The sequence below is a fragment of the Pristiophorus japonicus genome, chromosome 1, assembly GCF_044704955.1.
Source record: "Pristiophorus japonicus isolate sPriJap1 chromosome 1, sPriJap1.hap1, whole genome shotgun sequence".
Lineage (NCBI taxonomy): Eukaryota > Metazoa > Chordata > Chondrichthyes > Pristiophoridae > Pristiophorus > Pristiophorus japonicus.
Genome location: NC_091977.1, coordinates 418,381,095 through 418,669,452, shown reverse-complemented (window position 1 = coordinate 418,669,452; position 288,358 = coordinate 418,381,095). Strand labels below are relative to the sequence as shown.

Genomic DNA, 288,358 nt, shown 5'->3' with positions numbered 1-288,358 from the left:
AACAAGGCACGCAACCTTCTATGTTCCAACAGTGTTTTGGCTCTTTTTGATCCAGGTAAAAAGCTAGTTCTTACATGTGATGCGTCAGCGTACGGGGTTGCATGCGTTTTACAGCATGTCAATGGTGCAGGTAAATTACAACCCATAGCTTATGCCTCCAGGTCACTTTCGCGGGCGGAGCGCGGGTACGGTATGGTGGAGAAGGAGGCGCTCGCGTGCGTGTACGGTGTCAAAAAGATTCACCAATACCTTTTCAGGGCCAAGTTCGCTTTAAAAACTGACCACAAGCCCCTCACGTTCCTGCTATACGAGAGCAAGGCAATAAACGCCTTGGCGCGCATTCAACGGTGGGCACTCATGCTGGCGTCTTACGACTACACCATAAGGCACAGACCAGGCACAGAGAACTGTGCCGACACGCTTAGCAGGCTACCCCTGGCGACCATGGAAGGATCTGATGAACAGGACTGTGAGATAGTCATGGCAATCAATGCCTTTGAGTCCACAGGTTCGCCCATGACGGCTCGCCAAATCAGAGCCTGGACGGCCAGTGACCCCACGTTATCCTTAAAAAGATCTTAACTGGTCAGAGGATCGCAATGCCTGCCCCGAGGAGATCAAACCTTTCCATAGGCGCATGCATGAGCTATCACTACAAGCAGACTGCCTGATATGGTGCAGCCGAGTAGTTATGCCTCTGCGAGGTTGAGAGGCATTTGTCTGGGAGCTCCACCGCGAGCACCCGGGGATCGTTCTCATGAAGGCCATAGCCAGATTCCACGTCTGGTGGCCTGGCATTGACGCAGACTTGGAGCTCTGCGTCCGAAGGTGCACCATTTGTGCCCAATTCAATAATGCCCCCAGGGAGGCCCCCCTGAGCCCTTGGCCCTGGCCCACCAAACTGTGGTTGCGGGTGCACGTAGACTATGCGGCCCATTCATGGGCAAAATGTTCCTTGTAGTTGTAGATGCATTTTCAAAGTGGATCGAATGCACCATTTTAAACTCGAGCACCATCTCCACCACTGTGGAGAGCCTTGGAACTATGTTTGCAATGCACAGAATTCCTGACATATTGGTCAGTGATAATGGTCCGTGCTTCACCAGCGAGAATTCCAAGATTTTATAGTTGACCACGGCATAAATCACCAAGACGGCACCATTCAAGCCGGCCTCCAAGGCCAGGTGGAATGAGCAGTGCAAATCATTAAACAAGGCATGCTTAAAATCCAAGGTCCCACGCTGCAGGGCCGCCTGTCGCGACTGCTGCTGGCATACAGATCTCGTCCGCATTCACCGACTGGGGTTCCCCCCGCGCAACTATTGATGAAATGGACCTTAAAGTCAAGGCTCTCATTAATCCTCCCAGACATGCATGAAATCATTGAGGCAAAGTGCCATAAGCTAACTGAGTACCATGACCGAAATTCGAGGGGGAGGTGGAATGAGATAGGAGACAAAGTGTTTGTGCTAAACTATGGCAGGGGCCCCAAATGGCTTGCAGGGACAGTAACAGGCAAGGAAGGAAACAGGCTACTGGTGGTACAAATGGATAATGGCCAAACCTGCCGTAGGCATGTAGACCAAGTCAAAAGTAGATTCCCCAACAACACTGCTGAACCAGAGGCAGACTACAATGTGGAACTCACACCACACCTGGTGGACAGACAGAGGGAACAACCTGAGGAAATGGCAATCTCAACAGACAGCCCGGGTGAGACACCAACAATCATACTGAACGAAACAGACAGCCCAGGCGAGGTACCAGCAATCACACCGAAAGAAAAACAGGCACCAAGGCAAACAACTGAACCACAACTAAGACGCTCCATGCGAGAGCGTAGACCACCTGAGAGACTGAATCTATAAAGACAATAAGACCTTGGGGGAGGGTGATGTCATGTATCTCATACTACTATACATAACTGTATCTTACCATGCTATACATGACTGTAACTAATTATGACCTGTAACCACAAGCATACCTTACCATCAACTGCGTGCAGTTTTGGTTTCCATATGTACGAAAGGATATACTTGCTTTGGAGACAGTTCAGAGAAGGTTCCGAGGTTGATTCCGGGGATGAGGGGGTTGACTTACGAGGAAATGTTGAGTAGTTTGGGCCTCTACTCATTGGAATTCAGAAGAATGAGAAGTGATCTTATCGAAACGTATAAGATTATGAGGGGGCTTGACAAGGTGGATGCAGGGAGGATGTTTCCACTGATGGGGGAGACTAGAACTAGAGGGCACGATCTTAGAATAAGGGGCCGCCCATTTAAAACTGAGAAAAGGAAAAATTTCTTCTCACAGAGGGTTGTAAATCTGTGGAATTCACTGCCTCAGAGAGCTGTGGAAGCTGGGACATTGAATAACTTTAAGACAGAAATAAACAGTTTCTTAAATGATAAGGGGATAAGGGGTTATGGGGAGCGGGCAGGAAAGTGGAGCTGAGTCCATAATCAGATCAGCCATGATCTTATTGAATGGCGAAGCAGGCTCGAGGGGCCGTATGGCCTTCTGCTGTCCTATTTCTTATGTTTTCATGTTCTTAAGTGCAGGTATCAGCAAAAGAGCAGGAATAAGATGGCTAGAGGATCAGCTTGAGGTCACCCTGGGGTTTTGCCTGAAGTTGATACAGAAAGTCTCACTCCTCTCTCTGTCTGATCCACTGTGCACATTTATTAGAAAGCTGCAGTCTCCAAATCTATCACTACAGTTAGCCCAGCACTGCACCAACACGCTGAGCAGTGACTGCTGCTAACATCTGAGTGGTGTGAAACAAATCCCAAACCAGTCAAACCAGTTAAGACATATTATCGTCAGGGAAAATGAGTTAAAACAAACTTCAAGCTTCAGTCAGTGGATTGCAGGCCGGTTATGCACAGATCATTCCAGTAGAGTGGAGAGTTTGAAAAGCAGTCCATGCTGCCATACTGTGTCATACGCCGATGATAGGTCCACGAGTGCTGTGGCAATCTTGAGCTGGCATTGAAAGTGTAAAGTCCTGTCCCTGCAGTACAGACTCACATGAGTCACATGCTGAAATTAAGGTCACTCAGGACCTGCACCTTTATTACACAACTCTCGAATGCCAGACTTGCCTGAGACCTGTCCTTATATACCTGTGTGGAACAGGTATGCGGTGTCTCCTGCAAGTGGCAATGCCTTATATAGCTGTAGTAAGATTTCCCTGCTTTTATACTCCATCCCCTTTGCAATAAAGGCCAAGATACCTTTGGCTTTCCTGATCACTTGCTGTACCTGCATATTATCCTTTCGTGTTTCATGTACAAGTACCCCCAGGTCTCGCTGTACTGCGGCACTTTGCAATCTTTCTCCATTTAAATAATAACTTACTCTTTGATTTTTTTCTGCCAAAGTGCATGACCTCACACTTTCCAACATTATACTCCATCTGCCAAATTTTTGCCTACTCGCTTAGCCTGTCTATGTCCTTTTGCAGATTTTTTGTGTCCTCCTCACACATTGCTTTTCCTCCCATCTTTGTATCATCAGCAAAATTGGCTACATTACACTCAGTCCCTTCTTCCAAGTCGTTAATATAGATTGTAAATAGTTGGGGTCCCAGCACTGATCCCTGAGGCACCCCACTAGTTACTGGTTGCCAACCGGCAAATGACCCATTTGTCCCGACTCTCTGTTCTCTATCCATGCTAATATATTACCCCCAACCCAGTGAACTTTTATCTTGTGCAGTAACCTTTTATATGGTACCTCGTCAAATGCCTTCTGGAAGTCCAAATACACCATAAACACTGGTTCCCCTTTATCCACCCTGTTTGTTACATCCTCAAAGAACTCCAGCAAATTTGTCAAACATGACTTCCCCTTCATAAATCCATGCTGACTCTGCTTGATTGAATTATGCTTTTCCAAATGTTCTTTAATAATAGACTCCAACATTTTCCCAACCACAGATGTTAGGCTAACTGGTCTATAGTTTCCTGCTTTTTGTCTGCCTCCTTTTTTAAATAGGGTCAATACATTTGTGGTTTTCCAATCTGTGTGTTTACTTCACTGCTTCCTGCTCTTAATTTTAGTCTACACCTTCCCCCAGAGTGAATATTCCTGGCTTGTTGCTTGCTGCAGATACAGTGATTGATGCTGTATCATGTAAGATGAATGAGCCTACACCCTTAAGCCCTGCTTGCTGGTGCTGCCTCGCTGTTCCTGCAGAAACACAATGGGAAAAATCATCTATTGCAATCTGTAAAACATTGCTTGTAACACATTTCGATGGACAACACTTACTGTGCTATGATGCTGTGGTACCTGGTTAAGTTGCCAATGGATAGAATACCTAAGTTATGCCAAAGACATGGAGAGAATCAAAAGCTGCAAGAATGAATACTAACCTCCAGATACAGGATGGATATGTGTCCCTTTTCAATGGACCACACAAAGTTGTGGCTCGCTGTATCTAGAATAAGCTCCTGCGGGTAGCTTTAAGGTGGAGGTTGGGTATGCTGTTCCAATTGACAACTCTTCCTTCAGTGGGCCTCTTTTTCCTGCAATCATGTGTTTGCTGAAGTGCTGCTGTTTAACATGCCCTGCCATAGCTGTACTTCTCCAAGCATGAATGCAAGACATCCAGCCTGCAAGTGAGTGTTGGGGGAGCCCCCAGTCCCAATGTCATCAGGCCAACAGGAGACGGCTTTTTAAAAAATTAATTCATAGGATATTGGGGTCTCTGGCAAGTCCAGCCTTTATTGCCCATCCCAAATTGTCCTTGAAAAGGTGATGGTGAGCTGTCTTCTTGAGCCTCTGCAATCCATGAGGTTTAGGTACTCCTACAGTGCTGTTAGGGAGGGAGTTCCAGGAATTTGACCCAGCAATGATGAAGTAATGGCGATATATTTCCAAGTCAGGATGGTGGGTGAATTGGAGGGTAACTTGGAGGTGATGGTCTTTCGATGCGCCTGCTGCCCTTGTCCTTCTAATTGGTAGAGGTGACAAGTTTGGGAGTTGCTGCCGAAGAAGCCTTGGCGAGTTGCTGCAGTGCATCGTGTAGATGGTACAAACTGAAGCCATGATGTGCCAGTGTTGGAGAGAGTGAATGTTTAAGGTGGATGGGGTGCCAATCAAGTGGACTGCTTGTCCTGGATGGTGTGAGCCTCTTAAGTGTTGTTGGAGCTGCACTCATCCAGGCAAGTGGAGAGTATTCCATCTCACTCCTGACTTGTGCCTTGTAGACTTTGGGGAGTCAGGAGGTGAGTCACTCACCGCATAATTTATTAATATGGTTGGTCCAGTTAAGTTTCTGGTCAATGATGACCCACAGGATGTTGAAGGTGATGGATTCAGCAATGGTAACACCAATGTCAAGGGGAGATAGCTAGACTTTCTCTTGTTTGCCAAAGCAAAATATTGCAGATGCTGGAATTTGAAATAAAACAGAAAATACTGGAAATACTCAGCAGGTCAGGCAGCATCTGCGAAGAGCGAAACAGATTTAACGTTTCAGGTCACTGACCCTTCGTCAAAACTGGAAAAAGTTAGAGCTGTAACAGATTTTAAGCAAGTGTGGAGGCAGGGAAAGGGGGTACAGGAGGAAAGAACAAAAGGGAAGATCTATGATAGGATGGAAAGAAGAATAGATTAAGAGACAAAAGGGGTATGGTGCAAGGCAAAAGGAGATGGTAAGGGAACGTTAAGAAACAAAAAACAAGTCTAGATACGGTGTAAATGTAGATGGCAGAATCACCAACAGCTGCCATGGGAAAGAGAAAAAAAGAAAATTTAAAAACAAATTGGAGCAGAGGTTACAGTTTGAAATTGTTGAACTAGGTGTTGAATCCTGAAGGCTGTAAAGTGCCGAAACGAAAGATGAGGTGCTGTTCCTCAAGCTTATGTTAAGCTTCGTTGGAACAGTGTAAGAGGCCGAAGAGATCAGAGTGGGAGTGGAGCGGAGAATTAAAATGATAAGTGACCGGAAACTCAGGGTCACGCATACGGACTGAATGGAGGTGTTCTACAAAGCGGTCACGCAATCTGCATTTGGTCTCCCCAATGTAGAGGAGACCACATCATGAGCAGCGATTACAGCATACTAAATTGAAAGAAGTACAAGTAATCGCCGTTTCACTTGGAAGGAGTGTTTGGGGCCCTGGACATTGGGAAGGGAGGAGGTAAAAAAGCAGGTGTTGCATCTCCTGCTCTTGCACGGAAAGGTGCCGTGGGAAGGGGAATGGGTGCTGGGGGTGATTGAGGAGTGGACCTGGGTATCATGGAAGGAGCAGTACCTTCGGAATGCTGAAAGGGGAGGGGAGGGGAAGATGTGATTGGTGGTGGGATCACGCTGGAGGTGGCAAAAATGGCGGAGGTTGATCCATTGAACATGAAGGCTGGTGGGGTGAAAGGTGAGGGCAAGGGAAACCCTGTCATCGTTCTGAGAGGGAGGGGAAGGGGTGGGAGCAGAGTTGTGTGAAATAGAATGGACATGGATGTTAACCACGGCAGAGGTGAATCCTCGGTTGATTAAAAAGGAAGATATATCGAAAGCACTGGTATGGAAGGTGGCATCGTCAGAACAGAAGCGACAGAGACGGAGAAACTGGGAGAATGGAATGGAGTCCTTAGAGGAAGTGAGGTGAGAGGAAGTGTAGTCCAGGTAGTTGTGGGAGTCAGTGGGCTTATAGTGAATGTTTGTCAATAGCCTATCCCCAGAAATGGAGAGAGAAGTCGAGGAAGGGAAGAAAAGAGTCATAGAAACATAGAAAATAGGTGCAGGAGTAGGCCATTCGGCCATTCGGCACCATCATTCAATATGATCGTGGCTGATCATGCAACTTCAGTATCCCATTCCTGCTTTCTCTCCCTACCCCTTGATCCCTTTAGCCGTAAGGGCCACATCTAACTCCCTTTTGAATATATCTAATGAACTGGACTCAACAACTTTCTGTAGTAGAAAATTCCACAGGTTCACAATTCTCTGAGTGAAGAAGTTTCTCATCATCTCGGTCCTAAATGGCTTACCCCTTATCGTTAGACTGTGACCCCTGGTTCTGGACTTCCCCAACATCGGGAACATTCTTCCTGCATCTAACCTGTCCAATCCCGTCAGAATTTTATATGTTTCTATGAGATCCCCTCTCATTCTTCTAAATTCCAATTAATATAAGCCTAGTCGATCCAGTCTTTCTTCATATGTCAGTCCTGCCATCCCAGGAATCAGTCTGGTGAACCTTTGCTGCACTCCCTCAATAGCAAGAATGCCCTTCCTCAGATTAGGAGACCAAAACTGTACACAATATTTAAGGTGTGGCCTCACCAAGGCCCTGTACAACTGCAGTAAGACCCCCCTGCTCCTATACTCAAATCCTATCGCTATGCCATTTGCCTTCTTCACCGCCTGCTGTACCTGAATGTCAACTTTCAATGACTGATGTACCATGACACCCAGATCTCAATGCACCTCCCCTTTTACTAATCTGTCACAATTCAGATAATATTCTGCCTTCCTGTTTTTGCCACCAAAGTGGATAACCTCACATTTATCTACATTATACTGCATCTGCCATGCATTTGCCCACTCACCTAACCTGTCCAAGTCATCCTGCAGCCTCTTAGCATCCTCCTCACAACTCACATTGCCACCCAGCTTAGTGCCATCTGCAAACTTGAAGATATTACATTCAATTCCTTCGTCCAAGTCATTAATGTATAATGGGCAATGTGAAGGAAGGGTGGAAATGGAAGCATAAGAACATAAGAACATATAAGAATTAGAAACAGGAGTAGGCCATCTAGCCCCTCGAGCCTGCTCCGCCATTCAACAAGATCATGGCTGATCTGGCCGTGGACTCAGCTCCACTTACCCGCCCGCTCCCCGTAACCCTTAATTCCCTTATTGGTTAAAAAAAAGGAGAATTAATCCAAGGTATAGTAATAATAAGGAGTGAAGATGAAATCAGACGGCCAGGCCTAATGTTATTAGTAAAGCAGCAACATCTCCTAACAGTGGAGAGTTTGTGTCAAAGGGCGCAACCCTCTCCAAGCTCTGCTCAGCTCAGCTGCTGTACAGATGCTGTACCCTGGGAGACGTCGATGAAAAGGATAATCATTGAGGAGCACCAGAAAATGTCCAATATACTGAAACGCCTTCCAAGCATAGATATTGCGAGGGAGGATTTGTTTTAATAGTATTAAATCAGTTAACTTGGGACATAGATATTACAAAGTTTGAATTTGTTTTTAATTGTATGTAACTTGTTAACTTAGGGGCATATATATTCCAAATTCTGAATTTAAAAATCGGTAAGCTAGAGAATTTGTAGTTTTCTTCTGATACTTTTGAACCTGTACTCTGTAGTGTTGAACTGGGAACATAGTTTTTTAAATCTTTTTAATAAAGTCCATTGTATTGGAAAATGTCAGTGTTTTTATAAGTCTTGGGGCTAGATTTTACACTTTTTTTGCATGCATAACACCCACTTAACATCCATTTTACCGCTGAAATGAGGTATAACGCCCAGATATCGCCCAATTAGCCACAAAATGGAAACTGACGCCCATTTTTCAGACACTTATCGCCGAGCGTTACATTCCCCATGTATGTAACGCCGGGAAAAAATAACACCACCCGTCCACTTTATTTGGGCGGAATCATTAGAATGGGCGAAACTAACACCCATAATATCGTCCAGCGTTACTTTCCGCACGTAATTAGCGTCAAGATTCAATAATACCGACCACCCACTTTATTTTGTCGTAAAGATCAAATTTGCCGAAACTAACGCCCAGGAGATCGCCCAGCGTCACTTGCACCACCTCGCACTCATCTCGCCCACAATATCGCTCGCCCAAAACACCGCTCTGAAAAAGTGAAACTGTTCTGAATGAATCACAGCGATATGCGTGCCATTTTTCAAATCGCAGGTTGCTTCATTCAAAAGGCTGCTTCAACTTCAGGGGAGTTTGGATTGACTCTGGAGTTCTTCTCAGGTGAAGTGACCATCTCAACAAACATTTTTCAGACTCTGGACGATTGGGGGTTTACGCTAGGTGTATTTTAGTGTGGAAATGATTGCTTCTGATCAATCGCTATTATACTTTCATTGCAATGGGGCCAGCCATTTCTCAGCCTGCGTCGATTAATACAGATGCTGCAGAGTGCGAATGGCACAACATCTAATGCACATCAGTATGTCCCCAATTTAAGACATGCCAGAATGAGGAGGAGGTCCAGACCATACGCACCCCGCACTTACAGGGAGAAGAAGTCTTACCTCGAAGTGTCTGAACACACCTGCCTTCGGAGACTGTGCTTTCACAAGGTGGTGATCACTGAAATATGCGAGCTCATCAGGCCACATATGCAGCCTGCCATCAGGACATCAGTGTCGGTCAGGGTCAAGGTCACCGCGGCACTCTCTTTCTACGCGTCCGGTTCCTCTCGGGCCTCTGCAGTCAAGATTTCCCCTCTGTCTCACCATGCCACACATCGCTGCATTAGACAGGTCACAGAGGCCCTGTACGCGTGTAGGATGGACTTTATCAGTTTCACCATGATCATGGAAGCTCAGACTGACAGGGCTGGAGCATTCTACCGCATTGCTAAATTTCCCAGGGTGCAGGGAGAAATATAGTGCACTCACATCGCCATGCGGGCACCTTCTCAGGACCCAGAGTTTTTTTGTAACAGAAAAGGATTTCACTCCTGAAGGTCCAACTAGTTGTCGACCACAACCAGATCATAATGGCAGTGAATGCCAAATGTCCGAGCAGCTTCGATGAGGCTCACATCCTGCCTGAGAGCGCTGTCTCTGACATGTTTAAGAGTCAGCCACAAGGACAATGCTGGATGCTTGGTGACAAACAATATGGCCTAGCCACCTGGCTGATGACCCCCATGCGTGACACCCACACCGAGGCAGAGAAGCAATACAACCAGAGCCACAGAGACACATGCAATGTGGTCCAGAAAACAATAACTGTGCTTAAGCAGCGCTTTAGATGCCTGGAGCACTCAGGAGGGGAGCTTCATTACAATGCTGAGCAAGTAACTAAATTCATGGTCGTGTGCTCCATGCTGCACAACCTGGCTATCAGGAGGGGACAAGAATTGTCAGAAGGGACTGATGGTCCACCTCAGGAGAGAGAGAAAGAGTCGGACAAGGGATTGGATGCTAAGCTCGGGCCAGACAATCAGGCTGACTATGCAACCATGCCCACGCCCCCCTCCAGACCGCAGGAAAGGGCCCGTGGTGGCAACCGAGCTGCAAGATTCTTACGTCAGCAGCTCATAACTGAACAATTTGCCTGAAAGAACGTTGTTGTGAGCAGCTCAGACATCAAAGGTTGGCATCATCTTGGTGCCAGTTAAAGTTTAAGTTGATTCAAGTTAACTTTTATTTAACCCTTTAATGTTAAGGAATCACCAGTGTGTAGTGGTCCAGCTATCTGCGACATTGCGCAACAAGGTTATGTTGAATAAGAAACATTTTATACGACCATTGGTCTGAAATCAAAAGTATTACGGGCAAAAACACCCCACCCCTGCCCCCACCCCACTTTTGTGACCATTGACATCAATCAAATGGTCAACATGTCCAGCAACACAGAATACAAATGCAAAGCAGGAGGGTAGCCCCCTCCCCCTATACATTACAACAAATTGCATACACCCAGATGGAGATATAACACAGCCAGCATCTGCGGACATGCACCTCACTTTCTTTCCCCTCTCCCTTTCTTCTTCTCCCCACCTCTACCCCTTCCCCTCCTCGCTCCATGCCACCTGGCCGAAGAACTCCTCAGACGGTGTCTCATTGGGGGGGGATGGGGATGAAGGCAGAGGTGGTGGTTGGTTGGGTATGGGAGCGGGGGGTGCCAAGGTGGGAACATTCTCAGATCCAGAAGCAGGATCTTGGTCCTGCCGCTCATCTGTCTTTGGCAGTGGTGGTGCGGAACCTAGGATTGGAGTGCCGCGCTCCATAATCACTGGTAGGCCTGTGCCAGCAGTGTTCCTGGCTATCACCTCCAGGGCTTCCGCTATCCGCGGAACATACTCAGTCATGGTGGTCAGCTATCGGGATATGCCCCCCAATGCATCGAGGATCTGGTCACCAATGTCTACAGTCCTCCTGGACAACTGCACCATCTCTCTGCTCTCATGTGGCGCTCGTGGAACAGACCTGCCGCGTCCACGAATCATGCGCGGGGTTGGCGCCATCCTGGGGACAAATGGGGTGGCCTATGGTGAGGTGCTTGGGCCCGGTACCTCCAGAGTGGAGGTGGGAATGACCGGAGGAGCACTAGATGGCTTTGGGCTGGGATGGCTTCTGGAGCGTGGCGATGCAGGTTCATCGAAGTCCGCACTCTCATCCGTAAAGAACAGACCCAGCGGACTGATGGGCGAGAATCGGAGCTCCTCAGCAGATATAGGATGGTCCGGCGAGTCCAACCCCACGCCCCCACCTTCTGGCCTCTGTGTTCTTGCCTGGGGCCATGCTGCTGGCTGAGCTGCAAAACACAAATGAGCTTATTAGAGGAGAAGTGGGTGCGAGTGTCACAAGGTGAGTCCAGCGCTACACACAGCATATGCACGACAAAAGCACCACCGCTATCAAAATCATCACAGACATCACATTTCATGACTATCAACACATTCTGCATTGCAATGACTTTCGTTAGGCCAGCATTAATTATAGGACCATTTTAGACATCATCTGTCATATATGATTGTTTGGCTATGAGTGAGTGTGGCATCTGTTGAATTTACATCACGCAATGGTGTGAACTTTACTCACGTCGCATCACTTCAGGGTCTGCAGATGCATCCATGGCTGTCCGGGGGTGCTTCCCCATGAGTGCGAGCACCCGCTCCTCCGTGTCAGTGATGTCGCTGGTGATGGTGGCCCGCCACCCATTCGCCTCTGCATGGACCTCATTGTCGATAGCTTCTTCTGTAAAAGGTAACAGGATGACATGGCATGAGATCATTGCGTGATATTATTGCTAGGTACTGTCACAGAGACTGATACAACACATAATAATTATGATTACCTCTGTCGATTATGATAATTGTCATTCTTTACCTAAAGACGTACACCGTGACCGCAGGCTTTGAGTACAACATTTCCGGTAAAAGTAAAAGGCCTCACATCTGATGATAGTCACTCATGACTCTTACAAATCAAATTATATAAATATATAAGTACATGTAAATAAAAGTAATACTTACTCTTGCGGATCTGACAAGGTCATTCCATCGTTTGTGGCATTGGTTGCCCTCGGGCACCTCGTTGGTCGCTGGCAAGACCACCTCAGCTATCTCGACCCATATCTTCTGGTAGGCCATTGGGATGGGCTTCCCACGCCCTCACTGAGTCAAATCACCCCAGCGTAACTCGACCTTCTGCAAGAGGGAGGCATTTGCCTCGTCCGAGAAGCTCCTCGCTCTTTTGCGCCCTCCAATGTGCTCCTCTCCCAGCGCACTGCTCTCGCCAGCATCAGTCTTCACAGCATGCTGTGTCGTCTCCTCCTCTCCCTCCATTATAGGCACCAAATTCAGGCAAATATCTGGCTGGTAACAGCTAATTGTTTTTTTCCAATTTGCATAAAGCTCTAAACTCTCCCTCCTTCCTCCCAAAGCAGCCACACCACACCCACACACGCCTTCACTCCATCTTTGCTCCCTCTCTATCTGTCTCCTCTTCTGCGGATGTCATGATGACCCTTGACCTCCTGAATTGCAGGAATCGAGCGTTACCATGCCATTGCTAAGAATGGCGACATTTATGGCAGAAGGTCAGAGAGATTTAACACTACCACCCATTTCATATCGCTCGCGATAACACCCAATTGAAAAAATAGAGACTAAGGGCTTTGAGAATGGGCGACAAGCCAGCGATCTGAAAACTCATTTTTACCGCCCACACCGGAAATACCACCCATTTGTGGGCAATCTGCTCAAAAGTGTAAAATCTAGCCCGTGGTGTTGGAATCCTGTCAGTAAAGTCCTACAGGATACAGTGACCAACTCTGTGGAACATCAATCACTGCAATCAAATGAGTCCATGCACACTGTGACCATGGCCATGTACAGTCCAGATGCCAAGATATTTGGCATTTAACTAGACACCTCGGCCTTGACTTTACAGTATCTCACTGATCTGTACCAAGCTGCTCTCCTGCAGAGTGGTAGCAGTGAAGTGCAGCTGGCCCATGAATGGGATGATAGTGAAAGGTGACATGGAAGTGGAAACACCACTCAAAGCATTTCCACTTCTCACCCATTGTCCACTCCATCCCCAGCCAGTACCCAACATGCTGCCTCCTGTCTCGATGTCTGACTCCTCTGCTGCACTGGTGCAGGTGAAATGGTCTTTGGCCGAGCCCTCAGGATGGTTACAGCAGCATAACAGTGAAGATAGTAAATCTGGCAAAGCAGAAAAAGGTTCTAGTGGCTTTGGAGTATGGTGGAAGAAAAAGGCAGGTGACACCATAGAAACATAGAAACATAGAAAATAGGTGCAGGAGTAGGCCATTCGGCCCTTCTAGCCTGCACCGCCATTCAATGAGTTCATGGCTGAACTTGCAACTTCAGTACCCCATTCCTGCTTTCTCACCATACCCCTTGATTCCCCTAGTAGTAAGGACTTCATCTAACTCCTTTTTGAATATATTTAGTGAATTGGCCTCAACAACTTTCTGTGATAGAGAATTCCACAGGTTCACCACTCTCTGGGTGAAGAAATTCCTCCTCATCTCGGTCCTAAATGGCTTCCCCCTTATCCTTAGCCTGTGTCCCCTGGTTCTGGACTTCCCCAACATTGGGAACATTCTTCCTGCATCTAACCTGTCTAACCCCGTCAGAATTGTAAACGTTTCTATGAAGTCCCCTCTCATTCTTCTTAACTCCAGTGAATACAAGCCCAGTTGATCCAGTCTTTCTTGATAGGTCAGTCCCGCCATCCCGGGAATCAGTCTGGTGAACCTTCGCTGCACTCCCTCAATAGCAAGAATGTCCTTCCTCAGGTTGGGAGACCAAAACTGTACACAATACTCCAGGTGTGGCCTCACCAAGGCCCTGTACAATTGTAGCAACACTTCCCTGCCCTTGTACTTAAATCCCCTCGCTATGAAGGCCAACATGCCATTTGCTTTCTTAACCGCCTGCTGTACCTGCATGCCAACCTTCAATGACTGATGTACCATGACACCCAGGTCTCTTTGCACCTCCCCTTTTCCTAATCTGTCACCATTCAGATAATAGTCTGTCTCTCTGTTTTTACCACCAAAGTGGATAACCTCACATTTATCCACATTATACTTCATCTGCCATGCATTTGCCCACTCACCTAACCTATCCAAATCGCTCTGCAGCCTCATAGAATCCTCCTTGCAGCTCACACTGCCACCCAACTTAGTGTCATCCGCAAATTTGGAGATATTACATTTAATCCCCTCGTCTAAATCATTAATGTACAGTGTAAACAGCTGGGGCCCCAGCACAGAACCTTGCGGTACCCCACTAGTCACTGCCTGCCATTCTGAAAAGTACCCATTTACTCCTACTCTTTGCTTCCTGTCTGACAACCAGTTCTCAATCCACGTCAGCACACTACCCCCAATCCCATGTGCTTTAACTTTGCACATTAATCTCTTGTGTGGGACCTTGTCGAAAGCATTCTGAAAGTCCAAATATACCACATCAACTGGTTCTCCCTTGTCCACTCTACTGGAAACATCCTCAAAAAATTCCAGAAGATTTGTCAAGCATGATTTCCCTTTCACAAATCCATGCTGACTTGGACCTATCATGTCACCTCTTTCCAAATGCACTGCTATGACATCCTTAATAATTGATTCCATCATTTTACCCACTACCGATGTCAGGCTGACCGGTCTGTAATTCCCTGTTTTCTCTCTCCCTCCTTTTTTAAAAAGTGGGGTTACATTGGCTACCCTCCACTCCATAGGAACTGATCCAGAGTCAATGGAATGTTGGAAAATGACTGTCAATGCATCCACTATTTCCAAGGCCACCTCCTTAAGTACTCTGGGATGCAGTCCATCAGACCCTGGGGATTTATCGGCCTTCAATCCCATCAATTTCCCCAACACAATTTCCCGACTAATAAGGATTTCCCTCAGTTCCTCCTCCTTACTAGACCCTCCGACCCCTTTTATATCCGGAAGGTTGTTTGTGTCCTCCTCAGTGAATACCGAACCAAAGTACTTGTTCAATTGGTCCGCCATTTCTTTGTTCCCCGTTATGACTTCCCCTGATTCTGACTGCAGGGGACCTACGTTTGTCTTTACTAACCTTTTTCTCTTTACATATCTATAGAAACTTTTGCAATCCGTCTTAATGTTCCCTGCAAGCTTCTTCTCGTACTCCATTTTCCCTGCCCTAATCAAACCCTTTGTCCTCCTCTGCTGAGTTCTAAATTTCTCCCAGTCCCCGGGTTCGCTGCTATTTCTGGCCAATTTGTATGCCACTTCCTTGGCTTTAATGCTATCCCTGATTTCCCTTGATAGCCACGGTTGAGCCACCTTCCCTTTTTTATTTTTACGACAGACAGGAATGTACAATTGTTGTAGTTCATCCATGCGGTCTCTAAATGTCTGCCATTGCCCATCCACAGTCAACCCCTTCAGTATCATTCGCCAATCTATCCTAGCCAATTCACGCCTCATACCTTCAAAGTTACCCTTCTTTAAGTTCTGGACCATGGTCTCTGAATTAACTATTTCATTCTCCATCCTAATGCAGAATTCCACCATATTATGGTCACTCTTCCCCAAGGGGCCTCGCACAACGAGATTGCTAATTAATCCTCTCTCATTACACAACACCCAGTCTAAGATGGCCTCCCCCCTAGTTGGTTCCTCGACATATTGGTCTAAAAAACCATCCCTTATGCACTCCAGGAAATCCTCCTCTACCGTATTGCTTCCAGTTTGGTTAACCCAATCTATGTGCATATTAAAGTCACCCATTATAACTGCTGCACCTTTATTGCACGCACCCCTAATTTCATGTTTGATGCCCTCCCCAACATCACTACTACTGTTTGGAGGTCTGTACACAACTCCCACTAACGTTTTTTGTCCTTTGGTATTCTGCAGCTCTACCCATATAGATTCCACATCATCCAAGCTAATGTCCTTCCGAACTATTGCCTTAATTTGCTCCTTAACCAGCAATGCTACCCCACCTCCTTTTCCTTTTATTCTATCTTTCCTGAATGTTGAATACCCCTGGGTGTTGAGTTCCCAGCCCTGATCATCCTGGAGCCACGTCTCCGTAATCCCAATCACATCATATTTGTTAACATCTATTTGCACAGTTAATTCATCCACTTTATTGCGGATACTCCTTGCATTAAGACACAAAGCCTTCAGGCTTGTTCTTTTAACACCCTTTGTTCTTTTAGAATTTTGCTGTACAGTGGCCCTTTTTGTTCTTTGCCTTGGGTTTCTCTGCCCTCCACTTTTCCTCATCTCCTTTCTGTCTTTTGCTTTTGCCTCCTTTTTGTTTCCCTCTGTCTCCCTGGATTGGTTCCCATCCCCCTGCCATATCAGTTTAAATCCTCCCCAACAGCACTAGCAAACACTCCCCCTAGGACATGGGTGCAGACCACCCCGCCAGCAGTGGGATTCCCATCCCAAGCACCAGCCCACAACCTCCCCCATTCCCAGAAGCTCTGGACCTGCTGTCCGAGAGAAAATGGGAGCTGTGGTTAAGGTTTTATAATAGAGCTCCACCTAGTGGACTACTGATGTAATCATATCATCATCATAGGCAGTCCCTCGGAATCGAGGAAGACTTGCTTCCACTCCTGAAGTGAGTTGTTTGGTGGCTGAACAGTCCAATACAAGAGCCACAGATTTTGTCACAGGTGGGGCAGGTAGTCGTTGAGGGAAGGGGTGGGCGGGACTGGTTTGCAGCACGCTCTTTCTGCTGCCTGCGCTTGATTTCTGCATGCTCTCGGCGCTGAGACTCGAGGTGCTCAGTGCCCTCTTGGATGCGCTTCCTCCACTTAGGGCGGTCTTGGGCCAAGGACTCCCAGGTGTCAGTGGGGATGTCGCACTTTATCAGGGAGGCTTTGAGGGTGTTCTTGTAACATTTCCACTGCCCACCTTTGGCTCGTTTGCCATGAAGGAGCTCCGAGTAGAGCACTTGCTTTGGGAGTCTCGTGTCTGGCATGTGAACTATGTCGCCTGCCCAGCGGAGCTGATCGAGTGTGTCCAGTGCTTCAGTTTCAATGCTGGGGATGTTGGCCTGGACGAGAACGCTGATGTTGGTGCGCCTGTCCTCCCAGGGGATTTGTAGGATCTTGCGGAGACATCGTTAGTGATATTTCTCCAGCGACTTGCGGTGTCTGCTGTACATGGTCCATGTCTCTGAGCCATACAGGAGGATAGGTATTACTACAGCTCTATAGACCATGAGTAACAATAAAAGGTCATGTGGCATGGTCATGTGATCATAGTTCTTGTTAGGAGCCATCTTGTAGTGTGTGTGCTTGTGTAGTGGTGTCTAAAGATATCACTGATTGGTGATGTGGAAGCGATTTTTGAATTCCCTAGCTGAAATTTTTGTTGGTGAATAATCCTGACAACTGAAGGAGAGGCTTTGAGAGTTTCTTTGTTTTGCAGAACAGCTAAAAATCCGAGGTAATTTTCAAGCACACTTCATTGAACTGTTGACGTTGCCAGAGTCCAGATAGCCATGCCTTTGTAAATAAAAAGATGTTTGGGTGAGTTCCATCATGACCCAGAGACTTTCGTAGCATATGTGAGGTGGCTAGAAATGTGTTTCACCGCATATAGTATCATCGAAGTTCCCAATGATATAAACCGTAACCGGGTGGTTTTAGCAAGGAAACAGGCTATTTTCTTGACTGAAGCAGGCCCCAAGGTGTATAAAACCCTGGAAAATGTGCTTGTTCTCATCAAGTCAAAAGCCACACAGCTGATGGAGATTCTAAACAACTTAGAACAGCACTACATTCATGTGCCCCTGGAAATTGCTGAAAGTTATCGTTTTGGAACACAAAATCAGTGAGTACATTGTAGCTTTAAAAAGCTATCCATTCACTGTCATTTCGAGCATAGCGTATGTCATGTATTCAACCAGCAATGTAACCCATGTATAATCTGACCTAAGTTGTACACTGTGAGAACTATGACCACTAGGTGGTGAACTTGTGGGAGACACTCCTAACCTGGACCTTCAGGTATAAAAGGGGAAGCTCCACCCACTTCCTGCACTTGAGTGCTAAGGAATAAAGGACAGGTCACAGACTGACCTTCTCTCAAGCATGGGCCTCGTGTGCATTTATACTGTATAGTAAGGATGTATCAATGGCAACAAGAAACTGGGATTTAAACCACTCAAGCATGGTCACTAGCAGAACAGATGAGAGGTACTGTGTTAAGGAATGGTTGGGACAGAGATTCAACATTGTTAAAGCAGCACACAGTTCTCCAGGCAGACAAGGGCAATCGGGCATGCCCCAACATGTAGTCGAACCCAGAGGGGGAGTTCGACAGTGACAATGGCAAGCTGAACGGCGATTCACGCCATTGCAAGGGACAATGCAGCCAGTAATGGGGCCATCAAGGACAATAACAGGGGCAGTCAGGGACGATCGACTGGCAAGGGACCTTTTGTTTCCAACAGCAGCTCATGTTGGAGGCGTGGAGGCACACACTCAGCCGGAGTTTGCAGAGATGAGCAAAATACCTTCAGAAATTGCAGAAATGAACGCTGGGGGAAATCGCTGGAAGCTGAAGTTCAGCAAGTTCATGTGGAGCACGTATACAGTTCATACGCCAGGACGCCACGGATAATGATGAAATTGCTCCTCAATGGCATCCCAGTATCAATGGAGCTAGACACGGGGGCCAGCCAGTCCCTAACGGGTATCAAACAGTTCGAAAAGTTGTGGGCGTCCAAGGCCAGGAGGCCAAAATTATCGCCGATTGACGCACAGCTACAGACATACACAAAGGAGATTATTCCGGTGCTAGGCAGCGCAACGGTAGTCGTGACCCACAAAGATTCGGAGAACAGGTTGCCACTCTGGGTTGTCCCGGGGGACGGTCCCGTACTACTGGGGAGGAGTTGGCTTGCTGTCATAAACTGGAAATGGGGCGATGTCAATGCAATTTCCTTTGTGGAGCGAGTATCATGCTCACAGATCCTGGACAAATTTGACTCATTATTTCAACCCAGCATTGGCACTTTCATGGGGGCCAAGGTAGTGATTCACATAAACCCAGAAGCCAGGCCAGTACACCACAAGGCCAGGACGGTGCCGTACGTGATGCAGGAAAAGATAGAAGGCGAATTGGACCGCCTGCTGAGGGAAGGCATCATCTCGACAGTCGAATTCAGTGACTGGGTGAGCCCGATTGTGCCGGTGCTCAAGGTGGATGGGTTGGTCAGGATATGTGGTGATTACAAGGCCACCATCAATCGGGTGTCACTCCAAGACCAGTACCCGCTACCGAGAGTGGAGGACCTCTGCGACGCTATCCAGTGGCAAACGTTTTTCAAAATTGGATCTGACCTCAGCTTACATGACCCAGAAATTGGCGAGTGAGTCGAAGAAGCTGACCACCATCACGACACACAAGGGGTTGTTTGAGTACAGCAGATGTCCGTTCGGGATTCGCTCGGCCGCCGCGATCTTCCAATGAAATATGGAAAGCCTCCTCAAGTCGATTCCAGGGATGGTGGTTTTTCAGGACGACATCCTCATCACGGGTTACGATACTAAGAACACCTCCACAACCTGGAGGAGGTGCTATGCAGACTGGAACAGGTAGGGTTGCGACTGAAAAAGGCGAAGTGCGTCTTCCTAGCTCCAGAGGTAGAATTCCTGGGGATGAGGGTAGCAGCAGACAGGATCAGCCCTACTGCGTCCAAGACGGAAGCAATCCAGAGAGCACCCAGACCCCTTAACATGACGGAGCTGCGTTCGTTCCTGGGGCTCCTGAACTATTTTGATAACTTTCTTCCCAAATTGAGCAGGCTGCTAGAGCCGCTACACGTGCTCCTACGCAAAGGTCGCGAATGGGTCTGGGGGGACAGCCAGGAAAGGGTTTTTAATAGAGCATGCAATTTGTTATGTCCAACAATCTGTTAACGCTATATGACCCATGTAAGAAACTTGTGTTAACGTGCGATGCGTCGTCCTATGGTGTCGGGTGTGTGTTGCAGCATGTCAATGCCAAGGGTCAGTTACAGCCGGTAGCTTATGCCTCCAGAAGTCTGTCCCAGGCAGAAACGGGCTACGGGATGGTAGAAAAGGAGGCACTCGCATGTGTATATGCGGTAAAGAAAATGCACCAGTACCTGTTTGGCAGGAAATTTGAGCTGGAGTCAGATCACAAACCCCTAATGTCCCTTTTGGCCGACAACAAGACCATAAATGCAAACGCATCGGCCCGCATACAGAGGTGGGCACTCATGTTAGCCACCTATGAGTACACAATTCGGCACAGACCGGGCACCAAAAACTGCGCCAATGCACCCAGCAGGCTCCCACTGGCCACCACTGAGGGGGCTACCAAGCATGCTGCTGAGATGGTCATGGTTGTTGAAGCTTTCGGAAGCGAAGGCTCACCTGTGACAGCCCATCAGATTAAAGTCTGGACAAATAGAGACCCGCTTTGTTTCTAGTCAAGAAATGTGTCCTGAATGGGGACTGGGCAGCCACGTACAGGGCATGCCCTGAGGAATTTAAACCATTTCACAGGCGCAGGGATGAACTCTCGATTCAGGCCAATTGCCTACTGTGGGGAAACCGCGTAGTCATGCCCCAGATGGGCAGAGAGGTGTTCATCGAGTACTCCACAATGAGTACCCGGACATTGTCATAATGAAGGCAATTGCCAGGTCACACGTTTGGTGGCCAGGGATAGACGCAGATCTGGAACTTTGTGTTCGCAGGTGCAACACGTGTGCCCAGCTGGGCAATGCGCCCAGGGAAGCCCCCCTTAACCCCTGGCCATGGCCCACCAAGCCTTGGTCACGCATTCATGTGGACTACGCAGGTCCTTCCATGGGGAAAATGATTTTGGTTGTAGTAGACGTCTACTCCAAATGGATCGAGTGTGACATTTTAAATTCAAGCACATCCTCTGCCACGGTAGAAAGTCTACGGGCAATGTTCGCTGCCCACGGTCTACCAGACATCTTGGCCAGCGACAATGGCCCGTGCTTCACAAGCACTGAATTCCAGGACTTCATGGCAGGCAATGGAATTAACCATGTCAGAACGGTACCGTTCAAGCCGGCCTCAAACGGCCAGGCAGAACGAGCAGTGCAGATAATCAAACAGGGGATGCTCAGAATCCAAGGGGATTCCCTACAATGCCGCTTATCACACTTTCTGTTGGCCTACAGGACCCGACCACACTCGCTCACAGGACGCTCAAAACCCGATTATCCCTTATACACCCCACCATGAAAGAAATTGTCGAGAGCAGGCGCCAGTCACAATATGACTACCAGGACAGGAATGCAAGGGTGTGATGAATTGATGTAAATGACCCTGTTTTTGTCCTCAACTACGCTGCAGGGACCAAATGGCTCGCAGGCACTGTGATTGCCAAAGAGGGAAATAGGATTCTGGTAGTTAAACTTACCAATAGACAAATCTGCCGCAAACATGTGGATCAAACAAAAAGGAGGTTCAGCAACCCCATAGAAGAAGCAGAGGAAGTACACAATATAGAGTTCACTCCTCCACAGGTGACCAAACACAGGGACCAAAGGGAGGAGAGCCCAGTCACTGTGGGCAGTCCGGACAGGCCTGAGGCACCACAAACAGCAGACACTCAGGCCAACGCCCAACAACCAGAGCCCCAACTCAGGCGCTCTACAAGAGAGCGCAAACCACCAGAGAGACTCAACCTGTCATCCCAATAAGACTTTGGCTGGGGAGGTGATGTCATGTATTCAACCAGCAATGTAACCCATGTATAATCTGACCTAAGTTGTACACTGTGAGAACAATGACCACTAGGTGGTGAACTTGTGGGAGACACTCCTAACCTGGACCTTCAGATATAAAAGGGGAAGCTCCATCCACTTCTTGCACTTGAGTGCTAAGGAATAAAGGACAGGTCACAGACTGATCTTCTCTCAAGCATGGGCCTCGTGTGCATTTATACTGTATAGTAAGGATGTATCAGCGTAACCGCTTTGTTTGTGCGTTGAAAATTGAAGGAATCAGAAGGAAATTATGGACAAATCCTAACTTGAAACATAGAAACATAGAAAATAGGTGCAGGAGTAGGCCATTCGGCCCTTCGAGCCTGCACCACCATTCAATAAGATCATGGCCAATCATTCACTTCAGTAGCCTTTTCCTGCTTTCTCTCCAAACTACTTGATCCCCTTAGCTGTAAGGGCCATATCTAACTCCCTCTTGAATATATCCAATGAACTGGCATCAACAATTCTCTGCGGCAGGGAATTCCACAGGTTAACAACTCTCTGAGTGAAGAAGTTTCTCCTCATCTCAGTCCTAAATGGCTTACCCCTTATCCTTCGACGATGTCCCCCGGTTCTGAACTTCCCCAACATCGGGAACATTCTTCCTGCGTCTAATCTGTCCAGTCCCGTCAGAATTTTATCTGTTTCTATGAGATCCCATCTCATCCTTCTAAACTCCAGTGAAGACAGGCCTAGTCGATCCAGTCTCTCCTCATATGTCAGACCTGCCATCCCAGGAATCAGCCTGGTGAACCTTTGCTGCACTCCCTCAATATTCCAGGTGAGGCCTCACCAAGGCCCTGTATAACTGTAGTAAGACCTCCCTGCTCCTATACTCAGATCCCTTAGCTATGAAGGCCAACATACCATTTGCATTCTTTACCACCTGCTGTACCTGCATGCCAACTTTCAATGACTGATGTACTATGACACCCAGGTCTCATTGCATCTCCCCTTTTCCTAATCTGCCGCCATTCAGATAATATTCTGCCTTCGTGTTTTTGCCACCAAAGTGGAAAACCTCACATTTATCCACATTATACTGCATCTGCCATGCGTTTGCCCACTCACCTAACTTGTCCAAGTCCACCTGCAGCTTCTTAGCATCCTCCTCACAGCTCACACCACCACCCAGCTTAGTGTCATCTGCAAACTTGGAGATATTACACTCAATTCCTTCATCTAAATCATTAATGTATTTTGTAAATAGCTGGGGTCCCAGCATTGAGTCTGCGGCACCCCACTAGTCACTGCCTGCCATTCTGAAAAGGATCCATTTATCTTGACTCTCTGCTTCCTGTCTGCCAACCAGTTCTCTATCCACGTCAGTACATTACCCCCAATATCATGTGCTTTAATTTTGCACACCAATCTCTTGTTTGGGACCTTGTCAAAAGCCTTTTGAAAATCCAAATACACCACATCCACTGGTTCTCCCTTGTCCACTCTACCAGTTACATCCTCAAAAAATTCCAGAAGATTTATCAAGCAGGATTTCCCTTTCGTAAATCCATGCTGACTTGGACCGATCCCGTCACTGCTTTCCAAAAGCGCTGCTATTTCATCTTTAATAATTGATTCCAAAATTTTCCCCACTAATGATGTCAGGCTAACCAGTCTATAATTACCCATTTTCTCTCTCCCTCCTTTCTTAAAAAGTGGTGTTACATTAGCTACCCTCCAGTCCATAGGAATTGATCCAGAGTCGATAGACTGTTGGAAAATTATCACCAATGCATCCACTATTTCTAGGGCTACTTCCTCAAGTACTCTGGGATGCAGACTATCAGGCCCAGGTGATTTATCGGCCTTCCTGCCTAATAAGGATTTCCTTCAGTTCATCTTTCTCACTAGACCCTCGGTCCCCTGGTATTTCCGGAAGGTTATTTGTGCCTTCCTTCGTGAAGACAGAACCAAATTATTTGTTTTACTGGTCCACCATTTCTTTGTTCCCCATTATAAATTCAGCTGAATCTGACTGCAAGGGACCTACGATTGTTTTCACTAATCTTTTTCTCTTCACATATCTGTAGAAGCTTTTGCAGTCGGTTTTTATGTTCCCAGCAAGCTTCCTCTCATACTCTATTTTCACCCTCCTAATTCAACCCTTTGTCCTCCTCTGCTGTATTGTAAAATTCTCCTAGTCCTCAGAATTTATGTGCCTCTTTTTTGGATTTAACATTATCCTTAATTTCCCGTGTTAGCCTCGGTTGAGCCACCTTCCCTGTTTTATTTTTACTCCAGACAGCGATGTATAATTGTTGAAGTTCATCCATGTGATCTTTAAATGTTTGCCATTGCCTATCCACTGTCAACCCTTTAAGTATCACTCGCCAGTCTATTCTAGCCAATTAACGTCTCATACCATTGAAGTTACCTTTCCCTATGTTCAGGACCGGACCCGAGTCTCTGAATTAACTGTGTCACTCTCCATCTTAATAAAGAATTCTACCATATTATGATCACTCTTCCCCAAGGGGCCTCGCACAACAAGATTGCTAATTAGTCCTTTCTCATTACACATCAACCAATCTAGGATGGCCAGCCCTTTTGTTGGTTCCTCAACATATTGGTCTAGAAAACCATCCCTAATACACTCCAGGAAATCCTCCTCCACCGCATTGCTACCAGTTTGGTTAGCCCAATCAATATGTAGATTAAAGTCGCCCATGATAACTGCTGTACCTTTATTGCATGCATCCCTAATTTCTTGTTGATGCTGTCCCCAACCTCACTACTACTGTTTGGTGGTCTATACATAACTCCCACTGGCGTTTTCTGCCCTTTGGTATTCCGTAGTTCCACCCATACCAATTCCACCTCATTCAAGCTAATGTCCTTCCTTACTATTGCATTAATTTCCTCTTTAACCAGCAACACCACCCCACCTCCTTTTTCTTTCCGTCTATCCTTCCTGAATGTTGAATACCCCTGGATGTTGAGTTCCCAGCCTTGGTCACCCTGGAGCATTGTCTCCGTGATGCCAATTACATCATATCCGTTAACTGCTATCTGCGCAGTTAATTCGTCCACCTTATTATGAATATTCCTCGCATTGATGCACAGAGCCTACAGGCTTGTATTTTTAACACACTTTGCCACTTTAGAATTTTGCTGTAATGTGGCCATTTTTGGGTTTTGCCTTGGGTTTCTCTGCCCTCCATTTTTCCTTTTCTTCTTTCTATCTTTTGTTTCTGCCGACATTCTACTTCCCTCTCTCTCCCTGCATAGATTCCCATCCCCCTACCATATTAGTTTAACCCCTCCCCAACAGCACTCACAATCACTCCTTCTAGGCCACTGGTTCTGGTCCTGCCCATGTGCAGACCATCCGGTTTGTACTGGTACCACCTCCCCCAGAACTGGTTCCAATGTCCCAGGAATTTGAATTCCTTCCTGCTACACCACTCCTCAAGCCACGTATTTATCTGAGCTATCCTGCGATTTCTACTCTGACTAGCACGTGGCACTGGTAGCAATCCTGAGATTACTATTTTTGAGGTCCTACTTTTTAATTTAGATCCTAGCTCCCTAAATTCGTCTTGTAGGACCTCATCCCGTTTTTTACCTATATCATTGGCTTTTGACTTTTGATTTAGCCTGTCAGACAGCTATGTCAATGGATATGGCCGACCAATACTCCCGAGAATTTTTTGTGCCATTTCCAGTCGTCAGACAACTGAGGTAAATCGGCTGCAGGCTAAAAGTAAAAGGCAATTGGGCCCGAAGGGCTCAGCAACTGGCCAAGGTAACAGCGCATTGAAGATGTGCTGTCAGCGCTTGATACAACGCATTGTTCAAAGCTATTCGAATGTGAAGGCAGAGTGTTTCTGCTGCAAGAAAATTGGGCACCTTGTGAAGGCGTGCCAGCTGAAGAGTAAACCGACTTTCAATGCTCGAAGTAGAAATCGCCAGACACTACATAGCATTGAATAGAAGCTACAGGACGAGGAGATTCTGGTGATACATGTCATCAGGAGCACGAAGGTATCTAACAGCGATTCACGAAGTATCATCATCCAAATAGATGTTGCAGGAACCAGGATACCCATGGAAATTGACACTGGTACATCCATAAGCATAGTACCAGAATCGCTATATCTTGACAAGTTGCGTGATTTTCGACTGGAGAAATCGAAGATAGAGCTGCGAGGCTACTCAGGAGAGCAAATTGCTGTTGTAGAAAGTATCACCACCTTGCGGAGGCAGCGTTGGTGGTAATTCTCCAGTGCTTTGAGGTGCCTGCTGTACATAGTCCATATTTCTGAAGCATATAGAAGGGCAGGTATTACTACTGCTTGGTACTGGATTTGAGGTCCTGGTCTTCAAACACCCTCTTCCTCAGGCGACCGAAGGCTGCATTGGCACACTGAAGATGTTGTTGTACTTTGTCCCCGACGTCTGCCCTTGTTGACAGTAGGGTCCCGAGGTATGGAAAATGGTCCATGTTGTCCGAGGCCTCGTCATAGATCTTGATCATCGGGGGGCAGTACTGTGTGGTGAGAACAGGTTGGTAGAGAACCTATGTCTTACGGATGTTTAGTGTAAGGCCCATACTCTCGTATGCTTCAGTGAAGGTTTGGAGTTCGACCTCCAAGTGTGTGCAAATGCAAGCGCCCATCTGCATACTGTACTTCAATGACATAGGATGGGACGACTTTGGATCTGGACTGGAGGCGACGGAGGTTGAACAGTTTCCTGTTTGTTCTGTAGATTAGCTCCATTCCAGTCGGGAGCTTATTGAGGGTGAGATGGAGCATTGCAGCAAGGAAGATGGAGAAGAGTGTTGGTGCGATGACACAACCTTGCTTGATCCCGGTCTGTGGTGGATCCGTTGGTCAGGATCACGGCTTGCATGTCATTGTGAAGCAGGAGGAGGATCATGATGAACTTTTGAGGGCAGTCGAATTTGAGGAGGACATTCCCAGTTGACAGTGTCGAAGGCCTTTGTGAGGTTAAAGGCCATGTGCAGAGGCTGGTACTGCTCCCTGCATTTTTCTTGAATTTGACGCACGGTGAAGATCATGTCCATTGTACCCCTTAGTGGGCAGAATCTGCATTGCGACTATGGGAAGAGCTCTTCAGCCACTGGGAGAAAGCGATTGAGGAGGATTCTTGCGATGACTTTCCCTGTGGCAGACAGCAGGGAAACTCCTCTGTAATTACCGCAATCAGACTTATCACCTTTCTTGAAGATGGTCATGATTACAGCATCTCTGAGATCCCCTAGCATGCTCTCCTCATTCCTTTACATCAGGAAGATCAGATGCAGATTGAGTGATCACTTTGCTAAATAAGTCTGCTCTGTCCACAAATGCAATCCTGAGTTTCTGGTCACTTACTACTTAATTCTCCATCCCACACCCATTCTGACCTCTTTGTCCTTGGTATTCTACACTGTTGCAACGAAGATCAATGCTAGCTCAAGGAACAACAACTTTCTACGAGGTATTTTACAGCCCTCTGGTCTTTAATAACTCCAGACCTTAACCACAGCTTCCATTTTCTCTTGGACAGCAGGTCTGGGGAATGTAGGATGGGTGAACCAGCACTTCTGGAAATGGGAGAGGTTGTGGGCTGGTTCTTGGGATGGGAATCCCATTGCTGTGACGGGGTGGTCTGCACCTCTGGTGTCACCTGTCTTTTTCTTCCACCATATTCCCAAGCCATTGGAGCCTTCTCCACTTTGCCAGATTTGCCAGATTTTCTATGCATCCTTCCATCCCTGCCATTCTGCTGCAAAAGTTTACACATCATCAGGGTAACCTTTGCTCTTACACCATTATCACCTCTGCCATTTAATCATCTCCTGTCCTCCACCTAATCATAGACATTTCCATTTTGTTTTTTCCCTTAACACTTTTCCCTGGTTCTGTTTCTCCCTATAAACATTTGGCGGTTCTGATGCACGGTCATTGCCCGGCCACATTAACTGTACCTTCCTTTCTACAAAGGCTGCCAGACATGCTGAATGTTTCCAGCATCTTCTGTTATAATTTCAGATATCCAGCATCGGCAGTATTTTGCTTTTCGGACCATTGTAGCCTTGATGGGCTGAATGGCTTGTTTCTGTACTGTAACATTCTACAATTTTAATTTAAGAATGAAATGCTTACTGAAAAGGTAATGAATCTTCATGAGAAAAATAAAGTTCCATTAGATTGAAGCTTCAGTCATTTCTCACAGGTTTATTATCAGCATAGCTATATTACTCTGCAATAATAAGACATGTAGTGATTTCAGCACAATTGTGAACTCTTCACCATGAGCACCATCACACATTGAAGGTACAAAATGCAGTGATCACCAATACCCACAGATAAAGCCATATATCTCAAACTAAATGCAAGCACTTCCATGAAATTGGGTCCATTTATCATCTGTCACTATATTCAGCCTATGGTTGATGATGCAGTACAGAATCATAGAATCATTAAATGGTTATACCAAGTCCTATTCCCCTGCCCTTTCCCTGTAGCCCTGATTTTTTTTTTCCTTCAGATATTTATCCAGCTCTCTTTTGAAAGATAAAATTGAGTCTGCCTCTAACACCCTTTCAGGCAGTGCATTCCAGAACCCAACTACTCGCTGCGGAAAAACGTTTTTTCTTATGTCATCTTTGCTTCTTTTGCCAATCACCTTAAATCTGTCCCCTCTGGTTCTGCCAATGGGAACAGTTTCTCTCTATCTACTCTATCCAGACCCCTTATGATTTCAAACACCTCTATAAAATCTCCTCTCAATCTTCTCTGCTCCAAGGAGAATAATCCCAGCTTCTCCAGTCTATCCTCATCCCTGGAACCATTCTCGTATATCTTTTCTGCACCCTCTTACATCCTTCCTAAAATGCGGTGCCCAGAATTGGACACCGTACTCCTGTTGGGGCAGAACAGGTATTTTATACAGGTTCATCATAAATTCCACACTTTTGTACTCTATACCTCTATTTATGAAGCCCAGGATCCCGTAAGCCTTTTTAACTGCTTTCTCAACCTGCCCTGCCACCTTCAACGATAAATGCATACATACCCCCAGGTCTCTCTGTTCGTGCAACCCCTTTAGGATTGTACCATTTAGTTTATATGTCCTCTCCTCATTCTTTCTACCAAAATGCATCACCTCAAATTTTTCTGTGCTAAATTTCATATGCCACGTGTTCGCCCATTTCACCAGCCTGTCTATGTCTTCCTGAAGTCTATCACTCTCCTCCTCACTGTTCACTCTACTTCCAAGTTTTGTGTCATCTGCAAATTTTGAAATTGTGCCGTGTACACCCACGTCCAATCATTAATATATATAAAGAAAAGCAGTGGTCCTAGAACCAACCCCTGGGAACACCACTGTATACCTTCCTCCAGCCTGAAAAACAACCATTCACCACTACTCCCTGTTTCCTATCATTCAGCCAATTTTGTATCCAGGCTGCCACTGTCCCTTTTATTCTATGGGCTTCAATTTTGCTGGCCAGCCTATTATATGGCATTTTGTCGAACGCCTTTTGGAAATCCATGTACACTACGTCAACTACATTGCCCTCATCAAATCTCTCCATTACCTCATCAAAAAACTTGATTAAGTTAGGTAATTTGGTATATTAGTGGACAATGTGGTCTTGGTGTTGTGGAAGTGGAACACTGCTCTTTTGGCAGTATGTGCATCTGTAGTGTTGTGTGCTGACCTCATGCTTTAATATGAGATTAGTTCCTTTGTATAGTACTGCAGTGCTCCTTGCACAGAGCACATGAAACAGAGGATTACTGGTCACCTTAAAGCTATGATGCAACTGAGGAGTAGAAATGGCTGCAGCAAGATCAGGTTGCTGTTTTGCAGGTCTTGCTGCAAGAGGTGCTGGCGAGTTAGGTGGTCTTTTTTGGAGTGATGGGCCATCCCCCTGTAAAGACTAGAACAAGAGCAGCTTGGCTGCAGATATCAGAAAGAGTGAATGCTGTTTTATCTGGGACTAGATCCTGGGATTAGGCGAGGATGGAATTTGTTGGTCTCAAAAATCAGTTGTTCATACTTTACAATGCATCTTAACTGCACTTCATTGTACTCTTGGTGAAACATCACTGAAAAATACTCAGCACTCTTGCCAGTGCTCACTAGCATGCATAGATATGCTTATCTTTTAATTTGTGCACAGCCAGCTCAAACAAACTGTTATGTATGTAATAACTCGATAGACTGAATACTGTAAACTAACACAATACAAAGCTGGCTCTGCTTATTAGGGCCCAAAGTGATTACATCCCATGATGACTTGCCTTTTATACCTGGGCTGCACACACGTGCATATAGCCCAATGACCTCCGACAGTAGCGACACCTGGTGGCTAGTAACCCCAAGCATACATATATGACAATATCCCCCTTTAAGATATTAGTAACAGTCTTTTTATAAATTGAGACGGTCCTGTGCTTTCCGCTCCCGAGTTGATCGTCTCAGTTCAACTCCAGCCTTGGGCGAGCGTTCTGAGTCGGTTCTGACTGGGGGCTGGGTAGCCGATCTGATGGGAGCGGCAATGACCATGTCAGGGATTGAAAGTCCAGATTCATTGATGAAAGAGGAGACCCCTGCTGACTGAGGGTAGATTGGTTAGTCACTGATTGTGTCTTCCTCAGACTGTTCCGGTTCATCCATGTGCCGCAGCTTTATCTGATCAACATGTTTCCTGCATGTTTGCCCATTCTTGAGCTTCATGATAAACAATCTGTTACCCTTCTTGGCCATAACAGTACCGGCGATCCACTTGGGACCTTGACCATAATTTAGTACATGCACAGGATCGTTAACAGAAATGTCGCATGATACCACTGCTCACTTTGACGTCTGTATTCAACATGACCATTCAAGTCAGGGTGGACAAGAGAGAGCTTGGTCTTGAGACCTCACTTCATCAATAGTTCAGCGTATGGGATCTTGTCCCGTAACTAAGCAATATGCATGACAAGCGAGTCTGCAGTGAATCTTGAGTTACACGTTTCATACTCCGCTTGATGGTTTGGACAGCACGCCTTGCTTGACCCTTAGATGCGGGTTTGAATGGTGCTGACCTCACATGTTTGATACCATTGGGTTTCATGAACTCTTGAAACTCCAGACTAGTGAAGTAAGGTCCGTTGTCGCTTACAACGATATCGGGCAGACCATGAGTGGCAAACATGACACGAAGGCTCTCAATGGTAGCTGTGGATGCACTGGATGACATGATTATACACTCTATCTGTTATGTATGTGAACTTGTATATATCTTGTACAGCCACCAGCGGGCTCATCCCCTGGAGTCCCAAGGGATCCCATAATCCCTTGGGAGCACAGGTGCTTAAGCAAGCCTCACAGGCTGGAGAGGCACTCCGGAGACCTGCAATAAAAGACTAAGGTCACACTTTACTTTGAGCTCATGTTATCCAGTCAGACTCTTTATTCATATACAACAACTGGCGACGAGATACAGATGACGAACCTAATACTACAGAGAACAGTGGGCATCCTGGAGAAATTTTCAGAGGGAGATGATTGGGAAACCTTTGTGGAGCGACTCAACCAATACTTCATGGCCAACAAGCTGGAAGGAGAAGCAAATGCTGCCAAACGAAGGCGATTCTCCTCATCGTCTACGGGGCACCAACGTATGGCCGCATTAAAAATCTGCTTGCTCCAGCGAAACCCACAGAGAAATCGTACGATGATTTGTGCACACTGCTCTGGGAGCATCTGAACCTGAAGGAAAGCGTTCTAATGCGAGATTACGGTTCTACACCTACAAAGGGTCTGAAAGCCAGGAAGTGGCGAGTTATGTCTCCGAGCTAAGACGCCTTGCAGGACATTGCGAATTTGAAGGACATTTGGAGCACATGCTCAGAGACTTTTTCGTACATGGCATTGGCCATGAAATGATACTTCGCAAACTTTTGACTGTAGAGACCCCAACCTTGAGTAAGGCCATAGCGATAGCCCAGGCGTTCATTGCCACCAGTGACAATACTAAACAAATATCTCAGCACACGAGTGCTGCTACAAGTACTGTGAAGAAAACAGATGTTGTTTTCAAATCGCAACGTCCAGGGCAGGTCACACATGCCTGCAGCTGCACGTCCGCAGATGTCTCAGAGTCCACCATCAAGGATGATGAATGCAAGGCCATTAACACCTTGTTGGCACTGCGGGGGTGATCATCATTTCCATTCATGCCGCTTTAAAGGGCACGTTTGCAAGGGCTGTGGAACAATGGGACACCTCCAACGTATGTGCAGGCGAGCTGCAAATCCTGTTAATCCTGCAAACCACCATGTTGCAGAGGAGAACAGATCCACGGCAGATCACGACGAACCAGAGCCTCAGACTGAGGAGGCAGAGGTATATGGGGTGCACACATTTCAGACAAAGTGTCCCCGATAATGCTGAAGGTTTAAATAAATGGACTCCCAGTGTGAATTGAGCAGGACACGGGTGCGAGCCAGTCCATTATGAGCAAAAAGACTTCCGAAAAATTGAGGTGCAGCAAGGCCTCAAGGCCAGTCTTGACTCCCATTCGCACAAAACTGAGAACTTACACAAAGGAACTGATTCCCGGAATCGGCAGTGCTACTGTAAAGGTCTCCTATGAAGGAGCGGTGCACAAGCTATCACTCTGGGTGGTACCAGGTGATGGTCCCACGCTGCTCGGCAGGAGCTGGCTGGGAAAGATATGCTGGAACTGGGACAATGTCCAAGCGCTCTCGTCTGCTGATGACACTTCTTGTGCCCAGGTCTTAAACAAGTTCCCTTCGCTGTTCGAACCAGGCATCAGGAAGTTCCAAGGAGCAAAAGTGCAGATCCACCTATTTCCGGAGACTCGACCCATCCATCAGAAGGCAAGAGCAGTACCGTACATGATGAGAGAAAGGGTAGAGATCGAGCTGGACCAGCTGCGACGAGAGGGCATCATTTCGCCGATCGAATTCAACGATTGTTCCAGTCCTCAAGGAAGATGGCACCGTTGGAATCTGTGGTGATTACAAAGTAACTATCAATCAGTTCTCCTTGCAGGGTCAATACACACTGCTAAAGATTGAAGACCTATTAGCTACATTGGCAGGAGGAAAGACGTTCACGAAGCTGAACTTGACCACGGCCTACATGATGCAAGAGCTGGAGGAATCATCGAAGGGCCTCACCTGCATCAACATGCACAAAGGTCTCTCATTTATAACAGATGCCCGTTTGGAAGTCGATCAGCTGCGGCGATATTCCAGAGAAACATGGAAAGCTTACTGAAGATGATCCCGCACATGGTGGTCTTCCAGGACGACATCTTGGTTACAGGTTGGGACACAGTCGAGCATCTGCAGAACCTGGAGGAGGTTCTTAGTCGACTCAACTGCTTGGGGCTCAGGTTGAAACGCTCGAAGTGCGTTTTCCTGGCACCTGAAGTGGAGTTCCTTGGGAGAAGAATCGTGGCAGACGGCATCAAGCCCACCGATTCGAAGACGGAGGCAATCGAGAACGCACCAAGGCCACATAACGTGATGGAGCTGCGGTTGTTTCTAGGACTTCTAAACTACTTTGGTAACTTCTTACCGGGTCTCAGCACGCTGTTAGAACCACTGCATGCCTTACTGCGTAAAGGAGACGAATGGGTGTGGGGTAAAATAGAAACATAGAAAATAGCTGCAGGAGTAGGCCATACGGCCCTTCGAGCCTGCACCACCATTCAATAAGATCATGGCTGATCATTCACCTCAGTACCCCTTTCCTACTTTCTCTCCATACCCCTTGATCCCCTTAGCCGTAAGGGCCATATCTAACCCCCTCTTGAATATATCCAATGAACTGGCATCAACAACTCTCTGCGGTTGGGAATTCCACAGGTTAACAACTCTCTGAGTGAAGAAGTTTCTCCTCATCTCAGTCCTAAATGGCTTACCCCTTATCCTTAGACTATGTCCCTTAGTTCTGGACTTCCCCAACATCAGGAACATTCTTCCTGCATCTAACCTGTCCAGTCCTGTCAGAATTTTATATGTTTCTATGAGATCCCCTCTCATTCTTCTAAACGCCAGTGAATAGAGGCCCAGTCGATCCAGTCTTTCCTCATATGTCAGTCCTGCCATTCTGGGACTCAGTCTGGTGAACCTTCGCTGTATTCTCTCAATAGCAAGAATGTCCATCCTCAGATTAGGAGACCAAAACTGAACACAATATTCCAGGTGAGGCTTCACTAAGGCCGTGTACAACTGCAGTAAGACCTCCCTGCTCCTATACTCAAACCGCCTAGCTATGAAGGCCAACATACCATTTGCCTTCTTCACCGCCTGCTGTACTTGCATGCCAACTTTCAATGACTGATGTACCATGTACCAGGTCTCGTTGCACCTCCCCTTTTCCTAATCTGCCGCCATTCAGATAATATTCTGCCTTCATGTTTTTGCCACCAAAGTGTATAACCTCACATTTATCCACATTATACTGCAGCTGCCACTCGTTTGCCCACTCACCTAACCTGTCCAAGTCCCCCTGCAGCCTTTTAGCATTCTCCTCACAGCTTACACCACCACTCAGCTTAGTATCATCTGCAAACTTGGAGATATTACACTCAATTCCCTCATCCAAATCATTAATGTATATTGTAAATAGCTGGTGTCCCAGCACTGAGCCCTGCGGCACCCCACTAATCACTGCCTGCCATTCTGAAAGGACCCGTTTATCCCGGCTCTCTGCTTCTTGAGTACTGGTCCAGGTGAGCTACAAAATCTGCAAGTCCTCTCCCTCCACAAATCTCCAGAATTCCAATTGTGCTCATTTTTGCATGCGAAAGTTTTTAAGTTACCTCGTCGCCAAATGTTATGTATGTAATAACTCAATAGACTAAATACTGTAAACTAGCACAGGTACAAACCTGGCTCTTCTTTATTAGGACCCAAAGTGATTACTTTATATGATCGTTTGCCTTTTATACCTGGGCCGCACATACGTACGTACAGCCCAATGACCTCCGACAGTGGCGCCACCTGGTGGCTAGTAATCCCAAGCATACATACAGGAATGTGATAATGACCTGATAGTATTTTAGTGATATAGATTGAGGGATAAATATTGGCTAGGATACCAGGGATAACCCCCTGCTCTTCTTCAAAATAGTGCCATAAGATCTTTTACGTCCACCTGAGAGGACAGACAAGGCTCGGTTTAGCATCTCATTCAAAAGACGGCAGCTCTGACAGTGCAGCACTCCCTCAGTACTGCACTAGAGTTTCAATCTAGATTTTTGTTCTCAAGTCTTTGGAGTGGGACTTAAACCTCCAACCCTTCTGACTCTAAGGCATGGGTAGCTACCAACTGAGCCATGGCTGACACATAAGAACCCATAAGTAATCGCTATGTGGATCAAGATTATTTATCTACTTTAATAAGACAGAAAAATGCTGGAAGCACACAGCAGGTTATGATGAAGGTTCCCAACTTGCCTTTTCTATTTTCAGATCTCTGACAGATGGGCTGCATATTTCCTTTAGCTTGTTAGTTTTATTTCAGATTTCAACATTCATAATTTTCAAGCAGTTGCAATGATATATTTGCAATCCTTCTCTTTGGCATTGTTGAATTTTTGTATTATTGGATTGTATTATTGACTTCAGTGCTTTAGGTTTATTGACTTCAGTGCCGTTTAATATCTTGGGCTTGAAATTCGGCTCTGTAGCGCTTAGTTTTTCAGCACTATGGGTGTCATTTTGTGTCCACAATGGCATTCGCGCTGCATGTGCATACTTCTGGTGTGGGCCATGACAGACGCCGTCTTGGTAAAGGCTAAGCCAAGAGGTGTCATTTATCCATGCCTAAAGCAGGCTTAGGCCACTTGCAAATGCAAATAAGGGGCCGAACCCTGGCCTCTGGTTCCTGCTGCAACCTTAGTTTGTGCCTGAGTCAGCCAGCGCCAGTGTTAATGCCTGTGGAAAACCAACGCTAAACACCACGTAAGTAAAAAAAGGTAAGTATTTATCATAATCACCACCGATCCCGAGATCTCCAACTCAACTCCTGACTCTGACCTCCAGGTCTCCCCACCTTCCAATATCCCCTGGCCCAGACCTCATCGCCCATCCTGAAAGCACTCCCGATCCCCCAACAATAGTCCAGACCCCTGTGATCTTCCCACCCAACCCCTGACAGCCCTTCGATAGGACTCCGAAGCCCATCCATTCCTCCTCTAGATCCCCTCGATCCAACCCACTCATTTACCTGAAAATTGGAGCACTAACCTACCATAGCACCACTGCACCACTTACATGATAATGACATCCGAGGCTGAAAATCTGGAGCTCCTCGGACCTCCCCATTTGAGTTTAGGGGGAGTGTTTGCTTGTGCTGTTGGGGAGGAGTTAAACTAATATGGCAGGGGGATGGGAACCTATGCAGGGTGACAGAGAGAAGTAGAATGGGGGCAGAAGCAAAAGATAGAAAGAAGAAAAGTAAAAGTGGAGGACAGAGAAACCTAAGGCAAAAAGCAAAAAGGGCCACATTACACCAAAATTCTAAAGGAACAAAGTGTGTTAGAAAGACAAGCCTGAAGGCTCTGTGCCTCAATGCGAGGAGTATTCGGAGTAAGGTGGACGAATTAACTGCGCAGATAGCAGTTAACGGGTATGATGTAATTGGCATCACGGAGACATGGTTCCAGGGTGACCAAGGTTGGGAACTCAACATCCAGGGGTATTCAGCATTTAGGAAGGATAGACAGAAATGAAAAGGAGGTGGGGTGGTGTTGCTGGTTAAAGAGGAAATTAATGCGATAGTAAGAAAGGACATTAGCTTGGATGATGTGGAATCGGTATGGGTGGAGCTACGGAATACCAAGGGGCAGAAAACACTAGTGGGAGTTGTGTACAGACCATCAAACAGTAGTAGTAAGGTTGGGAACAGCATCAAACAAGAAATTAGGGATGCATGCAATAAAGGTACAGCAGTTATCATGGGCGACTTTAATCTACATATTGATTGGGCTAACCAAACTGGTGGAGGAGGATTTCCTGGAGTGTATTAGGGATGGTTTTCTACACCAATATGTCGAGGAACCAACTAGGGAGCTGGCCATCCTAGACTGGGTGATGTGTAATGAGAAAGGACTAATTAGCAATCTTGTTGTGCGAGGCCCCTTGGGGAAGAGTGACCATAACATGGTGGAATTCTTTATTAAGATGGAGAGTGACACAGTTAATTCAGAAACTAGGGTCCTGAACTTAAGGAAAGGTAACTTTGATGGTTTGAGGCGTGAATTGGCTAGAATAGACTGGCAAGTGATACTTAAAGGGTTGACGGTGGATAGGCAATGGCAAACATTTAAAGATCACATGGATGAACTTCAGCAATTGTAGATCCCTGTCTGGAGTAAAAATAAAATGGGGAAGGTGGCTCAACCGTGGCTAACAAGGGAAATTAAGGATAGTGTTAAATCCAAGGAAGAGACATATAAATTGGCCAGAAAAAGCAACAAACGTGAGGACTGGGTGAAATGTTGAATTCAGCAGAGGGGGACAAAGGGTTTAATTAAGAGGGGGAAAATAGAGTACAAGAAGAAGCTTGCCGGGAACATAAAAACTGACTGCAAAAGCTTCTCTAGATATGTGAAGAGAAAAAGATTAGTGAAGACAAACGTAGGTCCCTTGCAGTCGGATTCAGGTGAATTTATAATGGGGAACAAAGAAATGGCAGACCAATTAAACAAATACTTTGGTTTTGTCTTCACGAAGGAAGACACATATAACCTTCCGGAAGTACTAGGGGACTGAGGGTCTAGTGAGTAGGAGGAACTGAAGGATATCCTTATTAGGCGGGAAATTGTGTTAGGGAAATTGATGGGATTGAAAGCCGATAAATCCCCAGGGCCTAATAGTCTGCATCCCAGAGTACTTCAGGAAGTGGCCCTAGAAATAGTGGATGCATTGGTGATCACACGTTTGCCTCGCGTCCAAAACTCACGTATAGATTTACTGAGGACCCATGAAGATGGCTTCTCCAAGCCTGTTCATGCCATCGAGTCTCAAAGGTAGCAACGGTCTCTTTCTAACTAAATAAAAACATACCATTTTCTTTATGGTCTCCTTCTTGTTGGATGCAACACTATCTGGTGTTTTATAGCCACCCAGTTGGTCAAACCAATTGCCAAACAGAGATGAGAGGCCCCATGCCTTTTCACACCATACTTCTACTTCCTATCATTGCTTTTGCCCAAGCAATAGCTTTGTTGTAAACAACCTTTGATGCATGCTGTATATTGCAGCAATCTCCTTCCCTTACACTAACCCCTGCTGTGATGGCAAGCCTGTATTTTATAAGCTTATGTACCAATCTTAATATATCTTTAAAATCTATGGGGGAGAAATTTATGTTGACCAGTAAATTTGCTGGTGTCAGCAGCAACTGGAGTTAACAGCCGCTGAAAATGGCCACAACACTAACAGGACAAAATTCTTCTGGGGGGCTGGAGATTGGTGTCCCAGCACTTACTTTCTGTGCAACGCTGTCCTGGTGGTGATTGTGGAGGCAAAGTTCCCGTTTGAGCTTCGCACAGCCTCTGGAAATGAGACTGTGGAGCTTGCAAGGAATTGTGGGTAATGGAACGGCCTGTGAATTAAAGGGGCCATGCACTCTGAAGCTCTACAAAATAAAATCCAATGTAATAATACAGTTTTAACCCCTTTCTGCGTTTAAAAGAAACATTAATATTAAAAAGAATGTGAATATTCAGCTCTTCAATCTCAATTCCCTTACTAACCTCAAAAAATGGGAAAATTGCTTCAGCACTAACACAAATGGCTCAGCAAGCCAGGGAAGGGGCTTCTTCTTCGGCGGTCCCTCGTATCGAGGGTGACCTGCTTCCACAGTAAAAAGTTCACAGGTGTTACAATGAGGGACCTGATTTTCCAGGGTGGAAGATGCCTATGCGTGGATTTTTTAAACATGTGGTGGCCGTTGCACATCAGCCACCACACAGGCTTGACAGAGCTAGGTCTTGGAGGTCTTGGTCCAGTGGCAAGGATGACTGGAGACCAGCTCTGCTGCACGGACCTAGTGTGCACATGTATCACAGTGTGGGCTGGGCCGTGCCCCTGGGCCCTCGCCTCTTCTGGGCTCCGAACTCACGCCTCTCCTGGGCCCCGATCACGTCACTCTACAATCTCTTGCCGCTCCTTCACCTGACCTCGCTGCTCCTCTGCTGCTTGCCGCCTCTTCTGCTGTACCTGCCCGTGCTCCAAACAGCGCCCTGGATTATGGAGACTCAGAGAATTGTGAACCTGTGGAATTCTCTGCCGCAGAGAGTTTTTGATGCCAGTTCGTTAGATATATTCAAGAGGGAGTTAGATATGGCCCTTACGGCTAAAGTGATCAAGGGATATGGAGAGAAAGCAGGAAAGAGGTACTGAAGTGAATGATCAGCCATGATCTTATTAAATGGTGGTGCAGGCTCGAAGGGCCGAATGGCCTACTCCTGCACCTATTTTCTATGTTTCTATGTTTCTATGTCCAATCCAGTCGCCTTCCTCAAAGTCGTCGCCCTCCTGAACTGGCTCGCGCTGTACCTTGCAGTGGCATGCCATCTCCATGCTGCTCCATTTAAGGCCCCGACCTTTAAGGCTTCAAGTATATATCTTTAACCACTGCAGAATATTTCCAGGTGTGATTCACTGAATTTCATATTACTTCATTATTAACTGTATTTAGTTATTAATGAAGGATGATTGGCTGGATACCTAACATCAAAGGACATTCATTTGATACGAACAGATGAACCATCATCAGCATAGGCAGTCCCTCGAATAGAGGAAAACTTGCTTCCACTCTTAAAATGAGTTCATAGATGGCTGAACAGTCCAATACGAGTACCACAGTCTCTGTCACAGGTGGGATAGATAGTTGTTGAGGGAAGGGGTGGGTGGGACAGGTTTGCCGCACACTCTTTCCACTGTCTGCACTGGTTTCTGCATGCTCTTGGCAATGAGACTCGAGGTGCTCAGCGCCCTCCCGGATGCACTTCCTCCACTTAGGGCGGTCTTTGGCTAGGGACTCCCAGGTGTCAATGGGGATGTTGCAGTTTATCAGGGAGGCTTTGAGGGTGTCCTTGTAACGTTTCCGCTGCCCACCTTTGGCTCATTTGCTGTGCGGCGGGGCAGGCACAGCACTGCCCCGCCCAGTCATTAAGATTCACAGCGTGGCCCTCGACAACGTGGACCATTTCCCATATCTCGGGAGCCTCTTATCAACAAAGGCAGACATTGATGCAGAGATTCAACATCGCCTCCAGTGAGTTAGTGCAGCCTTCGGCCGTCTGAGTAAAAGAGTGTTTGAAGACCTGGCCCTCAAATCTACCACCAAGCTCATGGTCTACAGGGCTGTTGTAATACCCGCCCTCCTGTATGGATCTGAGGCATTGACAATGTATAGAAGGCATCTCAAGTCGCTGGAGATATATCACCAATAATGTCTGCGCAAGATCCTGCAAATCCCCTGGGAGGACAGACGCATCAACATCAGTGTCCTCGTCCAGGCTAAAATCCCCAGTATTGAAGCACTGACTTCACTCGATCAGCTTCGCTGGGCAGGCCACATAGTTCGCATGCCAGATACGAGACTCCCTAAGCAAATGATTTATGCGGAGCTCCTTCATGGTAAACAAGCGAAAGGTGGGCAGCGGAAGCGTTACAAGGACACCCTCAAAGCCTCCCTGGTAAAGTGCGACAGCACCACTGACATCTGGGAGACCCTGGCCGAAGACCGCTCGAGGTTGAGAAAGTGCATCCGGGAGGGTGTTGAGCTCTTCGAGTCTCAACGCAAAGAGCATGAAGAGGCCAAGTGCAAGCAGTGGAAGGAGTGCGTGGCAAACCAGCCCCACCAACCCCTTCCCTCGACGAATATCTGTCCCACCTGTGATAGGGTCTGTGGCTCTCGTATTGGACTGTTCAACCACCAGAGAACTCACTTTGGGAGTGGAGGCAAGTCCTCCTCGATTCTGAGGGACTGCCTATGATGATGATGATGTGCCGTGAAGGGAGTCTCGTGTCAGGTATGCGAACAATGTGGCCTGCCCAGCGGAGCTGATCAAGTGTGGTTAGTGCTTCAATGCTGGGGATGTTGGCCTGGTTGAGGATGCTAATGTTAGTGCATCTGTCCTCCCAGGGGATTTGTAGGATCTTGCGGAGACATCGTTGGTGGTATTTCTCCAGCAGCTTGAGGTGTCTACTGTACATAGTCCATGTCTCAGATTGTCAACAAATGCAGGGCTGTGCCTGAAACAATTTCCCTTTTTTTACAGATGCTGCCTGACTTGCTGAGTGTTTCCAATATTTCCTGTTTCAGATTTGCACTATCTGCAGTACTTTGTTTTGATTTTGATAAGAACAGGAACTTGCTATAACTCAGAAGTTGAGCACCAAGAATCTCACACACAGTACTCCAGCTTTGTGCAGGATGTCAACACTGCAAGAGAGGTCCTCTACCCACAGGGGCCAAGAGGCCTTCTAAAAAAAATACACAAAAGATATGGAGTTGTGGTGACAGGAGGGTGGGAAAACATGAGGTGCATGCCAGAAGGAGGATAATGTATGAGGATATTAGATCTTGCATCCTTTGAGCCCCAACTCTGGCCGAGGGCTCAGCCATGCTCTTGCTAAGAATGGCCTGCACTATCTCCTCCAAGGCGGGGAGGTGAGGCTTGGAATGGGTGAAATGCCTCGCGATTGGTGCAGATTGTTAGTAGATTGGGGATTATGCATTGAGCAGTGTGTGAGGCTAGTGGAGCAGTGCCTTCTTCATTTCACACACCCAAGAAATGTAGCCTGTTCAGCCAGTGGGTGACCAAGAAGAGGCAGAGGAGAGTGAAAAAGAAAAAGATTGATTTGTCATTCCCAGCCACCTCAAGGTCAACCAACAAGGCTATTTGCAGGGGGCGCAACTGAAAGTCAGCAGCCTTCTACCAGTCATGCTGCAGCCACTGGGGTAGCACTGCGTGATATCAGTAGGATAGGCAAAGGCACACACAAGACAGTCACTAAGAGAATGTGTCCGGGTGATGAATTGATATCAAGATGTTACATTGGATGGATGGACATATATTGTTGGATTGGAAAGTTTGCTTTGTGATGGCTTTTATTTCAGCATTGTGGCCAAGAGGATGCTGTGATGATCAGTAACAGAAGGAAGGGAAAGTGTGGGACTAATGTTGAAAGGGGAATTGGGGTTGTGGTCACTGGTACCGCAGGCAGATGATTCCATGTTGGATACCCCGGACAGAAAGGGGTTGTCTGGGATGCATCCTTCCATCGGCTTCCTCCCCTTCTGTGTCTTCCTCTTCCCTCTGTCAATGTGAAATGACTGCATAAAATGCTGGAAATACTCATCTGGTCAGCCAGCATCTCGACCTGAGATGTGAACTTTGTTTTTCTCTGACGGATGTCGTGTGACTTGTTGAATATTTGCTGTATGCTCTGTCTCTTCAAATGCTTTAATATACCATCCGAGTCCTTGCAAACATCCAGCAGCACACCCTACACAATTAAAAAACTTTTAAGATCCAGTCGGAGTGGAGTGTAGAATGTTTTAGTATAAGGGGTGTCGCAGTTGTGGTGAGACGGATTGGTTGGGCTGGGTGAGAAGAGCAGAGAAATTGAGAAGGCCGATGTCTTGTCGGCAGTTTGCAATGAAGAGGTCGAGAGAGGGGAAGAGATCAGAGGGAGGGGTCCAGGTAGAGTGAAAATTCTGAAAACGGGAGAACGGGTCGGCTGTGCAGGCGGAAGACTCCTGGCCAAAGAAGTGGGCACGGAGGCAAAAGCGGCGGAAAAAGAGCTCAGCATCGTGCCGAGCTTGAAATTTATTGAGGTGGGGGCATAAGGGGATGAAGCTCAGACCTTTGCTGAGGACTGATCGTTCAGGGTCAGAGAGAGAAAGGTCAGAGGGGATAGTGAAAACATGGCAGGGGGTGAGATTGGAAGAAGGGGGATCAGAGGGAAGTGTTGGTCCGGAGGGGCGTTGGTGTCATAGAAACATAGAAACATAGAAAATAGGTGCAGGAGCAGGCCATTCAGCCCTTCTAGCCTGCACCGCCATTCAATGAGTTCATGGCTGAACATGAAACTTCAGTACCCCCTTCCTGCTTTCACGCCATACCCCTTGATCCCCCGAGTAGTAAGGACTTCATCTAGCTCCCTTTTGAATATATTTAGTGAATTGGCCTCAACTACTTTCTGTGGTAGAGAATTCCACAGGTTCACCACTCTCTGGGTGAAGAAGTTTCTCCTCATCTAGGTCCTAAATGGCTTACCCCTTATCCTTAGATTGTGACCCCTGGTTCTGGACTTCCCCAACATTGGGAACATTCTTCCTGCATCCAACCTGTCCAAACCCGTCAGAATTTTAAACGTTTCTATGAGGTCCCCTCTCACTCTTCTGAACTCCAGTGAATACAAGCCCAGTTGATCCAATCTTTCTTGATAGGTCAGTCCCACCATCTCGGGAATCAGTCTGGTGAATCTTCGCTGCACTCCCTCAATAGCAAGAATGTCCTTCCTCAAGTTAGGAGACCAAACTGTACACAATACTCCAGGTGTGGCCTCACCAAGGCCCTGTACAACTGTAGCAACACCTCCCTGCCCCTGTACACAAATCCCCTCGCTATGAAGGCCAACATGCCATTTGCTTTCTTAACCGCCTGCTGTACCTGCATGCCAACCTTCAATGACTGATGTACCCAGATCTCGATGCACCTTCCCTTTTCCTAATCTGTCACCATTCAGATAATAGTCTGTCTCTCTGTTTTTACCACCAAAGTGGATAACCTCACATTTATCCACATTATACTTCATCTGCCACGCGTTTGCCCACTCACCTAACCTATCCAAGTCACTCTGCAGCCTCATAGCATCCTCCTCGCAGCTCACACTGCCACCCAACTTAGTGTCATCCGCAAATTTGGAGATACTACATTTAATCCTCTCGTCTAAATCATTAATGTACAATGTAAACAGCTGGGGCCCCAGCACAGAACCTTGCGGTACCCCACTAGTCACTGCCTGCAATTCTGAAAAGTACCCATTTACTCCTACTCTTTGCTTCCTGTCTGACAACCAGTTCTCAATCCATGTCAGCACACTACCCCCAATCCCATGTGCTTTAACTTTGCACATTAATCTCCTGTGTGGGACCTTGTCGAAAGCCTTCTGAAAGTCCAAATATACCACATCAACTGGTTCTCCTTTGACCACTTTACTGGAAACATCCTCAAAAAATTCCAGAAGATTTGTCAAGCATGATCTCCCTTTCACAAATCCATGCTGACTTGGACCTATCATGTCACCATTTTCCAAATGCGCTGCTATGACATCCTTAATAATTGATTCCATCATTTTACCCACTACTGAGGTCAGGCTGACCGGTCTATAATTCCCTGCTTTCTCTCTCCCTCCTTTTTTAAAAAGTGGGGTTACATTGGCTACCCTCCACTCCATAGGAACTGATCCAGAGTCAATGGAATGTTGGAAAATGACTGTCAATGCATCCGCTATTTCCAAGGCCACCTTGGATGCAGTACTCTGGGATGCAGTCCATCAGGCCCTGGGGATTTATCGTCCTTCAATCCCATCAATTTCCCCAACATAATTTCCCGACTAATAAGGATTTCCCTCAGTTCCTCCTCCTTACTAGACCCTCTGACCCCTTTTATGTCCTCCTTAGTGAATACTGAACCAAAGTACTTGTTCAATTAGTCTGCCATTTCTTTGTTCCCCGTTATGACTTCCCCTGATTCTGAATGCAGGGGACCTACGTTTGTCTTTACTAACCTTTTTCTCTTTACATACCAATAGAAACTTTTGCAATCCGCCTTAATGTTCCCTGCAAGCTTCTTCTCGTACTCCATTTTCCCTGCCCTAATCAAACCCTTTGTCCTCCTCTGCTGAGTTCTAAATTTCTCCCAGTCCCCAGGTTCGCTGCTATTTCTGGCCAATTTGTATGCCACTTCCTTGGCTTTAATACTATCCCTGATTTCCCTAGATAGCCACGGTTGAGCCACCTTCCCTTTTTTATTTTTACGCCAGACAGGAATGTACAATTGTTGTAAATCATCCATGCAGTCTCTAAATGTCTGCCATTGCCCATCCACAGTCAACCCCTTAAGTATCATTCGCCAATCTATCTTAGCCAATTCACGCCTCATACCTTCAAAGTTACCCTTCTTTAAGTTCTGGACCATGGTCTCTGAATTAACTGTTTCATTCTCCATCCTCATGCAGAATTCCACCATATTATGGTCACTCTTCCCCAAGGGGCCTCGCACAATGAGATTGTTAATTAATCCTCTCTCATTACACAACACCCAGTCTAAGATGGCCTCCCCCCTAGTTGGTTCCTCAACATATTGGTCTAGAAAACCATCCCTTATGCACTCCAGGAAATCCTCCTCCACCGTATTGCTTCCAGTTTGGCTCGCCCAATCTATGTGCATATTAAAGTCACCCATTATAACTGCTGCACTTTATTGCATGCACTCCTAATTTCCTGTTTGATGCCCTCCCCAACATCACTACTACTGTTTGAAGGTCTGTACACAACTCCCACTAACGTTTTTTGCCCTTTAGTGTTCTGCAGCTCTACCCATATAGATTCCACATCATCCAAGCTAATGTCTTTCCTAACTATTGCATTAATCTCCTCTTTAACCAGCAATGCTACCCCACCTCCTTTTCCTTTTATTCTATCCTTCCTGAATGTTGAATACCCCTGGATGTTGAGTTCCCAGCCCTGATCATCCTGGAACCACGTCTCCGTAATCCCAATCACATCATATTTGTTAACATCTATTTGCACAGTTAATTCATCCACCTTATTGCGTATACTCCTTGAATTAAGACACAAAGCCTTCAGGCTTGCTTTTTTAACACCCTTTGTCCTTTTAGAATTTTGCTGTACAGTGGCCCTTTTTGTTCTTTGCCTTGGGTTTCTCTGCCCTCCACTTTTCCTCATCTCTTTTCTGTCTTTTGCTTTTGCCTCATTTTTGTCTCCCTCTGTCTCCCTGCATAGGTTCCCATCCCCCTGCAATATTAGTTTAACTCCTCCCCAACAGCACTAGCAAACACTGCCCCTAGGACATTGGTTCCGGTCCTGCCCAGGTACAGACCGTCCGGTTTGTATTGGTCCCACCTCCCCCAGAATCGGTTCCAATGCCCCAGGAATTTGAATCCCTCCCTGCTGCACCACTGCTCAAGCCACATATTCATCTGCGCTATCCTGCGATTCCTACTCTGACTAGCACGTGGCTGTCCAAGAGTTGTTGAAGTTTACGATCCTTGACACCTGAAAGGAGGGAAAAACGTTTTTGATTAAAGCGCCGGAAGAGGTGAAGGATGAAATGGAACTGCGGACCAGGACAGCGTAGAGATAGAGTGAGTCAGTGCTGCTGAAGAGAGAGATCGAGAGTGTGCATGTCGCGGTGCATAGTGTTGATTGTGGATCCCAGGATGTGGCGAGAGCAGTGGTTTGAGGAACGTTGAATGTCTCGGAGATATCTGTAATCCTGGGTGGATCCAAAACATGAGGGGTTGAATTTCAGTTGGAATCCACGTGGATTAAGTCTAAGGCAGAGACAGTTACTGAGGAAATAGATGTGGCTGTGGAAGCGAGTCTTGGCAGATACTTGATCAAACATGAGAAGGGAAATAGAAAGCAAAGAAGATGAATAAGGTAACAGAGACAAATGGGAATCCCTTCTGAGGGAAGAGCAGAACTTCTTCAAAGTGGGCATTCCTAGAAGGGAAGTGGCAGTGAATTAAACACTCATACAAAAGCAAAATACTGCGGATGATGGAATCTGGAATAAAAACAGAAAATGCTGGAAATCTCAGCGGGTCAGACATTACTGTTTTGTCTTTGTTAGAAATAAAAGTAATGTAAAAGCATATTGAAATTCTTACAGTGCGACTATGTGATAATGTATAAATGCATAAAAGAAAAAAGAAAATGAATGTCGAAACATAAAAATAGTACAGAAAGAATGTGTGTGCACCTGTTTCCAGCAGGAGGCTGCATAAACATGCAAATTAGATCCTTAACAGCTTGTAGGATCCTGATTGGAATTTTCAGATAAATATCGGCATTGAGTGCATGTTTGTACCAGGCATTGAGTTGGCCTAACCATTGATGCTTAAAGGGACCACTGGCATCCCTTCAAATACAGCCTAAGGAATGTTTTAGATTTATTTTTGTGGGGCAAGGAGGAGCAGGATAGCTCCTCCTGGGAACCCCCAAAAAATCTACGGTCCGCTGGCAACCATGAGAGCCCCCGGAGGATGGTTTCACCCCTCCACTGTAAGTCGTATCTATTTCCAAAATCTTCGATGTAAATAGTTGTAGTTTGTTTACTTCAAAATTACTTCCCTAAGCAAGATTTCCAGACAGTAACAGTCTCTAAAACCTTTGAGAAAAACCTTACCAACTGTCATCCTTTATTACGCTAGAGTTACACTTTATGATGAACGCTTACTTCTTAACACAAGCACTTTAAAAAAGCTGAACACTGAATAGAACCTGTTCCTATTCCAATAGGAAATGGTATGTTTAAGGGTTACGTGGATGTAATCTACCACATTCGGACCTTTGGGAAGTGTGCCATTCTATGAAATTGCACAGTCCCCACTTGCTGCTTCCTGATGGGGAAGGAGATTAACTCACTTGTTCGAGAAAATAAGGCATCATTTGTTTCTTTATACATCTACAGTTAGTTGATTGGCTTATGTTGGTAATATCTACAGTAGTAGCCTGAATAAATTCAAGGCATAAAAGTTACACGCATCTTGTGACCTTGACAGCCACTGGCAGTGCCCTCTGTCAAATGGAGGTAATTATGCCTCTGCATGTAGATTCTGGTGTTGAAGTACTTAGATATGTACCTGAAGTGTCGCAACCTACAAGGCTACAGACCAAGAGCTAGAACATGGCATTAGGCTGGACAGCTTTTTTTCGACTGGCACGGGAACGATGGGCCAAATGGCCTCCTTCTGTGCCGTAAATTTCTATGATTCTTCAGATTGGCTGGAATTGGCCACACTGGAGGGGATGGGTTCTAGGCTCTGCATCAAGTCATGGACCAAGGTGGAGGTGGACCTCTCCTTCTCCCTAGCCACGACCTATAAGCTTTCAGGCATGCTGTCCAATGCACCAAGCATTTGGTTTGTCTGATCTATCAGCCATCTTCTGAAGCTTGGCCTTGTGATGTCCTTAGCTAGCTCCTCTTCAACTGAACTAGCATGTGACCTCGCCTCCCCGGCAAGGTGGCACCTGTGGTGTCACTTCCACCCTGCTGCCCATTAGTGCCCAGTGCATCCCACTGTGACGATCCCTCTTCTAAGCTAGGCTCTAAGTTATCCGTGATACCAGTCTCTGAGCTGCTGCCTGCAACAGTGGTAGCCATTGACACTGTGCATTCTTCCTCACTCTCCTCCACCTCATGTCCCTCCAGGAGTGAGGTGGCTCTTCCTCCTCTTCCAGTTCCTCCGGGGACGAGCTGGATCTTGTTCCTGGAAGCCTGCAATGATAAAGCTAGAAGGGTTAGGGTGCAGTGCATGTGGCCGCTATTGGAGGATGTATTTGATGAGAGCTTGGGCTTGTGGATAGATTTAGGGGCTTAGAGATCAGGGATAGTTGAGCATCTGTAAGGAAGCTAGAGTGGACACATACTGCTAGGCGATATGCCCACTGCTCTGCCTCTGGCCACGGGGTCTGCCACTCACCTCCCGATCACAGCCAGCACTGCCTCCTCAAGAGGAATAATGTATTTTCCCTCTCCCAGTCAGATTCTGCTGCTGCCTGTTGCCTTGTCCTGGAAGAGAAAGAGTAGTGATTGAGTGTATTGGCAAGTGTATTTGTGTGTATATGTGATACCACACATGGTTGAAGAGCTGTGAGATATCTGAGGTGTGAGTAGTGCCTGTGAAGGATGCAATAATGTGGGCTATTTGAATGTAAGTGTATAGTTATATGGTGGATGCACTGTGTTGAAGTTGTGATGCTGGTCCAGTTATTGAGAAGTGTGTTTGTGAGATGGGATTTTACCTTGACCACTCGTGTATTGACTATCTCAGAGGATCGTGAATCTGTGGAATTCTCTACCCCAGAGAGCTGTGGAGGCTGGGTCATTGAATGTATTTAAGATGGAGATAGACAGATTTTTGAACGATAAGGGTATCAAGGGTTATAGGAATTGGGCGGGAAGGTGGAGTTGAGGCCAAGATCAGATCAGCCATGATATTGAAGGGAGGAGCAGGCTCGAGGGGCCAAATGGCCTACTCCTGCTCCTTATTTCTTATGTTCTTATGTGTCAAGTCATTTCGTTTCTTGTGATCCTGGAGCCATGACCTGGAGCCAGGATTCCTGGCTGTCACCTCCTGGGTGATCGCCTCCCACATGCTTCCTTTGTGGCCTCTTACCCACTGTGAATAGAGGATATCCCTCCTCTTCTGTACCTCCTCCACCAGGACCTCCAGTGCCGCATCCCAGAACCTGGACACCCTCTCTTTCGGTTGCTGAGCCATTCTTCAACATTCGCTTTTCTCCCAGCCAGCGTACTTCACACCTTCGGTGGAAGTGGCTGCGTGGAAGCTTCAAAATTGCATCTAATCAGCACTTGAGTGCTAAATATGCAGGTCTCCATTTTAGCACCTCCAGGCACATTTAAATCATAGTAATCAGCAACTAGCCCCAAAATTGCAGGCTAACACCAGACTTTCAAACAGGCATTTCTTATTAGCATAGCACCCATTTTGCACCTGTTTTCACCCTTTCATCAAAATAACCCCCAATGTCGTTTAACCTTGGTTAGATCACACTTGGAGTACTCTGAACAGTTCTGGTCTCCATATTAAAAAAAGGATTATAAAAAGGATATAAAAACACTGGAGAAAGTACAAAAGCGATTTAGCAAGATGATACCAGAACTGAGAGGTTATACCTATCAGGAAAGATTGAACAGACTGGGGCTCTTTTCTCTAGAAAAGAGAAAGCTGAGTGGGTGACCTGGTACATGCCTTAAGATTATGAAAGGATTTGATAGGGTAAACGTAGAGAAGATGTTTCCACTTGCAGGGGAGAGCAGAACTAGGTGTCATAAAAATAAGATAGTCAATAATAAATCCAATAGGAAATGCAGCAGAAACTTCTTTGCCCAGTGGTTAGAATGTGGAACTCGCTACCACATGGAATAGTTGAGGTGACGAGCATAGATCCTTTTAAGGGGAACAATAAGCACATGAGGGAGAAAGTGGCAGAAGGATATGTTGACAGGGTTAGATGGAAAAGAGTGAGAAGAGGTTGGTGTGGAACATAAACACCAGTGTGTACTAGTTGAGCCGAATGGCCTGTTTCTGTGCTGTAAATACTATGGGCCCAAGTTTGCCACAACACTCCGTGAGGTGCGCTGACTTTCTGGAACAAAAAGCGCGCCTAAAATTTACCGAGGAATTCTCCCTGCTCCTTGGGACGTCTTCAGCCTAGGCGTAGTGCCCCACATCTAGTGAGGGGCGGAGCCAGGTCCCGGCGCTGAAAACAGTGCCGGGACCTCTGCACATGCGCACTATCGTGTGTGCGCATGTGCAGTAGCTGCTAGTCCCCAAATCTCTGCAGGCTGTGTGGGAGGGGCCCGAAGCACGCTGCCCCTAGCTCTGGCCAAATGGGCACCTGGAGCAGGTGACCGACTATGTGGAGGAGAAGAAGATCCTGAGCTGGGACCTGGAGACAGAAATGTCCGTCATCAGAGACAGGAGATCCCGGGAACAGAAAGCCAAACAAGAAAGGGAGAAGGAGCTGGCAAAAGTGACCAGCAAGAAGGAAGATGTCGAACTCATTATGAACGAGATGGCGATTTCTCGAAGTGCAGCAGAGCTTGGTCTCCGGGAGCATCTGGAAAATGTCGTCGAAGCCTTGATTGCTCTCCCTGACTGAGGCCATCGAGTGTTCCTTGGGGCTGTCTCGGAGATGTTCGAAGGGGTGGGGGTTAGCAGGAAAGCAAAGAGATTGGGGGCAAGACGTGAGTAGGATGGGACCTGGGCAGGCTCGTCTGTTTAACATTGCCACCTGTTTGGGGACAGGATTGGGGCCTGTGAAATGAATGCTTTGCTTGTGCAAGATTTTCTCATTATGCCCCGGCGCTGAATCCTGAAGATGGGCGCAACCTTCCAAATGGAAAAGATTGAAAGAACTCAGAATTTGAAACAATAAAATCCAAGCTCACTGAATCAAAAAAAATGAATTCACATGGTGTTGCTGAGGTGCGCTTTGTTACTGGGAACAAGATCCTCAGGATACTGAAGTCCAAGGAGCTGGCTCCTGACCTTCCAGAGGATTTGTACCATTTGACGCCCCCTTTTGAAAAAAAAACTGAACTAAAAAGAAACTGAACTAACTCACTTAAACTGGAGCAAACTAAATGGGGAGAATTGCGATTTTTAAGATACTCCAAAAAAAACTAGTTGCTCCAAAAAAATAGGAGCAACTCCTGGGGAAACTTGGGCCCTATGTAACTATATGTAAAACTGCGAGCAAAGACATTCAATAACAGAGGAATCAACCTTTATAATGTAAATTGTAATTAATATTTGCAAACTGCGGACCAATGTCACATGATCAGATGTTATGTAATCAAATGTTACATGATCAAACCACCAATTCTATGTCCAACTAGAGTTGGAAACCTTATTGTGTATATGTAGAAGCTGATTTCATGCTTCCACACTATGAGGTAGATTTTCTGCAGAGTTTCCCTGATTTCCCGCCATAACTTTGGCAGTAGATCAGCAAAGCCCTGGAGAAAAGGTCTCGTGTCGGGCATGCAGACGATGTGGCCCGCCCAACGGAGCTAGTCGAATGTGGTCAGTGCTTTGATGCTGGCGAAGTTGGCCTGATCGAGAACACCGACGTTGGTGCGTCTATCCTTCCAGTGGATTTGCAGGATCTTGCGGAGATATCGCTGGTGGTACTTCGCCAGCACTTTGAGGTGTCTACTATACATGGTCCACGTCTCTGAGACATATAGGAGGGAGGGTATCACTACTGCCCTGTACACCATAAGCTTAGTGCCAGATTTGAGGCCCTGGTCTTCAAACACTCTCTTCCTCAGGTGACCGAAGGCTGCACTGGCACACTGGAGGCGGTGTTGGACCTCGTCTTCGAGGTTGGAACTCCAACATGGCAAGCGAGCCCCAGATGGGCAGGGGAAATGTTTCAAGGACACCCTCAAAGCCTCCTTGATAAAATGCAACATCCCCACCAGCACCTGGGAATCCCTTGCCCAAGACCACCCTAAGTGGAGGAAGAGCATCCGGGAGGGCATTGAGGACATCGAGTCTCGTTGCCAAGAGCATGCAGAAACCAAGCGCAGACAGCGGAAGGAGTGTGCAGCAAGCCAGACTCCCCACCCACTTTTTCCTTCAACCACTGTCTGTCCCACCTGTGACAAGACTGTATTTCCCGTGTTGGACTGTACAGTCACCTGAGACCTCACTTTTAGAGTGGAAGCAAGTCTTCCTCAATTTTGAGGGACTGCCTGCGGTGATGATGATGGAGAAAAGGTATAAACAGCTATTTATCTTGTTTTTCCAGGGTTTCTTCCAACGTTACAGTGGGAGATTGGAAGAAACCCATAAAAAGTCTTGGCATATGTTACCACAGTGCACCATATAAATGAATATGAGAAGGTCTAGTATGGAGCCTTGGGTACAACAACAACAACATGTATTTATATTGCGCCTTTAATGCAGTAAAATATCCCAAGGCACTTTACAGGAGTGTTATGAGACAAAAAATTGACACTGAGCCTCATAAGAAATTAGGGCTGGTGGCCAGATGCATGATCGAAGAAGTAGGTTTTAAGGAGCGTCTTAAAGGAGGAAAGAGGTAGCAAGGATGAGAGGTTTAGGGAGGGAATTCCAGAGCTTAGGGCCTTGGCAGCTGAAGGCACGGCCACCGATAGTTGAGCAATTATAATCAGGCATGCTCAAGAGGGCAGAATTTGAGGAGCACAGATATCTTGGGGGTTTGTGGGTCTGAAGGAGAGATAGGGAGGGGCCGAGGCCATGGAGGGATTTGAAAACAATTATGAGAATTTTAAAATCGAGGCATTGCTTAACCGGGAGCCAATGTAGGTCAGCGAGCACAGGGGTGATGGGTGAATGGGACTTGATGCGAGTTAGGACACGGGCTGCCGAGTTTTGTCTGATGTCAAGTTTACATAATTAGAATATGGGAGGCCAGCCAGGAGTGCTTTGGAATAGTCTAGAGGTAACAAAAGCATGGATGGGGGTTTCAGCAGCAGATGAGCTGAGGCAGGGGCGGAGCCGGGCGATGTTATGGATGCGGAAAAAGGCGATCTTAGTTATGCCATGGTTATGTAGTCGGACTCTAATTTCAGGATCAAATATGACACCAAGGTTGTGAACAGTCTTGTTCAGCCTCACACAGATGCTAGGGAGAGGGATGGAGTTGACGGTAAGGAACCGAGTTGGTGATGGGGCCTGAAGACAATGACTTTGGTCTTCCCAATATTTAATTGAAGAAAATTTCTGCTCATCCAGTACTGGATGTCGGACAAGCAGTGTGTCAATTTAGAGACCGTGGAGAGGTCGAGAGAAGTGGTAGTGAGGTAGAGCTGAGTGTCATCAGCATACATGTGGAAAGTGATGCCATGTTTTCGGATGATGTCACTAAGGGGCAGTATATACATGAGAAATAGGAGGGGGCCAAGGATAGATCTTTGGGGGACCCCAGAGTTAATGGTACGGGGGTGGGAAGAGAAGCCATTGCAGGTGATTCTCTGGCTATGATTAGGTAGATAAGAATGGAACCAGACAAGTGAAATCCCACCAAGCTGAACGATGGTGGAGAGGCGTTGGAGAAGAATGGAGTAGTCAACCGTGTTAAAGGCTGCAGACAGGTCAGGAAGGATGAGGAGGGTTAGTTTACCTTTGTCACAGTCACAAAGAATGTAATTTGTGACTTTGATGAGAGCCGTTTCAGTGCTGTGGCAGGGCAGAAACCGGATTGGAAGGATTCAAACATGGAGTTCCAGGAAAGATGGGCACAGAAAAGGAAGTTGGATCATCAGCAGTTTAGTGGGAATAGGGTCGAGGGAGCAGGAAGTGGGTCTCATGGACAAGATAAATGTGGAGAAGTCAAGAGGGGAGATTGGAGAGAAACTGGAGGAAGATGTGAGTTCAGGGCTAGGGCAGGGGGAACCTTAGAGAAAGTTTGGCCAAGTGGGCTAGGGGAAGGAAGGGAAGTGGCAGAGGCAGTTAATCGGATTATCTAAATCTTAGAGACAAAGCAGTCCATGAGCTCCTTGCATTAGTTGTTGGAGGGGAGTGTGGAAGAGACAGGTAAGTGGGATTTATGGAGACAGTTAGCCCTAGAAAATAGTAGCTGGGGGTTGTCTTTACATTCCAGATTGATCCTGAAATAGTGAGCAGTTTTGGCAGACAAGAGTAGGACCCGATAATGCTTTATGTGGTCTAGCCAGATCTGGCAGTGAATGGCTAAACCAGTTGTCCGCCATATCTGATCAAGTCTGCGCCCCTTGGACTTGAGGGAGCGAAGATGTGGGCCACACCGGGAGAATGGCCAGGTTGAAAGAGAGGTTTTAGTTTTAATAGAGACTGTGGCATCAAAGGTGCAGAAATGCCATGGTGAATGGAAGGCCAAAGGTTGGACAGGAACGGTATAAACAGCTAATTACCTTGTTTTTCGACGGTTTCTTCCAACGTTACAGTGGGAGATGAGAATAATCATGGAATCATAGAATGGAGGCCATTTGGCCAGTCAAGCCCGTGCCGGCTCTCTGCAAGAGCACTTCAGCTAGTCCCAGTCCCCCGTCCTTTCCCTGTAGCCTTGCAAAAAATTTTCTTTCGGGTACTTATCCAATTCCCTTTTGAAACCCACGATTGAGTCTGCCTTCATCACCCTTTCAGGCAGTGCATTTGAGATCCTAACCCATCGCTGTTTAAAAATGTTTTTCCTCATGCCACCTTTGGTTCTTTTGCCAATCACCTTGAATCTGTATCCTCTGGTTCTTGACCCTTCTGCCAATGGGAACAGTTTATCTCTATCTGCTCTGTCTAGACCCCTCATGAGTTTGAATATCTCCATAAAATCCCCTCTTAATCTTCTCTGCTCTAAAGAGAACAACCCCCCACTTCTCTAATCTATCCACATAACTGAAGTCCCTCATCCCTGGAATCATTCTCATAAATCTTTCCTATGCCCTCTCTATGGGTATCTTCACATCCTTCCTAAAAAAACACAAACGTTCCTGGCATATGTTGCCATAGGGCACCACATAAATGAAGAGCAGAAGATCCAGTATGGAGTCTCAGATACATCATACATGACTACATGGTCATGGGAGGAGAAGCTGTTAGAGGAGATATAATGCCCATGATTCGACAAGCATGAGTGGAACCCTCTTAAGCTCACCATTTTATTGCCCGGGAAAATAATCCTAGTAGTCCTAGTGCACTTTAAATAGTAAATAACTTGGTACTTAAAATGACTGCTCTGTATGTATTCCCCATTCCCAGCTTTGTCATGGTGTTAGAATGGTACAACTGAATTTTGTGGCCAGGAAATTTGGGCAAGACTTGCTTCTACTGGGTTTCTGCTCCATTTTTTCAATAGCGTCATTTCTGGCCTTGCTTGGAACTGCGCAATTTTGGTTCATGATTAGGGCTTACGTTTTCTCCGCTTGCCCCTTTGTGTGGGAACTCATTTAAATATATTGAATTATATATGGAGTCGAATTTTGTGATTTGTGGCAATTTATGGACTTAGAAGAGGCTGTTGGCTGTTGTTCTGATACACAAGGCTGATAGGACTGAGGTGGCCCTCCTCTCATGATAGATTCGTCCTTGGAAAGAGCTGCTATGGGCTGCGTTTCTATGTATCTGTCTGGGAAGCCTATTACATAGACCACTGAGAGTTGGACCAGATGCCAGCCATGTGTTGCTGTTCTGAGAAATGAATGCCTCATGCAGGTTGACTCTAACTGGCATCATTCTACTTAGCCCCGGGTGTTATGTATGTATGGATTGGTCTAATGGAAAATCTACTGGTTGCAATCAAATCCTCAAAGCCTTGAGGGACAGTGGCCTGAATCTCGGCCCAAGTGCCTAAACCCTGGATTGTAGTGTTCTTTCTAACCAGTCTCCCAGTCCCTCCAAGACTGCAATCTATCCATCACTGAATCAGAAAACATTGACTGGACCTGAAACACTTCTGAGATAGGAGGCTGTTGCAGACTCCAGTGATGCTGCCACAAGCTCCACTGATGTTTGCCACAAAGGGGAAGTTTCCTTAATGTTATCACAAATGAGGGCTGGACACTGCAAATCCATACTTGTCAGTTGCTACACACCCTGGTAGACTGACCTTAGAGCCGGCATGTAAGTTTGATATTCCTCAAATATCTGGCTAGCCATGTGAAGAGAGAGACAGTTGTACTGCGTGCCATTTCTCTGGCCCCACAATTGCAGACCAATGTAGGAAAAAGTTAAATGGCCTGACAAGACCAGACAAGGTAAGGGACCTCCACTATTCTGTTACTCCTTTGGGCACCATGGCAACCAACACACTGAGCACCATCTATTATTACTTATAGCACAAGATGCCCTTCACACTGCACATGGCCCATTCTTCTTGGCCCTTCATTGTGCAATATGTGTTGCCATCTCATCTTATTTGTATGCAGTTGCTTAGAAATCTTTCAGCTGGTTTAACAGAGATTTCACAGCAAATCTATAACACTAGCTTTCTAATTCCAACTGGGAGATATCCTTCACATGCTACCCTTCATCTAATTCACTCAATATTATTTCAGGAGAAACTGACTCATAATGAAAGGCAGATATTCAGAGGCAGCATTCCTGACATCAAAGAACTAACCCCCACAAGAAGCTGTTGAGGAGACACTCATGTCTAACCATGGGGGATGAGTGGGGCTTTGCAGGTTGCAAATTTGTGGGCGCAGACCTTTGCCTTCAGCAGTTGCAGTCCTGTGTAGTATCAAGAATGTTGGCAAAGCCTCACCTTTCACTTTCTCCTCAATCTCTCTGGGTTCTGTTCACCCATTCATTGCTTGTGCCCTCTTTCCCTGCAAATCCATCACAGCAACTGGCAGTAGAGAAAGATGACTTACGGATAATGATGAAGAGGGAAGAAATGTTTTTCTTGTAGGGTTATGATGATGGTAAGGATGTTGATGATGGAGGAGACTCTGGATCAAGATCCTGCCTCGTGTTCCTCTGCCTCAACCCTCTCACTATCACCCTCTAAGTTACTGATTTCTCATACCCATACATCAGCTCAGATAATGTAGATAGTAAAAACGGCTGTTATGTATGTAATAACTTGATAGACTGAATACTGTAAACTAACACAGGTACAAACCTGGCTCTGCTTTATTAGGGCCCAAAGTGATTACATTACATGATGGCTTGCCTTTTATACCTGGGCCCGCACACACGTGCGTACAGCCCAATGACCTCCGACAGTGGTGCCACCTGGTGGCTAGTAACCCCAAGCATTCATACATGACAATATCCCCCTTTAAGATATTAGTAACAGTCTTTTTACAAATTGAGACGGTCCAGGGATTTCCGCTCCCGAGTTGATCATCTCAGTGCAGTTCTAGCCTTGGGCGAGCGTTCTGAGTCTGTTATGACTGGGGAGCTGGGTAGCCGATCTGATGGCTGATGGGAGTGACCATGTCCGGGATTGAAAGTACAGATTCATTGATGATGGCTGAGTCCTCTGATGACTGAGGGTAGGCTGGTTGGTCACTGATTGTATCTTCCTCAGACTGCTCCGGGTGATCCGTGTGTCTCAGCTTTATCTGGTCAACATGTTTCCTGCATGTTGTAAGGGGTGGTCTATCGGAAGGGTCAGCTTTCCCTTCTGACCTTATATGAGCGGTCTCGAATTGCTCCCACACCCTTGGTTCTAGACTCTGGAATTATGAAGGAACTGTGACAGACTTGGATAGACAATCGGTTTCAAGGTAGAAAGCAGGTATGGCTTTATTGTGTTTAAAAGGAAGTAAAAGGCACACCTTTAATAACACACATGGCATAGTGATACCAATACACACTGAGGGGTACAACATGCTGAATAAATTGTCAAAATACAGCCTGTGGGGAAAAGAATACAGCTTAAACTCCAAATGGGGTAAAGTGGAGAATGCAGATACATTTGCACAAGTTATCCCAGCCTCCCCCCTCCCAATTCCCCTAACCAACTAAGTTATAGATCTGGGGGTTCAGGGGCTATGCTCACCAATCTCTTTTGATAGTTGCCGGTGAATCACGGTTTCGGGGTTCGCTGCACTTGGCTTTCTAGGCGAGCCGTACCCCGGACGGAGGAGAGGACTTCGGACTGCATAGTCTTCAGTTGGGGTGGGTCCGTTGATGCGGTAAGTTGCGTTTTGGATGTATGGGGTAAGTACCCACTTTCTTTGGTTAGGAATAGTTTTAGTTAGTCCTTTTTGGTAATTTCTCTGACCCGTTGGTCGTTCAGAAGTAGATTGTAGAGTGGAAATAAATGTCGATTCTTCGGTTTTTGCTGAGTTGGTTTCGGTTGGTCGTTTTGCTGGTTCTGGTGGCCCGGGTTGTCAATTTGGCTGCTGACAACCTTCCGTTTCGTGGGCCTCTTGATGTTGGCGTGCTCGGTCGGTCCTTGATGATTTCTTGCAGTTTTCTCCACTACTCCATTTCTTCACTCTCCACCTCTGGCTGCTTGAGTTCTTTTCCTTGTAAAATTGGGAATAGATATACCCGAAAAAGGCTTCCTTATCCCTCACCAAATCTGGCCAGCTCTTTGCTTCAAGGGAGCTGCTCATTAGTTTTGAGCTCTCGTCTTTGTCAGAATTTGTCAGGCTCGTTCAGCAGTAATTTGATTGTGATGTGTTAATGTGGAAAATCACCGATTGGCATTGTTGGCAGTGTTTAAACTCCTGGGCCATTGGCTGGGCCCATGATTTCTATAGGTCTATTTGCACATGCATACCACTAATGGTCTCCGGTGATTAGCCTGATCGCTCTTGATGCTTTTATTGTCACTAGGGAGCGAATTTTTATGTCTCACAGTTCTTGTTTGTTAACGATCAACTCATTCTCCCAGACAGATTGAATTAGCTCCAATACCCAATTCCTGAGTGAAGTCCCACCCTCTGTTCTGGCAGTCTGTTCCAAAAATGTTCCGTTAGAGATCTGAAACTTGTAAAGCTCTTAGGTATCTTCCTCAGAGTTTTTCCTAGGATACCAAAATGTTCATTGAGTTCCAAATTAAATTCCCTTTCCTATGAATCCATACACTGGTGGGGGCGGGGGGGTTCTCCATGAATGTATCCCCTTTTATCCCCTGCAGGCCTTGTCTGCCCCTTTAAACTCATTTGTGTCCCGAAGTTTTTCCTTCCATTTTAAAAGTCCAGAAAGGGATTCTTCTCCTCTGCAGGGGAAAGGTATAAGGAATCTTTGCGAAATAATGGTAAATTCTACAATGTTTGCCCATTCTTGAGCTTGACGATAAACACTCTGTTACCCTCCTTGGCTGTAACAGTACCAGCGATCCACTTGGGACCTTGACCATAATTTAGTACATACACAAGAGTGTTAACAGAAATGTCACGTGACACAGTAGCGCGATCATGATACCACTGCTGACTTTGACATCTCTATTCAACATGATCATTCAAGTCAGGGTGGACAAGAGAGAGCTTGGTCTTGAGACCTCTCTTCATCAATAGTTCAGCAGGGGAAACCCTGGTAAGCATGTGGGGTCTTGTCCCGTAACTAAGCAATATGCATGACAAGCGAGTCTGCAGTGAACATTGAGTTACACGTTTCATACTTTGCTTGATGGTTTGGACAGCACGTTCTGCTTAACCATTAGATGAGGGTTTGAATGGTGCTGACCTCACATGTTTGATACTATTGAGTTTCATGAACTCTTGAAGCTCCAGACTAGTGAAGCAAGATCCGTTGTCGCTTACAACGATGTCAGGTAGACCACAAGTGGCAAACATAACACAAAGGCTCACAATGGTAGCTGTGGATGTACTGGATGACATGATTACACACTCTGTCCGCTTGGAATATGCATCCACCACAACTAAAAACATTTTTCCCAGGAAGGGATCTGCAAAGTCGATGTGGATCCTGGACCATGGTTTAGATGGCCACGAACACAGACTCAGTGGCGATTCTGCTGGTGCTTTATTTAGCTGCATGCAAGTGTTGCACTGATGCACACATGATTCCAGATCAGAGTCAATTCCAGGCCACCATACATGAGACCTGGCAATGGCTTTCATCATGACAATATCGGGAAGAGTGCTATGTAGATCATGTGCAAATTTCTTTCTGCCTTTCTTAGGCATAACAACACGATTACCCCACAGTAAACAATCTGACTGAATGGACAGTTTGTCTTTGCGATGGTTGTAAGTTTTGGCCTCATCATCCATTTGCTTGGGTATGGCAGATCAATCACCACCAAGGACTCAACATTTCACAACTGATAATATCGGGTCCCGGCTAGTCCAGCTCTTAACTTGTTGAGCCATGACAGGGATTCTTTCACTTTCAAAAGCATCTATAACTAACAGTAGATCTGCAGGTTGTAGCGTCTCCACCTCCGGTTGGGCAACAGCAGACGGCTCAGTGCATCGGCACAATTCTTGGTGCAGGCTAATGGTGAATGACATAATCATAGGCAGATAATGTCAGCACCTACCTCTGCATTGGTATTGATACCTTTGTTTTCCGAAACCAATGAAATGAGTGGCTTGTGATCTGTTTCCAGCTCAAACGGAAGACCAAACAGGTACTGATGCATCTTTTTAACCCCATACATGCAGGCTAACGCTTCTTTTTCTAACATGCTGTAGGCTCTTTCCACCTTTGACAAACTTTTAGAAGCATACGCAACAGGTTGTAATTTACCTGACTCATTTGCTTGTTGGAGCATACAACCAACTCCATATGACGAAGCATCACAGACCACTAGACACTTACATGGATCATAATGTACCAGCAGTTTGTTAGACCAAAGCAGATTAGTAGCTTTCTCAAAAGCTCTATCTTGAGATGCATCCCAAACCCAGTTGTTGCCTTTTCTTAGCAGCATTTGCAGTGGCTCTAATGAAGAGCTCAATCTAGATCGGAAATAACCGAAGTAAATTAGTAGACCAAGGAACAAACGCAGCTCCATCACATTCTGAGGCTTGGGTGCATTTTTGATGGCCTCGGTTTTCGAGTCTTTTGGCCTGATGCCGTCAGCAGCAATTTTCTTCCCCAGGAATTCGACTTCCCAGTGCCATGAAGACACACTTCGAGTGTTTCAGTCTGAGTCCCACTTTGTTCAGACGATGTAGAACCTCTTCCAGATTGTTCAGATGTTCGGTGATGTCACAACCTGTGACCAGGATGTCATCTTGGAACATGATGGCTCCAGGGACGAACTTCAGTAGACTCTCCACGTTCCTCTGAAATATGGCTGCAGCCGAGAAAATTCCGAAAGGACACCTGTTGTAGATAAACAATCCTTTATGAGCGTTGATGCATGTAAGTTTCTTCGACATCTCGACCAGCTCCTGTGTCACGTAGGCCCTAGGCTGACGTCAGATTCAGTTAGTGAACAACTTCCACCCTCCCCCCCCCCCCCCGGCTAGCATTGCAAACAGGTCATCAGCCTTCGGTAACGGGTATTGATCCTGTTCCAAAACTCAGTTGATCGTAACTTTGTAGTCTCCACAAATCCTGACAGTGCCATCACTCTTCAACACAGGAACAATGAAACTGGCCCATTCGTTAAATTCGACTGGTGATATGACCCCTTCATACTGGAGTCTGTCCAGTTCGATTTCGACCTTCTCCCTCATCATGTGCGGAACCGCCCAAGCTTTATGATGGACAGGTCTTGCATCTGAGTCCATGTGGATCTGCACCTTGTCTCCCATGAAATTGCCGATGCCTGGTTCAAACAGCGAGGGGAACTTGCTCAGCACTTGAGCACATGGAGTATCATCCTCCGATGATAACGCTTTGATATTGTTCCAATTCCATTTGACGTTTTCTAGCCAATTCCTGCCAAACAGCATTGGACCATTGCCTCGAACAATCCATAATGGTAAATCATGAACGGCACCATCATATGACACATTGGCTACTGCACTGCCAATCACTATTATGAGTTCTTTAGTATACGTAAGCAACTTGGCATTGACTGGACTCTGCTTAGGCCTCACAGCCTTAGTATCCCACAGCTTGTCGAATGTCCTCTGGCTCATTATTGATTGACTCACACCCATGTCCAATTCCATTGGCACTGGCACACCATTAAGTTTCACATTAATCATTATCGATGGCTCTTTGTTAGGAACTAATGCAGTCCATGCACTTCCTCCTCTGATAGCACGGATTGCATATCCGGATCCGTGCTATACTGGTCATCATTCTTCAAGTGGTGTGTCGCAGCACGCTTGCTCAGTTGCGGAAACATGAGCTGGAGATGCCCCCATCTCAAACAACCTTTACAAATGTGCTGTTTAAACTGACACTGATGAGGCCGATGATTGCCCCCACAACGCCAATATGGTGAAATCGGATTCATTCCCGTTGGCGGACTTTGGGCAGCCACAGGTTTTGCATACAGTCAAGTAGGCCCTGCCATATACAGCTCTGCCAAACGATGATACAATATTGTTTACAGTACTTGCCGAGTTCCGATTTTGCGATGATATCTGCTTTAAGTTTTTGTCCGTCGTCATGCATGCCTGGGCAATCGTGATGACCTTGCTCAAATCCAGCATCTCCATTGCCAGTAGCTTATGCAGGATCACCTTCTGGTTGATGCCAATTACAAATTCCAGCAGCTTGTCTCCCAATGTGTTTTCAAACTTACACAGTCCAGCTAGATGTTTTAGGTTGGCAATGAATTCCGACAGATCCTGACCCTCAGAACGAACGTGCTTGTAGAATCGATATCGTGAGATGATGAGGCCTTCTTCTGGTTTGAGATGGTTACGTACCAGAGCATACAATTCCTCATAGTCCTTGTCTGTTGGACTTGCAGGCGAGAGAAGATTCTTTATGAATCCATAGATTTTCAGACCGCAAACCGTGAGGAAGACCGCCCTGCACCTAACTGCATCAGTGGCTTCCTCCATTTTCTTGGCCACGAAGTACTGGTCCAGGCGAGCTACAAAATCTGCCCAGTCCTCTCCCTCCACGAATCTCTCCAGAATTCCAATTGTGCTCATTTTTGCATACGAAGGTTCTTAAGTTACCTCGTCGCCAAATGTTATGTATGTAATAACTCGATAGACTGAATACTGTAAACTAACACAGGTACAAACTTAGTTCTGCTTCATTAGGACACAAAGTGATTACATTACATAATGGCTTGCCGTTTATATCTGGGCCGCACACACATGCGTACAGCCCATTGATTTCCGACAGTGGCGCCACCTGGTGGCTAGTAACCCCAAGAATACATATATGACAGCGGCACTGGGTGATTCACAGAACACGAAGAAGCCCGGGGTGGGATGAGTGTGTGAGGATGTGGCAGTTCCTCAGTGCAGGCTGTGGAGATAGCTGTCCTGACTACAAAGTCACAGGACTCAGGCCTCATGGATCCCTGTACGAGAAGTAGGACTGCAGTTGTGGGGAGATGAGAGGTGGCACTCAGTTTAACTGTCATCTCCCTCCATGTAGCTCGTGAGACGCTGCTTGGGTTTTTTTCTTTATCAGGAGAGCCCAGTAGATGCAACAACACAATGAATTTATGAGCTCTTTTTTTCTGTCTCCTTGTAAGTGGTCTGTTCCATTCTTTGGTCCCTCTGGTTGCTTAGTTCAAACTATTCTAAAAAAAATGTATAAAAATTCTCTGGTAAAACATTCATCCACAAACTCTGATTTAGCAATCCAGGCTGTTAGAATTCTCAGTACTCAGCCCGCTGCTGCTTTTCTTGTCGCTGCATGCATTTAAAGGCAGCCGCTGGAACCTATCGCCAGCCCAATCAGCACAATGCACCCATTTTTCAATGTCAATGAGGATTCAAATTAGCTGACCCCTCAAACAGACTTGCCATGCATTGGTGGGCAGAAGAGCCATCTCTGGTGCATGATGCCATAAATGGTCTCGTAAGTTTTCAGGCCTCACATCTCTGGAGTGGTCTCCCAAAATGTTTGATATTATAGGGTCCATTTTACAAATTCACACTCCAGGGCCGCAATTTTACCAGCACTGTGAGTGCAGGTTTTGGAGACGGGCCACTTTCAAAAAGGACGTGATTGATAGCGGGGCAGGAATCCGCTCTGAACCTGCCTCTTGTAAGTTTCCAAAGTGCTGGGTCCTGCTGGGGATTGTAGACCCGACACTAAGCGACGGTTCAGGCAATTGTGAAAGTTAAAAAGCTGCTTAACCCTATTTAAGCAGCACTTTACCAGCTCCAAAGGATTTTACCAAGTTCTTAACGAACTTCCCATCATTTAGGCTTCACGTCAGGTAAATGTGTCGATTCTCAGTGACTCTCCATTGCTTTGACAAGTTGTCAGCTGCAAAGTGGTATAAAAGCTACCATTTCACAGTTGTTCACTTTCCAATCTCAGAAGCTGAAGCCTTCAGGATTTGGAAGACACTTTTGAGCTATATGCAGTTTGGAAGTGTTGGCATTGAACTCTCAATCCACTATCACCTCCTTGAAGCAATCTCTCTCACTATTGACAGATCACTTCTGCCATCTCAACTTCAGCTGCCATCTATTCCATCAGCATTGGTGCCCTTGAAAAGATATCACCTTCGTCCTCAGAATCCCACCACGATCAGCTCCAACACCAACCACTAAACACACCAGCATCACCACCAACAACACAAAACTTCTCCGCAATCAACTGATGCTGCACAGTACACAGGGCATCAGCACCCGGGACACCAGGGATGGCCTCACCATGGCCACATTTACTTCACTTGATGCTGTATACCCTGACTGCCATATGATGCACCAGGTTGGCACCACCCCCATACCAACACCATAAAGCATCCTTGCAATGCCCAAGCCATTCCTTTCATGCTCATCACCATTGTGGAGGGGTACCATTATGTCTCACCATTCACTACAACTCACTAAACCACTTCCAAAGTTTCACACATATCTGTCCAAGAACACAATGTCTTCAAAATAAAGATTTCAAAGTTTGACAACATATTAGCAGAAACTCTACATGAACATTGGCAAAAAGACTCAAGTCCCTACCCTTGTGTGCTGGTAGTTGATATGATTGGACAAGGATGATGGTGAGTGTGAGGTGTGGCTAGGGAGATGGGGATGTGATAATATAGATAAAGAGAGAGAGATGGATGGAGGTGCAAGGTAAGTTGGTGTGAGTAAGGATGTGCAGGAATAGGGTAGGGAACAGTGATGGGGATGTGATGAGTGGCACAGCAGGATGAGGTTGAGTGTGGCTTTGCAGTAATGTTTCGTGATCTACTGAGATCATTGAAATTTTTGTGCCACTGCAGCCAGCTCCTCCTGATGACATCCCAGCTTGTGCCTTCCTGTGCAATGTGCAACCAGGCTACGTTGGTGTCCTTGCCCTGGGGAGGTCTCTTCCACCAATTGGAAAGGAAGAGAACCTCGGTGCACGCTGTGACGCCCTCCATAAGCATCTGGAAGGAGTCATGGGAGAGCCTGGGTGCAGCTGTGCACCTTTGTGCAGTGTCTGTCAGTGTTTGCAGCACCTCAATGCTGCAGAACACTGACAGAACAACTGTCAAAATCAATGTGGCCATGGTCCCTTTAAGGAACGTAATCAGACCCGCTTCCTTCAATTGTCCGGGAACCTCGCACAGACGGGCTCCATCAATGGAAGATTTTCCTCACACAGTGCGGACTGGAGCCAGGAGCGGCCTTGCCACCTGCCACCAACCCCGGCCGCCCCGGTCTCACCACGGTTGGTGAGATCACAACACATGTGTGGAACCTTATCTGCCAGGAGTCCATTTGGAAATTGGGTAACCTCCTCCCCCACTGAATGATTTCTCCTTGAATGCAAACTACAATTGTAAAATTGCTGGGGAGTTGGAGAATGTCTGCAAGGGTTCTTCTGCTTGTGTGCTGTAACGTTGGTGAAAAGCTGTAGAAATCCTGTAAACATGACGTCAATGGCATTTACGCCTTTTTTCTGGGGCTTCCACAGTTCCATGGAAATTCACTTACCCCACCCCCCCACCATCCCCGGATGTCTAAATTTACACACAAATGGTATGAATGTTGCCTCTTTTGCTACTGGTGATTCGAGATCACGTGACTTAAATTGTCTTTCACCCATCAGAACTTACATTATTTCGTGAAATAGATAGACACGGATGGACAGCAGAGCAAAATGGAAAATTAAATATTGTTTTCATTTCTGCTTTCCTAACTGGTTTCCAGTAAGTAACCACTGCTTTCCTTATGCATGCTTCCTTTATAGAATGGGAACACCTAGGAACTGAGTGGATTAACTTTTATCTATCGGACTATCGAAATAATGAGAGTTAAAGCCATCTTTCTGATTGCTGTAAAAACTCTCAGTGAAAAGAGATGGGGGCTTTCCCAATGTTCCACATAAAACTACTTCTAATTAGTACTAAAGCGTAGAAACAAAAATGTCATGGTGATGTAGATAGAGAGTCGAAAAGAAAAACTGATTATAATTAATTAGTACAAAAGTAGCTAATAACAATATTCTTCTCATCCAATCATCTGCCAAAACCCTGCTGCGACCATGTGATTTCCTTTCAAAAATGCTTTAATCATTTTTCTGTAATTGGTGTCTTTTCCTGTTTCCCTTTTCTTCCTGCTATTGATTCATTCTCATATTGTTTTTAAATCTTGCCTTTCTTTTCTGTTTTTTACCACCTCTTTATTATATTTAATATTTCATTAATTCTTTTTCCTCCTTTCTTTGGTGCTGTGCAACAAAAATGCAGCCAACAATGGCATACAATCAATGGAGGCACCAACAAAAGACCTGCATTATATTGTGATAAATCTCTTCCATTGCCATGGAAATAGTGGAACAAGTTAACCTCTAGAATAACAGAAATGAAGATACCAGTGCATACACAGACTAGCTTAGTTATGCCTGCTTTTTGGACATAAAACTAGGGGGCCAAAATTGCCCTCAGCCCCGTTTGGGGCGGATAATTAGAATTAACTGAAGATTTAGCGCCCGTAGAGATGGGGCAGAGAATGGAGCGATATTCGGGACTTTGTCCGAAAAACCGGAGCAGGGTGGTGTTGGGGGCAGAAATGGTTTCCGTAGGGCGCTGCAGGGGCGGGAGGAACGACTGAGCACCTCATTTCACCTCACTCTCATTCAGTCATAATGAGGCAACTGGTCCCTTCTTACAGGGTATGTCTTTCAGGTAGGTTATGGACATTCTCATCAGTTCTATTGGAGCATCTGGTGTGTGTTTCGAGCATCAAAGGGAACTCCGAGAGGCAGCACAAGGGCAACCAGATTTTCAGATGCCCAAATTGAAACACTGGTGCAAGCTGTGGAGGGCAGGAGGTGCCTCCTATTTCCAGAGTCTGGGAGGCCCTCTCGGCAGGTCTTCCGCGAAGCTTGGGCAGAGGTGACTATCGCGGTGTCAGGCGCCTCAATAGTGGACCGCACAGCAACTCAGTGTCGAAAGAGGTTCAATGACATCACTTGAGTGGTGAAAGTAATTACATGCTTGCCCGGTTACTGAACTGCAGCCTCTGAGCCTCTGGCTCCTTCCCCAGTCTTTACATACCAGTCTCTGTGTGCACTCAGCAAACCACCATTTCAGTGAGGACTCAACCATATATCATCTGTGCCTACTCACACTTGTTGCATCCTTTTATTTGTTGCTTAGAAGTACAGCTCATTAAGCTGCACATCCATGCCTTCCACATCCCTATCTGGACTGGTACTCACCAACCTTTCTTTGCTGCTCACAACACTTATGTGCCAACGTGGCCTACAAAGCAGAGAACCGGAGGTGCAGTGGCACAACTGCGCCAGCTCAATGATGTGGAGAAAAGAGTAGTGCGGCTTATGGGGCCGCAGGTTGTCTGCCCTGTGGCCGTCGAAACCGTGGGTCCCGTTGGGGGCTGCATTGGTAAGTTACGCCCTTCCTTTCATGCCATCTGCATGCTATTACACAAAGGTCAATTATTTTGCTGCTCAACAATGTGTGCATGGCTGCCCCCCTTCCCTCGCCTTTATGTGACGAGCCTGTGCCTGAGTTCCCAGAGCCCAGTGAGACCAGTGAGGAAATGTTGCAGGAGGAGGAGGGTGAGGAAGACCCAGATCAAAGCACTGCATCACTGTTTCTCTCACTCACATCCACCAGCTCAGAGACTGGGAGTACGTGTTCTATACAGCTTAGCTTAGGAGAGGGATCTGCACTGGGTAATGCATCGGGGCCAAGCGGGCTAAAGCACGGTCAAGGCAAAAGGGAAGCTCGGGAGCCAGCTCCCCAGAGGGCGAGTTCGCACGCGAATTCTGCTGCACAGGACTCAGATGAGAATCTCGATGTGGAGGCATTCACACAAAGGGGGCTAGCCATGCACTTAGAAATGATAGGGGCAATGGAAAGGGTTCCCCAGAGCCTATCGTAAGCGGTAAGGAGCATGGAGGAGTCTGCCTCCCTTATTGTCGACAGATCTGCGCACACCATGAAGCTCATCATTGCCAGTGTGGAGACGATGGTGGAATCCCAGAGAGACTGTGTGGATCGAGATCTCATGATGTGTGTCATGGGCGATGTGGCAGCTTCCATTGCAGTAGGGGCCAAAGCAACCCAATGTCTTAGTGCTGTAATGCAGACAATGGTTGGTGGCATGGACGCTCTCATGCAGTCTCAACTGGATGCCATACGTGTTCTGACGGCTGCCATCACTGCTGGGTCCACCACAGTCCACCGGGGTTCTCACGGTGTTGCAGCAGCCTACTCAACTGAGCTGGAGCAGATTGGTGAGGATGCTGAAGTGCTGCCCCGGGGGTGTGGCACTGGGTCATTGGAGTAGGAACTTGCTGTCCTCTCTCAGGATGACAGCATTCCTGATCCCAGCCCTGCCATTCCAGCATTGTAACCAGCATTGGCTGGCACCAGATGGCTGGCGCCCAGCCTGAGGTGGTGCACTCTGCAGCCGGCCCTTTCAGGGCCAGAGCTGGTCAAGCTCATCCGAGAAGGACATGGGTATCATCTGGATGTGAAAGAGAGCAGCCTTCCACCAGCCATGCTGCAGCCATAGGGGAAATACTGTGGCGTAGTTCTAGATTAGGCATGCGTAAAATGGACTATAAGGAAATGCACAAGGGTGAGTGAAACATGTTATGTTGTTGCTGCACATTTTGTTCCATAAATAATGATTGGAAACTTAAATGTTATGCCTCATTTCAGTGTAGAGAATCACGTGTATTAGGGCTGATTGCTGTGGGCATGGAGATGCACAGAGGAAGGTACAAGTGGCAAGCACTTTATTGGAATCGAGCTGCTATGAGACGGTCGCGGACATCCCTTGCAGGATCCTGATAGTGATGGCGCCTCCTGTGTTTCGGCTGAGCCTCCTCCTGCATCTCCTGCTGAACCTCCTCCTCCTCCTCCTGGTGCTCCTCCTGCTCCTCTTCCTCCGGCGCTATGGCTATGGCTGTGCCCCCATGATTGCCAGGCTGTGAAGCATGCAGCAGATGACGACAAATAGGAATACACGGTCAGGTGAGTACTGCAGGACTGAGTGACCATAATATGGTTGAATTTCAAATTCAGTTGGAAGGTGGGAAAGTTGGTTCTCAAACCAGGGTCCTAAACTTAAATAAAGGAGATGAGAAACATAGAAAAGGGTATGAGGGCAGAGTTGGCTAAAGTGGACTGGGAAAATAGACTAAAGAATGGGATGGTTGATGAGCAGTGGCAGACATTTAAGGAGATATTTCACAACTCGCAACAAAAAGCTACAGGTAGGGAGGAACTTAATACAATCGCAATCACGAATGAATTAGTACTAGGTAAAATAATGGGACTAAAGGCGAACAAGTCCCGTGGACCTGATAGCTTACATCCTAGAGAAGTGGCGGCAGAGATAGTGGATGCATTGGTTGTAATCTACCAAAATTCCCTGGATTCTGGGGCAGTCCCAGCAGATTGGAAAACCGCAAATGTAACACCCCTATTTAAAAAAGGAGACAGACAAAAAGCAGGAAACTATGGACCAGTTAGCCTAACTTCTGTCGTTGGAAAAATGCTGGAGTCCATTATTAAGGAAGCAGTAGTGAGACATTTGGAAAAGCATGATTTAATCAAGCAGAGTCAGCATGGTTTTATGAAAGGGAAATCATGTTTGACAAATTTGCTGGAGTTCTTCGAGGATGTAACGAGCAGGGTGGATAAGGGGGAACCAGTGGATGTGGTATATTTGGATTTCCAGAAGGCATTCGATATGGTGCCACATAAGAAGTTACTGCACAAGATAAAGCTCACGGGGTTGGGGGTAATGTATTAGCATGGATAAAGGATTGGTTAACTAACAGAAAACAGAGAGTCAGGATAAATGGGTCATTTTCCAGTTGGCAAACAGTGTTTAGTGGGGTGCCATAGCAATCGGTGCTGGGGCCTCAACTATTTACAATCTATATTAATGACTTGGATGAAGGGACCAAGTGTAATATTGCCAAATTTGCTGATGATACAAAGATGGGTGGGTAAGCAAATTGTGAGGAGGACACACAAAATCTGCAAAGGGATATAGACAGGCTAAGTGAGTGGTCAAAAATTTTGCAGATGTGGAAAAATGTGAGGTTATCCACTTTGGCATAAATAATAGAAAAGCAAATTATAATTTAAATGGACAAAAATTGCAAAGTGCTGCAGTGCAGAGAGACCTGGGGATCCTTATGCAGAAAACACAAAACATTAGTATGCAGGTACAGCAAGTAATCAAGAGGACAAATGGAATGTTCAAGAGGGATAGAGTATAAAAGCAGAGATGTCCTGCTACAAGTGTACAGGGTATTGGTGAGGCCACACCTGGAGTACTACATACAGTTTTGGTCTCCGTATTTAAGGAAGATATACTTGCATTGTAGACTGTTCAGAGAAGGTTCACTAGGTTGATTCTGGAGATGAGGGGGTTGACTTATGAGGCTATGTAGAGTAGGTTGGGCCTATACATATTGGAGTTCAGAAGAATGAGAGGTGATCTTATTGAAACTTATAAGATAATGAGGACGCTCGATAAGGTGGATGCAGAGAGGATATTTCCACTCATAGGGGAAACTATAACTAGAATAAGGGGCTGCCCATTTAAAACTGAAATGAGGAGAAATTTTCTCTCTCAGAGGGTTGTAAATTTAGGGAATTCTCTGCCTCAGAGAGCTGTGGAGGCTGAGTCATTGAATATATTTAAGGTGGAGATAGACAAATTTTTGACCGATAATGGAGTAAAGGCTTATGGGGAGCGGGCAGGGAAGTGGAGCTGAGTCCATGATCAGATGTAGGGGTTTTTCCTTCTACTGTTGCTTGTGACTGGGTGCAACCTTCAGACTATAGTGATTTGAGTTGCTATCACCAGTGGACCCCTTTTCTGCTTATGCCCAATTGCAGCTTAGTGATATGTTTGATACCACCAATAGGTCTGAGGCTGCTTATACCCAATTACAGCTTAGTGATATGTTTGATACCACCAATAGGTCTGAGACTGCTTATACCCAATCGCAATCTTGACATTTTGAGGCGTCCTGCAATGGAATACAATGTCGGAAAGTGTGAGGTGTGAGGAAAAAAAACAGTAAAAGGGAATATTATTTGAATGGGGAGAAATTACAACATGCTGAGGTGCAGAGGGACCTGGGGGTCCTTGTGCATGAATCCCAAAAAGTTAGTTTGCAGGTGCAGCAGGTAATCAGGAAGGCGAATGGAATGTTGGCCTTCATTGCGTGAGGGATGGAGTACAAAAGCAGGGAGGTCCTGCTGCAACTGTATAGGGTATTGGTAAGGCCGCACCTGGAGTACTGCGTGCAGTTTTGGTCACCTTACTTAAGGAAGGATATACTGGCTTTGGAGTGGGTACAGAGACGATTCACTAGGCTGATTCCGGAGATGAGGGGGTTACCTTATGATGATAGATTGAGTAGACTGGGTCTTTACTCGTTGGAATTCAGAAGGATGAGGGGTGATCTTATAGAAACATTTAAAATAATGAAAGGGATAGACAAGATAGAGGCAGAAAGGTTGTTTCCACTGGTCGGGGAGATTAGAACTAGGGGACACAGCCTCAAAATACGGGGGAGCCAATTTAAAACCGAGTTGAGAAGGAATTTCTTCTCCCAGAGGGTTGTGAATCTGTGGAATTCTCTGCCCAAGGAAGCAGTTGAGGCTAGCTCATTGAATGTATTCAAGTCACAGATAGATAGATTTTTAACCAATATTGAATGGCAGAGCAGGCTCGAGGGGCTAGATGGCCTACTCCTGTTCCTAATTGTTATGTTCTTATGTTCTGCAACCCTATCTGGTTCTGACCTCAGAATTTAGGTGGATAATGAGCTTCCCACAATAAAACACTCAGAAATGCAAAAGACAAGAAATGTTCCTGGAAAAGTCAGGTAAGTCCTACTTTATTAAAACCCAGGTGAGCATTTAAACAAGGTTAAGTTGCTAAAGACAACACAAAACTAATACACACATAATAAAATTGGTGCGAGCTCCCAAAGTGTGGACCAAGTGAAATACAAGGTCGACGCACTGGCTTGTTGAACCACTTTGAACTAAGGGAAAAAAAAGGTTTATGGGAGGAACGGACACAACGAAATTCTACACAAGTTTAAAATCCTTATACTCACTCTATCATCCACCCCCTCCTTTACACCTAACTAGCCTAAGCTGAAGACTCCAGGGTGATACTCACAGTTTCCTTTGACAGGTATAGTGGCTCCCACCTTAAATTGGATTTGCCCCAGTTATCCTCGGAGGTTGTATGGGCTCGCAGTTGTGTTTCTTTTCGGCCGGGTGAGTTGTCGGTGTGGACTGGGGTGAATGTTGCCTCCCCCGGTCACCTCGGTCGTCGGTTGTCCAGTCGGTGGGCCTCGGAGCACGGTCCTGGTGTGCGGCTCGGTTGCTTAGGGCAAGGTTGGGCTCCCCTTTTTGTCTTCCTTGGTTGTCGGTCGCTGGTTCAGCACACGGGTGGAGTCGAGGTGCGCTGGTGGCAGTTGTCTTTGGCCGCTCAGAAGTTCTTTAGCCTGCGTCGTTCTTTTGCGAGGCTGAGTCCCTCTCTTTTCCTTCGAGGTGACGTCAGGTCCCCTTGTCTGTGTTCTTCAAGTGCTGTCAGCTCTCACTTTTATACCCGGTTCGGTTCCGGCCCTTTTCGCGCCCAAACTGAATCAGTGTCTCATTGTTTGAGTCGAGGTGGGGATAAGGTGTTAAGATAAAGCATTGTTTCTTGTGCCCCTCGGTGCTTGATAGTCTGGCTGGCTATTGTGTCAGGGTCGGGATGCACTGAGGTGTTGGCCTTTTCTATTGTCTTTATGTACATGGGTAATGGGCTGGTGATGGGTCATTCTCCTTGATTAGATCCAGGTAAGCTGTCCTTTACAAAATGGGCCGGGTATTCCCTATTGCTCGAGAATTTCCCTGCTTCTGGCCTGGCTCGATTCACTGATTGGCCAGCCCAAGATGCACTTTCCCAGGATTGGCTGGCTTCTCAGCCTGCCTGTGGCCCCCGAATTCACATAGTGTCTGGCCACAGACATATTTCCCAGCCTGCCTTTATTCCTGCGGTTTGCCTTGGCCAAAGTTCGATTAAAAGGGTGTATGGAATGATCCCATGCTCTGTTTCCTTGTTACCGGGTGCCTTTTTTTTGGTGTAGCACTGGATTTTCGTCCCTTACACTCCCCCATCTTGACACATCTGGAAATAAACGGAATGTGTCAAAGGATTGTAAGAAAATCCTAGGATCTGCCAAGTGTCAGCCTTGCCCATTAATTATCCTCGACTATGGGCTCGTTTGCTCCCAGGTGCATAAACAACATTATTACTATGTACATTAACCCCGCTTTCTCGCAGGTAAATTACAAAACAGGTACCTCTTTGTTTTACTTACATAGAGATTTCAAACCCAAAATTGCACTATGTCGTGTGGTTCTTGCGCTTCTTGCACCATGTTTCAAAACACTACAGCACACCAACACACATAGTTACTGCACAGAGAATATCCATGGTATGCGAGTCCATGATGTGCTTCATGCCCGGGATAGTTGACCGGGTTGATCCGCCTCCGGGTACAACTTCTTGGGATGTTACAGCAGCCAGTGTCCTTCTTTGTTTCTGAAAAAGGGAAGAACACCTGGAAACAAAGGGCGTTCTTAATGATCAGACGAGGCTGTCTTACTGCTGTCTCTGGAACATTATGGAATAGCTCTGTGCCCTCTGAGCCTGCTTAGATTTATAAGCGCTGGCTAGAAGGTACAGGATAATAATTAACTGTGCAATAACCAGTGCATGGGAGGCCATACGGAGCCAAACAGGGATGTCCACCCGGGTACCCCAATCCCACCATGCTGATGACTGTATGTTTGCAATCTCGAGGGCTATACTCTTTGTCCTTTGTTCCAGAGTGTAATAATACTTTTGGCTGAGTTCAACTGCCTTCAACAAGGCGGTGAGTTTCTCATGGAGTAATGGTATAGGATAACCCAAACGGACAGCGTACTTCTGCGGGTCACTCGCATTGTATTGTACCATGAGGTGAACTGTGGAGGGTTCTGGGATTGGAATGATCCTTTCCTGGGTCACTTGAACTTCCGCCCTGGGTTTAAAGCAAAAACTGCTGTCCGGAATATCACACCACTCACTCGGGCCGTGTCTATACTGGTGGGCAGCTGTGGCGACACAATACGTCCCATTACCTACATATGCTATCTGTGGAGGTACATGGCCAGGTGCCATCACCTCCATTGTGCAATTTATAGGTTCTGCCCCAGCAGTGCTAATCCCGCACTGTGGCCTCCCGAAGGCGTTCAAGTGCTGGGGACACAGGATGACCTGTGCTTCCCGGCTACGGCAACCAGCTAAGTCTGTCCCTGTCATTGTGCGTTCCCACATAATGACATAGGGTTGGACCGTTGCGAAACGGACATGCACCCTCCCTCGAATGACTCCTATGTTTTCCACACGGTACAGGGGTGCTGGTTTGGCGGATGGCCCCATGACTGGCATCCGCACGACTATGCTCTTGATGGTGTGGTTAGATTTCCCGCAGTCAACCGGGACAGGGTAGGTCTCGGACGCTACCTGGAGTTGACAGGGGCTGAGGGCGCTGCTATAGGGGTGTAGTGCCTCCAGGTGCCTGTTACTCATCCAGGAGGGAACCCGACCTTGCCTAAGGTCCTCCAAGTTACTTTGTCTCTCTCCCAGCAACCAGGCCCCATAGTGTACACACACCTCATTCTGCGCAGCTTGATCGGAGGTCAGCCGGTCCTCCCTGAACAGGGCGTTTATGGTTCGGGCATGATTCTCTATCTGGGTAATGATTTCTTTAAGGTGTACCATCATAGCTACCCCCTCATGCAGTGAGGAACCCAATACGTCGTTCTCCTTCCACCTCGTCCAGGCTGTTCATGACAGAGGCCCCAGTGTTGATCCCCTTAAAAACGTCGTTCATGACACCCCTGCGTTGTCTGCCTCGTTCGGTGATGTCTTCCTGCCTATACAAGCCTGCTACATTGATGTCCCCAAAGTCCAGCTCATAAAAGCTCCAGAACATTTCCTTCAGTAAAGCTTGATACAACAACTCGGTTTCTCTGGGCAGAAAGCAGGTAGGTGAACTTCTGTCAGGTTTAGAATTACTGAAGCAACTACATAATGTACTCCCTGGTAAACTAACTTATCTCTCGGTACTAACACTAACCCATTCCCAGGTCCCCTAATGATGGGCGGACATCTATAACTGTCAATGGGCTTGAGCGTGGGCAGGGGTTTCTTCACCTGAGCCAGCAGCTCAGTGGCGTTGACCGGTACCCGGAAGCGAGGGAGCACACAGTCTTCCCTGGTGTGATCCCATTCCATCCCCTTCCCCGAGTCCTTCCACCATCTGGCAAAGGCAATGGACAGCCCAGCTGGGCATATTCGGGCTGACCCCCATAAGCAGGTATAGATCCCCTGATCATAGGCCCACCATTTCTCCCAACACACAATGACCCGTCCCGGTGACCCCGTGATCGTTCGGTAGGTGTCATTGCTCAGACGTTCCCAGTCTGAGCTGCTGTCCTCGATGTCCGCGCTCAGTTTCCTGAGCCACCACCAGCGTCCCAAAGGTATGTCCCCAACACACGTTAAACACGCTCTCCTTCCCTCTGTCACCCTAACCCGGGACATGACCATCTCGATTTCGGGCAAGGGATGGAGGCCTCCCCATAGGTAAAACTCTCGTGGCTCGAATACCGGGTGGAATTCGAGCTCAACCACCCGGCCATCTCCCCTTGTGGAAGTAGGTGGCCTGGCCTTCTGCTTCCATGATCTCTTCTCCCGTGGTCACGATTGGCACCCTGCCCCCGGAGCACCCGTATATCAAAGACATCTCAATGTCGAGTTTCTGTCCAGTGCAGGTCCCCAGGTAGGTAAATAACATCGTAACGGTCCGGAGCATCTTCTGGAACACAAGATTGAACACAGTCTTGCCTGAGACTTCTTCAGGCTCGACTGGAGTAACATCACAAAATAAAAACACCATCACCTCACTTTTAAAATCTCCCTAAACTATATACAGAACACCGGGCTATATACAATGCCACCCGTCTCCGGGTGGCCAGGTCAGTCTCTGATACTGACTTGGCTTTGTCAGCCCTCTTGCTGACCTTGCCCCAGGAGCCGGACTGCCCCCTTTTGTCGGGCTTGCAGGAGGACTTCTTTTGAATATCCTGCTTCCATTTCTGTGAGCCCTTCGGTGTCTGGGATCTTTCCCGGCTCTTTTGGTGGTGTCCCTTTTACCGCACAAAGTCTGCCACTCTTGTGCTTCTTTTCTTGTCTGACTCTGGGACGGGCGGGAAGGTATATGGGGGACCAAGGCATCCTAGGCTGCCTCACTCTGGAACTACGCCTAACCAGGGGCATGAAGTCCCATGTTACGGGCTGCACCCCTTGGTCCTCCCACTGGTCTATCCCTTCCTCTATCTGCCCTGTCGTTATACTGCACAGGACTCCCTTCTCTTGTGCTAAGTCCCTTTCCTGCCTATCAGGCTGTGCCACTTTACTCTGCTGTGTGGTGGTCTTACTGTGGCAGTGGACTATTCCAGGTTGTGGGGCTTCGGGGCTGAGGTTGACCTCTGTTACAGCCTCCACATCCACAGGAATGTCCTCTGCCTCCCGTGGGGTTTCTTTACCTGTGGGAGCCTTCCTTTTTCCTGCCCTCTCGTCTCTTGTGAAGCCGACCAGCTCGTAGGGTACACCATTGGACAGGGGTGAGGAGGTCGGGTCCTCTCTGTGGACAAGGGTGCTTGAAGCCCCTGTGTCCAACAGGTAATTACCCTGGCTCCCTTCCATCTCCATCTCCATCTTTACCCATGGTCTTCCCCACGAGTCGTAGTCCAGCGGACACAGGTAGGCGGGCTTGGTGGGGCCTAGTAACAGCTTCTGTTGTAGGGGAGCTGTTGGGATCTCCCGGCCAGAACCTGCCAGCAGCTGCCTGAGGGTTTCCACTGCAGTCTCGAATGCTGCAGTGGCCCCGGGTTTTTCGCCGCCTGGGTTCCCCTCCAGGGGTGTTTTCACTACCTTGGTGCGGTACGGGTTGGTCCGGCAGTTGCTGCGGAAATGGCCCGGCTTTCCACACCCGTAACATACCCCCCTCTTATCGGAAGGATATCCCCCTTCCTGATGCCACTCTTTCTTGGGGGTTTGGTTGGGTTGCACCGTGTGCACCCGACCCTTTATGGGTTTTTCAGGCTTCTCCTCCTCCTCCATCCGTCGTGTGGCGGACAGTCTGCCTATCATGAAGTCCTCGGTGAGGTTGGGGTCTGCGGGGATAAACCAGAGGTCTGCCCTTTCCTTTACAATGGGCAGGCTGTTCGTGATTATGGTGCGAAACCAGGCCTCCCTCTGCTCTACCATGAGATTAGCCCTGTCGAGCAGGCCCCCACAGGCTGCGCTATACACCAGCCACAGCCTGTCCACATAGATCTGTGGGGCCTCTCCGGTTAGCTGACGGGTCTTTGCTATCCTTTCAAAAGGGCTTCCCTCGTTCCACCCCACAGCTTCCAGAATGGCCCTTTTCAGAGCCTCCAAGGTACAGCGTCCCCCTCGACAAACAGGGGGAAGAGCCTGATAGATTCTTCCATCTATTGAGAATAGGAACACTTTAACTGCTTCTGCATTATTGCAGGCATTGAGGTCTACTGCCTGCACTACTTCCAGGAAATGGGCGTACGGGTCTCCTTGCCTAGTCAGCATGGGGATGTGCGATACCATAGCCTTTAGAGCTTGCACCCCATGCGGGATAATAAACTCGCTGTCGAGTGGTCCCTGGGATTGCACACCCTGTGGGGGGCCGTACTTTCTCTGCACAGCCGGGCACATCGGTCCCACTGCTGATGTTACTACTGGCTCCCTTTGTTCTTCAGCCATGATCAAACTGACAGACTCGACCCTTTCTACGGGTGTCCCATACCCCTTTGGCTGGGTCGGCTCCACCTGGCCGGCCCCATGCCCTTTTGGCTGGACCGACTCTCCCTGGCCGGTCCCATGCCCTGTGGGCTTCTTGGACTGCACCCTCTGTTCCTCCCTGAAGCCTGCTGGACACACTACCGACGCCTCGGGAGGCGGTCGACTGGCTTCGGCCATCGGATCCTCCTCCACTCCCCATTCATTGGTAGCCCCCCTGGGCCCCAGCAGACACACTGTCCTCTTTACCTGGGACAGAGCCTGGAGGAGGGATTGGATCTGTTTCTGGCAGGGCGCATGATCTGCCTTTTCATGGCTGATTTATAATGTGGATAATGTGGATAAATGTGAGGTTATCCACTTTGGTGGTAAAAACAGAGAGACAGACTATTATCTGAATGGTGACAGATTAGGAAAAGGGGAGGTGCAAAGAGACCTGGGTGTCATGGTACATCAGTCATTGAAGGTTGGCATGCAGGTGCAGCAGGCGGTTAAGAAAGCAAATGGCATGTTGGCCTCCATCGCGAGGGGATTTGAGTACAGGGGCAGGGAGGTGTTGCTACAGTTGTACAGGGCCTTGGTGAGGCCACACCTGGAGTATTGTGTACAGTTTTGGTCTCCTAACCTGAGGAAGGACATTCTTGCTATTGAGGGAGTGCAGCGAAGGTTTACCAGACTGATTCCCAGCATGGCGGGACTGACCTATCAAGAAAGACTGGATCAACTGGGCTTGTATTCACTGGAGTTCAGAAGAATGAGAGGGGACCTCATAGAAACATTTAAAATTCTGACGGGGTTAGACAGGTTAGATGCAGGAAGAATGTTCCCAATGTTGGGGAAGTCCACAACCAGGGGCCACAGTCTAAGGATAAGGGGTAAGCCATTTAGGACCGAGATGAGGAGGAATTTCTTCACCCAGAGAGTGGTGAACCTGTGGAATTCTCTACCACAGAAAGTTGTTGAGGCCAATTCACTAAATATATTCAAAAAGGAGTTAGATGAAGTCCTTACTACTCGGGGGATCAAGGGGTATGGTGAGAAAGCAGGAATGGGGTACTGAAGTTTCATGTTCAGCCATGAACTCATTAAATGGCGGTGCAGGCTAGAAGGGCCGAATGGCCTACTCCTGCACCTATTTTCTATGTTTCTATGTTTCTATGGTTTCAGTGTTGACTTTATAGGCAACACGCAAATCCTCTAGCTGGCCATGCAATACCTGTACTTGCTTCGCATAGGTTATACTTCGTTCCCTATGTTTCTGCTCCGCAGCCCGAGACACTATAACCTGACTCTGCAGGTACTCCTGGTGGTTGCGAAAAGTCTCTCCTGTTCCTTTCTGCTATCAGCTCCTCTGTGACCTGGGTGCCCGCTGCACTGCTGGCTGCTGAGGTTATCACAGCTTCTTTGAGTTCATCCTGTAATCTCCCCACCTGGAGGTCTAGCTCTCTAACCTGCCTTGTCAAGCAGATTAGCCAGATCGCCTTCTCTATATTTTTGCTATAGGTTGGGCCCGCAGTCCACTGTGCCGCCACGTCTGCCGGATGCGGCGCCCTAGTCAGGCTCTGAACCCAAGCCTTAGAAAAATTAACTTTAGAAAACACATAATCTTTAATTCTTTCCTCCATTTTGGAATGTTCCAGGATCACCTTATCTCAGGTGGTCAGCTCATTCTCCCACTGAGCTCCTACCTGGCTCGCCATTAGTTGTAGGGGTTTTTCCTTCTACTGTTGTTTGTGACCGGGCGCAACCTTCAGACTATGGTGATTTGGGTTGCTATCACCAATGGACCCCTTTTCTGCTTATACCCAATTACAGCTTAGTGATATGTTTGATACCACCAATAGGTCTGAGGCTGCTTATACCCAATTACAACTTAGTGATATGTTTGATACCACCTATAGGTCTGAGGCTGCTTATACCCAATTACAACTTAGTGATATGTTTGATACCACCTATAGGTCTTAGGCTGCTTATACCCAATTACAACCTGGACGTTTTGAGGCGTCCTGCACCCCTATCTGGTTCTGACCTCATAATTTAGGTGGATAATGAGCTTCCCACAATAAAACACTCAGAAATGCAAAAGACAAGAAATGTTCCTGGAAAAGTCAGGGGAGTCCTACTTTATTAAAACCCAGGTGAGCGTTTAACCAAGGTTAAGTTGCTAAAGACAACACAAAACTAATACACACATAATAAAATTGGTGCGAGCCCCAAAAGTGTGGACCAAGTGAAATACAAGGTCGACGCACTGGCTTGTTGAACCACTTTGAACTAAGGAAAAAAAAAAGGTTTATGGGAGGAACGGACACAACAAAATTCTACACAAGTTTAAAATCCTTATACCCACTCTATCACCCACCCCCTCCTTTACACCTAACTAGCCTAAGCTGACAGTTGGGATAAGACTCCAGGGTGATACTCACAGTTTCCTTTGATGGGTATAATGGCTCCCACCTTAAATTGGATTTGCTCCAGTTATCCTCGGAGGTTGTATGGGCTCGCAGTTGTGTTTCTTTTCGGCCGGGTGAGTTGTCGGTGTGGACTGGGGTGAATGTTGCCTCCCCCGGTCACCTCGGTCGTCGGTTGTCCAGTCGGTGGGCCTCGGAGCGCGGTCCTGGTGTGCGGCTCGGTTGCTTAGGGCAAGGTTGGGTCCCCCTTTTTGTCTTCCTTGGTTTTCGGTTGCTGGTTCAGCACACGGGTGGAGTCTAGGTCCGCTGGTGGCAGTTGTCTTTGGCCGCTTAGAAGTTCTTTTGTGAGGCTGAGTCCCTCTCTCTTCCTTCGAGGTGTCGTCAGGTCCCCTTGTCTGTGTTCTTCAAGTGCTGCCAGCTCTCACTTTTATACCCGGTTCGGTTCCGGCCCTTTTCGCATCCAAACTGAATCAGTGTCTCATTGTTTGAGTCGAGGTGGGAATGAGATGTTAAGATAAAGCATTGCTTCTTGAGCACCTTGGTGCTTGATAGTCTGGCTGGCTATTGTGTCAGGGTCAGGACGCACTGAGGTGTTGGCTTTTCCTGTTGTCTTTATGTAAATGGGTAATGGGCTGGTGATGGGCCATTCTCCTTGATTATTTCCAGGTAAGCTGTCATTTACAAAATGGGCCGGGTATTCCCCAATGGTCGAAGATTTCCCTGCTTCTGGCCTGGCTCGATTCACTGATTGGCCTGCCCAGGATGCACTTTCCCGGGATTGGCTGGCTTCTCAGCCTGCCTGTGGCCCCCAAATTCACATAGTGTCTGGCCACAGACATATTTCCCAGCCTGCCTTTCTTCCTGCGTCTTGCCTTGGCCAAAGTTCGATTAAAAGGGTGTATGGAATGATCCCATGCTCTGTTTCCTTGTTACCGGGTGCCTTTTTTTTTGTGTAGCACTGGATTTTCGACCTTTACACAGATCAGCCATAATCTTATTGAATGGCGGACCAGGCTCGAGGGGCCAAATGGCCTACTCCTGTTCCTATTTCTTATGTTCTTATGTTCTTCCTGACCGATCAAGGCAGGGGAAACATTATTTCTGGATTCTGATGGTCTGCTCAATGATGCTCCTGGTGGTGGCATGGCTCTCATTGTAAGAGTGTTGGGCAGGAGTTGTGGGGTTGCGGAGCGTAGTCATGAGCCATGTGCATAGCGGATAGACCTTGTCTCATAGGAGCCAGCCGCGACCTTCATTTGGGGGCTCAAACACACCTGGCGCAGAGTGAAGGCATTGTGGCTGCTGCCAGGATAGTGGGCATCATTGGCCATGATTTGACGTCTGTGGTCATACACCAACTGACATTGAGTGAGTGGTATCTATCCCTTTCGGTTTCAGAAGAACTCCAGATTGTTCTGTGGCGCCCTCAGTGCGATGTGGGTGCAGTCTTGGGTGCCCTGCACCATGGAGAAGCTGCTATCCTTAGCAAGCCAGTTGACTGCCCCATCTGCTTCTCTCTGGTCATTGGAAATGAGATAAAATCCCTGTGACCTGACAGATGGAGCAATGGGTGGCAAACTAGGAGATGTTAGAGATGTCTGCTGTGGCTCCCTGGAAATATCCAATGGCGTAGAAATTCAGGGCGTTATTGACCTTGGATGCCATTGAGAGGGCCGTCCTCACCCTTGTTTGAGGCTCCAGGTCTGCCTGCAGGATATGGCAGAGCTCCGTGACCACATCTTTCCTGTATCGCCGTCTCTGGAGACACTACTCATCAGTCAGGTCAATATATGAAAACTGTTGTCGGAAGACCCTTGCAGCATAGGGCCTTCCGCCACCACATCTGTGTCTGTGCCTTGGTCTGGCCACTTCCTTATCACCCTATGCATCCTGGTTGTGACCCTCTGGATGCTCCTGCTGCTGGCCATCTGCCTGATGCTGCTGCTGTTGCCTTCTTCTGTCCATGTCCCTTTCTCTCTGGGTGTGTAGATCTGCATTCCTGCCCCTTCTCCTAGCTACATGCCTTTCCTGATGCCCATCTGCAGGGCCTCCTTCACGCCCCTCTCCGCCACCCCCCTCTATGGCCAGCCACATGGTCATCTCCATCTGCCTTTGGGATAACATATCTCTCCCTCTCCCGATGCCTCTGCATCCATAATTGCCGGCGCCGTTATCTTCGCCGAAGTATCCTATGATACAGAATATGGAGGAGGTGGTCGACCACCAGCACGGACCACATCAGTCGCAAGCAATGGTCTATTCTATTAATCATCACTATTTAAGCAAGGGGAAGGATGGCAGGCAGTGTGAACTGATGGCCAGTAATCAGTGAAGGTGGCTCTAAACTCCTCAGAAACTTTTCGCCGACAAAAATGTTAGTAGCCACATCATCATCATCATCATCATAGGCAGTCCCTCAGAATTGAGGAAGACTTGCTTCCACTCTTAAAATCAGTTAAAATGAGTTAAAAGCGTGCCTTTAAATAGCGCTGGTGGTTCAGCTTACCGATTTGACAGTGACAGGAGAAGCTGTCGTTGGCACCAACAAGCATTGCTTAGATGATTTTTGGGCAAGTCCTCTTCGAGGGCGGTGACCAGACACTGCGCATAGTGATGACGTCTTTATCGTCCTGCACGGACGAGCAGCGCAGATGGTCATGGGGCAGGATTGTAAGCTTTGTCGTCTCCTCAGAAGAGGAGGGCAATGTCGTGATCGTCGCTGCAGCCAACCCGACCGGGCAGTAACTCCTTTCCGCCCTGTTACCGCCTCAAAAACCGGGCAATTTAGGCCCTTAGATCTCTGCCTGGTTCTCGCACACATTTTAAGTTGTGGTATGAAATTCCAATTACACCATTTAGATGTCCATGCTATTTTCCATTGTTTCCATCTATACAGCACTGTTTAATTTTCCCACCCACAACAAATGGACATCCAAGTTTGCTAGACATGGGCACACTTATGGCCTATAAACTCCCTTGCATAATGTCACTAGCTACAGTAACTGAAAAGAATTCCAGTCTTTGAAACTCTTTTGAGTTTACCTGCGAAAACATAAAACATGTATCCGTGCCACCCGACCTGGATGACACACACAAGACATTTACAAGGCCCTTTTTTGTTTTTTTTGTTTTTTTTTTTTTTGTGGTTTTTTTTTTGGGCACTAAAATCAAATTTTTCCTTTTTTCCAGTGCCCCCTATAAAAGGAGAGGGGGACACTAAAAGCACCGGCAATTAAAACAAATTAAACTTAAAAAACGTAAAATCAAATTAAAATTTGGTTGCCGGGCGTGATGATGCACTCCAGTCCCTCCGGTGCCCACCTCTCGCGGAAGGCCGCGAGCGGAATGTTCAGTTTGTTTACACCAGCTGCACAAGATTATTCAAGTCATTGCTTGATTAACAGGGAGTTGCCACAATGCCTTCAATTTAGATTTTCCAGTCAACCACCATAATTTGACTCACCAAGCAAGTACCAGCATGGCTCCTAGGTAATCAAGGTAGTCATGGCTCATAATATCTTTTTGGTATTCCAGAACACGAGCTGAACATGGGTATAATGAGGAGTATGCATCCATCAGGGTAATTATCAAGCACGCCACTGGCATTTTGAAGCAGCAAAGAAAGACTTGCATTTCTAAAGCACCTTTCACGACCACCGGACGTCTCAAAGCGCTTTACAGCCAATGAAGTACTTTTGGAGTGTAGTCACAGTTGTAATGTAGGAAACGTGGCAGCCAACTTGCACACAGCAAATTCCCACAAACAGCAATATGATAATGACCAGATAATCTGTTTTGTTATATTGATTGAGGGCTAAATCCACAGATTTACAACCCTCCGATAGAAGAAATTCCTCCTCAACTCAGTTTTAAATGGACGGCCCTTTATGCTGAGACTATGTCCCCTCGTTTTATGAGTGAAAATATCCTCTCTGCATCCACCTTGTCGAGCCCCCTCATTATCTTATATGTTCCGATAAGATTACCTCTCATTCTTCTGAACTCCAATGAGTATAGGCCCAACCTACTCAACCTATCTTCATAAGTGTAAGTGGTTTCCCTTAGGTGTTTTCAATGCACCCCATGTTACAATAGTTCTAGATCTGGGAGTGATTACTGTACTGAACTGATAAATGAGTCACGAACAAATACCTCGGTCTCAACCGGCAATGCTTTATTCAAGTTAAAACACACCTGCACCCAGTAAGAGCACACCCTGGTATTGTAATACAAACAAACACAGTACAACACACAGTCTGGCCTGTCTAAAGAGGCCCCTATCGCTCAGTACCCAATGTCTAAAACCTCCCCCTTAAAACCCTTACTTGGTTGGTGGAACACACGATACCCCCTCACACCGTGGCTGTGATCTTAAAATTGCGTGGGCAGAGACGATGCTCACCGAATCATTGGCTTACTCGCTGCTTCTCCTGTTGAAAACGTGTCTCTTCTGGTTGGTTCTCTCCGTCCCATGCAGTGTGCTCGGTTCTTGTAGAGGCGAAGAAGCGAGAGCAAGAGAGAGAGAGCTGTGTCCACACGGTCTCCTTTTATATGCCCAGTTCGTTTGCCTTTTCTGGCTGAATAAAGTTTGTTCTTGTTTCAAAGCTTCCCGTTTGTGTGACTTCTGGGTATTCCATTGATGGCTGGTGTGGAGTTTCGCTTCCAACCAGTCTGGGAGTTAATAGCTTTCTATTGTTCTGGTATTCACGCCTCTAGAGGTTATCACATCCAGGTAATGGCTTGCTGACTGATCAGTTCATCTGATCTAACTCTGATGAGTTCACATTGCTTAACAATGGACCCTCCATTTCAAGTCCAACATGGAAAAGTACCTGGGCCCCTCCCACAAACAGGCTTCCAGTTTTTTCTGCAGTGAGAAAATATTAAAACGCAATGTCCAGATAATGTCCAATTCTTGGGGACCCGATAACTACAATCCCCCCTATGATATTTCAAGTGTCCTTCTAGAACATATCAATATCCACTGGTGAGCAAGTATCGTGGTTCCCAACCAATCCTATCCTTTTTTTACTTATAAAACACCCCAAATATACGTCCCCGAAATACAACCGTGCATTGCACTGTTACCATACAGATACAGAAAGTTACATTCAAGGTTTGTTAACTACGGCCTCCCATCGACTCCGGAGCGCCTGACTTTTCTTTTTACAAGAACTACACAACAGGTATATCACAATCAAAAACTGTACAATGACGAGAGCATGTGAGCATATCCGGATCCACGGAGGAACCTCCACACTTATACCAAGGTCCCACCAGGGCGGGGAATTTATCCCTTTAATTCTTTCCCCTGTGTCCCGGTTTGTCTGTTCCAATGTGAAATAATGTTTTTGGGGTAGCCCGACTGCCTTTAATAAAGTCGTTAGGTGTTCCGGCAGGAAAGGAATCTGATATCCAAACTGGGTAATGTACTGTTGCAGGTTCGGGATCGTGTTGTTTACTGTAATGTGTACTGTGGCTGGTTCTGGGATCGGAATAATACGCTCCTGTGCCATTTGAACTTCGGCATGGGGTTTGAAGCAGAAAGTGCTGTCGGTGCACTCGATACCGGTCCACACTCGTGGTTACACAGTATGTCCTGCCGCCCGCATATGTTACCTGAGGTGGAATGTGGCTCTGGGCCCTCACCTCCATGGCACAATTGATGGGCTCTCGACTTTCGGATTCAAACCCGCACTCTGGCCGATTGAACGCGTTCAAATGCTGGGGACACAATTTGACGTGTGCACCCCTGCTCTGGCACCCCTTGAGGTCAGTGCCGGTCATGGCGTGCTCCCATTTTATAACAAATGGTGGTACCGCATGATACCGCACGTGCCCCCCTTCCCATATGACCCCAATGTTCTCCATCTTGTATACCGGCGCTGGTTGTGATGTCCTGCCCATTACCGGCATACACAACACTATTCCCATTATTGTGTAGTTGGACTGACCACAATCCACTGGGACTGGGTAGGCTTCGGAGGCTAGACGGAGCTGACACAGGCTCATCAAATTACTATACGGGCTGAGCGCTGCGAGGTGCCGGTTGCTGATCCATGACGGAACGCGACCTTGCTGGAGGTCCTCTAAATTACTGTGCCTGTCGCTCAGCAACCAGGCACTGTACAATACACACACTTTGTTTTGTGCTGCCTGCGCCGAGGCATTCCTGTCCTCCCGTATTAATGCAGTTACAGTTTTTGCGTGTGTTATGTATGTAATAACTCGATAGACTGAATACTATAAACTAACATAGGTACAAACCTGGCTCTGCTTTATTAGGGCCCAAGGTGATGACATTACATGGTGGCTTGCCTTTTATACCTGGGCTGCACAGACATGCGTACAGCCCATTGACCTCCGACAGTGGCACTACCTGGTGGCGAGTAACCCCAAACATACATACAAGTCAGCGTGTGTCTCCAGCTCTGCAATAACTTCCTTTTAAATGGACAGTCATTGTCTGGTCCTCCTCTAACTCCGACCCTATCACCGCGTTCCCTTCCCCCAGGATTTTCCACAGCTGGTCCTTTAAACCACTGATCTGCATCAGCAGCTGCACGTTGTCCATACTATTGATGAGAGATGTACTCAAGCTAAACGCCGTAGTGACATCATTGAGCACTCCTCGCCTCTGCCTCCCCGGACTAACGTTATCGTACACTCCCATATCGTACAATCTTATCGACTCACATCCCTAAAACGGAGTTCAAAGAACTTGTGGAACATTTCTTTAATGAGCGCCTCATACAGCTGCTCAGTTTCTTTTGGACACCATTCGGGCAGATGTACCCCAGTTAGGTTTAAAATGACTGACGCGACCGCGTAATGCACCCCCGGAATAAAACCTTTCCAGTCGGGACTAAAACGAAACCATTCCCTGGGCCTGGTGTGGTGGCTGGACACCTAACTTCTGTCGTCTGTACCAGTGGGGCTGTGGGCAGATACTTCATCTTGTGTGCTACAAGTTCAGTGGCATTTATTATGTTGGGAGGGTCTGGGATCACGCAGGAGTCCATACTCCGATCCCATCTGATCCCAGCCCCGGTGTCCTGCCATTGCCTCGAAAAGGTAATCGACATACCCGCTGGGCAGATCCTCTCCGACCCCCACATACACACATAGTTTCCCAGTTCCTCCGTCCACCACTTGTCCCAGCACACTTCCACTCCCCCCTTTGACCCCGTGATCTGTCAGCACGTATCGTTCCCTAGTCTCTCCCTGTCCGCTGTCTGGTTCCCCGTGTCCTGACTCAATTTGCTGAGCCACTACCATTGTCCCAGGGGAATGTGTCCCTTGTACTTCAAGCATACGCACTTGACCTCAGTCACCCCAACATGTGTGGCTGTGACCTTCAGTCTGGGACACAGTATGGAAGTATGTGAATCCGGCATGGCTGGAGTATTTCGTCGAATTCGATCCCACCCACCACTGAAAGCCTGCTGCAATACACACCCGACGCCATATGACAATGCATCACATGCTAGTACCAAAATCTTACATGGATCATACAACACAAGCAATTTGTTTGAGCATAACAATTTTCTCGCTTTTACAAAGGCATTTTCTTGGCTTTTGCCACAAACCCATTCACCACCTTTTCGTAGTAAGACATGTAGTCGTTCCAGCAGGGTGCTGAGACCTGGTACGAAGTCAGAATCAGGGGAAGTCATAACGGGGAACAAAGAAATGGCGGACCAATTGAACAAGTACTTTGGTTTGGTATTCACGAAGGAGGACACAAACAACCTTCCGGTTATAAAAGGGGTCGGGGGGTCTAGTAAGGAGGAGGAACTGAGGGAAATCCTTATTAGCGGGGAAATTGTGTTGGGGAAATTGATGGGATTGAAGGCCGATAAATCCCCAGGGGCTGATGAACTGCATTCCAGAGTACTTAAGGAGGTGGCCTTGGAAATAGTGGATGCATTGACAGTCATTTTCCAACATTCCATTGACTCTGGATCAGTTCCTATAGAGTGGAGGGTAGCCAATGTAACCCCACTTTTTAAAAAAGGAGGGAGAGAGAAAACAGGGAATTATAGACCGGTCAGCCTGACATCGGTAGTGGGTAAAATGATGGAATCAATTATTAAGAATGTCATAGCAGTGCATTTGGAAAGAGGTGACATGATAGGTCCAAGTCAGCATGGATTTGTGAAAGGGAAATCATGCTTGACAAATCTTCTGGAATTTTTTGAGGATGTTTCCAGTAGAGTGGACAAAGGAGAACCAGTTGATGTGGTATATTTGGACTTTCAGAAGGCGTTCGACAAGGTCCCACACAGGAGATTGATGTGCAAAGTTAGAGCACATGGGATTGGGGGTAGTGTGCTGACATGGATTGAGAACTGGTTGTCAGACAGGAAGCAAAGAGTAGGAGTAAATGGGTACTTTTCAGAATGGCAGGCAGTGATTAGTGGGGTAACACAAGGTTCTGTGCTGGGGCCCCAGCTGTTTACACTGTACATTAATGATTTAGATGAGGGGATTAAATGTAGTATCTCCAAATTTGCGGATGACACTAAGTTGGGTGGCAGTGTGAGCTGCGAGGAGGATGCTGTGAGGCTGCAGAGCGACTTGGATAGGTTAGGTGAGTGGGCAAATGCATGGCAGATGAAGTATAATGTGGATAAATGTGAGGTTATCCACTTTGGTGGTAAAAACAGAGAGACAGACTATTATCTGAATGGTGACAGATTAGGAAAAGGGGAGGTGCAAAGAGACCTGGGTGTCGTGGTACATCAGTCATTGAAGGTTGGCATGCAGGTGCAGCAGGCGGTTAAGAAAGCAAATGGCATGTTGGCCTTCATAGCAAGGGGATTTGAGTACAGGGGCAGGGAGGTGTTGCTACAGTTGTACAGGGCATTGGTGAGGCCACACCTGGAGTATTGTGTACAGTTTTGGTCTCCTAACCTGAGGAAGGACATTCTTGCTATTGAGGGAGTGCAGCGAAGGTTCACCAGACTGATTCCCGGCATGGCGGGACTGACCTATCAAGAAAGACTGGATCAACTGGGCTTGTATTCACTGGAGTTCAGAAGAATGAGAGGGGACCTCATAGAAACGTTTAAAATTCTGACGGGGTTAGACAGGTTAGATGCAGGAAGAATGTTCCCAATGTTGGGGAAGTCCAGAACCAGAGGTCACAGTCTAAGGATAAGGGGTAAGCCATTTAGGACCGAGATGCGGAGGAACTTCTTCACCCAGAGAGTGGTGAACCTGTGGAATTCTCTACCACAGAAAGTTGTTGAGGCCAATTCACTAAATATATTCAAAAAGGAGTTAGATGAGGTCCTTACTACTAGGGGGATCAAGGGGTATGGCGAGAAAGCAGGAATGGGGTACTGAAGTTTCATGTTCAGCCATGAACTCATTGAATGGCGGTGCAGGCTAGAAGGGCCGAATGGCCTACTCCTGCACCTATTTTCTATGTTTCTATGTTTCTACCAAAGTAGTTGAAGAATCCCAGGAACGACCGCAGCTCCGTCACGTTCTGTGGCCTCGGTGCGTTCTCGATTGCCTCCGTCTTCGCGTTGGTGGGCCTGATGCCATCCGCCGCAATCCTCCTTCCCAAGAACTCTATTTCAGGCACCAGGAAAACGCACTTCGAGCGTTTTAGCCTGAGCCCCACGCAGTTGAGTTGACTAAGAATCTCCTCCAGGTTCTGCAGATGCTCGACTGTGTTCCGACCTGTGACCAAGATGTCGTCCTGGAAGACCACGGTGTGCAGGACTGACTTCAGTAAACTTTCCATGTTTCTCTGGAATATCACCGCCGCTGATCGGATTCCAAATGGGCATCTGTTATAAACAAAAAGACCTTTGTCCGTGTTAATGCAGGTGAGGGCCTACGATGATTCCTCCAGTTCCTGCGTCATGTAGGCTGAGGTCAGATCCAGCTTCGTGAATGTCTTTCCTCCCGCCAGCGTTGCAAAGAGGTCGTCGGCTTTTGAAAGTGGGTATTGGTCCTGCAGGGAGAAATGATTGATAGTTACTTTGTAATCGCCACAGATTCTGATGGTGCTGTCTCCCTTGAGGACTGGGACAATAGGACTGGCCCACTCGCTGAACTCGATCAGTGAAATGATGCCCTCTTTGTAGCCGGTCGAGCGCGATCTCTACCCTTTCTCTTATCATGTACGGTACTGCTCTCCTTGTGATGGATGGGTCGCGCCCCCGAAATTTTAGGTGGATCTGCACTTTTGCTCCTTGGAATTTCCCGATGTCTGGTTCGAACAGCGAAGGAAATTTGTTTAAGACCTGTGCAAATGAAGTGTCGGCAGCGGGCGATAGTGCTTGGATGTCGTCCCAGTTCCACCGTATCTTTCCCAGCCAGCTTCTGCCGCGCAACGTGGGACCATCGCCCGGTACCACCCAGTGTAGTAGCTTGTGCACCGCTCCATTGTACGAGACCTTTATGGTAGCACTGTCGATTACAGGAATCAGTTCTTTCGTGTATGTTTTTAGTTTTGTGCGAATTGGAGATAAGACTGGCCTTGAGGCCTTGTTGCACTACAACCTTTCGAAAGTCTTTTTGCACATGGTGGACTGGCTCGCACCCATGTCCAGCTCCATTGACATCGGGAATCCATTTAGTTCAACATTCAGCATAATCGGGGGACAATTCGTGGTGAATGTGTGCACCCCATGTACCTCTGCCTCCTCTATCAGAGGTTCTGTTTCATTGTGATCCTCCATGGATCTGTCCTCCTCTGCAACGTGGTGGTTTGCTGGTTTAGCAGGCCTAGCAGCTCGCCTGCACACTCGTTGGAGGTGTCCCATTGTTCCACAGCTCTTGCAAATGTATCCTTTCAATCAGCATGAATGGAAACAATGATCACCCCCGCAGCGCCAACAAGGTGTTAATGGCCTTGCATTCATCACCCTTTATGGTGGACTCTGAGATATCTGTGGACGTGTAGCTGCAGGTATGTGTGATTTGCCCTGTCCGTTACAATTTAAAAGCAAAATCACTTTGTTCACTGTACTTATAGCAGCAATTGTGTGCTGAGAGATTTGCTTAGTATTGTCACTGGTGGCAATGAACGCCTGGGCTATCGCTATGGCCTTACTCAAGGTTGGGGTCTCTACAGTCAAAAGTTTGCGAAGTATGGTTTCATGGCCAATGCCAAGTACGAAAAAGTCTCTGAGCATGTGCTCCAAATGTCCTTCAAATTCACAATGTCCTGCAAGGCGTCTTAGCTCAGCGACATAACTCGCCACTTCCTGGCCTTCAGATCTTTTGTCGGTGTAGAACCGGTACCTCGCCATCAGAATGCTTTCCTTCGGGTTCAAATGTTTTCGGACCAGTGCACACAAATCGTCGTATGATTTCTCCGTGGGTTTCGCTGGAGTGAGCAGATTCTTCATGAGGCCATACATTGGAGGCGGTGAGGAGGATTGCTCTATGTTTGGCAGCGCTCTCTTCCCCATCTAGTTCATTAGCCACGAAGTATTGGTCGAGTCGCACAAAAGTTTCCCAATCATCTCCCTCTGAAAATTTCTCCAGGATGCCTCGTGTTCTCTGTATCTTTGGGTTCACTATCTGTATCTCATTGCCAGTTGTGGTGTATGGAGAAAGAGTCAGACTGAACACTGTGAGCTCAAAGTAAAGTGTGACCTTAGTCTTTTATTGCAGGTCTCCAGAGTGCCTCTCCAACCTGTGAAGCCTCCTTAAATACCTGTGCTCCCAAGGGATTATGAGATCCTGTTTTGGCTCCCTCCTTGCCTAACTCATCAGCCTTTTGGTTGCCTTTCCCTCTGGGCTCGGTCTTGGAATGGGCCTTTAATTTATGAATGTAATGACTTCCCTGGGTTCCCGTGGCCTCTAAGATCTTTTGCAAAGTGGTTTGGTTGCTGAAGGCTTCCCGTGGCAATGGGGGATAGGATTTCTTCATGTATCTTTTGGGAAAGTTAACCTAACACAACAGTGGGCACTAGACTTTTTGTGAGCTAAGAGTCCAAAGAACAAAGCTGCTGAGTGGACGGGGAGTAAGGAGCATAGAAAGGCAAAAGAAAAGGCCACCTGGCTCCTGTGTCTGCAGAATCAAGTCCAACTGCTTAGGGAGCAGGTTGGTAGGCTTAAGGCAGAGCTCGAAGAGTCTGAGGAGCAGTCAGCTGAAAGGGCCGTGGTAGGAAAGAGGCTTTTAGACGAATTTCGCAAAGAAAAGCAGGAGAGGCACACTCAGGAGGGAACCTCCCATAACAAAAGGGAGTACCTGCAGTGTCAGGTAACAGAGGCCAAGCTGAAGAGAAAATCAAAAGCTTGACCCACACTCTATCCAAGGCCAAAGGAATGGTCTGCCTAATGGCCCCGGGGAAAGCGCGGGTGGACTGGGAAGAGGAAGGGGAAGACAGTGAGGATTAGGAGCCGGACAGGAATGCACGATCTCTGCCATAGGCGCCGGGACCCATGTATCCCATACGGCAGCAGAAATACGGTGCGCCCGTAGACGGCCAAGGTCAGGGGGTGCTGCAAAGCAATTTTGTGGTCCCATTCACAACCCCACAGCTGCAAAATATGATTTCAGGGATGCCCAAGCTTACCAACGAAGGAGACCCATCGGTCCACTTCACAGAGGTGGAACAGGTGGGAGGGATTAATGGGTGTAGCGAAGCAGAGGTTCACAAGCTGCTATTATTTTCCCTGGAGGGGAAGATGTATCAGGCCCTATCTGCCAAAAGCAAGAGGGGGGCAGGTAACCACTGTTTTTTTTTGGGGGGGGCGTGTGTACAGGGAAGGAGAGGGAAGTAGTGGTTATCCCGGAGAAAAGGAAGGGTAAAGGCACAGTGTGTACGATGAAGCCGAAGGGTAGTTACGACCAAGAGCAAATGGTCAATAATACCCCGGCCGAGTACCAGGCTTACATGTGGGACAATCTCGCATCATTCGCCACACACAAACACAACTGCGGTAGGGTGACGGGGATAGAAATCAGGGTACAAGAAGACCCTATGTCCCAGCCGCAGAAACAGTATCATTTCCCCAGGGAGGCAGAGGCCGACTTAGAGACGGCACTGGGATCCCTGGTAGCCCAGGAGGTGTTGAGGCCCATAGCCACACACGTGAACTCTCCACTTTGGCCGGTTCGGAAACCGGACCAGTCGTGGAGGGCCACCATGGACGATCGGGTGCTCAACAAGAATATACCAGCACTGTCGCGGCTGTAGCCAACCTGATAGGGAGCAATCCAGCATCTGCGACCACTTTCACAGTGCTGGATATATTGAATGGGTTCTGGTCAATTCCCCTCAAAAGGGAAGACCAGTACAAATTCGCATTCACATTTAAAGGGCAACAGTATACCTGGACCCAGGGTTTTTCACAACAGCCCCTCCATCTTTCACCAGTTTATGGCCAACAGTTTAAAGGGTTTCAGCAGACCCCAGCAGTTGGTGCAGTATGTAGATAACCTGCTTTTGTTCTCCAACGAGGGGGAGGTACATGGTCTGCTGCTGGCTGAGCTGCTGGAGCTGTTGAAGGAAACCGGGTTCAAGGTCAATCCCAAGAATGCTCAGATCGGTCAGAAGGAAGTAAAATTCCTCGGGCTGACCGTAAGGGCTGTGGATAGGGCTAGAGACGAGGCCAAACAGAAGACGGTACAGGAGTTACCAGCCCCCACGACCGTGACGGGGGTGAGATCCTTCCTGGGGCTCACGGGGTACTGCAGGGTTTTTATTGAGGATTACGCCGGCACGGCAGTCCCTCTACTTCGGCTCCTCCACAAGGGAGTCGGATGGGAGTGGGATGAGGACTGCATGGCTGCGTTCAATCATCTCAAGGGAGACCTGCAGACGGCAACTGCACTAGGGGCGATTAATGGTGGGGAGGACTTCTTTTTGGAAGTAGCAGCCAGCGGGGACAGTTTGAGCGCGGTGATGCTCCAGGAGCGGCATGGCAAACTGAGGCCCATGGTGTACTCATCAAGAGTCCTCACGGATATAGAACGGGGATAGTCGAATTGCGAGAGGCATCTCCTAGCCAAGCACTCGCAGCTCTTCACGGGGTCATCCCTGATCGTTCCACTAACCCACCATACCCCCACTCAAATGTTATTAGATGATAGGATAAAGGATGGTACGGTGAGCAGTGCTCGCATTGCTCATTAGACTTTATTGGTCTCACAGATGAATCTGAGAGTGCAAGGCCTGAGTGGGCCCAAGCTGGCAGCTAACATGATCTATGCAGGGGCGGCCCATAAGTGTATGGTAGTGGGAGTATGGGACGTAGACATAGGATTTCGGGCCGGGTTACACGCCACGGGCTGCGAAATATATGTCAATGGATCCAGTTCGGTGGTAGCAGGGGAGCGTTTCACTGGATGCGGGATTTATGACCCGACGGCAGGCATTGCAAGGGCCATTAAACTCCCGAACACCCTGAGCACTCAGCACGCCGAACTGTCGGAGGTGGTGTATGTCATTACCCACGCCGACGAGTTCCCGACCCCGTACACCATCTGCTCAGATTCCATGTTCATATGCAATTCGTGCACCGAATACTTGTCCATCTGGGCTCGTCGCGGTTTCACATCCGACCGGTCTGGGACTTAATGGCTTTCTATTGTTCTGGTATTCACGCCTCTCGGGATTATCGCATCCATCAGCATCATCATAGGCAGTCCCTCAGAATCGAGGAGGACATGCTTCCGCTCCCAAAGTGAGTTCTTTGATGGCTGAACAGTCCGATACGAGAGCCACAGACCCTGTTACAGGTGGGACAGACATTCGTTGCGGGAAAGGGTCGGTGCGGCTGGTTTGTCGCGCACTCCATCCGCTGCCTGCGCTTGGCTTCTCCATGCTCTTTGCGCCAAGACTCGAAGAGCTCAACGCCCTCCTGGATGGACTTTCTCCACCTCAGGCGGTCTGCGGCCAGGGTCTCCCAGGTGTCAGTGGTGATGTCGCACTTTACCAGCGAGGCTTTGAGGGTGTCCCTATAATGTTTCCGCTGTCCTCCTTTGGCTCGTTTACCATGAAGGAGCTCCGCATAATGTATTTGCTTAGAGAGTCTCGTATTTGGCATGCGTACTATGTGGCCTGCCCAGCGAAGCTGATCGCGTGTGGTCAGTGCTTCAATACTGGGGATGTTAGCCTGATCGAGGTCACTGATGTTGGTGCGCCTGTCCTCCCAGGGGATTTGCAGGATCTTGCGGAGACATCGTTGGTGATATATATCCAGCGACTTGAGGTGCCTTCTATACATCGTCCATGCCTCAGATCCATACAGGAGGGTGGGTATTACTACAGCCCTGAAGCTCATCCAGGTAATGGCTTGCTGACTGATCAGTTCAACTGATCTAACTCTGACGAATTCACGTTGCTTAATAATGGACCCTCCATTTCAAGTCCGACATGGAAAAGTACCTGGGCCCCTCCCACAAACAGGCTTCCATTTTTTTTTTGCAATGAGAAAATATTAAAAAGCAATGTCCAGATAATGTCCAATTCTTGGGGACCCGATGACTACATAAGTCAACCCCCTCATCTCCAGAATCAACCTAGTGAACGTTCTCTGAACAGCCTCCAATGCAAGTATATCCTTCCTTACATATGGAGACCAAAACTGTACGCAGTAATCTAGGTGTGGCCTCACCAATACCCTGTACAGCTGTAGCAGGACTTCTCTGCTTTTATACTCTATCCCCCTTGCAAAAAAGGCCAACATTCCATTTGCCTTCCTGATTACTTGCTGTACCTACATACTAACTTTTTGTGTTTCATGCACAAGGACCCCTAGGTCCTTTTGTACTGCAGCACCTTGCATTTTTTCTCCATTTAAATTATAATTTGCTTTTCTATTTTTTCTGCCAAAGTGGATAACCTCACATTTTCCAACATTATAATCCATCTGCCAAATTTTTGCCTACTTACTTCGCCTGTCTATATCCCTTTGCAGATTTTGTATGTCCTCCTCACAATTTGCTTTCCCACCCATCTTTTTATCATCAGCAAACTTGGCTGCATTATACTCGGTCCCTTCATCCACGTCATTAATTTAAATTGTAAATAGTTGAGACCCCAGCACCGATCCCAGCAGTACCACACTAGTCACCGTTTGCCAATCGGAAAATGACCCAATTATCCCGACTCTCTGTTTTCTGTTAGTTAGCCAATCCTCTATCCATGATAATATATTACCCCCCCAACCCCATGAACTTTTATCTTGTGCAGTAACCTTTTATGTGGCACCTTATCGAATGCTTTCTGGAAATCAAAATGCACCACATCCACTGGTCCCCGCTTATCCACCCTGCTCATTACATCCTCAAAGAACTCCAGCAAATTTGTCAAACATGATTTCCCTTTCATAAAACCATGCTGACTCTACTTGATTGAATTATGCTTTTTCAAATGTCCCACGACCGCTTCCTTAATAATGGACTCCAGCATTTTCCCAATGACAGATGTTAGGCTGAAAGCTCTATAGTTTCTTGCTTTTTGTCTGCCTCCTTTTTTAAGGAGGGGCATTACATTTGTGGTTTTCCAATCCACTGGGACCGCCACAGAATCCAGGGAATTTTGGTAGATTACAACCAAAGCATCCACTATCTTTACAGCCATCTCTCTCAAGACCCTAGGATGTAAGCCTTCAGGTCCAGGGAACTTGTCTGCCTTTAGTCCCATTATTCTACCGAGTACTACTTCATTGGTGATAGTTCCTCCCTCCCTATAGCCCCTTGATTATCCACTATTGGAATGTTTTTGTGTCATCTACCGTGAAGACCGATACAAAATATTTGTTCAATATAATGCTTGCTGTACAATTTCACCCTGCAAAGAGGTACATAAGAACATAACAACATAAGAAATAGGAGCAGGAGTAGGCCATACGGCCCCTCGAGCCCGCTCCGCCATTTAATACGATCATGGCTGATCCGATCATGGACTCAGGTCCACTTCACTGCCCGCTCCCCATATCCCATTATTCCCTTATCGATTAAGAAACTGTCTATCTCTGTCTTAGATTTATTCAATGACCCAGCTTCCACAACTCTCTGAGGCAGAAAATTCCACAGATTTACACCCTCTGAGAGAAGAAGTTCCTCCTCATCTCAGTTTTAAATGGTGGCCCCTTATTCTAAGATTATGCCCATGAGGATTTCCAGAAAGTATTCGATAAGGTGTCATATAAAAAGATACTGCACAAGATAAAAGCTCATAGGGTTGGGGGTAATATATTAGCATGGATAGAGGTAAGCATCATGGAGGGCCTAGAAGAGAAAGGGGCTGAAATTGCCGTTTGCTGGGCCTCCTGTTATCGCCACCGGGGGAAGGGGGTTGGATACTGTTTTCGCCAGGGGGACAGAGGTGGCTGGCAGGAGGGGCACCTATGGCAGCAATGCCAGGAATCAGGGCCTGACGGAAACACTGTTGTGTATCTGTAAAGCATGCACTCCCATGTTCCGCCACCAGGGAGAGCATCCCCTGAAGTTCCAAGGGATCTCAGCATCCCTTTGGAGCACTGTATATAAGACAGCCCCAAGGCCTGTTCCTCACTCTTGAGTGTCTTAATAAAGACTGAGGTCACTTACTTTAACCTCCCTGTGTGCACTCTCACCTGTGTTAGGAACACATTAAATTGCGACGAGTATACGGATCCAGTGCAAAGATGCAGCAAATTGGGGGCATCCTGGAGAAGTTCTCAGAGGGTGAGGACTGGGAAGCCCATGTCGAACAGCTAGACCAGTACATTGTAGCCAACGAGTTGGATGGAGAAGGAAGCGCTGCAAAAAGGAGAACGGTCCTCCTCACGGTATGTGGGGCACTGACCTACAGCCTCATGAAGAATCTTCTGGCTCCGGTGAAACCCACAGATAAGTCGTATGAGGAGCTGTGTACACTGGTTTGGGAGCATCTTAAACCGAGGGAGAGCATGCTGATGGCGAGGTATCGGCTCTACACGTGCCAGCGATCTGAAGGTCAGGAAGTGGCGAGCTACGTCGCCGAGCTAAGGCGACTTGCAGGACAATGTGAGTTTGATGGCTACCTGGAGCAAATGCTCAGAGACTTTTTTGGTACTGGGCATTGGCCACGATACCGTCCTATGAAAACTTTTGAATGTCGAGACAACGACCCTCAGTAAGGCCATTGCGATAGCACAGGCGTTTATGTCCACCAGTGATAACACCAAACAAATCTCTCAGCACACAAGTGCTAGCAATGTTCATAAATTAACTGGAACTGTGTTTGTAAGCAGAAATGTACAGGGCAGAAACCACGAGTCTGCAACTGCCAGCAGGCCTCAGGTGACCCAGATACTCAGAGTCCGCAACAAAGGATGAATGCAAGGCAATTCACACCTTGTTGGCGTTGTGGAGGCTTCCATTCAGCCGATTCATGCCACTTCAAAGTGTACGTTTCCAAGAGCTGTGGAACAATAGGGCACCTCCAACGAGCTTGCAGACGAGCTGCAAGCTCTGCAAAACCTGCTAACCACCACGTGGCAGAGGAAGATCGGTCCATGGTGGATCAAAGCAATTTCGAGCCTCAGGGAGAGGAGGCAGATGCTGAAGTGCACAGGGTGCACACATTTTCGACAAAATGTCCACCTATAATGCTAAATGTAAAATTGAATGGCTTACCTGTAGCCATAGAACTGGACACTGGAGCTAGCCAATCCATCATGAGTAAAAAGATGTTTGAGAGACTGTGGTGCAACAAGGCACTCAGACCAGCCCTGAGCCCCATCCACACGAAACTGAGAACGTACACCAAAGAGCTTATCACTTTCCTGGGCAGCGCCATGGTCAAGGTCACCTACGAGGGCACGGTGCACGAACTGCCACTCTGGATTGTCCTGAGTGATGGCCCCACACTGCTTGGAAGGAGCTGGCTGGGCAAAATCTGCTGGAACTGGGATGACATCAGAGCACTATCACATGTCGATGAGGCCTCATGTATCGAGGTTCTTCAAAAATTTCCTTCCCTTTTTGAGCCAGGCGTTGGAAACATTTCCGGGGCAAAGGTGCGGATCCACTTGGTCCCAGAGGCACGACCCATTCACTACAAGGCGCGAGCAGTACCTCACATGATGCGGGAGAGAGTGGAAATCGATCTGGACAGGCTGCCACACGAGGGCATCATCTCCCCAGTGGAATTCAGAGAGTGGGATAGCCCGATTGTTCCAATACTCAAAAGTGATGGCATGGTCAGGATTTGCGGCAATTATAAAGTACCGGTAACTATTAATCGTTTCTCGCTATAGGACCAATACCCGCTACCTAAGGCAGACGACCTATTTGCGACGCTGGCAGGAGGCAAGACGTTCACCAAGGTCGACCTGACTTCAGCCTACATGACGCAGGAGCTGGAGGAGTCTTCGAAGGGCCTCACCTGCATTAACACACACAAGGGACTGTTCATCTACAACAGATGCCCGTTTGGAACTCGGTCGGCTGCAGCGATCTTCCAGAGAAACATGGAGAGCCTACTCAAGTCGGTACCACGCACGGTGGTTTTTCAGGACGACATATTGGTCACGGGTTGGGACACCGTCGAGCACCTACAAAACCTGGAGGAGGTCTCCAGCGACTGAATCGCGTAGTGCTGCGGCTGAAGAGGTCGAAATGCATCTTCATGGCAACAGAAGTGGAGTTTTTGGGGAGAAAGATCGTGGCGGACGGCATTCGGCCCACAGACGCCAAGACAGAGGCTATCAGGAACGCGCCCAGGCCACAGAACGTCACGGAGCTGCGGACGTTCCTGGGACTGCTCAACTATTTTGGTAACTTCCTACCGGGGTTAAGCACCCTCTTAGAGCCCATACATGTGTTATTGCGTAAAGGTGAGAACTGGGTATGGGGAAAAAAACAAATAATTGTTTTTGAGAAAGCCAGAAACATTTTATGTCCAACAAGCTGCTTGTATTGTATAACCCGTGTAAAAGTCTTGTGCTAACAGGTGATGCATCGTCGTACAGAGTTGGGTGTGTATTACAACAAGCTAACATTGCGGTGAAGTTGCAACTTGTCGCCTCTGCTTCCAGGAGTTTGTCTAAGGCCGACAGGGCCGACAGCATGATTGAGAAAGAGGCAGTAACATGTGTGTGTTCGGGGTAAAGAAAATGCATCAGTACCTGTTTGTCCTCAAATTTGAGCTGGAAACCGATCACAAGCCCTTCATATCCCTGTTTGCTGAAAACAAGGGGATAAACACTAATGCCTCAGCCTGCATACAAAGGTGGGCACTCGTGCTATCAGCGTATAACTATACCATCCGCCACAGGGCAGTCACCGAAACTGTGTGGATGCTCTCAGTCGGCTACCATTGCCCACCATGGGGGTGGAAATGGCGCAGCCTGCAAACGTGTTGATGGTGGCGCAGCCCGCAGACTTGTTGATGGTCACGGAAGTGTTTGAAAATGATAAATCACCTGTCACAGCCCACCAGATTAGGACTTGGACCAGCCAAGGTCCTCTGCTGTCCCTAGTAAAAAACTGTGTACTGCATGGGAGCTGGGCCAGCATCCTCGTTGAAATGCAAGAGCCAATCAAGCCGTTCCAGCGGTGAAAGGATGAGCTGTCCATTCAGGCAGACTGCCTGTTGTTGGGTAACCGTGTAGTGCTACCCAAAAAGGACAGGGAGACGTTCATCTCGGATCTCCACAGCACACACCCGGGTATAGTAATGATGAAAGCGATAGCCAGATCCCATGTGTGGTGGCCCGGTATCGACTCTGACTTAGAGTCCTGTGTACGGCAATGCAGCATGTGTGCTCAGTTGAGCAACGCGCCCAGAGAGGCACCACTAAGTTTGTGGTCCTGGCCCTCCAGACCATAGTCGAGGATCCATGTCGACTATGCAGGCCCGTTTGTCGGTAAAATGTTCTTGATGGTGGTGGATGCTTTTTCAAAATGGATTGAATGTGAAATAATGTTAGGAAGCACCACCACCACCACCATTGAAAGCCTGAGGGCCATGTTTGCCACCCATGGCCTGGATGACATACTGGTCAGTGACAACGTGCCATGTTTCACCAGTGCCGAATTTAAAGAATTCATGACGCGCAATGGGATCAAACATATCACCTCGGCCCCGTTTAAACCAGCCTCCAATGGGCAGGCAGAGCGGGCAGTACAAACAATCAAACTGAGCCTTAAACGAGTCACAGAAGGCTCAATCCAAACCCGCCTGTCCCAAGTACTGCTCAGCTACCGCACGAGACCCCACTCGCTCACAGGGGTGGCCCCGGCTGAGCTACTCATGAAAAGGACACTTAAAACCAGACTCTTGCTGGTTCAGCCCAACCTGCATGATCAGGTAGAGAGCAGGTGGCAGCAACGAAATGTAAACAATGGTCGCGCCAATGTGTCATGGGAAATTGATCTGAATGACCCTCTATATGTGCTAAACTATGGACATAGTCCCAAGTGGATCGCGGGCACGGTGATAGCTAAAGAAGGGAGTAGGTTGTTTGTAATCAAACTAGACAATGGACAAATTTGCAGAAAGCACCTGGACCAAACGAGGCTGTGGTTCACAGACTGCCCTGAACACCACAGCAGACACCACCTTTTTCGAGCCCACAACACACACCCAAAGGATCAAGACACCACGCCGGACCAGGAAATCGAACCCATCACGCCCAACAGCCCAGAAAGGTCAGGCTCACCTAGCAGCCGTGCAGGGCCAACAACACGCCAGCCCAGCGAGGGCACAGCAAACACACCAGAATAGATATTTGTACCAAGGCCGTCCACCAATTAAACAAAGGCTCCCGACCGCCTCACCTTGTAAATAGTTTTCACTTTGACTTTGGGGGGGAGTGATGTTGTGTATCTGTAAAGCATGTGCTCCCATGTTCCGCTACAAGGGAGCGCATCCCCTGAGGTCCCAACATCCCTTGGGAGCATTGTATATAAGCCGGCCCCTAAGGCCTGTTACTCGCTCTGGAGTGTCTTAATAAAGACTGAGGTCACTTTTACTTTAACCTCCCTGTGTGCAGTCTCATCTGTGTTAGGAACACAATAAACACTACCTGGCTTCAGGGGCTCTAGCATGAAATGCTTGGTTGCAGATAGCACTGGAGTTACCATATGCCTTTTAGTGGACTGCAAAACAATCATGTAAGGTTGTCAATGTGACACTAGTGGACTCCTCCTTGCAAGCTGTTGTCTGCTTATTCAGCTGTAAACAGAACGTAATCTTTTGCACCAGACGCCTGTACTCATTCCAGCGTGAAACTTCAAAACTCTTGTCACTCTTCCTTTCTCCATCTTTGAGCATCTCGCCCTATTCCACTTATCTCACCTCTCATTTAAAATCCTCGTTCTCTACCGCCTGGCCAAGTACCACAAAAATGTTATTACCAATATTTCTTCACTACTTTCCTCCGTCTGCCTCTTCATCAAACGACTTCTCATCCTCGGTGATTTCAACCAACATCTCAATTCACCATGCTCTCTCTCCTCTGAGTTCACTTGCCTCCTGTCCTCCCTTAATCTCTCCCTCCATGTAAACTCACTGACCCATATTCACAGACACCCCCTCAAACTTGCCATCTCTCGTGGCCTCGCTACTCCCGTCGTGTCAATCACAGATAAGGCCATCCCTGACCATCTCTTTGTATCACTCTCCAAGCACATCCCCCTTCCACCGTCCCCCCTCCCCCAACCCTACCTCCTTCTGCGTCCGCCCTTGGAAAAAACTCTCTCCCGCCTCTCTTACAACTGCACTTATCAACTCCCAACTGTCCAGCCTTTGGCCCTCCATTCACCATGACATCTCTGCAGCTCCCAATCTGCTCAACCACATCCTCACATCCACCTTTGATGCCCTAGTCCCTGTTAAAATAATTACTCTCTTTCACACTGGCTGTTCATCCTGGTATAGCCCTGATCTTCACTCCCTGAAGTCCAAAGGGACATAGGGCTAGAATTTCCACTTCTGTACTTATCACCCAAAAATGGGCATTATTTCCAGTGTTGCCGGTAAATATGGGTTTTGAGATCGCTGGATTATCGTCCATTTTCAAAACCCCAAATTTCCATTTTAAAAAATGGGTGTTAACTCGAGCGATCTGAAATGGGTGTTAGCGTTAAATTTTTTGACCTTCTGCCATAAAGTTTTGGTGTCCATAGCAACGGCATGGCAACGATTGTTTCCCGCGTTTCAGGAGGTCAGGGGTCATCAATACATGTGCAGAACAGGAAAGAGAGAAAGGCAGCAGAGAGAAATTGAAAGTATGTGTGGGTGTGTTGTGTGCTTATTTGGCTGTTTTGGGAGGTAGGAGGGAGATTTACCAACAGCAAAAATATTGCTGAGCACAAAGAACGTTGTTGCCACCAAGTTTTTATCGAAAAAAAATACTTAAAATGGAAGGGATGGAGGAGGCGATACAGCATGCTCTGGAGATTGAGGACGCTGGTGAAAGCAATAAGGTGGGAGAGGAACAATTGGGAGGACGCAAATGAGTGAGGAGATTCTCCGACGAGGCAAATGCCTCCCTCCTGCAGGAGGTGGAGTGACGCTGGGTCAATTGACCCAGGGTGGGCATGGGAAGCCCACCCCAAAGGTCTACCAGAGGATATGGGCTGATATAGCCGAGGTGGTCTCGTCAGCGACCAACGACGTGCATGAAGGCAACCAATATAGCAAGTGCTGGAACGACCTTGTCGGATCCGCCAGGGTATATATTACATTTATTTACATGTACTTATATATTTATATAATTTGATTTGTAAGTGTAATGAGTGATTAAAATCAGATGTGATGTTTTGCACTTATACCGTGAATGTTTTACTCAACGCCTACATTTACGGTGTACGTCTTTAGGTAAAGAATGATAATTATCACAATAATCATGATTACATCTGTCGGTTATGTGTTGTATCAGTCTCTGTGACAGTACCTAGCAATGAACTCATGCAATGATCTCATGCCAAGTCGTGCTAGTGTTACCTTTCACAGAAGAAGCTTTTGAAGAATAGGATCGAGCAGAGGCGAATGGGTGACGGGTCACCAATCATCATTGAGCTCACCAACATCGAGGAACGGGTACTGGCACTAGTGGGGAGCAACCCCCAGACAGCCACGCATATAGTTGCAAAACCTGGTGTGATGCCACATAAAGTATATGTTATATATGTAAACCTGTAAATACCTTGTTTAACCACCAGAGGGCTCATCCCCTGGAGTCCCAAGGGATCCCACAATCCCTTGGGAGCACACATACTTAAGGAGGCCTCGCAGGTTGGAGAGGCACTCTGGAGACCTGTAATAAAAGACTACGGTCACACTTTACTTTGAGCTCACAGTATCTGGTCAGACTCTTCATTCATACATAACAACTGGCGACGAGATACAGATGTACAGATGACGAACCCCACTGCAATGATGCAGAGAACAGTGGGCATCCTGGAGAAATTTTCGGAGGGAGTTGATTGGGAAACCTTCGTGGAGCGACTCGACCAATACTTCATGGTCAACGAGCTGAAAGGAGAAGCGAACGCTGCCAAACGAAGGGCAATTCTCCTCACCATCTGTGGGGCACCAACGTATGGCCTCATGGAAAATCTGCTTGCTCCAGTGAAACCCACAGAGAAATCGTATGATGATTTGTGCACACTGGTCTGAGAGCATCTTAACTCGAAGGAAAGCATTCGGATGGTGATGTACCGTTCTACACGTACAAAAGGTCTGAAGGCCAGGAAGTGGCGAGCTATGTTGCCGAGCTAAGACGCCTTGCAGGACATTGCGAATTTGAAGGACATTTGGAGCACATGCTCAGCGACTTCTTTGTACTTGGCATTGGCCATGAAGTGATACTTCGCAAACTTTTGACTGTGGAAACCCCAACCTTGAGTAAAGCCATAGCGATAGCCCAGGCGTTCATTGCCACCAGTGACAATACCAAGCAAATCTCTCAGTACACGAGTGCTGCTACAAGTACTGTGAACAAAGTAATGTTGTTTTTGAATCACAACGTACAGGGCAGGCCTCACATGCCTGCAGCTGCACAACCGCAGATGTCTCAGAGTCCACCATCAAGGGTGATGAGTGCTAGGCCATTAACACCTTGTTGACGCTGCGGGGGTGATCATCGTTTCCATTCATGCCGATTCAAAGGATACTTTTACAAGGGCTGTGGAACAATGGGAGACCTCCAACTTATGTGCAGGCAAGCTGCAAACCCTGTTAATCCTGCAAACCACCATGTTGCAGAGGAGGACAGATCCACGGCAGATCACGGTGAACCAGAGCCTCAGGCTGAGGAGGCAGAGGTATATGGAGTGCACACATTTACCAAAAAGTGTCCCCCGATAATGCAGAAGGTTGAATTAAATGGACTTCCAGTTTCAATGGAGTTGGACACGGGTGTGAGCCAGTCCATTATGAGTAAAAAGACTTGATAAATTGTGGTACAGCTAGGCCTCAAGGCCATTCCTGACTCCCATTCGCACTAAACTGAGAAGGTACACAAAGGAACTGATTCCCGTAATCGGCAGTGCTACTGGAAAGGTCTCTTTGATTGAGCGGTGTGCAAGTTACCACTCTGGGTGGTACCGGGCGATAGCCCCAAGCTGTTCGGCAGGAGCCAGCTGGGGAAAATACGCTGGAACTCGGACGACGTCCGAGTTCTCTCATCCGTCGATGACACTTCATGTGCCCAGGTCTTAAACAAGTTCCCATCGCTGTTCGAACCAGGCATCAGGAAGTTCCAAGGAGCAAAAGTGAAGATCTACCTAATTCCGGGGGTGCGACCTATTGTGTTCCTAACACAGATGAGACTGCACACAGGGAGGTTAAAGTAACAGTGACCTCAGTCTTTATTAAGACACTCCAGAGTGAGTAACAGGCCTCAGGGGCCGGCTTAAATACAGTGCTCCCAAGGGATGCTGGGATCCCTTGGGACTTCAGGGGATGCGCTCCCTGGTGGCGGAACATGGGAGTGCATGCTTTACAGATACACAACATCACTCCCCCCCCCCCCAAAGTCAAAGTGAAAACTATTTACAAGGTGAGGCGGTCGGGAGCCTTTCTTTCCCTGGTGGACCGCCTCGGTACAAATGTCTGTTCTGGTGTGTTGGCTGTGCCCTCGCTGGCCTGGCGTGTTGTTGGTCCTGCAGGGCTGCTGGGTGAGCGTGGCCTTGCTGGGCTGTTGGGTGTGATGGGTTCCATTTCCTGGTCCAGGATTGATCCTTTGGGTGTGTGTTGTGGGCTCGAGAAAGGTGGTGTCTGCTGTGGGTCGTTTAGGGCAGTCTGTGAACCGCAGCCTCGTTTGGTCCAGGTGCTTTCTGCAAATTTGTCCATTGTCTAGTTTGACTTCAAACACCCTATTCCCTTCTTTAGCTATCACCGTGCCCGCGATCCACTTGAGACCATGTCCATAGTTTAGCACATACACAGGATCATTCAGATCAATTTCCCGTGACACAGTGGCGCAACCATTATTTACATTTTGTTACTGCCTCCTGCTCTCTACCTGATCATGCAGGTTGGTCTGAACAAGTGAGAGTCTGGTTTTAAGTGTCCTTTTCATGAGTAGCTCAGCCGGGGGCAGCCCTGTGAGCGAGTGAGGTCTCGTGCGGTAGCTGAGCAGTACTTGGGTCAGGCAGGTTTGGAGTGAGCCTTCTGTGACTCATTTGAGTCTCTGTTTGATTGTTTGTACTGCCCGCTCTGCCTGCCCATTGGAGGCTGGTTTAAACGGGGCTGAGGTGACATGTTTGATCCCATTGCGCGTCATGAATTCTTTAAATTCGGCACTGGTGAAACATGGCCCGTTGTCACTGACAGATATGCCAAGCAGGCCGTGGGTGGCAAACATGGCCCTCAGGCTTTCAATGGTGGCGGTGGCAGTGCTTCCCGACATTATTTCACATTCAATCCATTTTGAAAAAGCATCCACCACCACCAGGAACATTTTCCCGAGAAACGGGCCCGCATAGTCGACATGGATCTTTGACCGTGGTCTGGAAGGCCAGGATCACAAACTTAGTGGTGCCTCTCTGGGCGCGTTGCTCAACTGAGCACACATGCTGCATTGCCGTACACAGGACTCTAAGTCAGAGTCGATACCGGGCCACCACACGTGGGATCTGGCTATCGCTTTCATCATTACTATACCCGGGTGTGTGCTGTGGAGATCCGAGATGAATGACTCCCTGCCTTTTTTGGGTAGCACTACGTGGTTACCCAACAACAGGCAGTCTGCTTGAATGGACAGCTCGTCCTTTTGCCGCTGGAACGGTTTGATTAGCTCTTGCATTTCAATGGGGTTGCTGGCCCAGCTCCCATGCAGTACACAGTATTTTACTAGCGACAGCAGAGGATCTTGGCTGGTCCAAGTCCTAATCTGGCGGGCTGTGACAGGTGATTTATCATTTTCAAACACTTCCATGACCATCAACAAGTCTGCGGGCTGCACCACCATTAACAAGTTTGCAGGCTGCGCCATTTCCACCCCCATGGTGGGCAATGGTAGCCGACTGAGAGCATCCACTCAGTTCTCGGTGCCTGGCCTGTGGCAGATGGTATAGTTATACGCTGATAGCTCGAGTGCCCATTTTTGTTTGCAGGCTGAGGCATTAGTGTTTATCCCCTTCTTTTCAGCGAATAGGGATATGAGGGGCTTGTGATCGGTTTCCAGCTCAAATTTGAGGACAAACAGGTACTGATGCATTTTCTTTATCCCAAACACAAACGCTAATGCCTCTTTCTCAATCATGCTGTAGGTCCTCTTGGCCTTAAACAAGCTCCTGGAAGCATAGGCGGCAGGTTGCAACTTCCCCGCAACATTAGCTTGTTGCAATACACACTCGACTCCGTACGACGAGACATCACATGCTAGCACGAGTCTTTTTCATGGGTTATACAATACAAACAGCTTGTTGAAGCATAAAATGTTTCTGGCTTTCTCAAAAGCAATTACTTGTTTTTTTTCCCCATAGCCAGTTCTCACCTTTACGCAATAACACATGTAGGGGCTCTAAGAGGGTGTTTAACCCCAGTAGGAAGTTACCAAAATAAGGAGGAGTCCCAGGAACGACTGCAGCTCTGTGACGTTCTGTGGCCTGGGCTCGTTCCTGATAGCCTCTGCCTTGGCGTCTGTGGGCCGAATGCCGTCCACCACGATCTTTCTCCCCAAAAAACTCCACTTCTGTTGCCATGAAGACGCATTTCAACCTCTTCAGCCGCAGCCCTATGCGATCCAGTCGCTGGAGGACTTCCTCCAGGTTTTGTAGGTGCTTGGCGGTGTCCCGACGCATAACCATTATGTCGTCATGAAAAACCACCGTGCATGGTACCGAATTGAGTAGGCTCTCCATGTTTCTCTGGAAGATCACTGCAGCCGACTGAATTCCAAATGGGCATCTGTTGTAGATGAATAGTCCCTTGTGCATGTTGATGTAGATGAGGCCTTTCGTAGACTCCTCCAGCTCCTGCGTCATGTCGGCCGAAGTCAGGTCGAGCTTGGTGAATGTCTTGCCTCCTGCCAGCATCGCAAATAGATCGTCTGTCTTAGGTAGTAGGTATTGGTCCTGCAGCGAGAAACGATTAATAGTTACTTTATAATCGCCACAAATCCTGACCGTGCCATCATTTTTGTGTACTGAAACAATCAGGCTGGCCCACTCGCTGAATTCCACTGGGGAGATGATGCCCTCGTGTTGCAGCCAGTCCAGCTCGATTTCCACTCCCTCCCTCATTATGTGAGGTAACGCTCGCACCTTGTGGGTGAATGGGTCATGCCTCTCGCACCAAGTGGATCCGAACCTTCGCCCTGGAAAAGTTTCCAATGCCTGGCTCAAAAAGGGAAGGAAATTTGTTAAGAATCTGGGTACATGAGGCCTCATCGACATGTGATAGCGCTTGGATGTCATCCCAGTTAAGAACATAAGAACATAAGAATTAGGAACAGGGGTAGGCCATCTAGCCCCTCGAGCCTGCTCCGCTATTCAACAAGATCATGGCTGATCTGGCCGTGGACTCAGCTCCACTTACCCGCCCGCTCCCCATAACCCTTAATTCCCTTATTGGTTAAAAATCTATCTATCTGTGATTTGAATACATTCAATGAGCTAGCCTCAACTGCTTCCTTGGGCAGAGAATTCCACAGATTCACAACCCTCTGGGAGAAGAAATTGCTTCTCAACTCGGTTTTAAATTGGCTCCCCCATATTTTGAGGCTGTGCCCCCTAGTTCTAGTCTCCCCGACCAGTGGAAACAACCTCTCTGCCTCTATCTTGTCCATCCCTTTCATTATTTTAAATGTTTCTCTAAGATCACCCCTCATCCTTCTGAACTCCAACGAGTAAAGACCCAGTCTACTCAATCTATCATCATAAGGTAACCCCCTCATCTCCGGGATCAGCCTAGTGAATCGTCTCTGTAACCCCTCCAAAGCCAGTATATCCTTCCTTAAGTAAGGTGACCAAAACTGCACGCAGTACTCCAGGTGCGGCCTCACCAATACCCTGTCCAGTTGCAGCAGGACCTCCCTGCTTTTGTACTCCATCCCTCTCGCAATGAAGGCCAACATTCCATTCGCCTTCCTGATTAGCTGCTGCACCTGGGCCAATTGTGGAGCAGTGGTGGTGTGGCCTAAGCAGTTGGAGCTGTGAGCAGTGAGAGAAGGAGCTGCTGCTTTTGCTCCTGGCTGGGCCTGTAAATCAGCCCAGGAAGAGAAGGAAGGAAGGAAGGGGCTTCACCACCAACTTTCACCCAGAGGGAGAGGAGGAAAAAGCAGAAAACTTGAACAACTTCACCATTTCTACAAAGAGTTGGAGAGAGGGGGAAAGACCAACAACAACATCCAGTGTGGAAGGAGGGAGACTCTACCATTCTACAGGTGGGTGTATTGGTGCAGTCCCTAAAAGACTTTGCTGTATCGGTGGGGGGAGTAAAGAAGACCAGTCGGGGGCCGGAACATCGTGGGGGGTGTGTGTGGGGGCCTTGCTTACAACTAGGCCCCACACACCTTTGAAACACCCCTCCCCCATTGCCTAGCCTGGGATAGCTGGAGCTACCAGGCTGAAGAAACAATTAATCCACCCTAATTAACATCGTTGGGAGTGTGTGCCTGTGTGGCTCCAGCTGCACCAGGTGAAGACATCTTCTCCCCTCACCCGAAGACCACCCCAAAGACTATTTTTGTTTGCCATCTGGCGATTGCACCCACCCACAGCTGCGAGGGGAGACCTGCCCTCGCAGTTACCCCCCCTTCCCACACCCCTCTCTCTTTCTCTGTTACTCTCTGTTTCTCCCCTCTCTCTCTGAGAGCCCTTTCCTCCCAAATTGATTGGAAAAATAAAAAAACAATTAAGACAACTGAGCAGACGGAGCAAGGCCCCTCCCCAATTGTCAACTAGGGGAGAGGTGTGCCTCGTTAAGAGCTCCTCTGCTCAGTCTATTAAACGAGGCCATTTAAAGACCATTAAGGCCTGTGACTTTGGGGTGGGTGCAGCCCTTAAAGGGACCCCGTGATGGCGACCCCATCTACGCCGGTGGCAGGGCCAGCTAGGACTTATGCGCAGGCGGCATCCACATCCACGGCACCTCCTGCGCCACCTGCTGCCCTGCCATCATTCAGACTTATAACTAAGAAACACGGGGTCAAGAGCTACACTCACCCCACAATGAGCATTGAGGAGTGCGTGCGGGCGATGGCTGGGATAGTCGGCCCCTCGGCCATTGTCGCAGCCTCCAAGATGTCTGGGAAGGCCGTGTTCTTCCTGGGGTCGGAGCGGGCGGTGTCCCTGGCCATTGAAAAGGGGCTCACGGTGGGCTGGGCGTTCCTGCCGGTGGACCCTCTCGAGGCCACCGCGCAGAGGGTCATTCTATCAAACGTCCCGCCCTTTGTTCCCGCTGAGCTCCTCCTCCCTCACCTACACCAACTGGGGGAGGTAAGGTCGGGGATCAACCCCATACCACTTGGCCTCAAGGAGAACAGCCTGCGCCATGTGTTCTCCTTCCGCCGCCAGCTCTTTGTCCGGCTGGCGCGGGAAGAGACGACAGAGGGCAATTTTAATGTGGTGCACGAGGGGACTGCCTACCGCGTCTTCTGGACGTCGGACGGCGTGCGGTGCCATGCCTGCAGAGAGGTGGGGCACGTTCGCAAGAACTGCCCCGCCTCCAAAGCCGCCAAACTACCGAGGGTGGCCAAGGCTGGCGCCGCCGCCACCCCTCCCCCTAGTAGCGTCCGCGTGCCGGGAGCTGTGGGTGCGCGGGCATCGTCGGGGGCCTTTGTTTTCACGGCCTCCGGCGGGGGGGAGGGAGAGCGTCCGGCCGGAAAGAAGGCGCGGAAGAAGGCGAAGCACCTAGAGGCGGGTCCCCTTAGTGCACCAGACAAGCTGTTCACCGCGCTCGGCCCAACCCCGTCACCGGCGAGCGTGGGGTGCCCTGAGCCCGTGCCCGAGCCCTTGACTAATACCGCAGAGGGGTTCGGGCGCGGGCAAGATAAGGAAAAGGGGGGAGTGGAGCGGGAGGCCTCGGCAGACACGGGTGTCTCCCTGTCTCCGTGCCCCCCCAGGAAAAAAAGGAGGCGCCGCTCCAATGAGGCGGGGGGGGAACAACATCCTTCCGCGGAGGAGTCGGTGCCCGCCGCGTGTCCCGCGTCCCCCACCAGCGCCCCCAAACTGCGCCGTAGGCGGGAAGAATCTGTCCCCGGGGAGGGTGAGGCAGTCGAGGCTGCCCAGCCGCTGCTTCCCGGGGATGGCGTGAAAGATCTGCCTGTCGTGGGGGGCGTGGGGCCAGCGGAAGAATGCGTAGCCGCCGGGTCGAGCGTCCCGGGGACTGAGGCGGGCGGGGCCGAAAAGGCCGAACCTGAGCCCGCCCAGCCAATATCCAACTTCCCCCGGGACTTGCTCGACTCGGTAGAAACACAAAGTATTAACACTTTTAATGAATCTGTACACGCTGGGCCAGGGGGTGGCGGCGGGGAGGGGGAGGAACACCCACCCTCGCCCCCTACTTTGGAGCTGGAGCGCTTGGAGGGCCTGGGGATTTTCTATGGCGGGGTCTCTCCTTGTTCCCCGGTTCCTGGGGCGGAGGAGGAACCCCTTCCGCTGTCGCTTCCCGACCCAGCACCAATTCTAAAGGAGCCCAGTGGGGACTCCTCTGCCGACGATCCTGGGGGTGGGATCGGGGCAGAGCCAGGGCCGGATGGAGCGGCCGGGCCATTTGCCGTACCTCGTGCGGTCGACGGGCCGGCTGCTAGCGGCGACCTCCCGGAGGAGGACGGGGACTCGGTGGAGGACGCGGGTGAAGATCTCGAGTCCATCGCCAGCGAGGCGGTGGATCTCCTCGTGCCCGCCGCTGAGTCCCCCCTCATTCCCATAGAGGATCTCCGGGACTTTTTGGTCGAGAGCCAGGGTCGCCGCAACCGAGCCCATCTGGCCCGGGAAAGATGGTCCGAGCCGGGGCTGCTCATCGCTTCCGTCCGCGTCGCCGCTAAAACCATGGCTGTGGGCAGGCCTTTATCAAGGGCGCAAAGCCTTGAGCTGCGCCGGCTCAAAAAGTTCCTCGCTGGGCTGCTGAAGGAGTGGAGGTCAACAAAAGACTCCGCTCCCTCCCCCGCAATAGGTTAAGGTAGAGGTTGCACTATGCTTTTGCCATGAAGATAACCATAGCCAGCCTCAACATCAACGGCGGCAGAGGGGCACGTCGTAGATTTGACAATTTTTCGCTCCTGCGGGAGGGGAAATATGCGGTGTGCTTCCTGCAAGAAACCCACACCGTTCCGGGAGACGAAGCCACGTGGCTCCTGGAATGGCAAGGAGAGGTCCGCATGAGCCACCTCACCGCCACTTCTAGTGGGGTGGCCATCTTGCTGGGCCCGCATTTTCAGCCGGAGATCTTGGGCCGCATGCTGCACGTAACGGTTCACCTGGGGGACGTGCCGCTCCATCTCGTGAACGTGTACGCCCCTCAGCCCGGCCCGCAGCAGGCGCGCTTCTTCGAAGAAGTGTCCGCTCTTCTTGGCTCCGTCGACGTCGGCGACTGCATTGTCCTCGGGGGGGATTTTAACTGCACCCTCGAGGCGAGGGACCGCTCCGGTGCCCCGCAGAGCATGACGGCGATGGAGAAGTTGAGGGACCTGGTCGGGTCCTTCGACTTGGTGGACGTCTGGCGAAATCTCCACCCCGACTCCAGCGCCTTTACTTGGGTGAGGCCTGGAGTAGGATGGTCCTGAGTCGACCGCCTTTACGTGTCTCGGGCGTACGTTTCCTGCGTCCCGGCGGCCTCCATGCGGCCGGTGCCGTGTTCGGACCACCACCTGGTGTGGGCGGAGCTCACTTCACTCCGCGCGAGGACGGGGTCCGGGTACTGGCACTTTAACAACCGGCTGCTGGAGGACGTGCAGTTCCAGGACTCGTTCCGTCGATTCTGGTCCGACTGGAGAAGGAAGCAGGGGGACTTCCTCTCCTTGAGGCTATGGTGGGGCATGGGCAAGGCTCACGTCCGCGTCTTCTGTCAAGAGTACGCGAGGGGGTCGACCAAGAGGCGGGCGGCCGGAGTCGGGCGCCTAGAAAAAGAGGTGCTCGACATGGTATCCCATCTCAGTCAAGTCGTCGAGGACCCGACCCTGCGGACGGTGTACGAAGCTAAGAAGGCCGCGCTGAAGAACCTGCAGCTCGTCGGGTCCCGAGGCGCGTTCGTGAGGTCGCGGATCCGGTTCCTGCGGGATCTGGACCGCGGCTCCCCCTTCGTCTACTCGCTGGAAAAAAGGCAGAGTGTCCGTGAGCAGCTCTTGACGCTGCTGGCCGACGACGGCTCTCTCGTCTCGGATCCGGAGGGCGTCAACAACAGGGCCCATGAATATTACGGGGCTCTGTTCTCTCCGGATCCGTCCAGCGAGGAAGCGCGTAGAGTTTTGTGGGAGAACCTGCCGAAAGTCAGCCCGGAGGGCGGTGAAAATTTGGAAGCTCCGCTAAGCTTGGCGGAGCTGACCGGTGCCCTCGACCGGCTCTCGAGGGGAAAATCCCCGGGGCTGGACGGGCTGACCGTGGAGTTCCACAGGGCGTTCTGGGACATCCTGGGGAGCGACTACGCGCGGGTCCTGGGGGAAAGTCTGGCGACCGGGGAGATGCCCCTCTCTTGGCGCAGGGCAGTCATCGTCCTGCTGCCTAAGAAGGGCGATCACCGCCTCCTTAAGAACTGGCGCCCGGTCTCTCTCCTCAGCACGAACTACAAAATCTTCGCCAGGGCGATGTCTGCTCGCCTTGGTGCCGTGCTGGACCACATGATCCATCCCGACCAGTCCTACACGGTCCCGGGTCGGACAATCCACGATAACATCCATCTGGTCCGGGACCTCATCCATCATTCCCAGGAGGCTGGTCTGTCGGTCGCATTCCTATCTCTCGACCAAGAGAAGGCGTTCGACAGGGTGGATCACTACTATCTGCTCGGAACTCTGCGCGCTTTCGGGTTCGGGACGCATTTTGTCGCCCGGATCCGACTTTTGTACGTCGCCGCGGAGTGTCTGATTAAGGTTAACGGGTCCTTGACGGCGCCCCTTCGCTTTAGGAGAGGGGTGCGCCAGGGATGCCCCATGTCCGGCCAGTTATACGCCATCTGCGTGGAGCCTTTCCTGCGCCTCCTGCGGACGAGGTTGACGGGACTGGCTCTGCAAGGGCCGGGCGTGGAGGTCGTCCTCTCGGCTTACGCCGATGACGTGCTCCTCGCGGTAGAGGATCCCGCTGACCTGCGGAGGATGCGTGAGTGCCAGGAGATTTACTCGGCCGCATCCTCCGCCAGAATCAACTGGGAAAAATGTTCCGGACTCCTGGTGGGTCAGTGGCGGGTGGACTCCCTGCCGGAGGAGCTCAGGCCTTTTGCCTGGAGCACGACCCATCTCCTCTATCTGGGAGTCTACCTTAGCCCCGACGAGGAAGCCTGGCCGGCGAACTGGCAGGAGCTGGAGGCCAAGGTCGCCGCTCGCCTAGGGCGCTGGACAGGACTGCTCCGAGTGCTATCCTACAGGGGTCGAGCGCTAGTCATAAACCAGCTGGTGGCCGCAATGTTGTGGTACCGGCTGGTCACTTTGACCCCTCCCCCTGCGTTTGTCGCCAAGATACAGAAGAAGCTGGTGGAATTCTTCTGGAACAACAGGAAGCACTGGGTCTCTGCCGCGGTCTTGAGTCTCCCGCTTGAGGAAGGCGGTCAGTCGTTGGTGTGCGTCAGCGCCCAGCTCGCGACTTTCCGTCTTCAGACCCTGCAGAGATACCTTTACGTCGAGCCCCCTCCTAGGTGGTGTGCTCTGGCGACGTATTTCTTCCGCCAGCAGCGCGACCTCAATTACGACACGCAGCTCCTGTTTGTGAACTTGGGGGGTGTCAGGACCGCCCTCCAGGAGCTGCCTGTCTTTTACAAGGAACTCATCAGGGTCTGGAACAAAGTCTCCACCAAGCGCAGCTCTCCGCCGGCTGGAGTGGCGGCTGTCCTGCAGGAGCCGCTGCTCAGGAATCCGTACCACCACGACTGAAGTTTTATGTGGCGGTCGGAAGAGAGGGCTGTGGCTGGTGAGGTGACCAGGGTCAGGGACCTGCTCGATGGCGGAGGAGCAGGCTGGATGGCGCCAGGCACCCTGGCGCGGGGCCTAAATTCAGCCAACGTCTGCCGCGCGGCCGAAGCCATCGAGTCGCTAAAAACAGCTTTGGGCCCTGACTCTGTTAGGTGCATTGAGGAGGCTCAAGCACGTGGGGAGATCCCGTCCGAACTGACCCTCGTCCGGACGGAATTCCTCATCAGCGCCAAACCCCGGAACCTCCCTCGGGAGCCGGCGCCTCACAACTTGAGCCGCCTCGAGGAAATCCCCTCTGTGCCTTTCAGTTCCGCGCGGAGGGGTTTCCTGTACGGGCTGCTCCTGCACACTCTCAACTTTGCCATCCTCGCCGGCCGTCTGGACACGCCGTGGCGTACCATCTTGCCGTCCGGAGGAGGCGGGGGTCCCCGATGGAGGGCACTCTATGCGGGAGTCCTCCCACTATTCATCGGGGACTTGGCCTGGAGGGTGGTGCACGGAGCAGTGCCGTGCAACAAATTTTTAAGCCGGTTCACGGACTCCCAGGCCGCCTGCAATTTCTGCGGTCTGGAAGAGTCCGTGTTCCATGTTTTTATGGAATGCACGAGGTTGCAGCCCCTGTTTTATTATTTAAAGGGGCTGCTCCTGAAATTCTGGCTGCACTTCAGTCCCACTCTCCTGATCTTTGGGCACCCTGTGCGGAGGGGAGCGGGTAGGTCCGAGGGCCTCCTCGTAGGACTGCTCCTGGGCACGGCCAAGGGTGCCATCAGCCGGTCCAGGCAGCGGGCGGTCAAGGGGGTCGTTCAACCTGACTGCCTGCCTCTCTTCCGCGCGTACATCTGCGCCAGGGTGTCCTTGGAGATGGAGCACGCGGTGTCCACCGGTACGCTCGCGGCCTTCCGCGAGAGGTGGGCACCGGAGGGACTGGAGTGCATCGTCACGCCCGGCAACCAAATTTTAATTTGATTTTATGTTTTAAAGTTTAATTTGTTTTAATTGCTGGTGCTTTTAGTGTCCCCCTCCCCTTTTATAGGGGGCACTGGAAAAAATGTGATTTTAGTGCCCCAAAAAAAAAAACAAAAAAAAAAAGAAAAACACAAAAGAAAACACAAAAAAAGAAAAAAAGGGCCTTGTAAATGTCTGGTGTGTCATCCAGGTCGGGTGGCACAGTTTAATGTTTTATGTTTTTCAGATAAACTCCAAAAAGAGTTTCATGCACAAAGACCACAAGGTCCCTCTGCACTGCAGCATGGTGTAATTTCTCCCCATTCAAATAATATTCCCTTTTACTGTTTTTTTTTCCAAGGTGGATGACCTCACATTTTCAGACATTGTATTCCAGCTGCCAAACCTTAGCCCATTCGCTTAACCTATCTAAATCTCTTTGCAGCCTCTCTGTGTCCTCTACACAACCCACTTTCTCACTAATCTTTATGTCATCTGCAAATTTTGTTGCACTACACTCTGTTCCCCTCTTCCAGGTCATCTATGTATATTATAAACAGTTGTGGTCCCAGCACCGATCCATGTGGCACACCACTAACCACCGATTTCCAACCCGAAAAGGACCCATTTATCCCGACTCTCTGCTTTCTGTTAGCTAGCTAATTCTCTATCCATACTAATACATTTCCTCTGACTCCACGTACCTTTATCTTCTGCAGTAACCTTTTGTGTGGCACCTTATCGAATGCCTTTTGGAAATCTAAATACACCACATCCATCGGTACACCTCTATCCACCATGCTCGTTATATCCTCAAAGAATTCCAGTAAATTAGTTAAACATGATTTCCCCTTCATGAATCCATGTTGCGTCTGCTTGATTGCACTATTCCTATCTAGATGTCCCGCTAGTTCTTCCTTAATGATAGCTTCAAGCATTTTCCCACTACAGATGTTAAATTAACCGGCCTATAGTTACCTGCCTTTTGTCTGCCCCCTTTTTTAAACAGAGGCGTTACATTAGCTGTTTTCCAATCCGCTGGTACCTCCTCAGAGTCCAGAGAATTTTGGTAGATTATAACGAATGCATCTGCTATAACTTCCGCCATCTCTTTTAATACCCTAGGATGCAATTCATCAGGATCAGGGAACTTGTCTACCTTGAGTCCCATTAGCCTGTCCAGCACTACCCCACTAGTGATAGTGATTATCTCAAGGTCCTCCCTTCCCACATTCCCGTGACCAGCAATTTTTGGCATGGTTTTTGTGTCTTCCACTGTGAAGACCGAAGCAAAATAATTGTTTAAGGTCTCAGCCATTTCCACATTTCCCATTATTAAATCCCCCTTCTCATTTTCTAAGGGTCCAACATTTACTTTAGTCAATCTTTTCCGTTTTATATATCGGTAAAAGCTTTTACTATCAGTTTTTATGTTTTGAGCAAGTTTACTTTTGTAATCTATCTTTCGTTTCTTTATTGCTTTCTTAGTCATTTTTTGCTGTCGTTTAAAATTTTCCCAATCTGCTAGTTTCCCACTAACCTTGGCCACCTTATACGCATTGGTTTTTAATTTGATACTCTCCTTTATTTCCTTGGTTATCCACGGCTGGTTATCCCTTCTCTTACCGCCCTTCATTTTCACTGGAATATATTTTTGTTGAACACTATGAAAGAGCTCCTTACAAGTCCTCCACTGTTTCTCAATTGTGCCACCGTTTAGTCTGTGTTTCCAGTCTACTTTAGCCAACTCTGCCCTCATCCCACTGTAGTCCCCTTTGTTTAAGCATAGTACGCTCGTTTGAGACACTACTTCCTCACCCTCAATCTGTATTACAAATGCAACCATACTGTGATCACTCATTCCGAGAGAATCTTTTACTAGGTGATCGTTTATTATTCCTGTCTCATCACACAGGACCAAATCTAAGATAGCTTGCTCCCTTGTAGGTTCTGTAACATACTGTTCTAAGAAACAATCCCGTATGCATTCTTTGAATTCTTCCTCAAGGCTACCCCGTGCGATTTGGTTTGACCAATTGATATGTAGGTTAAAATCCCCCATGATTACTGCCGTTCCTTTTTCACATGCCTCCATTATTCCCTTGATTATTGCCCGCCCCACCGTGAAGTTATTATTTGGGGGCCTATAAACTGCACCCACCAGTGACTTTTTCCCCTTACTATCTCTAATCTCCACCCACAATGATTCAACATATTGTTCATTAGAGCCAATATCATCTCTCACAACTGCCCTGATATCATCCTTTATTAACAGGGCTACCCCACCTCCTTTCCCTTCTTGTCTATCTTTCCGAATTGTCAGATACCCCTGTATGTTTAATTCCCAGTCCTTCAAAGCAGTGTGGGGCCATCACCTGGGACAATCCAGAGTGACAGTTCGTGCACAGTGCCCTCATAGGTGACCTTGACCATGACGCTGCCCAGGACAATGATGAGCTCTTTGGTGTACGCTCTCAGTTTTGTGTGGATGGGGCTCAGGGCTGGTCTGAGTGCCTTGTTGCACCACAGTCTCTCAAACATCTTTTTACTCATGATGGATTGGCTAGCGCCAGTATCCATTTCCATGGCTACGGGCAAGCCATTCAATTTTATATTTAGCATAATAGGTGGACATTTCGTCGAAAATGTTTGCACCCCGTGTACTTCAGCATCTGCCTCCTCTCCCTGAGGCTCGAAATTGCTTTGATCCACCATGGACCGATCTTCCTCTCCCACATGGTAGTTAGCAGGTTTTGCAGAGCTTGCAGCTCGTCAGCAAGCTCGTTGGAGGTGCCCCATTGTTCCACAGCTCTTGCAAACATACCTTTTGAAGCGGCATGAATCGGCTGAATGGAAGCCTCCACGACGCCAACAAGGTGTGAATTGCCTTGCATTCATCCTTTGTTGCGGACTCTGAATCATCTGGGTCATCTGAGGCCTGCTGGCAGTTGCAGACTCGTGGTTTCTGCCCTGTAGATTTCTGCTCGCAAACACAGTTCCAGTTAATTTATGAACATTGCTAGCACTTGTTTGGTGTTATCACTGGTGGACATAAACGCCTGTGCTATCGCAATGGCCTTACTGAATGTCAGTGTCTCTACAGTCAAAAGTTTTCATAGGATGATCTCGTGGCCAATGCTCAGTACAAAAAAGTCTCTGAGCATCTGCTATCAAACTCACATTGTCCTGCAAGTCGCCTTAGCTCTGCGATGTAGCTCGCCACTTCCTGACCTTCAGATCGCTAGCACGTGTAGAACCGATACCTCGCCATCAGCACGCTCTCCCTCGGGTTAAGATGAACCTGAACCAGTGTACACAGCTCCTCATACGACTTATCTGTGGGTTTCACCGGAGCCAGAAGATTCTTCATGAGGCTGTAGGTCGGTACCCCACAGACCGTGAGGAGGACCGCTCTCCTTTTTGCAGTGCTTCCTTCTCCATCCAGCTCATTGGCTACAATGTACTGGTCTAGCCGTTCGACATAGGCTTCCCAGTCCTCACCCTCCGAGAACTTCTCCAGGATGCCCACAGTTTGCGGCATCTTTGCATTGGGTTCGTATAATCGTCACCAGTTATTGTATTCCAAACACAGATGAAACTGCACACAGGGAGGTTAAAGTAACAGTGACCTCAGTCTTTATTAAGACACTCCAGAGTGAGGAACAAGCCTTAGCGGCAGGCTTATATACAGTGCTCCCAAAGGATGCTGGGATCCCTTGGGACTTCAGGGGATACGCTCCCTGGTGGCGGAATATGGGAGTTCATGCTTTACAGATACACAACACGACCCATCCATCACAAGGAGAGCGCGGTACCGTACATGATGAGAGATAGGGTGGAGATCGAGTTGTACCGGCTGCAACGAAAGAGAATCATTTTCCCGATTGAATTCAACGAGTGGGCCAGTCCAATTGTTCCAGTCCTCAAGGGAGATGGCACCATCAGAATCTGTGGTGATTACAAAGTAACTATCAATCGTTTCTCCCTGCAGGATCAATACCCACTACCAAAGGCTGACGACCTTTTCGCGACGCTGGCAGGAGGAAAGGCTTTCGCAAAGTTGGACTTGACCTTGGCCTACATGACGCAGGAGCTGGAGGAATCATCAAAGGGCCTCACCTGCATCAACATGCATAAAGGTCTCTTCTTTTACAACAGATGCCCATTTGGGATTTGATCAGCCGCGGCGATTTTCCAGTGAAACATGGAAAGCTTACTGAAGTCGGTCCCGCACATCGTGGTCTTCCAGGACGACATCTTGGTTACAGGTCAGGACACAGTTGAGCATCTGCAGAACCTGGAGGAGGTTCTTAGTTGGCTTAATCGCGTGGGGCTTAAAATGCTCGAAGTGCATTTTCCTACCACCTGAGGTGGAGTTCCTGGGGAGAAGAATCGCGGCGGACGGCATCAGGCCCACCGATTCGAAAACGGAGGCAATCAAGAATGCACCGAGACCACAGAATGTGACGGAGCTGCGGTCGTTTCTAGGACACCAGAATTACTTTGGTAACTTCTTACTGGGTCTCAGCACACTGTTAGACACACTGCATGCCTTACTGTGTAAAGGAGATGAATGGGTTTGGGGTAAAATCCAAGAAAATGCCTTTGTAAAAGCTAGAAAATTGTTATGCTCAAACAAATTGCTTGTGTTGTATGATCCATGTAAACGTTTGGTACTAGCATGTGATGCGTCGTCATATGGTGTCGGGTGTGTATAGCAACAAGCTAATGAATCTGGGAAATTGCAACTGGTTGCTTATGCATTCAGAAGTCTGTCTAAGGCTGAGAGGGCCTACAGCATGATTGAAAAACAAGCGTTAGCGTGTGTTTATGGGGTAAAGAAAATGCATCAATATCTGTTTCGGCTCAAATTTGAATTAGAAACTAACCATAAGCCACATATCCCTCTTTTCTGAAAGTAAGGGGTTGAATATGAATGCATCGGCCCGCATCCAGAGATGGGCGCTCATGTTGTCTGCATACAATTACGCCATCCGCCACAGGCCAGGCACAGAAAACTGTGCCGATGCTCTCAGTAGGCTGCCATTGCCCACCACGGGGGTGGAAATGGCACAGCCCGCAGATTTAGTTATGGTAATGGAAGGATTCGAGAGTGAGCAATCACCCGTTACCACTCGACAGATTAGAATCTGGATGAGTCAGAACCCCTTACTGTCCTTAGTAAAAAACTGTGTGCTTCATGGGAGTTGGTCCAGTGTCGCATTAGAAATGCAGGAAGAGATAAAGCCATACCAGAGGCGCAAAGATGAAATGTCTATACAGGCAGACAGCCTTCTGTGGGGTAATCGGGTAGTGGTACCCAAAAAGGGCAGGGACACTTTCATTCGTGATCTCCACAGTAACTACCCAGGCATTGTAATAATGAAAGTGATAGCCAGATCTCACGTGTGGTGGCCCGGTATCGATGCAGACATAGAGTCCTGCGTGCACAAATGCAACACATGTTCTCAGTTAAGCAATGCACCCAGGGAGACGCCACTAAGTTTATAGTCTTGGCCCTCCAAACCGTGGTCTAAGGTCCATGTCGACTATGCAGGCCCATTCTTGGATAAAATGTTCCTAGTGGTCGTAGATGCGTACTCCAAATGGATTGAATATGAGATTATGTCGGCAAGCACGTCTGCTGCCACCACTGAAAGCCTGCGGGCCATGTTTGCCACGCACAGACTGCCTGATGTCCTTGTGAGCGACAACGGGCCGTGTTGCACCAGTGCCAAATTCAAAGCGTTCATGACCCGCAATGTTACATCTGCCCTGTTCAAATCAGCATCCAATGATCAGACAGAGAGAGCAGTGCAAACAATCGAGCAGAGGTTGAAGAGGGTAACTGAAGGCTCACTGCAGACTTGTCTATCCCAAGACCTGCTTAGTTACCGCACGAGACCCCACTTGCTCACTGGGATTCCTCCCGCTGAATTGCTCATGAAAAGGGCACTTAAGACAAGATTCTAGTTAGTCCACCCTGATCTACATGAACAGGTAGCGAGCAGGGCGGCTTCAACAAAGTACATATCGTGATAGCGCAAATGTGTCATGCGAAATTGAAATTAATGATGCTGTATATGTGTTGAACTATGGACAAGGCACCAAGTGGCTTCCCGGCACTGTCGTGGCCAAAGAGGAGAGTAGGGTGTTTTGGGTCAAACTTTCAAATGGGCTTATCTACAGGAAACACTTACAGCAAACCAAACTCAGATTCACGGACTATCCAGAGCAACCCATGTTAGACCCTACCTTTTTTGACCCCCCAACACACACACCAGTGGCAACCGACACAACGGTTGACCACGAAGCAGAACCCATCACCTGCAGCAGCCCAGCAGGACTCACCACACCAGTCAGCCCAGCAAGGCCAGCTGTACAGCAGTCCTGCGAGGACCCAACAAACAACTCACCAAAACTAGCATTTGCACCGAGACGATCAACCAGGCAAAGAAAGGCCCCAAATCGACTCATCTTGTAAATAGTTACACTATTGACTTGCGGGGGGGGGGGGGGGGGGGGGCGGGGAGTGTTGTTATATATGTAAACCTGTAAATACCTTGTTTAACCACCAGAAGGCTCATCCCCTGGAGTCCCAAGGGATCCCACAATCCCTTTGGAGCACCTGTACTTAAGGAGGCCTCACAGGTTGGAGAGGCACTCTGGAGACCTGCAATAAAAGACTACGGTCACACTTTACTTTGAGCTCTGGTCAGACTCTTCATTCATACATAACAATATACATCATTGCGTGATGTAAAGTCAATAGATACTACATCCACTCATATCCAACCAATAATATATGATAGATGATTGATAAAAGTGTTTTCTAAATAATGATGGCATCATGAGAATCATTGCAATGCAGAATTTGATCATGGTCATGAAATGTGATGTCTGGGATGATTTTGATAGCAGTGGTGCTTTTGTCGTGCATATGCTGTGTGTAGCGTTGGAATCACCTTGTGACCTTAGCACCCCCTTCTCTTCTAATAACCTCATTTATGTTTTGTAGCTCAGCCAGCAGCGCAGCCCCATGCAACACCATCGAGCCCAGAAGCTGGGGGTGCAGGGCCAGAGTCGCTGGGCGATCCTCCATCTGGTGCTGAGGAGCCCTGATTCTCGCCTGTGGATCTGCAGGGTGCCTTCTCCACGGATGAGAGTGCGGACTTCGAGGAGCCTGCATCGCCAAGCTCCATAATGCAGTTGACACCCAAGACATCTAGTGCTCCTGCAGCCATTCCCTCCTCCACCGTGGAGGTAGCGGGCCCAAGCACCTTGCCGCAGGGCACCCGAGGTGTCTTCAGGACAGCGCCGACCACGCGGAGGTGGTTCAACGCAGCAGGTCTGCTCCATGAACGACAGATCTGAGCGGGGACATGGTACACTTGTCCAGGAGGAGTGTTGACATAAGTCAGCAGAACCTATAGACAATGGGAGGCATATTCCAACAGCTGACCAGCATGTCCGCCACCATGAGCGAGTACGTGCCGCAGATGGTGGAGGCCCTGGAGGTGATAGCCAGGAACACTGGTGGCAGAGGCCTCCCAGTGGTCCTGGAGTGCAGCACTGAACCCCAAGGTGCCGCACTCCCATTGCCAACAACATATGAGAGCCAAGAGGAGGATCTTGCTTCTGGCTCGGAGCACGTTCCCACCTCGGGACCGTCCTCTCCGTATCCGTCCAAGCAGCGATTCTGCTGTCATCCCCCCAATGAAATAGCAATTGAGGAGCTCCTCGGCCAGGCGGCTAGGAGTCAGTAGGGGAAAGGGGAAGGGGTAGAGGTGGGGAGGAGAAGCGGGGGGGGAAGGAAAGTGAGGTGCATGGCCACAGGTTTTGTCACAGTATTTTTACATTGTTGCTGTTATTTTGTTGGGTGGTTTGGGGGGAGGGGATCACCTTGTTTTTTTACATTTGTGTTCTATGTTTATGAAGTGTTGTTGGAAATATTAACCATTTAATTAATTATATAAATGTTATATATTTGTTGTGGGTTGGGGTGGGGGTGGGTGGGGTGTTTTTTACGGTTATAGTTATGATTTTATACAAATGATCTGATTAAATGTTTTTTTTAACATAACCTTATTGCGCATTGTCTCAGATAGCTGCACTGTTACACACTGATGATTCCTTAACATGAAAGGGGATAATTCAATGTCGCTTGAATCAACTTAAACTTTAACTGTCACCAAGGTGATCACACCATTCATGTAAGAGCTGCAGACACAGCAGCTTTGTAGATACGACCAACGTTATTTCAAGCAAAGTGCTCATTTATGAACTGCTGACCTAAGAGTCTTGCAGCTATGTAACCACCACGGGCCCTTTCCTGCGGCCTAGAGGGGGGCGGGGGAAAGGTTTCATCATCAGCCTGATTGTCTGGCCCGAGGTCAGCGTCCATCTCCTCGTCCTCCTCTTCTCCTCTCTCCTGAGGTGGACCGGAAGTCCCTTCTGGCAATTCTTGTCCCTCCTAATAGCCAAGTTGTGTAGCATGAAGCACACCACCAAGAATTGAGTTACCTGCTCAGGGTGGTATCGTAACTCGCCTCCTGAGTTGCCCAGATATCTAAAGCACTGCTTAAGCACTACAATGGTATTCTCCACGATATTGCGTGTGGCTCTGTGGCTCTCATTGTATCTCTTCTCGGCTACTGTGTGAGTGTTATGCAGGTGGGTTATCAGCCAGCTAGCGAGGCCATATCCTTTTACACTAAGCATCCAGCATTGACCTTGTGTCTGACTGGTAAACATGTCAGTTACAGCACTCTCATGCAGGATGTGAGCATCATGGATGCATGTCCAGAAATTTTGCATTTACTGCCATTATAATTTGCTGGTGGTCGACAACATGTTATACATTCAGGGAGTGTAATCCCTTTCGGTTCCGAAAAACCTCTGCATCCTGAAAAGGTGCCCACATGGCAATGTGCATAAAGTCCCTGCACCTAGGGGAAGTCTGCAATTCTGAAGAATCCTAGAGCCCTCTCAGTCTGTGCCTCCCCGGTCATATGGAAGCTGATAAAGTCCATCCTGTGTGCGTAAAGGGCTTCAGTGACCTGTCGAATGCAGCAATGTGTGACATGCTGAGATAAAGCGCAAATGTCGCCAGCTGAGGTCTGAAAGGAACCCGATGCGTAGAAGGCAAGTGCTGCAGTGACCTTGACCTCAATGGACAGTGCAGTCCTGATGGTGCTGGTAGGCTGCAGATCTCCCCTAATTAGCTGGCATATCTCACTGATAACCTCTTTCTGGAAGCGCAGTTTCGTAAGGCACTTGTTATCGGACAGGTTCAGATAAGACCGCTTCTCCCTGTAAGTGCGTGGGGTGTAAGGTCTCGTCCTTCTCTTCAGTCTGTGACCTCTTTTATAGGGCACAAAATGCTGTTGAATATACCTTCTGCCATCTCTAGTCTGCAGCATGTGCATAGTCATCAAGACAGGCTGAGAAATTACAGGCTCCATTGCAATCACAATCAGTTTTATATCTATTGTTCACAAACAATAAATTTACCTACTAAAACACCTAAAATAACTTCAAATCATCCACAGTATGATAAGATGTTTGTTCAGATGTTCAAATCACCTTAAAAGACCTCCAGAGTACATCAAAACTCCCCAGAAGTTGAAGCAGCCTTTTATATGAACCGACCTTCGATTTACAAAATGGCGTCCATACCGCTGGGTTTAGTTCAAGTGAGAGCAACTTTTTCTCAGCGGGTTTTTCGGCGAGCGATATTTTCGGCGATATGTGGGCGAGATGCCGAAAGTAACGGCAATATTATGGCCGTTACTTTTGCCCATTCTCATCCTTACGGCAAAAAAAGTGGACGGGCAGTATTATTATTTCTCGGCATTAACTACATGCCGAAAGTAAAGTTCGGCGATATAATGGGTGTTGGTTTCACCCATTCTGATCCTTACGCCAAAAAAAAGTGGGGGGGCATTATTATTATTTCTCGACATTAAGTACATGCCAAAAGTTACGCTGGGCAATAAGTGATCGATACATGGGCGTTAGTTTCCATTTTGTTGCTAAATGGGCGATATCTGGGCATTATAGAAAATAGGAAACATAGAAAATAGATGCAGGATTAGGCCATTCGGCCTTTCGAGCCTGCATTCAGCATTAAAATGGACATTAAGTGGGCGGTATCGATGCAAAAAATGTAGAAAGTCTAGCCCATAGACTTGAACGGATATGACGGACAACTAGTTTAGCCATTCACCACCAGATCTGGCTAGACCACTTAAAGCCCTATCAGTTCCTGCTCTCGTCTGCCAAAATCGCTCACTATTCCAGAATCATTCTGCAATGTAAAGATAAACCCAGGCTTCTATTTTCCACCACTAACCGTCATTTTAATCCCCTCTCCCCAGTCTCCACCCTCACCTCCGACAATAAGTGTGAGGAGCTCATGAACTTCTTTCTCTCTAAGATTGAGACATTCCGTTCGGCTGCCTTTGCCTCTTCTCTTCCTTCCCCTATCCCACCAGGTCAAACTTCCTTTAAGGAAGCCCCCTGCCCGAGCCATGACCTCACATCTTTCTCCAGTTTCTCTCCGATCTCCCCTCATGACCTTTAAGAACATAAGAAATAGGAGTAGGCCACCTGGCCCCTCGAGCCTGCTTCACCATTTAATAAGATCATGGCTGATCTGATCATGGACTCAGCTCCACTTCTCTGCCCGCTCCCCATAACTCTTTATTCCCTTATCGCTAAAAAATCTGTCTATCTCCGCGCTCATCCTGTCCAATGAAACCCACTTCCTGCTCCCTTGAACCTATTCCCAACAAACTGCTGACCACCCAACTTCCTTTTCTGGCTCCCATGTTAGCTGACATTGTTAACGGTTCGCTCTCCTCAGGTACCGTCCCCCTCTCCTTCATATATGCTGTCATCGCCCCTCTCTTCAAAAAATCAACCCTCGATCCCTCCGTCCTTGGAAACTACCATCCCATCTCCAACCTCCCTTTATCTCCAAAGTCTTTGAACGTGTTGTCGCCTCCCAAATCCATGCACATCTTTCCTGCAATTCCATGTTTGAATCCCTTCAATTTTCCGAGCCTGCCACAATACCGAAACGACTCCCATCAAAGTCATAAATGACATCCTTTGTGACTGCGAAAAAGGCAAACTGTCCCTCCTTGTCCTTCTTGACTTGTTTGCAGCCTTTGACATGATTGACCACTCTATCCTTCTCCAATGCCTCTCCACTGTCATCCAGTTGGGTGGGACTGCACTCACCTAGTTTCATTCTTATCTATCTAATCGTAGTCAGAGAATCACTTGCAACAGCTTCTCTTCCCACCCCCGCATTGTTACCTCTGGTGTCCCCCAAGGATCTATCCTTGACCCCTTCCTATTTCTCATCTACATGTTGCCCCTTGGTGACATCATCCAATAACACAGCATCAGTTTCCACATTTACGCTGATGATACCCACGTTACCTCACTACCACTTCTCTCGACCCCTCCACGGTCTCTAAATTATCAGATTGCTTGTCCGACATCCAGTTCTGGATGAGCAGACATTTTCTACAATTGAATGTTGGGAAGACCGAAACCATTGTTTTCAGTCCCCATCACAAACTCCGTTCCCTAGCCATTGACTCTATTGCTCTCCCCAACTTCTGTGTGAGGCTGAACCAGACAGTTCGTAACCTTGGTGTCATATTTGATCCTGAAATTAGCTTTTGACCACATATCCGCAGCAAAACTAAGACCGCCTATTTCCACCTCCATAACAACGGCCATCTCCGCCCTTGCCTCAGCTCATCCGCTGCTGAAGCACTCATCCATGTCTTTGTTACCTCAAGACTTGACTATTCCTCATCATCATCATAGGCAATCCCTCAAAACGAGGATGACTTGCTTCCATGACGAAAAGGGATGTGTTCACAGGTATTTCAATGAAGGACCTAATATTCCGGATCCCGAAATAGATCCTGAAGGGTGGAAGATGCCTGTGCATGAATTTTTTAACATGTGGTGGCCGTTGCACCCCAGCCACCACACGGGCTTGACAGAACTAGGTCTTGGTCCAATGCAAGGATTAACCAAGACGACTGGAGATCAGCTCTGCTGCATGGACCTAGTGCGCACACATATTGCACGCAGTGTGGGCTGGCCCATGTTGCCCCTGTGCCATCATCTCTTCTGGGCCCCAATCACATCTCTCTACGAACTCTTGCCGCTCCTTTGCCCCAACCTCACCACTCCTGCTGTGCCTGCCCACACTGCAATCAGCCATCGCCCTCCTGCAGCAGCACGCGCTGCTCTCTGCTGTGGTATGCCGCCTCACGCCGCTCCCTCTAATAGCCCCAGCCTGCTGATGGTCTAGCAGGCCGGGACCGTGCTGATTTCCGGATCGGGACACTACATGCTGCTCCCTCTAATGGCCCCGGCCTGCTGATAACATCCCAGAGAATGTGCAGTATAAACAGATCAAATATTCCAATGCACTCCTGGCTGACAGATCAAATATTCCAATACACTCCTGGCTGGCCTCCCACAATCTACCCTACGTAAACTAGAGGTGATCCAAAACTCGGTTGCCCATGTCCTAACTCGCACCGTTCCGCTCACCCATCACCCATGAGCTCGCTTTCAGTTAAGCAATGTTTCAATTTCAAAATTCTCATCCTTATTTTCAAATCCCTCCATGGCCTCACCCCTCCCTATCTCTGTTATCTCTTCCAGCCCCACAACCCCCCGAGCTGTCTGTTCTCCTCTAATTCTGCCCTCCTGAGCATCCATGATTATAATCGCTCAACTATTGGTGGCTATGCTTTCTGTTGCTTAGGCCCTGAGCTCTGGAACTCCCTGTCGAAGCCTCTCTGCCTCTCTACCTCTCTTTCCTCCTTCAAGATGCTCCTTAAAGATTTGACCAAGCTTTTGGTCACCTGCGCTAATTTCTACTTATGAGACTCGGTGTCAAATTTTTATCTCAGAATACTCCTGTGAAGCGCCTTGGGATGTTTCACTACGTTATAGTTGCTGTATAAATACAAATTGTTGTCATTCGTTCTCTCTCTAGCAGTCCCTCAGGGTTAAATGTCTCAAGTCATCATTGATTTGCTTGCAGATTACTGCAAACTTAAAATGGACATACAAATGTGGGTATAATAGAGTATTCATAATAAGGTGGACGAATTAACTGCGCAGGCAGCTATTAACGAATATGTTATAATTGGCATCATGGAGACATGACTCCAGGGTGACCAAGGCTGGGAACTCAACATCCAGGGGTATTCAACATTCAGAAAGGATAGACAGAAAGGGAAAGGAGGTAGGGTAGCGTTGCTGGGTAAAGAAGAAATTAAAGCAGTAGTAAGAAAGGACATTAGCTTGGATGATGTGGAATCTGTATGGTAGAGCTGTGGAATACCAAAGGGCAGAAAACACTAATGGGAATTGTGTACAGACCACCAAACAGTAGTAGTGAGGTTGGGAATATCATCAAACAAGAAATTAGGGATGCATGCAATAAAGGTACAGCAGTTATCATGGGCGACTTTAATCTGCATATTGATTGGGCTAACCAAACTGGTAGCAATACGGTGGAGGAGGATTTCCTGGAGTGTATTAGGGATGGTTTTCTGGACCAATATGCCACGGAACCAACTAAAGGGCTGGCCATCCTAGACTGGGTGATGTGTAATGAAAAAGACTAATTAACAATCTTGTTGTGTGAAGCCCCTTGGGGAAGAGTGACCATAATATGGTAGAATTCTTTATTAAGATGGAGAGTGACACAGTTAATTCAGAGACTAGGGTCCTGAACTTAAGGAAAGGAAACTTCGATGGTATGAGACGTGAATTGGCTAGAATAGACTGGCAAATAATACTTAAAGGGTTGACAGTGGATAGGCAATGACAAACATTTAAAGATCACATGGATAAACTTCAACAATTGTACATCCCTGTCTGGAGTAAAAATAAAATGGGGAAGGTGGCTCAACTGTGGCTAACAGGGGAAATTAAGGATAGTGTTAAATCCAAGGAAGAGGCATATAAATTGGCCAGAAAAAGCAGCAAACCTGAGGACTGGGAGAAATTTAGAATTCAGCAGAGGAGGACAAAAGGTCTAATTAGGAGAGGGAAAATAGAGTATGAGGGAAGCTTGCCAGGAACATAAAAACTGACTGCAAAAGCTTCTATAGATATGTGAAGAGAAAAAGATTAGTGAAGACAAATGTAGGTCCCTTGCAGGCAGAGTCAGGTGAATTTATAATGGGGAACAAAGAAATGGCAGATCAGTTGAACAAATACTTTGGTTCTGTCTTCACTCAGGAAGACATGAACAACCTCCCGAAAATACTACGGAACCGAGGGTCTAGTGAGAAGGAGGAAGTGAAGGAAATCATTATTAGGCAGGAAGTTGTGTTAGGGAAATTGATGGGATTGAAGGCCGATAAATCGCCGGGGCCTGATAGTCTGCATCCTAGAGTACTTAAGGAAGTGGCCCTAGAAATAGTGGATGCATTGGTGATCATTTTCCAACAGTCTATCGACTCTGGATCACTTCCTATGGACTGGAGGGTAGCTAATGTAACGCCACTTTTTATAAAAGAAGAGAGAGAGAAAATGGGTAATTATAGACCGGTTAGCCTGACATCAGTAGTGGGGGAAATGTTGGAATCAATTATTAAAGATGAAATGGCAGTGCATTTGGAAAGCAGTGACAGGATCGGTCCAAGTCAGCATGGATTTATGAAAGGGAAATCATGCTTGATGAATCTTCTGGAATTTTTTGAGGATGTAACTAGTAGAGTAGACAAGGGAGAACCAGTGGTTGAGGTGTATTTGGATTTTCAAAAGGCTTTTGACAAGATCCCACACAAGAGATTGGTGTGCAAAATTAAAGCACATGGTATTGAGGATAATGGCGGATGACACTAAGTTGGGTGGCAGTGTGAGCTGCGAGGAGGATGCTATGAGGCTGCAGAGTGACTTGGATAGGTTAGGTGAGTGGGCAAATGCATAGCAGATGAAGTATAATGTGGATAAATGTGAGGTTATCCACTTTGGTGGTAAAAACAGAGAGACAGACTATTATCTGAATGGTGACAGATTAGGAAAAGGGGAGGTGCAACGAGACCTGGGTGTCGTGGTACATCAGTCATTGAAGGTTGGCATGCAGGTGCAGCAGGCGGTTAAGAAAGCAAATGGCATGTTGGCCTCCATAGCGAGGGGATTTGAGTACAGGGGCAGGGAAGTGTTGCTACAGTTGTACAGGGCCTTGGTGAGGCCACAACTGGAGTATTGTGTACAGTTTTGGTCTCCTAACTTGAGGAAGGACATTCTTGCTATTGAGGGAGTGCAGCGAAGGTTCACCAGACTGATTCCCGGGATGGCGGGACTGATATATCAAGAAAGACTGGATCAACTGGGCTTGTATTCACTGGAGTTCAGAAGAATGAGAGGGGACCTCATAGAAACGTTTAAAATTCTGATGGGTTCAGACAGGTTAGATGCAGGAAGAATGTTCCCAATGTTGGGGAGGTCCAGAACCAGAGGTCACAGTCTAAGGATAAGGGGTAAGCCATTTAGGACCGAGATGAGGAGAAACTTCTTCACTCAGAGAGTGGTGAACCTGTGGAATTCTCTACCACAGAAAGTTGTTGAGGCCAATTCACTAAATAAATTCAAAAAGGAGTTAGATGAAGTCCTTACTACTAGGGGGATCAAGGGGTATGGCGAGAAAGCAGGAATGGGGTACTGAAGTTGCATGTTCAGCCATGAACTCATTGAATGGCAGTGCCGGCTAGAAGGGCCAAATGGCCTACTTCTGCACCTATTTTCTATGTTTCTATGTTTCTATGTGGATAGAGAACTGGTTGGCAGACAGGAAGCAGCGAGTCGGGATAAACGGGTCCTTTTCAGAATGGCAGGCAGTGACTAGTGGGGTGCCGCAGGGATCAATGCTGGGACCCCAGCTATTTACAATATACATCAATGATTTAGATGAAGGAATCGAGTGTAATATCTCCAAGTTTGCAGGTGACACTAAGCTGGGTGGCAGTGTGAGCTGTGAGGAGGATGCTAAGAGGCTGCAGGGTGACTTGGACAAGTTATGTGCATGGGCAAATGCATGGCAGATGCAGTATAATGTGGACAAATGTGAGGTTATCCACTTTGGAGCAAAAACATGAAGGCAGAATATTATCTGAATGGCGGCAGATTAGGAAAAGGGGAGGTGCAACGGGATCTGTGTGTCATGGTACATCAGTCATTGAAAGTTGGCATGCAGGCACAGCAGCCGGTGAAGAAGGCAAATGGAATGTTGGCCTTCATAGTTAGGGGATTTGAGCATAGGAGCAGGGAGGTCTTGCTGCAGTTGTACAGGGCCTTGATGAGGCCTCATCTGGAATATTGTGTTCAGTTTTGGTCTCCTCATCTGAGGAAGGACATTCTTGCTATTGAGGGACTGCAGCGAAGGTTCACCAGATTGATTCCTGGGATGGCAGGACTGACATATGAGGAGAGACTGGGCCTGTATTCACTGGAGTTTAGAAGGATGAGAGGGGATCTCATAGAAACATATAAAATTCTGACGGGACTGGACAGGTTAGATGCAGGAAGAATGTTCCCGATGTTGGGGAAGTCCAGAGCCAGAGGATACAGTCTAAGGATAAGGGGTAAGCCATTTAGGACTGAGATGAGGAGAAACGTCTTCACTCAGAGAGTTGTTAACCTGTGGAATTCCCTACCGCAGACAGTTGTTGATGCCAGTTCATTGGATGTATTCAAGAGGGAGTTAGATATGGTCCTTACGGCTAAAGGGACCAAGGGGTGTGGAGAGAAAGCAGGAAAGGGGTACTGAGGTGAATGATCAGCCATGATCTTATTGAATGGTGGTGCAGGCTCGAAGGGCCGAATGGCCTATTCCTGCACCTATTTTCTATGTTTGTTTATCTGTCTCCCTAAAGATAATTATGTGCACAATGGGTATCGTTTGTGTCAAGTATGTATGCTTGGGGTTACTAGCCACCAGGGACGCCACTATCGGAGGTCATTGGGCTGTACGCACGTGTGTGCAGGCCAGGTATATAAAGCAAGCTTTATATGCACCCTTTGGGACCGAATAAAGTTGAGCCAGGTTTGCAGCCGAGTGAGTTTACAGTATTCAGTCTATCGAATTATTACTGTTATGTATGTAATAACTCAATAGACTGAATACTGTGAACTAACACAGGTTCAAACCTGGCTCTGCTTTATTAGGGCCCATAATGCTTGCCTTTTATACCTGGGCTGCACGTACGTGCGCACAGCCCAATGACCTCCGACAGTAGCGCCACCTGATGGCTAGTAACCCCAAGCATACATACATGACAATATTTCCCTTTAAGATATTAGTACAATCTTTTTACAAATTGAGACGGTCCGGGTTTTCTGCTCCTAAGCTGATCATCTCAATTCAACTTGGGTGAGCGTTCTGAGTCTGTTATGACTGGGGGCTGGGTAGCCGATCAGATGGGGTGACAATGACCATGTCAGTGATTGAAAGTCCAGATTCATTGATGACAGCGGAGTCCTCTGATGACTGAGGGTAGATTGGTTGGTCACTGATTGTGTCTTCCTCAGACTGTTCCGGTTCATCCGTGTGCCGCAGCTTTATCTGATCAACATGTTTTCTGCATGTCTGCCCATTCTTGAGCTTGACGATAAACACTCTGTTCCCCTTCTTGGCCATAACAGTATCAGCGATCCACTTGGGACCTTGACCACCATTTAGTTAACAGAAATGTTGCGTGACACACAGCGTGATCATGATACCACTGCTGACTTTGACGTCTGTATTCAACATGATCGTTCAAGTCAGGGTGGACAAGAGAGAGCTTGGTCTTGAGACCTCTCTTCATCAATCGTTCAGCAGGGGAGTTTACAGTATTCAGTCTATCAAGCTATTACATACATAACACTTTGCATCTCTGAAATATGATCTTCATTGCTTGAATATGTGTCAACCAGTCTGAAGGCCAAGAACAAACAGGAATTTATCAGTCCTGATATGCTCCTACTTGTTGGCCATCTTAAGGATTCTGGGGAAACAATTTCCCACCACGAGAAAGGGTCTTAGATCTGAAATTTCAACTGACTGACTTCTGTTTTTCCACAAAAGCTCCCTGACTCACTGAGCAATTCCAGCATTTTCTGATTTTGTTTGTGATTTTCAGAATCTGCGTTATTATACTTTTTCTCACGTTTCAGCGCATAAGACAGAATCTTGTTTAGCTTATAATTGAAACAGGAACATAAACTATGGATGAGGCTAAACTCACACCCATCTAAATTTATACATTGCCAAGTGACAAAAAACTCCTTTAATCATATTTGTTATATTGGCCTAGAAATTGGTCCGTGAAGCACTCATCTTTTAGACGATAGTTGGACTACTAAGGTCCAATATGGGTAAGCACAAAAGATCTGCATCTTTACCTATGCCTGAAATAGGTGTTAGGTTCTTTGCTTATGCAAATAAGGGGCCCAATGCCTGTTTGAGCGCACCTCTCCAAGATTAGTTTGCCTTGAGGCAGTTGGAATCAGCACCAGTGCCGGCTGCTTTGGGGCAGCCTAGGAATCAATGCTGGACCCAATCAAGAAGGTAAGTAGCTTACCTGAATGTGGAGCTAAGAGGAGATGCAGTGTTCCTCATGACACCACATTAAAGGAATTGATTGCCACCACTCCCTCCGATCTCTCTACCCGCCAGGCCCAACCCCACATCTCTACTAATCCCAGCCCGACATCTGATCTCCTGGCTGTGACCTCCCTCCCCAATCCCTTGACCCAAGCATGTGGTGGTAACTCCTTGGCAGACGGTCAATACCCCCAACAACTGTTAGTGCTTGTCAAGGAGTCTTTTTTTATTGGCTGGGCCTCTGAGATCTGCATCTCGATTGTAAGAGAAATTTGGCATTAGGGGTACCAGCGGGACAAGGGTTAAAGTGCTGGTTCCTGCACCGACCCATAAGGAGGTAAAAGGTACATTCCAGTACCAGAAGTTATTAATTCAATAATATTCCGACAGGATACGATGTGAGAACCTAAACAGACATTGATAAGACCTTGCGAAGAGGTTCGAGGCAGACTCACGGGCATCAAAGAGAATCAACAAATTCTGACCTAATGAAGTCATTCTAGTCACAGTCTAAGGTGGTCACGAGGGTCTTGGCCTGTCAATCCAAAGTAGCACTAATAAGGTAGTCCAATTAGAGAAGTAGCACTGATAAGGTAGTCCAATTAGAGATCTAGGGAGGTCTTACCAGTGAACAGAGGGGTTTTTGAAATGTATAAAAGTTGTATGGTTGTGCTGTTCGGAGAGCATCTCCATTCACAGGCGGCTGTGACGAGAGGTGTTCCCGGACGTTCGTAATAAGATCATTATACCTTGCCATTCATCTCTGTCTGCTAACTCCGGGGACTGTTACGCGGGTTGGGGCGAGCGTCGACCGTCTATATCAGGGGGCCCTCTCGTGGGAGAAGCCTTCCCATTTTCCCCTTACACGATCCTCTAAAGAAAAGCTAAAATCTGGGCCTGCTCTCCTGTAAGCCAAGCCTTGAGCTTCCCTTTCCACTCCTTCCTGCTCACAAGTGCAGTGCAAATCCTTTCTTGCATCCCCTTCTCCCTCACTATCTATCCCAACCCATATCCGAGTTGGTGCTTGGGAAAGTGAATGACAGTGCTTCTTTGGAGGGTTCTCCCTCCAAGGTTTTGCTTCATCTTCCGAAGGATAGAGAAAAACCGAGCAAGGGGACAAGAATAACAATGGAGTTAACAGTTAATAAAGCGGTAAATGAATGTCAGGGCTAGAAAGCACCAATGTGCCGCACAGTCTACACGCAGGACAGTGAGAGGAAAAAGAGATTGTAGCAATAAAGGCAGTCGGCTGTAGGCTTGTACTAGCCTATCTCCAATAGGAACATAAAAACAGGAGTAGTCCATTTATCCACCCAAGCCTGTTCCGCCATTCAATGAGATCATGGTCTGCGACCTAACTCCATATACCTGCCTTTGCCCCATAATCTCATAATATATTTGGTTAACAAAAGTCTTGCAATCTCAGATTTAAAATTATCAATTGACCTAGCATCAATGGCCATTTCTGGAAGAGAGTTAGTTCTAAACTTCTATCAGTTTGTGTGTAGAAATGTTTCCTAACTTCATTCCTGAAAGATCTGCTCTAATTTTTAGGCTATGTCCCCTAGCCCTAGGCTCCCCCAAAAGAGGAAATAGTTTCTCTACCCTATCAGTTCCTCTAAATATCTTGAAAACGTCAATCAAATAACCCCATCGACCATATAAATTCTAGGAAATACAACCCTAGTTTGTGTAATCATTTGCCTACATTGAACTCTATTTGCCAGTTTTACCTTTCACTTAATCTATTAATATCTCTATAATTTTATCCTTCCATCTATCACTGCTTACAATGTCGCCTTGCAGTTGTGATCAGCTGAACCCGGGCTGCTGTTTGTCACTGTTTTCACTTCTTCGCTAAATATTTTTTGAATTGCTGCACTACTTTCTTGTGCCCTTTCATTCCCACTACCCTCTCTTCTTTGAAACTGGAGCAAAGTATTCATTTAGTATCTCTGCTGTTCCTTCAATCTCCATTAAATAAATCGTTTTTCATTCTTAATAAGCCCTACCCTTTAACTGTACTTTTTATGCATTTATAAAATGTGTTACTAAAACTTATTAAAAAAGACTTTTATGTCTCAGTTAAAAACAGTGTTTAAACATTATGCCTATATTCTGAATTAGGAACAGGAGCAGGTCAGTTCGCCCCACAAGCCTGTTCCACCATTTAATGAAATCATGGCTGGTCTGTGAACTAACTCCATATGTCCGCCTTTGTCCCATATCTCTCAATACTTTTGGTTAACAAAAATCTATAAATCTCAAGATTTAAAATTAACAATTGATCTGGCATCAACTGCTGTTTGCAGAAGAGTTCCAAACTTCTACCACGCTCAAGTGTTTCCTAACTTCACTCCTGAAAGGCATATCTCCAATTTTTAGACTATGCCCCCTAATCCTAAACTCCCCAACCAGCAGAAATAGTTTCTCTCTACCTACCCTATCTGTTCCCCTTAATATCTTGAAAACTTCGATCAAATTACCCTATAACTGTCTAAAATCCAGGGAATGCAACATGGTTTGCAGTCGTTTCCCAATTTTTCCTTCTTTTTTCTCAGCTAGTTCCCTTTTTTAATTTTATTGATATTCGCTTTTTTTCAGTCAAATATCTATCTTTGATCTTTGCCTCTCTCTTTCAGGTTTTATATCAAATTCAATTATTTATGGTTGCTGTTTCCCAGATGTTCCCTCCCCTTACATCAGCTACTTCACTTCATATAACTTACTCAACAAAAACATACTGAGCTAAAAAGCAGACCGAGACAATGCACAGACCCCTCCCATTCTGTCATTTACATCAGATGCGAAAGAAAATGGAGAATGCAAGAAAACCTGGAGGTAAGACTACCAAACAAGATTGCATGCCACAAAGTGGCACCTTTCAATCTGTTCCACATTTACTGCTCACTTATGCCAATCCCTCCTCCAGTCAGCCATACAGCTCCTTCACAGCACATGGTGCATACTCGTACCCCAGCATGGCACTCGCAAACTACAGCTTATAACTAAGAGCCTTAGCACACTTAATAGCTTCAAAGGGTTTCACGCATTAAATCATTGTAACACAACCTATTTGCATAATTATGGCTATCTAGAATGGGCACGTCTGTCACCATGTAGATGCTTCTTCAACTTGCATCACAAGACGGCACATAATTCAAGGGTAGACCTGGAACAATTGGCATCCGGGTGCATATCTTCTTTCATCTTGTACCATTTCAAACATGAAAGACTATGAGGATTATCCAAAACCCTGCATCATTAATCTTAGTTTTTCCAAGACCGTAGTACTCTGCAACCTGCACCTAGATGGCTTGTAGCTGCTAACTGAGTGTTAACTCAGGAAAGTCATCATCATAGGCAGTCCCTCAGAATCGAGGAAGACTTGCTTCCACTCAAAGTGAGTTCTTTGGTGGCCGAACAGTCCAATACGAGCCACAGACTCTGTCACAGGTGGGACAGATAGTCATTGAGGGAAAGGGTGGGTGGGACTGGTTTGTCACACGCTCTTTCCGCTGCCTGCGCTTGATTTCTGCATGCTCTTGGTGACGAGACTCAGGAAAGTAGGTTGACTACAGCAAAAATATGACAAGACAGAAATAAACTAACTACTTGGGATATTATGAATCAGAAAACCAAGATCATCTAAAGTCAGATTGTTTACCCAAAGATTTGTTTATTTCAGGCTCACAAGCTTAGATTTGTTTAAAATCTTGCAATGTTTTTTGTTTGGCTAGAAATTGGTTGTTTCCAATTGAAAAGCTGATTAAAATAATAAAGAAATATTGATGTACTTCATTAGAAAGGGTTACCTAGTAAAGTTTATAGGCACATATAATGAGATTACACCGGAAAAAGTTGCAAGTTGAGTTCGATAAAGATTTGTTAAAGGCAAATTGTGTTTAACTAACTTGATTGAGATTCTTGATGAGGTAATAGAGGGTTGATGAGGGCAATGCAGTTGATGGACTTCCAAAGAGATTGCACTCCACTTTCTCAGAGGGGCGGTAACCGCAATTTTGCAGCCAGGTCGGGTGCAGGAAATTCCACCCAGAGGCGGTTATCACCCCCAATCCAAGTGTTAGGAAATTTCCTCCAACGGAGTAGTGGTAAACATTTTTTTTTTTGACTGGAGGAAGGTAGTGTTGTTTCCCAGGAGTCGGTACTAGGACCACTGTTTTTCTTGATTTTTTTTAATGACTTGGATTTGGGTGTACAGGGCACAATTTCAAAATTTGCAGGCAACAAAACTTAACAGTATACTAAACAGTGAGAAGGATAGTGATAGACTTCAAGACAGGCAGGTGGAATGGGTAGACACATGGCAGATGAAATTTAACGCAAAAAAGCACAAAATTATATCTTTTGGTAGAAAGAACGAAAAGAGGTAATATAAATTGAAGGGTAACATTCTAAAGGGGGTGCATGAACAGAGACACCTGGGCGTATATATCCACAAATCATTGAAGGTGGCAGTGCAGGTTGAGAAAGCGATTAAAGGCGGCATACAGGACCTTGGACTTCATAAATAGAGGCATAGAGTACAAAAGGAAGTTATGATGAACTTTTATACTGGTCTGACCCCAACCGGAGTATTGTGTCCAATTCTGGGCACTGCACTTTAGGAAGGATGTGAAGGCCTTAGAGGGTGCAGAAAGGATTTACAAGAATGGTTCCAAGGATGAGGGACTTCAGTTAAGGGGATAGGCTGGGGTTGGTCGCCTGAGAGCAGATTTAACAGGTGTTCAAAATCATGAGGGGTCAAGCCAGCGTAGATAGAAACTCTTCCCATTGGCAGAAGGGGCGAGAACCAGAGGACACAGATTTAAGGTGATTGGTAAAAGAACCAAAGGTGAAATGGTGGAAAAAAAAGTTTTATGCAGCAACTGGTTAGGATCTGGAATGCACTGCCTGAAAGGATGGTGGAGGTAGACTCAATCATGGCTTTCAATAGGGAATTGGCTAAGTAACTGAAAGAGAAAAAAAATGCAGGGCTATAGGGAAAGGGACTAGCTGAAGGGCTCGTGCAGAGAGCTGCCATAGGCTCAATGGCCTCCTTCTGTGCTGTAACCATTCTATGAAGAGACTAGATAGATCCTGCAAAAAAGTGTAATAATATTCTGTTCTTCCCTATTCCAGCTAAAAGCTCACATTGCAGAAAAAAAATCATCTGCTCCATCTGTAGTCAAGATAAAGATGAGAATAGCTTCCACTGATTTATTTTATGAAGTATCATCTATGTTGGAAAAATAATTAAAACTACCCCTCACCACTCCATCATGTCTCCGCCCATTTTTAAGATGCCCCTGATTTGCTGCAGGCAGGCTCCAGGGATGTCTAATATTATAGACAAAATGCAAATGATGGAAACACATCCCCCAATATATTTGTATCATTTGCACTATAGTAACTCTGGAGGCCAGGGATGACTTTAAAAACAAAACATGAAAACTATGCAGTTGGAGGCAGATCCCTCAAATTTAAACCTGGTGATGCATACTTGTCCCTGGTTCGGTAAGTGATTAACTCAAAATTTTGAATTGCATGGTTAAGGGACTGATTTCCAGCCAGCAATAGTATCAAAAAGTTTAAGAGACAGAATTAGTAAAGCCTAGCCCCTGTTATTTGGGGATCGCTTTTTGGATTGATAGATATAAAGTGCACCAGAAGCTCCTGTCTTCTTCTGATCCCCAGTAGCCAAGACAATCAAGAAGAAATAACTCCACAGTGGACCATTCTACAGTCAGGAGATACAACACAATACATCAACATGTTTTATTATTTATACATCTCACTATGGAATTAATCAATATTGGTGGTAAATCATCAACTTGCAAACATAATGACAATATAGAGTTGCTGTATATTACATGTGATCTTCATCGACAATTTCCCCAGCTATTTTTTTCCTCCCAAATGGTTTCATTGTAAAATTACATACTAAATTTCCTTCACACTCAATTTTATGTTCAGTTGTAAATGTAAAGGAATTTGACTTTCCAGTTTAATTAGTTGGTTCCAATAGTTGGTTCCAATATTGGTGCAAGGTTTTTGTTTTGAAAAATGAATCAATGCCTCCACTACAAGCAACATTGAACCCATTTATAATATTCTGTAATGATTAAATTGATTGACAGACATTTATAGTTTTATATCTAATGATATCAAGTCCACAGAGGAAGTTGATTAATTAATAATTGATCACTATATTGATCTGTTTTAATCATTGGGAAGATAGACAGTACAAAACATGATACAGCAGATAATTGTATTTTTACAGTATGCTCAGATCATTTTTTTCATTGGAAACATCAGTGAAATCATATTTGACTGACGCACACAGACTAGTTCAAATTAATGGATCGTTCAGGTTACTCATTATGCACACACTTTAATGCCAAATACAGTAAGCTGTTTCATTTAATCAGGATTTATTTTCGATTTCGCTAAATACATTACAACAAAGAAATGCAGCATGTGGACATTTGGAAAACACCATTATCCATCAAGATATTATAGGCTTAGTACAATATATTCAGAAACACGCTTAGTTATATCCTAGAATCAACCAGCCATTGCAATTTAGCACAGACTGCAACAGTAGTATGACGATTCAGCTTCTGGTGGTGACAGTGGGTGGTTGTTCTGACTGAAGCTGTTTCCCAAGATACTCCCTGAAAATAAATGGATAAGGGTTACCATGTTTGATTTTAAAGAACAAACCACGTTTTTTTTTAAAACAAACAATTTCTGTTAAAATGCAAAGGCCTTTTTATTGCATACAAAAATGTTTCATATATTTCATTCTAAAAGTGTGAGCAGAGAGCAGTACCAGGTGCACAAAATTAAAGCTTAAAAAATGCTTTACTTTTAAAAAAAGGGAAAAACAGAATTCTTACCAATATGGCAGAATCAGAGCTAACAAGGGAAAAAAATCTTAGTAGCCAGAACATAGAACTGTAGCATCATTTCATCATTGACAGTCACACTCCATTCACACATCCTATTAATGCAGTGTTACTATCACAATAAAAGGGTTACATAACACTTTTCAATGGAATGTGGCAGGTCAAAGAAAATTTGACGATCTACATTGTTCTCACCAGTTCCACTTCCTCAAGCCTGCAACCAAGGAAGCTCATCTTGTCCATGAGACCCACTTCCTGCTCCCTTGACCCTATTCCCATTAAACCGCTGACCACCCAACTTCCTTTTTTAGCTTCCATGTTAGCCGACATTGTTAACGGTTCTATCTGCTCAGGTACTGTTCTCCCCACCCTCCTTCAAATCTGCAGTCATCACCCATCTCCTCAAAATCCAACCCTTGACCCCACTGTGCTTGCTAGTTACCACCCCATCACCAACCTCCCTTTCCTCTCCAAAGTCCTTGAACGTATTGCCACCTCCTAAATCCGTGCCCATCTTTCCCAGAACTCCATGTCTGAATCCCTTCAATCTGGTTTCTGCCCCTGCCACACCACCAAAATGGCTCTAAGTTACAAATGATATCCTTTGTGACTGTGACAATGGTAAACTATCCCTCCTCATCCTCCTGGACCCATCTGCAGCCTTTGACACAGTTGACCACTCCATTATTCCACTCTCATACACTCTTTCCACCTCACTGGAATATATTTTTCTTGAGTTGTGAAATATCTCCTTAAATGTATACCACTGTTCATGAACCGTCCGATACTTTAATCTATTTTCCCAGTCCACTTTTAGATTTGGTCCTGTGTAATGAGACTGGATGAATAAACAATCGCCTAGTAAAGGGATTCCCTCGGAATGAGTGATCATAGCATGAATGATTTTAAAATTCAGATGGAGGGTGAGAAAGTTGGATCTCAAACCAGGTTACTAAGCTTAAATAAAGGAGACTATAAAGTTATGAGGGCAGAGTTGGGAAAAGTGGACTGGAAAACAGATTAAAGTGTAGGACGGTTGAGGAACAGTGGTGTACATTTAAGGAGATATTTTACAACTCTCAAGAAAAATATATTCCAGTGAGGTGGAAAGGGTGTGAGAAAAGATAGCCATCTGTGGCTAAATAAAGAAATAAAGGACAGTATCCAATTAAAAACAAGGGCATACAAAGTGGCCAAAACTACTGGGAGGACAGAAGACTGGGAAGCTTTTAAAAGCCAGCAAAGAACGACTAAAAAAACGATTAAGAAAGGGAAGATAGACTATGAAAGTAAACTAGCACAAAATATAAAAACATAGCAAGAGTTTCTACAGGTATATAAAAAGGAAAAAAAAAAAAGAGTGGCGAAAGTAAATGTTGGTCCCTTAGAGGACGAGACCGGGGAATTAGTAATGGGAAACATGGAGATGGCAGCAACTCTGAATAGTGTCAGTGTCCTCTACCATAAAGACTGATGCTAAATATTTGTTCAAACAGTGGATAGTCAAGGGGCTATGGGTATGGGGGCAGGGGGGGGGGGAGGAACTTAACACAATCACAATCACTAAGGAGATGGTACTCAGTAAGATAATGGGATTAAAGGCAGATTAATCCCCTGGACCTGATGGCTTGCATCCTAGGGTCTTGAGAGAGGTAGCGGCAGGGATTGTGGATGCATCAGTTGTAATTTACCAAAATTCCCTGGATTCTGGGGAGGTCCCAGCAGATTGGAAAACTTGCAAATGTAACGCCCCTATTTAAAAAGAGGAGGCAGACAAAAAGTAGGAAACTATAGACCAGTTAGCCTAAAATCTGTGGTTGCAAAAATGGTCCATTATTAAAAGAAGCAGTAGCAGGACATTTGGATAAGCAAAATTCGGTCGGGCAGTGTCAGCATGGATTTATGAAGGGGAAGTCATGTTTGACAAATTTTCTGGAGTTCTTTGAGGATGTAACGAACAGGGTGGATAAAGGGGAACCAGTGGATTGGTGTATTTGGACTTCCAGAAGGCATTTGACAAGGTGCCACATAAAAGGTTACTGCACAAGATAAAAGTTCACGGGGTCGGGGGCAATATATTAGCATGGATAGAAGACTGGCTAACTAATAGAAAACAGAGAGTTGGGATAAATGGTTCATTCTCTGGTTGGTAACCAGTAATTAATGGGGTGCCGCAGGGATCAGTGCTGGGACCCCAACTATTTACAATCTATTTAACAACTTAGAAGGAGGGACTGAGTGTCGGGAGAAAAAGCAATGTGTGAGGAGGACACAAAAAATCTGCAAAAGGACATAGACAGGCTAAGTGAGTGGGCAAAAATTTGGCAGACGGAGTATAATGTTGGAAAGTGTGAAGTCATGCACTTTGGCAGAAAAAAAATCAAAGAGCAAGTTATTATTTAAATGGAGAAAGATTGCAAAGTACCGCAGTACAGTGGGACCTGGGGGTACTTGTGCATGAAACACAAAAGGATAGTACGCAGGTACAGCAAGTGATCAGGAAGACCAATGGAATTTTGGCCTTTATTGCAAAGGGGATGGAGTACAAAAGCAGGGAAGTTTGCTGCAGCTATACAATGTATTGGTGAGGCCACACCTGGAATACTGCATGCAGTTTTGGTGTCCATGTTTACGAAAGAATATACTTGCTTTGGAGGCAGTTCAGAGCAAGTTCACTAGGTTGATTCTGGGGATGAGGGGGTTGACTTATGAGGAAAGATTGAATAGGTTGGGCCTCTACTCATTGGAATTCAGAAGAATGAGGGGTGATCGTATCGAAACATATAAGATTATGAGGGGGTTTGACAAGGTGGATGCAGAGAGGATGTTTCCACTAATGGGAGAGACTAGAACTAGAGGGCATAATCTTAGAATAAGCGGCCGCTCATTAAAACAGATGAGGAGGAATTTCTTCTCAAAGTTGTAAATGTGAAATTTGCTGCCTCAGAGAGCTGTGGAAGCTGGGACAATGAATAAATTTAAGACAGAAATATACAGTTTCTTGAGCGATAAGGGGATATGGGGAGCGGGCCGGGAAGTGGAGCTGAGTCCATGATCAGGTCAGCCATGATCTTATTGAATGGCAGAGCAGGCTCGAGGGGCCGTATGGCTTACTCCTGTTCCTATTTCTCATGTTCTTATCCTCCTTCAACACCTCTCCATCATCATCCAGCTGGGTGGGTCTGCACTTGCCTGGTTCCATTCTTATCTATCTAATCGTAGCCAGAAAATCTCCTGCTATGGCTTCTCTTCCCACTCTCGCATAGTTACCTCTGGTATCCCCCAAGGATCTATATCTGCCACTTGGCGATATCATCCGAAAACACAAAACCATATTTAACCACTCTAATGCAGAACCTTGGAGCTTCAACACACTGGTAAACATCTGTAGCCAACAGAGAGCAGGAAAAGCCAGATCCGAGACCTCCATACATCACATAGAAAAGGAACTCCCATTATCACGGTGGTTCAAAACTGGCTTACAAGATAGTAAACATAAACCCATGAGGAGGGAAGCCCATCAACTAAATAAGCCCTGGGCAATGAACTGCATTTTTATGCTGAGGGTGCGTAGCGGTGACGTGATCTGCATAAGTTATCAGAGGGATAGAAGTTTTCCCAACAGGTCTTTGAGTTATATTAACTGCAGAAGAGTAGTTGGGGAGTCACTGTTGAGAAAATGCTTCTAGTCACCCCTCCTAATATCGCCTCCTTTGGCTCAGTGGCAGTTTGTATCCGATTATGTTCCTGTGAAGTGCCTTGGGATGTTTCCCTCGGTTAAAGCTATATAAATGCAAGATGTTGTTCTAACATTTTGCACTCGAATAAAATGTGGTATTTTAACTTTCTAGGAAATATCACTACTGCATAGATGTTCCACCGTTGAATACATTGACAGTTAATTTTGTGCATGTTAGACTATAAACAAAAACGGAAGTGTCAATTCGGAAGGATAGACAAAAAGGAAAAGGAGGCAGGGTGGCATTGCTGGGTAAAGAGAAAATTAATGCAATAGTAAGAAAGGACATTAGCTTGGATGATGTGGAATCGATCTGGGTGGAGCTGCAGAATACCTAGGGACAGAAAACGCTAGTGGGAGATGTGTACAGACCACCAAATAGTAGTAGTACGGTTGGGGACATTAACAAGAAAGAAGGGATGCATGCAATAAAGGTACAGCAGTTATTATGGGTGACTTTAATCTACATATTGATTGGGCTGACCAAATTGGCAGCAATGCAGTGGAGGAGGATTTCCTGGAGTGTATTAGGGATGGTTTTCTAGACCAATATGTCGAGGAACCAACCAGGGAGCTAGACTGGGTGATGTGTAATGAGAAAGAACTAATTAGCAATCTTGTTGTGAGAGACCTCTTGGGGAAGAGTGACCATAATATGGTAGAATTCTTTATTAGGATGGAGAGTAACAGTTAATTCAGAAACTAGGGTCCTGAACTTAAGGAAAGGTAACTTTGATGGTTTGAGGCGTGAATTGGCTAAAGTAGACTGGCAAATGATACTTAAAGGGTTGATGGTAGATAGGCAATGGCAAACATTTAAAGATCACATGGATGAACTTCAGCAATTGTACATCCCTGTCTGGAGTAAAAATAAAACGAGGAAGGTGGCTCAACCATGCCTAACAAGGGAAATTAAGGATAGTGTTAAATCCAAGGAAGAGGCATATAAATTGCCCAGAAAAAGCAGAAAACTTGAGGACTGGGAGAAATTTAGAATTCAGTAGAGGACAAAGGCTTTAATTAAGAGGGGGAAAATAGAGTATAAGAAGCTTGCCAGGAACATAAAAACTGACTGCAAAAGCTTCTATAGATATGTGAAGAGAAAAAGATTAGTGAAGACAAACGTAGGTCCCTTGCAGTCGGATTCAGGTGAATTTATAATGGGGAACAAAGAAATGGCAGATCAGTTGAACAAATACTTTGGTTCTGTCTTCACTCAGGAAGACATGAACAACCTCCCGAAAATACTACGGAACCGAGGGTCTAGTGAGAAGGAGGAACTGAAGGATATCCTTATTAGGCGGTAAATTGTGTTAGGGAAATTGATGGAATTGAAGGCCGATAAATCCCCACGGGCCTGATCGTCTGCATCCCAGAGTACTTAAGGAAGTGGCACTAGAAATAGTGGATGCATTGGTGATCATTTTCCAACAGTCTATCGACTCGGGATTAGTTCCTATGGACTGGAGGGTAGCTAATGTAACACCACTTTTTAAAAAGGGAGGGAGAGAGAAAGCGGGTAATTATAGACCAGTTAGCTTGATATCAGTGGTGGGGATAATGTTGGAATCAATTAAGGATGAAATAGCAGCGCATTTGGAAAGCAGTGACAGGATCTGTCCGAGTCAGTATGGATTTATGAAGGGGAAATCATGCTTGACAAATCTTCTGGAATTTTTTGAGGATGTAACTAGTAGAGTGGACAAGGGAGAACCAGTGGATGTGGTGTATTTGGACTTTCAAAAGGCTTTTGACAAGGTCCCACACAAGAGATTGGTGTGCAAAATTAAAGCACATGGTATTGGGGGTAATGTATTGACGTGGATAGAGAACTGGTTGGCAGACAGGAAGCAGAGAGTCAGGATAAATGGGTCTTTTTCAGATTGGCAGGCAGTGACTAGTGGGGTGCTGCAGGACTCCCAGCTATTTACAATATACATCAATGATTTAGATGAAGAATTGAGAGTAGTATCTACAAGTTTGCAGATGACACTAAGCTGGGTGGCAGTGTGAGCTGTGAGGAGGATGCTAAGAGGCTGCAGGGTGACTTGGACAGGTTAGGTGAATGGGCAAATGCATGACAGATGCAGTATAATAAGGATAAATGTGAGGTTATCCACTTGTGGCAAAAACATGAAGGCAGATTATCTGAATGGTGACAGATTAGGAAAAGGGGAGGTGCGACGAGACCTGGGTGTTATGATACATCAGTCATTGCAGGTGCAGCAGGCGGTGAAGGTGGCAAATTGCAGGTTGGCCTTCATAGCTAGGGGATTTGAGTATAGGAGCAGGGAGCAGCTGTACAGGGCCTTGATGAGGCCTCACCTGGAATATTGTGTTCAGTTTTAGTCTCCTAATCTGAGGAAGGACATTCTTGCTGTTGAGGGAGTGCAGCGAAGGTTCACCAGACTGATTCCCAGAATGGCAGGACTGACATATGAGGAGAGACTGGATCGACTGGGCCTGTATTCACTGGAGTTTAGAAGAATGAGGGGGGATCTCATAGAAACATAAAATTCTGACAGGACTGGACAGGTTAGATGCAGGAAGAATGTTGGGCGAGTCCAGAACCAGGGGTCACAGTCCAACGATAAGGGGTAAGCAGATAAGGAGAAACTTCTTCACTCAGGGTTGTTAACCTGTGGAATTCTCTTCTGCAGAGAGTTGTTGATGCCAGTTTGTTAGATATATTCAAGAGGGAGTTGGATATGGCCCTTACAGCTAAAGGGATCAAGCGGTATGGGGAGAAAGCAGGAAAGGGGTACTGAAGTGAATGATCAACCATGATCTTATTGAATGATGGTGCAGGCTTGAAGATCCGAATGGCATACTCCTGCACCTTTCTCCTATATTTCTATGTCAGTCTTTGAAATGCACAATTGAACCTTTTCATCCTTTTCAGTTAAAATGTACAATGAGTCACTGCCATCCACGTTTATCAACCATTTGAGGTTGATGTGAGAAGATTTAAAATACACAAAGCAACATTTTAAGACTTTATTTTGAACATTGTGGGAAAGATTTTGCTGGAGCGTACCCCCATTAGACTTGTTTGTGCATGTTTACATTTTAACATGTTTTGCCCACAAAGTTGCTCTCGGTGCAAGGTGATAATGACGCAGCGAGGGCAACGGGGCATCTGGTACCTTGTGAACAATGAGGCAATACACTAAGTATTAAGAAATAAAAAAAGGGGAAGGACTGAGAAGGAGGGCAAATGAATGAGTGAATTCAATGTCAAATCAGGTACAGAAAGAGAAAGAGGGAAAGAAAGATTGGATTGAGGGCGAAAAGGAGACAAAGGAAATGGAAGAAGTCTCTACACCGAAAATTGTTTACTTTCTGGGCAAGAAAGGTTGATTGCCAGTCATTACAATTATCACATCATTAAGGTTACTTGTGCTGTTAATTACCGGACTTAACTTTCTATGGTGAGTTTAATGGGCAATTAATGTGCAAATTCAGCAATTTCATGAAAATCACAGCAGGTTAAGCGCGAGATGCCTTTTTCATGAAGCTAACGGCAGAGTGTCAAAAATCAGACAACAACTTGTGGCAGTTTGCAATTCACAGGGTATCTCTTCCTTGTTGCTGGCTGATATTTGCACATTAATAATGGCGTGGGTTATTCACACTTACTTTTTCAGCAAAATCTGGCCCTTAATATTTTTAAATCTTTAATTTAAAAAAACATTAATTTTGTGAAACTCAAGTCATATTATTAACCAATAGACAATATATAAATGGAACACAGTTACAACAAACTTAAAGGAAATTCTCCTCACAGAAACTAATTATGCTAATTCAGCAGTTTGAATTGAGGTGATTTTCCAAAAGGTCAAACATGAACTATGTTGTGTATCTGTAAAGCATGCACTCCCATGTTCCGCCACCAGGGAGTGCATCCCCTGAAGTCCCAAGGGATCCCAGCATCCCTTGGGAGCACTGTATATAAGCCGGCCCCAGAGGCCTGTTCCTCACTCTGGAGTGTCTTAATAAAGACTGAGGTCACTGTTACTTTAACCTCCCTGTGTGTAGCCTCATCTGTGTTAGGAACACAATAAACTATGTCTAGACATTCTCAATCTAGGCCTTAGATTTATTGGCATTAAGAAATGTAAATTCAAAGAATATATGGACATAGTTTCCTATGAATGTGCTTTAATGGAGTTGTTCCAACAGATGTATTGTGGTGCAAGTTAATGGTTACAAGGACAAATTTTATGAATTCACACACCCTTCGCTTCACCTATAGGATGTGTGTCTTTAAAAAAAAATTAATGTTTGCATGATTTTTCACCAAACTAATGGATAGAAAATTGTTTGTTTGGTGGCTGAATTGCTGCGCCCAGAGCACAAGTTTATAAAATTATCTTTAGAGTGCTGTTATTCTTTTGCATCATAGTTGACTTACAAACCCCCTGAAAAATAGGACACTGTCTGCCTCACTATTTGTTAAGTCTGAATCTAAGCCAAAATGGTGTAAAAATTGCCTCTCGGTGACAAATGAATGGTCTTGATAAATTAGTTTTAAAAGTTGCAATCTCATTCTTAGGAAGTAAATTAATAGGGATATGCATCATCAGATGATTCAAAGTCCCAATTCTGAACTCACTGCAAATTTCACAGAGTCCTTTGCGGTCATGTCATCTTTATATTGCATAGTACATCGTATTTACAGCACAGAAACAGGCCATTTGGCCCAACTGCTCAAGAACACAAAAACATACGAAGTAGGAGCAGGAATATAACTCCACTTTCCCACCTGATCCCCATATCGCTCAATTCCAAAATCTATCTCGGCCTTGAACATACTCCACACGAGCCTCTTCCCACTCTTCTGCATCTAACCTCAACATATTCTTCTGGGGAGTTATCCCCATGTCCTGGCCAATATATTTATCTCAATCAACATAACAAAAACAAATTATCTGGTCATCACCACACTGCTGTTTGTGGGAGCTTGCTGTAAGAACATAAGAATTAGGAACAGGAGTAGGCCATCTAGCCCCTCGAGCCTTCTCCGCCATTCAATAAGATCATGGCTGATCTGGCCGTGGACTCAGCTCCACTTACCTGCCCTCTCTCCGTAACCCTTAATTCCCTTATTGGTTAAAAATCTATCTATCTGTGACTTGAATACATTCAATGAGCTAGCCTCAACTGCTTCCTTGCTGTGTGCAAAGTGACTGCCGCGTTTCCTACATTACAACAGTGACTACACTCAAAAGTACTTTATTGGCTGTAAAGCGCATTGAGATGTCCGGTGGTCGTGAAAGGCGCAATATAAATGCAAGTCTTTCTTTCCTTCTTCCTCCCTCGTATGTTTATCTAGCTTCCCTATAAATGCATGTTCCACATTCGAACCACTCTCAGGGTAAAGAAGTTTCTCCTGAATTCCCTATTGGATTTATTAGTGGCTTTTTTATATTTATGGCACCTAGTTCTGGTCTATGTCTATCCTATCAAACTCTTTCATAATCTTAAAGACCTCGATCAAGTCACCCCCAGCCTGTTCAGCCTTTCTTGATAAGCATACACTCTTTTTTGGTAACATTCTAGTAAATCTTTTTTTGCACTCACTCTCTCATGCCTCTATATCCTATTTATATTATGGAGACCAGAAATGGTCAAACTTGTATAGAACCTTAGTTAAACATAACTTCTCTGCTTTTCAGTTCTATCCCTCGAGAATCAACCAGAATGTTTTGTTTGCTTTAAAAAAAAATGGCCTTACTAACCTGCATTGCTTTTTTAAAAAAAAGTGATTTGTGCATCACTGCTCCTCTCCCCCATTTAGACACTTATTTTCCAAGAGTACATGCCTTATTATTCCTACCAAAATGTACCACATCACACTTATCTATATTGAAGTTCATTTGTCAATTACACACCTATTCTGCAAGTTTATTAATGTTTTCCAGCATTTTGTCACAGTCCTCTATATTAACTACATCCCTGCAATTTGATGTTGGCTGCAAATTTTGAAATTGTACTTCCGATTCCGCGCATGCGGAAATCTTGAACTTGCGGATTTTAAAGGAGGTATGGTGGCATGCTGAATCTGGGTCATTGTCTTCCCTGGGGGCTGTCTTTAATACTGAATAATAATATTCTTTGAGGTATGCACAGAATGTGTTCCATAATGCAATTATGGTTTCTATCTACTAGATGGGGATCTCAATGCACCAAAAACTAAGGAATCTTGCTGACAGTGATTGTTAAGCTGGTACACCTGGTTTTGGCGACACATATTTTGTATATGTTGGGAGGCTTGTAGTGTAATCAAAAAGGAACAGGTTGAATTTTGATTGAGCAATGGACGAGCAGATTGTGGTTTTATATGAGAAAGCAGAATACCACAGGTTCAAAAGAAACCCACTTATTTTGTTTTCACTGATGCATAAAGCTTTTAACTATCTTATGCAGTACTCAGAAGTTATCAAGCAGCCATTGGAGTATAGCTAAATTTTAAATTTTTATTGGGATGTTTACTCCAGCACCATGTTGCTCAAAAGATAAATGAAGCAACAACAACTGCATTTATATAGTTTGTAACATAGGAACTGTCCAAAAATGCATTATAGAGGGAAATAAATATAATGGAATGGTGCTGACCCATGCAACAAGAATTGGGAGATGACTGAAAACTTGTTCAAAGAAGGGATTTGCCAAGATTTTAAAGCGGAGATAGACATAGAGAGAACAAGTTCCAGAGGAGCAGGGCTGAAGGTTTTGCTATCAATGGTGGGACAACTGTCAAAAGGCCAGAGCTAAGGGATTGCAGGATGTAGAAGGGGATACAAGGCTGGAGGAGGTTGCAGAGATATGCAAGCTTCAGCAAGTAACTTTTACAAAAACAAAATACATGTATGCTGGAAATCTGAAGTAAAAACAAAAAATGCTGGATATACTCAGCAGATCAGACAGCAACTGTGGAGAAAGACAAGTTTACCCTCCGTAAACTGGTCATCCAAAACTCTGCTGCCTGTGTCCTAACTCGCACCAAGTCCCGTTCACCCATCACCCCTGTGCTTGCTGACCTACATAGGCTCCTGGTTAAGCAATGCCTCAAATTTAAAAATTCTCATCCTTGTTTTCAAATCCCTCCATAGCCTCACCCATCCCTACAACCCTCAGATATCTGCGCTCTTCCAATTCTGGCCTCTTGAACATCCCCGATTTTAAATCCCTCCACCATTGGTGGCTGTGCCTTCACCTACAAAAGGCCCCAAGCTCTGGAATACTCTCCATAAACATCTCCAGAGCTCTTTTAAGACACTCCTTAAAACTTACCTCTTTGACCAAGCTTTTAGTCATCTACCCTAATATCTTGTGTCTCTGTGTCAAATTTTGTTTTATAACACTCCAATGAAGTAAGTGTCTTGGGATGTTTTACTATGTTAAAGGTGCAATATAAATAAAAGTTGTTATTGTAAGTTGTGGGGAGGAAGTCACAGACTGCAAAGGCATATAGACCACTTAAATGATTATACTCCATTTGCCAACTTCTTGCCTAATGTGGAGAATTTTTTTTTTAAAAAAGAGATTAGTAAATGTTGGTATTCAGAGAGATTTGAATGTTCTTATGCATGAATCACAGAAAGTTAACATGCAGGTATATCAAGGAATTAGGAACACAAATGGTAATTTTGACTTCATTGTAAGGGGGTTGGAGTGCAAGAGGGGGGAGGTCTTGCTGAAATTATATAGGGCTTTGGCGAGACCACACCTGGAGTATTGTGTACAGTGTTGGTCTCCTTATCTAAGGAAGGATATACCTGCCTTCGAAGGGTGTGCTACAATGGTTCACTAGATTGATTCCTGTGATAAGTGGAATGTCCTATGAGGAGAGATTGAGTAGAATGAACCTATATTCTGGGGAGTTTAGATGAATGAGAGGTGATCTCATTGAAACGTATAAAATTCTTAGATGGCTTGTCAGGGCAGATGCTGAGAAGCTGATTTCCCTGGCTAGAGTGTCTAGAACTAAGGGCTCATAATCTCAGGATAAGGGAGTGGCTATTTAGTACTGAGGGGGAGAAGTTTCTTCATTCAGAGGTTGTGAATTGTTGGAATTCTCTCCCCCAGATAGCTGTGGATGCTCAGTCATTGAGTATGTTCAAGACTGAGATCAATTGATTTTGGGCACTAAGTGAATGAAGGGATATGGGGATAGGGCAGGAAAGTGTAGGATGTAGAAAATCACCCATGATCTTATTGAATGTCAAATTTTATTTTATAATGCTCCTGTAAAGTGCCTTGGGACGTTTTACTACATTAAAGGCACTATATAAATGCAAGTTGTTGTTGTAAGCTGCAAGGAGGAAGTCAGAGGCTGCAAAGGCATATAGACCAGTTAAATGATTGGGCAAGAAGGTGGCAGATGGAGGTGGTGGATGGAATATAATGTGGAGTAACATGAAATCATCCACTTTGGTAAGAAGAATAGAAAAGCCTATAAGCTCAAGTGGCTGTATGGTGTACTCCTGCTCATATTTCTTATGTTCCTATTACATAAACTAGGTTTGTATGCCCTGAAATTGGTAGGTTAGATAGAAAGAAATAAGCTTTTTTGCTGGTGGATGAGTTCAGGACCAGGGCACACAACCTTAAAATCAGAGCCAAGCCATTCATGACAGAAGTTAGGAAACACTTCTTCCTGCTAGAAGTGTGGAACTCTTTCCAACCAAAAGCAGTAGATGCTAGCTCAATTAATAATTTTAAATCTGAGATCTATATAAACATTTGCTAGCTAAGGTTATTAAGGGATATGGAGCCAAGGCAGGTGGATGGAGTTTTGATACAGATAGTCTAAAAATTAGAGCCAGACCTTTCAGGAGTGAAATTAGGAAACACTTCTTCAGAGTGGTAGAAGTTTGGAACTCTCCTCTACAAATGGCAATTGATGCTACATCAATTGTTAATTTTAAATTGGAGATTGATAGCTTTCTGTTAACCAAACGTATAAAGGGATATGGGCCTAAGGCTGGTGTTAGGTCGCAGATCAGCCATGATCTCATTGAATGGCGGAATAGGCTCGAAGGGCTGAATGGCCTACTCCTGTTCCGATGTTTTTATGCATTAACTGCTCTTTACCTGCACTTCCACAAGATGCAGATTTGGGGATTTTTTTTCTACAGCCTGACCTTAACGAAGGAAATCTGAATTGTGTTGCACCAGGATTTTCTTAAAAATCTCAATGATAAAATCTGTGGCACACTTACCCTCTAGATGGGCAATGATTAAGTCTATGTACTCTGAGCTTAACTCGAGAGAGAAATTATTACACATTAGTCAATAACCAATTTTAAAAGCAAAAATCTGTGCGCACCATACACCAAAGCATTTTTTGTCTGACTAGGCGTGAAAGCTAGTCGAGGCAGTAATTAAGATATCACGCCGTTAAAAGTCCACTCATCACTACCAACTTCGTCTGGCGAGTTTAGTGGTTATCTAGCGGTTAAGTACTGCAACTTCACAAGTTCAGTGTGTTCCAATGGCTAGTCTCTGGGCGAGATACTGGTAAAGCAAAGCTTCTGGAGGAGAGGGTAACTCCAACAGCAACTTCGTGATTTCTGCGATGAACTGCGCTTGTGCGGTCACCGGAATTTGGTGTCTGGTTTACTCTAATAAAATGGTGGCTGCCAATAGATAGCTTCACTGTTACTTTTACCGCAAAATCTGGCTATAGTTTTTTCCTTGGGGGTTTTAGATGTGGTTTTATACCTTGCTATGCTTTGCAGTTACCTTACAGCAGATAGGCTTCCTGTGGCACTGCAAGTATTTGACAAGAATTTATAATGGATAAAGTTGACAAAACCATAACAATGAGGTTTTGTAGACAGCAAGTGTATGCAGAAGCTTTTTAAATTATTGATACACATACACAATCTTCTCCCTCCTATACACACATTCCATCACACCGCTCCCCACATACGCACACTTCCCAATCCTTTCCCTCTCTCTCACACTCTCTACTCCTAAACTGTCTCACGTGCACTTTCCTTCACTCCTACCCCATCTCACACAATCTCCCTCCTCTTCCCCCACACGATAAACTGTTCAATAATTTATGGAAAAAGCTTGTTTGAAGAGCCAAATGGCCTTTTTCATTTCATACTTACGTTCTCAGAATCATTGCACAACTTAACTCAGGTGGTGCTGAATACAACATGGTCTAAAAATATATTTGACTTAGAAGCAATGCAAGCTGTTCAGGGTAAACTGGATGGTGCCAACCTTTAAGTAACTTAGCGAATTTGTTGCGTTCATATTAATGCATAGTAAAATGAAGGCTGGTACAAAAAGAGTTTCACCGAAAGAATGGAAGATCACATAGTAAGGTGGTTTCATGACAAACTTAAGGATGCCCACAAATTTGTGTTATTGCTCTTTAATGAGCCTATAAATTATACCACAAAATGGGAAAAAATACATGTTTTTAAAGCTGAAATTGTCCAAAATCTGAAAGTTGACAAAGTTGAAAAATACTTCAATTTTCCTGCTTAGGCTTAGGGAGCTTTAACACTATGGGGTCTAGCTGATCTTTTCTCTAGACACTACAGTCAGTTCAGCTTTAAAATGTTAATAGATCTACATTAACTATACAAATCACAACTCTCGGAGGCCCATTTCGTCAAAGTTAGCTTCATTATATTGCCTGTTGTACAGGCTAAGCTGCTCAATGGGAAGCTTCAATATCAAAGGCTGAATTAAAAATACAGCAAAAGTTGAAAATGAATGAGCGATATCCAATTTATCATATACACAAAATATATAGTACATACCAGTTGTGCACCATCAATTTCTGAACTGCCAAAAGAGCATTGTAGCGTACTTGCTGATCTTCATGGTGCATATGGTTCATTACAAGCTGTTTGCCTCCAAGCTGTTCAATTACACTGAAAATAAACAGACACAAATCATGAATATTAAATCTTCATGATTTAGTTTTGAAATGAAGGTTTTAAATATTCGTTATTTGAATCTTAATACTATTAGGGGTTTGGAGATCTATTCATACTGTGTAGGAAAGAACAAATGTGACGTGTTTATATAGCGTCTTTCGTCTTCTCAAGCAGTCCAAAGCATTTATAACCATAGAATTGCTTTTAGTGTAGTCACTGTTGTGTTTGCTTGCAAAACAACAGCTAATTTGTGCACAGCAATATCTGATAAACAGCAATGAGCTAAACGACAAGTTAATCTGCTTTGGTGGTGCTGGTTGAGGGATGACTGTTGACCAAGGCACTGGGAGAACTCCTGTACGTTGGAAAAAGTGCCACACTATTAATAGGCAGACAGGACTTTGATTTAGTATCTCATTCAAAAGACAGCACCTCCAAGAATGCAACAAACCTCATTATTACATGAAGTGTCACCCAATATTTAGATGCTCAAGTTTTGGATTGGGCTTGAATTCACAACCTTCTGACTCAGAAGCGAGAGTTCTACCATTGAGCTAAGTTGACAATGGAGAACAGAGGAGAATGGAGTCAAAACACTGCACTTTAAAGTGTTAAGAAATCTCAAAACAATATAATTTATATTAGCCCAGAAATTGCAGTCGGAGGCTTCCTGTGGGCAGATGCCGCCGACTGAATTAAAAAAAAAACGAAAGTACCTGATGGTCCTGGAGGAACATAGACTTGCGCTTCAAGGTCTAGCTGTGCAGTCCAGCGTAGGGGCCCACGTATTTCAGGAGTGTATGTGCAGCCTGGGATCACGTGGACCAGACCAACCAATGAAAGTGGGATATCACCATTCACAGTAATTCTATGAATGGGGATAGCCCCAAAACACAAACATTTTAAGAGAAGAAAAACATTTCACATTTAAAATTAATTGAAATTGAATTTGATTAAATGTTTTAGACAAAAATGCATCTTTTTGTAAGTTTTTTTTAAAAAATGGGCCTGAAATTCCGACCTCGCCAGGTCTGGAAGAAATGTGCACGGACTCGGCAAGGCCGCGCAAAAGCCAGTTTTCGGGGCACAATGCACATGCGCTGAAAGCCGACTTTTCCAATCCATTAAGATTTCTCTCAACAGATCCTTTGCATCCCCAGGAGAGTGATTGGGCTATTTGCCCATCGAATGTCCTTCAAACTTTTACGCCTGGTAAAAGCAGGTGTATAGCTCACTTTTGCCAGCGTAAGAGTTTTAAAACCTAAAAATTAAATCATACATTGTTAAAAACCCTGTCCATTAAAGGTACATTTATTTTAAACCTATTAAAACAAAAACAAAAAAATTCTAAAACATTTTTTCTCTAAAATATTTAATTAACTTTAATTTCAATTAATTTTAAATACGTGAGGTTTTTCAAAAAAAAAAAAAATTTATTATGTTGTTTCTTATTTTAGGGGGTTATTCTCATTGATAGTAATGGAAACTCGGAAAAATGGAGTTCCCATTATCATCAATGAGAATACTACCTAGTGATTGGTGGTCCAGGCCCAGCCTCCAGCATTTTCGTACGTACAGGGAAGTCATCTCCCCGTATGTTGCGCATCAAATGAAGGCCTCCGACCGGAATCGAAGGCGCCTCAGTGACCACCAGGTATTTTCACAAAATTTTTGAGTCGGAGGTGATCATCCGAAGGAAGCCTCTGACTGGAAATCCCCCCCCCCCCCCCAATGTGTTTTAATAGGTGTAAAAATAAACTTACCTTAATACAGGGTTTTTAATATAAAAATTCCTGATAACATTTTATTTTTCTATCAAAACTCTTTTGCTGGTAAGGCCCAAGAATTTGAAGGACTTTCGCTGGGCAACGAGCCCTTCTCGTGAGGATGCTTTGGAAATGTCAAAAGAAACTTTGGCAGTTCGCAAGTGCTGGATTTTGGTGCATGCGCATTGCGCACCAAGAACCGGCACTTACAGGGCCTCTACGGGTGCGTGTGCACATCGTACGAGCTGGTAAAGACCGTGATTTTTGGCCCATTGATGCAGCAGAGCCAGAGGTGAAATCTTCCTTCTATAAATCCAATCAAAGAAGCTTGCATTAATTATTTTTTGAAGTCTCTGTCACAGTCAAATAAGCATCACATTTAAACAAATTTAAATCTAGCCTTATACTTATACAATACATGCAAGTAATTCTTCCTTGAAAGTTCAGCAACATTATCCACTGAGCAGCTACACCATTCAGTTCAGGATGATCCAAAGTTTGAGTTTTTAATCAGTGATGAGGATGAGGATGAGGATGAGGATGAGGATGAGGATGAGGATGAGGATGAGGATGAGGATGAGGATGAGGATGAGGATGAGGATGAGGATGAGGATGAGGATGAGGATGAGATGTGCTCTATTCATGGGGCCAGGAGGCCCTCCAGACAAACACTGAGGCAATGGGACAAGATAGCCATGGCGGTCCATAGCAAGAGTCAAGCCCCGAGGACCTGGATACAGTGCCGCGAAAAGTTCAATTAACTCGAACAAGTGGTCAAAGTCAGTGAATGGATCTTCAAATACCATGTCCCACCAATTGCACTACTAACCTCAGCAACTGCTCGATGCAGCACCTCCCCAATCAACAATCAATCAGGACTGATACCCAACATTCATAGTTTCACTTCACCCTCATACACTTAGCACTGCTGCAAGCCTCACCACCACATCTTGCAGCTAGCACATTCACTGACACACTTGCCCCTCTCTTGCAAAACACGGTGCCGCACAAGCGGAGGCATCAGGGCCTAGCTGGTGGGGGACATACACGGCTGTATGTCCTTACTCCCATGAAGGAGAAGGAGCTGGCCACCATTGGAGCCACCATTAAGGCCGTGGCCAGTGGCTGGGCTGAAACGATAGAAGATGACATCATACATAATCCTCAGTCTCACATCTCCACTTCTCCATCATCCCACAATCTCTTCTGATCTAAGCATGCACCTCTTACTTTACCTCTTCCCCCCACCCCTTCCCTCGCCACAACCCTGCCCACATACTTTTCTTCATTCAGATACCAAAGAATTGCAACCTGGCAGGCGGAGGTGGAAGAGCAAGAGTGATGAACACGGTCACTCGAATTCATACCAGCAGCCTCCAGCTCAGAAAAACACTGCGTAATTTAGAGGATTGCTTAGAGACGGGATCTGCACATGTTGATACACCGGTCACAACTGGCTTGCAGCCAGGGCACAGGCAAGGGTAGTGCAGATGCCAGCTCCACGGAGGGTGAGATGGCACAGGAGTTCTAATGTACGGGACTCAAATAGCACTTCGATAGGGCAAGCTGCAGAAGGCAGCTGATCAGTATGCAGAATGAAATGCTTGGTACATTGGTAGGTCTTCCAGAAAGCCTGCGTGCAATGTCAATGAGCATGGAGGAGTCCGGCACCAATCATGCAGAGCTTGGAGCACATACTTTCCAGCATGGAAGTGCTGTCCAACTTCATTACCATGCTTGTGGACCCAACCATGATGTAGCATCTGATGGTCGACATCGCAGCTTCCTTTGCAGCACAAGCGGAAGCCACCCAACGTCCGAGTGCTGCACTGAAAGCTCAGATTACTGCCATACAAGCTCAGACTGTGGCCAACATGGCTGTGGATATCAGTATTTAAAAAAGGGACTTTAGGGATGACACAGCAGTCCAGCAATCTGTCCTCCCAACTGGGATTCAAGTTCCACAAAGCAGTTGTCCTCTCAGGATGACAACATTTGTCCTCCCAACACTCCGCCAGCACCCTTGTTATTGCCAGTAAGCCAGCGAGCCCAGACTTCTGCAGGTCATGTCAAGACGGTGGAGTCCGAAGTTGGGTTTTACAGGCCCAGAACTGCTCGAGGTTGTCCACCAAGACCCTCTCCAGTCTACCCCACTGAAAGTCAACAACCTTTCATTAGCTATGCTGCAGCCATTGGGCGAGCACTGCATAGGAGCACTAGGACAGGTAAAGGCACACGGAAGACAAGTACTAAGGGAATGCACAAGGGTGATTAGTTTAAGTTCTCATGCAACATGCCATGGCTTGATTTGTAAAATTGGTTTGGAAGGTTTATTGTGTGTTGGCTTTTATTTTTGCATAGTGGCCAAGCAGACACTGTGATGGTCAGTGCCAGAGAGAAGGTAAGGTATGGGACTGTTGGTGAATGGGGACTTGGGGTTGTGTTTACTGGTATTAGTCGGATGAGTTCTTCATGGACAGCCCAGGCAGAAAGGTGCTGTCTTGGTTGCCTCCTCTTTTTCTCCTCAGTTTTGCCCTCACAATGGCAAGGTTGTGCAGCATGCAGCAGACCACTATGAATCTTGACACCTGCTCTGCCGAGTAAACATAGAAACAAAGAAAATGGGCGTAGTCGACCACCATTTGGCCCTTCGAGCCTGCACCACCATTCAATAAGATCATGGCTGATCATTCACTTCAGTACCCCTTTCCTGCTTTCTCTCCATACCCTTTGATCCTTTTAGCCGTAAGGGCCATATCTAACTCCCTCTTGAATATATCCAATGAACTGGCATCAACAACTCTCTGCAGTAGGGAATTCCACAGGTTAACAACTCAGTGAAGAAGTTTCTCCTCATCTCAGTCCTAAATGGCTTACCCCTTATCCTTAGACTGTGTCCCCTGGTTCTGGACTTCCCCAACATCGGGAACATTCTTCCTGCATCTAACCTGGCCAGTCCGTCAGAATTGTGTGTTTCTATGAGAGTCCCTCTCATCTTTTTAAACACCAGTGAATAAAGACCCAGTTGATCCAGTCTCTCCTCATATGTCAGACCAGCCATCCTGGGAATCAGTCTGGTGAACCTTCACTGCACTCCCTCAGTAGCACGAACGTCCTTCCTCAGATTAGGAGACCAAAACTGAACACAGTATTCCAGGTGAGGCCTCACGAAGGCCCTGTACAATTGCAGTAAGACCTCCCTGCTCCCATACTGAAATCCTCTAGCTATGAAGACCAACATACCATTTGCCTTCTTCACCACCTGCTGTACCTGTATGCCAACTTTTAATGACTGATGTACCATGACACCAGGTCTCATTGCACCTCCCCTTTTCCTAATCTGCTGCCATTCAGATAATATTCTGCCTTCGTGTTTTTGCCCCCAAAGTGAATAACCATACATTTATTCACATTATACTGCATCTGCCATGCATTTGCCCACTCACCTAACCTGTCCAAGTCAGCCTGCAGCCTCTTAGCGTCCTCCTCAAAGCTCACACCGCCACCCAGCTTAGTGTCATCTGCAAACTTGGAGATATTACACTCAATTCCTTCATCCAAATCATTGATGTATATTGTAAATAGCTAGGGTCCCAGCACTGAGCCCTGCGGCACTCCACTAGTCACTGCCTGCCATTCTGAAAAGGACCCGTTTATCCCGACTCTCTGCCAACCAGTTCTCTATCCACGTCAGTACATTACCCTCAATACCATGTGCTTTAATTTTGCACAACAATCTCTTGTATGCGACCTTGTCAAAAGCCTTTTGAAAGTCCAAATACACCACATCCACTGGTTCTCCCATGTCCACTCAACGAGTTACATCCTCAAAATTCCAGAAGATTTGTCAAGCATGATTTCCTTATCATAAATCCATGTTGACTTGGACCGATCCTGTCACTGCTTTCCAAATGCGCTGTTATTTCATCTTTAATTATTAATTTCAACATTTTCCCCACTACTGCTGATGTCAGGCTAACCGGTCTATAATTACCCATTTTCTCTCTCCTTTTTTAAAAAGTGATGTTACATTAGCTACCTTCCAGTCCATAGGAACTGATCCAGAGTCAATAGACTGTTGGAAAATGATCACCAATGCATCCACTATTTCTAGGGCCACTTCCTTAAGTACTCTGGGATGAAGACTATCAGGCCCCGGGGATTTATCGGCCTTCAATCCCATCAATTTCCCTAACACAATTTCCCATCCAATAAGGATATCCTCAGTTCCTCCTTCTCACTAGACCCTCAGTCCCCTAGTATTTTCAGAAGGTTATTTGTCTCTTCCTTCATAAAGACAGAACCAAAGCATTTGTTCAACTGGTCTACCATTTCTTTGTTCCCCATTATAAATTCACCTGAATCTTACTACAAAGGACCCAAGTTTGTCTTCACTAATCTTTTTCTCTTCACATATCTATAGAAGCTTTTGCAGTCAAGTTTTTATATTCCCAGCAAGCTTCCTCTCATACTCTATTTTCCCCTCCGAATTAAACCCTTTGCCGTGCTCTGCTGAATTCTAAATTTCGCCTCGTCCTCAAGTTTGCTGCTTTTTCTGGGCAATTTATATGCCTCTTCCTTTGATTTAACACTATCCTTTATTTCCCCTGTTACACGGTTGAGCCACCTTCCCCATTTTATTTTTACTCCAGACAGAGATGTACAATTGTTGAAGTTCATCCATGTGATCTTTAAATGCTTGCCATTGCCTATCCACCGTCAATCCTTTAAGTATCATTTGCCAGTCTATTCTAGCCAATTCACATCTCATACCATTAAAGTTACCTTTCCTTAAGTTCAGGACCCTGGTCTCTGAATTAACTGTCACGCTCCATCTTAATAAAGAATTCTACCATATTATGGTCACTCTTCCCCAAGGGGCATCGCACAAGATTGCTAAATTGTCCTTTCTTATTACACATCACCCAGTCTAGGATGTCCAGCCCTCCAGTTGGTTCCTCGACATATTGGTCCAGAAAACCATCCCTAATACACTCCAGGAAATCCTCCTCCACCGTATTGCTACCAGTTTGGTTAGCCCAATCTATATGTAGATTAAAGTCGCCCATGATAACTGCTGTACCTTTATTGCATGCATCCCTAATTTCTTGTTGAGGACGGCATCAAACAAGACTACTACTGTTTGGTGGTCTGTACAGAACTCCCACTAGCGTTTTCTGCCTTTTGGTATTCCGCAGCTCCACCCATACAGATTCCACATCATCCAAGCAAATGTCCTTCCTTACAATTGCATTAAATTCCTCTTTAACCAGCAAAGCTATCCCACCTCCTTTTCCTTTCTGCCTATCCTTCCTGAATGTTGAATACCCCTGGATGTTGAGTTCCCAGCCTTGGTCACCCTGCAGCCATGTCTCCTTGATGCCAATTATATCATATTCATTAATTACTGCCTGCACAGTTAATTCATCCACCTTATTACGAATACTCCTCGCATTGAGGCACAGAGCCATCAGGCTTGTCTTAATACACTTTGCCCTTTTAGAATTTTGCTGCAATGTGGCTGTTTTTGATTTTTTCCTTGGGTTTCTCTGACCTCCAATTTTACTTTTCTTCTTTCTATCTTTTGCTTCTGCCCCCATTCTACTTCCCTCTGTCTCCCTGCATAGGTTCCCATCCCCCTGCCATATTAGTTTAACCCCTCCCCAACAGCACTAGCAAACACTCCCTCTAGGACATTGGTTCCTGTCCTGCCCAGGTGCAGACCATCCGGTTTGTACTGGTCCCACCTCTCCCAGAACTGGTTCCAATGTCCCAGGAATTTGAATCCCTCCCTTCGGCACCACTCCTCAAGCCACGTATTCATCTGAGCTATCTTGCAATTCCTACTCTGACTAGCAATCCTCATATTACTACCCGAGGTCCTACTTTTTAAATTTAACTACTAGTTCCCTAAATTAGTCTTGTAGGACCTCATCCCGTTTTTTTACCTATATCGTTGGTACCTATATGCACCACGACAACTGGCTGTTCGCCCTCCTCCTTCAAAATGTCCTGCAACTGCTCCGAGACATCCGTGATCCTTGCACCAGGGAGGCAACATACCATTCTGGAGTCCCAACTGCGGCCGTCTATCTATTCCTCTTAAAATAGAATCCCCTACCATTATAGCTCTCCCACTCTTTTTCCTGCCCTCCTATGCAGCAGTCACCCATGGTGCCATGGACTTGGCTGCTGCTGCCCTGATGAGTCATCCCACCACCCCCCCCAACAATACCCAAAGGGGCTCCCAGAGCAGTTTTTTTTCCTGCCTCCCCCAGGAGTTCTATCACTACAGGTTGGGAGAATCATGAGGTTGCACCATCTAACACATCAGGTGAGCTTTAATTGGCCTACTGGTCTTCTCTTATATGCTCGAGGGGAATTCAGATCCAGCATGCTTATTGGGTCAGGGTGTTCCCATTTTCATCCCTGTTGGTGGAACTGTGACAGTAGACTGCGAGAATCTCTCTATACCTCCCTTTACAAGATGGGGTTGAGAGTTTCTAGGCATCGCACCTCAGGACGGATATATTGACCTTGGGAGGAGCTGCGGCGCAGATTCACCAGAATGATATTGGGCTAAAAGGGTTAAATAATGAGGACTTAATAATGCATCGACTAGGTTTGTATTCCCTAGCGAAGAGGTGCTCTAATTAAAATGATTATTAAAAGGAGCTGCTAGGACAGATAGAAACTATTTTCCTGGTATGTGGGGGTGGTGTCCAGAGCAAGGGGCTAGAAAACCTTAATTAGAGCTAGGCCATTCAGGAGTGATGTCAGGAAGCATTTCTTCACACACAGAGTAGTGGAAATCTAGAACTCTTTTCCTACCTCCCCCCACCCCACCCCCCCAAAAAAAAGTTGAAGCTAGGTCAACGGATATCAAAATTAGGCAAGTGTTTTAAAGGTTACAGAACCAAGGCAGGTAGCTCGAGTTAAAATACAGATCAGTCATGATCTAATTGAATGGGGCAACAGGCTTGAGAGGCTGAATGGCCTACTCCTGTTCTTATTACAACTCACTTGTAATGGACTCAAAATTGCCCAGGAGTTGCTCTTTATGTTTTGGAGCAACTTGATTTTTCTGGAGTATCTTAAAAATCTCCATTCTGCACATTCAATTTGCGCCAGTGTAAGTGAGTTAGTTAGGATTTTTTTTTTCCCCCACAAGGGGGCATTGCCAGCCACCAATGCCCATTTTGGCCATTTAGGCCACTTTGGACAGCAAATAATTACTCCAAATTAACTTAGGCCAGCCTGTATCCACTTGTGAAAACACACGGAGAGTTAAGAAATCAGCGCAGGTAGGTACCTCGGAGACCATTCGGCCAGAGATGGGGACGGGAAGGGAAGCGGAGAGGACCTTGCAAAGCACAAGTAGTAAGCATTCAAGAAGACAAAAACATTCAAGAATAAAAAATAAATAAAACGAAGTCCTACCTTTATATCAAAACTCAAAGCACAAAAATAAGCATTCAATAATAATAGAAGGAAGCAGATATGACCTGCACCTAAAGCACCAAGACTTACAAAGCACTAAACAAAGCACAAAAAGTAATAAACATTCAATAATAAAAAATAGAACTAAGTCTTACCTTCATCCAAAACACACGACTCCGTTCATCTACACTCACCAATTCCTGGTATTGTATTATTAATGTACAAAATTCTAAATAAATGACAATGCCCTCTGAACAGCACTTATTTACAATGCGTTCCAGAGGGCCCGGCCGGTGCAGAAGACCACTCGGCCAGGGATAGGGTGGCGAGCATCGGGTCCCTCTCACACATGCTGTAGGACGCGCTGGGGGAAAGGAGCTACCGCGCATGCGCGCACACGGTTTTCAACGCTGGGACAGTAGCTCCACCCCCAATCCACTGGCCACGCTGCGCCAAGCCCCGGGCGAGGCAACACAGCGGCCATAATCTGAGGAAATTTTCTTGGTGCCCTTTTCATTGTACAAAAGCGGCGCAACTCCGTAAGTGCGGCAAAAATCTGCAGGGACCAATTTTGAGCCCTTTATCTCTTGTGTTAAATGTAGAATGAGTTTGAATTGCAACAGCTAACCTCGGAGTGCTTGATGTGGACATTTCCTGCTTGAGCAGGAAAAGTTTTCAACCTTAGAGCATCAACATCCCCTTCAAAGCAAAACACAGTATCATATAAAAATGTGTGTCCCTTATATCCTGTAAAACACTGATATTTCTCTGAATATGGGATACGCTATAGGATGCAAGTATTTGTTACTGATTTCCTAAATTATCAATGGTAATTTTCATGGTAAGTATTCAGAAATCAATGAAGATATGGAATTCTTTTTTCTGCAAATTGTATTTACTGCTAAGATCTTACCGTTTTCCCCGAGGGTAGTGACGCACATATTCACCAATATCATGTGCAGCCACAGCCAATACTTGAGGGTCATCAGAGACTTCCAAAAGCCTTGTCAGAATCCTTCACAGAAAATTAAAATGCAAAATATTGAGATTAACATGTAATGTTCCCTGTAATTTGTTTTGGGTGCACAGGCCCTTTAACTGGTTGCATGGCCCATTCATTTTTTTGCTCATCTGCAGTTATTACCATTATAAAGCTGGTGAGTGGCCTGTGCAGGACCTACAGACAGCTGTGTGACTGTGCAGCTTAACAGGAACATTGGGCTCAATTTTCCACATGGGTGATTTCTGGCACAGTTGAAGAGGTACGTACGATTTTTTAGTGGCCCAAATGTGGCAAAAGAGATTTAAGTTTCGCCGGAATTAACTTTGAATTTGGAGCAGTGCAGATTGGCCTTAAGCTTTGTGGGTGGAGCTTAAGGCCTGCGCCAAAAACTGATGTTGCTAGGGTAACGAGGGACACTCAGAAGGGCTGAGGTTAGAAACTGAAAAAGGGCAGAGGCCGGGCTGGAAACTGAAGCCGCTGCCTTCCCGGCCCGAAAGGACCCTGGGCCAGTGGAGTCCTTTTGGGCTGGGAAAGCAGTGGGCCAGTGCAGGGTCCTTTCGGGCCGGGGTGGCAGCGGGCCGGTGCATGCAGAGTCCTTTCGGTCTGGGGTGGCAGCGGGCCGGCCCGCACCTATCCCGGGCCGAAATGATCCACCCCCCCCCACCTACCTGTCCTGTCTTCAGCCTCCCGGTCTGCTCCCCTGCCCCTAGCCCTGGCTGAAGGGCTTGCCGGGGCCTTCTCCCACCCCTAGACCAGGTAGAGTGGTCTCCTCCCTTCCGGTCAAAGGCTTCCCCCTACCCCCTCTCCCTCCCCCCCACCATCTCTCCCTCACCTTTCCTGCTGCTGCTGTCCGGGCATCTGCTGCACTTACCTGCGCCGATTTCTTTAACTCTCCGCAAGGGTTTTCTAGAGTTGCCACATACGCTGGCCTAAGTAGCACTGGAGTAACTATTAGCTGGCCAAAGTTGTTTAAATGGCCAGAACTGGCGTACGTGGCTGGTAATGCCCCCTTTTGAGGAAAAAAAAAGTACCTAAAAAACACGTAACTAAGTCAATTACGCTGGTGCAAATTGATTGGGGAAGCTGGGGATTTTTAAAGTTAGGCCAGAAAAAGCAGCCGACTCCAAAAAAAGTGTAAATACTGGGGAAAATTGAGCCCATTGTTAGCATGCATTTCTTTCACATTGCAATTAAGAATTGCTTAAATCCTTCTAAATTTGATTCTTTAAAAAAAAATGTAATTATGGCATTCGAAGTAAAATTCTAGCATTGATATTTGGTAGCAATACATGATAAATAATGTTAACTAAATTAATCCAGCAGGGGAAAGAAGCTGTTGGATAGCATCTTGAAAACACCAGGGCCAAAAGGTTTATAATCTACTTTACATTCTTGATACTTATACACTGCTGTCCTCAATGAATAATCTAAATTGCCAAGTGCAATTATTTTAATTTATTGTCATTTTATTAAATTTTCAATGATTATAATACAATGCAAACTGACACCAAAAATCCCATTGGTGCAACATATTTTAAATACCACTGGGATCTACCAAATTGAGCAGAAGCTAAAGGCAGTTAGGTATTAACTGGGCTTAAATGTCAATGTATCTGAATGGAGCAAATACAAGTATTGAAATTAAACTTACTTCAGCAGTTCATAGTTTTTTTCATTCAACCTGGCAGCATTTTCGCGCCAGAATTTTTCTGATTTGTGGACAGGGCTCCATTCCAGGCGTCCCGACTTCAGTTCTGAACTGTATTCATCAAAAGAACTGGAAGTGGGTGGTAAGGGAGGAGGAAAAATAAAAATCAGTGCTGCATGCATACAAAACAAATGCTCAAAATTAATTCAGGAACAATTTACATAGAATATACAGTAAAAGAAAACAGGCTATTTGGCCCAACCAGTCCATGCCGCTGTTTATGCGCCACTCGAACCTCCTCTCATCCTTCCTTATCTAACTATAATAACCCTCTATTCCCTTTTCCCTCATATGCTTATCTAGCCTCCCCTTAAAATATATCTATACTATCCACCTCAATCACTCCCTATGGTAGCGAGTTCCACATTCGCACCACTCTGGGTAAAGAAATTTCTTCAGAATTCCCCACTTGATTTCTTGGTGACTATCTTATATTGATGGCCTCTAGTTTTGCTCTTCCCCACAAGTTGAAACACTGTCTACTCTATCAAACCTTTCATAACTTTAAAGACCTCTATTAGGTCACTCCTCAGCCTTCTCTTTCCAAGATAAAAGAGACCGAAGCCTGTCCTCAAGTGTAACCTCGCATTTCTGGTATCATCTTTGTAAATCTTTTTTGCACCCTCTCCAGTACCTCTATATCCTTTTTATAACATGGCGACCAGCAATGTACACAGTACTCCAAGTGTGGTCTAACCAACATTCGATACAAGTTTAGCATAACTTCTCTACTTTTCAATTCTATCCTTCTAGAAATAAATCCCAGCGCTTGGTTTGCTTTTTTAGGGCCCTTATTAACCTGCGTCACTGTATAGGAAGATGAATCTGCAACAATCATTCCTTTAAAAAATCTTATTGGCCCAAACATTCCGGCCTCCCGGGTCTGTATGGACCCGGGAAAGCATCACAAATACCGGTTTTCAGCGCACAATGCGCATGAGTGGAAAACCGGCTTTTCCAATCTGTCAAGCTGGAGCTTGACAGATCCTCCGTATATCGGGAGCGAGGACAGTTGCAAGGGCAAGATTGCAGTATTTAACTATACCTTACCCAGCAAATGTCTTCCAAATGCTGTGCCTGATAAAAGCAAGTGCATTGCCTACTTTTACAGGCGTAAGAGTTTTAAAATACACAAAAACACATTTTATTGTTAAAAACCCTCCCCACTATGGTAAGTTTATTTTAAACCATAAATGAAACTGATTTTTTTTTTAAATTGGAAAAATATATACATTTTAAATTAGTTATTTATGTATTATAAATTAATAAAAATGGTGTATTTTTTCTATTTTTTTTTTAATGAAGAATATTGTGCGTTTGGAGTGGGTTTCTCATTCATTACTCCAACTTACGGAGTTCCCATTATGATGAATGAGAAAATACTTTACCTTGATTGGCTGCCCAGAGCCATGTGACTCCAGCTTCAGCCCTACACACGTCCTGACGCGGAGTCCTCAGGACCGGGAACTCGCGTGGCGCAGCAGGAATAGGTAGGTGCGCATCTTTAACTTTTTTTACCCGATCGCCTGCTGGGCCATTGTATAATTTTAATTTAAAAAAATTATTCACATGCATAACTAAAAATCTAGGAAAGCATCCTCCGATTAAGATCGCTTCCTATGAATGTTTTAACTCCATATATTTAACTTCCTGAGCATCAGTGACAGAGTCTAAATGGTTTATCTGCTTGACTTGAACATTCAAACAAGATTGACCAAAAACTGAGCAAATATTGACAGATAATGGTGCCAGACTGGAATGCATTATATTATGGGTCCCCATCCCAGAATGGTGACAGATTAGGAAAAGGGGAGGTACAACGAGCCCAGGGTGTCATGGTACATCAGTCATTGAAGGTTGGCATGCAGGTACAGCAGGCGGTTAAGAAAGCAAATGGCATCTTCGCCTTCATAGCGAGGGGATTTGAGTACAGGGGCAGGGAGGTGTTAATACAGTTGTACAAGGCCTTGGTGAGGCCACACTTGGAGTATTGTGTACTGTTTTGGTCTCCTAACTTGAGGAATGACGTTCTTGCTATTGAGAGTGCGCAGCGAAGGTTCACCAGACTGATTCCCGGGATGGCGGGACTGACATATCAAGAAAGACTGGATCAACTGGGCTTGTATTCACTGGAGTTCAGAAGAATGAGAGGGGATCTCATAGAAACTTTTAAAATTCTGACGGGTTTAGACAAGGTAGATGCAGGAAGAATGTTCCCAATGTTGGGGGAAGTCCAGAACCAGGGGTCACAGTCTAAGGATAAGGGGTGAGCCATTTAGGACTGAGATGAGGAGAAACTTCTTCACCCAGAGTGTGGTGAACCTGCAGAATTCTCTACCATAGAAAGTTGTTGAAGCCAATTCACTAAATATATTCAAAAAGGAGTTAGATGTAGTCCTTACTACTAGGGGGATCAAGGGGTATGGCGAGAAAGCAGGAATGGGGTACTGAAGTTGAATGTTCAGCCATGAACTCATTGAATGGCGGTGTAAGCTCGAAGGGCCGAATGGCCTACTCCTGCACCTATTTTCTATGTTTCTATACCTCCCGTAAAATTTGGAAGATGGCATTTCAGAACTGGCTGGAGCCAATGTTCCTGCACTATACACTTGAGGAATGCTTATTTTGAACGGAGTGACTGCTCGATCCTGTGATGAACCCGAAGTGTGCATGTCCTACTTTAAGGGCATAAAGCAAGGGAAAGAGGAAATAGGAAATAGGGGTGGTGTGCAGGACTCAAAACTTCCACATAGACAGTTTTTCCAACTCTCGCGATTCTATCGTGGGACACGCAATTTCCGATTGAAATAAAGCTTCACTCGCGATGGAACACTGAAATCTCTGGATGTTATGAAAAGTCTTATGAACCTGGTGGATTTTTTTGCGCATGCGCAAATCGTGTATCTTTGAGCATAGCGGGATTCCTCCCCTGCCCCCCCCCCCATCCAAAAAAAGAGAGATTTGGGTGTTCCATCGCGAGTGAAGCTTTGTTTCACTCAGCAATACTGCTTTTATCATTTCAATAATTAATTTGAACTATAAAATCAATTCAAAGTTGGATGGACAGGCTAGGGTTCTAGAGGGAGTAGTTTTTTGGGAAATTACAAAGAATTTATATGACAACCGTAAGCATTTCTAAATTAAATATGACAAGTTAACATCATTGAAATTAGATTTAGTTTTAATTAGAGATCTATGTTATTGAAGGTTTGGCAAGTTGTCCAGACTTTAATGCAACTTCAATTGAGACTACAGCCAAAAGAAGTTTAAGGTTTGTAAAGCATAATGTATTGTAACTTTGAGCTGAAGCTTCAATCAAGCCCAGACTGATGGCATTAGTGGCCCAGAAATTCCTCTCGAGGTCTTCCCGTGGGCACTAAAGAATGGGCAGAAAATGCGCAATTACCTGAAGCTGCTAGGCCCACTCGAGATCCCGGTCCGGAGGCCTCGCGTGACTATGCGTCGCAGCGCGTTCACTATGGGACGTCTGCAGGAGTCACGTGGACCTGGACACCCAATCAGAGGTATGTATTTTCTCATTCATAGTAATGGAAGATTCGTAAGTCCAAATTGCCTATTACTATAAATGAGAAACAACCAAAATACAAAAACACCTCACAAATACTCTAATAGAAATTAAAGTGGTTATAAATGTTTTTCTTTAAAAAATGAAAAAAATTTGCCCATTTTTAAAAAAAAAAACCTTTTAATTCTGGTTAAAAATAAATGTTATGTATTGGGCAGGGTTTTTAAAAAAACAAAAAAAAATTAAACACGTGTATTTTAACTGCTTTTATCAGGTGCACGAATTCCGCAATCTTGCCTGTGCAAATGTCCTCGCTCCTGATCTGGCTAGGATCTGTCAAGCTCCAGTTTGACATTAGAAAAGCTGGTTTTCAGCGCATGCACATTGCGTGCTGAAAACCAGCTTTTCCAATGCCTTCCTGCGTCCATAGAAACTTTGTATGGGCACGGGACATCGGAATTTCTGGGCATATCCTCGGAGGGCGAAAGGATCCTCAGTTGATGTAATTAGGGCCATTTCATTTCAGCTCTACATAGTGTAAAAGCACTAAATTGTTCATAATTCTACCTCTAAATTATACAAAATTAACAATGTCACAAACAAAAATAACTGGAGTGGAAAATGGAAATGGTGCAAAAGAGGCTGCACTTCGTGACAAGGTTAGGCACATTATTCTAGCAGTGGAACGAACATGATAGCTTATGTGGCAGTAATTGCAAGTAAACACAAGTTTCAAAGAGAAGATACATTCCCTAACATCAAAAGGAAAATCTTTTAAGCCATTTAGATGGCAAGTCCGTGACCTCAAAACTGTAGACCTTTTTCAGCATTTACATTTTCCCAATTAAGTGAGAGCATGATGACAGATCAATAACCAAACAGGATGAAAAATGTGACAAAATGTTTCTCAGGTGAGATTACGGGACCGAAATTCAGTGCAGACAGCAAGCTGCCAGACTTGCCGTCTTTTTCCCGCGATTGCAGCAGCCAAAGGATCCATATTCAGCTATTTTTTGCAAAAAATATCCTCCAGCACTAATTGCGCTTCAGAATTGATAGTTTGCAGCGGTGTGGGTGGGTTGATTGGGATGCAATTCACACAGGGAAATTCACCCTTATGTTGATTTGCAGACAACAAGCCAGCTGCTCCCTAGCCTTCTTAAAGGCCAGGGTTTATAGCTAGGCCTTGAGGGGGGAAGGAACTGTATGTAAGGATTGCTGATGCTGCTGTGGGAAGAACAGCAACGCGATTTTCCGACACCGAGCTGGAGACCCTGCTGCAGGGTATCGAGGGAAGGAGACGAATCCTGTACCAAGATGCAGGGAGACCAACTTGCCAAGTGTTCAGTAATGCCTGGAGGGAGATCGCAGTAGGTGTCGGGGACCTCCATCTATAATAGGATGGCGACCCAAATGTAGAAAAAGGCTGACGACCTTATTCGTTTGATGAAAGGGAGTACCTGTTCCACCAACTGCTGACCTTCCATCAGAGAGCCTCTCCTTCATCCTTCTCTTATTTCCCACCTTCATTCTACAGTCACTGATGCACATTTACAGCTGTCAGTTAGGGACAGACAGTTGTGCTCTCATTTCTGATGCATCATAATGATGCTACAAACCAACCAATCTTTATTTTGCAGGCCAAACTTGCTCATAAATCGCATTGAGCAAAGGAGGATTGGTGGTGGCGAGGCAGACATACAAATCCTCACACCATTGGAGGCAAGGGTCGAGGCGCTTGTTGGCAGACATGGTGCCTTATCTGTGGCCCAGGGCACTAAGCAAAGCCTGTGAGGGTAAGTGAAGGCCATTCTTTAATGCTAGCACTCCCTGAAAGCGACACAGCACATTATGCCTTTCCTTCTGAAAGTGTGCTACTTGCAGGTTCCATGCATCAATGCCCTACCTTCCCCTCACAGCAGACCTTCTCCCATTGATGCTTGCAGATAAGAGGCCGAGTGGCAGCCAAGGCGAGAGAGAGGATCCTCCTGAAAGACTGTCACCAGGCCTGGAGGAGAGCATAGTGAGTAGTGGCAGCCGAGGCGAAGCAGCTGCTCCTCCTGAGCCACCGGATGATGAGACACTGTCGCAAGGCCTGGAGGAGACCCTCGAGAGCCAGAGAGATGAGCATACCGACAGCATTGAGGACATTGAGTTTTTAAGCCTTGCTGACATCCTGGATCTCACTCCATCTTTTGGGGACCTCTCCAATGAGGACGAGAAAGAAGAGGAAACTGCTGGCACCAATGTGTCACTGCTTCCACCCACACGTGCCAGCTCAGATACTGGGAGTACGCGGTCTGATCTAGTCCAGATAGTTCAGGGGTCTGCAATGGGTGGGCTCACTGCTCTGGCGCAGGATGAAGGCATCATGACTGCTGCCTGGATACCTGGCATCAATTGCCAGGATCCTTCGCTGGTGGTCACACACCAACTGAACATTCAGGGAGTGGTATCCCTTTCTATTGATACAGTTCGGAATGGTGTTGTGGCGCCCTCAGGCCAACATGTGTGCAGTCGATGGCCTCCTGCACCCTGGGGAGCCCTGCAATCTAGACAAATCCAGCCTGGCGCTCCACCAGTTTCTCCCTGTTCATGGGGAAGGAGATATATTGCACTCTTCTCTTGTAAAGCGCATTGGTGACCTGCCGGATGGAGCGATGGGTGGAGAATTGGGAGATGTTGGAGATGTCTGCACTTGCAGACTAGAACGAGCCCATTGAGTAAAAGTTCAGAGCTATTGTTATTTTGGTCTCCACGTTGAGAGCTGTCCTCAGCCTTGTGCGAGGCTCCAGATCTGGCTGCAGGACATTGCAGAGCTCGGTCAGGATGTCCTTTGTGAATTGTAGTCTTTGCACACATTGCTCGTTGCTGAGCTGTAGGAAGAGGAACGGACGCCGGTAGACCCTTGGACAGTAGGGCCTCCATGGCAGAGGTATGTGCCCCATGAGCCCCTCCCATGCCAGCTGTCTGAGCACCTTCGCCCTCTTCCTGATGCTGTTGCGCAGCCTCTGCAGGCTGGTGCTGGCAAGTTTCCTCGCGCACTACCTGGTGAAGAGGGAGGGGTCAGTGTACCTGAACCTCCTCCTCATGCCATCTCCCTGCTGTCCAGCCTCTGGACGTTAACGTGTGTGTCCATCTGCAGGCCCTTCTACATGTTGGGCAGCCATGGCTGTTGCCTCCTTTGCCCACTGCCTCAGGACTTGTTGGTGACTGTGACGACCTCCTGCATGCCTCCTTGCCTCAGACAATGTGGAGCAGATGTTCCCCTGCCAAAACTGAACCCATTATGGCTGCAGGCTCGACCCTTACTTGTTGGCCTCTGTGCAGCAGAGAATTGCTCCCATCAGCCGCGAATAATGAGAGACAGGGAAAAAATTTGATAAGACAGCAAAACTTTTCAGAATCCTGCTGCAGTTTTTCAAATGTTTCAGAAAAGCTCCAATAAATTCTGATCCACAAAAAGCCGATTGCAACACACCAGCTGGCATTCTCCAACAATGCACCGACCCAAAAAGCTGGCGGGGGCACGGTCAGTAAAAGGACCGGCTTTTTTGTGAAAATGGGTTCAGGGGCGGAGTGACAGTGGTGTGCACTTTGATCGAATCATCACTGCCGCAAGCCTGGTCGGCCAGAACATTGGAGAATAGGCTCTCGTTTTGTTAATAAGGCCCCAGGAATTATTATTTTCCCTCAAACATCTGAATATAGTAAATAAGCCATACTGAGGAGAAGCTCTCTGGACAGGGGATAAGAGAGGCTTTAGGGCTACCTCCCTGTGGAGCCACATGATGAAAAATGAGCTTGAAATCTATTTCTAGATAGCTTAAGTTGTGGAAACTGACGACTATGCTTTGGCTAAGAGTGTTGTTATTTCACTTTGGGCCCCTTTGAGGTGCCTGGCCGATAAATCTATGGAATTTGTACTGCACCAATATACAGTCAGCAATGACCACACTCCACCCTGGGATTTTACAAACATTTATTACATTGAAATCAAGGTGCACATAAACCCTGGACAAACTTTCCACAGAATCTACATTCTCAAGCTAACAAAATGTGATTGAGCTATTGCAGAAAGTGGCCTCGAGGTAACCACAGAATTCTCATGGGTTGGTCAGAAGGAAAGGTTTCAGAAATTGCTCTCTACGTGGGAAACATTGAGGTGACCTAACTGATGTGTGGAAAATAAAGATATTGATGGCTTTACTTAAAATGGAGTGGTGATATCTTCTTTAATTGTTTTTCCCATTTATACCAATGTAGTATTAACTGCTGGTATGACCAGTTCAACAGGCAAGTAGGGATAATATTTGCATAAACAGTCAAATAAGCATTTGAATATGTCAGTCACAAAAAGAGAAAAAAAAGACTTGCATTTATATAAGCGCCTTTCACGACCACCAAACATCTCAAAGCACTTTACAGTCAGTCAATAAATTACTTTTGGAGTGTAGTCACTGTTGTAATGTGGGAAATGCGACAGCCAACTTGCGCACACCAAACTCCCACAAACAGCAATGTGATAATGACCAGATAATCTGTTTTTTGTCATGTTGATTTTCGAAATAGTGCCATGGAATCTTTTACGTCCACTTGAGGGGGCAGACGGGGCCTCGGTTTAACATCTCATCCAAAAGACTGCACCTCAGACAGTACAGCACTCCCTCAGCACTGCACTGGAGTGTCAGCCTAGATTTGTGCGCTCAAATTCCTGGAGTGGGACTTGAACCCACAAGTGCAATGACTACCATGACTGCAAATTGAACACAAAAAACCCAACTGGTTCACTCATGCTCTTCAGGGAAGGGAATCTGCCCTAGATCTAACTCTAGAGTACATTACCTGAATGTCTCTTGTACCCCCCTAGCGCACCGTTCATTTCTACAAATCGATAGAATAAGGACCATGCATAGAAACATAGAAAATAGGTGCAGGAGTAGGCCATTCGGCCCTTCGAGCCTGCACCACCATTCAATATGATCATGGCTGATCATGCAACTTCAGTACCCCATTCCTGCTCTCCCTCCATACCCCTTGATCCTTTTAGCCGTAAGGGCCACATCTAACTCCCTTTTGAATATATCTAATGAACTGGCCTCTACAACTTTCTGTGGTAGAGAATTCCACAGGTTCATAATTCTGAGTGAAGAAGTTTCTCCTCATCTCGGTCCTAAATGGCTTATCGTTGGACTTCCCCAACATCTGGAACATTCTTCCTGCATCTAACCTGTACAGTCCCGTCAGAATTGTATATATGTTTCTATGAGATCCCCTCCCATTCTTCTAAATTCCAGTGAATAGAAGCCAAGTTGATCCGTCTTTCTTCATATGTCAGTCCCACCATCCCAGGAATCAGTCTGGTGAACCTTCGCTGCACTCCCTCAATAGCAAGAATGTCCTTCCTCAGCTTAGGAGACCAAAACTGTACTCAATATTCCAGGTGTGGCCTCACCAAGGCCCTGTACAACTGCAGTAAGACCTCCCTGCTCCTATATGCAAATCAACTCGCTATGAAGGCCTACATGCCATTTGCCTTCTTCACCACCTGCTGTACCTGCACACCAACTTTCAATGACTGATGTACCATGACACCCAGGTCTCGTTGCATCTCCCCTTTTCCTAATCTGTCACCATTCAGATAATATTCTGCCTTCATGTTTTTGCCACCAAAGTGGATAATCTCACATTTATCTACATTATACTGCATCTGCCATGCATTTGCCCACTCACCTAAACTGTCCACGTCACCCTGCAGTCTTAGCTTCCCTCTGTCCCCCTGCCATATTGGCTTAAACTCTCCCCAACAGCACAAGCAAACACTCCTCCTAGGACATCGGTTCCGCTATCACCTTGGGGCAAATAGGGATGGGTAATAAATATTTTGCCCACATCCCCAAAAAAAATTGAATAGTTATTTTGTCGAGGTTATAGAGGGCAGCTGCTTTACACACATAATGGTAGTTACACAACTAATTTAACCACTTTTAGCAATAACTACTTTGCATCAGATCTTTGGTCACAGAAAACTACCATCACAACTAACCTAAGATCTTGGACACTCTCTCCAAGCTTTTGCAAGAGAAATTCAATGTCATCAGCAATGTCTTCATCATCATATTTCTGTTGTTCAAGATTCTCCAGCTGTTTAAGGACTTTGCACTGAATCATTGCAAGTGCATATTCCTGATGCGTTTCTCTTTCTGCAGATTTTTCTAGAAGATTCTATTAAACAAATAAAATGCTCAAAAGTTCATTATAGATTTTCCATTTTACTTAAAAGGAAAGTTTCAAAAGTATATGCTGAACATCTATGGGATAAATGCAAGGAAATTCAAGTGTCCACTCTTTGGCGACTCAAGAGTGAAATACATTCAAGTTCGGGTTTGATCCTGAGCCAAGCTTCAAATCCCACATCCATTTCATAACCAAGACCACTATTTTCACAGCCACAATTTGGTTACAGCCCCTCTGTTACTGAACCCCTATCCATGTTTTTGTCACTCCAGTGCTTTCCTTGGTCTTTCCTTTGTTCACCCTCCATAAATTACAACAAGTTACCCAAAACCCAATTGCTCATATTCCATCTTACACAATGTTTTGACTGGCTTGCTGATCCCCTATATATTACACTTTAAACCCTTGTTCTACCTTCAAATCTTCATAAAGTATTGTTCCACCCCATCTCAACAACCTCCTCCAAACCTACATATTCTCTCTCATTCCTTTGTCTTCTGAATGTAGCCGCCTGTTAGCCACCTCCCTACATAGGTGGCTGAAAGCGCTGCAATCAAAGCTCTGCTATCTGTAACTCCTTTCCTAAGCCCATCTGCCACTCTGCTTTAAAAGCATTCTCATAACTCATGTTTTCAGCGGAGCTTTCAGTCACTTCTCATAGCCTTGCTTGGTATTCCATTCTTCCTACTACAGATACAAAAGCAAAATAATGTGGATACTGGAAATCTGAAATAAAACAGGAAATGCTAGAAATACTCAGCAAGTCAGGCAGCATCAGTTGAATCAACAGAGTTAATGTTTCAGGTCGATGACTTTTAGTCAGAACTGGTGACTGGGCCAGTCTTCCAAGGACAGGGGGCGCTGTGACTGGGCCAGTCCTCCAGGAGAGTTCTGATGAAAGGTCATCGATGTGAAATATTAAGGGGCCAAAATTGCCCCTTTTTAAAAAAAAAAGCCGTTTTTGCCTCAGGGGGGGGGGGGGCGACGATGTGGAAAGCATTCACCGCTCAGTCGCCAATAATCGTGACATTGCCCTCATTTTTTTTGGGGGGGGGGGGGGGCGGCGACCCCCTTTCCACGCCGCTTAGGAAATCCCCACGGAAAATTGCCCGTGGGAGCGGATCAGCTGCCGTTCGGTGCCAACAGCTTTCCCCTGCCGGAAGCTGACTGTGGCTGGGCGGCGCGTCCACCCTTAAAAAGGGGGAAAGGTGCACTGCCGCCTTTTTATTTTAATTATTGGGCAACTCAGGTTGGCCAGAGAATGGCGACCATGGGTTCGGCCAGGCCACCAACAGGCAGTCCGGCACCCCCTCTTGGGTGCTGGACCACTGGCCCGGCCAAAACCCTCCCTGGTGGCCCAGTGGGTGCCACTAATGTGGCTGCAGAGTTCGCAGCGGCCCTCCCCTTTAACTGATGGGGAGGGACGTTACTACACATCAGCATGGCTTCGATGATGCGTACCGACGTCTGCCCTGCTCCCCACGCACTTCCGCCCCACCGCAACCAGACTTCACCATTTGGATAAAATAAAGTGCAAAGAGCTGAATTTCACTCTACTCCTTGCCACATGAATTAGGGCAGAGAAAAAAGATTGGTGAGTGCACACTCTTTCGGTCGGATTGTAATTTTGGCCCATAACTCTTTCTTTCTCCACAGATGCTGCCTGACCATCCAACTACAAAGATGGCTGGTTTTGATAAATTCTTAAAATAATTGTGAGCTAATAGGAATGCTTGCTAGATTTTTTAAATCTCCAAAAAGGAGATATTTCCATTTAAGGAGATATTTCACAACTCAAGAAAAATATATTCCAGTGAGGAGGAAAGGGTGCAAGAGAAAAGATAGCCATCCGTGGCTAACTAAAGAAATAAAGGATGGCATCCAATTAAGAACAAGGGCATACAAAGTGGCCAAAACTAGTGTGAGGACAAAAGACTGGGAAGCTTTTAAAAGCCAGCAAAGAACTAAAAAAAAATGATTAAGAAAGGGAAGATAGACTATGAAAGTAAACTAGCGCAAAATATAAAAACAGATAGCAAGGAGTTTCTACAGGTATATAAAAAGGAAAAAGGGTAGCTAATGTAAATGTTGGTCCCTTAGAGGACGAGACCGATGAATTAGTGATGGGGAACATGGAGATGGCAGAAACTCTGAACAAATATTTTGTATCAGTCTTTACGGTAGAGGACACTAACAATATTCTGACAGTGGATAGTCTAGGGGCTTTCGGGGTTAGAGTTAGGGTGAAACTTAACACAATCTCAATCACTAAGGAGGTGGTACTCAGTAAGATAATGGGACTAAAGGCAGATAAATCCCCTGGACCAGATGGCTTGCATCCTAGGGTCTTGAGAGAAGTAGCAGCAGGGATTGTGGATGCAATGGTTGTAATTTACCAAAATTCCATGGATTCTGGGGAGGTCCCAGCAGATTGGAAAACTGCAACTGTAACGCCCCTATTTTTAAAAAAAAAGGAGGCAGACAAAAAGCAGGAAACTATAGACCAATTAGTATAACAGCTGTGGTTGAGAAAACGTTGGAGTCCATTATTAAAGAAGCAGTAGCAGGACATTTGGAAAAGCAAAATTCGGTCAGGCAGAGTCAGCATGGATTTATGAAGGGGAAGTCATGTTTGACAAATTTGCTGGAGTTCTTTGAGGATGTAACGAATAGGATGGATAAAGGGGAACCAGTGGATGCGGTGCATTTTAACTTTCAGAAGGCATCTGACAAGGTGCCACATAAGAGATTACTGCACAAGATAAAAGTTCACGGGGTTGGGGGTAATATATCAGCATGGATAGAGGATTGGCTAACTAACAGAACAGACAGTCGGGATAAAATGGTTCATTCGCTGGTTGGCAACCAGTAACTAGTGGGGTGCCGCAGGGATCAGTGCTGGGAGCCCAACTATTTACAATCTATATTAACGAGTTGGAAGAAGGGATTGAGTGTAACGTCGTCAAGTTTGCTGACAATACAAAAATGGGAGAAAAAGCAATGTGTGAGGAGGACACAAAAAAATCTGCAAAAGGACATAGACAGGCTAAGTGAGTGGGCAAAAATTTGGCAGATGGAATATAATGTTGGAAAGTGAGAGGTCATGCACTTTGGCAGAAAAGAATCAAAGAGCAAGTTATTATTTAAATGGAGAAAGATTGCAAAGTGCCGCAGTACAGCGGGACCTGGGGGTACTTGCTCATGAAATACAAAAGGATAGTTGGCAGGTACAGCAAGTGATCAGGAAGGCCAATGGTATCTTGGCCTTTATTGCAAAGGGGATGGAGAATAAAAGCAGGGAAGTCTTAATACAGCTATATAAGGTATTAGTGAGGCCACACCTGGAATACTGCGTGCAGTTTTGGTTTCCATATTTACGAAAGATATAATTGCTTTGGAGGCAATTCAGAGAAAGTTCACGAGGTTGATCCCGGAGATGAGGGGGTTGACTTAATAGGAAAGGTTGAATAAGTTGGGCCTCTACTCACTGGAATTCAGATGAGAGGTGATCTTATCGAAACGTATAAGATTACGAGGGGGCTTGACAAGGTGGATGCAGAGAGGATGTTTCTACTGAAGGGGAAGACTAGATCTAGAGGGCACGGTCTTAGAATAAGGGGCCACCCATTTAAAACAGACACGAGGAGAAATTTCTTCTGAGTTGTAAATCTGTGCAATTCGCTGCCTCAGAGAGCTGGGACATTGAATAAATTTAAGACAGAAAGAGAGAGTTTCTTAAACGATAAGGGGATAAGGGGTTATGGGGAGCGGGCAGGTAAGTGGAGCTGAGCCCATGATCAGATCAGCCATGATCTTATTGAATGGCGGAACAGGCTCGAGGGGCTGTATGGCTTACTCCTGTTCCTATTTCTTATGTTCTTCTGTAAAAGGAGGGCATAATTAAAAAAGTGAAATCTTGCAAAAACAACGCAGAACAACTTAAATATGTTGTCTAATTCAGTAGTATTCAAATTTTGACCCACAGACCATATGTGGCCCACAAATACTGGCAACTCGGTTTTTACCTGGTATTTCTTACTTGTTGGTGTGTCCTGCAAATGTTATGGGCCTAAGGGTTGGTGAATAAGTCCTAAATAACACCAAGTTCTGTTGATATATGCAGATATATCCAAATTAATGGGAACAGAAATTTATCATTAGGTGGCTATGAAGATACTATGATGTGCACCTAAACAGTTCATAAAGACAGAGCTTGCACATTCCTGATCTAATGCATTTTGAAGTGTCTAGGCAACCCCCTCAAATTCAACTACTCCTCCTAGTTTGATGATATCTATGAATTTGACTGGTTTGGATTGTTACAGAATTCAAGTCATAATGTAAATTTAAAAAAATAGTGGATGCTCCACAAAGAAATAGGAGGCAGCCATTTAACCCTTCAAGCCTGCTCCACTATTCAATATCATGGTTGATCTTCTACCTCAACTCCACATCCCTTTTTTTCCCTTAGTATCCAAAAATCGATCGATCTCTGTCTTGAATATACTCAATGACCGAGCATCCAGAACTCTCTGGGGTAGAGAATTCCAAAGATCCATAAACCTCAATGAATAAATTTCTCATCTCAATCCTATATGGCCGTCCCTTTATTCTGAGACTGCGGCCTCTGGTTCTAGACTCTCCAGCCAGGGAAACAGCTTTCCAGCATCTACCCTGTAAAGCTCCTTAAGAATTTTATATGTTTCAATGAGATCACCTCTCATTCTTCTAAACTCTAAGGAATATAGGCCTTATAGGACAATCCTCTCATCCCAGGAATCAGTCTAGTTTTGTTGCACACCCTCTAAGCCTTAGTTAAGGAGACTAAAACTGTACACAGTATTCCAGGTATGGTATCGTTTCACCAAAGCCCTATATAATTGCAGCAAAACTCCTCTCATACTGCAATCCCTTTGTAATAAAGGCTAACATACCATTTGCTTTCCTAATTGCTTGCTGTACCTGCATTTTAATTTTCTGTGATTTGTAAACAAGGACATCTAAGTGTCCTGAAAAGGCTAACATAAAAGGGAATCCAAATGTCTTCTATTGGCATATAAATAATAAACAGGTAGTAAGATAGTCAGGTTTGGATGATTAGGGGCCAAAATGGAGACCTACACATGGATGCAGAGGGCATAGCTGTGGTACTAAATGAGTACTTTGCATCTGTCTTTAGCAAGGAAGAAGATGCTGCCAAAGTCAGTGAACAAGGAGGTAGTCGAGATACTGGATGGGATAAAATCTAATAAGGAGGTGGTATTAGAAAAGTTGGCTGTACTTAAAGTAGATAAGTCACCAGTATAAAATGGGATGCATCCTAGGATGCTGAGGGAGGTAAGGGTGAAAATTACTGGCCATAATCTTGCAATCTTCCTTAGATATGGGTGTGGTGCCAGAGGACTGGAGAATTGCAAATGTTACACCCTTGTTCCAGATTAGCCTGGAAATTGTGGTCGGAGACTTGCCATCCACCCACGTCTCCAAAACGCAAGAAAGGTACGCGCTTACCTGCTGCCTCAGGAGCATCGGCCTCTTGCAGTCTTGGACCTGTAGGCATACGCCTGCGGAAAGATCCACGGATCCTGCAGCACATGCGGCTCGCAAGCGTCTCTGGGATCACGTGGGCCAGGCCAAATCAATGACAGAGGGAATTCTTAATATGCTTTTGGGGATTCCATTTACGTACAGAATCCCCATAACCATAATAGAAATCATCTAATACATACAATTTCATAACAAAAAATTATTACGGTTCCAAATTAATTAATATACCATTTAATTAAACAATTAAAATTTAATTAAAAAAACATTTTAACTGGGACAAAACTGGCCTAAATTAATTTTATATGTAAGTGAATGTTTAAACCATGAAAAAAAAATTGTAACATTTATTTAAACCTTTATGCTGGTAAAATAAGACTTGAGGCTGAGGCAGAAGAAATTATTATGGGGAATAAAGAAATGGCAGAAACGTTAAATAAATATTTTATATGTGTCTTCACAGGAAACAATGCTAAAAGCAGACCTAAAATGGTGGGGAACCAAGGGTCTAATGAGGGTGAGGAACTTAATGTAATTAATATAAAAGAGAAAAAGTACCAGAGGAACTAATGGGACTAAAAGCTGTCAAACCCCCTGGACCTGACGGCCTACATATCTAGGGTTCTAAAAGAGGTGGCTGCAGATATAGTGGGTGCATTGGTTTTGATCTTACAAAATTCCATAGATTCTAGAACAGTCCCAGCAGATTGGAAGTTAGCAAATATAACACCACTATTCAAGAAAGGAGGGAGAGAGAAAACAGGGAGCTACAAGCCAGTTAGCCCGACATCAGTCATTGGATTCTAGCATTTTCCCATTGTTAAAGAAGTGGTATCAGGGCACTTAGAAAATCATAACATGATTATACAGAATCAACATGGTTTTATGAAAGGGAAAGGGAAAAGGAAAATTTGACAAATGTATTAAGAGTTTTGTGAGGATGTAACCAGCAGGATAGATAAAGGGGAGCCACTGGATATAATGTTTTTGGTTTTCCAAAAGGCATTTGATAATGTGCTACATAAAAGGTTACAATACAAAACAAGGGCTAATGGGATTGGAGGTAATGTATTAGAATGGATAGAGGATTGGTTACTAGACAGAAAACAGAAGGGATTAACGGGACTTTTTCAGGTTGGTTGGCTGTAACTAGTAGGGTGCCGCAAGGATCAGTGGGGGGGGCCTCAGCTATTTACAATCTATAATTAATGAGTTAGACGAAGGGACTGAGTGTAATGTATCCAAGTTTTCTGATAATACAAAGCTCGGTGGGACACTAAGCTGTGAGGAGAACACAAAGTATCTGCAAAGGAATATAGATAGACTAAGTGAGTGGGCAGTAAGGTGGCAGGTGGAGTATAATGTAGGGAAATGTGAGGTTATTCACTTTGGCAGGAAGAATAGAAAAACAGAATATTTTTAAATGGAGAGAAACTTTGGTGTTGATGTTCAGAAAGATTTGGGTGTCGTGCAAGAAACACAGAAAGCTAGCATGCAGGTACAGCAAGCAATAAGGAAGGCAAATGGCATGTTGCCATTTATTGCAAGGGGGTTGGAGTACAAGAGTAAGGAAGTCTTGCTACAATTGTACAGAATCTTGGTGAGACGAGACCTGGAGTACTGTGCACAGTTTTGGTCTCCTTATTTAAGGAAGGATATACTTGCCTAGGAGAAGGTGCAACTGAGGTTCATTAGATTGATTCCTGGGATGAGAGAGCTGTTTTATGATGAGAGATTGTGTAGAATGGACCTATGCTCTCTGGAGTTTAGCAGAATGAGAGGTGATCTCATTGAAACATAAAAGATTCTGAAGGGGATTAACAGGAAAGATGCTGAGAGGTTGTTTCCCCTGGCTGGAGTTTCTAGAACTAGAGAGTACAGTCTCAGGATAAGGGGTAGGCCATTTAAGACAGATGAGGAGGAATTTCTTCATTCAGAATTGTGAATCATTTGGAATTCTCTGCCCCAGAGGGCTGTGGATGCGGAGTCTCTGAATATATTTAAGACGGAGATAGATAGATTGAGAGTCTAGGGGAATCAAGAGATATGGAGATCAGGCAGGAAAGTAGAGTTGAGGGTGATGATCAGCCATGATTTTATTGAATGCCGGAGCAAGCTCGAGGGGCTGCATCGCCTTACCCTGCTCCTATTTCTTTTGTTCTTATGCCTGCTTTTACCGAAGATCAATTTCCAGTGGATGGGTACGATCTGTCAAGGAGAAACTTGACAGATCGCAAGTTCCGAGATTTTGCATATAGCATGCTGAAACCCGGAGCTTGGGGGGCAATTACGACGGCGTACGCACATAGGCCTATAAAATCCAGACCATTAAGCTTGAGGTACAGCAATGCAGTGAATGGGAGAACCTCGCAAGGTGGAATTCGGCTTTGTGGGCAGTTTCTGGCGCCTGCGGCCCTATTGGGGTGAGGGACGGACAGAATCTGGAAGTTTTTAAGGGAGTCTCACCCTGGACACTGGGAACAGCAGATGTGGAAGTACTGGAGAGGATACCAGTATGTGGGGGGTTGAAAGTCCTACGCTTGCCATGAATACCTTATTAAGCACAAATTGCACTTGGTACCCCTAACCTTGAAATATTCCTTCAATCATTCTTTAAGGCAAAGTAATCATTACATCTAATCTATCTGAAAGATGCATTTACATATTACACCAAATCTAGGCTGCATGCTGGCACATCACTGTAGATCAAGACAACTACAACCTCTGCTTGCCCATAATAAAACCAAATGTGCACAGGCAGGCTCCACCCACCCCCCCGCCCTCCTTTTCTTGTCTACTAACCCTGTATGAGGTTGAAGACTTGCACATTCTGGAGAGGAGTCATAAGTGATGGAGCTGGCAAAGTAAGAACAGGCTCAGCTTGGCATTTGTGCTAACTACTGTCTACGATCACCTCCTCACTGTTCCCCTATTTACTTTCTAAACACTGGGTTTTAATTAGAAACATAGAAAGTAGGTGGAGGCTATTCTGCCCTTCAAGCCTGCACCACCATTCAATAAGATCATGGCTGATCATTCACCTCAGTACCCCTTTCCTGCTTTCTCTCCATACCCCTTGATCCCTTTAGTGGCAGACGGATGGACTGACCCGTCAGAAATCGCCCCCGGACTGGAAGTGGTGGGAACGTGTTTCCACTTATCTGTTTTCCTGCCGCGTCGGGCACGGGCCAACCCTTTTCTGTCCCCCTCGCAGGAGTGGCGCCAGTTGATGCCACTGACAGTTTTCCTCAGCAGGGAGCTGTCTGTGCCTTGGCAGCACGTCCACCCTTAAAGGGGAGGCCGCGCTGCCAACGATTCCATTATATTTATTTTTGTCGACCGACTACCAGATGCCTGGCCACTGGCCCAGCCAAAACCCTCCCTGGTGGCCCTGTGGGCCTAACTGAACTTTGTGCAGAGCTCGCAGTGGCCGTCCCCTTTAACTGAAGGGGAAGGACGTTGTGACTCGTCAGCATGATGCGACAGGTCCACATTGCACAGACGTCATCTGCGCCCCGCTGATGACTGGTCGGGGCGGCCAACCTGCTGGAAGAGCATTTCCGCCTCAGCCGCCACAACTTCCGCCCTGACCCAAAAAAAAATTCTATCAGCTGAATTTCTCAGCTATCTTCGGGTTGGGGCAGAGAAATCTATTATTTTTTTTTAAATGGAAGCTGCTTCCCGTTTCGGGCGGGAGGCAATTTCGGCCCAAAGGTATTTAGTTCCAGAATTATGCTGAGAAAATTGATAGGTCGTTAGATAGTTATATTTTGTGTAGGAGAAAGTATTTGGTCTATGAGTATGCATTACTCCCTCCCTTAGAAGCAGGTGCCCTGCAGCATAACCTATGTTTTTATTCAGCAAATGAAACAATATCAATATTAAGTAATCTCCAAAGCTTTTAAATGTGAATTAGGATCAATAGGGGCAGAGTACAAGACCTTACTAAAGATAGCAATTTTGCTACCTTCATCATGTATTTATACTCCACATAGTTTATGATTTTTTTAAACATTTAATGTTGACATTGTTTCATTTGTTGAACAAAGCTATAACTTAGGTACCAGTTTATCCTAAGACGGCAATCCATACAAAAGGAATTTGAAGACACAAAGATCTCTCCCAACGCCTCATTCTGGAACAATTTTTGAAATTGACACGAGACCAAGTAGAACAACTTTCACTAGCTGATTGTCATGGCTGAGCACATGAGTGACCAAGATATGTATTTCATAACCCATATGACATTTATTAAGAGAGAAACCTAAAGTTTATATTATGCCAATAGTGCCATCTAACAAGATCATGTATGCATGTATACATACCCTAAACGTTGCCAAGATGATTCTGGTGACTTTTTCTTTCACAGATTCCTGAAGAATATCTGATAAAGCTGGAACAATGTTCAATCTGCGTAGATATTCGCACAGTTGTGGACTGAAGGCCAATAACCAGAATGAGAAGATCATCTGGTACTGCAGCTGGAAGCCACATTTATTGTTTATAACGGCTATGATGCTGTTGGGAAAGGGGGGGGGGGGTGAGAAAGTTGTAAAATAAACTTTACCATTCTATTTAAAAAAAAATACAATTGTACTTTAAATCAGAAAATATAACAAACCATTCAAAATAGTTTCCAAAAAAAACAAGAACCACAGTATCTAACCTTTCATTGAAATTGTATGAACAAGGATCAAAACAATTAAGATTTGTAATGCAGAAACAAGAAAAAGATTGTTAAAACAGTCAGCATGTTGAATTGAAAACGTTACTGAATCAAGTATTTCATCCACATTCAAATCATTTCACATATTTCTTCATCAGGGGTTTGCAATAACTAGTCTTGGGTCCATCCACATTTTGCACCACTTACCTTTGCATTTGTATGCAGTAGCAATCTCAGCAAGCCTACACTGAACAACAAAGCAATTATAAACATTTTAGTCTAATCTTTGCCAGAGCTTTCTTCTAAAAAGGACATGTGGTAACCCCATCCAAATGGAATGAAAGATAAATTCTCAAAGATTATGGGCCCAAGTTTCCACATGATTTGCGCCTGATTTTTTTTTGGAGCAACTGGTGGAGAATGGACTATCTTAGAAATCGCAATTCTCCACATTTTTTTTTTCTGCAGTTCTAGTCAGTTAGAACAGTTCTACTTTGGAACAGAATTTTTTCTTCAAAAGGGGGCGTGTCCGGCCACTGACGCCTGATTTCAAAGTTTCCACAGTGAAAACATGCTCCATTCTAAGTTAGTTTGGAGTAAGTGAAGATTTTTGTAGAACTGAAAAAAACCTTGTCTATACATTAAAAAAATCAGGCGCAGGTTACAAATTAGGCATCCTGAACGAGGTGGGGAGGGGGGGGGGGGGGGAGGGAAGTCATTAAATTCTACAATAAATCCTTATTTATACTTATACAAATATTATACAAATAAATCCAACCTGAATAAACATTTATAAGCAAAGAAAAGATTAAATAAACCATCTTCCTACCTGTGTGAAAGTGCTTCAATCAGCTCAGCGGTGTGGCGTCGTTCCCGCAAACGGTAGGGAGGGAGGGCGGGGCAGTAAGCAGCCAGCAAGCAGCCTTCCACTTGAGGTGGAAGCCTTACAGTCAGCTCAGCGGTGTGGCGTAGTTCCCGCGAACGGGAGGGAGGGAGGGAGGGAGGAGGCAGCCGTTCCCGACGGCGGGCGGGGGGGGGGGGGGGGGGGAAAAGGAGGCAGTGAGAAGGCTGCAGGAAGCCTCAGAAGTTGAGCAGCCATTCCCGACGGCAGGGGCGGGGGGGGGAAAAAAGAGGCCGTCGGGAAACGGCTGCCTCAACTTGAGGCTTCCTGCAGCCTTCTCACTGCTGCAAGAAGCCTCAGTGCTGATCATAGAAGGGCAATGTGCTTTTATTAAAAAATGTTCAAAAATTAAACAGCTACAAAGAACTACAAAAATGGCTGAGTGCCAATGTTTCCTTCACACTGCGCGTGCGCGAACGCTCCAACGCACAGCGTTGCCGGCACGAAAAAAACGAATTTAAATGGTACCCGCCCCCTCCCACTTACAAAATCGGCGCGAGTGGTAGGCTCCGCCCCCCCTGGGCACCGCGCCAAGCAGACATGGAGCTGCAGGGCGCTCCAGAATCGCGCGTTTCTTTTCAGGCCCCGTTTTTGGCGCGAAAAACGGGCGCCCAGCTCGGAGGGGCGCCCGTTTTGTAGCGTGTGGAAACTTGGGACCTAAAAATGAGAAAGTTTGTTATTGGTAATCAATCTTTAGAACATGGCATTTTCAATGATTTTCCCCAACCTGTTCAAAGATTTTATCAAAAATGTAATAGGATTAGTTTCCATTTACACACAAATAGAATAAAGCTTCAAAAAGAAATGAGGCTTCTCAAAAGCCTAATGAGATGTGAGTAATTAGTTACTAAAATAATTCTTGGTTTGAGAAATATGCAAGCTCAAACCATACTTTGAGAATTACCAATCTTAGATATTAAGGCAAATAATTTTGACAAGGTTTTAAACTCATTCCTTACTCTTCAATCCAGGAATGATTTTAGTAAAATTGGATGACATGACAGAATGCAGCTGGGAACAACTGTAACAAGGACGTGTTTAATGAAATTGATCCTTGTAGCAGCTGGAAATAAGAGGGAGTGAGAGTGAACCGATCGAGGCAGCGGGTGGAGTCCAGCATGGCCGGAGAGAGGATGATAAAAGCCCCGAAGTTGCAAATGCCGGTAGTTTAGGTTATTATCCTGGGTTTGCGGTGTACACTAACTGTTTATGAAGCATCCCCGTCCAACTGCCGGACTATTCCTCGCCTACACTCCACCAACCTAACCCGCTACAGAGAATCCACCTACAAGAACTAAAATCTTAATTTTAAAACTAAAATCTATGGTTCCTGTTTGTTTCATGCTGTCTTGTAGCTAATTACATCTGGAGCGAGCAGAGTGGAACAGCTGAGGGGATTTGCATTGATCAGGGCTTTGATTTTTATTCACAAACTGTAACCGGAGCAAGTGTGTGTAGGTATAAATAATAGTGAACAGAAAAGGACCTGTTTGATGGGACAATGTGTAGAGAGCTTTACTCTGTATTTGAAACTGAAACTCCCTAGAAACTGTATCGGAGTTGAAACTGTCACAGGACAGGAGAATGGAGAGCGTCAGTTCAAATAATCGTGGGACAGAGAGTGGAGAGCACCAGTTCAAACTGTCGCAGGAGAGCGCAGACAGCGCCAGTTCAAACAATCACAGGACAGGGGAGTAGAAAGCACCAGTTCAATCAATTGCAGGACAGAAAGTGGGATCAACAGTTTTGGAATAATTACTTCTCATTGTGCCTTTTGATCTACCGGAGAATTGATTTAATGAATTAATGAGACAGCTTTTCAATTACTCAAGTTCTGATTTTAAATTTACTTATAATTAATCTATATATCAATTTTGTTTTAATAAAATTGATCTGGAGTATACCAATTCTATTATTGTGGAATCATTATTGTAGTATAGGTTGAGCGTCCGAAATCCAGAAACCTCGGGACCGAAGGCCGTTCTGGATATTTCCAGATTTTGGAACATCTTTGCCTGGGCCAAGGTAGGTGGGGTCGGGCAGCCAAGATTAGGGGGCGAGGTCGGTCCGCCGAAGGGGGGGGGGGCGAGGTCAGGCCACCGAGGGCCAGGGCGAAGTTGGGCCACCGAGTCCTTATTTCGGAACATTTTCCGGTTTCCAGACGACCCCGCCACGGATCGGCCTAGTGTCCGGATTCCAGAACATTTCAAATTTTGGAACTCCTGATTTCGGACGCTCAACCTGTATTTTCTATTCACCATGTAAATTGAGTTTTTTCCCCCGTGTCTATACGCGTGGGTATTTTGGCTGCTGCTTCAGACCCGAGCCATTCACTTCTATTTTCCACTTCCTCCTCACACTTTTTCTTTTCTCTATCCCTCCCTGAGCAGTCTCTCTTCTCGTCATTCCACCTTTCATCTCTCCTCTCTCGGATACGCTGTCCTCTCAAATCCCTACCCCAACCGTTCATTACTCTTCGACCTTCCTACTCTCCTGCTGCAGTCCCAGGCTCAACACTCTTTTAGACAAGCCTGCAGCATCCCACTGTGCCTCTGAAGGGCCCACGTTGGCACTCATCACTGTCTCCTCACGAGCAGCTACCTCAACTGTCCCATCCTACTCTCTCACCGACATGCTGTCCAGCTTGCCCAAGGGGGGCAAACTTTGCCAATCATCTCCCCCGTCCAACTCATCCCTCCAAGCGCTGACTGTGTGTATGCTGGCAGTGGATCAGCCATCACAGATCCTCTCCGGATCTCCTTGTAGAATGTCCGTTCACTGCCGAACAAGGCCCTTGCCATCCATGAACTTATGGATGATTGCATCAACATCATGGCCCTGATGGAAACTTGGTTGAGGGATAACACATTACCTTTAAATGAAGCCTCCCCGCCTGGTTATACCTTCTACCACTTGCCCTGGCCAGACCGCTGTGGCGGCGGCGGTGACTCTCATCACCAAATCACACCTGGTCTGTCCCCCTACTCCTCCAGCACTTTCTCTTCCTTTGAACATCTCACCTTTATTCCACCCCTTATTTAAAATTCTCATTTTCTACTGCCCACTCTAGTATGATAAAAACATTTTTAGCACGGATATATCCGCACTGCTTCCCTCCCTCAGCACTGAGCGACTTCTCATCCTCGGTGATTTCAATCTCCATCTTAATTCATCATGCTCTCTCGCTTGAGTTCACTACCCTGCTGTCCTCCCTTAATCTCTCCTTCCATGTGAATTCCTCAACCCATATTCACGGCCACCCCCTGGACCTTGCCATCCCTTGCAGCCTCTCTATTCCTACCGTGTCAATTACAGATAAGGCCATTTCTTTGTATCGCTCTCCACCCACATCCCCCATCCCCCACCCAACCCTACTTCCTTCTGCATTCGCCCCTGAAAAAAAAACTCCCCAAACTCTCTTACAATTGCACTTATCAACTCCAAACTGTCCAACCTTTGGCCTTCCTTTTACCATGACATTTCTGCAGCCACCGATCTACTCAACCGCACCCTCACCACCGCCTTTGATGCCCTAGTCCCTATTAAAACCATTACCCTCTCTCATCCTGGCCATTCTCCCTGGTACAGCTCTCATCTTCGCTCCCTCAAGTCCAAGGGGCGCAGACTTGAACGGATGTGGTGGACAACTGCTTTAGCCATTCACTGCCAGATCTGGCTGGACCACATAAAAGCATTACTGGGTCCTACTCTTGTCTGCAAGAACTACTGGGTGTTATCCTTGCATTCTCTCTCCACCACACTCACCAACAAGTGTGAGGAGCTCATGTGCTTCTTTGTCTCAAAGATTGAGACCATCTGATCAGCTACCCGAGTTTCTTTCCTTACCCTAGCCCACTGGGCCAAACTTCCTGAGGTTTCCCCCCTGTCCTATCCCTGTACTCACATCTTTCTCGAGTTTCTCTGATCTCCCCTCTTGACCTCTCCACACTCATCTTGTCCATGAGACCAACTTCCTGCTCCATTGAACCTATTCCCACTAAATTGCTGACCACCTAATTTCCTTTTTTGGCTCCCATGTTAGCCAACATTGTTAACTGTTCTCTCTCCCCTCAGGTACTGTGGATATCTGAACAGAATATATGGAATTAAGGACAGTAAAGTAAACGGGATATATGAAAATGTATAAGCCATGGAAGAATAGCTGGGAGAATGTCAGATTGCAAATAGTGCAACATCAGCATAGCTAACAGTCTTTCTCAAGGTTTCAAGTCACTAAATCCTGCCAATAACATCTAATTGTAACATGAAATAAATCTGCAGAATTGCAAGGTTTCAGTTAATAGTCACACCACTAGATTGAAACATTTAGAGGCAATACTTGAGCTTTCAAGAAAAAACATCTCATATAGATTGACTAATGAGTGACTGAGTTAGACTGTCAATCCAATTGTATTTTGTTATCTGATTTCAAAACTGTATAACTGTTGACACTTTACGATGTAATTTCACCTATCCGCAGGGAGTGTGTACGCTCTATCCAGAGAGTATATCTTCTGTCTGATAGGTCTTACAGGCCGGTAATAAAGACTGCTTTGTTCAAAGCACAAGAGGTATTCGACTCAGTAATTTTACTGAACCAGATTGAGGTAAAAGAATCCAGGAATTTACAGTACTGTACCCCTCTCCTTTAAATCGGCGGTCATCACCCCTCTCCTCAAAAAATCAACCCTTGACCCCACTGTGCTTGTTCGCTACCGCCCCATCTCCAACTTCCCTTTCAAGTCCTTGAACGTTTTGTTGCCCGCCAAATCCGTGACCATCTTTCCCGGAACTCCATGTTTAAGACCCTTCAATTTGGTTTCCATCCCTGTCACAGAACCAAAACGACTCAGTCACAAATGACATCCTTTGTGACTGTGACAAAGGTAAACTATCCCTCCGCCTGTCTGCAGCCTTTGACACAGTTGACCACTCCATCCTCCACCGCCTTTCTACCATCGTCTAGCTGGGTGGGACTGCACTCGCCTGGTTCTATTCTTATCTATCCAATTGTAGCCAGAAAATCTCTTGCAATCGCTTCTCTTCAATTAAATATTGGGAAGACCGAAGCCAGTGTCTTTGGTCCCTGCCACAAACTACATTCCCTAGCCACTGATTCCATCCCACTCGCTAGCATCTATCCAAGGCTAAACTAGACTGTTCAGAACCTAGGCATTATATTTGACCCTGAAATGAGCTTCTGGCCACATATCCGCGGCATGACTAAAACCACCTATTTCCACCTCCGGTGTGAGGAGGACACAAAAAATCTGCAAAAGGACAGACAGGCTAAGTAAGTGGGCAACAATTTGGCAGATGGAGTATAATGTTGGAAAATGTGAGGTCATGCACTTTGGCATTAAAAAAATCAGAGCAAGTTATTATTTAAATGGAGAAAGATTGCAAAGTGCTGCAGTACAGCTGGACCTGGGGGTATTTGTGCATGAAACACAAAAGGATAATACGCAGGTACAGCAAGGCCAATGGTACCGTGGCCTTTATTGCAAAGGGGATGGAGTATAAAAGCAGGGAGTCTTGCTACAGCTATACAAGGTATTGGTGAGGCCACACCTGGAATACTGCGTGCCATTTTGGTTTCCATATTTAAGAAAAGATATAATTGCTTTGGGGGAAGTTCAGAGAAGATTCACGAGGTTGATTCCGGGGATGAGGGGGTTGACTTATGGAGGAAAGGTCGAGTAGGTTGGACCTCTACTCATTGGAATTCAGAAGAGTGAGAGGTGATCTTATCGAAACGTATAAGATTATGAGGGAGCTTGACAAGGTGGATGCAGAGAGGATGTTTCCACTGATGGGGGAAGACGAGAACTAGGAGGGCATGATCTTAGAATAAGGGGCCACCCATTTAAACCAGATGAGGAGAAATTTCTTGAGGATTATTAATCTGTGGAATTCGCTGCCTCCGAGTTGTGGAAGTTGGACATTGAATAAATTTAAAAGACAGAAAAAGACAGTTTCTTAAATGATAAGGGGAGCAGGTGGGGAAGTGGAGCTGAGTCCATGATCAGATCAGCCATGATCTTATTGAATGGCTGAGCAGGCTCGAGGGGCCGTATGGCCTACTCCTGTTCCTATTTCTAAATGTTCTTATGTACATTGGCTTCTGGTTAAGCAATGCCTAGATTTCAAAATTCTCATCCTACTTTACAAATCCCTCCAAGGCCTCGCCCCTCCCTATCTATCTTTGTAACCTCTTTCAGCCTCTCAACCCCACGAGATGTCTGCGCTTCTCAAATTCTGCCTTCTTGAGCATCCCTGATTATAACCATCGGTGGCCATGACTTCAGCTGCTTGGGCCCCCAAGCTCTGGAATTCCCTCCCTAAACCTCTCCATCCTCCTTTACGACGCTCCTTAAAACCTACCTGTTTACCCAAGCTTTTTGTCATCTGTCTTAATTTCTTCTTGTGGCTCGGGGTCAAGTTTATCTGTTGTCTTATAACACTGGTGTGAAGCGCCTTGGGTCGTTTTACTATGTTAAAGGCGCTATATAAATAAAATTTGTTGTTGCTCTCCAGCCCTTTCCTTCCTCAGCTCCTTGTTCCAACACATCTATGCTACAGAACGTCTGAATCAAAAAATTCTCCCTTGTCTGTGTACTGCTTAATATATCAAGGTGCTTCTCTAGTTCAGTAATCTGCTCAAGTGTAATGACTCGATGATAATCAGTGCTACTGTATTCATTTTGCAACCTTCTCATTTACACATCATACTTCATAATACAAAAGTAAGGGATTTGGCAAACAGCAAAGAAGTCTGTAAAAGACTTCAGCAAAACGTGGATAGGCAAGTAAAACAGGTAGCATGGTAATAGATGCAACAAAATATGGAGAAGTGTGAAATCATGCATTCTGGGAGGAAAACAAGGAATAGAAATATAAACTTAATGGAAAGATATTGCAGGGTATGGAGGAAGAGAAATAGCTAGGAGTACAAATAATAATTCTTTGAAAGAGAGTACATGCCGATAAGCCATAAAAATGTCATGAGCAAGTGCAAAAGGAAAGAGGTTATAACATATTTGGAAATGGTCAAGTAAAGTCAAATTTAAAGCTGTGTGTGTAGTTTTGGATCGCCTAATATAGAAGGGACATTAAGACCATCGACATTGTACAACACAGATTTAGATGATACCAGAGATGACTACGGGAGCGTAGAAGGCTAAAAAGAGTTTGAATAAAAAAATTTTAAATATTGAAAAATTTTGATAGAGTGAATAGGGAAAAACTATTTGCTCTGGTCGGGAAGTCAGTGAAGAAGTGACATAAATTAAAAACCACCACTAAAAGAGTGAGGAGAATTTAAAAAAAAATTTATGTAGTGTTGTTGGAGCACGGAATGCTTTTCCATTGGGAGTAGTTGAGACAGAGACCACTGCATCTTTTACAGGAAGAGTAGATAAGCGCAAGATGATGTGACCCAGGGCCATGGGAAGATACCACTGTGTGGCATCACCATTCAATATTCCTTCACCCTTCAGCTCAAAATGTTTTTGGCTTGTACGTTGCTGGAAGTGCAAGCTGTTAATGAGGGCAACATGGCATCTGGGACCTTAGTGAACAGGACCAGCGGTCCTATCTCCTAAACTGATGCAATTTAAGGATTGAGAAAGAAACAGAGAGATGACGGAGAAGAAGGGTGAATTAGAGTGGATGAAGTAGAGTCAAATCAGAGGGGGAAAGAAAAGACAAAGGAAAAGAAAAAAAATCAAAAATTAAAAACTCTCCAAGAATTTACGACATGCAAGAATGCAACTAGAGTTTGAATTGCTCACTTTCTGGGTGGGAGAGGTTGATTGGCAATGCATTGCCAATTATGTTGTTAAAAGCATGTTAAGTACAAACTTTCTGCGGCGAGGCAAGTGCAAATCCAGCAAGTTCCTAAAAATAATGGGGAGGTTGCGGACGAGCTGGCATTTGTGTGAGGCAAATGGGGGAGCGGCGTAAATCAACCAGCAAGTTTCAGCAATTTGAAACTCACCATCACTTCATCTGAATTTGCTGGCAGATTTGTGCATTATTCATGGGGTGCTTTATTGGCTCGCTGTTATTTTTCCAGCAAGATTTGGGCAATTACATTCCTAAGCAGGTACAGGATTTATAGAATACTAAAGCTCTCAAAAGTAACAAGTAAAGCCTTGCTTTCTTGAAGATGTCCACTTTACAACCACTTTTTCTAAATTTGTTAATTTATTTCTCCCAAAAATCAATCATAAATCTACAAAGGGAATTTCAAATAAAGAAGCTGAATATTTTTTTTTTAAACTGTGGAAAATTTGTAACCCTTCATGGGTAGATAAGGGAAGGATGACAAACATCAGACAGAATCTTTTGAAAGAATTATGAACCAAACTATGGGGCCACCCCCAAAATTGCAAAGATAACAAATTGCCAGCTCAATATGAATGTGTTTTCCTCCAGTGATCCAGCTGCAATATATCTTCTCAAAACATTAATTATCCTGGAATATCTAAAAGCCATAATAGAATACTTGAACAATTTGCATGGAACAAATTAATGTGCCTAGAAATTCTTACCAGTTCACCCCATCAGCTTCTACCCAGGCAAACCGGTATTCATTGATTCTTAGCATCAGCTGCAGACAACCTGCTACACACTGCACATATTGGGAGCTCTGAAATTAAAAGAAAATAAATTAACATAATGCTCATACCATAGGAATAGGTGTAGGCCATTCAGCCACTCGAGCCCGTTCTGCCATTCAATGAGATCATGGCTGATCTGCGATCTAACTCCATATACCCACGTTTGCCTCATATCCCTTAATACTTTTGGTTAACAAAAAGCTATCCATCTCCAATTTAAAATTAGCAATCGATCTAGCATCAATTGCCGTTTACAGCAGAGTTTCAAACTTCTATCACCCTTTGTGTGTAGAATTGTTTCCTAACTTCACTCCTGAATGGTCTGGCTTTAACTTTTAGCCTGTGCCCCCTCCCCCACACAGTACTAGAATCCTCAACCAGCAGAAATAGTTATCTTTATCTACCCTATCTGTTCCTCTTAATATCCTGAAAACTTCGATCAGAGCACCCCATAACCTGCTGCAACTGTACAGGGTATTGATGAGGCCGCACCTGGAGTACTGCGTGCAGTTTTGGTCAAGGAAGGATATACTAGCTTTGGAGGGGGTACAGAGACGATTCACTGGGCTGATTCCGGAGATGAGGGGGTTACCTTATGATGATAGATTGAGTAGACTGGGTCTTTACTCGTTGGAGTTCCGAAGGATGAGGGGTGATCTTATAGAAACATTTAAAATAATGAAAGGGATAGACAGGATAGAGGCAGAGTTTGTTTCCACTGGTCGGGGAGACTAGAACTAGAGGGCACAGCCTCAAAATACGGGGGAGCCAATTTAAAAGAGTCGAGAAGGAATTTCTTCTCCCAGAGGGTTGTGAATCTGTGGAATTCTCTGCCCAAGGAAGCAGTTGAGGCTAGCTCATTGAATGTATTCAAATCACAGATAGATAGATTTTTAACCAATAAGGGAATTAAGGGTTACGGGGAGCGGGCGGGTAAGTGGAGCTGAGTCCACGGCCAGATCAGCCATGATCTTGTTGAATGATGGAGGAGGCTCAAGGGGCTAGATGGCCTACTCCTGTTCCATGTTCTTATGAATGTTGGAGATGTCCAGAACCAGGGGTCACAGTCTAAGGATAAGGGGTAAGCCATTTAGGACCGAGATGAGGAGAAACTTCTTCACCCAGAGAGTGTTGAACCTGTGGAATTCTCTACCACAGAAAGTTGTTGAGGCCAATTCACATAATATATTCAAAAAGAAATTAGATGTAGTCCTTACTACTAGGGGGAATCAAGGGGTATGGCAAGAAAGCAGGAATGGGGTACTGAAGTTGCAGGTTCAGCCATGAACTCATTGAATGGCGGTGCAGGCTCGAAGGGCCAAATGGTCTACTCCTGCACCTATTTTCTAAGTTTCTATTAACAGTATAAATTCTAGGGAACAACCCTAATTTGTGTACTCTCTCTTCGCAACTTAACTCGAAGTCTGGGTATCATTCTGGTAAACCTATGCTGCACTCCCTCAAAGGCCAATATATCCTTCCTAAGGTGCCTAGAACTGCTCACAATACTCCAGGTGTGATCTAACCAGGGTTTTGTACAGCTGTAGCACAACCTCAACCCCTTGCACCCTAGTCCTCTAGATATAAAGACCAGCAGTCCATTAGCCTTTTTGATTATTTTCTGTACCTGTTCATGACATTTTAATGATCAATTTACCTGAACCCCCAGGTCTCTTTGGACCGCCACTGTTTTTAGCTTTTGACCATTTAGAAAATACCATTCTATCCTTTTTAGATCCAAAGTGGATTACCTCATTTGCTTACATTGAAATCAATATGCCACAGTTTTGCCCATTCACTTAATCTAACAATATCCCTTTGTAATTGCATTCTTTCATCTACACTGCCTACACCACCATCTTAGTGTCATCAGCAAATATGGATATATGACTTTCCATCCCATTATCTAAGTCATTAATAAATAGTTGAATAGTTGAGGCCTCAACACAGATTCCTGCAGGACACCACTAGTCACATCCTGACAATTTGAGTACCTAACCATTATTCCTACGCTCTATCTCCTGCCGCTCAGCCAATTTCCTAACCAAGTCAATAATTTCCCTCAGTTCCATGGGCTTCTACCTTAGATAGTCTTCGAATTTTATCAAATGCCTTCTGGAAGTCCATATAAACAATATCCAGACATTCCGCTATCCACTGCTTTAAACACCTCTTCAAAAAAATTCAATCAGGTTTGTCAGGCATGACCTACCTTTCACAAACCCATGCTGGCTCTCTCTGATCAACTGAAAATGAGGTGTTCAGTCACCCTAGCCTTAATTATAGACTCTAGCAATTTCCTGACAAAGTTAGGCTAACTGGTTTATAATTCCTCGGTTTGCCTCTCTTGCCATGCTTAAAAAGTGGAGTGTTTTGTAATGAAGTTTGTTTTGTGGATCATTAACTTTTTTTTAAATTATAAAAATATTCCTTGATAGCCGACTATCAGCAGCCCTGCACCTTTACAGTTGCAAGAAAAAAAAAGTTAACAAAAAAGAGCGTAATCTTTTTTAAATTATCTATTAGGACAATTTCTCAATTTCCTGAGCACTTTACAATATTCATGCCATTAAGGGGGGGGGGGGGGGAAATCAGCACACATCAATGCATAGCATGTCTTCATTCCAAGGGCTTCAATTGTGTAGTAAAGCATCTCAGTTACAAAATGTTGAGTTTGCACCAGATACTCTCTTGGGTTCAGTGTCACAAGTCATTCTTGTAAGGGGACTCCATGAGTAGGAGTATAACTAGATATTATGCAAGAATGGTTTCAAAAAAAAAATATATGTTTTAGTTCCTGGGATGTGGGCATGTCTGGCAAGGTCAGAATTTATTGCCCATTCCCAATTGCACTTGTGAAATTGTTGGTGAGCAACCTTCTTGAACCGCTGCAGAAGCAGTTTGGTACAACTGAGTGACTTCAGAAGGCAGTTAAGAGTCAACCACATTGCTGTGGGTCTGGAGTCACATATAGGCCAAACCAGGCAAGGACAGCAGATTTCCTTCCCTAAAAAGAACACTGATGAACCAGATGGATTTTTACGACAATCCAGTACGGACACTAGCTTTTTATTCCAGATTTATTTAATTAACTGAATTTAAATTCCCCAGCTACCGTGGTGGGATTTGAACTCCAGGTCATCAGTCCAGACCTCTGGATTACTCGTCCACTATGCTACCGTACCCTAATGATAGTATGACCTAAGGCCGCCATAATAAGAGCCCTCAATTTGTATACTGGATTCTGTCATCCCAGATGTGCCCCATTCTTTCAAAAAGTAAATTGATAAGCACTCAGACAAGGCCAATTGTAAATCTGAATTATTTTATTTTAAATGCAAAACTGAACTTGAAACCGTAATCAGTGATATTTACCCATTGCCCATCATTCCTTGCACCAAAGATAATAAATTAATCAAATGTTATTTTTGATATAAGCTTACTTTCGCTTTACTCAGCAGTATCACTGAAGTGTCTGGCTCTTAATTAGAGATAGTTATCTGCCTTTCTTACTGTTTCAAACTCAAATGTACTGAAGACTGACTTTTTGAGGGCAAGGGTAACCAAAAATGTGGCCTCTATTCCTCCACCAAGTCTGTTGAGGACTGGTTCATGAGGGTGGCAATTAAACTACCAGCTTGGATCAGAAACCTCCTGTTTGGCTAGGCCTACTCTGTATGCCATGAATGAAATCAATATATGCAAAACATAAAATGGTGCAAATGCACAGGTCAGTCAGCATTCATAAAGAGGAAGGACAGATGATGACAGTGTGTACTTTTCATCTGTGGCAAGTAAAAATTTGGAGTGCCTATATCTGCATTATAGGTTTAAACAATACTTCAGTGCTAAAGGAGTATTGCATTGTCAGAGGTCTCAAATTTTGGATAAGATCTTAAACTGCGGCTTTGCCATTTTTGATTTAGTAGTTCAGATGTTAACGATCCCATGCCACTATTTGAGGGAAACCAGGGAACAGTCAACCAATACTGTTGCCAACTCTCCTCAAACACAGATCAACTGGTCACTTAACTCGTTACCATGCACAAAATAGTTGCTACATTTACCAACCTAACAGTTGCTGTAATTCAAATTAATTCACTGCATGCAAAACATTGAGGCAGCTGAAGATACGAAATTAATGCAAGCATTTCTTTCTCAGAGACCCCTAGAGGATGATAAATCATAGTACTACATGAGCATTAAACTTATGCAAGTTTAGAAATAATTTTTACCACACTACTTTCCTGTGTATCCCCTTTCTTCACCTCAAGAAAGTCTGCTCTTTTCTCCTCCTCTCCTCCCCTCCCCTCCCAGGAATAGAGCCATAAAGAACTGCATTCGACATTGTGACTGGAAAGACAGAGGGCAAAGGCAGGTAGAACGCAGATATGTGGCATACAGTTCTAGCGATGGCTTTAATTGCTGAAATTCATACTTGCCATGTCCCCAAAGAAGGAATCCTCCAAGACAAGATGTTCAATCTATGCCTTAAGGCTATATATGCCCCGAGCCATGCAACCTAGTCCTATTTATGCATATATATCTTATACAATGGCTTCTCCTGAATGAATTCTATAGTCTTGGAAGTTTGGAAAGGGCTTTTATAATACTGTTGCTTCATTAGTGGATAAATCCTAACTCAGAACAGCAACACCTGCTGGAATCAGCACAAGATATGTAAATTAAAAGGAAACATGAATTTATACTTTACATTTGGACCCCAAGGTTCTGTGGTACACAGACGCCCACAGAAGCAATAACTTGGGCATGCTTATGAAAACTCATCATGCATCATAGGCATTTTAACAGAGTTCTAATGACTAAGAAAATCAGTAATTTCCTGCAAAGGTACATTTTAAAGGTTCTGCTTCATTTTATATCTGCCATTTCATTAATTGGATTGGCAGTCATGCTTAGCACATAGCTGTCAATTATTAACAAAGCATATTTTGAACTTATGTCTACCTGCAACAGAAATTAAACTGCTACATTATTTATAATGCTTGAAGTCTTAGGCATAAGTTGCAGTAACTATCCTCTCCGCTTATCTTAGGTACTTGCATGTAGGTGGACGACAACCAGCTCTACCTCACCAACACCTCTCAGTCCCTCCACAGCCTCCGATCTGCCATGCTGATTGTCCTACATCCTGTATCAGATGAGCAGAAATTTCCTCCAATTAAATATTGGGAAGACCAAAGCCATTGCCTTCGGTCCCCGCCACCAACTCCATCCACCGTGTGAGGCTGAACCAGATCGATCTCAACCTCGCCATTCTATTTGATGTCAAGCTGAGCGTCCAACCACATATCCTCTCCATCACCAAGACCACCTAGTTCCGGATCATCACCCGTTTCCACCCCTGCCTCACCCAATCAGTTGCTGAAACCCTCATTCAAGCCATTATTACCTCCAGACTTGTCTATTCCATTGCTCTCGTGTCCAATCACCCACCACCACTCTCCGTAAACTTTAGCTCATCCAGAAATGTGCTGCCAATATCTCATCTCGCACCATGTCTCATTCAGCCATCACCTGTGCTCATTGATCTACAATGGTTCCAGGTCTGGTAATGCCGCTCATTTAAAATTCACATCTTCATGTTCAAATCCCTCCCTTGCTTCACCCCTCACTATTTTGAATGTCCTCCAGTCCTACAACCCTCCAATATTAGTGCATTCTTCCTTTTCTGGCCTCTTGTGCAGCTGCAATTTCCATCGCCTCATCACTGGCAACCGTGCCTTCAGGTACCTAGGTCCTAAGTTCTGAAATTACCTCCCCAAACCTCTTAGCCTCTCTCTCTTCCTTAAAACCTACCTGTTTGACAAGCTTTTGGTCACCGGTTCTAATATTTAGGTGTAAAATTCTGTTTGACAACGCTCTTTTGACGTGCCTTGGGATATTTTACTATGTTTAAAAAGGTGCAATCAGTGCAAGAAGTTGTTATTGTCTGTGCCCTGTATGGTCACATTGGCAGGGATTTCGCCAACAGAGGAGAGTTTGATGCGGGTGGCATTGGTGCAGCATGAGAAACCCGTTCTGAAGTGCAGTCCGCCCTCTCCCTTCAATCTTCTGTGGCTAGGACTTGTTAAGCTTGCCCTGCGGGTTTCCCCACCAATTAATTGGAACCGGGTACGACGTCATCTGATGACATGTCATCAGCCGGTTTTCTTAAAAGGGACCATGCTCAACTTTTTTTTGACGACAGTTTATCAGTCCTTTGCAGTAGCTCCTGCAAACACTGCTCAAAGGTGCACGGCTGCACCCAGGCTCGCAGAGTCATAGAAATCTACAGCTGGGAAAGAGGGCATTTTGGCCCAGTGTGTCCACGCTGGCCGACATCCCACTTTCCAGCTCTTGTTCCGTAGTCCTGTAGGTTACGTTATTTCAAGTGCACATCCAAACACTTAAATGTGATGACGGTTTCTGCCTCTACCACCATTTGAGGCAGTGAGTTCCCGACCCCCACCACTCTGAGTGAAGAAATCTCCCACCAATTACTTTAAATCTATGTCCCCTGGTTGTTGACCTGTCTAAGAGAAGTAGGTCCTTACTATCCACTCTTATATAGGCCCCTCAATAAGGTCTCCCCTCAGCATTCTCTGTTCTGAAGAAAATAAACCCAGCCTATCCAATCTTTCCTGTAGCTAAAATTCCCCAGTCCAGGCAACATCCTCATAAATCTCCTCTATACCCTCTCGTGCAATCACATCTTTCCTGTAATGTGGTGACCAGAACTGCACGCAGTACTCTAGCCATGGCCCAGCTAGTGTTTTATACAGTTCGAACATAACCTCCCTGCTCTTGTATTCTATGCTTTGGCTAATAAAGCCGAGTATTCCGTATGCTGCCTTAACTACCTTCTCTACCTGGCCTGCTACCTTCATGGATCTGTGGACATGCACTCCAAGGTCCCTTTGATCCTCTACACTTCTCAAGTGTCCTACCATTTAATGTGCATTCCCTTACCGGGTTAGCCCTCCCCAAATGCATTACCTCACACTTCTCCATATTGAATTTCATTTGGCACGGTTCTGACCACCTCTGATATCTTCCTGCAGTCTACAGCTTTCTTCATTATCAACCACGCAGCTGATTTTAGTATCATCTGCAAACTTCTTAAATCATACCCCCTACATTAAAGTCTAAATCATAGAATCATAGAAATGTACAGTGCAGAAAGGCCATTTCAACCCATCGTGTCCACGCCGGCTAACAAGAGGCTATCCAGCCTAATCCCACTTTCCAGCTCTTGGTCTGTAGCCCTCTAGGTTACGGCACTTCAAATGCACATCCAAGCACTTTTTAAAAATGTGGTGACGGTTTCTGCCTCTACCACCCTTTGAGGCAGTGAGTTCCAGACCCCCACCACCCTCTGGAATGAAAGAATTTCCCCTCAAATCTCCTACCAATTAATTTAAATCTATGCTCCCAGTTTGTTGACCCCTCAGTTAAGGGAAATGTCATTCTATTAATCTAGGCCCTTCAATTTTATACACCTCAATAAAGCCTCCCCTCAGACTCCTCTGTTCCAAAGAAAACAAATCCAGCCCATCCAATCTTTCCTCATAGCAAAAATTCTCCAGTCTAGGTAACATCCTCGTAAATCTCCTCTGTACCCTCTCTAGTGCAATCACATCTTTCCTGTAATGTGGTGACCAGAACTGCACGCAGTACTCAAGCTGTGGCCTAACTAGTGTTATATACAGTTCGAGCATAACTTCCCTGCTCTTGTATTCTATGTAGTCCTTACTACTAGGGGGATCAAGGGGTATGGAGAGAAAGCAGGAATGGGGTACTGAAGTTGCATGTTCAGCCATGAACACATTGAATGGCGGTGCAGGCTCGATGGGCCGAATGGCCTACGCCTGCACCTATTTTCTATGTTTCTATGCCTCGGCTAATAAAGGCAAATATTTCATATGTCTTCTTAACCACTTTATAAAGTTGGCCTGCTACCTCTCCCATGACTCCCTCCAGATGCTTATGGATGGAGTCACAGCACACAAGTGACCACTCCAAGAGACCAACTCCGCCTGGTTGCACATTGCTCATGAGGGTACAAGCAGGGATGTTGTCTGGAGGAGCTAGCTGCAGTGGCGCAAACCTTTCAATGATTTCAGTAGATCATAAAACATGACTGGAAAACTGCAAATGTAATGCCCCTATTTAAAAAAGGAGGCAGACAAAAAGCAGGAAACTATAGACCAGTTAACCTAACATCTGTGGTTGGGAAAATGGTCCATTATTAAAAGAAGCAGTAGCAGGAAGTTTGGAAAAGCATAATTCGGTCAGGCAGTCAGCATGGATTTATGAAGGGGAAGTCATGTTTGATAAATTTGCTGGAATTCTTTGAGGATGTAACAAACAGGGTAGATAAAGGGGAACCAGTGTATATGGACTTCCAGAAGGCATGTGGCAAGGTACCACATAAAAGGTTACTGCACAAGGTAAAAATTCACAGGGTTGGGGGTAATATATTAGCATGGATAAAGGGTTGGCTAACGAACAGAAAACAGAGAGTTGGGATAAATGGTTCATTCTCAGGTTGGCAATCAGCACCTACTGGGGTGCTGCAGGGATCAGTGCTGGGACCCCAACTATTTACAATCGATATTAATGACTTGAAAGAAGGGACAGAGCCAAGTTTGCTGACGATACAAAGATGGAAGGAAAAGCAATGCGTGAGGAAGACAAAAACCTGCAGAAAGGACAGACAGGTTAAGTGAGTGGGCAAAAATTTGGCAGATGGAGTAGAATGTTGAAAAGTGTGGGGTTATGCAAATTGGCAGAAAAAAAATCAAAGAGCAAGTTATTATTTAAATGGAGAAAAATTGCAAAGTTCTGCAGTGCAGCAGGACCTGGTGCATGAAACACAAAAGGTTAGTATGCAGGTACAGCAAGTGATCAGGAAGGCCAATGGAATCTTTGCCTTTAATGCAAAGGGGATGGAGTATAAAAGCAGGGAAGTCTTGTTACAGTTATATAGGGTATTGGTAAGGCCATATCTGGAACACTGTAATTTTGGTTTCCATATTTAAGAAAGGATATACTTGCTTTGGAATTCAGAAGAATGAGGGGTGATCTTATCGAAACATAAGATTATGAGGGGGCTTGGCAAGGTGAATGCAGAGAGGATGTTTCCACTGATAGGGGAGACTAGAACAAGGGGCATAATCTTAGAATAAGGGGCCGCCCATTTAAAACTGAGATGAGGAGGAATTTCTTGAGGGTTGTAAATCTGTGAAATTTGCTGCCTCAGCTGTGGAAGCTGGGTCAGTGAATAAATTTAAGAGCGACAGACAGTTTAACCGATAAGGGAATAAGGGGTTACGGGGAGCAGGCAGGGAAGTGGACCAGAGTCCATGATCAGATTAGCCATGATCGTATTGAATGGCAGAGCTGGCTCAAGGGGCCATATGGCCTACTATTTATTCTGTTCTTATTACTGCAGTGACACAACCTCATCCTGCTGTGCCACTCATTACATCCCCATCACACGGCCTTCCCTAACCTACTCCTGCACATCCTTGGTCACACTATCTTATCTTGCACCTCCACCATCCCTCTCTATCTGTCTATCGACATTATCAGTTCTCCATTTCACTAGCCACCCCTTACACTCGCCCAAATCATACCAACTAATAACACACAAGGGTAGGCACTTGGGTCCTTTAGCCAATGTTCATTTATAGTTAATGTTGGTGTTAACAAAAATGTAAATCTTTATTTTCAGGACTTGTGTTCTTGGACAGATTTGTGAGCACCTTTGGAAATGGCTTAGTGAGTTGCAGTGAATGGTGAGGCACAAGGGTATCCCCCACAATGGCGATGAGCATGAAAGGAATGGGTTGGACATTGCAGGGATGCTTTATGGAACTGGTGTGGGGTGGTGCCAACCTGACATGCCAGTCAGGGTGCACAGCATGAAGGTGAAGTAAATGTGGCCATGGTGAGGCCATCACTGGCCTCAGGCTGCAATGTGGTCGGGTGCCGATGTCGTGTACTGTGAAACATTAGGTGATTGCGGAGAAGGTTGGTGTTGTTGTTAGTGATGTTGGTGTGTTTAGTGATGTTGGTGTTGGGGCTGATTGTGGTGGGATTTTAAGGACCAAGGTGAGATTTTTTCAAGGCACCGATGCTGCTGGAATAGATGGCAGGTGAGGTTCCGATGACAGAAGCGCTGTGTCAATGGAGAGAGAGATTGCTCCAAGGAGGTGACAGTGAATAGAGAGTTCACTGCAAACTCTTCCAAAGTGCATACAGCTCAAAAGTCTCGTCCAAAAACTGAAGACTTCAGATGCTGACATTAGAAAGTGAACAGCTGTGAAATAGTTTTTAATACCATCTCTGCAGCTGTATTAGCCAAAGCAAGAGAGAATCACTGACTACCCAACCCCAGTTATCTGATGTAAAACCCGGGGGATGGCAAACCCGTCAAAAGGTTGGTAAAATTGTAAGTGCCTGCTTTTAAGCCTCAACTAGCATTCAAGCAAGTTTAAATTATGTTAATTACATGTCCTGCCACTTGCTATCAGAATGCAGATTTGACAGCTGAGAAAATCAGAGGCAGGTTCAGAGCAGGATCCTGACCTGCTGTCAATTAGCTCCCGCCTTCAAACCCGTAGTCACAGGGCTGGGAAGATTCTGGCCATCATGTCTATATCAGTAATAAATCTGACTCAACTACGCAATTTATTTTTGCCCACCTAGCAACTGAAGATGACTGATATTGGGACTGCTTTTATGCATCCACCTAGAAACCCAAGGTTTCCCTTTTTTATGTCTGGATCTTTATTGCTGCACCAAAAAATGAATTGCTTTCAATTCCTTCTGTTTTTCCACTATGATAGTTAATGTCCAATGGCTTTAAAATACAGTTATAACACTTCAAAAGTAATTAATTGGCTATCAAATGCTTTAAGGATGTTCTGAGGCCATGAAAGATACTATATGAAACAAGTTCATTTTATTGAAAGCAAAGGCTAGAAAGTAGAGTACAGTCAATACAGATTTTACTTGGTTACAGAATTTCCCACTTGTGCCTGCTTGAATACAAAAAAATTAAATGTACGACACTTCAACTAAGTAATACTAAACCTGGAACACCATCTGCAATAGAACTTGCATATGAAGTTTCATCTATTAACAGGGTATCCAATCTATATTCCAATGGAAGAACTGAAGAACCGTCAGAAAACAACCATATAGATCTTTCCACCAAGCAGTAGAATTTCAGATGACTTTATATGTGCAATATCTAAATGTTATCAAAGGTAGTGCAGTTGATATGTATATAGATTTTCAAAAGATGTTTGACAAAATACCACATAATAGATTTGCAAGCAAAATGAAAGCCCATGATTAAAGGGACAGTGACAGCTTACATACAGAATTGGCCAAGATACAGATAGCAGAGAGTAGTGGTGCACATTTGTTTTTCAGACTGGAGGAAAGTATACAGTGATGTTCCCCAGGGGTCAACATTAGGACCACTGCTCGTTTTAATATATAGTAATGACCTGGAATTTTTTTTATACAGGGCATAATTTCAAAGTTTGCAGATGGCATGAAACTCAAATGTAGTAAACCATGAGGAGGATAGCAATAGACCTCCAGAGGACATAGACTGGTGAAATGGGCAAATACATGGTAGATCAAATTTAACAGAAGTGTGAAGTGATACATTTGGGTCGGAAGAATGAGGAGAGACGATATAAAATAATGGTACAATTTTAAAGGGGTGCAGGAACAGAGGAACCTGGGGGTATATGTACACAAATCTTTGAGGGTGACAGGACAAGCTGGGAAGGCTGTTAAAAGCTTTATTAATAGAGGCATAAAGTACAAAAGCTATGTTAGACCTTTATAAAACACTGGTTAGGCCTCAGCTGGATTAGTGTTAATTCTGGGCGCCATACTTTAGAAAGGGTGTCAAAGCCTTAGAGTGGGTTCAGATGAGATTTACTAGAATGTGCCAGGGATGAGGGATTTCAGTTATGTGGAGACTGGAGTAGCTGGGGTTGTTTTCCCTCAGAGAAGAGAATTGCTAAGATGTCCAAAATCATGAATTACTCTATTCAGAACCAATGAGGAGAAACTGTTTCTAGTGGCAGAAAGGTAGGTAACCAGTGGACACAGAATTAAAGTGACTGGTAAGAGAACCAAGGGCGACATGAGGAATTTTTCTGAGTTGTTGTGATCTGAAATGCCCTGCCGAAAAGGAGGGTGGAAGCAGATTCAGTAGCAACTTTCAAAAGGAAATTGGATAAATACTTGTAGGGAAAAAATGTACAGGGCTATGAGGAGTGGGACAAATTTTATTGCTCTACCAAAAAGCCAGCACAGGAATTAGAGCCTGTGCTGTATCATTCTATGATTCTATGAACTCTATCCTATCCCAGAAATATCCTATAGTTCCTCGCTCGTCAGTAGAATTAATTTGAGATTAAGGCAGTCTTTTGGGAATGCAAATCAACAATCAAAAAATACAATGGCACCTAGCTGTTTCTTACTGCAAATGAGAACCAAATCCATTAGCCTGGATATTAAAAATTCAGGCCCAGCACAATTGCATAAACAAATCAGAACTTGAGGTAATTCCTCATCAATATCACCATGACAATTAGCTGGCAGACTCTGGAATTCATAGCCACTCAAATATATTGGGCCGTAATTTGCGGCCCCAAAGGGTATGATGTGCGCACGTGCCCATAGGGACCACTTGAGCTCCAGGTATAGGAAAGCACTGCACATGCACTAAAACCCGGAACTTGTGATCCGTCAAGTATTCTCTTGACAAAATTGCATGCATCCCTGGCCATTCTACCCAGTGAATGCCTGTGAAATTCTTATGCCTGGTAAAAGCAAATCTAAGGTCTGCTTTTACCAGCGTAAGAATTTTAAAAACACATTTTTAGCAATCGTTTATACATTTAAAAACCCCTTGCAATAAGGCAAGTTTATTTTTAGCCCTGTTAAAACATGCAAATTTATTTTTCAAAAACTTGTTTTAAATATTTAATTAAATGCCATTTTAATTAATTTTAAATTTGTAATTTAAAAAAAATTTGCTGTCTCGATATATTTTTCATGTGATCCCCATTCATGCTTATGGGCTTTCCATACATATGAATCTCCATAAATGTGGATCCCCTTTTATTGGTTGGACCTGCCCACGTGATCCCAGGGGCGTTTGCAAACCACACCCACCCCTGGGATACATGGGCCTCTACGCAGAGGCGCCCAGGAGCACAAGTCTCCATGGATCCCGAGGCAGAAGGTAAGTGCGTAGATTTTTTGCTGATCGGAAGCATCTGCCCGCGGGAAGCCTCCGACCACAAATTCAGCCCCATAGATTCTCTCCCAAACATACAAGGCCTAAAATTCCAGCTTCACAGGGTCCGTAGGAAGTGCACACGGACCCGGCGAGGCCTTGCAAAAGCCGGTTTTCAGGGTGCGATGCGCATGTGCCAAAAACAAGCTTTTCCAATCTGTCAAGATTTCTCTTGACAGATCCTCTGCATTCCCAGAAGGACATTCTCATGGAGTGTTAGGGCTATTTGCCCATCTCTTGCCCAGCAAATGTCCTTCAAACTTTTATGCTTGGTAAAAGCAGGCATATAGCTTACTTTTGCCAGCGTAAGAGTTTTAAAACATAAAAATTAAATGTAATCATACATTTTTGTTAAAACCCTGTCCATTAAGGTCAGTTTATTTTCAACCCTATTAAAACACTCCAGGCTAGAAATTCAGCTCTCGGCGATAATTGTATTTTTGTGCCAAAATTAGCACAACGCTCTCACTAGGAGGCTGTAAATTTAAGGTTTAATTTGAGCAGCGGTAAAAATTGGCGTTGCACGAGGATAACCGTAATCCTCGCCAACTTTAATCTGAGGCTGATACCGCTGCGAGTTGGGCCAAGGGAGGGCAGAAAAACACCTGAAAATAAGTTGGAAGAAAAAAAAAAAATTCACAAAATATTTACAAGACACTTATCTAGCAAATCGCTGCAAAAGAATTAAAAAAAAATCAAAACTTTAACTTATTTTTTTGCAGGTCTTTATAACTACCACTGATCCAAGGGCTGCAACAGCTTTTTACATGGTGTTTTTTTTCCATCCTAAATACAGGTGCGCTCAGAGCCAAATATTTGGCGAAAGCGATATTCCGAGTCTTGCATGTTCAATTAATTTTGAAATGAAAGGGTTTTTTTTAAATTTATGATGTTGTATTTCTTGTTTGAGGTTTATTCTCATTGATAGTAATGGGAACTCGTAAAAACGGAGTTCCCATTATCAAATGAGAATATTACCGAGTGATTGGTGGTCCAGGCCCACGTGACTCCAGCATTTTCATACGTACAGGGAAGTCATCGCCCCGTACATTGCGCATCGAATGAAGGTCCCCAACCGGAATTGATTTATTATCTAATGGATAATAAATAATCTCCTATGAGTTGCAACATAAACCCTACCATCACATGAACATATGGACTTTACCCAAATTCACAGTTCTGTTGTGTTATATTTTAGTTATAAAAGAGCTTTTAAGTAAAGCAAAAAGTATGAGCCAACCCCATTTGGAAATTTTAAATGGTGTCCCCTTGACATTCCCAATTGTCTTTTAAAATAAGACTATTTAGTATTATATGGCATCTACTGACTCAATGGGTACCTGCCCAGAACTGGTACATAGGCAAGAGAGTTTGTTTTGATGAGAAAAATTCAGGCTTATGGTACAAGAGGAAATATAGGAGCATGGATAGAAACCTGGTTGACAGATAAATCAATGAGTTAAGGTTAATGGATATTGCTTGGTTTGGAGAAGGATTGTAATTGATGTACCCACAGTGCTGGGCCCACCTTTGTTCTTGGCGTATGTAGCGATGATTTGCATATACATCGATGATTTGCATTTGGGCACTGGGAGCATAATCTCAATTTGCAGATTACACAAAAACAGGGATTTGGCATACAATAAGACTGGAAAAGCTTTCAGGAAGACAGAGATGTTAGAGGGACATACAGACAAGTAGCATGTAATACATTGAGTATAAAAGGATGGGAAGTATGTACTTAATAGAAAGACACCAAAGGGAGCACAAATAGATAATTCCCTGCAAGTGCAATCAATTGTACCATTTAACAGTAATGCCGAAAATCAGTGAACTTGCATATACAGATGCAGCACCTAAAATCCAGAATCCTCGGGACAAGGCCATTTGGACTTCGTGTTTTTCCGTACTTTCGAACATGTTTCTGACATCATGAATCTGGAAACACCAGAGTCCAGGTTTGGGTATTTCCAGATTTCTGAATGTCAAAGACAGGGGGAGGGCCCTGCTGAAGAGAGAGGGCCCCGCCAAGGTTTTTGGGCAGAGCGGCGAGGAGGACCCCCACCCCAAGTCGGCAGGTCTGGGTTCTGGAACATTTTACAGATTCTGGATGACCCTGCCACCGACCGTCCGAGTCTGGATTCTGGATCTTCAACGCTGCAACTGTAGTTCTTGCTAGTAGGAAATAAATATAATTGCTCTTCAAGTCATGTTGATGAGTTTAAATGTTTTTATAAACACATCTGTCCAATGAACCTCTAATATTGTACGTTTTTGATCCAATAGAAAATCTATAGCAATATCCTTCCCAACATCATTCGATCCAGTTTTCTATTGAGCACCATACTTGTTCTCTTATTTTATAATTGCTGAAGAACCTAATTAGAAGCTTTTTCAAAATCCAAATAGATGTCAACCTCACTTACTGACATACAGTTGGTGTTTGAAAAAAGGACACCAGGTTAATCATGATCTCCCTTTTCTCAAAGCGCTGGCTGTCGCATAACATTCGGCTCAACTAGTAGATGTCCTGATGTTTACTCTTTGCAATTTTCTCCCGTCAAAATCTTAGGGGCAAAAGTGCCCCACCCCCCATTTGGCGGCAGTAATCTTCCGGGGCCAGGACATTTATTGCCTGGCCTGGAGGCTCCGCCCACAGTGCGGAATTCAGCCCTTCAACAGAAACGGAGCACTGCCCGATTCCAGTGCTGCACTCCAGAGTCTGCCGGCAACATCAGCGCTACGCAGATGCTCCGCATAGCGCTAACGTGGAACAACGCCCCTCCTTCAATTAATGGGGAGGGCCGCTGCGCACCCTGCAGTCCTGGGCCAACAGCCTGGCACCCATAACGGAGTGCCGCGCTGCAGGATGGTGGCCTGGTCAAGGTGAGGGCCACCATTGTCGAGCTGACAGCAGAGTCGTCAGACTGAAAAATATGGTGGCTCACAGGGCAAACAGCCTCTCCTTTAAGGGAGCGCCCCGCCAGCGGATTTCCGCCAGCTTCGCACTCTGCGATGCAGTCACTGAAACAGGTCGGCGCCAGCCTCTCCTCCCGCGGGGCAATCGTCATCGCCATTTGCGCGCCGGCCCGGGCCGCAACTTGTGGGATGCGGCACTAACGACAATGCCCCCCGAAACCTCCGGGGTAATTTCCCCAGATGTGCTATTGACCTTCCCTGGTGCGATATCCTCATTGTGCCCCATTAGCACCCTCCCCCACCCCAGAAGGTGCTAATGGGACTATAAAACACGGCAATTTTGCTCCCCTTGACTCCTTGTTTTGGTACAGCTCCACAGTCCCCTGGCATGCTCCGAGGTAAAAGTGGTCATTATTTCTGAGAGCCTGGACAGTGTGAACGGGCCGTTCACCAAGCAGTGGGGGTTATTTCTCGAGGGATGGAGTTGAAAAGTAAAGTAGTTATGCTGAACTTGTATCGAGCCTTGGTTGGAACAAACTTGGAATGCTGTGTACAGTTCTGTGTGCCATATTGTAAAGGGGATGGAGTAGCACCGGAGAGTAAGCAGAAATGATTTACATAGAAGGTGCAGATGCTGCAAAATTGTACCTATTGTGAAGGGATGAACAGACTGGGTCTCTTTTCTTTTGAGGGGAGGGGGCTGACGGGTGACTTAGTAGAGGTCTTTGAGATTGGGAGGGATTTTCATGGAGTTGCTACTTGCAGGGGAGAACAGGCCTGGTGTCTGTCAATATAGGATGGTCACCAGGAAAAAGAAAAATCAGATGGGCAGTTCAGAACAAACTTTGACTGGAGAGTGGCAGGCATATGGAACTCCCTACCACGGAGTGGTATGGATGCATTTTGGGGGGGGGGGGCGGATGGTTGTATGAGGTAGAAAGGAGTGGAGAGTTGTGCTTGGGCAAGTTGGATGGGGAGGCAATGGACTGTGTGCTGTATATTCTACGTAATGCTATTCAGGAACAGGAGTATGCCATTTAGCCCCTCGAGCTTGCTCCGCCATTCAATGAGGGCATGGCTGATCTGGGACCCAACTCCATGTATCCACCTTTGCCCCTTAGCCCGTAATAACTTTGATTAACAAAAATCTATCAATCGCAGATTTAAAATTAACAATTGATCTTGCATCAGTTGCTGTTTGCAGCAGAGTGTTCCAAACTCCAACCACCCCTTGTGTAGAAGTGTTTCCTAATTTCAGTCCCGACAGGTCTGGCTCTAATTTTTTGATTATGCCCTATTCTAGACTCTCCAAGTAGAAATACATTCTCTATCTACCCTACCTGTTCCCCTTAATATCTTGAAAACTTCGATCAAATCACCCCTTAATCTTTTAAATTCTAGGGAACACAATCCTAGTTTGTGTAATCTCTCCTCATAATTTAACCTCTGGGGTCAGGGTATCATTCTGGTAAACCTAGGCTGCACTCCCTCCAAGGCCAATGAATCTTTAAGGTGTAGTGCCCAGAACTGCTCTCAGTACTCCAGGTGGAGTCCAACCAGGGCTTTGTATAGCTGCAGCATTACATCTACCCCCTTGTATTCTAGTCCTCTAGATATAAAGGCCAGCATTCCATTAGCCATTTTGATTATTTTCTGTACCTGTTCATATTTTAATGTTCTATGTACCTGAAACCCCAAGTCACTTTGGACCTCCACTGTTTTTAGCCTTTCAGCATTTAGAAAGTACCTCGTTCAATTCCTTTTAAAAAAAAGTCCAAAGTGGATGATCTCACATTTGCCGACACTGAAATCTATGCCACAGTTTTGCCCATTTAATCTATGTTTGTAATTTTATGCTTAATAAGAATTAGGAGCAGGAGTAGGCCATACGGTCCTGCAAGCCTGCTCCGCCAGTCAATTAGATCATGGCTGGCCTTGGACCGCAACTCCACTTTCCTATCCCCATAAGAGTCCAAAATCTATCATCTCTGCCTTGAATATACTCAACAACTCAGCAGCCACTGCCCTTTCAGGTAGAGAAGTCCAAAGCTTCACAAACCTCTGAAGAAATGTGTCCTCACCTCAGTCTTAAATGGCCAACCCCTTATCCTGAGACTGTGCCTCCTAGTTCTAGATTCTCCAGCTAGGGGAAACAAACTCAGCATCTACCCCATCAATCTCCCTCACAATCTTAATGTTTCAATGAGATCACCTCTCATTCTTCTGAACTCCATGAAGTATAAGCTCACAATCTCGACTGAATCTCTCCTGATAGGACAACCCCTCATCCCAAGAATCACTCTATTGAACCTTTGTTGCACTGCTGCTAAGGCAAGTATGTCCTTCCTCAGATAGAGGCTAAAACTGTAGTTCTCCAGGTGTGGTCTCACCAAATGCCTGTACAATTGTAGTAAGACTTCCTTACTCTTGTACTCTAACCCACTTGCAAGGCCAACATGCCATTTGTCTTCCTAACTCCTTGCTGTACCTGCATGCCAATTGTATGATTCCAGTACAAGGACACCCAAATCTCTCTGAACACCTACATTTTATAATTTTGCACCATTTAAAAAATATCCTGTTTTTCTATTCTTCTCACCAAAGTGAATAACCTCACATTTCCCTACATTATACTCCATCTGCCACGTTATTGCCCACTTAACCTGTCTATATACCTTTACAGGCTCTGTGTCCTACTCAGGAGATTATCTTCCCACCGAGTTATGTATTGTCAGCAAATTTGGATATATTGCACTCGGCCCCTTTATCCAAGTCATTAATATAGACTGTAAATAGCTAAGGCCCAAGCACTGATCCTTGTGGCTCTCCACTAGTTACAGCCTGCCAACTGCAAAATGACCTTTATTCTTACTCTTATTTTCTGTTCATTAACCAATCCTCCATCTATGCTAATATATTACCCTCAACCCTATGGAGCCTTTATCTTGCAAGTGACACCTTATCAAATGCCTTTTGGAAATCTAAATATACTACATCCACTGGTTCCCTTTTATCTACCCTATTTACATCCTTCAAAAAACTAATTTGTTAATTCAATTTCCCTTTCATAAAACCATGTTGACTCTGTCTAATCATATGACTTCCTTAATAATGGATTCCAGCATTTTCCAGACAAGTTTTTTCTCTCCCTTCTTTCTTGAATAGTGGGGGTTACATTTGCTGCCTTGCAATCTGCTGGGATGCTTCTAGAATCTAGGGAATTTTGAACGATCACAACTAATGCATCCACTATCTTTGCAGCCATCTCTTAGAACCCTAGGATGCAGGCCATCAGGTCCTGGTGATGTCAGCTTTTAGTCCCATTAGTTTCTCAAGAGTTTTTTCCTCTACTGATCTTAATGACTTTAGGTTCCTCACACTTATTAGCCCCTTGGTTTCCCACTATTTGTGATATTGGCTGGTTTATGTGATGGTGGGGAGCTCGGGAGCAAGCCAAGATGGAATGTATATTTGTTGTAATTTTGGAATATTTCTTTAAATGTTTGCCACTGCTTACCATACCTTTTAATCCAATTTCCAAATCTATCAACTCATCCCTCATACCCATGTAATTGGCTTTATTTAAGTATAAGTTTAAGAATCTAGATTCGAACACAAGTATTTCACTCCCAAACTCAATGCGAAGTGTCCATCATATGATCATTCTGCCCCAGAGGATTCTTTGAGATTACTACTTAACCCAGTCTCATTACACAATAGTTCCATTACGTATTGTTCTAGAAAATTGTTTCGAATGCATTCCATGAACTCATCCTCCAGACTACCTTTGCCAATTTGATTTCTTCTGTCGAAAAGATTGAAGTCCCTCCCAATTATTGCAGTACCTTTATTACAAGCTCCAATTATTTGTTGATTAATACTCTATCCAATGGTATAGCTACTGTTTGAGGTCCTATAAACTACTCCCACCAGTGTTTTTATCTCCTCTCCACCCATACTGATTCAACTACTTGATCTTCTGAGCCAAGATCCTCTCACTACTGTACATGTTATCCTTTGGCAGGGCTAACCCCCACCCCCTCCTTTTCCATTCTGCCTGTGTTTTCAAAATGTCAAGTAGCCTGGAATATTTAGTTCCCAACCTTGGTCACCTTGCAACCATGACTAATAGCTATTAGATCAAAATCATTTATCTCTATTTGTGCCACTAACTCGTCGATCTGGTTACGAACACTTCATGCATTCAGATAAAGAATGTTTAATTTTAAAATTTTACCATTAATCCCAGCTTTCAGCTTATTCGCTGATGCACTTTTACCATTAAACACTGTTCTTTCCTGTCACACTCTGCTTATCTTTACTGAAATTGCTTCACCACTCCATTGCCTTGACACTTTTACATTTTTAAATTTCCCTTCACTTGCTCCCTCCTCCCTCCCCACCTCCTTTAGTTTAAAACCCTATCTATAGCTCTAGTTATTCGATGCGCCAGGACTAGGCCTAGCCCTGCTCAAGTGCAACAGCTCCCTCTTTACCCAGTTCCGGTGCCAGTGCCTCATGAATTAAAACCCTTCCTCCCACACCACTCAGCCACGCATTTAACTGATATGCCTGTCCCTATGCCAATTTGCATGTGGCTCAGGTAGCATTCCAGAGATTATTACCTTTGAGGTTCTGCATTTTAATTTGGACCCAAGCACCTCAAACTGTCTCAGCAGAACCTCATCCCTAGTTCTGCCTATGTCGTTGGTTCCAACATGGACCACGACAATTGTATTCTCCTCCTCCCACTCCAAATTCTTCTTTAGCCACAAGGAGATATCCTTAACCCTGGTACCGGGTAGACAACACAGCCTTCGGAACTCCCTACCGCAGTTGCAGAGAACAGTATTTATCCCCCCGACTATACTGTCCCCTACCACTACAACAGTCCTTTTTGCTCCCCCCACTTAAATGGCCTCCTGTACCATGGTGCAGTGGTCAGTTTGCTCATCCACACTGCAGACTTTTCCCTCATCCACAGGCAAGAACCTCATACCTGTTGGATAAGGGCACAGCCAGAGGCTCCTCTAGCACTGCACCTGGGATCCCCCTGCCTGCCTGACTTGCAGTCACACCCTCCTGTCCTTGACCACAAAACAGACTTGTACAACTACCTAACCCAAGGGGTGTGACTGCCTCCTGGATCAAAGTGTCGAGATAACACCACCCCTGTCCCCAGATGCCCAAGCAATGTCTGCATCTCGCACGCCAGCTCAAGAACTGAGCTGAAGTTCACAGATGTAGCCACTTACTGGAGACGTGGTCATCCGGGATCACAATGCTTTTCACAAACTCCCACATGCTGTCATTGCTTTCATCTACACTGCCTACAATGTCACCAATCTTCATGTCATGAGCAAATTTGGATGTGTTTTTTATCCCATGTCATTATTAGTGAATAGTTGAGGCCCCAACACAGATCCCTGCAGGACACTACTAGTCACATCTTGCCAATTAGAGTACCTGCCCATCATCACATGTGTAATCACAGGGAGTGTAATATGAACCACATTTTCCCCTCACCAATTTAAAAACATTTATATACACAAAAGGGACTAATGGACAGTGACCAGTAACAGGAACCTTAACTAAATTTCCACTTACTAGTTCAAGGATATTAATTATAGCTGTTCTACCAATTGATTATTCGGCATATGTTGGGAATCAAACATAGAAAATAGGTGCAGGAGTAGGCCATTTGGCCCTTCGAGTCTGCACACCGTTCAATAAGATCATGGCTGATCATTCACCTCAGTACCCCTTTCCTGCTTTCTCTCCATACCCCTTCATCCCTTTAGCTGTAAGGGCCACATCTAACTCCCTCTTGAATATATCCAATGAACTGGCATCAACAATTCTCTGCGGTAGGGAATTCCACAGGTTAACAACTCTGAGTGAAGACATTTCTCCTCATCTCAGTCCTAAATGGCTTACCCCTTATGCTTAAACTGTGTCCCTGGTTCTGGACTTCCCCAACATCGGGAACATTCTTCCTGCATCTAACCTGTCCATTCCTATCAGAATTTTATACGAGATCCCTGCTCATTCCAGTGAATACAGGCCCAGTCGATCCAGTCTCTCCTCATGTCAGTCCTGCCGTCACAGGAATCAGTCTGGTGAACCTTCGCTGCACTCGCTTAATAGCGATAACGTCCTTCCTCAGATTAGGAGACCAAAACTGAACACAATATTCCAGGTGAGGCCTCACCAAAGTCCTGTACAGCTGCACCAAGACCTCCCTGCTCCAACACTCAAATCCCCTAGCAATGAAGGCCAACATGCCATTTGCCTTCTTCACCTGCATGCCAACCTTCAATGACTGATGTACCATGACACCCAGGTCACCCATGCACCTCCCCTTTTCCGAATCTGCCACCATTCAGCTAATATTCTGACTTCATGTTTTTGCCACCAAAGTGGATAACCTCACATTTATCCACATTATACTGCATCTGCCATGCATTTGCCCATTCACCTAACCTGTCCAAGTCATCCTGCAGCCTCTTAGCATCCTCCGCACAGCTCACACCACCACCCAGCTTAGTGTCATCTGCAAACTTGGAGCTATTACTCTCAATTCCTTCATCTAAATCATTGTAACTAGCTGGGGTCCCAGCACTGAGCCCTGCAGCACCCCACTAGTCACTGCCTGCCATTCTGAAAAGGACCAGTTTATTCCTATTCTTTACTTCCTGTCTGCCAACCAGTTCTCTATCCACATCAATACATTACCCCCAATACCATGTGCTTTAATTGTGCACAACAATCTCTTGTATGGGACCTTGTCAAAAGCCTTTTGAAAGTCCAAATACACCACATCCACTGGTTCTCCCTTGTCCACTCTACTAGTTACATCCTCAAAAAATTCTAGAAGATTTGTCAAGCCTGATTTCACTTTCATAAATCCATGCTGACCTGGACCGATCCTGTCACTGCTTTCCAAATGCACTGTTATTTCATCTTTAATAATTGATTCCAACATTTTCCCCACTACTGATGTCAGGCTAACTGGTCTGTAATTACCCGTTTTCTCTCTCCCTCCTTTTTTTAAAAAAAAATTGGTGTTTCATTAGCTACCCTCCAGTCCATAGGAACTGATCCAGAGTCAGTAGTCTGTTGGAAAATGATCACCAATGCATTTGCTATTTCTAGGGCCATTTCCTTAAGTACCCTGGGATGCAGACTATCAGGCCCTGGGGATTTATCGGCCTCCAATCCCATCATCAATTTCCCCCTCACAATTTCCTGACTAATAAAGGATTTCCTTCAGTTCCTCCTTCTCGCTAGACCCTCAGTCCCCTAGTATTTCTGGAACGTTATTTGTGTCTTCCTTCGTGAAGACCGAACCAAAGTATTTGTTCAATTGGTCTGCCATTTCTTTGTTCCCCATTATAAGTTCACCTCATTCTGACTGCAAGGGACTTAAGTTTGTCTTCACTAATTTTTTTCTCTTCACATATCTATAGAAGCTTTTGCAGTCAGTTTTTATGTTGACAGCAAGCTTCCTCTCGTACTGTATTTTCCCCCTCCTAATTAAAGCCTTTGTCCTCCTCTGCTAAAATCTAAATTTCACCCAGTCCTCAGGTTTGCTGCTTTTTCTGGCCAATTTACATGCCTCTTCCTTGGATTTAACACTGTCCCTAAATTTCCCGCGTTAGCCACAGTTGAGCCACCTTCAGTTTTATTTTTACTCCAGACAGGGATGTACAATTGTTGAAGTTCATCCATGTGCGCTTTAAATGTGTGCCATTGCCTATCCACTGTCAACCCTTTAAGTAGCATTCGCAAGTCTACTCTAGCCAATTCACACCTTACACCATCGAAGTTACCTTTCCTTATGTTCAGGACCATTGTCTCTGAATTAACTGTCCCACTCTCCATCTTAAAGAATTCTACCATATTAAGGTCACTTTTCCCCCCCAAAGGAAAACAAGATTGTTAATTAGTCCTTTCTTATTACACATCACCCAGTCTAGGATGGCCAGCCCTCTAGTTGGCTCCTCGACATATTGGTCTAGAAAATCATCCCTAATATACTCCAGGAAATCCTCCTCCACCGTATTGCTGCCAGTTTGGTTAGCCCAATCTATATGTAGATTAAAGTCGTCCATGATAACTGCTGTACCTTTATTGCACGCATCCCTAATTTCTTGTTTGATGCTGTCCCCAACCTTACTACGACTGTTTGGTGGTCTGTACACAACTCCCACTAGTGTTTTCTGCCCTTTGGTATTCCGCAGCTCTACCCATACAGATTCCATATCATCCAAGCTAATGTCCTTCCTTACTATTGCATTAATTTCTTCTCTAACCAACAACGCTACCCCACCTCCTTTTCCTTTCTGTCTATCCTTCCTGAAATGTTGAATAACCCTGGATGTTGAGTTCCCAGCCTTGGATACCCTGGAGCTATGTCTCTGTAATCCCAATTACATCAAATTCGTTAATAGCTGCCTGCGCAATTAGTTCGTCCACCTTATTACGAATACTCCTCGCATTGAGGCACAGAGCCTTCAGGGCTTGTCTTTTTAACACACTGTCCCTTCAGAGTTTTGCTGCAATGTGGTCCTTTTTGAATTTTGCCTTGGGTTTCTCTGCCCTCCACTTTTCTTCTTTCTATCTTTTGCTTCTGCCCCCATTTTACTTCCCTCTGTCTCCCTGCATAGATTCCCATCCCCCTGACATATTAGTTCAACCCCTCCCCAACAGCACTAGCAAACACTCCCCACAGGACATTGGTTCCGGTCCTGTCCAGGTGCAGACCGCCCCGTTTGTACTAGTCCCACCTCCGCCAGAACCGTTTCCAATGTCCCAGGAATTTGAATCCCTCCCCCCTGCACCACTCCTCAAGCCACGTATTCATCTTAGCTAGCCTGCTATTTCTCCTCTGACTAGCACGTGGCACTGGTAGCAATCCTGAGATTACTACCCTTGAGGTCCCGCTTTTTAAATTTAACTCCTAGCTCTCTAAATTCAGCTTGTAGGACCCCATCCCGTTTTTTACCTATATCGTTGGAACCTATATGCACCACGACAACTGGCTGTTCACCCTCCTCCTCCAAAATGTCCTGCAGCCACTCAGACATCCTTGTGAAAGCTGCTACACCTTCAATTCATTGTAGGCTATAGTTTGACTACAGTCCTTAGCTCTAGATAGTCATTTATAAATTCTCGAGTTGTCAAGGGAGAAGACCTTTACAGGTGCCACCATTGCTGCAGGTGTTTTGGACTGATGAAGAGGAGCGGGTAGAGAAGCAACAGGATGGATCATTTGTCAGGGCCAACAGATATATAATGTTTCCATGTGATGAAGACAGTCAGACACCGCAAGCAATGGGATTCACATCTGGCAGGCTTTCCACAAGAACAGGGAGTCATAGATTGCACCTCTCGACTAAGCAGAAGCATGCAAACTGCAAGGGCTTCCAAAACCATTAATATTCAACTCATCTGCAACCATAAAGAGAGGTTCATGCAGATCTGAGCATGATTCCCTGGGAGCTACCATGATGCCTTCATACTGCAGCAGTCGAATATCCCCACAAAGTTTCTACCTGGGATCAACCAGACAGAATAGTGGCTAATTATACCTCCAAGGAACCTATCCACCCAACTGCCGGAGACCAACGACAGCGACATCAGCATGTGATGCGTTATTAAGCAAGCCATAGAATATTGAAGTTAAGGTTCAGGCAGCCTTGACCGGTGTGGTGGTTCTCTACAATATTCGCCAGCCACGGTGTCGCAGATCATTTTTGCATGCAGCGTCCTACACAACATAGCTGAGCAAACAGATGGCGCTCATATCTGATAAAGACAATAATGATGCAGACCTGGGGGCACGGCCACCCGAACGTATTGCTGCTTGTGACACAAGGAAAGCTTTAATATCACAAAGTTCAGTTACACCAATGTCAACTGAACCATTGTAGCCCCGTCAACCATATCCCCCGCGCACGGTCATGTAACCCTCAATCTCTCCAATACGAGATTCAAATAATCTCTCCGCCATCCACACACATTACAATCTCACTGTGCAGTCTGCATTCAATAATCAGAAACAGTTTAGTGGTGTGAGTGACAAATATTTAATTATCAAAATAAATGGTTTACCATTAAATAATGTGACACCCATGTGCTAACTCTGATCTATATATTCTTTCTCTTCCTATGCCGACCACTTCTATGTAGTGTTGCCCCTGTGGCTTCAGCAAAGATAGTGGAAGGCTGCTGTTCACCTCTCTCAATGTCTTTAATTGCTCTTGGCTGATGACCTCTGGATTTGAGCCGACGAGGGCCCCGTCATTGACTATGCAGGGGCAGTATGGGCCAGCTGAAGTGAGGCATATTTTGGGTATTGATTGAAGGGCTGGCAATGGATGAAACGATCCAATGCTTCGAGCAACGTCTGCATTGCCTCATCCGTTCCGCCATGCTCCTCCCATGGAGCAGTGGCACATCAGTGCTGTCCATCTGCAGGACAGCAGGGTGGAGGAAATCAGTGAAGCCTTGGAAGCTCCAATCCAATCACTCTACAATCTCGTCAAAGCCGATGAAGAGGCTTGTGGTCAGTCTGTAAAGCCACCATCCGAGCCTGCATGCAGGACGCGAAGGGTGCTAACATTTACTCACGTGAGCAGACTGCTAGAATTTCCATGGAGCTTGCCACATGCCCCATGGTGGATTGCAGAGTTGAAAAGCCGTGTGTCACCACCCCATACACGTTCTAGTTGGACTCTCTCCTCTCCTCAGCCACTGTGAACAGTGTGCCTGCCAGGCCTACCAATACCTCACCGAGCTTCTGCTGTGCCTCCAGCAATTTCCTTTTCAGCACAAGCCCCAGAGTTTCTGTATCTCTGTCCTGATCAGCGGAGCTTGGAGATGACAGCACCCTCTGGCGTGTTCTCATCTGTCCCTTCCATCATTCTCTGCTGATCTTGCTTTTGTGTGTCATGCGAGTCACCAATTGCAGTCCCATCTACTGGTCTAAAATGGACCAACCGAGGTGCTCACATCTGCACTGGTGCCAGCTACACTTGTGTCATGCGATAGTGTACCCTCAGGAGGGTCCCCAGTCCTGTGAAGTCTTTTTCCTCTCTCATCATTAGCTCTTGATCTTTATGTGAAGGCACTGGAGGAAAGAAGAGAGGATAATATTAAGTTAATGGCACTTTGAGAATGTTGATCAGCAAATGAAACACTTCACAAGAGTGTCAATATTCTGAGGCCCATTGAAAGCTTCTCATATGCTGAGGGATCTTGTATTCCTCTGCTGCCAATGAAATTTCTAATCTGTTGGGGTCCCCCACTAGTCCTCACCCTCTCCCAGGCACAACATACCTACAAGTGGCTCTGAGAAATGTTCATATCCAATGAATGCAGTGCAAATGGTGAAGGTGAAAAATCAGACGTGCACAAGGAGGATGGTGATGTGCCTTTGAGGATTGTGCTAATAATGCCATTTAAGGGTGTGAGAAGAGTGGTTGGAGGGGTTTTAGATCATACAAGATCTGAGGATTGCAGGCAATGGCAGAGATGGAGGGAAGAAACAGGAGTTGAGCATGCCAAGTGACTGGAGATGCATTTACTCTGGCAGTGGGGCTGAGGAATGGTTGTGAATAGAGTAGGTCTGACAAGACAAAGTAAGAGGGTGTACAATGCAGGATATGGAAGAATATAGCCTTATGCTCACCTTTCCTGACCTAGTCAGGTCATTGAATCGCTTGCAACACTGAATCCATGATCTGCTCACCGCTACCACCTCCAAGCCAGGCCATCTTGGTGATGGCAGCAGGCTTCGTTTTACAAGTCGCTGGGAACAGCACTGCCTTCTTGTTCCTTACTGCCCCCAGCAATACATCAAGAGACACATGGGGAAATCAGATCAATGTTTAATTGGAAGAAACTTCTGATAATCTATTATTTGTCAGATAAGCATCCTGTTAACACAGTAGTAGAGAGGTAATCTAATTGATATTAGGTGACCAAAATCAGATGATCTTAAAAATTAAATAGCAGCATTTTCTATTGCAAAATGTCATTAGTCGCATAGGGAACATGCTGTATTTTATTAATTCAAAACTTGAACTGGAGAATAAATTCTCAGCAAAATTATAGCAAAAAATGTTGGTGCTTTAGACAAAGCAAAACAAATTCCAATTATATTCACTGATTTCACTGGAGGTTTCAAAGTCTACAGTAATTTTCCTTTGACACCCAGGAGGGGAGGAAAGAACCAGCCTTATAAAAAGCAAGTCCCAGCATGCTGTGAATGACAGCAAGACTGACCAATCATTAAACACATTCTGTATGTATCTACTACTATCTGGTTCAGTTTTTCCAGCGTGCAGCGATTTCACTGTCTGGCATTCCCAATGAACTCAAGTGCAGAGTTTTCAGAGGTATACAGGACTAGAAAACATTGTTGGAAGTTACATTAGGTAACTTCAACCATTTTCTTATAAATTTCAACCATAAATCCTGGAAACAGAGCTTTAATCCAATTCCTCTTCAACACATACAAAGCTTTAAGGTAGGGTACCCAGAAGTGTACATAATATTCCTAATACAAGTTTAGAGTAACTGGTTTCAAATATCCTTGAGTTTCATCTCAGTACAAGAGTGGCACTTGGAAGTGGAGGAGAAAGTTCTCTCACCAAAACTGTTCTTGCCAGGACCATCACCCACCATGACTCACCTCAAAATCACAATATTTGATTCAACAAAACTTGATTTATATAGCATTTAACAATTCCCCCTCCTTGGGTCTCCCAAAAATACAACTTCAATTTATAATTTGCACCACCATTGTGCCAAAATGACATGAAACTGCACAAATTAGGCTACCTTCCACATGCTATTCCTAATTTTTCTCTTCAGCTTACCTCACATGGAGAAACTGTTCCCGCTTCAGATCCCACAGCACGCAACTTCTAAAAAAAAATATATAAAATGACACTTGTATAAATTGCAATCAAAATGAGAAAAATTAAGTCTCAGTAAACCACCACTGCATTTCCAAAACCAACCGATTATCTGTTCATCACACTGCTGTTGGCGAGAACCTGCTGTGCGCAAATTGGCTGCCGTGTTTCCTGCATTAGATCAGCAGAAATAGCTTGTTATTGACAAAGCTAAGCATTCCCACCAAGAATCAGATCAAAACCCTGCAGTCCAGCCACATCCAATTGTGAATGGTGATGAACAATTAAACAGGAGGAGGTGGCTCCATGAACATCCCCATCCACAATGATGGCAGAGCCCAGCACGCAAGTGGAAAAGCCAAGGTTGAAGCGTTCACAACCATCTTCAGCCAGAAGTGCCGAGATGATCCATCTCAGCCTGCTCTTGAGCTCCCCACCATCACAGAAGCCAGCCAATACCAAAAATAGCAGGAAACTAAGGAGTTAATAAGAGTGAGGAACTTAAAGTAATGATGAGTAGAGAGAAAGTGTTGTGTATCTGTAAAGCATGCACTCCCTTGTTCCATCACCAGGGAGCACATCCCCTGAAGTCCCGAGGGATCCCAGCATCCCTTGGGAGCACTGTATATAAGCTGGCCCCCAAGGCCTGTTACTCATTCTGGAGTGTCTTAATAAAGACTGAGGTCACTTACTTTAACCTCCCTGTGTGCAGTCTCATCTGTTTGGAACACAATAAAAAGCACTTGAGAAAATAATGGGACTAAAATCCGACAAATCCTAGGGTTCTAAAAAAAAAAGAGAGGTGGCTGCATTGGTTGTGATCTTTCAAAGTTACCTAGATTCTATAACAGTTCCAGCAGATTCCAAGGTAGCAAATGTAACCCCACTATTCAAGAAAGGAGGGAAGAGAAAAAAAAACTGGGAACTACAGGCCAATTAGCACATCAGTTGACGGGAAAATGTTGGAATCCATTATTAAGGAATAGTAACAGGGCACAAAAAAAAAAAATCATAATGTGTATGCAGTTGCAAGTGTCCCACAAGTTCCCGGTTTCTGTGTGCGATGCACATGTATGAAAACCCGGTACTTGTGATCTGCCAAGTTTCAGCTCGACAGATCCATCGCATCCCCGGGAAACGGACATTAGCTGGCAGAGAACTGCGCAGCAAATAGCCGTGAAAATCTTACTCCTGGTAAATGCAAGCATTGGGCCTTTTACAAGCGCAAGAGTTTAAATAAATATAAAAATAATTTTAACAAAATATTTTTATTTTTAGCCACTTTAAAACATTTACATTTATTTTTCAAAAAATTAAATGTTTTAAATGTTTAATTTAATTGCATCTTAATTAATTTTGAACATGTAATGATTTTTTATTTAACTGGTGTGCAATTGTGGTGTTTTGGGGTGGGGGGGGGGGGGGGGAGGGGGAATATTTCTATTCACGGTTATGGGGATTCCATACATAAAATGGAATCCCCATAAGCATAATGGGGATCCCCTTTCGGATTGGTTGGCCTGGTCCACGTGATCCCAGGGGCGCTTGCGAACCACATGCACTTTTATGCACACATGTGTAGGGGCCCAGGAGAGCAAGTGTTCGAACCTCTAGGACCACCAGGTAGGTTTGTACTTTTCTTGCGGTTCGGACGCATTCGCCCATGGAAAGTAACTTCAAGCTCAATATGATTAGGCAGAGTCAACATGGTTTTATGAAAGGGAAAGAGTGTTTGACAAATTTGAGAGAGTTTTTTGCAGATGTAAATAGCGGGTAGATAAGGGCGAACCAGTGGGTGCCGTATATTTGGATTTCCAAAAGGCATTCTATAATGTGCCACGTAAAAGGTTGTTACGGAGGATAAAGGCTCATTGGGTTGGGGGCAATATATTAGCATGGATAGAGGATTGTTAACGGACAGAAAACAGTCGGGATAAACAGGTCATTTTCCGGTTGACAGGCTGTAACTAGTGGGTAGCCACAAGGATCAGTGCTTGGGCCTCAGCTATTTACAATCTATATTAATGATTTAGATGAAGTGACTGAGTGCAATGTATCGAAGTTTGCTGATGATGCAAAGCTAGGTGGGAATGTAAACTGTGAGGAGGACAGATAGACAGGTTAAGTGAGTGGGTAATAAGGTGACAGATGGAATATAACGTGGAAAAATGTGAAGTTATCCACTTTGGTAAGAAGAATTGAAAAACAGGATATTTTTTAAATGGAGAGAAACCATTAAATATTGGTGCTCAGAGATTTTGGTGTCCTTGTACAGGCAAGACAGAAAGTTAGCAGACAGTTACAGCAAGGAATTAGGAAGGCAAATGGCATGTTGGCCTTTATTACTAGAGGGTTGGAGTACAAGAGTAAGGAAGTCTTACTACAATTGTATAGGGCTTTGGCGAGACCACATCTGGAGTGTTTTGGTCTCCTTACCTGAGAAAGGACATACTTACCTTCGTGGCGGTGCAACAAGGGTTCACTAGGTTGATCCCTGGGATGGGAGGGTTGTCCTACGAGAAGAAATTCAGTAGAGATTGAGTGTATAGTCTCGAGTTTAGAAGAATGAGAGGTGATTTCATTGAAACATAAGGTTCGGAGAAGGATTGGCAGGGCAAATGCTGTGAGCTTGTCCCCACTGGCTGTAGGATGCATTGTCTTCGGATATGGGGTCAGCCATTTGGGGCAGGCAAAGCGCCAGATGGGCAGGCAGAGAGAGGCAGAGAGAGACAGAGTTCTTATGGGAATCAAGGGATATGGAGATCAGTTGAGAAAGTGGAATTGGGGTCAAGATCAGCCATGATCTTATTCAAAGGCAGAGCAGGCTAGAAGGGCTTGTGGCCTATTCCTGCTCCTAAATTGTTCTTAATGGCTTAGCAAAGGCTGTGGGCTCAAAATCATTCTGGCTGTCATGCTGAAGACGTGCTTCAGGACTAGCAGCAACTCTGGTCAAGCTATTCCACTATAGCTACAACACTGGCACATACCAGACAATGTGGAAAACTGTCCAGGTATATCCTGCCCACAAAAAGCAGGACACATTCAATCCGGCCTCATCAGTATACTCAATCAACAAAGCAATGGAAAGCGTCAACGACCGAGCTATCAAGAAAGACAGATTTGCATTTATATAGCACCTTTCACGACCACCGGATGACAAAGTGATTTACAGCCAATGAAGTACTTTTGAAGTGTAGTCACTGCTGTAATGTGGGAAACACAGCAAACTCTCACAAAACAGCAATGTGATAATGACCAGATCATTTGTTTTTTTTAGGTTGATTGAGGGATACATATTGGCCATGACACCAGGGATAACACCCCTGCTCTTCTTTAAAATAGTGCCATGGGATTGCTTTTATGTCCACCTCAGAGGGCAGATGGGGCCTCGGTTTAAACATCTCATCTGAAAAACGGCACCTCCAACATTGCAGCACTGCACTGGAGTGTCAGCCTAGATGTGTGTGCTCAAGCAGCACTTACTCCCCAATTTGGATCCTGCCAGGACCATTCAGCTCCAGACCTCATTGCAACCTTGGTCCAAACATGGACAAGAGCTGAAGTCCAGAGGTGAGGTAAGAGTGACTGCCCTTGACATCAAGGCAGGATTCGATCAAATATAAAATCAAGGAGCCCTAGTAAAATTGAAGCCAATATGAAACAGGGGAAAACTTTCCACTGGCAGAAGTCATACCTAGCACAAAGGAAGATGGGTGGGGTTGTTGGAGGCCAATTATCTCAGCCCCAGGACATCAATGCACGAGTTCCTCAAGGTGGAATCGTAAGGCCCAACCATTTTCAGCTGCTTTATCAATGACTTTCCCTCCATTATAAAGACAGAAGAAAGAATGTTTGCTGCTGATTGCAGTGTTCAGTTCCATTCGCAACTCCTTGGATAATAAAACAGTCTATGGCTGCACGACATTCAGGCTTGGGCTGATAAGTGGCATGCAACATTTGCACCACACAAGTGCCAGTCAATGATCATCTCCAACAAGAGTGTCTAACCAGTGGCCCTTGACATTCAACGGCATTACTTTTGCAGAATCCTCAAGAATCAGCAGCCTGGGGGTCGCCATTGATCAGACACTTAACTGGACCAGCCACAAATACTGTGGCTACAAGAGCAGGTCAGAGGCTGGGTATTCTGTAGCAAGTGTCTCATCTCCTGACTCCCCAAAGCCCTTCCACCATCTGCAAGGCACAAGTCAGGAGTGTGATGGAATACTCTCCACTTGCCTGGACAAGTGCAGCCCCAACAACACAAGAAGCTAGACACCATCCAGGACAAAGCAGCCAGCTTGATTGGCACCTCATCCACCAACTTAAACATTCACTCCCTCCACCACCAGCATAGTGGCTGCAGTGTGTACCATCTACACGATTCATGCAGCAACCCGCCAAGGTTTCTTCAGCAGAACCACCCAAACCCACGACCTCTACTAGCGAGAATGACAAGGGCAGCAGACACATTGGAACATGATCACTTCCAAGTTCCCTTCCAAATCACACACCATCCTTACTTGGAAATATATCCCCTCTCTTTCATAGTCACTGGGTCAAAGTCCTGGAACTCCCTCATCAACAGCACTATCAGAATACCTTTACGACACATTTTCAGGGGTGAGCCAATTTAACCCCAATAATTTGTTAACGCAAGTTTGAGAAATCCGAGTATTTTTTTAAAAAATGGATAGAATAAAAGGAAATGAAGTAGGTGCAGTGTGTGTGTATTTTAGGTGGTGTCTTGCATGAGACATGTTGGTTGAAGAGGAAATGTAGCAGCTTGGATAGAAATGTTGCTTGATTTGAAAAAGGTTGGAAGTTCTCGTTATACAGATAAATTGTACATGAGCATTGGGTGGATAATCTTAAAATTTCCCATTAACACAAAAGTAGGGGTTGGCGAAACAGCAAGGATGATTGTAAAAGATTTCAGGAAGATTTAGGCTAGTAAAATGGGAAGTGAAGTTAGTGGAATGGGCAGATGGGCCAGATGCAATTTAATGTGGAGAAGTGACTGAAGTCATTTTGGAATGAAAAAAATGGAATGAGAGTATAGTTAAGGAGAGAGAGTTTAGAGCAAAAATTGGTTTTAAGAGGCATATGATAAAGGGAAAAATAAAGAAAAATAATCAGAAATATAAGCAGTGGCAAAAAGGAAGTATGAAAGATGATTGCTTTTCTATGAAGACAAGGTATAATGGTTAATGCAAGCATTATGGGTAGGATAAAGTGTAGCAACATGGGTACAATTAGTTAGCCTAAGAAAGCAGTGTGCACTCCTGCATGTAACCTTTCTGAAGCCTGCAACCTCAGGATAGTACATCTTGAGCAAAACTTCCACCCAATAATGGAAGGTGGTTGATCACTGTTTAAAAAAGATAATTTGGGCAATGGAACAGGATCTGTTAAAGATAAAGGTCCCGATGACCTGTTCAGCAATCGGTTTGATGACCTAAAAATGTCATATGACCCAAAAGTCACAAGCTAAAACTTGATGCAAGTGACGTGATATATTTATAATTTAAAATTCTATGGGCAATGAAATGACCAGAGGAAAAAAGTAGACTTGCTATTTGTTACTTCAGAAGTACAGGTGACAGCATCCAAACCAGAGTGTCCCGAGCATGCAAGTGTGTAGTCAAATACTTCATTTTGGCTTGTGTTAGAATTGGTCTGGTTGACTTTTGTTAACTGTCTTATTAATGTTGTGCCCATGGACTTTGACTTATAAAGTACAGGTAATGTGTCAAATTGATGTCTTGTAGGTTAATTATAACCTAAACTTAACATGGGACGAGTATTGGTTAATACCTAAAGGAAGACCCAAGAGCTTGGCAGTCAAATAAAGGGGAAATGTACAGACACACATTATGGGTGACTTCAATTTTGCTGCAAGAGGATGTGGAAAGATCCAGTCACAGAGGATGCCATTTGCGACTTTGGTTATGGACGTTTCATTGTGGGTGAGAAATTGTGCCGAAGGAGAAGGAACTAGTTATAATATCGTGCAAAACTGATCAATAGATAGAAAGACTTGAAAACTTGAAGCTTTTTTCCTACTGCAACACAGCAAGTTCAGGGAGATCCAATACAAAAGCAAAATAATCTGGCTGCTGGAAATCTGAAATAAAACCAGAAAATGCTGACAATACTCAGCAGGAATCAAACTCTAATGTAATGCTGTAAATAGGAATTCCTGATCATGCAAAATTATTGAGTGATTATGAAATCTGTCCTACATCATACAGCACAGTCAGTTAATTAGCAGGTGCAGGTGGTTGCTGAGAGCAGCAGTGAGGGATAAGTTGTTCCCCGGAACAGTATCAATGCTGTAAATATTTAGCAGATCAGAAATCTGTGGAGAGAGAAAAAGTTGAAGATTCAGATCGAAGACATTTCACCAGAACTGGAAAAAGTTGATGTCACAAGTTTTAAGGAAGTAGAGGCAGGTAAAGGGGGAAGGAAAAGAAAGAGCAAAAGGTAAGGGCTGTGATTGGGTGGAAGGCAGGAGAGATTAAATGACAAAAGGAATGAGGATGCAAGGCAAAAGTGGATGGTAATGGGACAAGAACCAAAATTTGGGTCGAGGGGAGGTGTAAATGGCAATAGCAGAATCGTTACCAATAGCTGCTGGCCAAAAAAAAAAGTGGGAGCAGTGGTTATGATCTGAAATTGTTGAACTAAATGTCGAGTCCTGAAGTCTGTAAAGTGCCTCACAAAGATGAGGCGCAATTCCTCAAGCTTCCATTGAGCTTCATTACAACAGTGTAGGAGATCAAGGACAGAGGTCAGAGTAGTCATGGGGCAGAGAATTAAAATGACAGGTGACCGGAAGCGGAGTCACACTTGCAAACTGAAAGGCGATGCTCTGCAAAGCAATCACACTGATTGTGTCATTTAATTTCTCCTGCCTTCCACCCCATCAGACATTTTCCTTGTTCTTCCATCCCCTCCCCCAGTTCCCTGCCTCTGTACATGCTTAAAACCGGTTTCATCAAAGTAGAAAAGGTTAGAAATAAGATCTTCGACCTGAAACATTAACATTGTTTCTCTCTCCACAAATTTTGCCTGACCTACTGAGTATTTCCAGCATTTTCTGTTTTTATTTCAGATTTCCAGCATTTTGCTTTTGTAGTAGCAAGAAGAGTTGCAGAGCACAGCAGAATTATTTTTGCTGCGATAAGGGTAGGCATTTTTGTAGAGCGGCATGATTTTCATAGACTCGTGTTTAAAAATATTGATACGGTTTTCTCATAACCCTGATGGGCAAGGTCACTGCAGGCTCTCAGAGAACATTAGAAGTTAGAAAAAAAAGAAATTAACAGAGCTAATGTTAATAAACTCTACACAAACAAAAAAGGTCTTTTGTCTTGATAATAATTATGACTTTCTTTGGCATAAAGTAGGACAAGATCTTAAAATAATCTAGCACATTATGCAGTATAGAATTCACAGATGACACGCCGTTTAATTCATTGACTGCATCTGTAGTATTTTCCAACAATAGAATCAGTGTTGTTGTCACTAAGCTTACTTAGTACACTCATATCAGCTGTGGCTCAGCTGGTAGCACTCTTGCTGCGGAGTCAGAAGGTTGTGGGTTCCAGTACCACTCCAGAGACTGGAGCACAAAAATCCAGGCTGACGCTCCAGTGCAGTAGAGGGAGTGCTGCACTGTCAGAGGTGCCATCTTTCAGATGAGACGTTAAACCAAGGCCCCATCTGCTCTCTGGTGGATGTAAAAGATCCCATGGCACAATTTCAAAGAGCAGGAGTTGACCCTGCTATTCTAGCCAACATTTTTCCCTCAAATCAACATCAAAAACATTATCGGGTCATTATCACATTGCTGTTTGCGCGATAAGGGTAGGCATTTTGCAAATTGGCTGCTACATTTCAGAAAATTACTTAACTGGCTGCAATGCATTTTGGGATGTCCAGTGGTCCTGAAAGGCACTGTATAAATGCAAGTATTTTTTTTCTTATACACAGACTTTCTACTGGTGGTACTGAGGGCATTATTCCCAACATTGAGAATACCCAATTAGCCCAAGTAAAACTGTTTATAAACAATTACCTGGGAACTCAGCTGAGTTTTAATCCAATTGAAATAGTAGTTCAGATCACTCCCTTCCATCAATTCACGCCCCCAAGCAGCTAGCTTTGCTATAATTCTTGCAGCCTGTAAGTATAAAATGCAAAATTTCAGTCACATTCACATTTGAAATCTACATAAATTTACACTCTCAAAACACATCTTTTCTTTTACATCTACATTTATTTCAGTAATTAATAAAACTGAAAATGCTAGAAACACAGGTCAGTCAAAATCTGAAGACAAATGAACTTGTCTATTTACTCTAGTAGCTTTATTTGTATTCATATATGCCAACACAACCACTTTTGGGATTATAGTGATATTTTAAGAGCAGCAGAAAGTTACTACTGACAACAGGGGAGAAAATGTGAAAGCAAGTCCGTCAACAAAACTGTATTCATACAGGATTGTCATCTGGTCACGGGGATATTGCCCAAGGTAATTTTCTTCCACTGAATGCTGAACAAAAAGAAACAGTTTTTATTTCAAGAATATGAATTGACTTTTCTTCCAAAGTTCTCTCTAAATCCATAGAATTTTCTGCAGCGATTTAAGATTTTGCTGACTTCTATGCATAGTCAAAGAAATTAAATCCATTGCCATAGAATAAAAATAGGTCTGTTGACTGTTGCAAATAATAAGCATATAGTTCTGCTTCCAATGCTAACTTCTCCAATGAAATACAAAATTATATAAAGTAATCTTATGCTCCATACAATGTGAAGAGCTACATCTGTCATAAAAAAAAATCCTAGGAATGATAAGAAAAAAAAAATTGGGTATTACTGTCATTATCTCAAAACATTATAAAACCAAAACAAAAGCAATCAGGAACAAAATTGGAAGAGGTTCAGAAGAAAAGCAACATGCAAATCTTTTTAAATGCATGTGAAAGCCAAGTCTTTTAAGAGAAAAATCCAGAAATAAAGAATTCAATCTATTGGAACACAAGCAGTCTTTCAAATACACAAGCAGTTTGCTTTTAGGCCATCAATTTATAATCAGAAATACAGCAGTTGAATCTCTGACATTTCTAAAAAGCACTTTTCACCATAAATAATTCCACCTACAAACAATTTTGACCATTCAGGCTAACAATGGAAAAAAACTATCATAGTAGAAATCCAATAGATGTGTAACCTTGACATTAAAGCTAGCAGTATCAGACACGAGGGCACTTTGTAGTGAATATCACTGAAGAGATTTTCAAATTACAAGGGAAAAGTCAGAGAAGAGAACGATAGGTGAATACCGCTTCCCACCCCACCACCATTGACCTGAAAAATGACTTAAAAGGACTGATAAAGTGGCTCAAACTGGAGGACATAGGAGTATTCAACCGTTAATGGCATTATAAAGGTAAAGTCTTCAAATCAAACATAGAGATAACAATTTACCCATATCTTTCCCCCCACAGCTGAAAAAATATGCAACACCCCATCTACAGCACAGTGGGCCTGCTCAAAGGAAGGTGATCAGTTTTGGAAAGTTTAAAAACAAAGGACCTTATGAACAAAATTTCCCATAAGGGCTTTAGCTGGGCAACACGGCAGTGTGCTATCACTAAGATACTCCTTCAAACCTACCTCTGATCAAGCTTTTGGTCACCTCCCCTAATTTCCAAATTTGTGGCTTGGTGTCAAATTTTCTGTCTTATAGTACTCCTGCGAAGCGCCTTGGGACATTTTACTATGTTAAAAGGTGCTATATAAATACAAGTTGTTGTTTATGCTTGGATCAGCAAGTCAGTTTTCCAGCTGCACCATGTAAATTATCTAAGAGCCTTTTCATCTAAACTTTTCAATTCATATGAAGGTGTTTTTGAAGGAAATAAAGTAACAAAACATGCAGCTTTTCTGGTCAGGTACAATTTGTTCAACAGCAGCAGCTAACAGCAATTCTGAATATTACAGTTTACTCCTGGTCTGGAAAACTTTGGAATGTGGATGGAGATCCAGGAAGAGAGAGTACTCCCTTACTATCTTAGTCATCTTCAAATATCCAGAAGTATTGACCATATAAGTGAATGCTGCCTTCTCCTCCACTGGGACTCAGGAAGGGGAGAGGCTACCACAGAGCACCCTTGGATGACTAAATAGTAAAACAGGAGCAGCAAACTTCTTGGAGACCCTATTAGTTTCCCATTAATAACCCTCTGCAGGAAAAAAAGTTCTGCTAACCTCCCTCTATGATTTTAGTTCCAGTACTGAACTTAGATCCTCATGACCAAATTACCAACCAGAGGAAGTAAGCTCATTATTGTTTTTCTTGAAACCCAGCAAGGCCTGGGATGCAGAGGTCCTGCTCAACTTAGCAGCAGGTTATCATCAATTTGTTTCTTCTGTTTCCTGCCTGGCAGCCAGCCAAATTGGCAGGCTGGCAGGTGGAATAACTAGCGACAGGAGGCTGCAGCAGGGACCCTTGGGGAAGTTCCTTGTCAATCGTAATCCCAGGGCAGGCGAGAGATCGAGGGTTAGAGGTCACCAATTGCGGTTGGGGGGGGGGGGGGGGGGGGGAAAGAGGGGGAAGGAAATTGAGAAAGGGGAGACTGCACAGTCAGCAGAAGGGAGGCCAAATGTTTGCTTGAAAGACCACATGAGCACTCCTGCTCCTCCTGGCCCACAAGGAGTGCTATAAAAAGCACTCACCTTGAGCCGACAGCCCTCACCTCCCTTTCACTGCTGGCTTATTTACATATGATGAAGTGTCTCGTCTATCCAAAACAGGACACATCACATCTTGCAACCTGCTGCTGTAAAACCTAATGAGTGCATATGCACTGGGGACACATTCACCATTTTTTAGGGTTTAACCATCTTCACAACTGCCTCCTTTTAGAGTGACTTATTTCTACTTGCATTACTGCTTTTAAAAATCTGTATACCGGTCATCTTTTTGGTAAAATTCTCAATGAGTGGAGGAACATTTAGGTCATATTTCTGTTCAGTCAATAAAAGTAATTCACTGGGATGTTCTGAGATGATCAGCTGCTATATAAATTTAGGTTTGTTTTCCTTACAATGTACTATTTCATAATCACACATGGTGAACTGCATTTGCCACACATTTACAACTATCCTATCCAGTCTAGATCCTCCTCTTGATCTCCTGCATTCTTCTCTATTATTTGCCTGGCCTCCATTTGATGTCAGAAAATTATTTAGTAGAGCTCCAGTGAGACAATATCATTTATGTATATGGATCAAGAGAGGTCCCAACACAGATCCCTCAGACACAGCTCCAGCTGGCTTTTGCTCCAAGAAACATCCATTTACTCCTCTTCTCTATCCTTCAGCCAATCCCTATAGCCATGCTGTCACTTTAATACCATGGCCTAAATGTTTTTGCAAATCTAAATATATTGCAACTACTGCATTCCCTTCATCTACATGCTTGCTAATTTCCTTAAACAGCTTGATTACATTAGTGAAGCATGACCAGCACTGTTCAAATCCAGCTGACTGCATCTATGGAAAGAACAGACAAATCTACTTGACAAATGACCCGCAAACCCAAATTATCTTGAATGTTCTCCACAGATGCTGCCTGACCTGCTGGGTGTTTCCAGCATTGTGTTTCCATTTCTAGACTAATTAAAAGTTGACAAAGTAATGAACAGCATCCCAGTTGATCAGAGGATGGTTTACTTTTAATGCATTCTGCTCGTTCCTGTGTGTTTTGTTTGACATACAAATGTAATGGTGCTGGATCTGTTGGACTAAATGGCCAATGAATTCATCTTGTGTAGATAGGGGCTTGCATTTGTTGACTGGCTAACTCCCATAATTCTGCTTGTTCTGTCGTAGAGAAGATTGCCTATCGCACTTTTAATTAAGAGTACAGATGTACCAAAAGGACAAAAACATTTTAGGCTTTTTTTTTCACTCAACCATTTCACATATTCTGGACTGACAATTTGGTTTTTAAAGTCAAGGAATATCTGAGCAATTTTCATGTCCATCTGCAGCAGAGAATGAAGTGAAGTGGAGTTGAAACAAACAAACACAGAAACATAGAAAATAGGTGCAGGAGTAGGCCATTCGGCCCTTTGAGCTTGCACCACCATTCAATAAGATCATGGCTGATCATTCACCTCAGTACCCCTTACCTGCTTTCTCTCCATACCCCTTGATCCCTTTAGCCTTAAGGGCCATATCTAACTCCATCTTGAATATATCCAACGAACTGGCATCGACAACTCTCTGCGGTAGGGAATTACACAGGTTAACAACTCTGAGTGAAGAAGTTTCTCCTCATCTTGGTCCTAAATGACTTACCCCTTATCCTTAGACTGTGTCCCCTGGTTCTGGACTTCCCCAACATCTGGACCATTCTTCCCACATCCAACCTGTCCAGTCCCGTTAGAATCTTATGTTTCTATGAGATCCCCTCTCATCCTTCTAAACTCCAGTGAATACAGGCCCAGTTGATCCAGTCTTTCCTCAAATATCAGTCCAGCCATCCCAGGAATCAGTCTGGTGAACCTTCGCTGCACTCCCTCAACAGCAAGAACATCCTTCCTCAAGATTAGGAGACAAAAAATGAACACAATATTCCAAGTGAGGCCTCACCAAGGCCCTGTACAGCTGCAGCAAGACCTCCCTGCTCCTATACTCAAATCCCCTAGCTATGAAGGCCAACATACCATTTACCTTCATCGCCTGCTGTACCTGTATGCCAACTTTCAATGACTGATGAACCATGACACCCATGTCTCGTTGCACCACCCCTTTTCCTAATCTGCCGCCATTCAGATAATATTCTGCCTTCGTGTTTTTGCCCCCAAAAATGGATAACCTCACATTTATCTACATTATACAATCTACACGAGATTAATGTGCAAAGTTAAAGCACATGGGATTGGGGGTAGTGTGCTGACATGGATTGAGAACTGGTTGTCAGACAGGAAGCAAAGAGTAGGAGTAAATGGGGACTTTTCAGAATGGCAGGCAGTGACTAGTGGGGTACCGCAAGGTTCTGTGCTGGGGCCCCAGCTGTTTACATTGTACATTAATGATTTAGACGAGGGGATTAAATGTAGTATCTCCAAATTTGTGGATGACACTGAGTTGGGTGGCAGTGTGAGCTGCGAGGTGGATGCTGTGAGGCTGCAGAGCGACTTGGATAGGTTAGGTGAGTGGGCAAATGCATAGCAGATGACATATAATGTGGATAAATGTGAGGTTATCCACTTTGGTGGTAAAAACAGAGAGACAGACTATTATCTGAAAGGTGAGAGATTAGGAAAAGGGGAGGTGCAACGAGACCTGGGTGTCATGGTACATCAGTCATTGAAGGTTGGCATGCAGGTACAGCAGGCGGTTACGAAAGCAAATGGCATGTTGGCCTTCATAGCGAGGGGATTTGAGTACAGGGGCAGGGAGGTGTTGCTACAGTTGTACAGGGCCTTGGTGAGGCCACACCTGGAGTATTGTGTACAGTTTTGGTCTCCTAACCTGAGGAAGGACATTCTTGCTATTGAGGGAGTGCAGCGAAGGTTCACCAGACTGATTCCCGGGATGGCGGGACTGACCTATCAAGAAAGACTGGATCAACTGGGCTTGTATTCACTGGAGTTCAGAAGAATGAGAGGGGACCTCATAGAAACGTTTAAAATTCTGATGGGTTTGGACAGGTTAGATGCAGGAAGAATGTTCCCAATGTTGGGGAAATCCAGAACCAGGGGTTACAGTCTAAGGATAAGGGGTAAGCCATTTAGGACCGAGATGAGGAGAGTGGTGAACCTGTGGAATTCTCTACCACAGAAAGTTGTTGAGGCCAATTCACTAAATATATTCAAAAAGGAGTTAGATGAAGGTCTTACTACTAGGGGGATCAAGGGGTATGGCGAGAAAGCAGGAATGGGGTACTGAAGTTGCATGTTCAGCCATGAACTCATTGAATGGCGGTGCAGGCTAGAAGGGCCGAATGGCCTACTCCTGCACCTATTTTCTATGTATGTATACTGCATCTGCCATGAATGTGCCCACTCACCTAACCTGTCCAAGTCACCCTGCAGCCTCTTAGTGTCCTCCTCACAGATCACATTGCCACCCAGTTTAGCATCGTCTGCAAACTTGGAGATATTACATTCAATTCCTTCATCTAAATCATTAATGTAGATTGTAAAGAGCTGGGGTCCCAGCACGGAGCCCTGCGGCAATCCACTAGTCACTGCCTGCCATTCTGAAAAGGACCAGTTTATCCCGACTCTCTGCTTCCTGTCTGCCAACCAGTTCTCTATCCATGTCAGTATGGGCCGTATGGCCTACTCCTCCAACGACTTGGAAGGGGCTGAGTATAATGTAGCCAAGTTTGCTGACGATACAAAGATGTGTGAGGAGGACAGACAGGCTAAGTGAGTGGGCAAAAATTTGGCAGATGGAGTATAATGTTGGAAAATGTGAGGTCATGCACTTTGGCAGAAACGAGCAAGTTATTATTTAAATGGAGAAAGATTGCAAAGTGCTGCAGTACAGCAGGAACTGGGGGCACTTGTGCATGAAACACAAGGATAGTATATGCAGGTACAGCAAGGCCAATGGTATCTTGGCCTTTATTGCAAAGGGGATGGAGTATAAAGCAGGGAAGTCTTGCTACAGCTATACAAGCTATGCAGTTTTGGTTTCCGAAAGGATATACTTGCTTTGGAGGCAGTTCAGAGCTGGTTTACGAGGTTGATTCCGGGATGACGGGCTTGACTTGTGGAAAGGTCGAGTAGGTTGGGCCTCTACTCATTGGAATTAAGAATGAGGGGTGATCTTATCGAAACGCATAAGATGATGAGGGGGCTGAACAAGGTGGATGTTTCCACTGGTGGGAGAGACTAGAACTAGAGGGCATGATCTTAGAATAAGGGGCCGCCCATTTAAAAAAAAAAAAGAGATGGAGAAATTTCCTTGGAGGGTTATTAATCTGTGGAATTCGCTGCCTCAGAGAGCTGTGGAAGCTGGGACATTAAATTTATTCAAGACAGAAGTAGACAGTTTCTTTAACGTTAAGGGGATAAAGGGTTATGGGGAGCGAGCAGGGAAGTGGAGCAGAGTCCATGATCAGATCAGCCGTCATCACAGGCAGTCCCTCGGGATCGAGGAAGACTTGCTTCCATGCTTAGCACGAGTTCTTAGGTGGCTGTGCAGTCTAATACGAGAACCACAGTTTCGGACACAGGTGGGACAGATAATCGTTGGATATTAGGAGATGGCGGAAGTTATACAGATGCATTCGTTATAATCTACCAAAATTCTCTGGACTCTGGGGAGGTACCAGCAGATTGGAAAGCAGCTAATGTAACACCTCTGTTAAAAAAAAAGGGGGCAGACAAAAGGCAGGTAACTATAGGCCAGTTAGCTTAACATCTGTAGTGGGGAAAATGCTTGAAACTATTAAAGGAAGACATAGCAGGACATCAAGATAGGAATAGTGCAATCAAGCAGAGGCAACATGGATTCATGAAGGGGAAAATCATGTTTAACTAATTTACTGGAATTCTTTGAAGATATAACGAGCATGGTGGATAGAGGTGTACCGATGGATGTGGTGCATTTAGATTTCCAAAAGGCATTCGATAAGTTGCCACACAAAAGGTTACTGCAGAAGATAAAGGTACGCGGAGTCAGAGGAAATGTATTAACATGGATAGAGAATTGGCTAGCTAACAGAAAGCAGAGAGTCGGGATAAATGGGTCCTTTTCGGGTTGGAAATCGGTGGTTAGTGGTGTGCCACAGGGATCAGTGCTGGGACCACAACAGTTTACAATATACATAGATGACCTGGAAGAGGGGACAGAGTGTAGCGTAACAAAATTTGCAGATAACAAAGATTAGTGGGAAAGCGGGTTGTGTAGAGGACACAGAGGCTGCAAAGAGATTTGGATAGGTTAAGCGAATGGGCTAATGTTTGGCAGATGGAATACAATGTCGGAAAGTGTGAGGTCATCCACCTTGGGGAAAAAAAAACAGTAAAAGGGAATATTATTTGAATGGGGAGAAATTACAATATGCTGCAGTGCAGAGGGACCTGGGGGTCCTTGTGCATGAATCCCAAAAAGTTAGTTTGCAGGTGCAGCTGCAGCAGGTAATCAGGAAGGCGAATGGAATGTTGGCCTTCATTGCGAGAGGGATGGAGTACAAAAGCAAGGAGGTCCTGCTGCAACTGTATAGGGTATTGGTGAGGCCGCACCTGGAGTACTCCGTGCAGTTTTGGTCACCTTACTTAAGGAAGGATATACTGGTTTTGGAGGGGGTACAGAGACGATTCACTAGGCTGATTCCGGAGATGAGGGGGTTACCTTATGATGATAGATTGAGTAGACTGGGTCTTTACTCACTGGAGTTCATTATTTTAAATGTTTCTATAAGATCACCCCTAATGAAAGGGATAGACAAGATAGAGGCAGAGAAGTTGTTTCCACTGGTCGGGGAGACTACAACTAGGGGACACAGCCTCAAAATACGGGGAGCCAATTTAAAACCAAGTTGAGAAGGAATTTCTTCTCCCAGAGGGTTGTGAATCTGTGGAATTCACTGCCCAAGGAAGCAGTTGAGGCTAGCTCATTGAATGTATTCAAGTCACAGATAGATATTTAACCAATAAGGGAATTAAGGGTTATGGGGAGCGGGCGGGTAAGTGGAGCCGAGTCCTCGGCCAGATCAGCCATGATCTTGTTGAATGGCAGAACAGGCACGAGGGGCTAAATGGCCTACTTCTGTTCCTATGTTCTTATGAAAGGGTGGACAGGGAGTCTGGTTTGCCACACGCTCCTTCCGCTTGGATTTCTGCATGTTCTCGGCGACGATACTCGAGGAGCTCAGCGCCCTCCCGAACGCACTGGCTCCACTTAGGGTGGTCTATGGCCAAGGACTCCCAGGTGTCAGTTGGAATGTCGCACTTTATCAGGGAGGCTTTGAGGGTGTCCTTGTAACGTTTCTTCTGCCCGCCTTTGGCTCGTTTGCCGTGGACGAGTTCCAAGCAGAGTGCTTGCTTTGGGGGTCGTGTCTGGCATGCGAACTATGTGGCCTGCCCAGCAGAGCTGATCAAGTGTGGTCGGTGCTTCGATGTTGGCCTGGACGAGGACACTAGTATTTGTGCATCTGTCCTCCCAGGGGATTTGCAGGATCTTGGGGAAGACGTCACTGGTGGTATTTCTCCAGCGACTTGGTGGCTACTGTACATGGTCCACGTCTCAGCCATACAGGAGGGCTGGTATCACTATGACCCTGTAGATCATGAGCTTGGCGACAGTTTTGTGGGACTGATCTTCAAACACTCAGGCGGCCGAAGGCTGCACTGGCGGCGGTGTTGGATCTCATCATCAATGCCTGCTCTTGTTGATAGGAGGCTCCCACGATAGGAGAAGTGGTCCACATTGTCCAGGGCCATGCCGTGGATCTTGATGTTTGGGTGGGGTGGGGGGGCAGTGCTGTGCGCGAGGACAGGCTGGTGCAGGACCTTTGTCTTACAAATGTTTGGCGCAAGGCCTATACTTTTATATGCCTCGGTAAGTACGTCAACTATGTCCTGGAGTTCAGCCTCTGTGTGCACAGATGCAGGCGTTGTCCGCGTACTGTAGCTTGACGAGAGGTTGGAGTGGTCGTGGACCTGGCCTGGAGACGGCGAAGGTTGAACAGCTTCCCACTGGTTCTGTAGTCTAGCTCCACTCCAGCAGGAAGCTTATCAACTGAGGTGGAGCATGGCAGCAAGGAAGATTGAGAAGAGGGTTGGGGCGATGACACAGCCCTGCTTGACCCCGGTCCAGACATGAATTGGGTCTGTGATGGATCCATTAGTAGGGATCACGGCCTGCATGTCGTCGTGGAGCAGGCGGCGTATGGTGACGTACTTTTGGGGGCATCCGAAACGAAGGACACCGCTCCATAGACCCTCACGGTTGACACTGTCAAAGGCCTTTGTAAGGTCGAAGGCCATGTATAAGGGCCGGCGCTGTTCCCTGCAATTTTCCTGCAGCTGTCGTGCTGCAAAAATCATGTCTGTTGTGCCCCGGAGGGGACGAAATCCACACTGCGACTCCAGGAGGGAGGTCCTCGGCCATGGGGAGAAGACAATTGAGGAGCACTCCAGCGATGACTTTCCCAGTGGTTGATAGGGAGATTCCCCTGTAGTTGCCGCAGTCAGACTTATCCCCTTTTTTTTTAAAAAAAAAAGGTCAGATGGTCACGATCACTGCGCATCTCAGATCTCCTGGCATACTCTACTCCCTCCAGATGAGGTCGTATATTAGCGCCAGTAGTGCCTCGCCGCCATACTTCAGTGCCTCAGCAGGGATTCCATCTGCTCCCATAGCCTTGTTTTTTTTTTTAAAGCTGTCTTACGGCCTTTACTACCTCATGCAGTGTTGGGGTCTCACTGGGGTGGTGGCAGGTAGTATGCTGCAGAATGACGCGAGTGTTCGACTCCAAAAGGCAGAGTCTCGGTTGAGGAGATCTTCGAAGTGTTCCTTCCAGCGAGCCCTGACTCAAGGACACCGAGGCAGTGTTTCCCTGTTCTTGGCCAGGAGTGGGGTGGGGTCTTTGGGGTTTGGTCCATATGTGGCCTTGACTGCGATGAAGAATCCTCGCACATCATGGCTGTCGGCCAGCTGCTGTATCTCCCGTGCTTTCTCCATCCACCCGTTCTTTAGGTCCCGGGTTTTTTGTTGGGACTTTAGCCTTTAGCCGTCTGTAATGCTGCGTGGCTACTCCAGAGTTGGGTTGCTGTTTAAGGCTCAGAAATGCCCTGCGTTTGCAGTCTATTAATTCTTGAATCACCTGATCATGCTCTCAAACCAGTCCTGGTGTTTCCTGGTTGAGTGACCGAGCTTCTCCTTGCAGACACTGGTTATGGAGGCCTGGAGGGTAGACCAAGCGCTGTGGGCATTCTGCATCTCGGGGTCATCAAGGCACACCAGGTTAGCTGTGAGGCACTGACTGTAAAGGGTTCTCTTAGCTGGGTGCTTAAGTGCGACACTGCTTCTGCTGCCCCCTTCGATTTGGGGCTATGTTGATATCAATGATGGATCAGATTAGGCAGTGGTCCGTCCAACAGTTGTCAGCGCCTGTCATGGCACGGGTGATGCGCACATCCTTGCGATCCCTGGCTTGGACAATGACATAGTCGAGCAGGTGCCAGTGCTTGGGAGCGAGGCTGTTGCCACAATGCCTTCTATTTGTCTCTGGCGGAACAAGGTGTTGGTGATGACAAGTTCATGCTCGAGACATTGTCAGGAGCAGGGTACCGCTGGAGTTGGCTTTCCCTACTCCCAAATCACGCCTCCCCAGAGGTCGTGTCACTGCCGACCCTGGCATTGAAGTCACCGAGGAGGATCAGTTTGTCGCCAGTGGGGACGCACGTCAGGGAGAGAGATTGGAGTGAAAACCCTCTTTGGTCTCATCTGCTGCATTGAGTGTTGGGGCATAAGCACTGATGACTGTGGCGCACTGGTTCTGGGATAGAGTGAGACAAAGCGTCATGAGGCGTTCGTTAGTTCTGCAGGGGGAGTCTTTGAGGCAGTCAACCAGCTCCTTTTTGATAGCAAAGCCGACTCCGAGGAGGCAGCGTTCTGCCTCTGGTTTCCCATATCAGAAGGTGGTGTAACCTCCACCTTGTTCCTTGAGCTGGCCTTCCCCTGCCCACCGGGTCTCGCTTAGGGCTGCGATGTCGATCTCAAAGCGTCTAAGTTCCTGGGCAATTATGGCGGTGTGGCGTTCCGGTCTGCCGCTGTTGGGTTGTCCATGAGGGTCCTGGCGTTCCAGGACCCGAATTTCATGTTAGGGGTGGAAGATGCCTATGGGTGATTTCTTTTAATATTGGGTGATTAGTAGCCGGCATGCAACACACAGGCTTAGCTGAGCAAGGTCTTGATCCAGCGGCAAGGGGGTCCAGGACAACTGGAGACCAGGCACTGCTATATGGGCCTAGCTGCCTACGGCAAGGTGTTGGCCGCAGGCTCGCGCTGGGTAGTGCCCTTGGTGGTAGGTAGTCAAAGGTTTGTTGGGGGCCAGCAGTGCACTGGAGTTCAGAATGTGGGGGGGGGGGGGGGGGGGGGGGGTGGGTGGCACAGCCATTATACTCACCACATGCAGGAGGAGGCGGCCAGGCCATCAGTGGGGAAGGAGAGGTCCAGGGGGAGGAGGTGGAGGCCCGATAGCCAGGTCGAGCCACCCAGTCGCCGCAGGAGGTCGAGGTCCAGGTTGCATCGAGTCGTCCAACTGCTGCAGGAGGCCCAGCCGGGAAACGCTAATGTGCAGTGTGGCAGAAGGCCTGAACTTTTGGGAATCGCAGGGTTGGGATTTAAGTATTTAAGACCCCCTATTGGGGTCTATTAGGGCTAGGGCTGGTATCACAGGTGCAGTATCGACATGAACACACTGAATTGACTTGGGCAGTACCCTGTTGGAGACTCATGGATGCAGTATTACTGGCATTCTCGGGATCATTCTACATCTATGGTGGGGAGCCTTGACCACCTGGAATGCATATGCATCAGCCATGATCTTTTTGAATGGCGGAGCAGGCTCAAAGGGGCCGTATGGCCTACTCTTGTTCCTATTTATGTTCTTATGTTCTAAAAGCAGGTCTTGTCAGTCATTATTTTAGTGACTTTCAAAAGGCTTTTGACAAGGTCCCACACAAGAGATTGGTGTGCAAAATTAAAGCCCATGGTATTGGGGGTAGAGAACTGGTTGGCATACAGGAAGCAGAGAGTCAGGATAAATGGATCTTTTTCAGAATGGCAGGCAGTGACTAATGGGGTGCCGCAGGGCTCAGTGCTGGGACCCCAGCTAGTTACAATATACATTAGCAATTTAGATGAGGGAATGGAGTGTAATATCTCCAAGTTTGGAGATGACACTAAGCTGGGTGGCGGTGAGAGCTGTGAGGAGGACGTTAAAAGGCTGCAGGGGGACTTGGGCAGGTTAGGTGAGTGGAAACGCGTGGCAGATGCAGTATAATGTGGATAAATGTGAGGTTATCCACTTTCCTGGCAAAAACATGAAGGCAGAATATTATCTGATTGGTGGCAGATTAGGAAAAGGGGAGTTTCAGTGAGACCTGGTGTCATGGTACATCAGTCATTGAAAGTTGGCATGCAGGTACAGCAGGCGGTGAAGGTGGCAAATTGTATATTGGCCTTCATAGTTAGGGGATTAGAGTATAGGAACAGGGAGGTCTTACTGCAGTTGTGCAGGGCCTTGGTGAGGCCTCACCTGAAATATGATGTTCAGTTTTGGTCTCCTAATCTGAGGAAGGATGTTCTTGCTATTGAGGGAGTGCAGCGAAGGTTCATCAGACTGATTCCCGGGATGGCAGAATTGATATATGAGGAGAGACTGGGCCTGTATTCACTGGAGTTTAGAAGGATGAGAGGGGATCTCATAGAAACGGGACTGGACAGGTTAGATGCAGGAAGAATGTTCCCAATGTTGGGGAAATCCAGAACCAGGGATAAGCCATTTAGGACTGATATGAGGAGAAACTTCTTCACTCAGAAAGTTGTTAACCTGTGGAATTCCCTGCTGCAGAGATGTTGATGCCAGTTCATTGGATATATTCAAGAGTTAGATATGACCCTTACGGCTAAAGGGATCAAAGGGGTATGGAGAGAAAGCAGGAAAGGGGTACTGAGGTGAATGATCAGCCATGATCTTATTGAATTGTGGTGCAGGCTCGAAGGGCCGAATGGCCTACCCCTGCACCTATTTTCTATGTTTCTAGTGAATCTCTGCAAGTTTACTTTCAAATTGTAGCTAGCAGCACAAGATGCACATTGGGAGCCAGTGCCATTAACGGAGTTCTTCCAAGGAACTGCTTATAAGAAGCTTTCAATCCAAGGGACTGAGAAAAATCCAAAACCACCCTCCCCACATAAATTGCCTGAATATCTTGCTTTTTTTCTGCATTTATTTAAAATCAGCCGATATCAAGAGCTACATACTTTCTCCCACTTCCTGCAATTTCTTTTGATAAAATAGCTATTTTGTGGCAGATGGACAGATTTTCCCTTAAAAAGGTATGGTTGGTCCAAGCTCAGCAGATTCAAATTAGCCCAAGCTGAGCTCCCAAGTGTGCAGTCTAGGACTGAAAGGGAATATAATTTTATAAAAAACTAAAAATCATTCGACACCAGTAACAATCACTACATATTATAAACCTTCTTCAAAACACTATAAAGATAAAAGACCGGACAGTTGAAATTAGGAAGTTCTAATTCTAGGAGCAGAGCATCTTCCTAGTGGTGATGAGAAAAATTAACCAGAGCTATTGCGGTGTTAATGGGACTTTATACCAGACAGGATATCACATGCATCATCACCCAGCATGGACTGCTTTTCAAGCTCTCCACCATTTTACCCTGCAGAAAAAACAATCCATCTTCTCAACTCCATGCTTAGCAACCGGCGCTTGTGTACACACTGGCATCCAAAAGAGCAGATATAAGACATTGAACAACAGACTCCCACAGGATTCTGTCCTGGCACCCATGTTATTCAACATTTACACCAGTGATCTGCCCGAAATAGAGTCCCGCAAGTTCATATACACTGACAACATTGCCTTGGCCACGCAAAACACAAATCTGTCCTTTACCAAAGAGACCCTGACCAGTGATCCACAGGATGGAGGCCTACTTCTGGCAATGGTAACTCCTGCCAAACCGCAAAAGACTGTCATTGACATTCCACCTCAACATCCATCAAGTAAACCAAGCTTTGAAAGTCTCCTTTTGCGGCGCAGAGGTAAACCATGCCAAAAAACACTATGTAGGAGTCACACTCGATTGCACCCAGGCATATAGACATCTCCAGAGCCTTGGGAAGAAACGAAAGAATAGGGTCAACTTGATCCAGAAACTCACCAGATCCACATGGGGAGCAGATGCTCAGACCTTCCGTATGGCAGCACTCGTCCTGGTGTACTCTACAGCGGAGTATTGCTCTCCGGCATGGCTATCAAATCCACGTGTCAAATCCAATGATGTCCAACTGAATTCTATTATGAGAATTATCAGTGGTACACTTTTATTGACACCAACACCTTGGCTCCCCGTGCTTGCAAACATTGCACCACCACACCTACGCCACGAATATGCAGTCTCCAGCGAATTCAACCACTACACCAAAGACATCCCAATCAAGTCGACTTGAGCAACCTAGCAACTCATCTCAAATCTAGAAGGCCTTTTTGGACCGTCGCCGAAGACATTCAGCGATCTCCTCTCAGCCTTGATGAGGGATGGTGAAATGCTTGGAAGAACTGCGACATACAGAATGGATTCCTTATAAAAAGGACCCCACACAGTGCAACCTGTAGGATCAAACCTTTCCCACAAACAGTGAACAACCATCAACTGCCTCAGAGCTGGTCATGGTAGATGCAGCCATCTTCTCCATAGATGGAAGATTAAAGCATCCTCATCATGAGACTATGGAGCTCCTAATCAGACCCTGGAGCACATCATTGCGCACTGCCCTCAAGAGGAAATTTGCAGGCAGCCTACAAGATTCTCTCATCTGTTGGAAAGAGCAGCTCCCTCCTCTTGGTTACCTCCTCCATGTGGACCTCCAGAGCAGTGGTTGAAACTTGCGCATCCTTCTAGCTGCCAGTTACACCAGTAACTGACAGCTATGATTCAAAAGAGCCCAAGCACACCTCCACTTTAAAGGTTGCAGGCTGACTTTAAATGGCATCACCGCCGTTTGATTTCCAGCTCCTCCAATTGGCTCCCCATAATCAAATGAGGCATCTCCATTAGTTTAGCTTGTGCCTCTCGGCAATGCCATCAGGCGTGGGTATTGGTCTCGATGTCAATTCTCCACTTGTTTTTGGCGCAAATTGAATTTCTCCCCCTTTGTTTTCTGAGTTAATTGTCAGAAGTCTTTTGACTGACCATTCAGGGAAAATGGTGGTTGTAAAATCCATGGGTTAGAACCTCCACTTTTTTTGGCAGACAGGAAGCGAAGAGTAGGAGTAAATGGGGACTTTTCAGAATGGCAGGCAGTGACTAGTGGGGTACCGCAAGGTTCTGTGCTGGGGCCCCAGCTGTTTACACTGTACATTAATGATTTAGATGAGGGGATTAAATGTAGTATCTCCAAATTTGCGGATGGCACTAAGTTGGGTGGCAGTGTGAGTTGCGAGGAGGATGCTATGAGGCTGCAGAGTGACTTGGATAGGTTAGGAGAGTGGGCAAATGCATGGCAGATGAAGTATAATGTGCATAAATGTGAGGTTATCCACTTTGGTGGGAAAAACAGTGAGACTATTATCTGAATGGTGACAGATTAAGAAAAGGGGAGGTGCAATGAGACCTGGGAGTCATTGTACATCAGTCATTGAAGGTTGGCATGCAGGTACAGCAGGCAGTTAAGAAAGCAAATGGCATGTTGGCCTTCATAGCGAGGGGATTTGAGTACAAGGGCAGGGAGGTGTTACTACAGTTGTACAGGGCCTTGGTGAGGCCACACCTGGAGTATTGTGTACAGTTTTGGTCTCCTAACTTGTGGAAGGACGTTCTTGCTATTGATGGAGTGCAGCGAAGGTTCACCAGACTGATTCCCAGCATGGCAGGACTGACATATCAAGAAAGACTGGATCAACTGGGCTTGTATTCACTGGAGTTCAGAAGAATGAGAGGGGACCTCATAGAAACGTTTAAAATTCTGATGGGTTTGGACAGGTTAGATGCAGGAAGAATGTTCCCAATGTTGGGGAAGTCCAGAATCAGGGGTCACAGTCTAAGGATAAGGGGTAAGCCATTTAGGACCGAGATGAGGAGAAACTTCTTCACCCAGAGAGTGGTGAACCTGTGGAATTCTCTACCACAGAAAGTTGTTGAGGCCAATTCACTAAATATATTGAAAAAGGAGTTAGATGTCGTCCTTACTACTAGGGGGATTAAGGGGTATGGCGAGAAAGCAGGAATGGGGTACTGAAGTTGCATGTTCAGCCATGAACTCATTGAATGGCAGTGCAGGCTCGAAGGGCCGAATGGCCTACTCCTGCACCTATTTTCTATGTTTCTATGTATCTATGTATCTATATCCATGCTGTTGCAGTGGAAACTTTGGCCTGGATAGCCAACTTGAATATTGACATTTTATTTACTGTGCTACTACCATATGAAAGATGACCACCACCCAGCATACTAAGAATAGAATTTTCATGACCATGCGATTTCCCAAAACCAATCAAGCTTGGCCGAGTCCCTATAGTTTGTGTTGGATGATTACTCGAATGCAAAAGAGTTTTGAGGCAGCGTGGGTAAGCTGGGGCAGTGCAAGGACTCCATTTTGACATGCCATCTTGCAGCAGGAAGGATATAAAAGCTCAATACATACAAATCCTTGAGATGAGATCAACTAGTAATTAAACAGTTCTTAATCCTCTGTATTGTTACTTGGATAATTTTTTTTTTTAAAAAGCAGTTACAACACAACATTTTACTCACCATATGAACAGTAAATAGATCCTGTCGATTTAACATCGGTAAAAAGTAGGACCAGGCAGTGTTCTTGGTTTTTTTGGCATAATCAAAGAAAATGTTGACTCGTTGGTGGTTTTCCTGTTTTAAGCAAACACTATTTATATCAATACATATAACATTTACTCTTAGCTAAAATGAAAACTTTAATGATTTGACCGTAAACGTGTTCCTTAGTACTGACGATATAAAAATCAACTTGCAATACACACAATTGAAAACTTAGTAACTTACACTTTAGTCTCAGTTTTATATACCCACTTCCACACTGTCAGATCAAAAGGATATCTCCATGCTGCCAAACACCAGCAACCCACTCCAGTACTGTCAAACTCCAGGACTCTGACCCCAATTCTACACAAACCCCAGGGACCATCCTCCAGTGTTACCAAAGGTCAGGACTGCAGCTAAAAGCAGTTTCCTTTCTCCAGAACTGCTAAATACCAAATATCTACATTTCGGTGGTGCATCTTCAATACTATCTCAGCTGTATTCTCAACTTTAGAAATGGTAAGGCATCAAAATAAAACACATGAAATATATAAGGGCAGTCATTTACATTATTCACAGAATGGACAGTTATGAAATTGACTTGCCAAAGCACCAGTATAAAAAAAAATCCCAGAATGCATTTAAAAAAATAAACACATTTGACGTATGTAGACATTGCAAATCTGTGGTCCTGATGTTTACATGGGATAAATACCACTAATCTCCTCCACGCCTCACCACCCCAAATCACTAATCTCCTTCAGCAACCTCCCCCCACGCACGCACACACACACCAAGATCTGTGTTCCTCCAATTCAGACCTTTTGAGCATCCCCAATTTTAATCGCTCAATTGGCGGCCATGCTTTCAAGTTTCAAGGCACTGAGCCTCTTTGCCTCTACCTCTTTCCTCCTTTAAGCTCCTCATCTGCCCTATTTTCTCCTTATGTGGTCGGTGTCAAATTTTGTTTTAGATCATCATCATCATAATAGGCAGTCCCTCAAAACAAGGAAGCCTTGCTTCCACACCAATAAGGGATGAGTTCACAGGTGTTTCAATATTCCAGATCCCAAACTACATCTTGAAGGGTGGAAGATGCCTTGCGTGTGGAATTTTTTTTTTTTATAAACGTTGCACACCAGCCGCCACACGGGCTTGAGAGCCAGATCTTGGACTAGTGGCAAGAATTAACCAAGACGACTGGAGACCAGCTCTGCTGCACGGACCCAGCGCGCATACATATCGCAGTGTGGGCTGGCCCGTAATGCTCTCACCTCCTCCGAGCCTTGGTCACCTCCATCTACAAACTCTTGCCGCTCCTTCGCCCCCTCCTGCTGTGCCTGCCCACACTACAATCAGCGACCTGGCTTCGCAGCCGTCACCCTCCTGCAGCAGTACACGCTGCTGCCTGAAATGGCATGCCTTCACGCTGGTCCCTGTAATGGCCCTGACCTGCTGATGGTCTTGCAGGCCATGATGGGCCACCGCACGCTGCTCCCTCCATTGTTTTATAATGCTCCTGTGAAGTGCCTTGGGATGTTTTACTACGATAAAAGGCACTATAGAAGTGCAAACAGTTGCTGCTGTAGTTGGCCCAAGAAAACAGCTTTTACCTTTATTGGATTTGCAGATGTAGTATGTAGGATATGCACCAATAGATTTGATCTTTTTCCAGCCAACTACCTAATACAAAAGTCACAGGCAAGGGTCACTATTGCAGCTGTGTGCAATGTCAGATTTTTCCTCAAATATTTATGACCACCTCCATATATTGAAATTATCTTTGGAAAGCTCCTCCAGGGAGTTTTGAAAAAAGAGAGAGAAAGAGAGAAAGAGGGAAAGAGGGGGAAAGAGAGAAAAAGAGAGAAAGAGGGAAAGAGGGGGAAAGAGAGAAAGAGGGAAAGAGGGGGAAAGAGAGAAAGAGGGAAAGAGGGGGAAAGAGAGAAAGAGGGAAAGAGGGGGAAAGAGAGAAAGAGGGAAAGAGGGGGAAAGAGAGAAAGAGGGAAAGAGGGGGAAAGAGAGAAAGAGGGAAAGAGGGGGAAAGAGAGAAAGAGGGAAAGAGGGGGAAAGAGAGAAAGAGGGAAAGAGGGGGAAAGAGAGAAAGAGGGAAAGAGGGGGAAAGAGAGAAAGAGGGAAAGAGGGGGAAAGAGAGAAAGAGGGGGAAAGAGAGAAAGAGGGAAAGAGGGGGAAAGAGGAGGAAGGAAGAGAAAGAGAAAAAGAGAAAAAGAGAAAAAGAGAAAAAGAGAAAAAGAGAAAAAGAGAAAAAGAGAAAAAGAGAAAGAAAGAGAGAAAGAGAGAAAGAGAGAAAGAGAGAAAGAGAGAAAGAGAGAGGGAGAGAGGGAGAGAGGGAGAGAGGGAGAGAGGGAGAGAGGGAGAGAGGGAGAGAGGGAGAGAGGGAGAGAGGGAGAGAGGGAAAGAGGGAAAGAGGGAAAGAGGGAAAGAGGGAAAGAGGGAAAGAGGGAAAGAGGGAAAGAGGGAAAGAGGGAAAGAGGGAAAGAGAGGGAGAGAGGGAGAGAGGGAAAGAGGGAAAGAGAGGGAGAGAGGGAAAGAGAAAAAGAGGGAGAGAAAGAGAAAAAGAGGGAGAGACAGAGAAAAAGAGGGAGAGAAAGAGAAAAAGAGGGAGAGAAAGAGAAAAAGAGAGGGAGAGAAAGAAAAAGAAAAAGAAAAAGAAAAAAAGAAGAGGGAGAGATTAGCCTGTGACCACTACTAAAAAGGAATGTCGAATCTTCCAGCGAATAATCTATCAAGACATTGGAGAAGGTTCTGATGGAGATCAAAATGAATTTTACATACAACACAACGAAGATGGTAGACACCATTAACTCAGAACATGAGTAATGATGCATACAAAACCTAAACACCATTAATAATGAGCATGGCAAGATACCCTTCTCTGGAAGTGGGCTTCTATGAACAACTGGTCTTATGTAATGCATAACAGATTCCAACTATCTCAAATATGGCAGGGTCAGCAGATTTTGTCAGCTATAAACTATTTAAAACACATTTAATAAACTATTTTTACTAACCAGCTTTCCAGATATAGGTCCATATACAGTTCTAGTCTCAAAAAAGGTTTATTTTATTATGACACCCCAGGAGAGGATATCCGACTAAATTTAGCAGCCAATATTTTTTTCTAATTCATTCATGAGACGTGGGCGTCGCTCGTAAGGCCAGCATTTATTGCCCATCCCTAATTGCCCTCGAGAAGGTGGTGGTGTGCTGCCTTCTTGAACCACTGCAGTCCATGTGGTGAAAGAGTTCCAGGATCTTGACCCAGCAACCCTGAAGGAATGGCGATAGATAGGATGGTGTGAGACTTGGAGATGGTGTTCCCATGCACCCGCTGCCCTTCTAGGATGCGGGTTTGGGAGGTGCTGCCGAAGAAGCCTTGGCAAATTGCTGCAGTGCATCTTGTAGATGGTACGCCAGTGGTGGAGGAAGTAAATATTTAAAGTGATGGATGGGGTGCCAATCAAGCGAGCTACTTTGTCCTGAATGGTGTCGAGCTTCTTGTGTTGTTGGAACTGCACTCATCCAGGCATGTGGAGTGTATTCCATCACAATCCTGACTTGTGCCTTGTAAATGGTGGAAAGGCTTTGGGGAGTCAGGAGGCGAGACATTTGATGCAGAACACCCAGGCTCTGACCTGCTCTTGTTGCCACTGTATGTGTGGCTGGTCCAGTTAAATGTCTGGTTAATGGTGACCCCCCCCAGGGGATTTAACAGTGGTAATGCCATTGAATGTCAAGGGGGGCTGATTCAACTCTTGCTTTTTGGAGATAGTCATTGCCTGGCACTTGTGTGGCACAAATGTTACTTGCCACTTAACAGCCCAAGCCTGAATGCCGTCCAGGTGTTGCTGCATGCGGGCATGGACTGATTCATTATCTGGGAAGTTGTGAATGGCACTGAACACACTGCAATCAGCGAACAAATCTTAAATACTTCCTGTGGGTTAACTGTCATGCCAATCTTAAAATATGATTTCTCCAGCAACAGAACATAAGGATGCGCTAAGAAATTGAATTAGAATCAGTGCTGAAGAAAGCACAATTCGCAGCGTGCATTACAGACCAAAAAACATGGATAAGATAGAGGGGAAGATATGCAGATAGTTCAGAGGGATATGCAAGAACAACAGAGTTAAAATCACCCAGTGTTATTACCATCTCAAAAGAAACTGAAATAAAGTTAATGCATGTGGCGAAAGAGGGAAATCACTTTTTAGAATGTATCCAGTACTGCTTCCTGGATCATTATATTTCTCATCCAGCAGGGAAAGAAACAATGTTTGATTTAGTCTTGGAAATGAAGTGGGCAAATAGCTGGTGAGAATAACAGAACTAGGAAATAGTAGCAACATAATTGGATTCAATGTAAAAACAGAAAAGGATAATGAAGAGTCAAAGATAAAGGAGCTGGACTGCGAAACGGCAAACTTCAATGAGAAATTGGATATGACCCAAATTAAGTGGGAAGGAATCTTGGCAAACAGGATGACTAATCAATAGTGGGGAATCGTCAATGAGGTGGATTGCATACAAAATCAAAATATACCAAACAAGGTTTAAAAAAAAAGTCAAAAAATCTGGTTCTGTGGCTAAACAGATTAAAACTATTCAATCAAAATGAAGGCATGAGAGAAAATTAGGGCTAACAATACTAAAGATAATCAGGAAGCAGGGTGTTAAAATGGAAGAATAGAAACAGAAATTTACAGCGCAGAAGGCTGCCATTTTGGCCCATCGTTTTCACGCCGGCCGCCAAAGAGCTGCACGGCCCACAGTCAGCAGCCCTAAAGGTTACATATAAACCTATGAACAATGAACAATGGCGGAAAAGTAAAGAGCATCTGGCTCAACCAGTGTGCCCCACATACCTGCGACACCCCTTACACTGAAAACATTCTACACTCCATCCCAACCGGAGCCATGTGATCTCCTGGTAGAGGCAAAAATCAGATAAAAACCCAGGCCAATTTAGGGGAAATAAATCTGGGAAAATTCCTCTCCGACCCATCCAGGTGTTCGAAACTAGTCCAGATCACCCTGGCCATATTCTATTCCTGCAGTACTTAGGCAGTCCCTCGGAATTGAGGAAGACTTGCTTCCACTCAAAATGAGATCTTAGGTGAGTGAACAGTCCAGTAATAGAACCACAGTCCCCGTCACAGGTGGGACAGATAGTCATTGAGGGAAGCGGTGGGTGGGACGGGTTTTCGCACGCTCTTTCCGCTGTCTGCACTTGGTTTCTGCATGCTCTTGGCAATGAGACTCGAGGTGCTCAGTGCCCTCCCGGATGCACTCCCTCCACTTCGGGCGGTCTTAGGCCAGGGACTCCCAAGTGTCAGTGGGATGCTGCATTTTATCAGGGAGGCTTTGAGGCTCATTTGCTGTGAAGGAGTTCAGAGTAGAGCGCTTGCTTTACGAGTTTTGTGTCTGGCATGCGAACAATGTGGCCTGCCCAGTGGAGCTGATCGAGTGTGGTCAGTGCTTCAATGCTAGGGATGTTGGCCTGGTCAAGGACACCAACGTTGGTGTGTCTGTCCTCCCAGGGGATTTACAGGATCTTGGAGACATCGTTGGTGGTATTTCTCCAGTGATTTGAGGTGTCTACTGTATATGGTCCATGTCTGAGCTATACAAGAGGGCGGGTAGCAGTATCTGTATTGCCCCTTTCCTTTGTGAAAACAGATGCAAAGTATTCATTAAGAACTTTACCAACATCTTCCATCTCCACACAAAGATTACCCTCATGGTCTCTAATAGAAGGGGTAAAAGTGAATATGTATAAGACTAGCAGATAATGGGCAGAATTCTGCACTTAGCAGCAATCGAACAGCACAAGCCATTCATTACACTTGCCCACAGACTATGGGATTTTGCACCAGAACTTACTGTAATTAAAGTGCTAAATAGCACAGCACCCTCTACAGGAAATTTTGGACCTGCATGTTGGTAACGGGGGCGGGGGGGGGGGGGGGTGGAAGAGGAGAGATCCTAGTTTAACAACAGGAGAAAAAAAAAGTGAAATAAAGAATTACAAAATAGCAACAGCGAGGTGTTCAAGACTGAAGGACTAGGGATGTTTATAGTACAGGTACAACATCCTGAATCCAGAATTCCAAAAACAAGATTTTTTTTTTTAAGAAAAGCACATTCCAGATGGAGGAGTCAGAAATCTGGAATTATTTTCCGAAAACCGGACACTCTCTGCCCCAGAGGTTGCCGGATTCAGGATCTCGGAATTTCTTCTCAATCCAGAAAAACCTAAAAACCGGCAAGGCTTCTGTCCCGAGGTTGCCGGATTTGGGACGTTGTACCTGTAGTGTCATACTATAAACACCCCTATACATACTGCAACTTATGCAAAATGTTGTTGATGTACACAACTTGGAGAAATGTAAACATGCGCGCAAGAATCAACTGAAGGACACACCGTAAAAAAAATACACGCAAGCTTTTTGAAGAGATAAACGTACAAGGGTGTGCGCATGCCGATGTTCAAATCTGCTTACAAAACTCCACGTAAATTATGTTATACACTGAAGAAATTATGCTCCACTTTTATAGATTTAAAAAAAAGAGAGATCATAACCACAAGACTGAATTCACTACCACTCAAGTGAACGGAAGATTGTTTAAAACGACACTGCGTGAACAGAGCAAGCAACGATGTTAAGATTCTGAAGGGGCTGGACAGGACAGATGCAGAGATGATGTTTCCACTTATGGGGGGAATCTAGGAACTAGGAGACATAGGGCCCAAGTTTCAGCCTCAGTTGCTCCTGATTTTTTGGAGCAACTGGTGTAGAACGGAGTATCTTAGAAATTCAAATTTTCGGCATTTAGTTTGCTCCAGTTCTAGTCAGTTAGAACAGTTTCACTTTGGAACAGAATTTTTTTTTCAAAAGGGGGCATGTCCGGCCACTTACACCAGTTTTCAAAGTTTCGGCAGTGAAAACTTACTCCATTCTAAGTTAGTTTGGAGTAAGTGAAGATTTTTGTACGCTCGAAAAAAAGCTTGTCTACACTTTAGAAAATCAGGCGTAGGTTACAAATCAGGCGTAGTGAATGGGGGGGGGGGGGGGGTTTAAAGGGAAGTTTACAAACATTAAACACTTCAGTTTTACAAATAAAGAGCCATCATCAATAATAAATGATAAAAACATCAATAAATCAACCTATAAAATCAATCAGGGGAGGGCGGGAGTCGGGTCAGTGTTGGGGTCAGGTCCGGGGGGGCGGCGGGGAAGCGGGAGTCGAGTCGGGTCGGGAGGAAGCAGGAGCAGTGCGTGGGAGGCAGCCTTATGCACGCAGCCCCAGTGAGGCCATTCGGCCAGGGGCTGCATGCTTCGGGCCCCTCCCACACAGTTTTGGGCGCTGTGCAGAAGTCCCGGCACTGTTTTCAGCGCAGGGACCTAGCTCCGCCCCCAACTGCTCGTGCTGCGCCGCGCCTGACTCAAGAGGACCAGCAGGGAACCGGAGAATCTAAGTTTTTTTTTTTAGGCGCACTTTGTGGCGCGAAAAACAGGCATCCAGGTCGGGGCTGCGCCGTTCTAGGCGCGGCCCGAAACTTGGGCCCAATGTCTCAATCAAGGGTCACCCATTTAAAACAAACTAGGAAGAAGAATTTCTTCAGAGGGTTGTGAATTTTTGGAATTCTCCATCCCAGAAAGCTGGGCCATAAATATATTTAAGGTGGAGATACAGATTTTTGAAGGACGAGAGAGTCACGTGTTATGGGGAAGAGGACCAGAAAGTGGAGTTGAGGCCAAGACCAGATCAGCCATGATCTTATTGAATGGCAGAGCAGGCTCGAGGGGCCAGATAGTCTACTCCTGCTCCAATTTCTAATGTTCTTATATCTCCTTAACCAACCACATTGAAGAATTGTTAATGGGCAGTGCAGAGTCTGAACCAGGCAATGTCAGTTAGAATATTTAATTCCATGTCAAATTAGTTGCAAAAAATAAAATTTGCTGTCCAAATTGCCCTGCTACTCCAGAAGCTGCGCTCCACCGGTATCTCACGGAGAGACTTGGCATTGAAATACATGGAAACGGCATGTCATTGCATGATTATATACCCACTAAACTTGCCAGAAAAAGTTAGGGCTTGTCCATTCCAGTGTAAGTGCATTTTTAATGGCATGATAAATCTTAATTGTCAAACAAATCTCTGGTACTTAAAACATATTTTTACAAGTATGGGGTCTCAGTCCTTCAGATTTTAATTGTTGGAATCTGAATTTTTTTTTTAAAGTCGGTTTCCTTTATCTCTCACTCTTAATCCCGTCGTTCTTTTCTCTTAGAAGGTAAGAGGTTCCATCCCTGATCTATAATGAACTCAAGCAGGAACAGAGGTGCTAAAATTGGCCTCAGGGTTGCTCGGCCAGAAAGTACATTAAAAAGTGGCAGTCTTCCCATTCTCAATTGTACCGTGCTCTGTTCAAACAACACCTTCAGTACTGCAACCAGTTGTGATCAGACACAAGCAAAATATTCAAGCCCTAATTTATGCAAGAAACACAAGACTGTTCCCTAGCTTCAGAGGAAAGACTGGAGGAACAGACATTTTTCCAGCCTTGAAAAGAGGCAAGGGGCAGGTGATCTTAGAGGTTAAAAAAAAAAAGTTAACAGTAAAGGTCACTCTGGAAGACACGAGAGCAAGCAAATTTTGAAACTAGTGAAAGACAAATATCAAAACGTTCAGTAGAAAAAAAATGGATTAACATATAACATACTTCTAGGTATGATAGTGAAAGTAAAGGCTATGGAATAATTGAATTCTGTGATGTGTGCTTACAGAATGGATAGATGAGCTGAGATAGACCAAATAGTTTTCCTTAGCCTTATGTAACTTGTGATTGATAACCAGCGATCCTTGCTAGAAAAGTGAACATGTGTTGACCTAAGGACAGGATCAGCTACGATGCACTGTACAATGGAATAACTTGGCAACCTACTCAGATCACACATGAACTTTGCACTTTGCTAAAGAGTTACCAATCGAATGGAATTATAAGTCAGTACCTAAGTAAATTAAGCAGAAGGAGGGAGAAAATTGAAAGAGGCAAGTTGAAATGGTTGAACTTTTGAGCTTGAACAGAAATTGTATTAAATCTGTGGAAAATACTCAATTTTTTGAAAAACCTTGAATAAATGTTAAAATTAGTTTGCTCCAAGGAGATTTGGGCAAAAAATATTTCAATATAATAAAACTTGGACTACAATCAGAGGTAACATTTCATTTTCAGTGTCCTTGCTCAGAGCTTCATGTACTGGGAACAGATCAGGAATTCAGACACCTGCCCTGGATTTACCATTAAAATTTCACTCTTGACTTACAAAACTCTGTGCCTGTATCCCTTTGTTTTAACAAATGCTTAGTAAATGCTAAATACCTATTCACATTACATTGTCATTCTTCACAACAAGCATTGCAATACTGTCAAATTCATAACATTAGCATCCCATGGAAACAAACATGTAATGCTCAAAATAAATGCTATGTTACATAATGAAAATGTCCTGCAATATTAAACATACCTGTAGCATGTCATCAATCATTGTCAGAATGTACTGCACAGTTTGCTCCTTGGAAATGTGGGCCATTAAATTCAGAAAGGTTCTGGCACACTTTTAAAAAAAAAACAGACTTTAAGCATTTATTTATAACCATTATATATAACATTTCAAAAAGTTGTGGAAGTGGCACATTTATTTATAAATCTTTGAAAATATACAATACACACATGACAGCATGCTTGTACCCAAAACATTGATTACATACGGTTATTGGGACTAAATCACAAACCAAATCAGTTCTTCAGTTTATGAACTTAGGATTTCTGCCCAATATTGGGATCCACAGTAGGAACAGCTATTTCTTGCAGTAAATAAAAGGATTACAAATAAAAATTTGGAACTCCGAAATGCCTTACTTTTTCCATTAGCAGACAGAATGCATATTAATACTTTGAAATCTACAAAAGGTAGAGATAAAACAGGAACATGCATGGGCTGGAAATTCATCAAAAACCACCTCCACTGGTTTGCTAGCCAAAAACCACCAAGACTCCGCTATGAATTCTCAATGGAAAATTCATGAAAAGAAATGGGGACAAGTCCACCTGGCCTGGGAGGGGGGGGGGGGGGAGGAGAAGAAACAGCGTTGCATGAGGATTCGTGGCGGAAACTGCGATCTTCGTCAACTTTAGTCCGAGGCTGCGAGTTGGGCCGGGGGTGGGGGGGGGGGGGAACAAAAAATATTACACCAAAAATATTATAATATTTTATATTAAAAAAAATTTTAAATCGCAAAACATTCACAAGACCTTTTTCTTGCGAACCGCCACAAGAGAAGTTAAAAATAAACTTTAAAAAACTTACCTTTTTTGCAGGGTTTCATACCCATCATCGTTCCAAGGGCGTCTCCAACAGGTTTATCCTTGGTGGTTTTTTCCCCTCCATGGGTCATCACAGTGACCAAACTCAGGCGGAAGCGGTTTTGGGAGTGCTGCACACCGGCGGTCCGCTCCCCAGCAGTATTTCAAAACCGCCGGCGAAAGACTTCAATTAATTTCCCACTACACCATTTTCTACCCAAAACGAAGCAATACCGCCAAAAAACACAGCAAAAGGCTGATGAATTTCCAGCCCATGGTATTTGTATAGACTACCTTTGCAGTGTGTGAAAGATGCCAAGAAGGTTATCCAAGGTGCCATAGTGCAAGTTGTCTTTTACAATTTTACTTTCAACTGTACAGCACATGAAATAAAGTGGATCTAATTTACATTAAAAAATGATTTTTAATACTAGCTTAACTGCTGCATATTCAAACCAAGAATAGCTGCCTTTAATTATGTTCGGTATATTTTAAATGGGAGATTTTTTTTTAATGAACCATTCTTGTATCAGCTGAGTGTTACCACAGCTATCAGAAAACAGTAATCTCCATCTCTATGCCCAAGCATTATACATTTTGAATTACATAAACAAATAATTACCCTTTCCAGATCAACTCAACCAAGACATTTCTGCAACATGCAAAAATCATACTTTAAATGCACTCCAGATAAGCCTTTAGAAATAGTCTGGTAAATATATTAGCCTTGCATTTGGTAACACCAACAACTTAATTTCTTTGCCCCCAAAATGAGGGGACAAAAATGTAATGTAATCATGGACTGTTGAGAATAAAGAAATACTAGATCCAGGATAGGAGTTCAAGAGGACGGAGAAGTTAAGAATGTGTTTCTTTTTGATAAAGGGAGCACTGGTTATGGTTTTGCAGGACAGAGAAAATCAGGGGAGAAAAGAATGCTTATATGGAAAATGGAAAGTTCACTGTAGCACAGCAGAATGTTCTTTGCTAACTTTAACTCATGCCGTAATTGATCTGTCAGCATTGTTAAAACATAAAATATTCCACTCACCAACATGGACATCATTCACCTCGATAAGTACAAGCATTAGATTTTAAAAAAAAGAAAATACACATTGATTTCAGATTTTACCTGGTGCCCTTCATTATCCAGTATCCGCTGTTTATCTTCTGAACGGGCAGCTTCAAATTTTTTAATGAAATCACAATCTTCACCTGAAATCATCTGACCTCTAAGAAAAGAACACAAGTGTCAGCAGATATTGTGTTGCAAAATGTTACAAAAGGATAAGCAGAGCGCTTGCCTTTTTTTTTAAGTAATAGTTAAATTTGTGCAAAGCATCTTTTACATTTACTTCAATGTTGTAAAATTGAAATGTAAATAGGCTAATGCAAATCAAAGGCAATGACTTCACTACAGATAGTATAGGGGGATGGTTACGATTGTCTGCCCTCATCATATCCGCATTAGCCCTTCAAAAATTGTACAAATACTGCAGGCTTGCGATTTCTTGTGGTTTGCCTAGAAAACTTAGTAATCGTTCTATGCCCCAACGAAATGATTGCAGTGGAACCCTGTTCCTAGACGTTGACCATTTCCTTACTCAACAACAACTTTTATTTATTATAGCAGCTTTAACATAACGTAACAACAAATCCCAAAGCACTTTACAGGAGTGCTATAAAACAAAGTTTGACACCGAGCCACAAAATGAGAAATTAGGCCAGATGACCAAAGGTTTGCTGAAAGAGGTAGGTTTTAGAGTGGCTTAAAGGAGGAAAGGTAGAGAGGGAGAGAGATTTGAGAGAATTCCAGAGCTTCAGGCTTAGGCAGCTGAAAGCACAGCCACCAATGGTTATTAAAATCAGGGGTGCTCAAGAGGAACAAAGATATCTTGGGGGTTGGGGGGGGGGGTTGTGGGACTGGAGGAGATTAGAGATAGGGAGGGACAAATCCATTGGTAGGACAGACACACCAACATCAGTGTTCTCGCTCAGGCCAACATCCCCAGCATCAAAACATTGACCATGTTTTATCAGCTCCTTGGGCGCATCACATTGTCCACATGCCCGACATGAGACTCCAAAAGCAAGCGCTCAACGTGGAGCTTCGACACACTAAGCGAGCCCCAGGTGGGCAGAGGAAACACTTCAAGGAAACCCTCAAAGGCTCCTTGACGAAGTGCAACATTCCCACCGACTCCTGGGAATCCCTGACCCACGACCACCCAAAATGGAGGAAGACATCCAGGAGGGCGGCGAGCACCTCAAGTCCCATCGCCAAGAACAAAACCAAAAATAATCAACCCAGGCTGGCTCCCCCACCACCCTTTCCTTCTGCTCCACCCGTGACAGAAACTGTAGGTTCCACACTGAACTCCTCAGTCATCTGAGAACTCAGAGTGGAAACAGGTAATCCTCAACTTCAAAGGACTGCCTATGATGAGGGAGGGACGGACGAGGTCCTGGAGAGATTTGAAAATAAGGAGAATTTTAAAATAAACGAGGCGTTGCTTAACCAGGAGCCAATGTAGTTCAGCGAGTACAGGGGGAATGGGTGAACTGGCCTTGGTGCGAGTTATGACATGGGCAGCTGAGCTTTGGATGACCTCAAGTTTATGTCGGGTATAACATGGGAGGTCAGCCAGGAGTGCGATGGAATGGTCAAGTCGAAGTAACAAGCATGGGTGAAGTTGAGGCAGGTGTAGAGACAGACGACGTAACGGAGGTGGAAACCAGCGGTTTTATTTTAATTATGGCACAGATGTGGTCGGAAGCTTCATTTCAGGGTCAAATATAGCACCAAAGTTGCAAACTGTCTGTTCAGCCTCAGACATGTTAGGGAGAAGGATGGAATCAGTGACTAGGGAACAGAGTTTGTGACAGGGAATGAAGATAATGGCTTCGGTCTTCCCAATTTTAATTGGAGGAAATTTCTGCTCATCCAGTACTGTATGTCGGACAAGCAGTCTGACAAATGAGAGACAGCGGAGGGATCGAGAGAAGTGGAGGAGAGAGAGCCTGGTATTGTCAGCGTACAAGTGGAAACTGATGCTATGTTTTCAGACGATGTCGCCGAAGGGCAGCATGTAGATGAGAAATAGGAGGGGGCCAATGTTAAATCTTGGGGAACATCAGAGGGAACAATGTGGGAGCAGGAAAAGAAGCAATTGTAAATGATTCGCTACGATATTTATAACGGATAACCTTAAAAAGGTAATAATTATTACCCGAGCCACGTGCAGATTGGCATAGGGACAAACAAAAATTAAATGTATGGCTCAAAAATTGGTGTGGGGTTTCGACTCATGGGACACTGGTACCAGTACTGGGGAGAGGGAGCTGTCCCATTGGAACGGGCTATACTTAAAATAGGGCTCGGATAACTAGGGCTGTAGATAGGCTTTAAACTAAAAGGTGAGGGGGGGGGGGGGGGGCAGGCGAGGGGGAAATAGAAATTTAAGAAAAGTCAAGGAAATGGAGTAGTGTAGTAACTTCGGTAAAGGCAAGCAGAGTGTGGTACGAAAGGACAAAGTGTTTAATGGTAAAAGTGCATCAGCAAAGGTGAAAGCAGGGAATAGTGAGAAAAAAAAAAGTTAAAATTAAAGGCTCTTTATCTGAATGCATGAAGCATTCATAACTAGACAGACAAATTGATTGCACAAGTAGAGATAAATGGGTTTGATTGAACAGCCATTAGATTTGTGGTTGCAAGGTGAAAAAGGTTGGGAACTGAATATTCCAGGGTACTTGACATTTCAAAAAGACAAGACAGAATGGAAAAGGGATTTGCCCTGATAAAGGAGGACATAAGGACAGCAGTAAGAGATAATCGTGTCTCGGAAGATCAAGAAGCAGAATCAGTATGGGTGGAGATGATAAAAAATAAAAGGGGAAGAACACTAGCTTACATACTGCCCACACAGTAGCTATACTGTTGGACAGTGTATTAAAATCAACATGAGCCTGTAACAAAGATAATGCAATAATTGTGGGGGACTTAAATCTTCATAGACTGGGCAAATCAAATTGGCAATGCATTTGAGATAGTTTCCTAGAACAATACGTCATGGAACCAACCAGGGAACAGGCTATTTTAGATCTTGTATTGTGTAATAAGACTGGGTTAATTATTAATCTCATTGTAAAAAGATCCTCTGGGGAAGAATGATCATATGAAGAATTCCACAATGGGTTTGAAAGTGAAACACTCAAGTCCACAACGAGTGTCTTAAACTTAAATAAAGCCAATTACACAAATGAGGGGCAAGTTGGCTAAGGTAAATTGGGAAATTAAATTAAAAAGGGTATGACAGTCGATAAGTAGTCACAAACATTTAAAGAAATATTCCAAACTAAGGCGAACGATGACTTGAATTCTAGGGTCTTAAAAGAAGTGGCTGAAGAGAGTGGAAGCATTGGTTGTAATCTACCAAATTCCCTGGATTCTGGGGAGGTCCCAGCAGATTGGAAAACTGCAAATGTAACACCCCTTTTTTAAAAAAATGAAGGCAAACAGAAAGCAAGAAACTATAGACCAGTCAGTCTAACATCCATCATTGTGAAAACGCTGGAGTCCATTATTAAAGAAGCAGTAGCGGGACATTTGGAAAAGCATAATTCAATCAAGCAGAGTCAACATGGAATTATGAAGGGGAAATCATGTTTGACAAATTTGCTGGAGTTCTTTGAGGATGTAATGAGCAGGCTGGATAAGGGGGAACCAGTGGATGTGGTGTATTTGGATTTACAGAAGGCATTTGATAAGGTGCCACATAAAAAGGTTACTGCACAAGATAAAAGCTTACGGGGTTGGAGGTAATATATTAGCATGGATGGAGGATTGGCTAACGAACAGAAAACAGAGAGTCGGGATAAATGGATCATTTGTCAGTTGGCAAACAGTAACTAGTGGGATGCCGCAGGGATCGGTGTTAGGGCCTCAACTATTTACAATCTATATTCATAGGCTCAATTTTCCCCAAGCCCATTTTCTGACATATTGCCAGAGTTACACCCGTTTTACTTGGCCAGAAATAATTTGCCAAAGTTTCCCCAATGCATAATTCGAATTTGGCACCGCACAGCGTGTCCAGTTGCCTGGGGGAGTGGAGCCTGCTGTCTGCGCCGAAAAATGATGCCGCACCTTCTGCGTGGAGAAAAAAAGTGTTACGTTTTGATATTGTTACAATGGACGCACATGCAGCTCTGATTCAAAATTGCCGATTGCTAAAGAGCCAGTTGTGAGATAGAGAAGGAATGCTGAGAGAGAGCATGGGGGGGGGGGGGGGGGAAAAAAAGGAAAAAAAAAAAATTTAATTAAAAAAAATCACAACTGCAGCAATACAAGACAGGAAGAAGTTGAGGCCCTAGTTACGGTGATTGAGAACAGATGGCAGGAGCTGGACACCCAAAGAAGAAACACTGGCACCAAGTTGCAGAAGATTACTGCACAGTGGTGACCACCACAAAATCTGGAAGCCAGTGTAAAAAAAAGTGGCAGGACCGTGGTCAAGTAGTTAGTGCAAGTAGTATTTTTTATTCAATGCAATTGCAATTGTAATTGTGACCATCTGTATGTCCCACCCAGCAAAGAGACACCCTCTTAAAAAGTTAGGTTATCATTGCAGAGGAAGGAGGTACATAAAAAAAGGGAAAGAACGCAAACAGGAGTAGCCCTGGCAAATCTGCACCCACTGACATCCTTGGACGAGGGTCGCTGCTTTCATGGGTCGTGCCTGGAAAAAAAAAAAAACACTGTACTGCACAAGCTGGGCCCACACTCAAGGGAGAGCAAGTCCTGCAAATTCATCGTGGTCCTTCAAATCAGCCTGCTGCCTGGCCTGCGCGGTGAGAGCCTACTCAGGCCACCCACCTTGCCCCCTTCTCTGCTGCTAACCATGACTGTTGTGTTATATTTTGCAGAACTTGGCCAACCCAGATAATGCAGAAGATTCAAACGTGGATGAGCCCAAAGAGGAGATCATTTAATCCAACCCTCCAGACCAAGAACATGGGGGTGAGGGGGAGGGGATGGGCTGGATGAAGCTCCCACTGTTGTACTGACTTTGGAGGTGCCAGCCCCTTCAGTGACTAGTGGTTTGAGTGCATTTGGGACTTTCCATGGTTTCACACCTTCTAAGGTTGTGGGTCCCAGTAGTGGGGCGCAGCGAGGCACACCCGTGAGGAGGAGAGGAAGGAGACCTCGACCACGCTCTCCTGAAGTGCAGAATTGAACATGTGGTTCAGATGATGTCATTGAGTGCAGAGAGCACTGACCTTACCCGATCACTCCTGGACACCATCAGGGGTGAGTGATGAGGCAAGCAAGACTGTCGGGAGAAGTAACACCAATGACATGAAAAATAGAAATGATATCCAGGACCATCAGTCAGGGAATAGTGGCCATGAGGGAATGTCAGAGGTCGTGCAAACCAAGTCACTCACTGACCATGAGGGAGGGAATGTTGTAGGTAGTTCAGTTTTGCTCAACATGAGGGAGGAATGTTGCAGGTCGTTGAGACACTGTCAGGACGCATGAGGAATGGCAAGTTGGAGTTAGCTGCTGCAATAAGGGAACACACCCAGACAGAGTGCCAATCGACAGAATCAACTGACTGTCACTCCCACTCCAATCCCCACACCAGCCTCTGAGGAGCTCAAAGCCAGGCCATCCAACTTGCCTTCTGATGTGATGCTTCTTTCTCTTTTTCCCCCCCCACCCCCCCCCTCCTCCTCCTCCCCCCAGAGATGTTAGAAAGAATAAGCTTAGTACAAAGCCCAGAAATACTGCGCCACTGCCTGCGGGCAGGGGTGGAGGAGTGTCCAAGACCAAGCACAATAAGGTGGAGGAGGGATGGGTGCAGCCTTTCTTTGCTGTTATAACTGTTCTCAAATTAAAAGTTTTTTCTAAGTTCTAAATTTTCAAGTTTGTGATCTTAAAAAGTGATCTTAAAGTAATGTTTGATACAAGAAAAATGTTATTAAAGTACATTGTTAAACTTTTGAATAAAATATATTTTACATTAAAACTGAATCATGTTCAATTAACAACAGCTCCAAACAGTAAACACGGTCCATGTGGAATAGTCGTCGCTGAGCCCTCAGGCATCAGTAAAGCGTTCACGGATGAGCTGGTGAAAGGCTTGAGCAATCGTTAAAGGGGTAGGATTGCCCACCCTCCTCGGCCTTCATGCTCCGGCCTCAGGCACTTGCATGGCTTCCTCATCCTAGTCATCCTCCTCATCATCTGCATCTTCCACATCAGCCACTCTCGCCTCAGGTGGGTCTTCCACTACCAGGTGTTGCTAACTCATGCTGGCTAAGTTATGCAGCATGTAGCACACAACAGTGAACTGACCGACAATCTCCGGGGAGTACAGCAAGTAGCCTCCGGAATGGTTCAGGCATCATAAATGCTGTTTCAAGATGCCAATGGTACTGTGTTATGATGCTGCGTGTTGCAATGTGCAACATGTATTCACGGTCAGCTGCCGTCCAAGTTACTCGTAGAGGCGTCATGAGCCAGGTGGCGAGGCCATACTCCTCGTCTCCCAGCAGCCAGCTCTGCTCTTCTGGCTGTTGCTGCTGAAACATGGCAGACATAACGCTGTCACATAGGATGAACACATCATGGGTGCTCCCAGGGTATCCTGCATTGACTGACATATGATATGATGCCTGTCATCACATGAGCTGTGCATTAATGGAGTGGAAGCGTTTTCTGTTCCTGTATATCTCGCTCACTACCGGCACAGACATGAGGGAACTATGACAAAAAAAAAAAACTGGCCTAGAAAAATCATAACTCAGTCAATTACACCGGTACAGATCACAGGGGCAAACTTGGGGGGAAAAAAAAGGCAGAAAAAACAGCACGTCAAAAAAAAACAGTACAAGTGACCGGGGAAAATTAAGGCCAATGACAGATGAAGGCACCGAGTGTAATGTAGCCAAATTTGCTGATGATACAAAGATGGGTGGGAGAGCAAATTGTGAGGACACAAGAAATCTGCAAAGGGATATAAAACAGGCCAAGTGAGTGGGCAAAAATTTAGCAGATGGAGTATAACGTGGGAAAATGGGAGGTTAATGTACAGGGTATTGATGAGGCCACACCTAGAATACTGCATATAGTTTTGGTCTCCGTATTTAAAAGGGGAAAGAGATACTTGCATTGGAGACTGTTCAGAGAAGGTTCACTAGGTTGATTCCGGAGATGAGGGGTTGACTTAAGATAGGTTGAGCCACTACTCACTGGAATTCAGAAGAATGAGGTGCGATCTTATTGAAACATAAGGGGGCTCGACAAGGTGGATGCAGAGAGGATATTTCCACTCGGGAAATTAAAACTAGGGGGCATAGTCTCAGAATAAGGGGCTGTCCATTTAAAACTGAAATGAAGAGGAATTTATTTTCTCAGTGTTGTAAATCTGTGGAATTCTCTGCCCCAGAGAGCTGTGGAGGCTGTGTCATTAATTATATTTAAGACAGAGACAGACAAATTTGAGCAATAAGGCAATAAAGGTTTTATGGGGAGTGGGCAGGGGGCAGGGAAGTGGAGCTGAGTCCATGATCAGATTAGCGATATTAAATAGTGGAGCAGGCTCAAGGGGCCAAATGGCTTACTCCTATTTCTGCATGAAGAAATTCCTCCTCATCTCAGTCTTAAATAGCTGACCTTTTATCCTGAGACACTGCCCCCAATTCTGGACTCCCCAGCCAGGGGAAACAACCCCTCAGCATTTAACTTGTCAATCCCCTTCAGAATCTTACATGTTTCAATTAGATCACCTTTCATTGGGCTCAAAATTGGCCAGGAGTTGCTCCATTTTTTTGGGAGCAACTTGATTTTTCTGGAGTATCTTAAAAATTCCCATTTTGCACCAGTGTAAGTGAGCTAGGATTTTTTAACGTTTTTTTTTTCCAAAAAAGGCATTACCAACCACCTATGCCCATTTTGGCCACTTTGGACAGCTAATAGTTACTCCAAACTAACTTAGGCCACCATATGTGGCCACTTGTGGCTGCACAGAAAATTCTTGGAGAGTTAAGAAATCAGTGCAGGTAGGTACATCAGAGGGCAGCAGAACTTAATGACTTGACTAAAGAATGTGAATAGGATCAAACAGCTATACAGGACATCATGTGACAAACTTCACAAAGTTAATGTACTATACAACAGAAGCATTCATGGAAGCTTAAACTACAAAAATAAAGATAGTTGAATTAAATTGCCCTAATCTCGCAACTAAAGATAATTAAGTGATTCAGCAAGACGACCCTACAGAAAACCCCAATGGACTTCAGCCCTTACCGTGTGCAGAGAGATTTTTGCCCCACTACTATAATTCTGCAAAAAGTCCTAAATGGAGAGGATATGACAGTTTCTGGGTGAAAGCACCAAATCATTACTTGCCACAACAAATCTTAGCAAACATTAACATAATGAGCAGCAAACAGCAATGCTATTCAAACAAAGCCCAAGAGATAAAATGCTGAACTGGAGCTTTCAAGCTAGCTTCAAAGTGGAGAGCTGTATCGTGTTTAAATCGCATTTTAAAATAACCAAACACGAGCTAACTGCTTCCTGTATTTTGCAATTATGGAGTTATGTACTTAATTATAAATGTACTGCAACATGCCATTGCAGCCACACGATCTTGATGTCCGGTCCGAATGAGGCATTTTCTCCTGCAGCAGGCCAGCCTGTGCGGTAGGTCACTCGGCCTGGGATAGGGGCAGGACGCATCGGGTCCCACGTTGCAGCACGCAGAGGCTGGGGCAGGAGCTACTGCGCATGTGCGCACACTCCAATGCGCATGTGGAGAGCTGTCAGCATTGTTTCTGGTGCAGGGCCCTAGCTCCGCCCCCCCAAAATCGACAGGCCACACCATGCCAAGCCCCGGGAGGCAACACAGCAGCCAGAATCGGAAGACATTTTTTCGGCACCCTTTTCACCCTACAAAAGTGGAGCAACTCCAGTGAGTGTGGCAAAAATCTGCAGGGGCCAATTTTGAGCCCATTGTTCAAAACTCCAGATAGTATAAGCCCAATCTACTCAATCTCTCCTCAGGAGGAGGGAATCCTCTCATCCCAGCAATCAATCTAGTGACCCTTTGTTGCAACACCTCCAAGGCGAGTATGTCCTTCCTCAGATAAGGAGACCAAAATTGTGCACAGTACTCCAGATGTAGGGTCACCAAAGCCCTGTACAATTAAGACTTCCTCACCTCTTTTACTCCAACCCATTGCTATAAAGACCAAAAGGCTATTTGGCTTCCTAATGGCTTGCTGTACCTGCATGCTAACTTTGTGTTTCTTGTACGAGGACACACAAATCTCTCTGAACACCAACATTTAACAGTTTCAAACCAGTTTTAAAAATATTCTGTTTTTCTTCCCTTCCTACAAAGTGAAGCAGCTCACATTTCCCCACATTATACTACACCTGCCACCTGATTGCCCAATCACTTAACCTGTCTATATCCCTTTGCAGGCTTTTTTTGTCCTTCTCAGCTTCCTTTCCCATCTAGCTTTCTATCATCTACAAACTTGGATACATTGCACTCGATCCCTTCACCTACATCATAATAGGATTTGTAAATAGCTGAGGTCTCAGCACTAATCCTTGCAAGACCCCACTAGTTAGACTGCCAACCTGAAAATGACCAGTTTATCCCTTCAGTCTGTTAACCAATCCTCCATCCATGCTAATATATTACCCCCAACTCCATGAGCCCTTATCTTGCATAGTAACCTTTTATGTAGCACATCAAAAGCCTTTTGGAAATCCAAATCTACTACATCCACTGGCTCCCCATTATCTACCCTGCTAGTTGCATCCTGAAAAAAATTCTAAAATTTGTTATACGATTTCCCTGTGATAAATCAATGTTGACTCCGCCTAATCATATTATGATTTTCCAAGTGCCCTGTTACCACTTCCTTAATAATGGATTCAAGCATTTTCCTTGATGTCAGGCTAACTGACCGATAGTTCCCCGTTTTCTCTCCCTCCTTTCTTAAACAGCGGTATTACATTTGATCACAAACTACCTTTGCAGACACTCACCTCGGTGCATATGTCACAAGAGACATCATTGGAATGAATGAAATCCAGAAGTCACGACACTGTCACTATACACTTCATACCCAATAAACCTATTAACAATCCGTGACCACACGAATGCCCCATCTATGGCGGGAGGGGCGGGGGGGGGGGGGGGATAAGGTCATGCACTTGCGCTGGTATAGGGGACTTCAGCTGGGGAGCCAGCACTTGCGCTGGGGTCAGGGACTTTGGCGGCTTTTGTTGGGTTGTTCGAGATCCATCCTCATTGGCTTCTGAAGTCAGAATGGATCAAATAACAATTTGTAAAGTCAGTCAGAACTTAGGCTGGGCAGTTCCATTTACACATTCCTGAGAAACTTCAGGGTGTGGTTTATCCTCCAAGGGGACCAATCAGCAATAGGTCATGTGACAATGTAAAGCCAACCAGAGAAATGGCTGCCATTTTATTAGTACAGATAGATGCATCCTTAAATAAAATGTGTTGGTAGTTAGTTGTGATGAGTTATAGGCCATCATGTTCTTCTGGAACTTGATTGCATTGGGAGTCACAGGGGAATTTCCAAGAGTTTTTTCTGATTCGGCTATAGTATTTTTTCTGCCTCTCCCAGGAGATTGTGTAGCTAAGGGGTGGGTGAATGGTGTGTACATGTGGTTTCACAGTTGTCTGGATGGCTTTAGTGGCGAGGGGGGGCCTCCATGGGACTTACTGTCTTTTTTCACTCTCTTTTTGTATGTTTGCATGCATTGACTGCTTCCTCTTCTATCTCAATTCAGCATCACTGAAATCTTTGGCATCTCTATATACAATTTCTATGATTTTTCAATGCCAGCATCCTATCCTCCATCCTCCATTAACACCAACTTGCTGCCCTTTGCTTGTCCCATACCTGCCATCCTCCCTAACCTACATTGGGTCCTAGTACTCCAATCTGAGAATCATCATCATCTTCAAATCTCTCCATGGCCTTAACACACTGCCTCTGCAACCTCCTCTAGCCTTATATCCTTCCTGCACTCTTTGGTGTGGAGTGTGGCCTTTTTTTGGACTCTGCTCCTCCTCTTTCCCTCCTCCTCCTCCTTCCCCACCACCATGTGTGACAAAGCCTTTAGCTGCCTCAGCCATACTCTCAAATTCCTTTCCTAAACCACTTGGCCACAACTTTCTTCACATTTAAAACCTTCTCAAACTCCAGTTTTTTGACCAGGTTTTCAGCCACATCTCTGGCTCAGCATCTTATCCTTAGGAGCAGTGATTGATTATTCATCTAGAGGTGGGAGATCAGTTGAATAAACATCAAGGATGCAATGGAGGTTAGAGTATTAAACCCCCAAGGAGGTAGCTGCAGGAAAAGGTTCTGGACAGCCATAAGTACTACAATGAGTGTGGCAAAAAGTGCCCAGGAAGGCAGTTTTTTTTCCTTGCTGTAGGAGGGATTCAAGCAGAGTGTGGCTACTTGTGCGAAGCTAAGCTAAGTAGAGAAAAGGGAGGGAAGGAAGAGAGAAAAAAAAAAAGACAATATTTTCTCAATTCAGTTTTCAAAATACTTCTGTGAAAAAAAACTTCCTTTTTGGACACACCAGGGAGACATTTTATACTGATTAGATGTGACATATTAGCAATGACTGCATATCTTCTAGAATCCACCTGCCATTGTAAAAGCTGGTGTTGACACCCATCATTTACAAACTGGATTGTGCCAGAGTTCACAAATTAGTTATAAACAGGCCATTTGTGGAGTGAGTGCACACAGTGGAATCAACTACGCCAAGTCTTGTGCACTTATTTGGTACACAAAATAATTCATCTTGTTTTAAAGAACTGAAGAATAATAATACTTTCCCTCCCTCTCTCCCTTCCCCCACCCCCCCCACAGAACTGTACCATGGGATAAAATGAAAAAAACATCCATCTACTTTTGCCTCCTGGTAAACCACAAATGAGAAGCTTCCAAGACCTTTGCTGGTGAACAAAAGGGAGGGGGGTTATTACAATGGAGGAAAAAAATGAAATGCCCGTAGTGGTTAAATGGTTGCATGTGTCAAAAGTAAAAAAAAAAATGCAAAATACTTTAGGTTGGATCACCAAAATAACTTTGGAAAGAATACTTCAAGCAAATATAAAAACACTTAAGCTGGAAACTGACCGGCACTGCGAGTTCGACTCGAGGCAGGTCCGCTGTCAAAATGGCCGTGATTGACAGTGGGGCGGAAGTCAGCTTTGAACCCACCTCCTTGTGAATTTTTCAAGTGCCGGCTCGGTCAGACCCAGCACTAAGCGACATGTAGGCAATTGTGCTAGTTAAGAAGCTGCATAAAGTTCATCAGCATTTTACCAGGTCCAAATGATTTTTCCAAGTTTTTTTTTTAAAAAAAACAAGGTCCCCGTCCCTTGGGGATCATGTCAGGCAAGTGTGTCAGGTTCTCAACAACGCTGGATTGGTTTGAATATTTGACAGCTGCAAAAGTGGTTTAAAAGCTACAATTTCACAGCTGTTCAGTTTCCAATCCTAGAAGCTGGAACCTTCAGGATTTGGAATACATTTTTCAGCTTTACGGGGGTTTGAAGTGTTTGCAGTGAACTCGCTATCCAGTGTCACCTCCTTGAAGCAACCTCTTTCACCAATGACAAATTGTTTCTGTCATCAACTTCAGCTGCATCTATTCCAGCAGCATCAATGCCCTTGAAAAAAAATTTCACTGTGGTCCTCAGAATCCCACCATGATCAACCCCAACACCATCACTAGGCACACCAACAACACATTTCTCCACAATCACCTGATACTGCATTGCTTTTTTTTTTCTCTTCGGGATGTGGGTGTTGCTAGCAAGGCCAGCTTTTATTGCCCATCCTTAATTACTCGAGAAGGTGATGGTAAGTCGCCTTCTTGAACCGCTGCAGTCCTTGTGGTGTAGGTACTCCCAGTGCCGTTATGGAGGGAGTTCCAGGATTTTGGTCCAGTGACGATGAAGGAACGGCGATATATTTGCAAGTCAAGATGGCGTGCAACCTTGAGGGGAAATTGCTGGTGATGATGCTCCCATGCGTCTGATGTCCTTGTCCTTGCTCAGGCCACAGGACATCAGCACCCAACCACATTGCTGTCCGGGCCGCCACAGATGGCCTCACCCATGGCCAGATTTACTTAACTTGATGTTGTACAATCCTGGCTGCCACATGTGCCAGGTTGGCACCACCTCACACCAACACTATAAAGCACCCCTACAATGCCCAAGCCATTCCTGTCACAAACCACCATTGGGGGGTGTACCGTTATGTCTCACCAATCATTGCAACTCACTAAGCCACTTCCAAAAAGGTACACACGGATCTTCTGTTGAAAATAAAGATTTCAATGCTTGACAATATATCAAGAAACTTTACATGAACATTGGCAATGACACCCAAGTGCCTACCCTTGTGTGCTGTTAGTATGATTGGACAAAGTGTGTGAGGTGTGGCTAGTAGCGAGATGCGGGTGGGGGGGGGGGGGGGGGGGGGGGGGGGAGGAGGAGAGAAAGAGAAATAGGGATGGGCGAAGGTGCAAGCTAAGTCAGTGAGTAAGGAAGTGCAGGAATAGGGTAGGGATGACAGAGTGATGGGAATGTGATGGTGGGACAGCAGGATGAGTGGAGTGTGGCTTTGCAGTAACGATTAGTGATCCACAGATCATTGAAAGATTTGTTCCACTGCAGCCAGGTCCTCCCACTGACATCCCTGCTTGCGTCCTCCTGTATAACAAGGCTGCATTGCTGTCCTGGGGAGGTCACTTCTGCACATTGGAAGGGATGTGAACCTCCCTGCATGTTGTGACCCTCTCCATAAGCATCTGGAGGGAGTCATGGGAGAGCCTGGGTGCAGCCGTGCACCTTTGTGCAGCAGCTCAATGCTGTGGAACACTGACAGCACGGTCAAAATTAATATGGGCATGGTCCCTTTAAGGAAACTGGCTGATGTGTCATCCAGTGACATAATCAGACCCACTTCCTTTTAATTGGCCGGGAACCTCAAAGGACGCGCTTAACAAGCCCAGTCACGTAAAATCACTTGGACAGAATGGGTTGCAACCAGGAGCGATGTGCCAGCTCGCATCCAAAGTCACCAGTCTCGCTCCCGACCCAATATGAAAAATCGTGGCCTTAAATCTTTGCAATGTCCAATGCGAAAAGGAGTGGACATGAATGAATAGCTGTGTCCTCAAAAGTTTCTTTCCTCGTAGAATTTTACTGAACCCCTTCTCCGAAGTGCCTGCATATTTATATTTAATATAATTTGTACTTTTATTACAAGTCTAACGTCAAAATTCTCACGGGTGTGGGTAGAGCCAAGCAGGACTAGACAGAAGACAAAAAAGTCAAATGCATAGGTTTTAAAGGAGGCAGGGAGAGATGGGGAATGATACAACAGGAGATTCTGCCACCTTTTGGTGGACATTGCTGGGATCAATAGAATTAAATTAGTTAGTTAGTTATACTCACTGAAGGTAAGACTGCCAGTTGACCTTATTTGCTCGAACTTCAGCAGCCTTTGCCGCAATAATATTAGTAGGAACAGCAGCATCCACAGCACCTCTGATGTCCATCTTGCACAAAGCTATTTACTGAATACCTAAATAGTCTAAAAGACAAAACACAGTTTCACTAAAAGGAAGTATTTAACAATTTCACGAAAAGAGCAATTTGATTCTCCAGATTACCATCCAGCAGAGCAACAAGTTGCCAATTGTGCTGGTCGCTGTCCTCCCAGGACTGCATCCTACTCCATCTCATTACATGGATGTGCACTGCAAGAGGGAAAACTTAAAATATCCTGGTCAACATGTATGAAAACTTTCTATAAATCCATAGGCTGGAAAATAGAATCCCTTACACTGGAGGAGGATGGGTAAGACAGCTCATACTTTAATTCAAATTCACAGCAAAAGGCAAGCAGCAGTGACAGGACTGTAGAGGCCAAAGAAAACTTAAAACATTATTAAATAATTTTAATTTGAAGACCACAGATAGCAACCAGAAGAGGCATAAGACATTGAGATGTCCTATTTGATGTAGTTCAGTATGCTACAATAATTGATTCAAAGTAATTTTATTAAACATTCCAAATCACTTAGGACTTCAGAAAAATAACCCGCAACTGCACTAGTAAGTGATACACCCACTAATGACAATTCTACCCGCTAACAAAGTACAAATATTATTAACCCAATATTTAATTAGCACTCATCGTTCCAACATGTACTGGAATCAGCTTGCAAAATAATATGTTGCATCTTTCATTTAAAAAAAACATTCCCAATTAATTTTGAAATCCACGGCTCTGCCCAGTGAGGGTTCAAAGCTGCACTGTCAATTGTCTAATACGTACCAGTGACTATCCTTCCTCTAGTGTCAGCAAGTGGGGTCTCTTGGAGGTCAAGTTGGCTCCAAAATAATACTTCTGGTGATGGAGGATTAGAACAGTGTCAACTATCCATGGCAGACTTAGTAATCCACTAAGCCCAGGTAGGCCTCGAATACTACAGGGCATTGTTGATTAACTAGACAACAATTAACGGGACCGACAGGGGTCGACCTAGCACTGAAAACCAAGATTCTTCCTACTCCACTTCATATAATCCTGCACTCCAATAGCTTAACAGGAAAGGTGGTCATTGGTGGAAGCTCACTTGTTCTCCATGTTCCATTATTGGAGTTTAGACAGATGTTAGCTAAACAATCTATTTTACCAATTACTTTATTTCTCTAAATCAAATTGACAAATTATGACTGCTAAATCTGCAGTGGTGGAAAAATTGGAAAAAATTCTGAAAGACAGGATAAATCTGCATTTGGATAGGCAAGGATTAATTAGGGACAGTCGACACAGATTTGTTAAAGGAAGATTGTGTTTGACTAACCTGATTTAATTTTTTTGGAGGAGGTAACCAAGAGGGCCGATGAGGGTAGTGGGTACGATAAAGAATATATGGACTTTAGCAAGGCTTTTGATAAGGTCCTGCATGGTAAACTGGTCATGAAGGTTAAAGCCCATGGGATCCAGGGCAAAGTAGCAAGTTGGATCCAAAATTGGCTCGGAGGTAGGAAGCAAAGGGTAAACATAGAAACATAGAAATTAGGTACAGGAGTAGGCCATTCGGCTCTTCGAGCCTGCACCGCCATTCAATAAGATCATGGCTAATCATTCAACCTCAGTACCCCTTTCCTGCTTTCTCTCCATACCCCTTGATCCCTTTATCTAACTCCCTTTTGAATATATCTAACGAACTGACCTCAACAACTTTTTGCGATAGAGAATTCCGCAGGTTAACCACTCTGAGTGAAGAAGTTTCTCCTCATCTCGGTCCTAAATGGCTTACCTCTTATTCTTAGACTGTGACCCCTGATTCTGGAACTTGCCAGCAACAGGAACATTCTTCCTGCCTCTAACCTGTCCAATCCCATCAGAATTTTATATGTTTCTAGGAGATCCCCTCATTCTTCTAAATTCCAGTGGATACAAGCCCAGTTGATCCAGTCTCTCCTCATGGCAGTCCTGCCATCTCAGGAATCAGTCTGGTGAACCTTCACTGCACTCCCTCAATAGTAAGAACGTCCTTCCTCAGATTAGGAGACCAAAACTGAAGACAATATTCTAGATGTGGCCTCACCAAGGCTCTGTACAACTGCAGCAAGACCTCCCTGCTCCTATACTCAAATCACCTAGCTATGAAGGCCAACATGCCATTTGCCTTCTTCACTGCCTGCTGTACTTGCATGCCAACCTTCAATGACTGATGTACCATGACACCCAGGTCTTGTTGCACCTCCCCTTTTCCTAATCTGTCACCATTCAGATAATATTCTGTCTTCCTGTTTTTGCCACCAAAGTGGATAACCTCACATTTAACCACATTATACTGTATCTGCCATGCATTTGCCCACTCACCTGACCTAATGATTGATGGATGTTTGTGACTGGAAGGATGTTTCCAGTGGGGTTCCACAGGACTTAGTACTGGGACCCTTTCTTTTTGTGGTATACATCAACAATTTAGATTTGAATATAGGGAGTATGATTAAGAAGTTTGCAGACAACACTAAAATTGGCTGTGTGGTTAATAAGAGGAAAATCATGGGCTGCAAGAGGATATCAATCTACTGGTCAGGTGACCAGAGCAGTGGCAAATGGAATTTAATTCAGAGAAGTGTGAGGGTTAATAAGGAAAGGGTATACACATTAAGTGGTAGGCCACTTAATAGTGTAGATGAACAAAGGGAACTCAGAATGCTTGCCCACAGAACGCAAAGTAGCAGGCAGGTGGATAAGGCAGCATACAGAATGCTTGCCTTTATTGGCCGAGGCACAGAATACAAGAGCAGGGAGGTTATGCTTAAATTGTATAATACTTTGGTTAGGCATGCAGTTCTAGTCGCCGTATTATAGGAAGGATGTGATTGCACCCTCTAGTGCAGAGGAGATTTACTAGGATGCTGCTGGGAATGGAGAATCTTAGTTATGAGGACAGATTGGATAATTTGGGTTTGTTCTCATTGGAACAGAGAAGGTTGAGAAGAGATCTCTGAGGTGTACAAAATATTGAGGGGCCTGGACATAGTAAGGGTCCATTGCAATTGGGTCCACTGCCAACTATTACGAGGGGGCATAGTTTTAAGGTGGTTGGTGGAAGGTTTAGAGGGGATTTGAGGGGGTGGGGGCTTCTTTACACAGAGGGTTGTGGGGATTTGGAACTCGCTGCCTGGAAGAGTGGTGGATGCAGAAACACTCACCACTTTTAAGAGATGGTTGGATGGGCACTTGAAGTGCTGGAACCTGCAGGGTTACAGATCTAGAGCTGGTAATTGGGATTAGACTGGATGACCTTTTGTTGGACGGCACAGATATAATGGTAAGTACTGCAGGGAATAGAATACAGCCAGGGTGATCTCCTGGATTAGTTTTGATCGGAGGAGAATTTTCCCAGATTTTTCTCCCTAAATTGGCCTGGGTTTTTTTAATCTGGTTTTTGCCTCTCCCGGGAGGTCACATGGCTCCGGTTGGAGTGAAGTGTAGATGTTTTCAGTATAAGGGGTGTCACAGTTGACAGTCATTTTCCAACATTCCATTGATTCTGGATCTGTTCCTATCGAGTGGAGGGTAGCCAATGTAACCCCACTTTTTAAAAAAAGGAGGGAGAGAGAAAACAGGGAATTATAGACCGGTCAGCCTGACCTCAGTAGTGGGTAAAATGATGGAATCAATTATTAAGGATGTCACAGCAGTGCATTTGGAAAGAGGTGACATGATAGGTCCAAGTCAGCATGGATTTGTGAAAGGGAAACCATGTTTGACAAATCTTCTGGAATTTTTTGAGGATATTTCCAGTAGAGTGGACAAGGGACAACCAGTTGATGTGGTATATTTGGACTTTCAGAAGGCTTTCGACAAGGTCCCACACAAGAGATTAAAGTGCAAAGTTAAAGCACACGGGATTGGGGGTAGCGTGCTGACATGGATTGAGAACTGGTTGTCAGATAGGAAGCAAAGAGTAGGAGTAAATGGGTACTTTTCAGAATGGCAGGCAGTGACTAGTGGGATACCGCAAGGTTCTGTGCTGGGGCCCCAGCTGTTTACACTGTACATTAATGATTTAGACCAAGGGATTAAATGTAGTATCTCCAAATTTGCAAATGACACTAAGTTGGGTGGCAGTGTGAGCTGCAAGGAGGATGCTATGAGGCTGCAGTGACTTGGATAGGTTAGGTGAGTGGGCAAATGCATGGCAGATGAAGTATAATGTGGATAAATGTGAGGTTATCCACTTTGGTGGTAAAAACAGAGAGACAGACTATTATCTGAATGGTGACAGATTAGGAAAAGGGGAGGTGCAACGAGACCTGGGTGTCATGGTACATCAGTCATTGAAGACTGGCATGCAGGTACAGCAGGCGGTTAAGAAAGCAAATGGCATGTTGGCCTTCATAGAGAGAGGGGCAGGGATGTGTTGCTACAGTTGTACAGGGCCTTGGTGAGGCCACACCTGGAGTATTGTGCACAGTTTTGGTCTCCTAACTTGAGGAAGGACATTCTTGCTATTGAGGGAGTGCAGCAAAGGTTCACCAGACTGATTCCCAGGGTGGCAGGACTGACCCATCAAGAAAGACTGGATCAACTGAGAATGAGAAAGGACCTCAGAAACGTTTAAAATTCTGATGGGTTCAGACAGGTTAGATGCAGGAAGAATGTCCCCAATGCTGGGGAAGTCCAGAACCAGGGGTCACAGTCTAAGGATAAGGGGTAAGCCATTTAGGACCGAGATGAGGAGAAACTTCTTCACCCAGAGAGTGGTGAACCTGTGGAATTCTCTACCTCAAAGTTGTTGAGGCCAATTCACTAAATATATTCAAAAAGGAGTTAGATGAAGTCCTTACTACTAGGGGGATCAAGGGGTATGGCAAGAAAGTAGGAATGGGGTACTGAAGTTGCATGTTCAGCTATGAACGCATTGAATGGCAGTGCAGGCTAAAAGGGCCGAATGGCCTACTCCTGCACCTATTTTCTATGTTTCTATGAGGCAGACTGGTTGCTCTTAGGTTTATATGTAACCTTTAGGGCTGCGCGGCTCTTTTCGACCCATCGTGTCCACGCTGGCCAACAATGGCCTCCTCCTGCGCTGTAAATTTCTATGTGCATGCTTTTATATCTTCCAAAACTGAAGGTACAACTTATCCACAGTTTTAATTTTGCCATTAAACCACATATTGGGTGTGATTTCTGCACCTCTAATTTATACACTGGTTTTTAAACACGAACATTTCAAATTAGGAAAAACATTTTCTACTCAAATTTGTTCACACTTAGTCCTATTTACAGATAACAATATTACACAAAGTATAATTTATGCTAGTGTAGATTACTGTCAACTATACTGTAACCATAATAGTACATAGTCATAAGGAGCCATTTTAATAATGCTTTACAAAAGGGTGTTTTTTTTTTTAAATCTGCCAAACTTCACCAATACTATGCTCAACTTCTGCAAAATGTTTAAATTTAAATTTCAAATTAGAAAGAGGTTAATTGAATGGAATACCAGCACATAAAAGTATCTATTTTGGATCTCAGAAATTACAAGAGCTTTGTCCAACAGAAACAGCATTTACAAATACATTTAAATTGAAATAAAATTTACTATTGGGGAAGAAAAGTCAATCTCAACTTTTACTGAGGCCCCTTCCAAGTAATGCCACTAGATTTTCAGTAATGTTAAGCAGGTGAATCTTTCATATGCCAATTTTAACTATAAAGGCATCCAGCAGTACAATTATAGATTTAAAGGCTTTCAACGCTAGTGAAAAGAACTGGTGGCATTGTCAGAAAAACAAATTAGGAGTATCACACAAATATGTGCTAAACATAAAATGAAGTTTTTCCCCAATAGCATATTGGTATCGAATATAAAAAAGGAAATTATGTTGAATTTGTGCAAGACACTGGTGAGGTCAGTGTTGCCCAGCAGAAATCACTGAATGGCCACAGGTATGGCTACAGCAACACCATTTTAGTAGAAAATGCCCTACACACAATATGGGTAAATGTTCTTCACAATGTGCATATTTACTTATCAGGGTGCTTTGGGATAAAGTCTACACAGTTGGCAGGTATTTCATGAAGCTGTGTATTGCTAAATTGGTTCTACCAAAGCAGATTCTATACACTGAACACTACTGTCCTTGACTATTCAGTACAAAACTTTCCAGTCTTTCTTTCATCAAAGTTTGGAATTCTGGCATGCATTTATAAAGCACAAGTCTTAATGTAGCTTCTACATTTTTGTCCAGCAAGTGGTACTTTGATTTCTGGGAATGTTGATTCGTACAAGACGTGTCTGACCCACCGCTGCTCTCCATCTAGAACATGGTTGGATGCTGCTTGCCCTTTGCCATGACATGCCCTATTGGAGCTGCTCATTATTGGTTGGGCTTGCTTTCTTCTTTTGGCCTGGTTATTTTGATTCGTCAAGCTGACCATGACGACAGCTCCCTTTGCCATACAATCTTGCTGGTGTTTCCATAATGCCAAAATCTTTTATTCGTCAATATAGACACTATTTTAGCAGATAACCAATAATAAATCAGTAACCAAGGAAGTAACACATACACACAATTAACAAACACTGCTTTTCATCTCACCATTTTATAAACAAATGCACAAAAAAGGTTAAAGAACACAAGCATACACTGTGCCAATCAGAGTCTCGAAATCACAGGCCCAATTAACAGTGCCTATTTATCAAAAATGCAATTGATCACATCTGAATTCACAATAAGCCACATGTGGCTAGTGCATTGGACAACACTGGGCTAGGCCACAGTTGAAATACTGTGTAATTCTGAGCACCCGCATTACAAGGATATCAGAGCTCTGAAAAGGGTACTTGGAATGATATATTATAGTTGTGAAGGCAGGCTGAAAATGGCCAATTAAAATTTTACCCGATCCTACAGTTGAAATTACCTTGTTGGCGGATGGCAGGAAATCCCGGAGCGGTCCTGGTGTGTGTGTCACTGGGATAATTCCCCGTGCAGGATGCAATCAACCTTCCTTCAGAGAATTAAAAAAAAAACACACTGGTGACCTTCAGGGACGGCTCCGCGCCCCCACCTGGGTGTCAGAAATCGGGCAGCATTGTTGTCAAAACACCGCCAGACATTTCAGATCAACAGACGGCGGGTTTGAGCAGGTTGAGAGGAGCGAGGACTCGGGAGAGGGGGGGGCGGGGGGCCAGCAGGCACCGGGCCAGACTGGTGCGGACAGCGGGGGGCCGCTCGCCGCCGCCGTATGGTTAATGAGAAGTGGAGAGAGAAGCACACAGTCTGACGGGGGCAGTCCGACAGCCGGGCCCAGTCGCAACGAGAGCGGGCAGCGGCAACGTCCTCAATATTCTACCTCCCGCTCCCTGGGTCAGCCCGGAGCTCGAGCTCCCGGCTTCAGCATCCGCGAGGCTGCTCCAATTTTAAAAACAAACCGACTCAGAGACACGAAGCTCACCTGAGAACAAACGCAGCCGCCTCACTGTGGAAAGTACGCTGTCACGTGACCGCTCATCTGACACTGCAGCTCTTAAAGGGGCAGGCTCAGCGTCAACCCAGATTGCTTCCGTGCTGGCCAGACTCCAGCCCATTCATTGGAACATAGGAACAGGAGTCGGCCCTTGAGGCCCTCGAGCCTGTTCCACCATTCAATAAGATCATGGCTGATCTGCGACCTAACTACACATACCCACATTTGCCCCTTATCTCTTACTATCTTTAGTGAACAAAAATGTATCGATCTCCGATTTAAAATTAGCAATTGATCGAGCATCAATTGTCATTGATAGAAGAGAGTTCCAAACTTAGAAACATAGAAATCAACAGCGCAGAAGGACGGCATTTTGGCCCATCGTGTCCCGCCGGCCGACAAAGAGCCACAGGCCCTCGGTCGGCAGCCCTGACCTATGAACAGTGGCGGAAAGGTAAAAGCGTACCCAGCCCAACCAGTCCGCCCCACACAACTGCGACACCCCTTGCACCGAAACATTCTACACTCCACCCCAACCGGAGCTATCTGATCTCCTGGGAGAGGCAAAAACCAGATAAAAACCTAGGCCAATTGGAGAAAAAAAATCTGGGAAAATTCCTCTCTGACCCATCCAGGCGATCAAAACTAATCCAAGAGATTGTCATGTATGTAACCTTCATGTAACTGTAACCTTCATGTAACAACACTGTACACTGTATACACCTAAGAAAAGCACACCTTGACCACAGGGGGTGAACTTGTGGGAGACACTCCTCACCTGGTCATCCAGGTATATAAAGGGAGGTCCCACGCAGGGTCAGTCTCCTTGGTCCTGTGAATAAAGGTACAGGTCACAGAGTGACCTTGTCTCCAGTTTGTGCCTCGTGTTGATTTGCAGTAGAGTGTAAGGACTTAACATTTGGCAACGAGGATGGGATGATTGAAAA

The 288,358-nt window shown here is 45.5% G+C and overlaps 1 protein-coding gene across 2 annotated transcripts; it reads right to left on the bottom strand.

Moving 5' to 3' along the window:
* Positions 1 to 141,914: 141,914 nt before the first annotated feature.
* Positions 141,915 to 287,455, bottom strand: atp6v1h (ATPase H+ transporting V1 subunit H). Of its 2 annotated transcripts, none has more exons than XM_070875768.1 (14): positions 287,400 to 287,455; positions 279,851 to 279,989; positions 265,432 to 265,531; positions 263,461 to 263,550; positions 253,880 to 253,993; positions 236,412 to 236,516; positions 228,290 to 228,337; positions 199,076 to 199,173; positions 189,279 to 189,471; positions 179,219 to 179,397; positions 169,590 to 169,715; positions 167,849 to 167,950; positions 157,610 to 157,723; positions 141,915 to 142,846 (listed from the first exon to the last, which is right to left on the bottom strand). In XM_070875768.1, exons 2-14 carry the CDS (start codon positions 279,952 to 279,954, stop codon positions 142,786 to 142,788), a joined length of 1,434 nt encoding a protein of 477 aa, XP_070731869.1. In that variant the 5' UTR covers positions 279,955 to 279,989; positions 287,400 to 287,455; the 3' UTR covers positions 141,915 to 142,785. The 2 variants fall into 2 exon arrangements, with proteins under 2 accessions (XP_070731869.1, XP_070731878.1); XM_070875777.1 differs by lacking the exon at positions 287,400 to 287,455 and adding an exon at positions 286,866 to 287,377.
* Positions 287,456 to 288,358: the final 903 nt, after the last annotated feature.

Coding starts and splice junctions, on each gene's coding strand:
- atp6v1h (XM_070875768.1), bottom strand. CDS start 279,954: ATGGACATCAGAGGTGCTGTGGATGCTGCTGTTCCTACTAATATTATT. Junction 189,472..199,075: donor GAAGCTGATGGGGTGAACTG/GTAAGAATTTCT, acceptor CTTTCCCAACAG/CATCATAGCCGTTATAAACA. Junction 142,847..157,609: donor AAATTGATGGTGCACAACTG/GTATGTACTATA, acceptor ATTTATTTTCAG/GGAGTATCTTGGGAAACAGC.